The sequence below is a fragment of the Meleagris gallopavo genome, chromosome 16 (assembly GCF_905368555.1).
Source record: "Meleagris gallopavo chromosome 16, MGAL_WU_HG_1.1, whole genome shotgun sequence".
Taxonomy (NCBI): Eukaryota; Metazoa; Chordata; class Aves; order Galliformes; family Phasianidae; genus Meleagris; species Meleagris gallopavo.
Window position 1 is genome coordinate 4,517,240 of NC_139419.1, and position 238,048 is coordinate 4,755,287.

At 47.8% G+C, this 238,048-nt stretch overlaps 9 protein-coding genes and 1 long non-coding RNA gene across 26 annotated transcripts; 5 read left to right on the forward strand and 5 right to left on the reverse strand.

Annotated features, from left to right (window-relative positions):
- The first annotated feature begins 13,248 nt into the window (after nt 1-13,248).
- USP22 (ubiquitin specific peptidase 22) lies at nt 13,249-100,555 on the forward strand. 3 transcript variants are annotated; one of them, XM_085237909.1, is made up of 14 exons: nt 13,252-14,004; nt 46,957-47,089; nt 53,586-53,699; nt 54,237-54,281; nt 58,822-58,923; nt 76,110-76,279; nt 82,276-82,423; nt 89,545-89,650; nt 91,219-91,377; nt 92,168-92,294; nt 95,031-95,122; nt 96,595-96,657; nt 98,417-98,566; nt 99,937-100,555. In XM_085237909.1, the coding sequence occupies exons 1-14, from the start codon at nt 13,879-13,881 to the stop codon at nt 99,977-99,979; spliced, it is 1,578 nt and encodes a 525-aa protein (XP_085094035.1). In that variant the 5' UTR covers nt 13,252-13,878; the 3' UTR covers nt 99,980-100,555. The 3 variants fall into 3 exon arrangements, with proteins under 3 accessions (XP_085094036.1, XP_085094035.1, XP_085094037.1); XM_085237911.1 differs by lacking the exon at nt 13,252-14,004 and adding an exon at nt 32,021-32,040; XM_085237910.1 differs by lacking the exon at nt 54,237-54,281 and having other exon boundaries at nt 13,249-14,004.
- A 3,735-nt stretch (nt 100,556-104,290) lies between these two features.
- On the reverse strand, nt 104,291-109,120 carry TNFRSF13B (TNF receptor superfamily member 13B). 3 transcript variants are annotated; one of them, XM_003210606.5, is made up of 5 exons: nt 108,976-109,120; nt 107,800-107,992; nt 106,737-106,853; nt 105,925-106,173; nt 104,291-105,322 (listed from the first exon to the last, which is right to left on the reverse strand). In XM_003210606.5, exons 2-5 carry the CDS (start codon nt 107,936-107,938, stop codon nt 105,048-105,050), a joined length of 780 nt encoding a protein of 259 aa, XP_003210654.1. In that variant the 5' UTR covers nt 107,939-107,992; nt 108,976-109,120; the 3' UTR covers nt 104,291-105,047. The 3 variants fall into 3 exon arrangements, with proteins under 3 accessions (XP_003210654.1, XP_085094040.1, XP_085094041.1); XM_085237914.1 differs by having other exon boundaries at nt 104,291-105,364; XM_085237915.1 differs by lacking the exon at nt 108,976-109,120 and having other exon boundaries at nt 104,291-105,364; nt 107,800-108,096.
- Nucleotides 109,121-110,644: 1,524 nt separating this feature from the next.
- LOC146543230 (uncharacterized) lies at nt 110,645-114,135 on the forward strand. The gene is made up of 3 exons (XR_014886758.1): nt 110,645-110,915; nt 111,065-111,571; nt 113,945-114,135. It is a non-coding gene; the product is annotated as an uncharacterized LOC146543230 (long non-coding RNA).
- A 903-nt stretch (nt 114,136-115,038) lies between these two features.
- On the forward strand, nt 115,039-173,190 carry MPRIP (myosin phosphatase Rho interacting protein). 9 transcript variants are annotated; one of them, XM_085238008.1, is made up of 25 exons: nt 115,039-115,583; nt 121,508-121,585; nt 122,362-122,427; nt 136,008-136,159; nt 138,039-138,123; nt 141,647-141,848; nt 142,876-143,389; nt 148,575-148,716; nt 149,183-149,299; nt 150,527-150,583; nt 151,006-151,074; nt 151,253-151,342; nt 151,461-151,570; nt 155,360-155,945; nt 156,720-156,836; nt 159,772-163,632; nt 165,431-165,578; nt 166,119-166,236; nt 166,910-167,069; nt 167,373-167,492; nt 167,630-167,716; nt 168,273-168,435; nt 168,837-168,922; nt 169,190-169,281; nt 170,024-170,052. In XM_085238008.1, the coding sequence occupies exons 1-24, from the start codon at nt 115,464-115,466 to the stop codon at nt 169,232-169,234; spliced, it is 7,293 nt and encodes a 2,430-aa protein (XP_085094134.1). In that variant the 5' UTR covers nt 115,039-115,463; the 3' UTR covers nt 169,235-169,281; nt 170,024-170,052. The 9 variants fall into 9 exon arrangements, with proteins under 9 accessions (XP_085094134.1, XP_085094136.1, XP_085094135.1 ...); XM_085238010.1 differs by lacking the exon at nt 169,190-169,281 and adding an exon at nt 172,196-173,190 and having other exon boundaries at nt 115,040-115,583; nt 170,024-170,089; XM_085238009.1 differs by lacking the exon at nt 169,190-169,281 and adding an exon at nt 172,196-173,190 and having other exon boundaries at nt 115,040-115,583; nt 170,024-170,085.
- Nucleotides 173,191-176,938: 3,748 nt separating this feature from the next.
- On the reverse strand, nt 176,939-179,756 carry PLD6 (phospholipase D family member 6). Of its 2 annotated transcripts, none has more exons than XM_031555758.2 (2): nt 178,470-179,756; nt 176,939-178,303 (listed from the first exon to the last, which is right to left on the reverse strand). In XM_031555758.2, the coding sequence occupies exons 1-2, from the start codon at nt 179,103-179,105 to the stop codon at nt 178,169-178,171; spliced, it is 771 nt and encodes a 256-aa protein (XP_031411618.2). In that variant the 5' UTR covers nt 179,106-179,756; the 3' UTR covers nt 176,939-178,168. The 2 variants fall into 2 exon arrangements, with proteins under 2 accessions (XP_031411618.2, XP_085094144.1); XM_085238018.1 differs by having other exon boundaries at nt 178,712-179,387.
- A 333-nt stretch (nt 179,757-180,089) lies between these two features.
- FLCN (folliculin) lies at nt 180,090-191,438 on the reverse strand. Of its 2 annotated transcripts, none has more exons than XM_085238017.1 (12): nt 191,165-191,438; nt 190,168-190,447; nt 189,202-189,348; nt 188,301-188,522; nt 187,682-187,842; nt 186,991-187,082; nt 186,069-186,259; nt 184,807-184,920; nt 184,320-184,443; nt 183,877-184,008; nt 182,301-182,406; nt 180,090-181,517 (listed from the first exon to the last, which is right to left on the reverse strand). In XM_085238017.1, exons 2-12 carry the CDS (start codon nt 190,414-190,416, stop codon nt 181,316-181,318), a joined length of 1,740 nt encoding a protein of 579 aa, XP_085094143.1. In that variant the 5' UTR covers nt 190,417-190,447; nt 191,165-191,438; the 3' UTR covers nt 180,090-181,315. The 2 variants fall into 2 exon arrangements, with proteins under 2 accessions (XP_085094143.1, XP_085094142.1); XM_085238016.1 differs by having other exon boundaries at nt 191,138-191,438.
- A 1,254-nt stretch (nt 191,439-192,692) lies between these two features.
- On the reverse strand, nt 192,693-206,209 carry COPS3 (COP9 signalosome subunit 3). 2 transcript variants are annotated; one of them, XM_085237315.1, is made up of 12 exons: nt 206,051-206,209; nt 203,418-203,547; nt 202,432-202,544; nt 202,256-202,305; nt 201,335-201,427; nt 200,440-200,619; nt 199,114-199,254; nt 198,167-198,340; nt 197,107-197,193; nt 196,808-196,921; nt 196,079-196,159; nt 192,693-195,824 (listed from the first exon to the last, which is right to left on the reverse strand). In XM_085237315.1, the coding sequence occupies exons 1-12, from the start codon at nt 206,103-206,105 to the stop codon at nt 195,771-195,773; spliced, it is 1,272 nt and encodes a 423-aa protein (XP_085093441.1). In that variant the 5' UTR covers nt 206,106-206,209; the 3' UTR covers nt 192,693-195,770. The 2 variants fall into 2 exon arrangements, with proteins under 2 accessions (XP_085093441.1, XP_085093442.1); XM_085237316.1 differs by lacking the exon at nt 198,167-198,340.
- Nucleotides 206,210-207,765: 1,556 nt separating this feature from the next.
- On the forward strand, nt 207,766-214,315 carry NT5M (5',3'-nucleotidase, mitochondrial). 2 transcript variants are annotated; one of them, XR_795368.3, is made up of 6 exons: nt 207,766-208,446; nt 210,575-210,675; nt 211,065-211,125; nt 211,386-211,500; nt 211,674-211,914; nt 212,015-214,315. XR_795368.3 is itself a non-coding variant. In XM_003210615.5 (5 exons), exons 1-5 carry the CDS (start codon nt 208,183-208,185, stop codon nt 211,829-211,831), a joined length of 699 nt encoding a protein of 232 aa, XP_003210663.2. In that variant the 5' UTR covers nt 207,766-208,182; the 3' UTR covers nt 211,832-214,315. The 2 variants fall into 2 exon arrangements, 1 of the variants encoding a protein (XP_003210663.2); XM_003210615.5 differs by having other exon boundaries at nt 211,674-214,315.
- A 15,888-nt stretch (nt 214,316-230,203) lies between these two features.
- MED9 (mediator complex subunit 9) lies at nt 230,204-234,107 on the forward strand. Its single transcript, XM_085237520.1, has 2 exons — nt 230,204-230,414; nt 233,293-234,107. Exons 1-2 carry the CDS (start codon nt 230,269-230,271, stop codon nt 233,507-233,509), a joined length of 363 nt encoding a protein of 120 aa, XP_085093646.1. The 5' UTR covers nt 230,204-230,268; the 3' UTR covers nt 233,510-234,107.
- A 1,837-nt stretch (nt 234,108-235,944) lies between these two features.
- On the reverse strand, nt 235,945-237,827 carry RASD1 (ras related dexamethasone induced 1). The gene is made up of 2 exons (XM_010719584.4): nt 237,417-237,827; nt 235,945-237,205 (listed from the first exon to the last, which is right to left on the reverse strand). The coding sequence occupies exons 1-2, from the start codon at nt 237,700-237,702 to the stop codon at nt 236,655-236,657; spliced, it is 837 nt and encodes a 278-aa protein (XP_010717886.1). The 5' UTR covers nt 237,703-237,827; the 3' UTR covers nt 235,945-236,654.
- Nucleotides 237,828-238,048: the final 221 nt, after the last annotated feature.

The window sequence follows — 238,048 nt, forward strand, 5'->3', positions numbered from 1 at the left end:
GCTCCGTTGAGCCTGTTTGCTCCTGGGCTCAAGGCAGAGAGACGGGGCTGTTCTGAACCCTGAGCTGGGAGTCAGGGGAACGTCCTGAACGGGGCAGATGGTCCCTCGTGAGCTCACACTGCTGCTCCGTGCTTGGCTGATAACACGGATCTAAATTCTGGTCTTTAACCCCTCCGTGTGATGCCGAAAATGGAGAAACGGTGCAATATGTGAGTGAGGAATGGTGGGTGCTGAATTCCCGCAGCATCCCATGGCAGCAGAGATAACTGCAGCTCCTGCGTGGGCTCTTTGTGGGGGTGCTCGCAGGCTGCCCGGCAGTTCTGGTGACAAAGTGGGACCTGAATGACAGCTTTACGTGTCCTCGTTCAGTGATGGCACTGACAGCAGGCCATGGAGTGCTGCCAGGGGACAGCACAACTCTGCTCGTGCCTTTGGGAACCAAAGGCCTGTGGGACTGAGAACTGTGAGGACCTCCTGCACTACGGGAAGGGCGCCTGCCTTCATCCCAGTGCTTCTTTCCCATTCACTGTGCTGATGCATGCGCCGAAGTTAAATTGACAGAGGCACCATCCAGAGACAAAGGCAGGTAATCCTCGGTGTCTTCCCCTGAGATAAACAGTAGGGTTTCATGACAGCTATATGAAGGATGGTTTACAGCAGATAACAGTGTTGCGTTCCTCTGCATTAAGGGAAATAGGCTGGAGCCTGAGTTCACATCAGTGTGTTTGTCATTAGTAACGGATCAATAGTTCTGGAAAAAGAACAGAAGAATTTGGGATCCTCCTAAAAAGTCAAATTCCAAGGGGTCTGGTAGTGGTAACACAGTTTTCTATCTCCAGGGCCACTGCGGAATGAAAGAAAGGAGTCAATAATTTTATTTATACCAATTAAACTGAAAAACAAAACCAAGAAGCAGTTGCTTTATGTCACAGCAGCCTGACTGGAGGCTGTGGTCTGTTCAGTCTCCGGAAAATCAGAGCTGGGGGAAAAAAAACAAAACATTTCAAACCATCCTTCTCACCAAAGTGGATGAACTGTAAAGTGATGCACTGTCTTTCTTACGGGACAGTAATTGCCTGACAGGTACATCCAGGCTCCTGTGCTAACTTAGCCGGTGTCTGCCAGCTCATTTATTTTAGCAGGTAATAGTCAGTGTCACCAGACTGGCAGGTGCTAGCAAAGTTGATTGAAAGCAACTGCTCTGTAGTGGTTGAGTTGGGAGTCATGCAGCAGGGGGTTAGTCAGACTAGATTTGCAATTAGAGAAGAAAATTAATTCGAATAAGTCTTGATTTTGTTGCTTTGATTGGGATCTGTTTTAGTAGATGAACCTGATCTATGTAATTAGCAACGAGCTCACCTTTGATTTAAACCTGCTGATTCACAAATTGCATATTGGTGAGATGAGTAACTTGTGTCAACATGCCTTTGTTCTCAGGAACATTAGAGAGGAGACTGTCCTGAACCTGGGGCTTTTGTTCTGGAGACCGTGCCGCCTGAATGCTAAATGTTGGTGTAGTCTTTTAAAACGACGCCTGTTGTTTTTATTAGCACTCATTGTCTCTTCTTTTCTTCTCTTCTCGCTGTGTCAGCCTAGAACTGCAGAGGGCTGGAATCCTTTTAGCATTTTAACGCTTCCTTAGCAAACATCCTGCTGTTCTATTGTTGCCCTCCTGAAGTGTGGGAGCTCTTTTTTTTGAGGGAAAATATCTCTAAACTCTAGGAGCTGTTTGCACTTGTTTGGTCACATCTGCTTTGCTGCAGGCATCGCTGAGTGCAAATCTTCAGCCTTTTAACCCTACTCTCTAGGGCAACAATTTTGTGCTCTAGTTCTTCCAGGCTCTTACTTGTCACCTGTTTTTCAAGGAGCATGGGGTGTAGCTTCTTTTTTGAGAAGAGCTCTGGATGCTTACCCTAACAGCAAAGAGCCGTGCAGAAGTCCCCACAGGGTAACAAAACCTCCAGAGGAAACATCCATGAACTAGTTTGAACTGAGAGCTCCCAATTTCACAGTGCCTTTGGTTGGAAAATGTAAATATTCAAAGAGCTGTGGCATAATGAAAGATTTTCTTGTCACAGCCTCTGAAGTAAGGGAGCAGTCTCCTCTTTCCCTCCCTGTTTGCATAGATCGAGTTTTGATCGCACCTAAAAACCAGCCTAGGATGTCTGTGTCCCTTCTGGGCAGTGGACCCAAGAAGATGGTTGTATTTTTTGCCCCTTTGCTTTTTGCTCAGGTTACAGTTCTGATTTGGAACCTTTGGAACCTGGGCTCTGGACTCCTTTCAGAGAGCTCTCAGTGGGGGCTTTGGGCTGTAGCCCCTCACTCCTCCCTGGCAGCGTTCTGCTCCAGTTCATCTCGCTGCATTACAGGTTTTTGCACCACCTGAATCTCTTTTTGAAGTTCATTTCTATGTGATTTGGTTCCAGTTATTCATAATTATTGCCTTTTCCAAGCACAGCACTGCACTGCAGCATTTCCAAGCTTGCTATGAAAAAAGAGTACTTACTGAGCCTACAGATACATTATGTGGTTGTGCTGCAAACTCCTGACTTCTGCGGCCAACCCAAACGCTGGGGGAGAAGGAGCACTGAGATCTTCCCCTCCTGCGCTGAGAATCATAAAATGTACCACAACCATTTTAACTGAACTGAATGCCTCTGTGATGTTTTGTCACACACAGAAGTGGAGGTACGGCGATGCTGAGGTACCGTTCCCATGTAGAGGTTCTAATTGTGGTTGCTGTATAGAAGTATCAGCCTTGCTGACCTCGGGATACCCAACCCTGTCGATCCCTGCTGCCTTACCTCTTTGTCTTGGTGTGGTGCGGGTCTGAGGGCCGGTCCTGCAAGGCAGCAGACATGCATGCAGAGGAGTGCCTGCTCAGCCCCTGCTGTGCTTTTTGGTGAGGTAGGAAAGAGTTAAAGACAGCAGAGGGCGAGTGCTGTGCTATTGTTCAGGCATTGCTTTGCATCCAGCGCTGCTGCTCTATTCCCGGATCTGCCTCTGGCTTCCTGCACGACCTTGGGCTGCTCACCCACCTTCGCTTTGCTTTAGTTCTCGAATTGCAGTATGGAAATCCTTCTCTTCCTGTAGTGCCACATGCCTTGCTGGCTTTAGGGAGGCTGAGGTTCTCAGGTGGGAGGAGAGGGGAGGAAGAGGACACATTTCCACTGGAGAAATAATTACGCAGAGCACAGTAATTTCTGAACGCTCCCTTGTTCGCTCGGGCACAGCAGAGTGCTCGGTGCTACTTGTTTTTAAGCAGGCCAAAGTCGCATTCCATTTGTCGTTGAGGCAGAGCAGTGTCAGTTGCAGTGTTCCCTTTTCTCACTAGATGGTGCTTTTGGCCAAAGATACGAATAACTGCAGCGCTCTGCACAGAATTCCTCTATTTCTCTTCCCTGTCTCCATTCCTCCCTCTGCTCTCTCCGTGCTGTAACGCTATGGGGGGCACTTAACGATGCTGGGTGTTGGGCGAGGCTCATCTGGCACTGCTGCTCCCAGCTCCCACCAGCCCGTTGTGGCTGGGCTTGGGCTCTTGAAGCGTGGATCGGTGCTGCCGGGCTGTGGCAGAGAATTGAATTCTTTCCGTGTTTTCTATTCCCATAAGGAAAAGGCTTCAAAGAGCAGGTCCCCTCCCCCTCTCTGCTGGTGAAGGGCATTTAGGGAAGCTGGGGGGAAAAAAATCCAGCTCTGACAGATGCATTTATTTAACAAACCACAGCCTTTCCTTACCTTAGCAGCAGATTGGTTGGTTTTGTTGTTGTTTTTTTTTTTTTTTTAAAAAAAAAAGGAATTGCTGTTTTTATATCTATTTTGTATTCAGTGGATAGTTACCTAGCCAAGGTCATTGCTGCTGCATGCCAGCACCACGCAGCGAGCCCAGCTCCTCTTCTCTGAATGAGCACCACGAGGCTTCCACAGGTAAAGAATGGGAGTGAGTCTGCCCGTGCCAGGTCCCACGCTGCTGCAGGGAGACACAAGCACAGCCCTCCCGGTCTAAAAGGCAGCAAAGGAGGTGAATGGAATTGTAATCAAACACTTCCTGCGCAGACACGCACAGGGCTCTGTAGGAGCAGCGAGAGGCACAGCAGGGTGTGCGGTGCTGTGTGTCATCACACTGTGCTGCTGGAGCTCCCCCAGCCCCCTCCTGCAGCTGCCTTGGGTCGCTGCGCTCAGTGCTCCCTGCGGTGCTGGTGCCTGGCTGAGCCGCACGCTGCAGACCTGCACCCCGCTCCCATCGGGTCGCATCGCGCCCAGCTCCCTCCCCGTGGAATTTTACAGCTGTTAATGAATGGGGTTGGAGCACTGCTGTGCCGCCGGGCGGCCGTTTGTGGATTTATGGTCTGAGGCCGGCAGAGATTGTGCTCCTGCCTCTGGCACTGCACCGGTGACAGCGATGCTGTGTGTGTGCCAGCAAGCCTGCAAGGCCAGAGCCTGCAGCAGCCCTGTGCTCACGTGCTGCGAGTTGTGCTTATGGCGGTGACGTCCCTGCAGCAGGGACACGAGAGGAGTGTGACACAAAACTCCTCTCAGGACCAGGAACTAACAGTGATTTTTTTTTTTTTGGTCATTCCCCTGTTGTCATCTTCCCCTCTGCACGTACATTTGTTCATCATTAATAAGACAATGTTGATGACTAAAGCCTGGGTCTGTATCACAGTCTGCTTGAAGGAGCAACCCAGGACTGCAGGGCTCAGCTCATGAGGAGTGGGGACGGTGCATTTCCTCACGTCTGTGGGATGTGAAGAGTCCCTCTTGACAGACAGCGAATTGCATCACTGCTTGTACAGACGTTCTTTTCTGCAACGTGCTTGTTGTGTTGTTTTCCTCCAGTGAAATTTGCCAGCACGTCCCAAATTGCGTGGTTCCGAAATGGAGAAGCAACATACCTGTGTGGGGGAGAGAATGAGCGGTTTTTGCTTCTTTCAATCTGGCTTTTCCCTCCCTTCTCCCCACATCCCCATGTGTTACAAAGCCAGCTGCTCCCAGAATAGGTTGGGAATGAAATGTCACCGTTTGAAACTGGTGAGTCACACTTTTTGAAGCTTGGGGGGGGGAGGGAATATGAAATCCTGCGGTGTGGCAGAGCGTCTCCTGGTGAGCACAGAGGGATTTTGAAAACCACAGGCTCCCTGATGGTGGAGTCGAGGGGTTTTGCATACAGGCTGCTGGGTGTGTCCGTGCTGCTTTTCTGCAGTAAAACCCGCTGCAAACTTCAGCTGTCTGCTGGAACATACCTGCTGCAGCCACATCCCAGCGCCTTCCCGACAGGACTGGGTCGTATCTGACAGCGAACCTACAGTGACTCTCTTAATTAAGTCTCCCTGCACTGCTGTGAGGTATGTAATTACAGTGAGACCTGACTTAAGCAACCACACGAGGGACTAATGACAAAAAAAAAACCTCTTTACCAGAGCAAGGAGGAACAGAATTATACTGTTGTTTTTTTATAAATATATTTCAGGGGAAGTTTATTAAACAAAATAAGTCAGTTAGTCTGGTTTCTTCTGGTGTATCCAGCATTTGGACGATACCTTTAATATACTCTATGTTAATATAAGCAGGCTATTTCCTTCCAAAAAGATCCTTGAGATTGTTTACTTTTTTAAGAGATTTCTGTAAAAAAGCATCAATTAATACAAATGGTGACAGTGGTCTTGTGAGATGAACTGTTGTTACCAGAAGCTGAGCAGTGGTTCTCACTTCCCAACCCTGTCCAGGGGTAGAAATGTTTGTTCAAAGGGTGACATTTGGGATTCCTGCTGCAGCCCATGGCAGCCATGCATTTCCACCCTATGCATGGCAGCCCTGCCTTGTAGGTGCTGAGTTGTGCTCCTTGAGCTGAGGGCGTGCTAATATCCCGAGCAGCCGACTGTGGTGGCCGCAGAGAAGTCATGCAACTCATCTTACAGCCTCTGCTTCGGCCTTACTGACCTCCAGCCGAAGGGCAGGTGGGAGCTGGAGACAGCAATACCAGGAATGGTCGCGTGGTGAGCCGGCTGCAGTCCTCTTGAGTCCCCATTCAGTGGGGCGCTGAGTAGATGCTGTGAGTAAAGCTCCCCAGTTACAGGCTGAGCCACACACTAGCTTGCTGTGGATTTTGCAGGAGTAAGCCTTAGGGAATTTGGTGCCATCTCTGTCTGTTTCACTTTAGAAAACTGAGCTAGTAACAGGAATTTATGAAGTGTGCATTTATATCTCAAATCTTAGGTAGTGTTAACTAGAAGCCCACATACTATTGTCAATGGATTTGGCAAAACAAAAACAAAAACAAAAAACAAAAACAACAACACAACACTGGCTGCAGAAAATTTGCTGCAGAGCTTAAGATTTCATTTAAGATAAAATAAAGCAAACCCTGTGCATCATGGCCTCAGAGACAACCTTGGGAAGTCAGATCTGGGTGCCATTCCACATGCCATTCTCAGCAGCATAGCCAGCTTATCTGCCCCACTCTTTATCTTTGTTGCCCTTTTTTCTCATCTCAGACTCACTTCAGTGAGTTTCCTTCTGCTGTGGTCGGTGAGGAGTTGAACCAGCAATGCTGCAGGGTAGTTTGCCTCCCCAGATCCTGAATGAGGATTCCTTTTTAGCTTCCAGGCTCTAGCGGATAACTAGCCCAAGATAACGTTGGGTGCAATTGGTTCAAGTGCACCCTATTGAAAAGCAGCTCATTTCCTCAAATGAAGTTAGCGTAATATCAAACCGAGCAACAAAAGATGAATTGAGCACGCAGCTCCAATACTGAATTCAATAAGCATTTGAAATTTCAAAGGTACATGGTATTTCCTTTAAAACTTGATGGGTTTTTGCCCAAATGAAAGGATTTTGATGGGCTGCTTACTGTGGGATTTCCCAGGCTGCCTGAGGCCACGCGTTCTCAGCTCCTAGGCCTCGGCAAAACTCACAGCTAACGATGGAACTCTCCCTCACATGAACAAGCATTTCAGCTCATTGGGACAAGCCAGTATTACTACTGAGTTGGTTTGGGGAAAAATAAATAAAGAAGGGGGGAGGTGGTGGCCAAAATGACGTGGTTGGACACTCATTAGCAAAGCATTGTCGGGGAACAATAGAAGAACAGACAAAAGTCAGCCCAGATTCTGTGGTATTTCCTAAAGGGCTCCCTCTGGCACGCGGCTGCTCCCTGCCAATCCTTCCGTATTGTTTTTGATAATGAATAGAAGCTGAACAGATGATCGTTGTATTGTCCACTAAGTGATTCATTTACGTTAAATACTGCTAAAAAGGAGGCTTTGGGTAGACTTTTTTAGTCACTCCAGTTATTTATTTGTACAATTTAATTACCATCTTTTAATTCTCCACTGTACGTAATTATTTCCTGATTGCTTTGGCTAAATTACAGGGGTTGTAACTCCTCAGAAGTCAGTGGTCCAACAAGCCCTGACATCAGCAGCAGCATCTCTGCGTTTTCAGAGATGCTTAAGTTTGAACAGTCACTTGTAGAGAGCTGCTCCTCCTTGGGGAGGGTGCTGAGGTTCTGCAGCATCTGTCTGCAGGTGCCTTATGCCCCCGGTGCCTGGCTCTGAACAGCAGTTTGGCACAAACTTTGCTTCATAAACCATCAGGGTTTCATTCATTCATTCCTCACTCATCTCCCATCTGCACGTCTTCACCAGATTTTCTTCTTTAACCCAGGCCTTCCATTGCAATTTCAGGCTTTTCTTATGGATGGTCAAAAGTATTCTGTAGTTTTATTTTGTTTGGGAAGGTGTGACAGGTGTGAGAAGTTTAAGGGCTTATTGATGGTACAGTTAGAAGAACTTCACTGTAAGAAGGTGTTTGGTCCCAAATCCACATCCAGAACTGCAGGTATTTTGATCTGCTGATTTGTGTGTACTGATGAGTAGGGGTGAATGACACCTCCTGAAGGGTAAAGAAATCAACGTTTCAAGCTTTTCCAGCTCCTGCTGTCTGAGAAGTTGCATGACTTTGCATTTGTTGAATAGCTGTAGTTAAAGCTCAAAAGCCCCGATTTCCTATGCAATCTCTGTTCTGTTCCCCCTTCCCTGTACCACACCGAGAGGTTCAATGTGGGCTTTTGGTTATGCCTGTGTGAAACAGATCTTAAAGTCTGAAGCGGGGCAGCAAAAGAGTTAAGCAGAAAGGAGAAGGAACAGCCCTAATAGCGTTGAATTGTTCATCTAATAGGGCCTAGGCTTAAGTCTCCCAGAACAAAGCAAAGCAGCTCTTTCTGATGTTTTTTTTCAGCCCCTTCTCCATCCGGTTATGAAAAAGTAAATCGCCACTCCTGTGACGAGGTATAAAATAAGATTTTGTTCTGGAGAGTTTATATGTCTATAGCTGCCAAGGTGAGACGTGGAAAAAGACTGACTCTTTGCAGTCAGTTTCCCATGGACTCCTAAGTCAAAAGAGCATGGAGGGCAAGAGTGTGCCACTATCCCTGTAGCCTTACAGCTGTGAAAGGCTGCACTGAAGCTCTTTGCCATTCTCTGCTGCTGGAGTTGCTGATCCTGAGCAGAAGTTCCGAATGGCTTCCAAAGGATTCAGCTCTAAGCGTGTTCCATCTCTGTTACCCCGCTTTGGGAAACTGCCTTTAATTGGTCTGTGTTTAACGCAAACTACCCACCCGTTGTCACCTCCTTGTGCTTGGTCTTCTTTTGGGCTCTATGTAATCGTTAGAAACCCAGATAAAACTCGGCAGGCGCACAAACGAAGCCAGCCCTTCTCCTGCCATAAAACCACAACTGCCTCTATTGCAGTGCTTCCCCTGCTGCCTTCCACTTTAACCCTGCAGCACTGCTCTCCTTGTGTTCTTGCTCTCCCTGGAGCCACACTGCTCTGTTTTTAGTGGCAGGCGATGAAACCATGCATTAGCAGCTCCATATTAGCTTTGCTCAGTGGAACCCAGCTTCCTTCACTAATCCAGAAAATGAGAGTTGTTTTCGTACATTTGAGAAGCTAATTATTTAAGTGCTGAGAATTAAGGCTCATCAGATAGTGGAGACTGATTTTGGTTTTGTTTCCCAGGGGAGGAACAAGATGGAAGGAAGCTGCTTTCACGCAGGTGTACAGCATGGTAGCTCCCCAGTACTTGGGGTGGGGAGCAGCAGTGTGCAGATCCTTTTCTAAAGCCTCTCTCTGTATGTTTGCTTTCTCTCAGACATCATCTGATGGTTTTCCCCATTTGAATAGACTTTGAAAGTATCTTCTGGTCAAATAATGTGATAGCTTTACTTTTATGGCCGTAACAAAGATGGGCCCCGTTTGTGGCTGACCGGGCCTGAATATTTTGCAATAAAACACCACCTTGTCTCAGGGGTTTTAGAGAGGGAAAGTAGCTCACATCAGTTGTCTTCCTGTGATCAGTTATCTTTCAGCCTTACCTTTGATCACAAAAGCTGAGAGGGATTTAGATTGAATGGCTGCTATCTAACCTAGGAATGGACCTTCCAGTGGCTTGGAAAATAGGAGATGAATGGGGGTGAAAATCGCAGAGGAGGGCTATGGGAAATCGCAGAGGAGGGCTGATACGATAAACAAAGGTTTTACAGCACAATGACTTTTACAAAGTAAATGGGTGCTTTGGACATTCTTCCTGGAAAATGACAGCTATTGCCAACAGCTGTATGGGACAGAACAGAGACGTGGTTCTGGTAGTAGGATGGACCCCTCCTTGTTACAAACAACTTGCCAGGAATAAATGTCTTATTTTTAATGAGATCACCAATGCTGTGTTGTCTTCAGAGACTAAGGAAGTGAACTTTTCTGTGTATTTGGTTGAAGTCAGATGTTAGAGGATTGTCTGGATATATCTGACTTGACAAATAGCAGGGGTGACGTTTTAGTTCTGTTTAAGTCAGTGGCAAAATTCCTGTTGAGCTCAACTGGGGCCAAGATTTCATCCCATGATGGTGCCAAAGGGAAATCTAAGAAATGATCCTCAGAAAAATAAGTGCAGGCATTCTGCTATTCTAGACTGTTTTTTTACCTAAGGGGCACGAATCCTTGGAATTCCATGCAGTACTTTGGAGAGATCTGCAAAAGATCACGAAGACAAACAAGTTTATTGTCAGTAGGTTTAAATTAGAAGTACAGAGGCCTGTGATTCCAAGGGAAAACTTCAGGAGTCAATTATGAAATGTTAAGTCAGCTCAGCCCACTGAAATCCACCTACCTTTGTGCTCCACAGACTGACAAGCATCCTCGTGGCCAGACCTGTGCAGCTGGACTGACTGCCACTGAATGTTGTGGATTGAAGCAGCTGCTCCATCCCCTCTGCTCAGATGTAGGCAGGGGGAAGCTTCTAATCTGGCAGATGCTTTTACCAATAGACTGGACCGAAAACAAAATCTTTGTTTTAGAGAGGGTGGTGTAGCTGGGACCATATAAATCTGTTTTGCTGCGAGGTCTGTGATTGATTAATGCTGGAAGTGCCACCTTGGGATGACAAGGATTGAGGATACAGTCGCTTTTCTTCCCTATGTGGAGGAACACTGTATCTTCCCAGCTGAGCTATCATGTAACACAGATGACTCTCTGGAGGAAGAGTTTGCTGCACGTTTGCAATATGTTTTAGCTACTGTCAACATTTATATTGCATTGTCATTTGGGGGTAAGCGCTAGTTAGCATAATCATCAGTGGTTCAAAAATTAAAAATTCCTCCAAGAGATGCAGGAGGGATTGAAATGGTTTTCTGCCCCCAGAGGCAAATCCTTTCCCAAGCTATCTGCTGCACCAAAAGGTTTTATTCTAGAAACATTCCCAAGCCATGCCCAAGAGTAAATTAAACTACAGCAAACTTATAAACTCGTGTGTGTGTGTGTAGCAAGCAGGCCCTGATTTAGCAAATTACTACATAACAAAATGTTGTAACTATTTTCTGTTCCTATTTTGGAACTGATGTGCTTTACTGTAAGGGCTGGCACAATCAGAAGGTTATATTCATAGAGTATGAAATCTTTATTCTTCACAGGAAAGATTCTGGTGTCTTCACCAGATGGAAAGCAAAGGGCTTGATGACACTGATACCTTTTGGAGCTCGGTTCAGGCTCCTCATGTAAGGAATTGGCTTCAGAAAATATCAAGAGCCATTCTTTTTCTGTGTAATTTTAGAATGGATTTCTACTTTGGTACCAAAGCGATTCACTGTCAAAGTGAACCTGAAATCAAATTTCTGGCTCAAAAAGCTCCCTCCCTTTCTGGAGAACAAGATACCAGAAAAACTTTGGGTGGACCTTCAAGTTTGAAAGGCATCTTCTGTATGTGTGGAAATGTCCCTAAAAGTCAATCTTAGAATTTCAACATCATGCCTTTGGGATGTGATGGAGAACCTCAGGTGACAGTAGCTGTGGTTAAAGATGGATTTTGTGCTTGTGAGTATGTTATCTTTGAGAATGCTCCACAGATCCCCAGCATCTCCTCAGGGGGTTGGCCATGGAACTTCAGGAAGCAGGAATGGTTGACTGTTGTAATTGTTCCTGATCTGGCCAGAGAGAAAAAATAGTATGTTCCAAAGGAAGTATTCATTTGGGAATAGAACAAATTGCAGGTGTTCTCCCTTCTTAAAATGAAAGAATTATGCTTTATAAAGACGTGATTATTTTTATTTCTGAATAAGACAAACGCTGCTGCACCTTACATAAACATGATGACTTTGCAAGAAAGAGCTGCAAAGAAATCTCAGTGAAAACTTCAGTATCTGTAAAGCTTTGAACACATGCATTGTCTTTTTGATATCCTGTTTCTTCAGAGAGATGGACTTAAATTTCACAGACAGAATTTCTCTCTTTTATCTTTATCTCCTGTTTTGATGTGCTAGCCATGGAGAAAAGCTCAAGATCAGCAATAGCAAGTTGCTGCAGAATAAGAATAACCCTCTACTTGGATTTAGACTGTAGTAATATTGGGGGTTTTGTTTAATTGGAAGATACTCAGATTCATTAGAATAAATACCACGTGCTGTTAGGACATTAATTACCCATCCCATTCATTTAGATGCAACTTGCTGTAAGATTAACTTCCCTCTGTGCTGAGGGGTGTTTGGGCGGCTCTCACAAGGTAGGGGGTGGGTTTCTGTGCCTACGTCTTTTGACACAATGGCTGCTTCTCCTCACAAGTTCTGCACATTGAAGCAATAGGGCAGGATAGGGGGGAGGACCTGATACAAATCTGCCTGGTACACCTCGAGGTTACAGCTCCTGAAAGAGGGTGTCGATCGGAGTGCACAAAAAAGCACTGCCTTCCCCACAGCACAGCCCTGCAGGGTTGTGTAAGAGCCCGGTGTGACGGAGCTGCACTCCTCACAGTGCTCCATTCCCATCTCCTCTTGCCTCACTCCGCTCTTACACAACTCCACAGCCTGCGTATCACACCAGAACTGTAAGGATCCCAGTGTTTTTCACTGTTTTCTCATTTCCTCGTAGGTCTATTTATAGGAAACGTTGCACTAACACCAGTTCTGGTGACGGGGTGCTTTATGGAGTGCTTTTGCTGCTTCTCGGTGGACGCATTAGGAGAGAGCGGCAGCTCCCGACAGGAGCACAGCACGGCGCGGCCTGCTGCACACAGCGCTGCCCCCGAGCCGCCTCAGCTGAGCGCAGGCCGCTGCGGCCGCGCAACCCTCAGCCGGTGCCGAGGCTTCCGGGCGCAGGACTTCTACCAGGCGGGGAGGCGGCTCTACCCCGGCAGCGACCCGGCCGCCGCCGCCCCTCTCCCCTCAGGAAATCACTGAGGTAAAAGATCGAAGCCGCCGGGATCAGCGGATGTGACAGCACCGCTGCCCCCATAGCCCAGGTTGTCGCTGGGCGGGACCGCCCCGCAGCCCGTCGCCGCCAATCCGCTCGCATCTTGGAGCGAGAGTGACGGCGGAGGCGGCCAGTCGCTGCGAGGCACTCTTCGCAAACGTGCCGCCCTTTCTTTCCGTTGGTCAGATGCCCTGTCAGTCCACAGAGCCGTTCCCGCCCCTTTCCGGCAGGGGAAATGCTAGGGAGGAAAGGGGGGGGCGAGCGGGGAAGAAAAGAAAATAAACCAATGAGATGCCAAAGACGGGCACTTCAGCGGCGGAGCGACGGGCGAGCGAACCAATCGCAGCGCTTCCTCTCTCCCTCTCCGGCTCCCTCCTCGCGGGCGGCGGGGCAGAGCGGGGTGCGCCTACCGCCCCTTCCCCGTTGGTCTGTCCCACTCCGGGCCCGGCGGGCTGGGTTGAGTTAGCGGCTCGGACCATCGCACACGGCGGGCGGAGGGGGGGAGTGCGGGAAGAGAAGAGGAGGAGGAAGGAGACGGCGAAGGAGGCGGGGGGGGGAGGTTTAAAGAGACAGGAGCCGAGCGGGCGGCCGGCTGGGGAGAGGGAGCGGCGGCGGGCGGAGACTCGCCCCTTCCCCACACACGCGCTCCGCTCGCACCGGGGCCGCCGCCGCCGCTTCCAGGCCCACCCCCCTTCCTTCCCTTCCGCTTCTATGAGGTAGAAGGGAGCGGCGGCCACTCCGGGGGCGGCAGCGGCCGCTCTCAGCCGCCGCCGCCTCCTCCTCCTCCGCCTCAGAGAGAGCCCCATCTTTGTGTGCGAGGCAGGGAGAGAGGGAGGGGAGCGCTGCCCGCCCGCCGCCTCCACCGCCGCGCTTTGTTCGGAGCCGGGGGCTCTATGTGCCTGCCGCCCGCCCGGCAGCCCGCGGGAACGGAGGCGGCGGCGGGAGGCGGCGTGAGGAGGGGCCGCAGCCCCTGAGGGCGGCGGCGGCGGGGAGGGAGGGTGGGGTGGCTGGGGGGGGCGCGCGGCCGCCCCGTGCCGTGCCCGCGCCCGTGCCCGCGCGGCCGCCGCCGCCAAGGGGGGGAAGGGGCCGGCAAGCTGCCCGCCGGCCCGGCCCGTCGGCGGGAGGATTGATGTGGGGGGGTCTGACATGAGTCCGCCGGCGGCCGGGTGCTGCCATGTGACCGGCTTCAAGGTGGAGAACTGGAAGCAGAACCTGAGGGCCATTTACCAGTGCTTCGTGTGGAGCGGTTCGGCCGAGACCAGGAAGCGCAAGGTACCGGGGGCGGCCCCATCCAACCCCCCTGCACTCCCTTCCCCTCCTCTCCTCTTCTCTCCTCGGGCCCGTGGTTCCCGGCACGCGGTCGCGGGGGTGGGAGGAGGCGGCCGTGGGTGCCCCCGCGGCGCGGTGCGGGAACGGCGCGGTGCGGGCACGGCTCGGTGCGGGCACAGCGCTGGGGCCGCGCGCCGCCACCTGCCCTGCGCCGCCTTCCCCCTCCCGGGGCCGTTCCGCAGCGCCGCCGCCCCCCGGAGGTGCGGAGCCCTTTTCCCGGAACACGGCGGAGGCTGCGGGGAGGGGAGGGGAAAGAGGGGAGCGGGGGGAGGGGAGAGCCCCGGGGCGATGGGCACGGCCCGGCCCGCGGCGGGGCTTTGTGCCGCAGGGAGGAGTGGGGGAAGGAGGCACAATGGCTGAGAGAGGCGGGGGGGAGTTTAGAGGGGCATTTCTGGTGTTTATTTACATATATATACATATAGTTGGGTTTTTTTTCCTTGAAGATTGGTGGTCATCCGGTTGCAAAATGGGATTCTTGGTGGGGTGGGGTGGGAGAGGAGGAACTGAGAGGGCGGAGGGCACGGAGGGGGGATAAGGAGCGAGCTGGGGGTGCGAGCGCTCGGGGCTCCCGCTGCGCAGCGCCGCAATCCGCCGCGACCAGGGCGGACGTGCCCGTCCCACCTGTGTGCGGCGAACCCGGCCCGGCCGTGTGAACGCACCGCTGAGGAGCCCAACCGGAGCCGCCCGCTGCCCTCCGTGCCGTCAAACTAGTTCGTACTAACAAGTGACTTTGCAGATTTCTGTGGCTGGTGATGTTAATGGCCGAGAAGGGGACTGCAAGAGACGGCGCGGCTGAACTGCGGTCTGGGACGGCCCGCCGGGCTGTGGGCAGCTCTCAAAGAGCTGGAGGTGTGCGTTGGGCTGCGGGGCTGAGCGGCCCGCTGTGTGTGCCCAGGGAATCCCATCTTGCGGTGTTTTACTTAAAGAGGGGAGAATGGAATCACTGATGAGAAATTTCAAAGTTCGTCCCTTGTTTGAGAGCCCTGTAACGTACAGCCAAAGTTGTGTTTTGCGTGGTTAACCCGCTGCAAGCCAGGATAGTGAGGTATGTTAGTCAGAATTTGGGTTTTATTTAACCTTTGTAAGGTGTCAGCATACAAATGGGTTTATGGGACAGGATATTTAGGGCTTAAATAGAGGGGAGTACGTACAAGTGCTGCAGAAGGAAAGAAAGAGTGAGGTAAGGAGGTCTTACAGAGAAATATCGGTTGTATTATATGGGAGCAGGAAACCCAAAATTCATCAGCAAGGTGAACACTTCAGCTTTCATTATTTTGAATGAGGAGCATCCTTTACAGCCCTGGTCTGCTGTTTGTTTGTTTTTTTCAGAAATCTATCACTAGTGATGCGCTTATTATTGCTCAAAAAACAGCTGGCAATAAATGCTCATTGTAATCAATCTGCACTCCCAGCGTCACCTCTTTGGACAGGCAGGCTCATAAGGTGGAGCAGGATGGCTGCAAAATCATCTCATCAAAAGCATCCCTTTCCTGGATAAATGCTAAAAATGCCTTTTGTTTTTAAGCAGATTCCCAGTCTGAAAGTAGTTGGATTCTGAGTTTGGCCAACCTGAGATGTGTGGGAGTAAATCATCACATACAGGGGAGCGTTTTGTGTGCTTGGATTTGGGATAAGTTCCTATATTCATAAAGGTAGAAGGAAGTATGTGAACAACTATGGTGCTTATCTTCTATACACGGTTGTGAAACCTTCCCCTGTGGAATTTTTCTTTGCTCTCCACGTGTATCCCATACATATTTTACATGTCAAACTTCATAGCAGCATTTTCTGGTTTTGGGCACATAATGTGATAACTGGAAAATAACCCGTTGTCCTTTACATAAGATCATATATGTCTCTCTCTATATACATACCTGCAGTATGTGTATATTAGGAGCACAGCCCTGACGTGGTGAGGATATTTCTTGGTGAGAATTCTCATTCTTAGCTCTAATGAAAGCAATGAGGTCAAATAAAGGTTTGGTAGAAGGTGATTCTCATTTTCTGTTGCAAAAACCAGGGACAGTAGCATCCTTCATTTGGCACAGCAAATGTTCACAATATGTAGCTGATCACTAATGGAAGCATTGATTAATTTAACTGTTATTCAGATGAACCTAGCTGTAAAACAACAAGCAAACCCAACCGTTTTGGCTGTTGGTGCTTGGGAGCCAGATGTTAAATTGTTGGGTCTCTGGGCTGCTAATGTTCCATCCCTCCTAGGGCTGTCTTAAAAATCCAGATAGCAGTAGGAACTGCAGGGGGCAGAAAGTGTCCGCTGCTCCTGTTTTACTTACACCGCTTACTGCATTATGCTTTGGAAGACCATTTTGACACTTCTTGCTGCTTGCTATTTGTTTTTAATACGTGCCTTTCCTGAGGATAACCTTTTATGAGCTATAGCCCTCAGTTCAGCGTTCTTCACATCCGGAGTTTTTAATAAAATAGCTGCAAAGCACTGTTTGTAGTTGGAAAGCCATTTCCTGTACCTATACTTGAATTCCCAATCAGAAGGAAGAGGTAATTACGAGTATACCTTTGTTAATGCTGGAATTCTGGTGAAGGGTTTGGGGGTATGTTCGCTTCCAAAGCGTTGTCAGCAGTGGGATTTCAGCTTCCAAAGTGGTGTTCTGCCTCCATGCAGGGGCTGAGCTGTAGCTTTCTGTGCTGTGGCTGAGGCGGTGAGCAGCAGTTGTGCTACGTGCTGTTGTAGGCAGAGCTTTGCTGTAGTGCAAATGTGCTGCTGCTGGTGAAGCCTAAGGGAAGACAAAACCTGAGCATTGTGTTGTTTGAGGTGTGGAATAGAAGGGCTAGAAGAAGTAGTCTGAAGAACAGGTGTTGAAATTGTGGTAATGGTGATTAGGAGCTAGAACCAGCTTTTGGCACTCAGGTAAAGTGGCAGAAAATTGGGGTTGGTCATCTTGGCTTTGGGACTTTGAGCAGCGACTTGATTTGTTTTGTGATATAATGCACTGAATGGATACATGAATACAAGCTTTGCCATCATCTTCTGAAGGTCATGGGCTTTACCTTGAGTATTTTGGTGCAGAAAATACCTCATCCTTAAGGACTTCTCAGAGTGTTACTTAGGTAAATGTGACACCACTACTTCCCATGCAGGAATTACGGACCAGAGAGAAGATGCTAAGAAGAGTTACTGCCAGCACTTTTGGATCAGCTTTTCTCTTTTTGTCTGTAGAGTCACAGTTCGAAAGCTTTGTTTGTTCCTTTACAATTACAGATGAGAAAAATCAGTTTTGCAGTGCTGAACAGTTTCAGTTCTCCATCAGAGCGCATTTGGGCGTGTAGATGCATCTCGTTGTCTTGGAGTTAGTAAGTAATGGCTTCAGAACTTGAAGAGCTGCTGCATTTACAGTTCAGTTCTGTCCTGCTGGACCACATACCTCAGAGGAAAGCTCTCTGCCTAGTTCTGAATGGTTCTTGCTATCACTGCTTGAAAAGGTGCTGGATGACGTGAGTGATGTGGTGGTCATGAGCTCAGCTGTGACAGGCACAAGGTCCTGTCCAAATTGTCAGAATGTTTGTTCTGTACTTCTGACAGCAGATCCCCAAGAATAATGGGCGGTCAGGGGTTGTCTGCTCTGCTCTCTTGCTGGTGGGTGCATTCTAGGTTCTTTCCTTACGTTTTAGAACTTCTCTTGTTCTTCCATTATTCTCTGTTTGCATGGGCACCCCAGGCTATTGATGCTCTCAGGTATGAAGAAACGTTTTTGAATGTAGGTGATGAACTGTCTGTAGATCTCTTCCTCATTCACATGTATGCTTCTGACTTTGTGTGTGTCCTAATAATTCATTGAGAGTTAATTCATAGATACTGGAATCTGAAATCACTTTGATTCATTTTTTTTTAATGTTAAAGGGGAAAAAAAATCTCTCTAACAAGTAAATGCTGTGTCATATTTTCAATAGCAAGTATTGTGGTTCAGTCTACGTTGCTGCATTAAGTTCTTGCTAAGATGACCTTATGTTCAGAGGGTGAGCTGGTGCTGGGACTTCCCGCTGAGTGCCAGGTGAGGTGTGCTTGCTTTCCCCTTGCAGCCTTGCCCCACGTACCTGTCCAGGAACAGGGAAGTGTTGTTTAGGCAAATGCTGAGAGATGGGTAAGCAACCTTACTAACCTGTGCAGCCTTCTCAAACTCAGTATTTTGATTTGTTAAGCTAAAATGTCCTTACTAATTTTTCTTTAATACTTCTAGCATATGCACTAAACTTCTGGATTACAGATCCTATGGAGAATTTAACAGAGGAATCCAGGATTCAAGAAGCTCTTTTTCAGCTGCCTACTCACTTTGGCTGCTCATGTGACCTATGGTTCACTCAGGAAGGATGTTCTTGCCATGTGTCGTGGGGACTGCCTTCCCCCTGAGGGCCCATAAGGAGTGTCAAAATCAACTGCAGTCTTCATTGTTCAGGAGATCTCATAAATGAGCAACCTTCTGTAGTTCTTAACATCTGAGGAGTGGAAAGGTCCTTAAACCTGCTGAAGGTAATGCTCTCTTTCCCCTTGCTGTGCAGATGCAGTCTGTGGTATGGGAGATACCCAGGCATTAGGTTTGCACGTGTGGGATTCTGTTAGCAAAGCCAGACTGGCAGTGTTGTGCTGCATTTATGTCTTTGGCATTGAAGACTGTAATACAGGTCCTTGCTCTTACTGGTGCTCATGCCTGTTGTGTGTCCTACACCATGTTTGTATAAAGAAATAGTTGGTTTCTTGGCCAAAGATAAGGGATTAGTCTTGTGCCATGAACTCTGACGTCATGAATAATTTTTGGGCTGTGGGTTCAGAACCGTCAGAACTTACAGAATCCTTACTTGTCTCTCTTGCTCTCGGATCAACACATGCAGTCTGGTACAAAGGTTATGGAGATCCCTATCATTGAAGCTGACTAATGAATAGTAGTTCTTTATTTCTTTTTAATATGGATGGAGAGACAAAAGAGCAAAGAAAATGAAGACTACTTCCGCATGAAGAAACTTGTATTTCCTTTTGCAGCCATATCAGGAGTAAAAGTTTGCTGGTAGCCAGGTTGCTTTTTTGGGGGTAGTTGTGGCACTTTAAATTTATCTGAAGTCAGTGATCTTATTTGCTACAAGCCTCCTGAAATCTTCAGAGCTCTAAAACCAGAATGACTGCTAATTGTGTGAAGGCAAGCAGAGCAGAATTGGTTTGCTTGAATTGCTGGACAATCTGTTGAGCTTTATTTTAAGCCATCAAAGCTTTAAACTCCAAACAAAGGCTAGCTGAAATCCTCATTTTTGTTTCAGACTTTAATCTGTAGCTCTGACGTGAAACTGGAACTGCAAATCGTTTCCGAACCTTCTACCCTCTTTCTTTCTTTTGAGGATTTTCTGTCTTGGTGACCAGAGGAACAAGTCAGTTGGTGAATGCTGCAGATGGACAGTGCAAGTCGCTGCTCGTGGCTTCTTCTGACTTACTACTCCTTGAATCTTTGAGCAAACAAAAGTTCAGTTCCCTTTGGGATGTGCTCTGGGGATCCTGCTTTGTAAAAAAAAAAAACCAAAAAAACAAAAAAGCAAAAAAAAACTGTGGTAAATGTTAGTGTAAACCTTGTGATGGCTCATCTGTTTTAAACCAGAGAAAGATGAACTCAGTTGTAATGCTTACGTTTCTCATATTAAACCTAGCACTAGGTTTTTCTTGGTTTTTGCATGATTGACTTGGGGCTGAGATTTCTTGCTCCTGTTTCCTGGTAGGTAGGTAGGCATAGAGCTCTTGCCACCCGTTCATTGAATTTCCTTTAATTGATGGCTGCTTGATTTTATTTTTTTTCTGGTATGTTCATGGTTCATTCTTGGTTCTCCAGGTATTTCTGATGCATGACAGCATTGAGAGTGTGAAGAAATATATATGATTTTTTGCTTATTTATCAGTTGTAGTAACACAGTAGGAAAGGCACTCTGAAGGTGACCTGTATGTGTCTTGCTGGACTTGCTAGAAATACGTTCTTACAGGAGAGTCATCTTTGGCAGAGCCTTTCTGGATGTGGAGACAGCAAGAAGTGCCTTGAGCAGCCACCTCCAGCCTCTTGTGAAGCGATGGGCAGTGGAGTTTAGTGAGGCTGTGATGACATGAGGGTTTGCTGTGTGAGCCCGGCCTGTGTTGTCAGCAAGCAGCCCTGGAGTGTAGGGAGAGCCATATGTTACCCAAGAGAGCTGAGTTGGGAACCTTCCTGTAGCAGAAGCAGTTCTAAGAGCTGATAGATGTATTCTGACTGGTTGAAAGCTGCGTCTTGGTAGTTGTATTCTGTTGCATATTGATTTGGCAGTCCTTTATGTGCAGCCTGCTTAATTTCAGAGAAGAACTTTGCTGCATTTGCTGCTAGTACAATCAATGCTGTAGGAGTGAGTCACTGCAAAGTTAACCTCCGTTCTGTCTGGTTCAGAACACATTTCCAAACGGTGATACCACATTGGTGCAGCTTGTATAGCAGCTTCAGAGTGGTGCCTGGTTTGCCTCAGTGCTAAGGCAGCCTTTGCTGTGATGGTATCTCCTGTTTTAGAAAAATACTCACTTTTATCTATTTCAAGACCTATTTGATAATGAGCAAAGTGAGCTGTTACCAGACACCAGTTGACTTAAAGTAACCTGAGATTCACTTTATCAGTAGGTAACAGATTAGCAAACAGTCTGTCTCCTCACAATCTTTTGTGTCTGAAATAAAGCAAATACTCAGTCTTTTTGCAGCCACCTAGTTGTGCAGAGCATTAGTTGAGGTTTTCTCAAAGCTCATCAGTTATTTGTAACACTACTTGAAAATTCCCTTTTTTTTTGTGCGTCTCTGCTGCTTTTCCAAGTTGGTAAAGAGTTGTGGGTTTTTTGTTGGTTTTTTTTTTTTGCCTTCTTCCTTTCCTGTGCTTAATGGAGCTTGAAATTAACATGACTCTGCTTGTCTGTCTTGTGCACAGTCGGTGATGCCAGCCCATCCCTGGGAAACATTCCTGTGAAGGTCCACAGTGTGCTAAATCTGTCATCAAATGAAAAGAATGGGTCCTAGGCAAGGTGACACTGCAGGAAGGGTGACATGGTACCAAAAGTTGTTTGCAACATGTTTAGCAGATGCACTATTTTTTTTAGCTTAAATATTGGGGCCAGGGCAAATTGTGATGTCCCGTAACAAATGCTGACAGCAATAAACATGTCAAATCTATTAAACATCCTCGCAGTATCAACAGTGGTGAGAAGCAGCTGGTTCAGCATGGTGCTGCCTTCATGGTGAGTGTGACAAGAGCTCATGTGCCACCCCACGCCCAGCCCTGCTCCTCTGCCATGCTGCTGTGCGCTGGTGGTTGGCTGCCACTTGAATTTACTCAGCGAGATGTGTTTGTGTAGAATTAAATTGTAGAGATGATTAATCTGGTTTTCATTTAAGAGATTGTTAGAAAAATCTCATCTTTTTTGTTATGCTTTTAGCCTGGAGTATTGTGGTGCAGCTCTTGGCCCTGTATGTTAAACTAATTGTTGTTCTTCATGCGCATGTCAATTCACTATTTAGAAAGAAATGTGTATAACACTAAAAATTACAAAATGAGAAATAACAATAATTCCTTTTGCCTAACCCATGAAAGGCCCAGCAATGTTTGGATACAGTTGGGTGGTGTGGTTGATGGGGGTATCAAACACCGATGTGACATTGTGTTCCATCCCTAGTGATTGCACTGCAGTTTCACTCAGCAGTGTGCATCTGAGGCCAGATCCCTCCAGAAAAGGACCACTTAGATTTATCTTTCTGAGTTTAATGTCAAGGCGTATGTGTACATTTTGCTTCTGTTTTCTATGAAGTGCAGGCATGAATTGTCTTAGTGCAGTGTTTGTTGGTGCAGAGAGAGAGAAAACAGCATCCATAACCTTTGTCTTGTATTCACTTGCTGGCATCACAGTCATTTCTACAGGAAAGAAAATCCCAAAACCAAAAAGCCATTCTTCCCCTTCCCTCCTTATGCATTCAGATGTGTTCCTATACACAAGTCAGATTTTAAAGGACATTCTTTAGGATAAACTTGCCAAATAAAAGTAAGATTTATCTTGCACCAGATGTATGGCAACTCTGTAAGTGAAGACAGCTGAGATAGCTGACTCATTCCAGTACCTCATTGGTGTTAGGTGAGCTTTTGTGACCCTGTGCCCTCTGGTGACAAATGCAACATTTGTCTTAAGGCTGTATGTTTTTCTTTGCCTTGCTGTGCTGCGTTATCCTCATAGTAGTGTCCAATTTTGTTCTTAAGCTTTATTGCTATCCTGCTTGACTGCTGTTGAGCAGGGTGAAATCCTCACATAGCCGTTGCTTTTATGCATTGCAGATTTGTCATGCTTGCTTAGTAGGTATTCCTCCCACCCTGTTAATTATTAGGTATGTTTAAAAGTTGTGTTAATTCTTTCCTAATTCCTGATAGCAGTTTGTGCTCACGGTGGTGGGGTGATCTTAACAGTGATGTGGAGAGCAGAACAGGCAAAGGAGTAAAAGTAGTTCCGTGAGTTCTGTGTGTAAAGAGGAACAAGGATTTTTCTGTCACTGTAAGGCTGTTCCATGAGGAAATTGAACTTAAACTTCATCCAGGAGAATTTCGTATTAATATTTGTAATGATTTTTGTTGTCACGTAGTAATTCTGTGACTTTTGACTTTGTGATGCTTAATGTTTGTGATGCCCCCAGTAAATCCGCTTTTCTGTCTGTATCTCTTTCCAGCTTTCTGCATTGATTCAGTTATCAGAATCGATTCAGACTTGCACATGCAGAGGAGTTGCTATCCATCACTTGTTTGCTAATTGAAGGGGCCTGAATCGCAAAGTGCAGTGGAGTGTTTCCAGAGTTCTTAAATACATGGAGTAGCAGTGTGTGTTTGTGAAATAGAGCCAAGTTTAAAAATGAATAATGCACGTGGAGCATGAATGAGTTCACTTCATGGTGCTAAATAATGTTTTTGTCCATCCACATGGTTAAGTATTTAGCTAAAAGGAAATGTAAGGGAAGAGATCATGATACATCTGAACTCCCAGGAACGTGTCATAACTGGAGTGCTGTTTTTTTCAGGCCCTTTCTGAAAGATTTTGGGCAGCAGGAGGTGGAGTTTTGTCTTCTTTGAAGGGCTGTGTTCTGCAGAAGTCTGACTGTGGAAGAAGCATTCAGCTGGAAACTCCAGTGCAGCAGTAGCCTGAAGAATGACTATTACAGCAATTCGTTGTAAAGGAAGCAGTTCAGTTCTGTCAGCACGTTGTACCTCTGAGTTGGAGCTGTTTTGCAAACAAAAGGTTTTGAGCAGTGGTAAAAAACACAGAAAAGTGATGGCAAGTTGGAAAAAAAGTAAGTTAGCAAATCGGACTGACTTTAAATGCCTGAGTTAATGTGTAAAAACTAGTGATACCGCTGGTATTAGCGAGCCACATATGTGTGCTGGAATTGGCAAATGGTTTGAGTGGAAAAAGTGGCATTCAGATATGGTAGGGATGTGCAGTAGCCAGGCAGTATTTGACTCGAGGAGTGTCTGGACAGTGCTCTCAGACACAGGATTTGGATTATGGTTGGTGTTGTGTGGAGCCAAGAGTTGGACTGGATGATCCTTATGGGTCCCTTCCAACTCGGGATGTTCTGTGGTTCTGTGACTCACCGGAGGAGCAAGAGATGAGAAGTTTGGAGCTTTCTGTGCTTACTGCTGAAGGTTGGCAGCTGAGAAACTCCAGTGCCTTAACTGTGGGTCTGCCTTTCCTTAGCAATGTAAGGAATCACCAGCACCTGTCTGCGTGTTATTGCTGTCACTCCGTGCTGGTGCAAGTGTGCCATGAACCAGAAAGGACAAGAGATAAAGATGGGGGGGAAAAAAGCTGTGGGCTTGGAGATGTGCTGTGTGTCAGTGTGGGGTTGAATGAGAGGCTGCACAGCTGGTAGCTGGAGGGGAGGAATGATGGGAGAGAACCCAAGATTCTGGGATTGCTGATGCACGCCATCCATGGAGGTGCCTGAGACTGTGGATGGGCCCTGGGCAGCCTGAGCTGGTGGGATGACCTGCTCATGGTGGGCTGGGGCTGGAGGGGCTATAAGGTCCCTTCAGCCCAACCTTCTGTGGTTCTCTGACTTCCAGCTTTCATGCTGTGGTTGCTTTTGTGGGTGTGCTAACGTGCTGAGTCGGAGAGCTGAAACTACTCTGATGTTGTGTAGTCGTGAGAACTTTTTCCTGTATGCAAATAATTTGCTCCTGCTCCAGTTTCCTTGTGAAAAATAAATGAACCAGAGAGAGTAGAATGCCTGTAATTTGTGATCAGCTATTACAGAAAATCTGCTTTTTGCATTACATTTAATTTAATGAAATGAATAGTGTTTTTCTGTGTAATCAAGTTATGAGCACTTGTTTCCCTCTTTAACAGGCCTGCCTCTAAGTTCAGATTTTATCCTTTATAATCAAACCCCGTGAAGATGTTTTAACTTTCTTGAATAATGATGGTGATTATTATTTTTGTTTAAACTATCTGGTCACAGAGCACGTGGCTCGCTCGTGCCACGCACAGTTGAGGAGGATGGGATAATGGGATTGTAAATTAGCTATTTATGGTACTGGCTTTCCTCTGGCCTACTCCCTTGTGCAGTCTAGAGCAGCCCGAAGGCCGTTCCACACGCTGCCAGCTGGCTGCAGCCCTGGGGGATCACTGTGGCAGATGGAGGCGGCAGGAGCAGCGCAGAGCCCGATGCGTCCTGGGGTCTGGGAGAGGTGTGGGCGCCCACAGCCCCACCAGGGCAGGGTCAGGGCTGGTGCTGCCTTTGTCCCTCTGGGGCTGGGAAAGCCTGGGAGGGCTGGGAGAGCCCTGGGTTCTGCTTTTGGGATGCGTGCTATGAGATTTGGCTTTTGATGTGTTTTGAGTGCGTTAGCACCTCTTTTCTTTTTCCTAGTTTTATGCTGCCTTCCTGTGTTCGAGTGCTGCGTTCTGCAGCTTGTACAGCCAATCAGATCAATAACTTAATGTTGAGCTGCTATGATGCTGCCTGTTTTTTCCTCCACTGCTGAAAAAATATCTATCTATCCAGAAAACAAAGTTTGTTAACACCGATCCACTTTCTTTTTTATTTTAAAAATACCCTTCATGTTGTTACCTGAGGAACTGCTTTAAGCGTGCTCAAAATGGAAGATTTCAGAAGTTTTTATTACTTCATTTTTTGAGGTGACTTTCTAGTTCTCACAGAAAGTTATTCTGCAGAAAACTGGAGTGATCTGTAGCTGGTGCTGCAGTAGGTAGGCCTGGTCCAACTCAGCCCTGCAGCTCTGTTCATACTTGGGAATGAGCTCCAGGACAGCATAGTCTTCCAGCAGCAGCAGAACAGCCTCACCTGCAAGTGTTCTTCGTGAAAAAACATGTTTGATTTCAGTCTAGTGCAGGTGAGGGTAGCAACCATGTGAAACACCTTGAAGAATGCTATTAACCGATGGTTGCTCAAACAGATGTTTTCAGGCGGAGCTCAGAGATGCAAACTACCTGATGCTTCATCGTTCTCTTGCCCCAGAAGGCATTAGTCTCATTGCCTCATTAATGCAGATGACACTTCTAATCCAGCAGCCCAAGATAGCTGTCAAGCCTGGATTTTACTCTGATGGCATTTGCTGCACAGATAGTTCATATAACACAAGATTCTGACCTGCAGCTTGGGGGGGGAAATGGCTCATAGGCTTATTTTTGTCAGATTTCTTCAAGTATCTGATCTAAATAAGCCAATAAATTCAATACAATAGTGTATAAAAAGGCTTTCATCTCCTCAGAACAGTGTGCAGTCCTTGAGAATTAAAAACAAACCAAAGCAACACAACGTGTGGTGGTACCATGGTTCCACACGGTGCATGGACAGCCCTGCCCTCCAGTGACACCCTGTGCTGGGGGAGGGAGCTGTAAGTGAATGGGCCACATAAAGCATTGCCTCACGTCTTCTCCTTATGTAGCATTTCCTGCTGTTGGAGACAGTGCAGTAAGTTTTTGTTGGAATTGATGAGGTTTGATTGGTTTTGTTCCTTTGAGTGGTTCATTGTAGATGGCAGCAGAGAGTGCAGCATATGAGAGCTGTGAATTAGGTGGTGCTTCATCAAGTTGTGTTCTGGAGCAGTCTGGTGAAGATGAAGGGGTAGAGCTCTGCCCCAGAGGACTGAAACTTGTGGGCACTGTGCACAGATCTGTGTCCTTAGATGAGTTTTGGTCTTCTCGTCCAATAGTGTTGACTTTATCACTGAAAGCCAGCATTCAGAGCTCTAGGTGTGCTTCCCTGATTCCTTTCCAAAGCAGATTATCCCAAGCTGACTTCAATTAACAGTCTGCTTCATTCGGTGATTACTCCTCTTTGCTGGACAGTTTTGCCACATTGTTACATGGTGATGCTATAAAACTCAGGGAATCTAAACATCCTAGCAAGATAGGGCATGAATTCTGATCATTTGCTTAAAAATTTTCAATACGTTTTATAATGCAATTATAACTGGAATATTCTCTCATTTGAGAGTTCAGAGGTCTATTGTATCTATTTGAGGTACATGTGATGCCATCAGGCTGCTCCTGTCACTGTAAGCGTGCTTCTGTATCCAGTTTGTACTAATTGTAAATTCAAGCATCTTTATTTTTTAACAGGTTGAATCCTTTTGTCCTGATTTTCCTCAGCATCGAATCCCACAGCCTCACCTTTTCATATGCTGCCAGTCATACAGCTTTAGCTTCTGGGGCTTCAGTGTTTCCTTCAAGTTAAGGTCTTGGGATTAGAACACTTAATCTGTGAAGTCAATTCTATCAGTGTTAATATTTTATATTTCTTCTTGTTCTTGAAGCAAACTACAGCTGCGCTGTAGGTGTAGCTGATGCTTGGTGGAATCTCTTTATAGGAAAAAATCTTTCAAATGAGATCACAGAGCAGAAGGTGTGCTTTACAGCTCTGCCAATTTTGCAGAGCAAAAGGAGGTCTCAATATGATGAGGCTGCAAGCAGGAAGGAGGTGGCACCATGATTTTCTCAGCTTTGTGGCTTTTCTTCTCCTTGTATTTTTTTTTGTATTAACTTCCATAAGAAGCTTTGTTGTCAGGTTTCTTCTCTTTGTGGTCCGTTAGCTGGAAAAAAGGGGTGGAGGGCTGTGAGTCTGCCAGGCAGCAGCCTGTAGTGCTGTTGGTTTTGGTGTGATGTGAGCTGTGGCCTCCTGTGAGGCTGGAGCTGGCTTTGTTCTGCGTGTAACTTGCAGGTAATGGCACGTGGTGCTGCGGGACGCAGGTCTGACAGACGCTGTAGGTAGGTGTGAGTAACGCTCCTCACTGCATTGGTTGCTTCTCTCCACAGATTGCCTGTAGTTTTTGGAGCAGTGAACGTCATGTCAGGTTGGTTTGTCTGGATGCTCAGATGTTTCTGCATTAGCCAGAAGCCTGTTGGGTTCTTCTCCCTTGTAACTCTTCTTTAGAGAGCGTATCCTTCGTTATAGGCAGTGTCTTTCTCCATCCATACCTGGAGTTTCACTTGATGGCCTTCTTCATCTGTACACTGCCTTTCTCCCTCAAAATTATCAGTTTGTTTACAGTTTAGACAAATGTCTGCATTTTGTGCTATTAACCCCTTACTGTGTGCTCACCCTTTCAGGTCCGATCCCACAGTGCTGCTCCTGGCACTATCTGAGCACGCTGCTCTTGGTGCCAAGGTTGTAAGTGTTAATCTTGCTGCAGACTGGGGTGATAATTCAGTGCTGTCACAGCAACACATGCTTAAAGTTGCTTCTTGCCAGATATGTTGGCTATATGCTCACCAGAGAAAATTATTTCAGGAGTCTTATTGCGTAGCCATGTGCTGTAGAACTCATGCAGTCAGCCTCCCTTCCCCTTGTTTATGGCTGTTCTGACTTTGGGGAGAAGGACTGTTGTCCAGTGAAATGCATTTCTGTGGAGCATGAGTGAAGAGGTGGGTGAACTTCTGGTCATGGGTAATGCTTCTGGTTGTGCCTCGAGGGTAGCTGTGTTTGGGCTGAAAACGACAGAAGGCTTTTAAGGTAGGTTGGGTGGAATTGAAAAGGGAATTTAACAGTGCCCCCTGTGCTGTTTTGGTTGTGTGGTCTGCAATAGCTAGGTATTGTGAATGCTTTACATTTTCCTTAAAAATGTGCTAGTAGATTGGTTTGATTCTGAGGAATTGTAACTTTTCTTGCCCCCATATCTCTACAGTTTTCTGAAAGACTGGCACATCTGGGTGCTGGCCTCTAAGAGACTACTTCAGCTAGGTTAAGCTCTTCTAATGTGACCTCACTTTGAATGTTTCTTCTGTAAATGCCCAAGGATACATATCTTACTCTACTATTTATGGCTATAATTTACAGAGGCTATATTGTTATTTGGGCTAGTTGGAAGATGCTGCTGTAACACAGATCGCAGAGTAGAGGTCATCGTTGTTACTTGCTCACATCTGTCCCTTGTAAGTATTCTGGGGCATCCACACCAGGGCCTGTTCTGTCTCTGGGATGCTGTAGGGCTAAGAAAAGGGGAACGGATAGCTTTTTGGTCCACTATCTAAGGTCACCCAGAACAACTTAGGATTTGCCCTCGTGCTGCTGCTAAATGTAGGTTACTTAGTGTGGAACTTCTGAGGGGGGGAACCCACAACATCCTTCAGACAGTGTAGATTGACTGGCAGGGAAGTGGGGCTTGCCTTTGTTCAGTACGAGGTAAACTGACTGATGCTTTTCCCAGCATATTTCCAGCATCAGTGTGATTATACGGAGTGGCAAAGTTTTGCATCACTGATAACTCCATTGTCTCTTACTTTTTAGAGAAGTTGCTGTGGAAGTTAAATTATTCTGAATGCGCTCTGCTGGTCAAGATCCAGCACAAATGAGGTCAGGAAGGTTTGCTCCAGCATCACACACGTTATACCTGTCATGCTGCCTTCCCTATTTTACCTTCTTGGTCTTAATTATTTGCAGTGCTACATTGTAAGAAGCTCTCTTGAAAACCAGAACTAGGTGAACCACCTCTTTACTTGGCAGGGATAGCTCTTAAGCAACTTGAGATACTCTTGAGAAGGTCTGAGGCAGTGCTCTCACATTCTTTTTCTAATCCTGCTGTAAAGCACAGACAATGTATTTGTCCACAGAACGCTGCGTGTTTATAACCATAGAAACAGAGCGAGAGATCAGAACTAGAAATCTATATGGGATCTCATTTAATGCTTTTGCTCTCATCTTTGTGAGATTACTGATCTGCAATTGAAATAGTTTCCTTGAAAATCCCCTGTTTGTACATCAAGCCTTTAACTGTTCTTTCAAGTGAAGTATGCCAATACAGTTCAGGTTTTTGCTCAGGTAGAAGGTGTAAGGATTCACCTTTTCTCCTTCACTCCCATGTTTTCCCTTGTTATTCCCATCCTGATGCAGTGGTTTGTGTGTGTTTATTAGATGACATTTTTCAATATGCTTTAAGAACCCAGCCAGCTTTATCCTGCATTTCCCTTTGGAGCTGGCTAATGAGAGAGGAGTTGAATTCTCTGTATTATTTCTGGCCCTCACTGCCGTGTCTGAGTGAATGATAGATTGAGGTGGAACCTGCATTGCCACGTGCATTATGTATGATAAATTAATTACTGGTACCATTTCTGTGAGTGCAGGAATGGGGGTTTGTTTAGAACAAACTGCAAGATCAGTTCTCTGTTCTTAGCATGAGACAGATTGCACTGTGGTTATTTTTAATACCAGATGCATCTTCATTTTCTTTTTACCAATGTTGAGCATGCATAAATTTTTGCTACTCTGTTAATTTCAGGAAGGGGTCTGGAGTTTTTAATGAGCCATTAGTATACCAGCTAGTACCCTAACCAGCAGATAGTGTTGGTGAGTACATCTTCCTTTAGGAAACAAGGAAACAAACTAGTAAAGGACACTGTAAAACATACACCTCATCTGCCACTGAACATTTGTTGGTATGATGGGAGCAGTAATTAAGAGTTCTCAAAAACTGTTGATAGTGTGGGGAAGAACAAGGAGAGAAAATAATGATATATTATGATAAAATAATGTTCAGGTATGGCTGTGCCTTTATATCTCAAAGATGAAATATGGTTTTGGCTTGATTCTGCCCTAAGTGCTCCTGGTGGTACAGCTGGCTCCATCTGCCCAGTGCGTGTGGCAGAAGTTCTTCCTGCACAGGATTCTCAGCAGGAGTCCGTGGTGCAGGCACTCTTGGCTAAGTTTCCTTTCCCCAAAGGGTGTAATTATGTCAGCAGTAATTATTGTGTAGATTTAGCCTCCTGCTTGTGTGAACACAGATCATCCTCATGGATGGACCTTCATTTTTGCTTGGTGGTTTTGTTATTTTAAATACTTACATTCTGTGCAAAGCATGTGCATTTGCATCTTAGAAGTAACTGACAGCTTCCTCTGTTGGCACGTGCCTGTGCTGAAATTCAAATACATCTCTTTAAAAGCAAATTTTATCAGTCTGAAAAGCTGGAAGGTGTCATTGTGGCTGCAGGTCAGATCTGCTGCTGCCACCAACCTGTTTTGGTTTTTTGTTTCCTCCCAGTCATGTATTTACTGATGGGAAGGCAGTTGACAGTAGCTTTTTTTTGATTGGAAAACCAAATGAGTATATTTTTACTTCCCTCAAAAGCAGCGCTCATGGTATCTAATGTCTGTTTATCACTTCTTAAACAGAGAAATTATGGAAACACTGCTCAGTGTACTAATTTTCTATGGCTTTTTTTTCTTTCTAATTACTCCATTGATTTCAAAGTGTAGATTTGTGGCAAAGTACACCAGGGTATATTTGAACAAAATACAGAGCAATAAAATTGTGATTGTAATTCGTGTCTGATGATGAAGGAACAAAGCATTACTGTTATTAGTGTTGCTAGCAGCCTTTTGCTGAGTGTGGCTGCTTCGTTAACCTTCTTCACCCAGCTCTCATCTGCGGGGCAGTGCCCAGCATTGTGTTGTTTTTGGTGGTGGTTCTGACTCTGAGCTGTGTTGCTGTTACCCACGCAGCGACTTCATCTATGCTGTTTTACTGAAAATGCAGATAATTCCTGTAAATGGCTTTAGAAACTATTTCTCATTTCAATACCAATCTCATGGAGGAGTGCTACAGAACTTTATCTCTTATCACCAGAGAGCAGAACTGTGTGATGAGAAAATGTTTTGGTGTTTGGAGGCCTTAAGAACACGCATTTATTCCTTTTGGTGGTGCTGCTGCTGGTTGTAAATCAGGCATTTCAGCTGATAGAAACATTTCCAAGTTTTCTTTTTTTTCTTTTTAAGTCTAAATTAAAATTAAAATATCCCTGTGATGGATTTTTGCCTTCGGTTAATTTCATTTCTGTGTGACTGTACATTTTTGTTTGGCTCTATGTGTGTATGGTCAAACAATGGTGTAGATGTATATAAAAAATGAGTCCAACAACAGTAACGTGATAATAGAATCAATGGTAATTTGCTTAACCTTGGGAAGGAGAAGCTGAGAATGGTAATACAAGATACTTATGATGTGTGTATCCAGTGTAATACAGAATCTTCCTTCTCTGCCTCGTAAGGATCACGTTCACTAATTTAAAGGTTAATTGACAAACATTCATGGTTGTCCATGTTTTGTCAGAGCAGTGTGCTCTGGCCACATACAGGACTATTTTTCTCTTTATCTTTCTGTGTTCGTTTCTTTGGATGTTTGTAGCTGTTGGTGTTCTGTCTCCTCTTCTTTGGTTTAAAGAGGAACTTAGAATTATGATGATTATTATTAACTGTGTAATATCAATGGTTACTCTGAATTTCCTTTCCCCTTTATGAGAGTGTTTGCCAGCATAAGAGCTGCCTAAGTCCTTCTGAATACAGAACTGCTGTCCATTGAAATAGCTGCTGTTTCTGACTTTCTTTTTCCCCAGTAGAAGCAGAGTCTAGCTGCCCGTGAAGAGAGAGTATCTCCTTTTGCTGTAAGGATGGAAAGATGAAACTGCCTCAACACAAGGTGAATAGAGCTGGTAGTGTGTTTGTGAATGCGTGCAACTCTGCACCGCCTGCACCCCGAGAGTCCAGTTCAGAACCGTCAGAGTTGTGGTCGCTTCTCACGCTGCTGTGCTTTTGGGGTGCTGTTCTTTCCCTCTTCCAACAGTGTGCCTCAGGAAGACGAATAAGGGAGGGCACAGACTTGTCAGTTAACTTTGTTTGGAAAAGCTTCATTTTTGTGTTGAGTGTTAGAGACAAAGTTTGACCGGTTTGCAAAATACGAAGGGACTCAATTTTGTAGTCGATTTATGGCTGAGATAATGGAGGATTTGTTGTAAATTCTCCAAAACCTTGTTTTGTGCTGAAAGCATGGTGTAATGGTTGGTGAGGGTGAGCTGTGTTCTGAATATTTATCAAACATAGCAAATGTGTATTTCAAGGTGTTACAGCTGACCGGCTGATAATGCTTGCAAATCCTTTCTGGTAATAATAATCCCTTCTCTGAAGAACTGCAATACAATCTGCTATCTCCAAACAGACTTCTGGTTATTTCAACCTATTTTCTGCTCATCATATGGTCTTAGATAACTGAAATTGATTGTATTTCCTCTTCTTTCTTCTCTTTACCTCTTCTCTGAGTCCTCAGATACCTGATTTTTGCATTCCAAATAGATTATTTGAATCAAACAATTATTCATACAACTTGTCTCTTCTGCTTTATGTTACAGTGCATGCACACCCAAGTACTCTTGAACTCTTCTGATAAGATAAACTATAAATTACATTTGAATAGGTTTTTTTCTGAAAGCATTCTGTAGCTCTGCTGTACAGATGATCTTTTGGTAAGTGAAATGTTACTTCTCTTAATTATTAGTGCTAATGGACGTGCTGTGAGCCCAGTGTTTGCTGATGTCACCGAGAATCAGACGTGCAGTAACTGCAGTTCTGTCATCTGAATGCATCCATCTCATCTGCATGAGTACTTTTATTGGCAATCAGCTGTACTGCACAAGTAGACTGTCTTCATTCCCTTCTTTAAGCATGGTCTGCAGGCAGCGTTATTTCTGCAGCACCAAACACTCCTGATTTGTTTGGTGTGTGTGCTCCGGAAGGCTCTCTGTAGCTGATGAACATCTTGCAGTCTTTATGCATTTATTTCTTTTTTTGAAAGGTCTGCCTGCTTTTAGAGAAACTGATAAGCTTCTGTCCAGATGCGTAATGAGAACTGCCAAATGTCCATAGCATTAATAGAAGTAGACGTAAATGGAGCAAAGCCTCTGCAATAACATACATTTTTCCCTTCATACAAACTGTACCAGGGTTCACATAGATATAGATAGTGTGTAAAATTGGTGAAGACTTCCTGGAGCTTTGTATTTAGACAGTATTAAGAGTATGTAAAGAACCTTCTGAAGCCATCTTTGCAGGAAGTTGGGATTGCTGTTTCCTCTAAGCAGAATGATTACATTCATACGTGTGTGTACATGTTTATATGCATACACACAGAATACATACAGTGCTGTATTTTCATTTGATAAGATCAATGTAAGGAACAGTTCTTCTCTACAGCTGATGGAGGAAAAGGATGGTGTAAAAGAAGTGGGCTGACATGTTTCTCATCTTACTTGCAGTTACTCCTATTTTGCAAGTTATATTGATATTTTTTCTTTTCTTGAAAAACAGAATCTAATGGGTTGGCTTACAGATGAATTTGTATGCAAATATCTATTCCTGCTTGGTTATCTATGTTATAATGGATATTATTTGGGGATTTTACTGTCTCTGGTTTTCCCAAGTAGTTTAAGTTCAAAGGACAGTCTGCATGTCTATCCTAGAGCTGCATGTAGGCAGCACTGTCCTCCATCTCCCTCCTCCAGTCCTCACTGCCATCACTGCAGTGTCTGAAGTAGCACTTTCATCCCAGGCATTAATTCATTGCTGAGAAATGCCAGTGCACAGTGCTGATGAAAAACACTTGAATGTGCCTGGAAACTTCTGAGAAATCTCCTTTCTCTTAGAGAACCTTTTCTCTATGTTCTTAATTTATGTGATTAATCAAAGAATAACTGGAGTAATTCATTAGGTTTGACAAGCAATTTGTCTTCTACATCAAAGTGCTGTTTTTGTAGCTCTCTGGCAGTGAACAAAGTTAAATTTCTAATGGAAATTTTACCATTTTCCACTTATTTTTGATGAAGTTGTATGCGTTACATAGAATGCTACTTTTTCTTGCCTACAGGGCACAGGCATTCTGGCTAATAGAACACCTGAAAGGTGAGAGTATTGTGTTTGAATACTCGTGTAAGCTTTTTTCCTTTGCTGTCTTGTAACTTGTGTTGTAGTATTTTAATTTCAAGAGCATTCTGTTGCACAGATGTGAAGCAATGTGTGTTCTATGAGCTTAAATAGTGCCAGAAAGTGCATCATGGAGTGAAAGAGTGGCATTGGGTCCAAAGCTTTCCGTGTTGCCAGATCCTGTTGTACAGAACTTCAGATTCAAGAACTGCAGTAATTCCCAGGGTATTTTAAAACTTGTTAGCTGCAGTTTTCAACACCTTTTGTAAAAGCAGTGCTCCTTTCAAGAGATTGCCAAGAGTAGTTTGGAGCTGGTGATCCAAAGTGCTTCTCAGAACTCCCCAGCTGTTTTGTAGAATAAGTCTTTACCCTGTGAAAGTCTCTTTTTTTTTCTTACTTACTTAAAAGGAGGTTTAGCATATTCTGTATTTGCTGATATGAGGATGGATCTCTTTTTTTTTCCCTCACTGGGTTTGTGTAGCACTTGTGCAGAATGTCTTCCTTTTCCATCTTTCATATTTTAACAGAGGCATCAAGTAGCATTAGGATTTTAGGAAACATAAGTAATTCAGAAAGAAACTGGTGTTTATACAGACAGGCGGTATCATGCTTAAGGCTCTGAATAAGCTCACATACTTGGTATCAAAGAAGGAGGGGGTGATTCTGGTTCTGAAAGTAATGTTATCTTCACTTAATTTTCATACTTCCTTCTGTAGCCCTTTCAGCGTCTTCCTTTGGAACAGTAAGGGGTATGTGGAAGGTTTTTAGCAACAAACTTGTCTTTAATACATAGCTGGTAAGATAGCAAGGGGAGAAACCTCACTGTTTCTGTTTTGGTTTCTCCTCTATAGAGCAAGGGAAGTAGGAAGAGAGATGTGTTGCCAGTGTGCAGTAGGCCTCCATTGTAAACAGTGGCCTGGTCAGCAGGATATCTGTTCTTGTCAAATCTCTGAATAGTTTACTGTAGGAGTTTGCACTTACTGGAGGCTACCTGTGAGTTTATTTCTAGGGTTGCTACAGTCCTGCAGCTCAGCCCTCTGAAATTCAAATGTGGGTCACAGAATGGTAGGGATTAGAAGAGATGTCTGGAAATCATCTAGTCCAAGACCCCATAAGGTCTTCAAGGACCTCTTGGTCCAAATTAAGAATGAACAAAATGATTATTAGAAGAATGAAATAAAAGCTCAATACTAAAGTAGTCATAGATCAGGTTTTTTTTAAATCTTCGAAAGTTAAGACTGTTCTTCATGTATTTGTAGAACTTGAATTCTTTTTTTTTATGCTTCTCCTTCCACGTGATGCTTTTGTGCTTTCCCTTCCTTTCATTGCTCCTTAATCTTGTGTAACTGCCTTGCAAAGCTTGAGGTACGTAGTCTCCACCAAAACCAAACCAAGCAAAAAAACCAGCCTATCAACAAAACACCTCTCCATCTCCCTGCCTGAATATTCATTCTTTCAGCAGTAAGGACAGACTTCTTTTCTTCCATTGAATTCATCTTGTTTAAGGCTGCAGTGCAGTGAAGCTGCTGCCTTTGCTGACAGGGTGAGCAGCCCCTGACCTGCACACAAACTCTTCCCTGTTCTCCTTTCCTTGTGGGCCGCGGTCTGAGCTAGGTCAAGATGAAGACTTGCATCCATTTGATGGTTCTCAGCATTGCTCGTCAAAGAATTGCATTGCACTGAGGCTCTAGACTTTTTTTTTTCCTTAACACAAATGCCAGTGGACAGATTTAGGGCCTGGATGTCAGCTCCATTCACTTGCAGGTTTGCCTCATGTTTATTAAACTGAGCCCAATCAGTATCAAAATAAGTTTCCTGAAGTCAGAACAACTGACAGCCCTCAAAAATATACACATAGTTGCATTTGTAATTATACTTTTTAATATATATATATTTATTTAAAGGTTAATTTTACATGTAATTAAAAAAATCCCTTCTATTAGCATTCTTTTCAGTACTGTGCAGAATAGACTTATCAGGGATAAATTTTTCTACACTTAATTTAATCACGGTGTTGAAATTTGTCTGAGTCCTCTGAATGAAGCTCTGATGCTAATATGTGAAATGTAATCCATTAATGGCTTACAGGCATCTGCGAGAAGAGAATGTATGGATTTTTACTTAATGCTGCTGTTAGAAAGGAAACAAACAAACAAACAAAATATTGTTGAATTGTTGGATATTGCCGGGAAGAAAATAGGAGTATGTCGAGGAGATTGTTGTCCCAACTAAAACTACTGAGAAACTGTCCTTGCTGCCCTGAATCTGCTGCAGGTCTGTGTTTGCAGTGCTCTAGCATGGCAGGAAAGCCTGAGTCGGAAAGGACCTGGGGGATCACTGAGTCCAACTCCTGGTTCCGCCACCTTAGCCTCAAAACATAAAGATTTCATTTTGTATGTTTGGTTTAAAGACATAACTGGGTAAGGTTAAAGGTGCTTCACATACAACAATGCTTTTTCCTGTTTTAATGGAATTTTGGCTTTGAGATAATTAACATAGCGCGTTGGGGGGTGAGGAGGACGAGCATAGATCTGAGTACTTCCATGTTGCTACAGAAAGGCAAGTATTTGTTGTGGCAGTTTGGTGTGTTTTGGGGGTGTTCTTCATTTCTGGTAAGGGGCAGGATTGAGGGTTGTATGTGGGTTTTACTGTGGGATGTTTTGTTTTGTTTTTTTCCTTCCTGAGCCCATTTCAGAGATTCCCCTTTTCTGTCCATCAGAAACCTGCCCGATCTTGAGAGGCAGTACCAATCTTACTGCTTCTCCTTGCCCCTAGTTCATTTCTTTGGGCTTCAGGTGAAATGAACTTAGTTTGCAAAACAAGTTAATATTCCAGCTGCATCGTGAAATGTTAAAACAAAATAACTGGCTGTACATGCTAGTAAGAGACAGAAGCTCTTCACTGAGGAGCTATCGTCCACCTTCCTACACACATTATTAATGATTAATCTTTGAGACTGCAGCAATTTGCAGATTCCTTAATGGATGCAGGATTGTCAGAAGAATGCTTGTTTCCCAGATATTTTTATTTCTGGAGATGCTTTCATTCATCTTCATGACTTTTTAGTTTGAGTGAGAAACGAAAACTACTTTTCTCTTCCAAAATTTATCTTGTGTTCTCATAGCTTAGGAAAGCTGTTACCAAAGAATATCTGCAGGGTTCAGAACATCCATTTGTGCAAATCTTCAGTCTGGAGGCTGAGCTGCAGGTCTCTGACCACTTCTGTCTCGTCTTCATAACTTCAGCTTTGTGAATGCACCTGAAAATTTTCCAGTGAATTAAAGACCTCGTGTTTTGCTCTTGTAAAATGAATTATTAATTTGTTTTGTACTGAGGTATGAGGAAGTAGAGCTTCAGCTTACTAGATTATCAAAGCATGTTCTGTGTGAGCTTACTGAATTTGCTTTCATTCTCTGAATGTTCCAGCCACTAATGTGCTGCTTGGCTTACAGTACTCCTGTACATATGTAGCTGTATAAACATGAATATTTCCTTAGATGCTGAGGTTTTGATATCAGTGGAAGCAGAAAAGCTAAATTTCTAGTTTGACTGTTATGGGTTGATATTATGCATCGTTCTAGTGAAGAAAGCAAAAGCACTGATGTTTGATATCCTGTGAATATTCCATCTTATTCTATACAAAATGTTTTTGTGCAGTTTTATAGGACTTACTTTTCTGCGATGACTGTTCAGCGCATATGATTTAATAGTCTTTTCTGTGTCAGCTTACGTTTCTTGTAGGATTTCAAGGGGGAATGTTTTGAATTTTGAAAAAGTTTTTTGGTCTTTGAAAGCAGAAGCAGCAAATGTTCTGTGTAGCTTTCATGCAACTGAAAGGGAGATTTATTTTATTGTTTTGTAACAGTTTTTCTTGTGGACACTGTTAGGGGACTAGAACTTGTCTTCAGCTCCTGTTAGACAAAAAGGAAGTTTTATTCTTATGGCACGAAGTGACTTTGGCTTGTATGACTCGTTTGTTATATGCATAATCGAAACCCACAATTGTCAGAAAACTCCTCAGCAGTTGGGTTAATTTCTGTGCTACCAGTAGGCTTGTTTAGCTACAGCAGATATAAAAATGTCATACATAATAACTCTTAAAGTCTTGACAAAAATGGTCATGGGAGCTCATGGGAGCTTCTAAAGGCAGGAATTTTCCTGCCATATTGCTGCCTTTCTGGTTAGGCTCGGCAATGCTTCTGCCCTATTCAGTGCAGCATTTTTTCTTTTCCATAAAACAAATAGTCGTTAATAGATGCACTCAGTCATTTGGTTGCTGGTTGTTTTCTACTCATCTCCTTTTTTCTAAGTGTATTTTATCTCATAAATAAGTCATGCCACAGAAAATTTGTGCTGTAACATTTCCCAGCCATCTCAGAATTGCTTTGGCTTTGTGGACTAGTAAAGTTAACGTTTCTTATGAACATCTTAGGGTGGTTAAAAGAAATAGTGCTGAAAAACCTGTGTTTTTCTAAACGAAGGTGTAGGACTTTGATCTGTGTTTCCTGAAGTTTCTTTTTTTGTTTGTTTTTTTGGTTGTTTTTTTTTTTCTGAAAGGATGCTTTGTGGAGTATCTCCATCAAAGCAGTGTGGCAAACTTCCCAAGAGCATACCTGTTTTCATAGGAAGAATCAGATGTCTGTGTAGTGTTACACAGGGCAGAATCTCCCTGCAGCACAGGAGTTGAATAATGCTCTCTGTCTGTTCAGCTTGCTTCTTGCCTGGCTTCCCAAGTCATGTGCTCACAGATTAGATCAATGCATTACCTGATAGGATGGTTAAGAACATTTCCCCGATTTGCTGACACGGAGGAATGGTGAGGTAAAGTAATAGATTTTGTACTACATCTTAGAATACACTACTGCAGTATTGGCAAGCCCCTTCTCATGTGAAATTCGCTGCTGCAGTGGTGCATTGCAGGAAATAGATAAAAATCAGCGCTGCGCATATCCACACATCATTCATATTCTGTGGAAAGAGGCCTGTGTTTGAGCCTTAGGCAGCTTACGTGTTTTCACAAGGCGGGTACACTTTCCACTTTCAAAAAAAAATCTTACTGTAGAAGAACATGCAATTTAATTTGAACAAGATCCATTATTTAAATTGTTTAAGAACGCAGTAGGCTATTAAATGCATCTTTCGTGGAGTGCTGGAGGAATCATTTAGACATGTAAATGCTGCTGCTTGGGGTGAGCACCTACCAAAGGAGAAGCAAATAAGCAATTTCGGCAGTCATTTGAATTGAGGAGCAGAATTGCTTTTGTCTTGTTGAAATATCACTTGTTACTACTGTGACTTCATGTAGGAAAGCTGGGATTGCTTTTTTTTTTGGGGGGGGGAGGGGTATCTCCCTGTTTTTCCAATGTCCTGAAACTTAAACTTAAAAGCTACACAACTTCTTACTTTTTTTTGTTTTGTTATTCTGCTCCCTAAGTCTTATTTCAGTGTTACACCTACTTTAAAATTCTGTGTGAAACAAATCGGAAATCATTGTGTTGTTATTTTTAATACAACAAAAAACACCACAGCAACAAAATCTGACTCATTACTGAGCTTTTGGCATAGGATGTGATCCTGAGTACGAAGAACAGGGGGGAAAAAACCCTCTATGTACAGGGCACCTGATGACTAGCGAGATCTCTGGTGGAATTTAGAATAGTGTGTGAGGGTGAATCAAAGTACCCTGGTTTTTGACTGACTCACGCTGCTCTCCTGGGAAAAGCCCTTTAATCATAGCATTGTTGTTAGCATTTACGCAGACTTTGGATGCTGCACTGTCCTCATTTAAGGCTGTCTTCATTGTAGGCCGCCATGGGTGGGCTGCGGGCCGCCACCAGGCCTCCCCTCAGCGTCCTCTGGGCTTAGCAAACCAGGAGACCTCAGCAGAACTCAGCTGCTCCTCACACTCCTTGCCCCCCAGACCCTTCCCCATCTTCCTAGCTCTGCTTTGAGCTCTTGGGTAGCTTTATTTCCTTTTTGTACTGTGGTGCTTAAAAGTGCACATAGCACTTGAGGTGTGGGTGTTCCTCACCAGCTCCCCTGTGCAGTCACCTGTGTTAAATTGGAAAAACATATCAGGTGCAAACTGTATGATATGAAACAGAGCAGTTTAAAACAGTTCTTCTGGTAAGAAGGGTGCGATTCCTGATACAGCCTGCATTGGGAATTCTCCTGTGGGAAGTGAGGAAGAGTATAACTACACAATGCAGGGATCCCTTGTGCTGTTACCACTGCCCATAGTACTGCTCTTGTTTTTTGTTGGATTGGCGTTGTTCTTTGTGGGGTAACGCAGTATGGAAGGCCAAACAACTGGATGGAAGAACTTTCCTGCGTAGATTTAGATTGAGCCATCTAAAATGATACATAAATACTAGGGGAAAACTCTGGTGTTAGGAAGTTTTGGCATCTTCACATGAATCCAAGATCTTACTGAAAAAAATAAATGAAATCTTTTGTGGAAAGAAGCTTCTCAGGAATGACTTGCTTGGATGCTAATAGGAAACTGTTTCATGGGGACAAATAAGATGAATTCACTGATATTTTCCATCCTGCCTTCCAAGCCTCATTTGAGCTTTGATCTAATTGAATGAAAGGCCACATAAAAGCAAGTCATTATTTTAGTTGTGTGTCCTTGGGGAAAAGAAGTGACTGACTTCAAGTAGTTGCTCACTTTGGAACAGATGAAGGTCACTTTAGGATAGGGCAGTCGTAGCATATGGCTGTATAACAGTGTGGTGTTAACAAGTAGATGAAATGTAGTAGATCTGAACTGGATAGAACCAGGAAGAACCAAGCTCTAGGCTAGCAGCACGCGTTCAGGGAGGCTGTTCTGGCTGTTACAGACCAGTCTTTGCATATATTAATTTGAAATCTATATTCGTGGTTGAGGGGAGGAAAAGGAGATTCTCTTACTAAAAATACTTCCTGAATTTTTTTTTAAAAATTCTTTTGCTTTAATCATTTCAGAGAAGCTATAGTATGTTTGGGCACAGTGGAAGGTGGTCTTCATACTGTTCTAAATTAATGCCCTCAAGAATTTAAAGAAGTACATGCAGTCATTTAATAACAAAATAAATCTGCTATATTATCTGATACATAGTATAAGGTAGAAGCTTTCTTAAAGCTTTATGTGTGGAACCTGTTTGTAAGGTGCTATTTTGAGGGTTTTTTTTTTTTGTGAGTGTACCCTCAGCAAGTCTGTTGATGATACCAAAAATGATTTGTGCCATTGACAAAGTAGACAAGAGGGACCTAGACACACTCAGAAAGTCAGTACCCAAGAATCTAATGAGATTTGACAAGGCCATGTGCACTGTGTTGCTCTTGGATCAAGGCAGTCCCAGGTATGAGCGCAGACTGGAGAGGAACTCACTGAGAGCAGCCCTGCTGAAGAGGACTTGGGAGTCTTGATGGATGAAAGGTGGGACGTGAGCCAGCAGGGTGCTCTTGGGGCCCAGAAGGCCAGTGATATCCTAGGCTGCATCAACAGAGAAGTGGTCAGCAGGGAAAGGGAGGTGATTGTCCCTCTCTCCTCCCCCTTTTTGGGGCCACATCTGGTGGCCTGGGGTCCCCAGCACAGGAGCTTCTTAAAATTTCTTTCTCCCCTCCCTGCAGTTCTGCCATTGCAATTTCTCTGTCTGGGGATCTTGGTCCAGTAGGAATATTGGTCCGCTCCATGTGTGTGGTTCCTGGTGGGCTAACCATGCTGTTGTGGCACACCATCACTGCTGGGGGAGGTGGCTCTCACTGCCTATTCATTAGCATAGAGTTCCATTCACCCAACCCCCAGAGAATTTGTCAGCCTGGCATCAGAGCACTGCAGTACACTTAGCACAGCCTTGTCATTGCCAGATGAGCAAATTGTGATAATTTGTTGAGTCCAAAAAATATAACTAAAAAAGGAACAGGATTAGTGTTCTTCTGTATCCTTTAGAAAAGGAAAAAAAAAAAGCCCACAAAAACTAATTAAGCAGATCATTCAAAGTACTCTGATATTGGCCTCCAACGCTTCGTATCATTTCCCTTGTGTGGTTACTAATGTTTCTTCCATGAAGACAGAAGGAAAAAAATAAATGAACTGAAAGGCAATTAAAAAATGCTATCAGAATTAAAACAAACATAGAAACAAAAATAAAGCAAACAAAGAAAACAGAAAGCAAAGACTGCAGAAAATACTTTGAGTTTTTTTCCTCTGGCAGCGGTGTTTTGCAAACTATTTTCAGTATTGGGGTGAAAATAAGATAAAATGATCCCAAGGTTGAAACAGTTCAGATTAATGCTTGTATAGTTTGCCTTATCAGCAGGGAGGTAGTTTGTGCCCTTGCTGATGTGCAGCATCTTAATGTGTAATGAAAAAGTTTTGTCAGTTCGGAAGAGAAAGAGGAGATGGTTTGATAATGGCTCTTCAGTATCTTTTGTGGTATGTTCAGCAGCACATCATTTCCTTCAGTTTTTCCTACCTATAGGCAAAAGTATGTTCAGTCAGAACTAGCCTTGTTTAATCTACCTCAGGGTAACAAATTGCTCGGATAATCATAACGATGTATGCTATGTTTTTGTTTATACTTGAGAGCTGTGATGTTGCTTAAACACTTCAGCTTTCTCATTTTGAGTTCTCAGTTGTTGCGTCTGTGTTGAAACTTGTGCAGAGATGGTTGCAGCCAGTCTTCTGTGAGCAGAACTGGAAGGGCATCTTGTGTCTGCACTGCCAGTGCAGGAGCCAGCAAATGCAGCAGTGCACAGCAGGCACCTTGTATTCAAAGGTTGCTGTTGCACAGAGATGAAATAGTTAATTGTCTTCTGCTTTAAGAGATCTAAATAATTGTTTGGAATAACCGAGAATTAAGTTTCCCATATTTGGCCTTTAAAAATAATAATAATAAATAAATAAAATAAAATAAAAAACCCCTTTTCATTAGGACCCCTGACCTCAGTGAAATGGAAAACAGAACGTACAGTATTGATGGAATATTATTAAAAAATCATTTCCAATCAGACAATATCAGACTGAGTCTTAGTTGCAGGAAGTAACAGAACAATACTTAAGTTGATTTTTTTTTTTTTTTTAAGTTTATTGACTGCTAATGTGTCAGAAATGTGTGCTTACTCAGAGTAACTCTGAATCATCCTATCAGTGTGTGGAGGAGTGATCTATATGCCATACCACAGAGGAGGGCAGAATCAATCCCTCATTTCTGCTTCCTGGAATCTAAGAGCCCTGCTCTGAAGCTGAAGTATTTAAATGTATGCAAGGTCCCAGGTACCATATTAATTGATGGACCACAGGTCAGTGATGCCTGCCTGAAGAGAATGAATCTTGAAGTAAACTGGGACCAAGAGCTGGTATCAGTGTCTTAAAGCAAATTCAACCCCAGCTGGTTACTTCTGAGGTGCAAATGGTACTTGTTAAACCCACCAAATCTTGTCAGCTGTGCTTCAGTATTGGCTTTCTCCTCCCACATGATGTATGTCTTGTTTTACACAAACACTGACTTAATTTCCCCTAAAGACAGGGAAATAAAGTGAGTTTCTGTTAGGAAGTTTTTACTTTCCAAATGGTTGTGGTTCAGCATTGAGCACTTGGACATGGTAAAAATACCTGCAGGGATCCCTGGCTTTGTGTATCAGCACTGTGTTCACTGCACTAAGATTAGCTTAAAAATATTTTTCTGCTTTGCTTATGAACGTGTACAGTGTGCTACACCTTCCTTAGGATCTTTTAACCTCACAAGCCTTGCACAGTCCTGTGTGCTACCTGGTTCATCTTTTGCCATGGACCTTTGTGGTGAATCTGGTTTGTGGAAGGTGAAAGTCAGGTGGTCTTTGGCTCATGGGTTTGTAACTGATTAAGTCTCTGTTCTGGAGGTGCTTTGACGTAACTTGGTTTGTGCAGAAGAGGCAAAACTGCTGAAATACCCTAATGGAAAACTTACTTATAAAGATGTTTTGCTTTCATTTGAAGTTAAATAAAAACTGAGCTTCTAAAGCTGCTCCTAAAATAGTTGGAAATACAGGAGAATGATATGCAGTAGCCAAGGACTATGTATGTCTAATTTTTTCTGCACAGTTTGATTCGCAGAAATAGCGTATTGCTATTCAGAATGCTATCCGTGGATTTGAGGTGCCAAATACTGTGCAAAGTTCCAGCAGGTCTGTGGGTTTCTGTACGCCTGCCCAGCATGACCTTCTCACTGGAGATGAAGCCTGTGCTGACCCAGAGAGCAAGATTTGGGGCTGAGGCTGTCAGACACTGAGCTCCCAGGGGAAAGCACTACGAGGGGGGCATGCTCATGTTTTCCGCCATTCTTTTGGTGGTAGGACAGCAAATTAATATTAAGGTGCTCTAGAAATTTGGAGAGACTTGGAAGTGTCAGCAGTCTAGTTAGCTGACCTACTGATGCCTGCTGCTTTTTTAACTCACTTCTTGCAAACCTGTGAACGGTATCATGAGCGGGTGGGCCTTTAGGGAGGGGTTCTGTTGAGCAGCCCCACCAAGTGATTTGTGGTTGGGTCCCTTTCGTGTATCACTGGTCAGCTTCCCGGTAGCATCCGGCCATGAGCAAGGCCTGGTTTGCTTTCTGAAAAGTTGAGACTTGATTTAAAGCAAGCTTGCGACATTATGGATCCGACTGATTGTGATTACTCATTTGCAGTATTCTGTTTCGCCTTAGTCAGACTGTGGCCTCAAGAGATGTGAGTGGGGTGGGAGTATTATGAAACGCAGTAATTTGATTATTTGGAGGGAGGAGGGAGTGGAAGCTTTGTCTTTAACTTAGCAAATTGTTTAAAAGCGCACAGAGATGAAAAGAAGACAGCTAATCTCATTAAAAATAGCCACTATGCTTTTTGGTATTGATTTTTTTCCTCACTCTGTCTTTAACGTTTTCATACAATTTTAGAAAAACAGTCTTGAGCTGTACTGAGCAAATAGAGGACATGGTAAAATCGCTTCCTTTAAATAAGTGATTGAATTCTTCTTTTAATTAACCACTTAATTTTTACACACATACGCTAGTCTTTAATTCTCATTTGAATGAAAATTGGTACCCAAGAGTTTGTCTTTCTTGCCTAAAAGAGTTTTTACACCCTAAAGTCATCTGTTTACAATGCATTTAATGCTAGAATGATTATTTTTAGCAGGCTAAGTGAAATAGCAAGTTGCTGGAGTTGTCATAGCAGCAATCTCAACAGATAGGCTGATCCTATTTAGCTTTTGCAGCCACAGAGCAACCGTTAGGCAACAGTTTGACAGTTCTGCAGCATTTCTTCTATAGATGGAATTTGTGCTTCTGGTGGTGATGTATTTTTTTGGTCCTGCTTTAAAATATTTCTTTCTGTAGGTGTGTGGAGTTTTTAATCAACGGATCTATTTTCATCAAACAGCTTAGGAGGGCTTTGGATACACAGCGTGTGGAATTCAGAATTTGAGTCTTAATTGGTAGAAGTTTGAAATGGAATTAACAGTGCAGCATATTGCAGGAGTCCTTGGTTTTGTTTTCTTTTAAAAGCCGTGAATATTCTGGAAGAAGCCAGTCTACAAAGCAGTATTGTGCATCGTTTACACAGCTTTAATTTTAAGTTGTGGCAGACCGTGTTGTTACTGCTGAAGAACCTTGGGGTTTATCTTGGATTAAATTGTCTGGGTTGGGGAAATTGTATCTTAATATTCAGTAAATTCTGATTTTATTTATTTATATGTGCTTCTACACTGAGCAAAGGTATTTATAGCTCTGGGCTGTTAAAGAAGTTCAGTTACTCTTAAGTATACACTTGAATCCACTTGTCTGAGTACAAGTGAATTTGTGTGATGTGAGGGACTTCTCCTATCTGCGTCTTCTAGTTGGATGATTTGGACTTGAATTATTTTTAGTTTGCAGATCAGAAGGCTCATCCCCAAACTCTCTGAAGTCTCTGACTGGATAGAGTAATTTTTTAGAGGATCTATTGCAGCACCTGAGTTTAATACCAAGAAAAAGCTTTGGGTGTTTTTGGCTTAAAGATAGCTTTGAATATGATGAGAGCCAGAAAGTGTACGTAATCTTCTCATTGTTTTCTTCAGGTCCTGCTTTTCAAAATGTATTTGCATCTTAGGAATGCAGGCTCTCCTGTCAGGTTTATGTGCATACATCAAAGAGGCATCACACCAACTCCCATCCCCAAAGCTCCCATACTGGATCCCTTGGGAACAGTCAGACTCAGAGAGGCAGTGCTGCAGGGTGCCCAGGTGCCCAGGAGGGCAGTAGATCTGGTCCAGCACAACTGCTTCCAGGCTTGAGCACACAGCTGTGCAGGTTTCTGTGCTGATGCTGGGTTTGGCACCAGAAATGCAGAGATGGAGTGGGGGAGTAGTAGGATTGTGTCCTGGAGAAGCAATGCCTGTTGCCTCTACTTGGTGTGTTCATTAAGCTTTGAGAGCTATAACTGGTTCAGCTGCCTATCAGGACTTAGAAATTTATTGGATCAGCTTAAGAGTTTTCTCTGTTAATGTCCTACTTGGTGTTTTTGTCACAGAATCCTGTTCTCTGCTCCTGAACCATTCAAATATACTGAGTAAAGACAGAGCCAGCAGCTGGATCTGCTTCTATTTAGTTGCATTTGGATATGTGTTTGTGTTGTTCATGTTGTTTCTGTTTATCTATTTCAGGCAAAGTCGTGCATTTGTCATATGTGTGGTGCCCACCTGAACAGACTCCACTCTTGCCTCTACTGTGTCTTCTTTGGCTGTTTTACAAAGAAACATATTCACGAGCACGCAAAGACAAAGCGACACAATTTAGGTAAGCTGTCTTCTTTCCCCCCCCCAATCCTACTTTGAAAGGAAAGTCAGAATATTATTCTTGATTCTTAATGGTATTTCAAACTTACAGAAAGATGCAGCTTCTATTTTAAATTTTATTTGGAGTTGCTTGGAAATTTAGCACTTAGCAATCATGGCTGTAAAGGTGATAAACAAATCACACAGGAATGTGTTTGCTCACTTGGTGTGTTGATGTAGTTACACACCGTTTTAAGTCTGCTGGTATTAGAAAGTAAACGGTATAAAATCTAAGATTTAAACACTGCTACTACCATCGAGAGATGAAGCTTATTTTCACCGTAAGGTGTATGTATGAGGGGAGGGCCGGACACATAAAGTAGGCTTTCACTTTTTACAGGTGGCCCAAGGAGGTTGTTGATGCCCCAGCCCTGCAGGCATTCAAGGCCAGGCTGGATGTGGCCCTGGGCTGCCTGGTCTGGTGGTGGTGACCCTGCACATAGCAGGGGGTTGGAGCTACTTGGGCATTGTGGTCCTTTTCAACCCAGGCCATTCTATGATTCTGTGATTCACATCTTGTCTTTAAGGCTTCACATTATCATTTGTTCACGCTTCAGAAGCTCACTGCCCTAAATACTCAGCTTCTTTTGAAGAAATTTCATTCAAGTGCTTGTCCTTAAGTGTAGTAAACCCGGATCTTCTTGAAAGATGAGGGGAGTAGAACACCTTCCATGAAATATTTGTTGGGTACGGGGGAAAATAAGATCAGGAAAAAAAATGTGCATTTCATGTGTACTGTAAGTTCATAATAGTACAAAAATAGTACAAGAAAGGCATTTCAGTTGCATAGGGCTGTTCAAAAGTGCTCTGAATCAGTTGCACATCATAGCAGAATCCCTGAGAATTTTTCCTGTTAACATTTTTGTTACAATGCAGACAATTTTGTATTAAAATTCTTGTTACGATGAGGTGGATATATATTTGCTTTTGTCAGGACTACACCTGAATCAAATTTTGCTTGATTACAGCGTTTATTTTCAAATGAAAGTACATTTTTGTAGAATGATAAAGAGGAAAAAAGGCATTATTTCCTGGAACGAATGTCCCTTTACTGTTTTGGCCATAGCTTCATTTCTCTTAATCCTAAACGCTCACAGAACAGACTGTTTTCATTTTCCATGAAGACAAAGGTGCTGTGTAATCCCGTGCTTAAGAAACTGGCATATAAATTTACTATTTATGAAAAAGACATCTTAAGCAAATTTTCTTCATGTGTGTGCAGAAAGAATGTAGGCTTTATAGTGGTACAGCTCAAGACTGTCAATTCCCTGAACAGTATAGTACTGAAAAACAGTACTGACTGTCTCCCTGGAGATACTCAGAAGCCATCTGGGTGTGGGTCTGGGCAAGCCTGCTCTGGATGGCCCTGATGGAACAGGGCAAGGTAACCTCAGAAGTCTCATTCAGCATCAGCTGTTCTTTTAATTTTCTTCTTTGCAGCGATTGTGGTGTTGATGGCTTAGAAAGAATGAAGGTCGGAAATGCTGGAAACAGCAGGAGGTCAATGTGCTCATGCTCTAGGACAAAAAAAAACCAAATGAAAAAACCTGTGTGATGCTTCTTATCGCTTTTTATGAGATGTAGTGTCAAAGAGTTTTTGAACTCAGTTATTGGGATTAGGTTGTTTGGGAATCTTTACCAATGCAGAAGTAGAAATTTGTCTAGTAAAACTCTTATCTAGTAAAAATCTAAGGATTTTTGGTAGAATATGCATATGGAAAAAAAAATACTTCCAGTTTATGCTGCACCTAGTGTTTAAAAGATATGTATACAGTTCTAAATTGAGACCATTATAAAGCATTTGCCTGTTTATCTGTGGCTACTGTGTAAACATCGTAATATTTTTACTGTTAAGCCTACTATATTTAAGGAAAACTGCTGAAAGAGCCATTAATTGTACATGTAGTGAGCTGCTGTTTCAGCCATGTGTTTGGGCAGCCTGAACTCTTCCACGTTAACTTCTGTGCGAGGTAGAATTTGCTGAGATCTGCTATAGTGAAATGTCTTCCAGTGCCTTGAAGGGAAAAACAAAACCTGGACAGAGGAGGAAGGTGCTTTCAGAAGGATGTGCTCTTGCTTGAAAGCTGTTGTAGATATTTTAGTGGTGCTAGATAATTAAGAATATGTCAGAGAAGGTACTTAGCAAAAGATGTACAGCCTTTATGTCAAAAGCTGTTTGTACAAGGCAAAATACAGAGTACAGTGTGATCCCATTCCAAAGAACTGTTAGTTTGTGGCTAACTGTGAAGTGTGTAGTGCACAAATGCATGTAATGTGAAGATAATACAGCTGCCTGCTTGATTTCTAGCTTTGGAGTTTCCTTTTTTATTTTTCTAATGTATGTTTTGGTGTTTAACTTCCAGCTGCATGTGAAATGAGCTGTAAAAATGCATAGTCCTGCTCGTACTTTTTGTTGCTTTCAGTGCTGCAGTTTTCATTGGAGAAAATAACATCTAATAGGCAAAAACGGGTTAAGTGCTTAGAAATTTCAAAATGAACAGGAATTATTTTAAAACACTTGGTGACTTTTTGCTGAGCCAACATCAGTCTCCATGGAGACTAGCAGGAATTGCACACTTAATCACAGTTCTAAGAAATATCATAGATTTCAGCTGTAGCAGCTGTCTGAGTACTGGAAGCAATGTTTTTGCAGCTAACTGCTCAATGTTTCAGGAGCCTTCAGGATCATAGTCCAAAGTGTTCTTAAAATACATCCCTTGTTATCTCTGCTTCCCTGAGCAGTATGAATTAGGCACTCACATCCTGACTGTATAGCAATACCTGTGCTCTTGCAGCTGCTTGCCTGTTCTTCTTAAGTCCTTCTTATTAATACTGTACTTGTTTTGATATGTTCCTTGAATTGTGGGTGTGGGTGAAAGGTAGGTGAGGTAAAATCCTGCTGTATGTCTTGGTTTTTCTAACATTCTGCATTTCTCAGGCTTTGTTAGTTCATCACTGCAGTTAATACTTCTGCTATGTTAGGAATAGTTAATGCAATATGCAATTTCTTGCACAGAATATGCAGATGTGTTGATTTGAGCTTGATAACATGCCACAACTGTGTCACACAAAATCCTAAGAGAATTAATTTTGGTAATATACTAAAATAAAAGTATTAATTCAGTTTAGTAATTCCCAGAGTAGAATTCTGTGTTGCTGTGTGTGTATTTTGTTTTCCTTCAATGAAACAGTTATTCCAAGGAGGATGGTACCAAAGTGTGGATCACAGGTCATCTCCTGAAAGGTATATTGTAATGAAACATGCCATTCAGCCAAACAGCATCAGCTCTGTTCACCTGGGTCTTTGAAAAGCTGAACATAAACATTGCTTAGTAGGATGTGCATACCCGCTGTGTTACCTGCTTGTTTCTGTATTGTTTTCTTGTTCCCACTATCTTTGGCCTCTTAACATTTCTCACAAGGACACCAGTGGATATGCTTGGCAAAGTAAAGCACTCAAGCTTGAAGCACTTTATATGGCTCCCAGATGGAGAGGATGAAGACCTTTTACTGCCGAAATTTCAGCTTTCACCTCTGAGTTGTTGCCTTTTGAAACTCCTCATCACTTGCGCTGCCTGATAAAGTCTCTCTCATTCCTACGTTCTCTTCTCTTGAATTCTTCTTCAGATTGATGCCTTTATTCCTAAATGGCGATCTTTGACTTCCTCCTTACTATTTTTTTGCAGCTGTTTAGAGTTTTGTATAAGAAGGGATATGACAGAAATGACTCTAAAATTAAATAGCAGCCTGTTGTCAGTATAGAAGGGACAGAAGCAAAGAAAAATGGTATTTTGCAAGAGGTCTTTTCAGTTACTTTGCTGGTGACCCACACGTATTTCAAATTTCTGAGCCAGGAATGTAGAATAATACAATTCATGATGACAAGATCATTCTTATAAGCTTCTTCTGGTTCTTTCCTATGAAAGAAAGGAAGAAAGCATTTCTATTGGATGCATACCTTACTTTCGCAGTGTCATCAGTTGTGTAATTACGTTTAGTTAAAACAGAATTAAAATACAGTGAAAAGAGCTAATTAAATGTTTGCTTTGATTTTTGGGAGAAAATAAAATGATCTAAAGGTATCCTGATATCCGTGAGTTGGTTCCTGTGATCAGAGGGGGTTAGTGGTAGTGCTAGGAAAGCAGACAGCTGGGAGGTCAGGGAGGCAGCTGCCTTGGAGGAGCCCAGCGAAGGGACCACCACATTCATGGTGAGGAATGTGGGGCGTCATGGCAGAGCTGGCAGCGATCTAATCAGAAACGTTTAGGTGCTGGTTCCAGGCCAGTAGTTCCCAAACTTCTCACGAGTTTGAGGCCTGTTTGTGTTAATTCTGTGATCTCAAGTATTAATGCAAATAATAAAATCTGTCATGCGTGTATTTGCATACTTAATTGTTGGATTTTTTTTACTGGGTTTTCTGGTCAAAAAATCTGGTTTGAAAAATCAAGTTGTGCTAATTGGAAAAAATCAACTTAGAAACTTTACCAGGAGACTTTTTTTTCTCCAAGGATCCTGGAAACTGAGCAGCTGTCTTTTGTCTTTCATTAGAAATTCCTGCCCTTCCTCTGCGTTGCAATCAGGCTTGTATAGCCTCCTTTTTATTGGTGCTTGAGGTAATTTGTCCAAAACCTATCGCAGTCTTTTTAATGACATAAAAAGTGTTGGCATATATACAGCTGTATTGTTCACATAAGTATGCTGAAAAGAGGACATTTTTCTCAAGGGTCCTTAATCAGGCAGTGGACAATTACAGCTTTTACTCAGCCAGTGTTTGTGTTAAACTTTCTGATTTACACCAGAAATTCACTCGGCTCTGAATAAGTGGCTTATGTAAGGTGATCTCTTGTTGGGTTTCATCTTGACATTTAGCACTCACATGCATAAATCTACAAAGTTTGGAAAAATAAGAAAGCACAAAGTATGACTGTCCATTCTGATGGCAGATTGAATGTTTCAGTGCTCACAGAGTGCTCCATTTATCTAATATTCTGCTAGAATCTAATATTGCAGCCCTGCTTTTTTATTTAATTTCATTGGGTAAGGTTGCCTTTAAAAAAAATAATAATAATAATATGGAGGACGATATTTGATTTTTGTATCAAGACCAATACTTTGAAGTTTCAGATTCTTTGATAGCTGTGCTTGGCTGATAGTACATTAGATAATGGATTAAATATTATAAGTCTATAATACTGTGCAGCTTAATTGTGATTTATTTTTTTTCCCCTAACATGGCTCAGTGTTTTGTTTCTGCTCTCCAGCACAACTGAGGTCCTCCTTCGCTTTTGTGATGTTCTGTTAAAGAAGTTCATTTGATCCTCCCGATAGCTGGGTGGAAATTGTGGTGCTTGATGTTACAGGAGGTAATGCAAACAGCCCTTAGCTTCTTCCACAAGCTGTGGTCCAAACAAAGCAAAAGAGTAAAATAATGAAACACATAATGATGATTAGCTGTCATCTAATAGACGTTATGCAAACTTCTTTAAAGTTACTGTTCTCTTTGTTACTTGTTAGAACTAACAAACAACTTGATGTAATCACTGCAAAATTGATTGAGAAGGAAGTTTCCTTTGTTTAAAACAGGGTTGTACTGAGATTATTTTCATAATATTATTTATCTAGAAATAAAAAAAAAAGTAGATATAAAATAAATGGAACGTACACTCTGGAGGGAATGCATTTTTCATCTGTCTGGTACATACAGCTTGTAATTTTTATTTTATTTTTTTAACTTCAATTGTGGCTTTTTTCTGTTCCAGTGTACTGAAAAGTCAGCAGTTTGCTATGATTAATTCACACTTTGCTCCTCCCTTGGTCTATCTTCAAGCAAAAGGTCATTTCCCAGTTAGCTGCTTTATTTTGTTTGTTGGCTTTCTTTTGTTTAGGGTTGTGAAAGGAAAATATTTGTAACGTTGCTCAGTGTTCACATGTCCATTTAAAAGGGAACACTTTAAACAAGGCAAATTGTGAGGCACCAGATCTGTGGGATAAACCAACTTGCTCAGGGACGAGTATCTTTTCAGTGTTGTCTCCTGTTTGAGTTTTCACTTGGGTTTTAAGAAGGTGCTTTCCAGTGATCTTAGTGACTTTGAGTAGAAATTATGGATGTCTTAGGAAAAGACAATTCAAAGTAGTATATCGAGTCTTAAGATTATAACATGGTACCAGTGTATAGCAGTCTCTGTGATTATGCCTTTCGGCTTGGAAGGTGTATTGTGAATTACAAACAATTCTGAGGCATATGCTTTGTGGTGCTGTGCCAGAAGCAATTGAATAACTCATAATTGGAAATGTTTCCCGTTTCTTTTTCTTTTTCTGCACAGATTCCAAGGTACAGATATTTTCTCGTGGATTATGTGGAAGATGGTGCCTGACTTGAAAGCTTGTTTATGAAACATACGTTACTTTATGAACTCACATCCTCTTTCTCTTCTCCCAACTTCCCTTCTGTTTTGCAGCCATAGACCTTTTGTATGGGGGTATATACTGCTTTATGTGTCAAGATTACATATACGACAAAGACATGGAACAAATTGCCAAAGAAGAACAACGAAAAGCTTGGAAATTACAAGGTTTGGTTTTCCTGCCTGAATTTCTTCTTTCTGTTTTTTATCATACCTGTCCCTCCCATTTTGTCAATGGCAAAACAAAGTAAGGGGAAGAAAGAGCTCTTTAGAAATATCTGTGTAGACCACGGGAGACAGAGGGAGATTTAGATAGTGCTTTCCAGGAGCTGCTGTTAGTTTTTATCGTTTGCGCCACACCTACTTGTAGCAAAATTATTTTTAATTGCAAAAAAAAATGTGTATATCTAACATTAATCCTGCAAAACTTGCATAGTATCAGTCAGGTCTGTACTAGGTAGAAAATGTAACCACCTGCTCCTTTAGGCTGTTGTAGGTGTTACGGGCAAGAGGTCTGTTCCCCTCACATGAAAAGCCACCTTTGTGTCTGATTTTTTTTTTTTTAATAGAACGTGCCAGCTTACTTGCACTCCTGTGCTTTCACAGTACACGCACAGTATCTATGTAGAAATATTGACACACAAATATATGTACACACATTTGTTTTATTATTCAGTTTGCTTTCCCTAATTTTTTCTTTTTTAGCCTTCACCCCAACAGTGGTTTCTCACTACCAGTGTACAATGACAGGTAAGAGGCGTGGGCTGGCGACGCACTTCACTAACAAGCGTCCCTTTGCTGGTTATCCTGCCATTTTAGACATGAATCACAGTTGTGCCAGTTTTATCATGCAAATTGTTTTCCTCTTGTTTGGATATGTTCCAATGAGTGCATAATTACAGCAGACTTAATTTCATGTGCCCTTCCCTTGATAGAACTACTCCAAAACAAATACTTTCTCCTTTTTTTTTTTTTTTTTGGAAATGAAAGGAAGTAGCATTTATCTCAAACTGAGTAGTTTTAAAGCTTCAGTTGTAGTAGCTTGTCATCTCCCATTTCCAGTGGCCTCTAGGGGTATGTTTTCTTAAAGTGGAGAAGTCTACCTTTAAAGACAGACAACAACTGTCTAGTAAGGTCTCTTAGTGAATCCATGGCATCCTGTTTCAATGTGACAGCCGTAGTAAGGGCTGATATGACTTCAAACCATTCTTAACCTCATTTCCAATTTTAAAAATAGCGACTAACGTGGTATTAAGTAGAGCTTTTCTGATGGCCTATTAAAAGTATAACTGCGTTGACTTGGTTCTTACTACAGATTGCATTCTGCTTTCTGTTAATGCCCCATTTTGAAGGTGTGCAGGCATAGGAGGGGAGGACAGTTAGGTTGCCAGCGAGTTCTCAAGAAGATACAGAATAAAATGCTGTAGCACAAAGCCCTTCTTTTGAAAGCAAGACACAGCAGAGATGTGGTTTCAGACCTTGTGTTTAGGCTGTGTGTCTTTTCTGAAAGCTCCTTCAGACTTTTCTAAGGTGCGTTTTCTTGGGTCCCACGCTCACTGGCCACAACAGGGTAACTCTTGCTTACAGTGCCTTCGAAGAGTGAGGCATCCCAGTTCCTGACTTCTGAATGTGTGCGTTCAAAGAACGTTTTCTTAACTATGGTGAATGTTGGTGCCTTTTGGACCAAGATAGAGCTGTTTGTTCTCCAATGCACTCCTGCCTGGGTTCTGAGATAACACAGCCAGCTACTTAGTGGTTGGCTGTGTCCTCAGACTTCACAGGCTTGTAGTGAAGAGTGTGCGTGTATGTACATGTATACACACTTATATATGGATGCATATTTACACCAGTACATTCATTGCATCTTCTGTGCTAAGACAGCAAATCTGTAACGACCAGTGGAGGTGCAAAATGGAGAAGACAGCAGTTTGTTTTAGATTGCTGGAGTACTTGTCTTTCTTTAAAGCTGTGGCTTAGGAAATTTGTATTGTGGCTTTGCTTTGTGAAACTGTTTCTCAGCAAATTTATCTGAGGAATGAAAAAGAAATGGGTTTATGAGAAGCGGTAGAAAATTACGTCCATCTTTCTCCGTTAATACAATCCATTTCCTTGTATCTGAAAAACCATGAAGTATGAAGTGAGAGGGAACCCTGCTTCCTCTAGCCAGAATGACAGATCAGTATTACACTAATGTACGTTTCTAAGCTTCTACTTAGAGTGCTTGAAGTGTGTTAAGGTAAACTTTACAGGATGTTCACATAACAACATGATGCCTGGAGAAGAAACTTTAAGAAAAACCCCAAATGTCATGAAATTCATTTCATACTCTTTATAATGTTAATTCCTAGCTTGATGATTTCATGAGCATGACTGTAGTTCGGAGTTATATGATATAACACTGAACAAGCTGCAGCTCTTCCTTTTTTTTTTTTTTTTTTTTTTTTTGTTCCTGAATATTCTTTAATAACAAGGGAGGTGAGAGTACATGGAGCCCTTCATTCTATTCAATGTCTGTATTTTTGGGTGGGGATGAAGCGGGTTTTTCTGAAAGACAGGAAACCAAACCATCTGTGTTGATGTTACTTGCAAAATTGTGGGTTTTATACGTTGAGTCCCATCATCATCATCTTCACTCATCCGTGTGTGATAAATTCTCTGAAAAATGAAAACTGGGATATTCAGCCTAATATTATGAATTGTTAGCTGGAGATTTCACATGCTAACTTGAATCTGGTCATTTTGTAGCATCATTTTAAAAAATGATGAACCTTCACTCCAGTAACACTGCTTTCCTTTAGTTGTAATCTATGCATGTTTTGCAAATCTTTAAGGTAATTTATATTGGAGTTTTTGAAATGTTCATGGATCTCAGTACAACTTTATTGTTATTGGTGAATTTGGTAACTTTTAAACACTGAACCATCCATAGTAAGTGGATCTGGTTTTGTGCTTTTTTTTTTTTCCCCCAGATTTTCAAGGGTAATAGACTGTGTTCAGAAGCAGAACAATTTTTTATTTTTAAGTTTTTGACTTGTGCTCTTTCTAATGAAAGGCTTCTGTAAGAAAGTGTTGTCTGTCTGTGCTGTGTTTCTTGTGGCATTAACCGTACATGGTTGCTGTGTTGATCTCATTTATTTTAACTGAATAGCATTCTACTTGTCCGGAATCCTGCCCAGCTTGTCGTGTTTAACTTTACTTGAAGAGCTGCTCTCATTAAATGCTTTGGTTGCCATTCTCTATAAGCATTTAAACCATATAATTATATATAAATAAATGAAAATATATTTGAGCAGTCTAACTGATATGGGAGAGTACTGCATGCTTTAAGTGGAGCCCACGTGTGTTTCCAGGTGTTAATTTTGTTCGTCTCAAAAAGCAACAATGACAACAACAGCAACAACAACAACAACAAAAACTCACAGGATTTCAACATATCTGAGAATTCTCTTTGTTTGCTTTAACTATTTTATGAGATCTCAGTTGTGAGATTTCATCTTGCTATCAGGCTGCACCAGTTTGGGGCATAATTAAACTATGGGGAAACTGAACACAGGAATCAAACTTGCAGTCAGCGAGTGCCATGGCTGGTGCTAACAAGGCGTTGAAGGTGATACTGAGATTTTAAACAGACCAATTTATATAAATTCCTAGGGGAGTATTGCAGATGTGAGCAGATTCCTGAAGATGTCCAATATAAAACTTAGTGGAAGTCAATGTTCCGATGTCCGTGAGCTGCTATACATGCATCTCTGGAGTTGCTTCATTCAGCATTTGCCTACTTGTACTATATAGTGTATTCAGAGCACTTGACTGTTTGATCTCATCTATCTGTTATGCAGTAATGAGTTCCTTTCCTGTTTGTCTGGGTGCGTACCTTGATGCTGAACCTTGGATAAAGGAAAGGGACTGTATAATTCCGCTATTTTTTCTTATGCTTCTTGCATAGGATATTGTTGAATCAAATAAAATAAAGGGATGCATCCGTGTAAATACGATTTTTTTTGTCCTCAGGAATCCAAAAATGAGACTTTTTATTACTAGAACCTGGAGGGTCAGTAGTGACTATGAATTGAACAGTTTTGGGTGGGTAGGTTCTGAAAAGCATAGCTATTTCTGAAAACGAAGATCAAAGAGCTATTAAAATTTAATGTATATTATGCAGAATGTGTAAGCCTCTAGCTATATTTTCTACTCTTCTTTTCATATGTATGATTTATAATTTATTTTCTGTAGCACAGCACTACTTCTGCTCCATGCGTTCCATGAAAAATAACACTTAATTGACTTTAATCCTCAGTTTTAGAATAGATTGCTTGTCATCTTATTATTCTTTATTTTTAATGCCCAGATGCTTTTGTGACTCACTATAACTGACCTTGCATAGTAATTTCTCTGTGCTACACAGAGGCACTGCAGTAGTTCTTAACTGATCAGCACATGAGTCTTTCCTGGTCTGTTCTTCTCGTATCAGATTTACACTGAACACAACTGTGCTTACTTCAAATAAATTTGCTGCACTGCTTAACTGACTCATTTCTACTGCAGCTTCTTTTGAGCACTGTATCATAAATGCAGCCTTGATGTTTAAAGAGAACACTGGCAGATTACAGCTGCAGTTTATGGAAAGGGTTGTTGAGCGTTAGGAGAGTTTGGGTTGACTGGTTGTTGTTTTTAAACCTACTACAAATCAGATTTTTAGGTATTGTTATATATGTCAGTGAATCTCAAATACTAGAACTTGCTGATATCCAGTGCTGCGTCAGAAGTCGTGCTTAGTCACAGTACATCACAGAACAGGTACTAGGAGAATATGCTGTTCAGTATATCTGAACTACTAATTTCTGCTGGTCACCTATACTATAGAGATTAAGATTGTATCTGTCCATAAGTTGGCTGAGCTGTGATACATTTAATAACATGTCAGAGTTTGCTAATGAGATTTCTTGGCTAGCCATTATCTTATAAAATCGGTGGTGGTGCTGTCATCCTCTGAGCACAAAGACAGTAATGGATTTTTTGAGTAACAGTGGCTTTACTCTTGTAAACTCTGGAGTGTTATTTTTATTATGTTTTTAAACTGGAAGAATAGTTGTTGTCCAATAATGGAAAACTTACTTGGGCTTTGGAAGGTTGTTTGCAGTCCTTCTGAACTTTTTTTATTAAGAAATCAGTCTCTTGTACATAGATTGATTTTTAACTTAATGAACAGTATGTTGGAAGTTTTAACTTGAACACAGTTTTTAATACTTTTACTAAACAACTTCCTGAAAATTTCTTTTCGTGTGCTTAGGCATTGGAGAGAAGTATTCAACATGGGAGCCAACCAAACGAGAGTTAGAATTGCTACGACACAACCCCAAGCGGAGAAAAATAACCACAAACTGCACCATAGGTAAGTTCTAGAAACCCCTTCTGAAACTGATACTCAGCTACTTGAATTTTGAAAATTTTGAAAGATTTTTCTGTAAACATTTTTACCCTGAGTTTATTACAGTGGGCTTCCTTAAACTTAAGCTATTGTCTGACTGATTATTTTATACCACCTTTTTCTCACGTAAAAGGATATCTGCTCTGTCACTTCATACTGATGATAGTTCATCTGTCTAACAGCAACAAAGCAAGAAACTTTTTCACAGTACGCAGTTGAAGACTTAACAGAGATTAATGACGTTATCTCAAGTCAGTCTTTATCAGATCCCATATAGGTGTGTGAAAGGAAATCCTCTAGTTCAGATGTATCCTTAATTATAGGAGCATGTAAGTAAATCTGTAGTAGCAGGTAGAATAAGCAGAGTGATGTCTTCTTGCTTTGTGTTTTAAACTCTAAATGGGGTCTGATGTTTGTACTGACTCTGAAATGATGTAATTTCTTCTCCCTTCTGTGTCAAGTGGCAGTTTTCAAATGCATATCAATACTTAATGCTTAGAGTTCAGTAGTTTGGAGCAAAGAGCTCTGAAATGCCAATGTACCTACTTGTGACTGGAGAGTATTTGGGTAAGAGTGATGAAAATAAGTGTTTTCCAATTTATATTCCGCTGTATTTTGATTGGGCAAGTAGAGGAGTAGAATCGGCTTCTTGACAACTCATAGGTTATTGGGCATTTTCCTGTCCTGCTCAGTGCACGATAACATTTCAGAGGTGAAGGTACAGGTATGAAATGGCGTAAAGGATTTTTCCTAATTTTTAAATTACTTATTTTTTTAATCAGAATGGATCGCATTTCAACGCATTTGCTGTTGTCAAAATATGCCGAATGTAATCAGTACAACTTTTATGCCATGAAACATAATTCAGAAAATCATAACCTAAAATACACTAATGTTCATTTAAGATAAAAAGGAATGAGGAGAGCAGTTTGTAAGCTGAAAATGTGGATAGCTTGTTAATTTTGAAGAGAAGACGTGTGCAGTTGTACTAGTGGAGCAGGAAGGATATTTGAAGTTTCCAAAGTGCAGATGTTTTATCAAGCAGCTTGGGAAAGAAATAATGAGGCAGAGATTGCTTGTATCATGTTCACAGTAGGATTCTGTGTTCTGTAAAACTGCAGTGTATTTTGTAAAGACTGCTGAAAACTACTTAAATGATAGAATTGCACAGGACAAAAAAGAAAAAGTTGGCTTGATAGAATTCTGAAGGTGAGTGTGACCTTCCTGAGGAGTAGAAGCACATTTATGTGTTGTTTCCAGTTTGAAAGAATGCTTGCTCTTAAAAGACTTTAAATTTTTCAGTCTGTTTAAAAAGGACACGTCTGGTTGCATGAAATCTCATACAACACTGGGTGGGGGAGTGCTCATAAAACACAGGGGATGGGGATAAGGAAAATGACTGATCTCTTTACTTCTGCAGGCATGCTTTTAATAATTTCTCCTACTGAGCCCTGAAGCTGTCTATGTGCTGAGATTTAGAAAGAGAAAAAAATCAAAGCACCCAGGAGACATAATGCAGTTTTGGGCTACAGTTAAAAGCAAAAGACTAGCTTTCTTTCACAAAAAGACATTGGAGGTTTAGCTGAAGGAAGAAAAGACCTGCCATTGTCCTTGAGCCTTTTCTCTCCATCTAACCTGCTACTAAATATATATCTGCTTCAGAGTATTTTCCCTTCACTTTCCTCACGATGACTTGTCTGTTTGCGGTTTCAGATCAGTGAAGAGCCTATATGCAGGCTGAAATGCTGCAATTATCTGGACATGCCCATTTCTCTTTTTCTAATACTCAATTCTTTTGACATCAAGTTTTATCAGTTCCATAGCAGATATTAGTGAATCCAGATAATCTTCAGAGGTAGGTAAGTGGTTCAGAGAATAGGCATCGTGTCCAATTATTGATTCTAAAAATGAGGATCATGTTAGTAGCCATCTGTGAGCATTGCACATCTGCTTACAAAAAAGTTAAAGTATAACCAGCTACCTTTTACACATAAAATGCTTTCTACGAAATTATATTAAAAGGAAAATCGGGGTGTTTGCTTTATTTTTCTGTTGTAACCTCCAGAGGTACACTGAGGGCAGTCAGGAGGCAGCACGTTCTAATGGCTCATTGATAACCCTCTGAGATGTTCTTTTGCTTATAGTAATTTCAGCATTTGTAGATGGCAAGTGTATTACTATAACAACTGAAGGAGGTGGGGCTCCAAAAGCCTGACAAAACATGACATAAAAGAATGGATGTGCTTGTTTATGAAGATCTTGCATGGTATTTCTAGCTCTAATAATAACACTTATCAAGATTGATGTTATTAATATCTAGAACACGCTCAAGTGATAGAAAAATTGCAACAAAATATATTCTATTGCATGTTTACATGATGCTTTTACAGGTGAATGTTCTGCTCTGTGGCATAACTCTTGTACAAAGTAATTTTTTTAATTCTAGATTTCTAGCAGTCTCACAGTGCATCTCAGTATTTGTGTGTGCTGCTTTTCTGAGCTGTTTGAACTCTGTACAGCTGCAGGATTCATCTTTCACTGGCATAATAAAATCTGTCTGAAGAATACTCAGTCATGAAATGAGTGTGTTATAATGGAGGATTGAACTGGTAATTCATTTAGAGGAAACTGTGTGCAAAAATGCTAGCTTTTGATTTTGATTGAAATCCTGCAATGGAGTAAATTGCTCTTCAGATGAAAACTCATGCCAGGCACTGCTGTGCAGGTCACAGGAGCTGTGCTGATTCCTTCATTTTGGAATCTAGACGAAGAACTGTTCCCCGTGTTGCATCTAAGTATGCAGAAGTGACTTACTGGAATTTATTATTAAGCAAGTGGGAATGTTGAATATCTGCATCCTGAAAGCCATGATGCAAAATCCTTACATAGGGTAAATACTAACAATGCACGCATTGTGTTCTCTTGTCTTATCAGACTTGGAATGCAGAACTTCCATATTTAAAGATATTCAAGAGGAGCATATGGTCTACTCATACTATAAATGTATGATGTGCTTTTTGGTAGCAGTATGAGGTCAAGACATTCTCACATCTTCTGGTGACCCATGTGCTGTAGCATGCTGCTTTTGTCCCTGTGCTGGCAGAACCATTTTTGGGTGAAAAGATGGAATATTGTGAGGAATGCAGAGGGAGAGGGGGAAGGAGACATTTCTTAAAGGTAGTGTGTATTATTTCAGTAGCAATAATGTGTCATGGCCTAGACTAGTCTTCAGAAATTCTCATCATGATTTTGGGATTGAAGTTGGTGTTTCTGGTTTCCATAAACACCAAAACTTCTATATGGAAAACAATATAAAACTTAGACTAAACAACTATTACATTAGTTTCTAACAGCATAAAAGGAAGATATGATTTTTCAGTCTCTTTTCTGTGAAGACACTGCCCTCAATAAATGAGGACAATGATCAAGCTTAAGTTAACAAGCAAGTTCTTTATTATAGAGAGTCAGAGTTGAAGTGAAAGTAATACAGCATCGTTCAGGCACAACTTTTCAAAGCCATTCTTCCTCTGTTGTCATTAGTACCCCCAGAAGATGAGTTCTCCTGAGTACGTGAAGTATGAGCTTGGGATCAGCTGGTCTCTCATTAGCATATGAAGTGACTTTGTGGCTAAAAATTGGTACATTAACAATGGGAAGAATTAGACTCCCAAGGCACATGGGTAATTAGCAGGAGCCACCTGGGATTAGAAGGCAGAGGGTATAGCCTTTACAGAAGAGTGAGCAAATCCTTTTCAGAATGAATGGGAGACGTGGGGGAGATTGCAAAAACCAACAGCCACACTGTGGGAGCAGGTGGTATCCTGCAGCTGCGCAGCACGGAGCATGGGATGTGACAGCAGCAGGATGGGAATAAATACTGCAGCAGAGCTCCTGCGTGAAGGTGGCAAGGGAGGAGGAACAGGGAGACCTGGAAAATACTTCTGGTTCTCTGTGATCCTTCAGAGTTCTGTAAGTTGTTCGTGGACCGTTCATGGGCAGAAGTAGTGGTAACTTGGAGGTGCTTTGAAGTCTTTTGTGAACGTACTGGCTGCCGGGTTTATTCAGCGTGGAATTCTTAGCTCTAACTCATATTTAACTAACTTACATTTAAGTTATTGCTTTGTAAGCAGTACTGGGTTTATATTTGAAATCGGGTCCACAAAAAGTGCACCTTGAGTGGGATTTTAGGAAAAATGAGAGGTGATGGTGAATCTCTCAAGAGTTCTGAAGCATAAGTTGTGATTTACACAGTGGGTTGTAAAGATTTGCTTTCAGAACGTCTTGTGGGAGCTTTCAAAGTTTTGCCTGTTCAGCAAGATAAAATATAAGTATCTCTCTCTCAAAAAAAAAAAGTAACCTTTTTGTGTATTGATAGTCATTTGACTGCATGTCATTTGATTTTCCAAAGCTAATGCCAGGTAGGAAGTCATAGCATCTTTCAGCTGATGCATTTCCTGTTCATGTTTTGTTGTCTTGTCATGTTTTAATGGGGTGAGTGAATGTTGAGAGAACCAAACCCTAAAAAGCACTTTTTATGAAGGCATCGCTGAAGACTTTGGTCTTTTCCCTCCTTCTTCTTGGTTGATGCAGTACTTTAAGCAAAATGTGTATGCATGCATATGTCTCTCTGGCTAAGGGTGAAGATGTTACAGCTGAGGAAAACAGCTTTCCTCCGTCAGGGGATCAGCCTTTCCTTTTATTTCACCCTTGTGTATTCATTTGGTCTCTTAATTCCAGCCATGTGATCCCACCCTCTCCTGGGCATTCACTCAGGCTGCTCAGTTCATTATCCTGGCAGACGCATTGTGCTTTTTGTTGGCCATGCTTTGGCAAGAGCAGAGTTCTCTGTGTTGCTGCACTGAGCATCTCTCAGAGCTCCTGGCCCAAAGCAGGGATGCCTCAACCTGCGCAGGCAGCAGCCACGCAGGATCCGAGCTGTTCTTTCACTCACCTTCCAGGAAAACCAGTGAAGACAAAGTGCACTTGCACTGGCACTTCAGTGGGCTTGAGCTTCGAGTAAACCAGGAAGTACGTTTTAAACAAAAAACAAGCTTTGCTGGCTTTTTATTAGTCAATGTGAAGAAGACAGAGCAGCATTTTTTAGAAGGTAGCGCTAGTGGTACTATGGCCTCTACTGTTGCTTGTTCAGTAGTTTTCTATTTTTATTTTTTCCAAAGTATTATGCCATCATGTGTGTTCTTCTTAAATCAGCATTATAAGGCTGAAGTTTGTGTCCTTGTTGGCTTATGCCATTCACCATTCCTGCTGTAGGGTGTATGGATCGCTTCAAGGCTTATGGCTCTTCTTGTTCAGCCTTTGTCTGCAGTCCTCCTCCTCAGGAGGAAAATAAAAAGACAACTTTGGAGGTAACTAATACAAAATTTGGCCTGCTTTTTTTCCTAAAGACTGGAGGGTAGATAAAACTTGCAGGGCATGTTTTTCAGCTAGTAGAGATTAGAGAAGGGCGGATACTGATTCTTCTTACAAAGCACTTTTTGCCCCAAGGCTGTAGTCCTGCTTTCAGGTGAAGGATGCTGCAGCAAAGGGAAACACAAACCAGTTGACAGAATATCTTTTCTGCTAGGGAATGCCAGGCAGCTGTAATGGGAAGGGAAGGGAGGTATTCAGCAAAACTGGCTGGTTTGGGCCATTGTTGGGCCTCCTTCTGTTTTTTCAGTTGATTTTTTTTTTTTGCAGCCAAGTATGGGTTGCTGAAGAAGCTAACAGACTTCACTAATGTAGATGAGGAGCATTCTTACCAGCTCTTAAAAGTAAGATACTTTGATTTTTGGGATATCTGTGTACAGAAATAAATCCTGTGTGTTTTCTTTCCAGTAAAGATTAACAGAATGTCAGATACAGTTCTGAGAAGTTACCTTGATGCTTGAGCCTGGTGATAGGTTGGCACTGAAACCAACTTTAGCAGGGATGTGCTAAATGTGTGATGAGGAAAACCTTAGTCTCAGGGTTCTTTGTGAAGGTTTTAATTTGCTTGGCTTTATGTGGGAGTGGTTTAGTTCGCAACAGAACTGCAAGCTGTGTATCTGCTGGCTGAGGAATAGTGGTTTTTCATGTGGCTTTTAAAGAATTCTTGAAAATGTAAATGTTTTTACTTCTTTTATCCTTCTTGTAAAGCTTGTTTTGCGCGTTTTGTTATAGGGGGATAAAATCAGTGAGACATTGAAGTTAGGTATATGTATAGCTGCAGTGGTACAAAGTACTGCAGGTAAAGAATTGTTTGAAAAGCTGGAATCATAATTCCTGGGCATCTGCCCCCCGTTCAGCCCATGAAGACAGCAGTACCAGGTTAAACTGTGCATTAGGCAGGTTGGAATTGGATTGAATTTTTCTGTTGTTCCTTCTTGAAAAACTGCTGTCCATGTTACTTGCACAGAAAGCATTTTATTTTTGAAACTGTAGGTGGCTCTTGGGGATTTGAGACAAAGAAAGCTACACTGAGTTCACAGTATGAAATTCCTTGGAAGACAGTTCTTGGTCCAGGACTTGGGTCACATTCCAAACTTCTATCTCAAAGCTGATTTTCTTGCTGTGGGTGTTTGAAAGCGGACTCATAGTTGTTACAGATCCATACACGTCACTTACATTTCACAGACAATATTGCAATTTGACTTCCTAAAACTATTTTCTGCGCCTCTTCAGATGCATCTTCTTCATGTTTGGATGCAGGAAGGTAGGAGCATGGAAATTCCCCCTCCTTTATGCCAATTCATCTTCAGTGTAAAATATTTGCTGACTCAGTTATTTGTCTGTTACCTCTCTTTGGTGGTACAGTAGTTAACTTTCTTCCATGCTGTGCTTTTTTTGCTGTGATTATGTAACCAGCACGCCATCAAAACACTGCAGACTAGTAACATGAAAACTGCAGTGAATGGTAATCACTTGTCATTATCTACTGGAACTTTTTTTAATGGGAAGGGAGGTTTCTTACCAAGAAAACCCCAATTGTAGCATGTAGCCCTCTGAACAATGCATCTTTCTTTATCTAAAGCTGGCGGTAGGTGATCTTTTAATTGTTTAAAGTTAAATAAAGGTTAGCAGGGCATTTCTTTCTAGTGTTGTTCAATTGAAAATAAATAATCTTAATGGATGCTTTACAGGAAAACAGATGTTAAAAATGCTTGGCTTTCTGCATCTGCCCTCCCTGTCCTCCAGCAGTCCAGAGGTCAGCAGATGCACCTCCTGTTTCCTTGAACACAGCCAGCATCGAGCAGTGATCCTCGTAAAAACAAAGCCTTCCTTGAAGTGGAAGGTGAATTCTTGCTATGGAGTGCTGCAGTCAGTGCAAAGGCAGTGCCATAATCTCTTAAGTCGAGCTGAATGAGGAAGTTCAGAACTAACCCACATAGCTACACTGACTGCTGTGCCTGTCTTGTCATGGGAGAGAAAGTACCCTTAGCATGAGGAGACACTTCTGTTACTATTGAAAGTAGATGGAAGAAACAAAAATACTTTTGGTTTGCTGCTGTATTTCCCTTGCTTAACTTCATGTCATTAGGGAGCAAGATGTTTTCACTGAGGCCAGCAGTCTCCACCTCAGATTTGTTGATTTCTGGATCACTGTTGGATTGTGTTTATTCTAACCTTCCATTCTGTTCTTTCATATCTGCTCCCAGTGCTGGGCTTTGTGTGGACAGAAGGTAGATGCAGTATATACCAAAACGAGTACTGTGCATAAACAGCATGTGGCATGGTTTGTGTGTCGTGGATTGCTGGAATAGCTCTGCGCCAGTTCAACAATGATTTGTGCATATTGATATATCTGGGTGCATTAAACTTCATTGGCAGTTATCCTACTCCTTCAGTTATTAATTTGTGAAATCTGTTTTGAGGAAGGGTAAAAACTTGTAGGCAGCATATGGTGTGATATTGGGGGGAAAGGACGGCTGCGGGTGTGAATTTGATTTTGTCAGTTTGGTGGGAGTACCTCTTGTTCTTTAAGGATGCCATCTGCACAGGATTCTCACTGCAAGTCTTATGCTTCTGTGCAGCTCATACAAGATCTCACTGAGCTTTGAGTTTCACTGTTTTGAGGAAGGGCAAAGTGAATATTTAATTCTGTGCTACATGTTGATGTATTTAATTTTGTTGATAGGCTTTTTTTCTTTGCCATCATGTTGCCATATAGACCTTTCAAAATACATGTTTACAACCTAACTGGTGTCTAAAGACTAGTTGTCTCAAAGTCAGTCATTCAGTGTTCTGACAAACACAGTTCTTCACTGCTGTTTTTATATATTTTTTTTTTTAGATGTTGAATGTCTCTTCTCTCTGAGCTTCCTGCAGTTAGCAGATAATCATTCTTCCTGTGCTCTGATTCATGGGACATTTGTCTTGAACTTCATGCTGTACGGTGTTTGAGACAGGAAAAGCTCCTCCCTGAGTCTCATCATTGCTTTAGTGCTCCTCTGTGCCTTTATTCAGTTCATTCAGATTCATTTAGCTCTGTACATCTGAGTGTGCAGTGAGCGTTGCAGTTGTAGGGGGTCTGGTTTCACTGCTAAATCAAGGTGTGTTATGTACTGCATATACCTATGTGGGGCATATCGTGTGTACACAAATAGTCACTCCAGCTCTCAGTGTGGCAGTATGTGCTGGGAGTGCATCGTATTTCGTTCAGTCCTCCTGCTGATTGATCTTTAGGTGTCGTGGGGCTCAGATAATCAAAGACACTGCTGACTATTAGAGCACTGTGTGATAATTTCTGGTGCCATGTTTGAAAGACATTTTTCTTCTGTTGCATATTGTGACAGCTTGGGATCCAGATTACATGTGTTCATTCCTCAGTGTGCTTCACTCCCTGCTAAGAGATCTCGGCAGAGATTGGATCAGGTCGAAGCCCAACAGACAAAATTACTTGGCATATCAAGACCCACTGAAGAAATTCAGGGAAGTTTAGTGCAAGTTCTGCTGCAGAACTTAATGTCTTTTCTGTTTTGCTCGTTTTGACTGAGAGAGTCAACTAGATGAAGATGATTGCCAGAAGTGAGTCTGTGCTGTATAGCTTTTTTATTTTTTAAGAGCATGATGCATTGGTTTCTTGATGCCTGAGATAAAAATAATTTTGTGATGCAGATGGTCAGTAAAAATGCTTAAGACAATAAATGACAGGCATAAAAGCTATCATTTTCCTTAGGAAGAAGAAAGCCTTTATGTAGGGGTGGATTAAACTGTTTCCCAAGTTTATTTAAAGGCCTTTGCCTGGCTTTAAGTTCAGATTATTCTTCATACTTAAAATACAAGGCAGTCACTGCTTTACCAGGAGCAACATAGCTTCACGTTGTTGCCAGGGGGAATTGCTCCTGGAATACCAAAGTCACCTCTGGTAAACCCTCCTTGGTAGTCACTGTACTGAATCTCATCATCGTTTGCTGCTGTTTGTTCCCATATCATTGCTAGAAATTCTATGCTCAAATAAGCCACAAATCCATATCTGCTGTGCTGAGCCTTGACTGCAGTTTTGTTCAAATATTACTCCATTGCTTTTAATTGGAAGTACAGTATGATTCACGGCTGCTGCTGAGCTCCTATGGAGCTGATTTATAGCACTGCTCATAAATGCAAACTTCTTCCTTGATCCACAAGAGCGGGTTTGACACGAAGGAAATGAATTGAAGTACCAGATCTTGATGCTGACTGATTTTTGTCTTATCCTCTGACTTTATTCTTGCATTACTAAAATGAATGATGCACTAAGCTACAAATGCAAAAGCTCATATGCAAAATATCTATGCAGACTAAAAATGGCATTGAGAATAGTTAGCAGCCCTGATTCTATAGCAGCAGTGGTTCTCTGTCCTTTCCTGGAAGCAGGACAGTTAATTTTGCTTTCTAGGGCCTTATGATAAGAATAGCAATGTGTGCATTAGGGCTGTGGCTGTTTTGCTGCTCAGACTGTGGCTTCAGACAGTTGCCTGCACTGGAGGTGTGTTGCAGCAGAGGTATTCCGGGGGCAGGAGGGTTGGCTGCCTCTGGAACTGACACTTTTGCAGCCCCTCCTGATTGCGGCCGTGACTTTTTGCTCTGACCTCTGCTGAGCTGCTTGAACCTGCTTGAAGGGTCAAAAGCTCATCACTGTCTGCAGGTGATGCAAACCCTTTCAAGGTGAGACTACTTTTTCTGCCAGACTGGCACATTAAACCATTTCAGCGTGGAGTCAAACAGGTGCCAGCTCAGTGCAGCGGGAGCATCCCCTTTGGCATCACTTAGCTGGGAGTTTGAATGAGGTGAAACGGTCAGGTGAAAATGCCCTGCCTTTCCTACCTTGGTCAGAGGCGGTTGCTCTGTTTTGTGCCGTGCTGTAATATTAATCTGGATATGTGAACAGACCAATGAAAAGGTGGTGGGGTCACTTCATGCCTTCTCCCGGTCTGGGTCAGGTGTACGAGGCCATTACTGACAAGTGAGAGCTGCTTCTGGAACAGCTCCAGCTGCAGGGAGTCCCGGACTCCCCTGTTGCAATGTTTTCTAACTGTGAAACAATTATTTTTAATATCTAATTAAATTTCACTTCTTGTGAGCGCCGTCTCTTTTTTATAATAGCTTGGATAGGCCACAAGAGTTAATTACAGTCCTCTTTGCAGTTGCCTTTCACGTATTTGAAAATTGTCAGCCTGTCTGTTCCTCCATTGGCACTATCTTTTTAATTAACTAACTCAACCAGTGGGTTCTTCAGTTAGTTTCTCAAGTCTCATGTATTCATTTCATGGAAATTTTCACTCCTATTCTTGCCTTCTCCTTGGGTTGAATAGATCTCTTAAATTGGGTGCTCTATTCTGGGCATCATCAGCGAGAGCCTTACTGTCAGCAGGGCAGAGTAACCTCCTCTCAGGCCTCATCAGAAGCTTGTTGAGTTTCACAGTGTATCATTTGTGCCCCTTCAGTGCAGGTTTATGTCACTTAGGTTGGGTTGCTATAATAGCTGTTGCTTCTTATTTCCTCTTTGTGAACTTAAATTTTCTCATTTCCTACACCATATTTTTTTAATTGAACTTAATTTCACATAGATTCTCCTATATACTCAGTTGCTTTTGAATTGTTGTTCTGTCTTCCAATTATATTTAAGCTACTCTGATGTAGTGTATCACTTCTGTAAGTCTATTTTATGTGATTTTATTTTGAAGCTGTTAAATAAAAATGCCGAATGCGATCGATGCAGTCAGGAGAGGCAGGATCTGCACTGAACGTAATTCAATTCAGCTCTCTTGCTGAGACACCACTGTTGCTGTGGGGGTATCTGGACAAGTTAATGTAGGTAGGCTGTGACTCACTGATAACTTTTTTTTCCAGGCATTTTAAGGGGAGAAATGTGGAAATGGTAAATTTTGAATGGCGTTCCTCACACAGCATAAAAAGGGATGAATTGGGAAGGTCTGCATCAATGCTGAGGTCACTATGGAGCTGTCCCAGTTGCACAGAAATGTGCCAGAAGTTACTGCCAGAAGACTTTGGGTTGTCATGTGAACCTGAATGAAACAATTGAGCACGCGTTTCAGTGCTGCTTCTCTGTCCTAACGCTTAATGGGAGATCTGTCTTACAGCCTAACTGGGAAATACGAACACATTGCTCGTATGTGTTTTGTTTTTTCTTACTGTGTTTGAACCATTTGGCAGTCTGAAAGGTGAGCAAGTGCCTCTTTCTAAAAGCAAAACAACTCTTGGCCGGGACCTTACCAACAAGCAAAACCAACCATGACAAAAGCAAATAACCAGGGGAAAAAGAACAACCCAGCAGTGAATGGCAGAACATCTTGTGAAGGTCACAGCTTTGGTGCATAGGGTGTATTTCCTGGTGTGTTTTTTGTGGTCTGTTTTCATTGGTTGGATTTTATTTTGAGTTGTTAGTTACTCATCTGTAGGAGGAGTCACATCTGGTTAATCCCTGGTAATTAATTGACCAACCCTCCTTTCTCACTGAGTAGTTTTGGTAATAGGGTAAACAGACAAGAGGATGAGGATACTTGCTGTACAGCATTGACATACCAAAACAGAGAACTTTGCAGGTTGAGTGATATATCCAAGTCGTCTCTGTCTCCTGATACTGATGATACATGCAAGGGAGAGTGCTCTGTTCAACTTCAGCAGTTAATGACTTGCTGTACATGTGCCCTTCATGGCATAGAATTCTCTCCTCCAGCGTACCATCTCTTTTAGCTGGACTTCAGGGTTTTCTGTTGGAAGCAGACTCAAGGGCAGTTTATTTCTGTACACATAAGCAAACTTTTTTCTAATAATTTATTTCAAAAGTAATGAAAAATATACGCTGATCCAAAATCTGCCAGAAATTGGCAGATTAAAGATGGATTTTCATTTAGAATACAAATGCTATTTTCCCTGAGAGATTTCTTTTTTTCCAGAAAGCTGCTTCTGGTGTGACTGTCGTTCTGCCTCTGTAGGTGCGGGTAAACTTGTGATTTATGGCACAGTTCATAATGCAGCGGATACAAATAAGTCTCCAAATAAATTTTCTCTTTATTAGCAGTACTTCTTCATAGGCTTACACTGGTTTTGTTCTTAAGCTGTTTTCAAATTAAAATGAATATTGAGTGTCATCAGTGAGTTTGTAAAATACTTGTACAAAACAGTTCTAATTTGACTCTGCTTGTGCTGCTGTATGGGTTCCATGCAGGAACTGAGAAGGGATTCTTCAGCTGAAGTACTGTGGAATAAATCCAGTGCAACGTCATGGTTTTTGATTACTCACATGCCCAGTGGTGGCACAGGACATCACGCTTCTTACTGTGTAGCTTCTCTAGTTTTGTTTATTTGCACACTGCTGCTCTCTGAAATTAGTAGATTTATTTTTTCCTTCAAAAGGGGTTATCTTTTGAGAATAATTGCTGCCACTGACCCCGTTAGCAGAAGCCATGCTGCTTCTGGCATGCAGATGGAATAGTGGCGTGTTGGTTGTTTGGGACCCATATTTGTAACAGCTGCGTCTGGAAATGTGCGATCTGGTTTCTACCTGGGAGCTGAGAGGTTTGGGTTCTTTTCCCCTCTTTAGGTACTAAGAAGTAGGGCAGCTCTCCCTTGAGGTACATTTTCAGAAAGATGCACTATAAATACGTTCTTGCTCTATGAGCATAAGATGAAAAACAAACTTTAAAAAAAAATGTTTATTGCTGTGCTGCACTGTATTTCCAAGGGTTATGTTGAACTTGCTTCCTCTAAATGTTTTAGCGCTGCTTCAGCTTGCACCGACTTCTGATACGATTTGATGGAGCTACAGGGAATCACTGACACAGATGGGCAACGGGGAGGGTTGGGTTTGGGGCCAGAAAATTGCGCTCAGGTGGTGCTGACCTGTGCTTAATGTACAGAGGTTCTTGAGCTGGTTGTGCTGAACAGTTTCCCGATTCGTGTCACAGTTGCATTATACTCTTACCTACGTTTTTGCTTCCAGAATCTTCATTCAATTAAATCACAGGTTTTTCTGGTAATATTTGTTCAGACTGGTTTACCTGCTCTTCTTCCAATCCCAGCACCAATCCTAGCTTTTGAGACAAACTTCTTCAGAGGGGCGAGTTAAGCACCTGATTGGTGTTCAGTCTTTTGTGTTCATGTGTGGTCCTCTCATTTCCACCTCTCCAGTGCCCCCTGCCCTCTATGAGAAGTGGGATTTCCTTATCTTGTGTTGGTGTTTTCATCTCACCTGCATGGGTGGACTTGCAGAACTGCTGTTCTGGACATTCCTGCATCACAGCAGCACGCTTGCCCAGCGTTGCAGATCAATTGCTTTGAGCATCTGAAAAATGAAAAACAGTTACTGGAAGAAGATGGAAGAACTGAAGGTGACAAAGGTAAGCCTGCTGCTTATAATACAGCTTTGAGAGTGAGTGTAAAAGGAAATTCCTGCACAGGATTATGTCTGCTCAGGGCATTGCACAAGTAGAATTCCTGCTGCTTTGTTTACGCCCTGCCTGTTCAGCATGTGACAGAATGGAAATAGTGGTGATTATGAGCAAATATTTTCTTTAATACCAAGCAGGATAAATCTGTCTTGACAGCAGTATTTATTTATTTCCAATACTTATATTTTTATCTGTAAAGTTACGAAGAAAATAGTGCTGTGCAAAACAAGTTTACTGCAGGAGCACCCATCTACATTTAGAGTTGAGGTATCTCACTGGTTGCTCTTGCTTGCTCTGAAAGCATTTCATTAAAATCAGAGATAAAGTTACTACTAAAAAGCACAGCAGAAATCTGCAGTGTACCACAGCTGGGAATCGTTGGCATCGGCCCACCCTCTAGACAAGTACTGTCAAATGATTAGATACTGGTGGAGACTACTGATGTTCATACTAGCAAAAGTAGATTGATGCATTTAAGATTTTGACACTTTTTCTCTTAGTTTATGACTGTGACGTTTCAGTTCTGTCTCTTCCAGTTAAATATTGCCAGACTTTCTTAATGGAGAGGGTGTGGCAGACACAACTCATTTACTTTCTGAATATTGCAGTGACTAGAATGCTGTTGGGCTTTGATTTCCAGCTGCTTCTCTCCCACAAAACTCCTTTTCCATAAGAGTTCCATACAAGAGAATGTGTCTTTCTAAGTTCAGTCAGTTCTTCAGTATATGTGCATCAAAATTTGATGTTTTTAGGATGCTCCAATTAGTTATGCAGTAGCTTAGCTGTAGTTCAGTGCATTGTACCTGTTCCATTTCAGATGTCAGTCTAAGAGACAGTTTAGCAGCTGCAGTCATTGCTCTCTCAAGGATAAGAGTTATATATGCTCCTTTACCTTTTTCCCTTTCCAGTCAAGTAAGTTCTCATGTTTTACTACATTCACCATTTTCTTATTTTTATAAGGGTTTGAGGTATTCACATTTCAGCCTTGTCTGTTTTGCAGGTTGTTTTGTGTTGGTTCATTCAAATGATGCCATGGCATAAGAAGCACCTTTTTTTTTTTCCTACCCGTGGAAGACCGACACCAAAGACCAGTCAAGAGCAAAGCAAGAGAGCCTGTGGAGTTGTAACTGGTTGTCTGGTGGAAGCTTTGAGGAAGATTGATTCTTCTTGTGGTCACAGGGAAACAAGGTCCAGCCTCAGGCATGTAATAAATGATGTTTAATAAATGATTCCAAAAAGCTGCCTTTATGTGTTTGCTTTTACTTGTGATTTTTCTACTAGATATCAAGGAAAAAAAAGATAGGGTGAGTCTCCAGATGGACCTGCTGTCTTCCTACTTGTCTTCTGTGCTGCACAGGCTGACTTTGAATGCTGCTGCTAACCAGTGGAGCCAAGTCTTCCAGAGAGAAATAGGGAGAGAGTTTTCTGCTCAAAATACCCTGGTGCATCTCAAGCATGTCCAGGGAGCCTCACAAGCATCTGTTGGCACAGATTGGTTTAAATAAAAACAGTAAGTTTTAAACAGATGATAGATAAAGGAGAGAGATAGGCAGGAGATACAACTGAACGTTTCTCCACTTGCATAGCATGAACATCTTTCTGCTTGATATTGTTTGCAGAGATGTGTAGACTGGGGATTGACATAGGACTGTGTACAGCGTTGCAGCATCGCACTGTTTTTCAGACTGCTACACCAAATTAACTATTTAACACTTTGTTAATGATGTGCACACATTTGTTGCCTCCCAGCATGAAAATAAAGCAAATGATTGCAATGAGCTTTCTGCCCAACAGAAGTTACTGCAATATACATGAGGAACATTGTCCTGCACTGTGAATAAACAGAAGCACCAGGAAGCTGTTGGAAGGAGGGCTGTGTTTCATTAGGTACAGAAAAGGGGATTTCAGAGGGCTCTGTATCCATCGCCTGCAGCTCAGTGTGCAGCTCCAGCTGATGGAGTGCCGTTTCTCTCTGGTAACATAGCAACTGGACCACACCTCCTCCTGCTGAAAGATGCTGAAGAGCCCTTTGAGCACTGTCTGGTGTACTGCAAGGGAACTGCACCATTTTTAATTAGCACAGCATTGCCAGCTGATACTTTTCTTTATTATTTTTTTTTTTTTCCCTGTAGAATGGCAAGGCAATTCTTTGTTCTCTATCAAGTAATTCATTTTTTCATTCATGGTTTATGTAGTAATTCTGTTGATATCACAAAAGAGGACCACGTTCATTTTAAATTGACAGCAAAATTGTATGCGTATGTCAGGGCATTTTTTTTCCTTGTTTCAAAGTAAACTTTTGGTTAAAAAAAATCAGCATTCTTATCCACCTGAAGACCTTGTTCAGCACTCCTGTATGGTGGCAGTACATTAACATTTTGGAAGAGTACTCAAGGACTTGAGCATGTTTTTCTTCTCACTTAGACTTTGCAAATGACTGAAAGCTTTCCCCACTCCTAACCTCTCTTCAGTTGTGCAACAGAAGAGCATTCCTTTAAGCACCTTGGTTTCCAAGCACAAGAAATCATCTCTGGGCATTACTGAACGTTTGACTTAAGGTGTGATGAATCCTCTTATGCCAAATTGACTTTTGTGATGTGTGCTGTAGATGAATGTTTGATGTAGTTAAAACACGAGTGGAAATAGCACTGTTCAGAGTTGTTCTTTAAGGGTGTTTTGTTCAGATCTCAGGTTTTGAACGGAAAGGAGGAAGCACAAAGTCTGTACTGGATGTCACAGCCTGGCTTTTTGGTTGGCTTATATTGAGGCCGTTTCCTTTGCTGCCTGACTTAGGAAGATATTTGTTGTATTTTGTCAGTAGAAAAACCTTACTTTGACTTTGTGACCTGCAAGAGGGAAAGCCTCTTAAATGATCTGAGAACAAACTGATTTATTTTAATGTATCGTACTGTTGCAGTTTATCAGTTGTTGTTGCCTTTGGGCACGAGCTTGAGGAGGGATGTTTGGAAAAACAGCCTCTGCAAAAATAAGGCTGTTGGTGTTGCTGTACTTTGAGTTTTATGTTCCTCTAAGAATTTAAAGCAAAAAGAACCAACAAAAAACAAATCATACTGTAGTTAAGAAAGCTTGTGGCAGTTTGTGACTTGAGTACATCAAAACCAATAGCCTACGTAAACATAAAGTTGTGTACTTGGAGCAACGCATACATAGTAAATTTGTTGACACCACTGTGAAAATTGTATAAAAATGCAAATAATTTAAATGTACTATTTTCTAAATGCAGTAATGCTTACGCATCCCCTCCCCCTTCTGTCTTTATAGGTCTACGAGGGCTAATCAATCTTGGGAACACATGTTTTATGAACTGTATTGTCCAGGCACTTACCCACACTCCACTGCTGCGAGATTTCTTCCTCTCCGACAGGCACAAATGTGAAATGCAAAGCCCCAGCTCATGTCTGGTCTGTGAAATGTCTACGCTTTTTCAGGAGGTGAGTGCTGTTTGCTGCAATAGCATCACCTTTCCGCAGATGTTGGCTGTTTTGTATCCCAAAAGGGATTGTGTTCTATTTGCAAATGCAAAAGGAATGCAAATTCTGCTTCCCCTTGAGGTCTCAAATCAGAGCAGTAGAGACTGAGATCCTGCTGTCAGAAATACCTAACTGCTGAAAAGAAAACTCTTGGCCTTTGAAGACTTGTGCTTAAGTCATCGTTGTTTAGGCAGTGCTGGTATTGGACATAACACAGTGCTGCCTGCTTTTCTGAGACTGACCTGCAGTTGTTTATCTTAAAGCTGAATGCGTGTGTTAATTAAATGTGCAAGTTGTAACTGGAAAATATGGCACAGGCTCTTCTGGCGATAATGGGAATAAGACTAAAGCAGTATGTGGCCTTCTGGTTTGAGGAACTGAACTGTGTAGGTTTGTGTAAGTATTTTACTGATGTTGACTCTGTGCTTCCTAACAGAAAACCCTCTGCTATTATCTCTTATGTGGAAACAAATTAATGGCTGGGAGGATGTAGGAAGGTGAATGTGTTGATACAGTTTGTACCTTGCGTATATGAGCAGCGGTTCTTTTATTTTTCACTCAGGTGACTGGCCTTGCAGCGTGCCTTTCCCTAAGTCTAATCTGTGCTGCACGTGATGGACACGTTCTTGTCCTTAGTTGATAGCAGACGAGCTTTACTATCTTAATGAATTAAGGGCTGTATGGCTAAATGTAAGCTTCAGGTTTTAAAAGGAGATGTCTTTAAAAACAAGCTCGCACATACATTCCAGTCCTGTGCCTCTCCAGGAGTAACAGATCTGCTTTCTTGGTAAGCAGAGCAAAACAGGGCCATAGTATGTGTTGGTACAAAGCATGTAAAGTAGCTGGGGATGTCTGTGTGCAGCAGCTTGGTGCAGGTGAGTTCAGTGTATGTGGAAGATGAAGTCCCTTAGCCTTTCCAGTATAAAGTTGCTTTCTAATCATACTCAGCACTCACTGCAATCTGTAACTTTTCATGCTGCTTATCAGTTGTTAGCTGCATACTGTACTTCTTATTTTTGGATTGATTTTTCAATTATTCCTAAGCCTGTCTGGAGAGAAGGTAAAAAACTAAAGGCAAACATAGCAATAGGTAGCAGCTACAGCATTATTCAGACCAGGCGTGCACTTAAATGGGGAAATATCACTAGACATACAAAAAACTATAGAAATAGTTCCTGTAGACTGGTAATACAGAAATGTATTTGCTTATCAAAAAGGAAAAAAAAAATACTGTTACGGTCTTCCATCAGATTGTTGTTTGAAGTCTAATTCTGATTAATTTTGCCATCTTCTGTTTATACACGTGCATTAAAAAAAGAAAACAAATCCCTTGGGAAAGGAGGAAATGAGTATTGCGTTACAGATGGAGTGGCTGGAGGAAACATCAGTACTGCCTGAGCCTGGTCTGTGTTTCCTTTCCTGTATGCTCAGCCCTGCTGATGGCCTGAGATGCCTTTTGCTAGATTAGGTACAAGCACGTAGTAAAGAATGGGCAGTTACAGTAATGGGGCTTTAAGTGCAGTGTTCTCATTAAATTTAACTGTAATCAAGTTTAATTTCACACACAACTTTGGGAATCTCAGCCTTCATTTTCCCCAATCAGAATTCATGCCTACACTTGCATTAGTTCTAATAATTGATGTTCTGTAAGATGCATGCAGATGAGCAAAGAGCCACCTCTGATTTTAGACTGTGGGAATAGCAGTGCAGTATTCTGTACGCCTTTTGCAGCTAAGTGCTGTGGGAGGAGAACAAAAGGTGACTCCTCAAAGTAAAACAAGCACGTTGTATTCCACAAACAAAACTGTTGTGTCACATCCAACTTTATGGATTTTAACAATAATAATACTACATTGTGATTATAGCTCTCTGAGTGCTCACTGCAAATTTCTGTTTCCCATTCAGCTGAATTTCTGCACATGCAGAATAAAGACAGGTATCTTACAGTCCTGGTTTGGTTATCTTTCGCATCCCAAATATATGGCATAGGGTTCTTCATTCTAACTATTGCATCTCTGCAGAGATAAGGTCTGAATGAAGGACAGCCAACTAGTGGAGATCTCAGCACTGCGGTTCTTAAGAATTCCTTTGTAATTGAATTACCAGGGAAAGTTTAGTTCAGGTTCTGTCTTGTTTTTATGAAGCTTTCCCACCAGGATTAGTGGATGCAGTTATCCCAAGGCGCCTTACCCAGTGACAGACCATCAGGGCAAGGGTTAATTTATTTCATCTCCCCTCCACCCTTTCTTTTTCTGAAGGTGTGATCTTAGGGAAATGGAATGCCAGGGGATCTGGAGAATGCATGCAAGTAAGAATTGTTGTGGAGAAGGAGACCATTTTGAACATTTAAGTGAAACTTAGGATATGTAAATAAGCAACTTTTACTCTTCTGCACTTCAACAGAAATGAATTTCTCCCTACTTTTTATTCAAAAAAAAAAAAAATCAGTTATATAGGTTATATCAATGATTTGTCTACATTAAGCAGGAAAGTCTAAAATTCTTCCTCCTTGTAGTGGGTTGGTGGTGAGTGCCAGTTAGTTCTCCAGACTGAGTTCTCACCTTGAGCTTTTCTTGCAAGCACGCAAAGCAATAATCTCAGGGTTTGTTTGTTTGTTTTTAATAACTATCAACGAACGTTCTCACTTGAGCTACTTGAAACCTATTTCTCAGCGTAACATGGCATGAATTACGTGGCATAAGAAAAGGAATGAAAAGGATTTGGGAATCACAGCAGTGGAACTAGATGAAGGGAAAACGGAGCATACAGGATATGTTCATGAACCCTTTTTGCTGAAAGAGTTTGTGTACTCTTTTACCTACTGGTATTTGTGTTTTAGTTTTGCTTTACCAACAAAAATTCATTCCAGGATGGTCCACATCCCAGTGTTTAGGTAAGTTTATGTGTGGAGTAACTGCTCAGTGCTTTAGGATGAGTGGATTTTTGTACTCTGTGACTGGAATAGCAAGAATACCTGGGAATACAGCAGAATGCAGCACATCCACTCAGAAATGTAAAGAACAAAGCCTTCTTTGTTCCCATCATTAGTCATCCCCAGCAGCCTATCGAAGTTCCCAGCACAACTATGTGAAGTTGAGAAGTGAGGACAAAAAGGAGAAGAAATGAGATGATGTATGGTTTTGATATCTTAAGATTGTACAGGGTTGGAACAGCTTGTATATAAAATAAATTGGAACAGAAGAAGAAAGTAGAAGAGTAGCTAGGACCCTTATTGTAGACAGAGACCTTGCATGTTGTAAGGGAGGATGCAAATTTGGGGTCTGTTTAGTAAAATCTCGTCTCTGAAATAAGAATAGAAAATACACGGAACCTGAAGGTATAGCTGCTTGTCTGGATCCTGGAAATTTTGCATTTTTTTGGGGAAACCTCTGTCAGTGTTGTTATATTCTGAAAGATGTTACCCACTCCCTTTATCCACTGTAAGTTTTCTGTACAGTTAAAGTCCTTTAAGAACTAATTTCTAAGAGGAGGTGTTAGCTTTTCAAATTGGACTGGAGCCTGGGACGGGATTTATGCCTGTAAATTCTTGATTACAAGGGAAGTGTTAAGTTGGTATGTGTACAGGATACATCAGATGCATCTGTTTATTCACAGAATTGGGGAACATCCTTACGTGTATTTTTGGCAGGAAAAAGGAGTGCAGATGTTTGATTTGTTGTTTTTTTTTCCTCCCTGCCCAGTATTGATATATTTTTGGTAGCAGTAATGCAAAATACAAAGCCAGGATTCTTCCAAGTCAAATGTTTAAGTGGGACAGAGAAACACGGTTACTCGAGTTGTGTGTAAGACTGAGGACACTGCATCCTGTTTTAACCCAGAGCAGCAATTAAATAGTGCCTTACCAATCATTTACAAGTTGCTTGAAGTAATTCTCTTTGAAATAAACAACTCATACTGTTGGATTGAAAGCATTTTCAAAGAGAAAAATATTTTAATTTCTGCTTGGAAGAATTGTGCCACTGAAGTCTTTTAGAGGTGACTTACAAAGACAGGCATTTAGATTTGCACAGTTAAAGAAAAGCTTTGTGTAATAATGAATAAATAAGACTTTAAATTGACTTTTTTCCTTCTGCTTTTTATCTTTTTCATGTATTGGATCAGTGCTGGTAGGTTGGTCTTTCCAGCAGCAAGGAAACAGCGGAGTTGGAGTGGATGTTTTATACATTTATACAGTAGTGCTGCTGCACACGCTCAGATCCTTTTGTTTCATTTTGGTGTATAGAACAGGGAGTCTTTCCCTGCTTCTTCTGCATACGTGTATGGTCAGCAGAGCTCTTCCCAGTTGTGTTTCTAGTTTCTGTGTGATAATAACCAGTAACGCAATAAAGCTTTCTGTTGGGTTCTTCTCATCCTGATGAAGCACGAGAGAATGTAAAAGCTGCTGGCAGGTCCAGTGTCTGCAGTGGAGTAATTATAGAGAGTGCTGTTGGTGAAAATGACCGGCGAGCTCTGGGACTAATTGTGAGGAGTGACAGAAGAGAGAAGTTTTATTGCTGCAGTTCCCCAAATTACGTTGAGCAGCAGCTGTGTCAGCAGATTTCAATTAGCACAGCACCGCTCCGCTCCCTTGGTGTCATTCTTGTTGGCATCCCAGTTGACTATTGATCTTTTTATTTATAGAAACACTTTGTGGTGGTTGGCTGCAGAGGTATATCTTCTGATTTGGAGGAAGGGGAGCTCACAATAATTAAAAATATATGTATTTTTAAGGAAATGCATTGAAACATGGCTTTATGAGTAGATGGGCCAGTTGTAGCACCGTTTGCCCTCAGAAGACCAACTGTGTTTGTAGCACAAGGCCAGTGCTTGCACCTATAGGAAATACTCAGGCTGAGTGAGGGAGAACTTGAGACTGGGAAAGGAAGCCTGCTTTTCCAGTAAGAATGAGAAATGACAGACTGCTGGTTTTTTTAACCTTATTTTTGTTGTGTGCATTTGCTGCTTGCTGTATTCTGTGTTTGGGAAGAGGAACTAAAAATAAATGTCTGTAAGTTTGGTAGGGTCGTGGCAAAATGTAATTGTGGTGTTGCAGGCACCCTTTACTGTCAAATAGCTTTTTATAGGTTAGGGAAGGCAGAAGGCCTTACAAATTTCCAACTGTCAAAAATATTACCCTTAAATACTTTCTTTTTTAACATTCCTCAGTGAAATACCAGTTGGATCAATACATGTTGGTACATTGCCATGGGGAAGTTTGCCTTTGCAGATATTCCGTCCTCATCAGGCTGCAGACCAGTATTTCCAAATCCAGATGGAGCCTGAAGCCCAGCTGAACAAGCTTGTCTGGGCTTTTCCTGATGCTCTGCAGGAGCATCAACAGCTCTCTGCAGTGCTTCTGGGACCAGTACCATGGTGCAGCAGTTCTTGAACAAACGCAGAAGTCGGCTTTTTCAGGGAAGGCTGCTGGCTTTAGCCTCAGGCTGGGGGTGCCAGAGTTGGTGTCAGGAGTGAGGAAAAGGTGATGGCAGACTCAGACGAGATGAAAGGAGTTGCAGGTGCAGGGCTTGGATGAAATGGAGAAGGGTGAGGAAGGAGCTGAACCTCAAGCCAGGAAAGCAGACGCCATTACTGGTTTGGGTTGGTTATTTATTTATTTATCTATTTAAAGTGGAACGCGGCAGATTTTTCAGAAAGAACCAAACCCAGCAAACCCACAAATTTCTCTTTCAATGAAAGGCATCGATATCAGGTTGTTTTGAGAGCTTTGTCCCTCTTCTGTTAATGCTAATCCATAGCTAAATGAAGGAAACTTCTCAGTCCTGAGACTATTTCTTCAGTAGTCTGTGATTAAAAACTGTCTTTTTCATTATTAAGACCATCAAAGTTAAATGATTTAAATTTACTTGACTAATTGCGCTCATAAAGATTTTAATAATTAAATGCATTAAGGCTGTGTAACTTGTTAACAGTCATGTCCTTTTCTTTGCTTTGAGCAGTTTTACTCTGGGCACCGATCTCCTCACATTCCATATAGGTTATTGCACCTGGTATGGACTCATGCACGGCATTTAGCAGGGTACGAGCAACAAGATGCACACGAGTTCCTCATTGCTGCATTAGATGTGCTACACAGACACTGCAAAGGTAAGGCTTGTGCCGAGTCTTCAATCAACAAGGAATGTTGGATCAAAAGGAGGTAGAGCAAAGAGTATCTTCCAGTAAAGCAGTCTTAGCAAGTTTCTTTTAAAACATCTGATAGGCTTAAAGGACAAAACTATTCTCGCTGTCAAAATTTCCTAATTAGAAGCAGACGAGTCTTTGCGTTGGCTTGAATGACCATCATGTTCTTCTCTTACTGGCTGAGAGACAGTCTTTTAGTTTCCATTTTAATTCCGTGTATGCTTGAGGTAGTTGGAACTCAGTGTGTCATCACTGATGAAAAGAACATAGGGGAGGCTGAGGCTGTTTTGCTTAAATATTATTCTGCTGTATTATGCTGCCCTATTGCTTACAGAAACGTGAATAAGAGAAAAAAATGAGTATTTGTTTTTGATACTGTGTTTATTAATACATATACAAAATATGTAATTGCACAATACAGTAAAAAACACTCAGTGGCCTGCTTCTAGGAGTGAACTATCTGAGGTGTAAATCAAGGGATTGGTAATACTGTATGGAATTATGTATTTTATGTTTGTTAATTGGATAAAATTTTAACTGAGAATTCTTTGATTTGTTGTTCGATCTAATTTGATTCTCTTACTTGCACAGACATTTTCTACTATGCTTGTAAGGGAAGATAGTAGGGTTGATGCTAACAAAACAAAAAAGTTTCTTTGTCACTAAAAATAAGCTTTAAAGCACTCAAATTTCCTCTAGTGGTCTTAGAAAAAGCTCTTAGAAGTTAATTTTGTGGCTTGCCAGTGGACTATCAGAAAGAAGGCTGCTACTGCTTCCTTGAAACGTTTTGAAGTCTTGCTGTTCTCTTTGAGAGTCTTACACAGTAGCAGATGTGCTTGTTCAGTTTCATAATAGGTGTCCTTCAGTAGAGCCCTCTCCAGAGCTAATACTTCCAAGGAAAGGTGTCCACAGAGCAGTCCTTGTGTAATCATTAACATCTGTCATTCGACAGTCACTAATGGAAATTCAGCAAGCTTAATGAAACGAGTGTTGAAGTGCTGTGAGGAATAGAGTCAATCCAGGTACTCACCTCTCTTGCACTGTGTATTAACAGTGAAGAAAACTCAGCTGCAAACAAATGTTTTCTTCTTGCTGTAACATTTCTGAACTGTTGGCCTAACAAATCTTGAAGCTTTTTCACTTTCTCTGATACAAAATGATGCATATATTTCTTGCATGCTTCAAGATCAGTTTGTGAAGGTGTACTATTTTATTTTCTTAGAATTGAAAGAAAAAACTTGTAACCATAAATGTCCCTGAGAAATAACCTGGAAAGAGTTTGTTTTTTTCTTACACGTGCTTTGGCTTTAAGTGAAGAATCTCTGGAGTTACCAACAAAATGGAGCTTTCTCAGCTGTATCTTTACTCTTCATTCTGTTTGGCCTCTCTGGTCCAACTGAAGCTGTGAAGAAGATCTGTATGACACCCTGGTTGGAAAGGGCATATGCATGTGCATGGATCGTTCTGCAGTTGGTTGGATTTCACAGATTTGTTGACAACACACAGTATCATAGCACATTAAGCGAGCTCAAACTAGGTTTTTTAATCTTTAGTGCTGAGCTTTTGTGGCTTGTGGGTATCACTGGCATTCAATACAAGGACTGGAGTCCAGTTATTTAATTAAAATCCTCAAGTTTGAGCTATTTCCATGAATGTAACGGCACCATTACAGCTCTACCAGTGGGAAGGTGCTGTCATGAGATCCTTCATACCTGTGCACCCCGCTTTCAGAACTGCTTCTGAAGAACTGAAGAGAGACTTGTATTAAACTATGGTAAATAACCTATACCACATCAAAGCTATTTAAAAGAAGTGGTTGAGCAGTTGTGTGGGAACCAAACCAGTTCATGTAAACCAGAACTTCAAGTACGGTCACGATAAGGCACCTTTGGAATGAGTTGGTTATTTAGCTGCATAGTGAGACTGCTTGCCAACTTACATGCTTAGGCATGCAGGCAGACACACATAACATGCACATATGGCAACATATGAGTAAGAATACATCCTAAATTACAGTAAGCAAATAATGCTTTCTCTCCCAATATTAAAGATTTGTTTTACAGAATTAAAAAACTTCTCAGGCTTACACTTCATAGTAATCAAGTTCAGCAGTTAGAGCACAGTGCAAGTTCAGCAATTAAATACAGTATTGTCATGGGGAAAACTGTTCAAAAGCCCCATCTTCTGGACAGAGTCCATGATCACCATGGATTTAGGTACATAAGTAAATGAAAGTGCTCCTTGTGTTAAGAAGAATAAATACCCCATGATGCTTCTTTGGCTGATGCCAGTCATCACTTTTCCATTCCATTTACTTTGCTTTCCAGGAAATGCTCTAATGCAAGTCAGAGAATGCTGTGAATTCTCATCATTACCTAAATTTGGAAAATGCAATTTTGTTGTGCATTAAAAGATAAATTTTGTAGTGCTGCGTCCTACCAAGCACAAAATGATCTGCCCGAAAATTCGTGTATGGGCTGGCCCAGGTAGTCACACGAAAAGTTGTATTCCTCTGTAGATTTACTGGGGTCCTTGTCTGCCTTTTGCTTGGCCACCCCTTGTATTTCAAGAAGAATGTGACTGCAAGACAGCAAACTCTGTTCTGTCTGTCTAATGTATATGCAATGTATGTGCACCCCTTAAAACAGATAGGAATCTTCTTTCTTATTTTTTTTTTTTTTTTTTAAATACTTGGTTTTAGTTAATTGTAGTGAAATTGTGAAGCTCAGGGTTCCTGCGTGATCGCCCACATAAACCACATCCAGGGGTGATGGCTCTCCTGTGCTGACACAGTTGTGCTGAGCTGCAGCATCTGTGCTGGGCACATTCTGATGGCTAACAGGGCTGCTCTGTGCTGTGCAGTGACACTGGGTATTTCTGAAGGAAAAGGAATTGAGTTTGTAGTGCTTATACAACATATTTTTTCATTTCAACAGCTGGAAAAGGCTGAGTGGCTGAGTTAATTGAAAAGTAACATTTTAGTGAGGAAAAAATGGCTAAGCTGTTAATTCCTCCTTTCTCTACCATTAACCTAACTGTGCACACAGTCAGTTCTTAAAAGCCTCCTCCAAGTGAAAATGCAATGTCTTTTCAATCTGAATTCTCCTTCCAGCATTGCTACTGAGAGATGCTGCTCAGGCTGTACCTACACCTTGTGCACTTCAGTCTCTGGCTGGTTTATAGAGCTCAGAGTTCTGCGGGGCCATTGCATGTTGGCATTTGTGGTCCTGCTCCCCACAAAAGCTTCACAATGAGATTCAGAGCTCACTCTGCAGTCACATATTTGTCTCTTGGCCAGGGTAATGCTATGAAAAGCTTTGCTGTGTAGGTGATGGCCGCCTTCCTTCTATTGGAGCCCAACCATTCACCTGGACTTTGGCATGCATTGACTTTGATCCTTCAGCTGTTGTGCACAGCTTTGATTTTCAGTATCTGAATGTGTTTGGAATATAGAAGATGCTGAAATGATTGGGCATTGATCTGTTGTTTCCTTCTTGTGTTCTTAGGCAGTTCGGTGAATAACACACAGCAGATAACCTGCTCTTAGTGCAGGATCCTCCAGGAGTTCCAGGCTTCCTCATTTATAGAGGAGTGTCATGTAGGGCTCTGTCTGCCCGCTCCGTGCAGCAGAAGTTCAGCTGTTAGTTGGTATGGCAAGCAGGCCATCAGTGCTGTGGGAGCAACTCACATTTGTGATTCCACAGACTCCTGTGATGGCGCAGTTCCATTCGTCCCATTTTACTAACCATGTCTTGGACTTGCTCAAAATTGGAGAAATTTACGCCAGAATTGTTGAATTATATATATATATATTTTTAATATGGAGCAAGTCTTCAATTGAAAAGTTCATATTCAGCCCAGAGAAATTACTGGCTGCATTTTTTTTCTTAATAACAAGAGCAGCACCATCAAAGAGCAGTAGATATGTATCTTTCTATGCTAAGATTTGAAAAGCAAGGTAAAAAAAAAAATGGAAGTAATGCTGCATTTTGATCCTGAGCTTTATTCACCCAGTGCTGCCCAGATCCCTAACAGCAACCACAGAAAGTGATGGTGTCGAGTTGGTTGTTCCTCATTTATCTGCTTCTCATGAAGCAGTTTGCGTTCATCTTTAACAAGCTCTGCTACAAAGCAAATCTGAAGCCTGGTGCTGAGGATCATGTCAGAAAGAGAATGCTGTGCTGAGATCTGGGAGCAAAGCAGGAGCCTGCGCTGTGTGTTGTGCAGGATATTCTTAGGAACTGGTAAAGCATGTGTCTGTGAAACATGTCATCTGCTGCAGTCCGTAGAAATTAACGTGTGCAGCTTTATGATGGAGAACAAGCAAGGAGGTGTTCAGAACAGTGGGGACCAAAGCAAAGCAGAAGTCAACGCTTCTGTCTTGTTTTGATAAATGTCCTCGTGTAAAACGTTACTCGTTTTTAATGCCTTTTTCTCCTTTAAAATACGGAAACTGGAGGTGAAACTAATTTATATTTCAAAACCACACTCCAAGTTAAAAAGTAATCTGTGTATCAGGTTTTACCATTATTAATTATGATTTAACTTCAGTAATGTATCAAATGTGCATATGTTTGAGCACAAGTTAATGTGCTTGGTTATTGCACAGGCATGGTAACAGTTTGGTTTTTTAAAGTTTCATTTAATTTAAATTCAAGTTTTTAAACTAATTTTTCTTTCCTTCTCTTAACTACATTAGTATGTGTATTGATGTAGTTTTGAGTTTTTCTCACCGATCCTTTACAGCATGCTGCTGATTTCTTAGTAAGAATTATGAACAGCTTTAAAAATCAAACCTGGAAAGCTAAAACCAACTTTGTAAGATAGAAATGTTACAGGTAACCTTAACTTGAGCACAACGACCTCACAGCTTCCAGTTCTCAGCTGCATAATAATCTCCTCTCAGCATCTGTTCCATATTGACTGGTGCGAGTAGGTGGTAATCTGACTTCCCTCCCTCCCCCAACCAAATGTCATGGGAAACAATGTAGAGTGGGTAATGCCCTTCTGTTTTGCTGTGAACAGGCTTGCAGGATATTCTTCTGAGACCCTCTCGTTACCGATGCTAATTGCCTTGTGTAATTGAAAAGGGAGCTCTTGCTCTCCCGGAGGCGGCGATGGCTGCCTATTACAGGTGCCCAGCAGGGATGTTACCTGCGGCCCACTGATACTCTCTGGATGCTCATTCTCTGCTTCTGCCCTCTTGCTATAGAGGGAAGGAATCAATCTCATTTTCTATTTCCTGAGATTACAGGAATGTAACAGTTGTTGTTGTTTTTTAATGGAGCATTAAAAGCAAAGATAGAAAACGTAGGGTTATATATTCTTTTAAATCCATGTGTAGTCATTGAAGCTTACATGTGATCTTTTTGTAAAGTGAGGAATGTCTTGTACTATGTGTGTGTGCACTCTGTCCACTACTTCAGCATAATTCAGCCCTTCTGAGGATCCCGAGGTCAGTAAGATTCAGCAGAAGTGCTGATCGAAAAGTGTCTGAGTCCAGTCGCCCCCACCTGGAAGCTTGCACATCTCAAATGTAATTGTAGAGCGTTTTGCTCAAGAGCCATTTTAAGGAAACAGTATGGGATTCTTGGCAACTCAAACAAAAGTTGTAAAGCAGATGGGTGGGAGCTTGGCTGAGGCATTTAGGATCTAATTGACTCAGGTGGCCAGCTGCCATTGGGAGGTGTCACCCATGTCTTTACTTCCATACTTAGCATCAGGCAGAACCTTAGTAATGTCTTTCCACAAACTTCTGAAGTATCATATGGAAGAAAGGTTGTCCCTTCTTAAGACTGCTGCAAGAATAGTCCAGCAAGGAAAAGCTTACATTGGTTTGTTCAGGTGGACACACTTGTCTAGAAATTAATTACTTTTGAGTAATAGCTGTGATTTGAGGAGTCAGCAGCATAATACTTGATTTCTGAAATGGCAGTACGTGGTGGTAAGTTAAAGGTCCCAGGGAAGCTGGCAGAACTCTCAGAACTCTGTTGTCTTAGCAGTTTCTGTTACAGGATATTGGAAGGCACATGAAAATGTACTTTACAGAATAATTAGTTGCTGCTGTGAAATAATTTGTGTGCATCTGTTTGCAGAGCAAAACTGACTGCATCTAACCTACCTAAGGAAGTAAGCATAAGTCTCAGAAATGAAAGGAGAAAAGTGTCACTCCTATTTTACCTATGGAGAGTAGAAGGAATGTGCTTCAAAGCTGAGAACTGTGCCAAGAAGTTATTGCTTTATTTACTTCATCCTCTGTTTAATCTAAGAAAGCTGAATTGGCATTATCTCAGTGCTGATCATAAAAATGAATTGCTGTGCTCCTTAGACCAGTGACAGCTCACAGGGTTTGGAAGATAGGTGTGTGGCCGTGGTATCCCTTGGGAAGTTAGAGGGTTGTCTTTGAAGAATCTTTCCAGTTCTGATAAGAACATCTCTCATTTTCTGATTGGTGAAAACTTGAATGGAAGGTAAATGCTGGAAGCCCGGGGTGCAGGCAGCAGGCTGATGGTCTCAGCAGCACTCCTCTCCTGCACAGCCCTCAGGAGTTGAGGGTGTTAGAATTAAAAAGCAGCATTTGCTGATGTTTCTCCTCTGTGTTCATTTAGGAAAATAACAAAACCCTGTCTAAGCAGAAATTAATGCTTTGTGGTAAAGCTCTGGCCATTTGGGTAGCTGCAAATGTTGCACGGTGGCCCTCTTAGTGAAGTTTAGAGAGTCATTTTCATTAACTGTTTTGGCAGTTCTTTCATCTTAGGAGTTGATCTTCACACCAGGTAGCACAAAGCACATCTCTGCAAAGGGAAACAGGGCTGTGCTATGAACAGGAATTTGCTTACCACTGTAATAGTTTCACCTCTACAGGAGTTAACTGCATCTGGTCACCTCCTGACTCTCTCTTACATTTTTTGTAGTTCTCTTTCTGTCTCATTTTTATTTGCACAATGTTTTCAGGGTTCCATGTTGTCTATATGAACTTGCAGTATGAATTTCATTATAAAGAGCTACTGGAGACATAGTCCAAGACAAACTACTATTTCCTAGGAGGGTTTTTGACTTCTCAGTCTGTGTTTACATTCCTCCAGGTGATGATAATGGGAAGAAGGCCAACAACCCCAACCACTGTAACTGCATCATAGACCAAATCTTCACAGGCGGACTACAGTCTGATGTTACCTGTCAAGTCTGCCAGTAAGTGTTTTTATTCCAATTCTGTGCTCTAGTTTGAAGTTGCGTGCTCTCTGCTGCAGCAGTGTGCTGAGTTCTTTCTTGAGCATCAGTAAAGTAACAACAAAATTCCTGCAATATGAGAACTGTAGAAATACAACAGCTGAATGCAATAAGTTGCCAGTTAACTATCATATATTAAGACATACCAACTATAGAAGGCTTCACAGACTTAGGAATATAGATTTCTTACTACTTTTAAAAGGTGGATGATTTCCAAGTTTGTGAGAGAAAGACTTCCCAGATCTCTTTACTTCCAGAAGTGTGCAACTGTGGCTGCATTAGAAGAAAATTCTGATGTACAACCATATTTTCCTTCAGTTAGAAGCCCCAGGTATCTTCAGGAGAGATTTCAGAGAGGCTGATGTTAGTTGATCTCAGACAGCAGCAAGTGAATGTCTTACAAGAGTGAGAAAAATTGTATTTGTTGTTCTGCTGTGTACTGAAGCAAGCCGACTTCTCTTTCAAGATGTTTGGTATCACCACAGTTCAGAAGTCAGAATTCCTGTTTTATAAACTTTTTTTTGGCTTGTATGCTTTATAATTATTCAGTGTCCCATAATGGACAGTTGTGCTGTGCTTGGTTGAATCTGTTTTTATTCTCAATTTAATAGGAGAGATTTGCTGTAGGAAAAAAGTATGAACTTATGTTCTTAGCCTGGTAGAGCTGCAGAATCCTTGTAGTAAAACACTTGATGTGTTATGACTCTATATTAACTTGGAAGAAATTCTAAAAAAAGTTGTTTTCTTTTGAAAATTCACAAGTTTTGCACAAATGAAGACAGAAGGAAAAAAAAAAATGGCGGAGTATTGTAGGTTTGGTGAGATCTCCTAGACAAAGAGTCTACATTTACAAGAAAAGAGAACTCAACAACAACAACAAAGCATAATGAATGCAATCAGAAAATGCTTCCAAGCTAGGGGCTTGGGTCAGTGCAGAATCCAATTTTGAGCAGCTTTCTCCATAGTCTAGCTGTTGGCTTGTCTTCAGCTGTCTTCTACAGAAATTTGTTTGAGAATGTACACTTCTTGATGTGGTTACTCTTTGGCCTCTCAAATTCCAAATTCTACAAGAGATTGTCATTTGAAACTGCACGGCTTAATTCAGTGCAGTACTGTATGGCAAAAATATTTGGCCCTCTTTTTAAGTGCCTTTCAGCACCACCTTCCATGTCTTGAGCAGAGCACCAGCCTTCTGAACTAGTAGAGCTGTGTGTAACTGGTGCTGTTGATGTTAGCTGGTAATATGAACTATGTCTAAGTAACCCAACTGGGTCACAGATAAACATATTTTGCATTGAAATACATTTCCTAGAACACAGAAAAGTAGTGAATTGTGGGAAAACGCTCTGGAGCAACTATTTATATGTATGTGTATATATATTTTTTTGTCATCTTTGAGTGCCCTCTAGGGGTGATGTAGATCCCATAGTTCTTAAGAGCAAATACCTGGTTGGAGTGCACTCTCAAGTGAGGGAAGCCATTCATTTTATTTCCTTCAAGTATGTATTAAACTCTTTTCTTTTTCACAGTGGCGTTTCCACAACGATAGACCCATTTTGGGACATCAGTTTGGATTTGCCAGGTTCTTCCACCCCGTTCTGGCCTCTGAGTCCAGGGAGTGATGGCAGTGTCGTAAATGGGGAAAGCCATGTATCAGGCACCACCACTCTCACAGACTGCTTGCGAAGGTATGAATTGAGACAAATAGAATTGTAGTGGGGTAAAAAGAATTCGGCTCCATTCTCTTCTCCACAGGTGGCGGTGAACAATGGGAGTAAGTGATGCTTTGTTGTGGCATAATCCCCAAACAACATGTTATATGTATTTCAGGTTATGCACAAGGCAAAGTGGAAAAGGAATAGAAGAGCAACAGAGGGCCTAACAATGAGCAGTCAAATCCAGTTGCCACGTGGTGCAAAAAGATAATTTTATACTGCCTGCTGCAGGCAGTGTGGCTTTACATGGTTGAAAACAGTAGTGTGTGTCTCCATGTCATCTGAGCTTTGACCCTACTCCTGGAGGGCTACAGGCACAGAGTGTCCTGCAGAACAGTTTGCAGCTGAGCACAGAAGTCTTTTTGCTTCAGAATTTCCATATCGTTTTTTGGTTTTGAAAGCAGAAGATCTTTGCTGTCCATCTGAAAATTAACTGTCATGTTGAAGGAGGTGAATGAACATTTAGCTCCTTTCTTAGTTGCTGATGCACTTCAGTGCAATCTGCCCAAGTAGAGCAAGGATAAATATCCAGTTGGGGTATCTGAATTGTAGCACTTAACGTGAATACCTCCAGTAATGTGGAATGTGAATGGTGTGTTGTTTTTTTTTTTTTTTAATTCTTTCCCCAAAATGTCACTTAAAAGCCATGAAAGGCTTCTGTTGAGGTGCTGGAAGATGTGAGTAACAGTGAAAAGTGATTTCAGCATGTGTGAAAAACTCTGATCATATTGTGCATCCTTTTGCTTTTTAATGTATTTTTCAGGTTTACAAGGCCAGAACATCTAGGAAGCAGTGCCAAAATCAAATGTAGTGGTTGCCATAGCTACCAGGAATCTACCAAACAACTCACTATGAAGAAATTACCCATTGTGGCCTGTTTTCATCTCAAAGTAAGTTCACAGGGGGCAGACATTGCTCAGGATATTTATTCCTCTTTCAGAGGGTGAGATAGAAGACGAGTCCAGGAATTTATCCTTCACTGGCTCTTCTTTTATTATATCAATTAATATGAAGAACAAGTTGCACGCTCAGCTAGATGTTCTATTAAGATGCCATTATATTACCTGTAATGTGGCTGTGCAGTACATCTCTGGGAACCTAACAAGAATCTAGAACTGAAGTGGAAGGGCTAGTATGATACCTGAACCAGCCTAAAAACCAGTCTCCACTAATGCTTATTCATTCTGTGCAGTAACATTTTTATGCTTCTACTCGAAGGATGCCTCAGAGAAAGCTCTGTGCTGAGGGGAAAGCATGCAGAGGTTGCAGTGAGGAAGGATTCTTTTATCTTCCCAACTAATTCACTGAAGATTACTCTTCAGTATTTCCAATCCAAATTATGTCAGATGGGAGATATGTCATAGTTGGTGCCCTCAGCTTGTTAAGTCCTATGTGATTTATGTCTTAAATAAAAAGAGCATGACTGTGGTGCAAAGTAAGCATCTATCACAGAGGATGACTGTCATTCTGCATCAGCAGGCAAAGGGTCCTTGAAAAGCACTGCTGTGGGCCTCTATGGGAGCAGCCACGTAACTGCATCTTTGATCTGCATGAGCTTTTCAGATCCAGACCTCAAGTCTTGAGCATCTCCTGGGACAGAATGAAGAGTCCCATCATTGCTAGGGAGCAACTGATGGTCACTGTCCTCAGCTCTAGCAACTGTCTATCTGCTGATAGTAGTATCAAGTGAGCTACATAAAGGAAAGCAGTATTTTACCTCTGGCTGTGGCAACTGGAAATATTTTGAACAGTAGCCTTTGTGCTGTGTACCAGTGAAGGCTTCTACTGCTTCACTTTCCAGCCTTTTTCCATATCCTTCTTGTGGCTAATAAACTTTTAGATGATCTCTAGGCTTTGAACCCTGGTGAAACGTGAGGAGCTTCAGCAGTTTTGGAAATAGGCCTTTATCTCATACTTGTCATGGCAAAGTAGATGTAGGGTTTTGCTGCAGCAAGCGATGTTTTTTTAGGTTCATTTTCCAGCAATCTCTAAGCTAGTTCTGTACATTCATACTGGAAAATCTAATATTCTGTGTAACTGTGGTGTCATTGTAGCACTGGGCAACTCATAAATTGTATTCAAGAAATGATTGTAGCTTGGAACTGCTGAATGTCATAACAACTCCATATCCAGCTAGCAGCAATTTAAAATTTATTTTCAAATTTCGGCTCATTCATACAGAAGCTTGTTAATGAAAACATGGGATGCCACAGGAAGGTCTGCATTCAGGAGAAGAGCTTGATTATCCTTTCCAGTAGAGAAAGGGTAGCACAGGTGGGAAGAATTCCCACTTCTGGTCTTTTAAGACTGTTTGGGACAATCATGCCTTCAGGTGGTCATCCTCATAAATACCAGTGTTCCCTCAGTTACATCTTCCATATTAACCAAGGCAATTCACAATGTGAAAAGCCAAATCAGTACCGTGAGTGGAATAGTCACACTGTTCCTTTGTTTTTCTGCTCTTCCTGAAGGCAGTTCCTGCATTGCTGGCTTGAGGTTTTTAAGAGTTTTTAGCTGGCTACTTGGCTTTTGATTTTGTTTTTTTTTGTTTGTTTGTTTGCTTTTGAGAAAGAGTTTTGGGGTTTGGGGTTTTTCTTCCTTTTTTTCTATTTTTTTTTTCCTTTTTTTTTCTTTTTTTTTCTTTAATGCAGAGTGATGGGCAAGATGTGTGGGTGATTCTGCCCATTGGACAAGGTAGTATCAATATGCTGAACCTCCTTCAGTCTTATGCAGAATGACTGAAGATTATTTTTGAAAATAAATTATTCTTTCCGAGTGATTGTGTTTGCATCCGAAATGCAAATTTCATTTCATGTTTTGAAGCAAAAGAGAAGCACAAAAGATAAGAATTCTGGAAGTCTTCCCTTTTCACGTCTAGATCTGTTGCTAGGGGATTGTTATGGCACCACAATTGGAAAATAATTAACTAGGAGTGTAAATAGAGCAGAATTTCTGAGAAATGGATAGGGAAGCTGCCCTTAAATAGAAACTCATTCATGTCTTTCTGTTATTTGTTCCCACTTCTATTTAATGTTCAATCGACAAGATGAAGAAAGGGCGGTGGGTACTGCAGGCTGCTTTTGGCTGAGGGACAGGGCTCTTTTATGACCATATCCCATTTTTGCCTTAATTTGAATTGATATTCCTGCAGGCTTGACTCGTGTTATTTGAGATGATTGGATGGGTGAATTGAATGTGTGAATCTGATAGCAAGCTTTTACTGTCACCAGTTTTGTATGCTGATGTAGGCAGCAGCTGCAGTGCATTTGAGTAGTGCATAGTAGAACTGAACACTGCTCTGCTTAAAGGCTGCGTTTGCTTCTTTTCAGTGTATTTTTGAACATCAGTTGGAAATGAATTTGTGTGGATACACGCTAAGATAAACAATCAAATAAATACTGTTTTATTTTCCTTCCACAAATAGTGACTTGTTTTTCTAGTAGAACATGTTTTAGCATTTACCTGGGGGATCCCTGTCCAGCCAGTTGGTAGAAAAAAGTCTGGGGGTGTCCCTAGCTGCTGGCTGTGATACGCTTTGGTGTAACTGTACCTAAGCTAAGGACATTTATAATAGAGAGGCTTTGTCCATTTCGAATGAAAAAAAAATTCTTCCACTTTGTCCCCAGCGGTTTGAACACTCAGCCAAACTGAGGCGGAAGATCACTACGTATGTCTCATTTCCACTGGAGCTGGACATGACACCATTCATGGCTTCCAGGTATGTGCCAAGTTCTAAATCCCCCAAAGACCTGCCTGGAGCCTTACCAGTTCCGTGCATCATGAACATCCTTGAATCGAGCTTGTAGAGCAGTCTGTATGATGGTACTTCCACTGTAAGCTGCTTCTTGAAATGTATATCTTTCCTAAGCTAATTTTAGATAAACTATTTTGTGTGTCAGAAAGGGCTTAATATTTCAATTTATTTTTTTTTTAATTAACACATTATGTTTTCACTTGCATATTAAACTTGTAGATTCAGATTCATTGTTGCTTCAGACTTTTAAGTTCTGTTCTCTGGTCCCCATGACCTGAGAGCCCACCTAGCTGTCATCTCATGTCCCACTTGGTGCTGTGCAGTCTAGATGTAACCCAGTGCCCAGCTGGACATCTCTGAGTCTATAAAAATCTTTCCTCTCTGTTACGTGCACATGCAAGCCTGGTTTGGTTGGTTGGTTTGTACCTTCAAATATTTTTTTAGGAAGGCTTCAAGAAAAGCACATGGTTCAGGTTGAAACAGGTGTTTCTGATGTGTATTTAAACAAACAGGAAAGCTTCTCCCACCTCCCAAGTGGACATAATGTTTACATTGAACAAAACTATAAAGTTTTTCCTTCCATAAGGAAGAAATTTAATCAGCTCAACTAACTATATTTGTCAGGTATTCCCTTCAAATATACAAGACTGCATTTAGATTTAATTTGTATCTGAAGCAATGCAGAAAGCCCCAAAACATGACATCTCTGAATACAATATCTATTTGATACTGAAATGTTCATAGTAATTTCAGGCTTTTTCCCTGAAGAAAAATAGATCCTTCTTCTAGGAGAGAAAGGAGAGCCCTGAAGCTCTGTTAAATACTGTTATATTAAGAATATATGGTTTGTTCCAGTACATTCTGGAGACTGGGAGACTTTTCTGTTCCTCTATGGTGAATTCTCTATGGATAGAACAGGCTCTGCTGATGAAAGTTATCAAGCATAGTGGAATATAGAGGGGATAATCAGGAGGCATAGCTCAGTAATCTGAATTTCATCGCTTATGAAATCAACAGCATAATCCTATTGCTGCTGTCAAAACACAAAATGAATTTACAAGTCAGAACCAGGATGATTGACCCATCAGAGGATAAGGGATTGATGTAATTAGATATTATAGCAGGTCTAAAATACAAATTGTTTCTTAACCTTTTTTAAAGCTTTTTGGATAGGATGTTTGACGTAAACAGATCTGTATTTGCAGCACCAAAGCCTGGACTGGCAGGAGAAATGGTGCTTCCTATGTAATGCTGCTGCAAGAACAAATAAAGCATCTTTAGCATCCTAATCAGCAGCCCTTCTCTGCTGCTAAGCAGCACTGTGCTTTCGAATTAGGACCTGGATTGAGCAAACAGGCTGTGTCGTGTAAAACCTATTTCCTGGGTTTGGGAAGCCACTGCTTTAAGTGACTGAATTTTTGTGTGTGTGTTTGCAGTAAAGAGAGCAGAATGAACGGGCAGTACCAGCAGCCGACGGATAGTCTAAACAATGATAATAAGTAAGTGGTTCATTCCATGACTCCTACTGTGAAGGGTGTAGTTGGCTTCTAGGAGGAGATACAGCCTGCTGCATGTCTGCAGCACAGAGTGCGTTACCGCGTTTGACAGCACAGTAAGTCTGAAGTGTTGCAAAATAAAGCTTGGTTTGCCATGACTGCATTCCCTTTCGTGGGTTTGTGGCAGCTAATTTACTGATCTGGAGATGGTAACCCCAGTAATTGATCTGTGGACAAAATTAGCAGTTACGGTTCCAATACCCGAAGGGCTGTGTGCTGCCTTTAGATGTTCCTGTTTCTGTTGCACTAACAAAAAGGGCTCTCAGAGGGCTGAAAGTAAGCTCTGATGACTTCAGTAATCAGGCTGGATTCTACTCACAGTAACAAAGTGCCTGATACAGGACTTGCTAAAGAATTTGAGGAGAGTAATTGAAACCAATAGACTTAGCTATATGGAAAAGGAGACTCTAAGACTAACTTTCTTAAAATAAGGTTGCAGGTTCGGTTGCTAACGTTGTGTATTTAAATTCCTCAATGAATTCCTCAGATTTCATTTAGCACTGAAAGTTTCATTAAGAATCTGGAATCATGCAGTAGATTTTAACAAAAACCAACAGTTATCTGGGTCCATCACAGTTGTCACAGAAGCAGGTACCAATCACGTGTGCTCCAAGTGGCCCTAAAGGAATTGACTCATCAGATACATGAAAGAAAACGGAATTGATCACTATTGAGGACTGCACATGACGTAGGTTGAGGAACTTGTTAATGAAGAAGATGAGAAGGTGATTAGGTAACAGCAGAGGTGTCTGAGTTGCTGAGCGTGCTGCGTAGCTGGGAAGTGCTGTTGCAGTCCTAGAATCCTCCATGCAGGGGAGATGAAGGACTCATCTCAGAAGAGGATGACATGGAGACATCTGTGGCTCTGTGGGCACTCAGCTGGAGTAGGAGCCGTGCTGCAGCACTGCTGCCAAAAGAGCTCTGTAGATTTTGAAGATAAGTAGGACAGCATCAAGGAGATTAGCGAGCTTATTTTACCGTTGGGCGCTGTGTTTGTTTGTAGGTTGGAGGGATAGCATTGTAAGAAAAAGGTAAAGATTGGAGAACGTTCCAGAAAGAGCCACAAGGGAGCAAAATCTTAGAGCAAAGAAGTTAAAGGCAGCCTGATCAGTGTGCCAGTACCTTTCTTTGAGACGTACGTCTGCTGGTTTTCAGGCCAGCAAACAAATGCACAGGAGTATCTAGAAGGTGGAAGTAGAGGCTGAATATAATATAATATCTGATATTTCAAAATAGGTGCAGACTTTTCCAAAGTAAGGATAATAATTAATCAGTGTAGCAATTTATCACTGGAAATATCTGAAGGTTGGCAAAACTGAAGACTACCTCCTCTCGTACCCCTCGAGTGTTTTTTTTGGCTCACTTAAGTAGTTCAGTAGAAGAAAGTAGGTGACTAAATAGTGGTCCTCTGTGGGGATGCATCAACTTTCATGTATTTTAGAAGAAAAATTTCAGTAGCTTGTATTGGTGAAGCTGATGGCTGTCATCAGAAGGGAATGCTGCAGTAGGAGCAGGAAGAAAAACGTTCCCTTTCCCTGGGCAGAGATAGCCTCTTCCCAGTTAACATTAAGAGCTGGTGTTTTATTGATGGATCTGATCTTTACTACTGTATGTATTTATGAATGTAAACTTTTCCCTCTTTAAAATGTCAGTTATTTTTGTCCCTTTGATCCTTGTATTGACTGACTCTTTTCTGTTCCAGGTATTCCTTGTTTGCAGTAGTTAATCACCAGGGAACCTTGGAGAGTGGGCACTATACCAGCTTCATCCGGCAGCACAAGGACCAGTGGTTCAAGTGTGATGATGCCATTATCACCAAGGCTAGCATTAAGGATGTACTAGACAGTGAAGGGTAAGTGAACTGTGTGCAGTTTGTGGTGCCACAGTGTAAGAAGGACATAAAACTATCAGAGAGCCCAAAGGAATTGGCCTTGATCCTTGTGAGTCCCTTCCCTTCCAACTCAGGATATTCTGTGATTTGATGGTCTGAGGGAATCACTGGGGATTGGGATATATTTCAAGAATAAGGTTAACTTAAAAAGTAAAGTCTTCATTTTGGCATTTTCAACCATGGGCTTGCTACAGGAGAGATAAGCCTGTTTGGGCTTTGTTTTAATTATTCATGACATTTATGTTAATTCCTGCAGACACAGATGTTCAGCTTGCAATTTTTTAGACAGATTTTCCTGTTTTCCTTTTCTGAACTTCAACTGGGAAGTTAAAAAAAAAAAAAAAAAAGTCTCCTGTGATATCTGAATTTTGCTTTAGTCAAATCCTGTAATGTTAACTTACACTCTGAGGTCAGCAGAAGAAATAAGTTTGTCTTTATTGAATAACGAGGGGCTAGCTTTGTCCCTGAGATGGGCTGCATCTCTGGAGGGAGCTGCCGCAGGCAGTGAGAAGAGGATCTACAACACAACCACTGCACATCTGGCTCATTGTGAGCTGGTTTGGTCTCTGATCCGTTTCCCCTGTTCAGATGAGGGCTGGCACCGAGTAGACCTGCGCTGTGCAAAGGGAGCTGCGTAGGACTGGACACAGAGCAGCACTAATTGGAAAGTCCACAAATTGCTTTGAAGCATTTCAGGCGAGTTGTGCAGTGAGCCCGTCAGCGTCTGGTGTGCAAAGAGAGCACAGAGATCAGTGTGCTACCTGTTAGCATACCTGCCTGAGGGCTGTGTTCTGTTATGTAGCAGTACACGTACACTAATTAAGGATGGGAAGAATTCTGTCCTGCTACAGCACCAGATTTGAGTACAGATTGAGACATACATGAGTCATGTTTGGTTGGGACACGTGAGTTTTCACCCACATGCCTGGTTCTTTCTTTGTCAGATAAATGGCAGACGGTTTGTGATATTGTAATGTCTGATGCTATGGTTATGGGAGTCTAAAGGAACAGTTGCATCTTAAAGCACCGCAGTTACGTGTTGTGCCATGATGTGGTAGATGGATGAGCATCAACACTCCCATCTTCCAGAGCTTCCAGGTTCTCAAGTTCAGGTTCAAACAGCACGAGGGTTTGACTTCCTTTCCTGAGTCACTGGTGGAATTGTCTCAGCTGCCTTCTCCTGAGGGGAGCTGCCGTATCCCTGGAATTGCTCCAATTTGAAAAGAACAACAACATTAATAGCTCTCATTTTTTACAGCTGCATCCATGGAAATACTGATCTGCTACGATGTGCTGCACAAAGCTGAAACTGTACCTCTGCTTTCTTGCAGATATTTGCTGTTCTATCACAAACAGTTCCTGGAGTATGAATAGCCTTATCCAGCAGCTTGTCAGATATAAACAAGGAAGAAAATAAGCAAGCCTTCTGAATCGACACACAAACCTACCTGAAATAAAAAGACCCATTAAAAAACAACTAGCACTGAGCTGTAACAGGACCTACTTGACACTGGCTCCAAGCCTGGCGGAGTGAGAAATGAACAATGTCCAACGTGTATGCGGTCCCGCAAGGACAGAAAGGGGGAAAAAGGAGGCTGCAGTCAGTCACTTATCAGAGGAAATACACAATGACAGGAATGCTCTGGGTGGGGGAAATGGGAGCAGAGGAGTCCGGGCACTGGTACATCTCCTATGTTCCTCCAAAACGTGTGTGGGAAGGCGAGGGGGTGTACTCTCATCTCCATAAAGCATCTTCTCCATTGGTGCTTCAGCTCCAACGACCAATCATATAACAGTTAAAATTAAAAAAAAAAAATCCAAGCCCATTTTTTATGCATATGGATCTGAAAGCAGTAGAGTGGAGGAGGAGGGAATGACACAACTAAAGGACTTTGCAAGTATCTTTTTATTTGTGAATTTTAGTTATTAAATAAATACAGTATGAAACTATTAGGCTCTTTTTTTTCCACCAACAAAAGAAATCCTGAATTGTGGAACTGAAGCTGCAGTACAGACAGGTTTCCAAGCATGCCTGCTTGCACAGGTAATGTTCAATGCCATCGGACTGCTCATCCAAAGCATCAGCACAGATTCATTTCTGTTTGAGCCCTTTGTTTTGTTTTCTATAAATAGCTATTTTCTTAATTTTTTTCCTTTTATTCCCTTTTTTTTTTTTTTCCACAAGAATGAAATTCATAAATGCAACCATCAGTAAAAATGACTGAATTGGTGTGTTTATACTGTAAGAGTGGTCTGGGTTCTTTTTTTTAAAACGTTGTGGATGCTTGAATTTCTCAAAATCACTTGTTTTGTTATTGCTGGTTTTGGTTGATGCGTTTTTGGTTTTGTTTTTGTTTTTTTTCCCTGTTGCTTTCCAAAGGCGTATATCTGTGTGATACTTGAAAGAGGCTCGGTATTGACAAATGTACCATCTGTTGGAAATGGTTGCTGCTGGGGGCAGCAGTGAGCGATAGATCTGCTGCTATTGAGCACTTCTGCAGTGCACTGGGTTTTTAAGTAAACAACACGTTTTCCTGGTATGTGCTAGGCTGGTATTGGTTCCTTGTACCCTCCCACACCTATTAACTCCTCGCGTGCTCTTCTCTTTGCAGCCTCCCTGTCTGTGCCCTTAGCTCATAGCAGCTGGTGCACCAGCTTGCTTTTGCTTTGTCACAAATGCAGTTTCGTTCCTTTTCTCTCCCGTTTAAAGCAGCTCGTTGGCCCGTCTGGATAGCAGCAGTGACTGCTGCTGTGCTCTGCCTTGCTCCCAGGAGGCCGGGCTGCGGATTGAATTGCAGCCCATGAGAGAAACCATTCAGAACGCAGAGCTAAAAAGAGCAAAAATAGCACTGCTCTTTCTTCCTTACGGAGCCTGGAGAGAGAGAGCTGTACTGAGGGTTCGGCATTGGTCCGTTGGTGTAAGGCCCCCCGAAACAGGCCTGAGCCCTGTGCGTGTATCCAAGCGGCCAATGCTGGGCTTAAGTGCAGCAGTTACAAACGTGGATGCGTTTCATCTCTTAGATCTGGTGCTCCAGAAATGGCTGTGGGTGTCCGACTGCGTGAGGGCTGCAGGGCGGGCAGCAGAGCAGCGGGCATCGGAGGAGAATCAGTGAAGCCCACTCTGTTTTTTGCAGTGAGCATCTGACCAGAGAGCAGCTACACAAAAGGATGGTGGGACTGCACCTGAGCTGTGCGCAGACCGGGGAGCACGAGGTGCTTCGGTACAGCGCGAGGTCGCTGCGACAGCTTGCAGGAGGGCAGGGAGAAGCAGCCGCTCCTTGGAGCTCCCTGAACAGCAGCACAGCGAGCAGCCCGTGTGCGAGCACTGATCGCTACGGCAGCGATGGCGTGTGCTGCTTTCGTAACCCATCTCCCGTCGGCACGCTCGAAATAACGTCGGGTTGTAATAAGATGTAACCCGGGTGCTCTTGTCACCGATGAAAAATGGCTGGAGAAATGCAGATGAATGGTGCAACCCGCAGCACGGGGGGGCCTCCCTCCCTCCCTGAGCTGGGCACGGCACCGTGCAGATGCTCGGCGACGTTTTCTGCCGCCTTTTAATAATGCAGCAAGCTTGCAGAGGGAGCCGAGGAGCAGCCCTTCATTATTCCCGTGGCTGCAGCCGCATCCCCGCCTGCTCCCGCTGCCGGAGGAGCAGTGCCACCGCGCGGCTGTGCCCGTGCTGCTTTCTCTGTCGTGCCGGGGCTCACGGGGCTCTCCGTCCACCCTTTAGAAACAGACTGTGTGGGAAAAAGGCCCGCTATCTAAACCGGCCTGATTTCCCCACCCCCACCCCCCCAACCTCTCTCAGCTGTTGGGAGCTCTGCACTGTCGCAGGTGGCTTTCAGTGGGAGATGGGGAGTGAAGGAGGTTTCAGGGCTCTGTTTTGGTTTCGGGAGCACAACTCCTCTGTATTAAATGCTGTTCTCTCTCCCCAAGTCCCTCTTTGGGTTGTACCCTTCTGCTTCCAGCAGTAAATCAGCACGGGTCGTTGGGGAAGCAGAGAGCATTTTCCTCCTCGATAAAAATGGAAGAACAGCCGCTGCTGTACAAGCAGCACAACCCCTCCTCATGGCTCTCCCAAACACAGCCTTTGCCTCAAACACTGAGGAGCAGCCACAGGGCTTTTTCACTACAGAACGGGGAGGCTCCTCTGCAGAGCTCTGAACACCACCTTTAGGAGCACGCTGGCCACGCAGCACGGTGCTGCTGGGCTGATCCCGCATTGCCCCCGACTGCTGCCCACTGCTGCAGCCGTCGGCCCTGCTGTGGCATTGGGGCTGAATGCTTTGTGCTGAGGTGAGGTTTGTATCAGCACAGAAAGCTCACTCTGTTACAGAGAAGCAGCAGAAGAGATGAGTGAAAGCTAAGATTGCTGCTAACGCTGACGCGTATCTCCTGCTCGCACGCAGCAATGGCTCCGTGCGGCACAAAGCCAGCTGGAACAAGGCTGTCAGTGGGATGTTTTCTCGTTGCTAGAGGGCAGCTTTCCATGCTGGTAGTAACTAATAAAAACTGGAGCAAAAGCAGCATTGTGAGGAGCTGCTTCAACCCGCATGGGATGCTCTGGCTCAGAGTCAGTGCCTGTAATTCCCACTTGGTGCCAGGGTTTGACTGCCGGCCCCACTTAAGCGCCCTGTTGATAGAGGAATGCTGCCAATGTGGTGGCAATCCATTGATTTCTCCCAGTTCTCAGCATCTAACTGCTCTATCTAGGAGCCTGCATATATTCTTACTGCGGATTTGACCAAGTTGCTCCCTGTTACTTTTGCTGATAACTGTATTTATATTTCCAGGTGGGGAGGCCACGTCTGATGGTGAGGAATGTTCCCCTCCTGCTTATCAGGGCTGGAAGGAAGGAGCTGGCTGTGGGTGTGTGCGTTCCCCGCTTCCTGGGGCACAGATGGCTCGGGGGCTGCTGCCCTCATCCATCGAGCTGGGGCTGGAGGAGAGTTGGGAGAGGAGGCTGGGGCTGAGCACCAGCTGAGGGTCAAAGAGGAGAAGCTGAAGTGGCTCAGAGTCTGAGCAGTGCTCAATATGGGGAGTGAGGAGCTCACCACGAGTGGGGACAGAGGAGCTTTGGGTCAGTGAAAAGGATGTGAGGGGCTGATGGAGGCAGAGCAAGAGCTGAGGCTGAGTGCTAACACAGGCAGAGGTGCTGTGCAAGGTTAGAAGGGAGCTGGGGGCTGAGGAAGGCTTTAGTTTGAACAGAAAAGGCTGAAGGATTGGGGGGGGGAGGAGCCAAGGAAGAATTGAGAATGGATAAGAGTAGAGGCAGAGCTGAGGCTGAGCGAGAGCAGAGGCTACAGGGGTTGGTGGGAGGCTGAGGTGGGTTTGGGGCTGTGGAAGTAGCACGTCTATCAGGGTGGGAGGACCAGGCTGTAAATGCAGCACCGCACAGATCTCATCCCGCCCTCAAAAAGGAGGAGACCGAGAAGGGCCGCGTTGGTTCCTGGAGATGGACTCAAGCTTTGCCCTGCTTACCAGCCACGAGGCAAAGAGAGGCTGTCAGTGCACCTTCAGCCTCCTATTGCTCATTCCACTTATGATGGGTTCCTCGTGGCCCTGGTGCTCGTGTGCTCTGTGGGTGCATCGCAGCAGCAGCTGTGCTGTGCTCACCCTGGTGCTGCCTGCCTGCCTTAGTGGTGAGACGATGTGAAAGAAATGCATAGCAGGGCAGGGAAGGACTGTATCTGCTCATGGTTTCTCCAGCTGTTTATTTTCCCATCATCAATTCATGCATCTGATGACACTCCCATGTATTCTTTCAAGTCTCAAGCTCTGGTCTGAGAAACTCAAGGCCTTGAATCTCCTCTTGAGAGTCATTCCTCACCAAGCAAAAGCCCCACACCCTCCTTTAGTGAGAACTTAAAGTTACACGCACTGAACCCACAGTTTTCCATAGCAGCTTTCAAGCATCACCGTTTCCAGCTCTGTCAGGCAGCCCCACCAGCAGCAGACTAAAACTTGGAGCACTTCAGAAACTTCTCAGCCTGGGATGGCTTTTCACATCAGAACCCTATTCCAGCAGTGACGCCGGTGCCCAGCACAGCTCCTCTCCTCTTGTATGTGAAGAAAGCTCAGTTAAAGGTGGAAGATGAGAGTGCGGCAGAAGCAACGGCCGTGCAGCGATTCCTTTGGCGGAGGCAAAGTGGTGCTGATGGAGGAGCTGGGATGAGCAGCCCTGTGGGATGTCAGCCCCAACCACGGGATGCACAGAGGTGCTCACAGAGGTCGGGCAGGAGGATGGAGTCACTGCTAACCGGGAATTCGGGTGAGTGGAAGAGAACAGTCCGCGGCCTGCAGCCCTTGTGCAGAGGCTGTGCTTTGTCCGCCCATCCTGGTGGAAGTGGGTGCTGGAGGCAGAGGGTGAAGCAGCTGTGGTCCAGCAGCACGGGGAGCAGCCCTCCTTTCCAGCCCCGTTCAGGAGCGCTCCCCGCAGTCACACCATGGGCGTCTTCTCTTGTGAAGGGGAACATATGATTTTGAAGCGGCCATCGTTGGGGCTGGGGATCGCCCCGGCACTGCCCATGCTGCATATCCCAGCGTGAGAGGCAGCAGCTCGTTCCCCTGCATGGCAGGAGGGGCTGTGGCACGCTTTGGTCTCCTGCACAGCGGAGCCGTGGCCGGGGAAGCAGAAGCCACAGGTTTCCACTGGCTCTGAGACTTTGCTGCCCGTGGATCCTTCACCAACGCTGCCTGCTTCCACCAGGTGATCTGCAGATAGAGCCATGAAACACTGCAGAGCTGCACCACAGCCTGCAAGGAGGCAGTGCTGGAATTGCAGAGTGTAACTACATGCACTGCTGCTGTGCTTGAAATGCATCGGCTGTGTGTGTCCAGCTGCCCCAAGAGCAGAGGGGTAAATGGGGAAGTGCCTAGGGCAGGAAGGCTGCAGGTGTAGGCTAAAGCAGCTGTCACATTTATAGTGTTACATGTCAGTTGTCTTTTCTTAAGTGCTCCTTTTGCACCGTGTGCAAATGCAGTGGTGCAGTGCTGTACAAGACACAGGGGCTGCTGGCTCGAGGGCCACACAGCGCTGCATGGGCTGGTGAAGTGCTCTGCTCTGTTACCTGAGCTCTGACAACCAAGGTTGAGCACAGGGTATTCAAAAGCAGACGGTAAATCCCTTTTCACCTCTCAGCTGCCCTTAAAAGCAAAGGCTGAAGAACACAGCATCCTCAGAGTCCTGCTCCTTCCCAGGCTGTGTGGCCCATTGCTGGGTTTGTTCCCTCCCAGCCCTGTGCACATAGTGGCTCTGCTTTCAGGTGACAGCCACCCCCGGCTGCCCGTCCCCTCCCAGTGCCCCCAGCACTCACCTTTGGCGGGGTCCTCCCGGCAGTGGCAGGTCCCGGTGCTGGCCTGGCAGGAGCCCACCTCCCCCTTTCTCCGCAGGTGTGTCCAGCCCAGCACCAGGGAGCAGACGAGGGCACAGAGGCAGAGCCCCAGCAGAAGGTACACCACCAGCCACGGCTCCTGTTCCACACACAGCTTCTGTTCCAGTGCAGCTGCGGGAGGTGATGCTGAGATCAGGGCAGCTGGCGGGGAGCGGCTGGCGAGCAGAGATCCTGCGGGGCAGACAGAGAGCAGAGGGCAGAGAGGCACAGAGCAGTGGGTGCCCCATCCCTGGAGGTGCCCGATGCCACGGAGGGGCCCTGAGCGGCCGGAGCTGGGGGGGGCAGCCAGCCCATAGCAGGGGTGGGGCCGCGTGGTCCCTTCCAACCCAACCGTTCTCTGATCTTTAGGGACCACCTTTCCAACCCAAGTCATCCTATGATTCTCTGATCTTTAAGCTTTCTTCCAATCCAAAGCATTCTCAGATTCTGTGAAACCTTTCTGCTGTGTTGCTCACGCTATCAGCTTTCTGACAGGGAGAGGATGCTAACAGCGTTCATGAACTCTGCTTGGGGAGAAGCTGGAAGCGGCCCTGCAGCTTGCATTTCTCGGGGCTGGCAAAGGAGATCTTCTCAACCCCAGTGCAGGACTTGCAGCTCACCCAGGTGGGAAATGCAACAGCTGCATGGACTGCAGCCACACCCTCTATCAGGACAAAGGAGCTGTGCTTGCTGCCTCTTCCTGAGCTTCCATCCCGTAAACTCACACCTCTTCCACCCCTCATCCCCCAGCTTACCTCCACATGCTGCATCGCACTGCTTGGGGTGCTGTCCACACAACGTGCTGCAGTTGATGCATTTTTTCACCAGCTCGTCATAGTAGAAGCCAGCTCTCCTGTTACAGACTGCAGACTCTGCAGGAAGGGAAGGAGAGGAGCAGAGCTCACTGTGAGCACATCCATGGCCCACTGGGGAGGGATGGGGCCACGCACGTGGGTTTGTATGCAGGGTTTGGGGGCAGTGTGCCTCTGCTCCCCTCCCCTGCCATGCAGAGCTCACAGTGCAGCTTTGCACACCTCCTGCTTGAGTTTCTCATTACACACGTAAGCTGCACCTGATGAGTCCCCACCTGATGTGTCCCTTCATTAGGTGACAGCTGTGGGTTATTGGTGTTAATGCAGCTCCAGAAAGGCTCCATCAGACCCCAGGATGGAGCAGAGCAGGGACATCACAGAATTGGGATTGGAAGGGCCCTATCCCCTTGACTGCTGCCCTTTAGATATTGGTCAGCACTGATCAGATCCCTCTCAGCCTTCACAGCCTAGGGCTCTCAGCCTTTCCCATCAGGAGGTGCTCCAGGCCCCCACCACCTCTGCAGCCCTCTGCTGGGCTCTCTCCAGCCATTCCCTGTCTGCCTGGGGCTGAGATCCCAGCCTTGGGCTGCAGATACGGCCTCTCCAGGGCAAAGCAGAGGGGAGGAGCACCTCCCTCACCTGCTGGCCTCAATGCAGTGCACTGCAGGGAACCACTGGTCTTCTGGGCCACCAGGGCACCTTTCTGGCACACAGCTGGTTGTTGGTTAACCATTGGTCACCCTGCTGGCCCCAGAGACAATCAGCTCTTCTCTGCAGAGCCCTTCCCAGCAGCTCAGCCCCAACCTGTACTGACGTGTGCGGTTATCCCTCCCCGGGTTACAGGGCTCAGCACTTGCCCTCGTTGAACCTCCCGGGGTTCCACTCTGCCCAACTCTCCAGCACACGATGACACGGACAACTCTCTGTCGTACTGCACCGAGCTGCTGCCAGAGCCCACTGCTGTGCTCCCCAGCACTTTGGGGTTGCAATTCAACGCCCCACTCACCGCACAGCGCCGTGCACCTCCGTACAGCCGAGCGCCCGCACATGAGGCTGCAGGGGATGCAGGTGCACAGGAGGCTGTCCCAGTACTGCTGGTTGGTGCAGTTGTTCATGGCGGTTTTTCCCAGGCACGTCCCATCCATGGCTGTGAGAGGTGAGGGAAATGTGTGCGGGGTCGGTGCGCTCTGCGCTGAGACCTGTGCAGGGGGACAGCCGTAGTGACCATCAGTACCAACTGCTGAACTGTAAGTCTAGAACGTTCTGAATTCCTCTGTGGCCCCGGGGCTGCTCCTGCCGCCCTGCACGTAATTTCTGACATCTGACTTTGGTGTCTCAGCATCATACCGAAACCCACTTCTGATGTGTCGCATTTTCCTAAGCAGCAGAAAGAACGGCGTCCCTCGGGAGCAGCTCTCAGCAGCACATGGGGGCCCCGAAAATGGGAGTGCTTCTGCTGTTCCCCTCTCTATGGCTGTGCTCGGGGTTGGGGAGAGCAAAGGGATGAGATGCTGGTGGAGACATTGGTGGAGCAGCAGAAAAGCTCGGGACGGATGAAAATTTAAAGGATCCTGTCTCTGTAAGGGTTTCATTCTTAGCAGCCATTTGCTGATGTGGGCACCCACATCCCACTGTGGAGCCACAGCTGTTTCCTGTGGGTCGGCTGCTCTGGATATGGGGAGCTGAAATGTTTGAGGCTCTGAAATGCAGCGCTGAAATCTGCGCAGTACCTCAGCCGGGGCTGCTGCCTTCATGGAGACACAGTTTGATTTCAGTATAGAAATACCCCTGTGCTCCAGGAGGGGTCTGTGTCTCTGCAGTAAGATACAGCCCCTGTAGTCCCAGTTGTTCCATCCACATTGCTATGAGCTGGCTGATGGCAATGTCTGCAGTGCAGCGTGGCTCAGGCCTGCACTCTCCTCCAATGCACATTCAGGACTTTTTGTCCCCCAAGAGATGTCTCCCATGGATGGAGACGAGCTGAGCGCCGTCCTGCAAAGCCAGGCCATGCATCCCCCTGCACCCACCCAGGGCCCAGCACCCAACCTCCATCCAAAGCATCATGCGACCATTCCAGCCCCACAGCACCAAGCATCCCCACTGCCCCACGGTGCTCCCCTCTCCCTTCCAGCCCCTACAAATGCAGCCCCCAGGCCAGCAGCCCCACCCGAGGGTAACTCACACTCAGCTCTCCTGTGGTGCCTATTGTCTCCTGGCTGCTGCCATCGTGCTGCCAGCTCCAGCCCTGCGCACTACTCTGCAGGTTTATAATTAGAGGTAGATTTGATTAATGCCTGGGCCATGTGTTTCCTGGGGCTTCCCCTTATCCCTTCGATGCAAATTGGCCACGCGCACAGCGCAGTGCATTGGCTCCTTGAGCTGCTGGGGGCTCAGGGATGGGGGGCAGGCACTGTCACCAGACACAAAATGGGGATGTCCTGGTCCTGGTCCTCGCAGCAGGGAGAGGTCCTGCGTGGGGAATGCAGATCTGCAGCCCTGGCATCACTTATCTCCATGGGAGCTCTTTCACCTGAGGGAACGGTGCAGAACTGTGCCAGAGGACGATAGGCATGGAACAGCTCCCAGGGCGGTGGGCTCAGCCCCACATTGCTGGAGCTCAGGGGGCATCAGGGCCCTGCTCTCAGACGTCAGGTTTAGGTTTGGGTGGTGCTGTGTGGAGCAGGAGTTGGACTCTATTATTCCCTTCCAACTCGGGATGTTCTGTGATTCCACAGTTGTTCTGCTGAGCAAAACGGACACTCTGGGGTGGGCCAGCTGGCACTGTGTTATTGCTTCCCCAAGCTTTGCAGAGGAAAGGAGCAGCAATGTGAGCACGGGGCTGTGCAGCCAGAAGGATGGCACAATGCACAGTGCAGGTGGGGAGGAGTGATTTCCCACTCAGGGGTACCCCCACACTCCATGGGGTCTCTTTAGAAACAGCAAACCGGGCTGGGCAGCTGCTCTTTTCCTCTTTTTCTATTGATGGAACGTTGATTTCTGCCAGTTTCTCCCCGTTTCCCACAGCACTGCAGCACGCGGCGGTGACTCAGCTCAGCCCGGGGGATGGTTCTGCAGAAGCAGCAGCTGGAGGGGAAGGAAGGAGCGATACCTGCTACTTTCTATAAACATCAGTGGGGCAGCATCAAGGGTTTTCCGTTCAGCACAAAAACTCCTGCCCTGTGTGAGTGGGGCCGTGAGCTGGTGGGGCTGGTGTTGGTAGGATGGAGCTCATCGCCCATGGCAGAGAACGGAGCAGGGGACAGGATGGGCATCCCTGCTGCAGGAGTTCCCATGGATCTACTGCTCTGACTCGAAAGCAAAATCTCACTCAATGGGCTGCGTTCCCCACCATGGGATATCGGAGGTGAATCTGCTCAAAGAGGAGAGCAGCCCAGCACCCCATGGCTGCGTGCAGCCCGCAGCAATGCTGCAGCAGGGAAGCTGTGCACGTATCACAGCTCTGCACGTGTGGCTGGTGGTCAGAGTTATGGTCAGGGTGAAAGATGTAGGAGGGAAGCAGAGGCACACCTGGGAGAGGGTAGCTGCATGGCTGAAATGATGCTATGGAGCCTGGGGAGGAAAATGAGCCCTTTGCTGAGCATCCCTGTGGTTGTTCATGCTGCAGCCTCAGCCCGTGAGCTCAGTGCTCCAGGAGCCCATGGGCTGCCCACCTGCAGGGCTGGCAGCAAAGGAAAATGTGATGTTGGCACTGTGAGCGTGGCAGAGCCAGGCCTGGAGCTCCAGCCACATCTCTGCAGCTCTTGGGACTTTGCAGGGGAAACCTGCCTCTGCAAATAGCAGCAGGATACTTGCAGTTTCCACTCTGTGTGCCCTCAAGAGGGAAGTGAAAAACACTTGGGGGTGCTTTGTCCCTCCTCAGTGAGCAGAGGAAGGCCCTGAGAGCTCAGCTTTAAAATTCTCAGCTCGTGCTGTGACTGGGACCTCGTTCCCTGGTCGGTACCTCCAAGCAGCACTGGCCCTCCCGTGACCTCTGAGGTGGCACACGGCTCTCAAGTGCTGCCAAACACCAGCGCCCAGAGCAATGCTTTCCTGGGCTATTTTGCTCAGGACTTGCTGCTTTCTGCATTCCCTGTGCTCACCCAGGACTGGACCTTGGCCAAGGTATTTCTTGCACACATGCACCCTGTGAGATCCAAAAAAAGGCTGGGAGGAGGGTGGGGGGGGGGAGGGAAAGAGGAGACGTTTAGAATCGAAACTGAGCAGAGCACAGATGGTGTCGAGCTCATTTCTTTCACCCTGGCTCCCTGCAGACACCTCTCGAACGGCCGTGGCCGCGATGCGGACGGTGCTCCGCGCGTCCCCCGGGGATGCCGCTCCTCGATCACAGCGGCACGACAGCCCACAGCCGCTCCTTCTGCTGAGCGGCTCCGCACCGCCACCCGCAGCCGGGAGCCCCCGGAGGGGACGCGGGGGAGCGACAGCGCGAAGTGCTGCTCCGCACCGGGAGGTGGCAGCCTCGGTTCGCTCAGTTCCGCGCTGCGGTTCCCGCAGCCCCGCAGCCCCGCAGCCCATACCGAAGTGGGAGGTTCCGCAGCCCACGTGCGGCTCGTTTTGCATCACGGCCTCGTTCTGCTGTCGTCGCGTGGGGGCTTCGCCATAAGGATGCTCGGAACCCATCCGTGTCTCCGTGCCGTGGGGTCTGACCCTGCAGCTGTGCTGGGTGCCGTCCCAGGGCGAAAGTGTCTCGCCAAAACCCGGTGCAGAAGAGGAAAGTTACCAAAAATCAGGCTGGCTCCCCAAATCTGGCTCCCTCTGGGGTAAGCGTTCCCTGTACCAGTGCTGCCACAGAAGCACCATGATGTGTGCCAGGACCAAAGCACCACGATGTGTACCAAAGCACCATTGATGCGTGCAGCATTTTCATGAGCAAATCCTTACCATCGCCCCGTCCCACATCCAGCATTCAGAGGGTCCCATCCCGACAGCCCCAGCGAAGGGCCGTTCCCTGCACTGGGCTGAGGGTGTTGCAGGAGGAGGGTTGCTCCTTGCAGGAGCAGGCTTGCAGGATGTGAGTTAATGCAGTTAATTTTTAATGCTGAAAAACCCTGGGGAAATTCCATGGGGCTGGAGGGAGGCCAGCGGGAGCCGAATGGGTAAAGGGGATAAAAGGGCCGACCCTGGGAATTACAGAGCAGGTAGGGCTGATGGCGGTCCCCTGGCAAATGATGGGCTGGGTAATTGGGGACAGTGTCAGCCCAAAATTAGAAGCTAAAAATATAACTAAGGTCGTTAGTTTGGTTTCATGGATGGCAGCGCCTGTCAAGTGAGGCGGCTTGGGGTTTGGCACGGCTCTGGGCTGGCGGATCGCTAATTGCGTGCTGTGTAACGACTGTCTGCAATGCAGCTCATTGACGGCCAGGTGATGTTTCCCTTTGTAAAAGCTGCATGATGTGGAGTCACTGGAGCACACCTGGGGGGCAGCCGAGGGGCTGTGCATGGGGTGTGCCCTCTGTGGGGAACATCCCTGGTGCTGATGGGAACAGAAGGCTGGTGAGCAGTACAAGAAGGGGACGTGATGGGGATCTGCTCTGCCCGGGCACCCAGTCAAAATCTGGGGGGAACAAAAGAGCCAGACTTTCCCCACTGAAGGCAGGAAGCAGCTGTGGGATATGGTCCCTCACAGCCTGACTGGGAGAGTCATTAACCATTGGCCCAGTTTTAAGAGGAGGGTATGAACTCGCATTCACTGAATGAGAGGAAATCTCTGCTTGCTGGGATGTGGTTTAACCCAGCTGTGTGCATGTGTGCAAAGCAGGGGCTGTGCAGGACCCCTGTGCATGCTGCACTCTGTGCTTGGCTGCAGCAGCTGCAGCTGAGCGCTGTGTGTTTCTCCCAGAGGTTCATGTGGGTCCTTTAGCTTTCCCAATGGGAAGGCTGGGTGCAGGCTTTAAGCCACCTGGGGGCTTTGCTCCATCCGTGAGGCTGTTTTCGCCCATGCGCATTTCCAAGCAGCAGTTTTCCTGTGTTAGATGCATGGCTTTGCACTCTGAGCCCTCCCCAATGCCCTGGGCATCCGTCCGTCTGGCTCCATGTAATGATGGCCAGGTGTGGGGTGGGGATGTGTGGGGAGACGGGCTGCCCTGGGTCATGCATGCAGAGAAGAGCTCTTCTGGATGCTCCTTGGGCCACGTGTCTCACATCCCCATCCCACCGATGCCCTCACATTGGATACTCCTGGTGGCACCTCCAGGCAGTGATGCGGCTCTCCTTTGTGCTGGGCATCCCAGTGCCATCGAGTGCCTTTCTGGAGCAGGAGGGCATTGTGCTGCCCATCCCAAAGCAGGACCCGGTGAGTAACACCTCCTGCTTGTTTACCTGCTGCTGGGGCTCCGCTTGGGCTCACTGACTCACACAGCTCCTTCCCCTTCTGCCACTGCAGCTCCTGATGAATACTTTCCATTTTCCTATATTACTTTAATTGCTCTACTTTGGGAAAACTGCTCCAGACCAGCTCTGGGCTGCCATGCCCCAACCGAATGTCCCAAAATGGGGATGGTGGGGACATGGCACGCAAAGAAACACTCTGTGCCACGGCCATGCCCATGATACGGTCACGTAGGAAAAGTCACAAGTGATGGATTCTCAGCAGCCCTGCTTTCTGCGCACGGCCGAGGCAGCATGGCTGAATGCAGCCTGACAGGTTCACAGAGAGGCCCGTCCTGTTCTGTGGGATATTTGGAGAGCTGCAGCCAGCCCAGCACCAGCCCCAGCATCACCAGCATCACCAGCAGCACCAGCCGCATCCCCACAAACTGTCGGCCCTGGTGCCAGGTCACAGCCCTGAGCCACCACGAGCTGGGCTGGCACTGCTGGGGATGCCAACCCCATGTCCTGTGGTGCACAGGGAATCACAGCCCCTGATCTGCCTCAGGGACACGCGGTGTCCCCTGCACGGCATCTGGGGACACAGCAGCCCCCTGCAGTGCTTGAATGCACCTCACACTCATCCCCGCTCCATTTGGGGTGCACGGGGCGTAGGGTGTGCCATGTCCCCATCGTGGGATGAAAGGAGGGCTTGGGGGCAGAAGAGCTTTTTGAGGACACCATCTGTGCTCCGAGGGGCCGTGGTTGATAAGCACACATGGTGATGGCATCAGGGATGCAAACACAGAGGGCGTTGCTCCTTGCAGGGCAAAGGGCCGTGTGTGTTCTGCAGCGCTGGGCTGAGGAGGAAGGTGAGAATGCACCCAAAGCAGCGAAGCGTGGCGGAGCGCACGGCCCCCCAGGAGCACCGCGAGCAAGCAACGCTGGCAGGAGAGAGAACGATGATTAAAGCAGCCTTTGATGAAGCCCCAAATTAATAAAGCAGCGAGCCACCGTGTCGCTCTGTATTTATTGGAGGATGAAGGCGCGGAGCCGGCGCGGGGACCCACATCAAACAGCGGGGCAGCGCCGGGCGGGGATCGGCGGCTGCGTCCCCGTTCCGTCCCCATCCCCAGCCCCGCTTTAGGGCCCTTACCGCCACCAGGGCACGTTAACGCACTGCTCTGCATCGGGTCGCACCGCGCAGGGCAAACAGAGGAGTTCCTGGGGGCCCCAGGGCGGTGGCTGCACCCTCATTCCCTGCTTTTGTCCTCGCTGTCGCACATTGCGGAGCGTTGGCTGTGCCCCCCCCACCCCTCACATTGGGGTGTCCTGGAGGTCGGGGCTGTGCCTCAGGTTGGTGGCCCCGCACCGCAATGCCCGGGGGGGTCCGTGCACCGCCGGAGGATCCGGGCACGGTGTGGAGGGTCAATGTGGGGCTGGGGGTCACGCAGGGTGGGAGGAGTCGATGAACGGCACAGGGACACTTATGGGGCGGAGATGGCGGTCTCATTGCAAGGGGGGGGGGTGGGGGCCACGCACAGCGCGGGGGGAGCGCGCGGTGTTTGTTTAGGCCGTGCCCGGCGGGGGGCAGCGCGCAGCTCCGCGCACAACGCAGGGCCTCACACCGCCCCCCCCCCCTGCCGCGAGGTCCGGCCCCGCCTCCAGCTGTCAGCACCGCCCCTCCCCCACGGCCCGGCGGAGAGGAGGAGCCCACAGGCGGCGCGCCGCGCCCTCCCCTCTCCTTGCGGCCCATTGGCCGCGACGGCCTTTTGTTACCGTCGTCTTCCCTTCGCTATTGGTGGGAGCCGCCGTCCGTCAGCGCTTTGGCACCGCCCCCTTCCCTCTGGCTCCGGAGGTGGAAACTTTGGGGGCAGCGCAGCGTCGGCCCCGCGCCGTTCCGCGCCTCTCCGCTCCGCGCGGCCCCGCCCGCAGCCCCGCCCCGCCCCGCCCCGCCCCGCGCCGCCGCGGCCCCGCGCGCCCCTTCCCTGCGCCGTTCGGCCCCGCTCGTCCGCTGAGCGCCGTGCCCCCGCTTTTTTAATTCCCTCTTTTTTTGTTGTTGTTGTTATTATTTTTATTTCCGATTTTTGTTGTTGTTAATTATTTTTTTCTCGATTCTCACCCCCACCCCCACATCCCGAGTGTTTTTGTTGCTGGTGGCGGCGGTGGTTTCGATTTTTTTTGTTGTTGTTGTTGTTGTTCGAATTTCTCCTTCGGATCTCCGCTCTCCCGCCGAGCCCGGCTCTCCGCGCAGGCCGCGGCCCGCGATGGGCGCGGTGGTGGCGGTGCGGCGGTGCGGGCGCTCCGCGGGGCGCTGAGCGGACGCGGAGCGGCGCGGGGCGCGCCATGGCCGCCAAGGACAACCCGTGCAGGAAGTTCCAGGCCAACATCTTCAACAAGAGCAAGTGCCAGAACTGCTTCAAGCCCCGCGAGTCCCACCTGCTCAACGACGAGGATCTCAACCAGGTGGGACCGGTCCCGAAATCCTCTCTTTTTTTTCCCCAGAAATCCGCTCGGCTCTGCCCCGCGTTCTGTCCCGGCGCTTCTGAGCCCCGAGTGCCGTGTGGTGGCTGTGGGAGCTGTGGATATCACAGCGTCTTGCGGGTGTTTGGTGGCCGTGTGGGCAGCAGAGGGTCCCATAGGTGCTTGGTGGCCCTGTGGATAGCTCGGGGTCCTATGGATAGCATCGGGTCCTGTGTGTGCCTGGTGGTTCCATAGATTGCTCACCATATGGTTCTTAGGGTCCTGTAGGTACTTGGTAGCTTAGGGCCCTATGGACAGGATAAGGTCCCCGAGGTGATTGGTAGCCCCATAGGTAGCACCCCATAGGAGATCCTATGGATGCCATACGGTCCCATAGGTCCCTGGTAACCCTGTGGATAGTTCGAGATCCTATGGATAGCATAGGGTGCCATGGGTGCTTGATGGATCCATAGATAGCTCAGGATCCTATAGATTGTATAGAGTTCTGTGAGTGCCTGTTGGCCCCCTGGGTATAGCTGGGGCTCCTTTGGATAGCATGGAGTTCCATAGGTGCTTCCAGGCCCTTTGGATAGCCCAGGATCCTACAGATAGCATAGGGTCCCATGAGTACCTTGTGGCCCTGTAGATAGCCCAGGATCCTACTGATAGCATAACGTCCCATGGGGGCTGAGTGGCCCCATGGATAGATTGGGGTTATATGGATAACATAACATCTCATAGCTTTGTGCTGGCCTCATAGTTTGCAGAGGGTCCTGTGGGATCTCTGGGTGTCCCATGGATAGCCTGGTGCCCCATTGGTGCTCCCAACAACAACATGGGCTGTTATGGGTCCCACAGGCGCCTGCTGAACTCATGGGTGTGCTGGGGCCCATGGATTCTGTGGGGGGGGTCAGGCACTCCATGGCTGATCCTTGCTCCCATAGTGTGTCTGAAGATCCGGTGGGGATCCAGTGGTCCCATGGATAAATGGAGGTCCCATGGGAGCCCTTTGCCCCCTCTGGGTCCCTGTCCATGTTGGGGTGTAAACAACACAGCCCCCCTGGATCCTCTGGGCATGGCCCCCTGCCCTATAACACCCCAAATTTCCTATGGAAAGGGCAGAAGGTGGCAGTAGGTTTTGGGGTTGTGGAGGGAGAAATGGGCCTTCCTCCTCCTTCCCTTCCTCTTCCTCCTCAGAGCCTTTGCACACCCCCGTGGGGCAGCACCCAGCCCTATGGGGAGGTTTGGGGTGGGGGGAAGGGGGGATGCAGCCCCATGCTGCCCCCGTCCGGCACTGTGCTGGGGTGGGGGCTGCCATCTCTGCTCCCGATCCTATTATGGCAATGAGATCAGACATATTGCTGTGCTTGCTGGGGGCGGGGGGGGAGGGGGGGGGACACCACATAATGAAATCTGAGGGCTAATATGGAAAAAATGTAACTGGAAAAAACGCTGTGCTGTGTGCGGGAAGGGGCGGGCAGCCGTGCCCAGACAAAGGAGCGTCCTTGGGGGTGAACGGGGTGAGACCCCCAGGGTCTGATTGTCCCCTCCTGCTGTCCCTCGTGGGGTTCCACTGCCATCATGTTGCTTTTAGGAGGGGGGGTTCACAGCGCTGCACGCTGCTCCCTGCAGCAGAGGGTGCAGGGGATGGGGGGAGAGGCCCCCAGCCCGCTTGCTTTGTCCCAGAGGTCAGGGTCATCCCGGGGATCAGATCTGTGCCCAGGGTTGGGCGTTTCACTGGGGGAAGCGTTGCGATCTCACTCAGCTTCTCCCCCGCAGCCCGGGCAGAACCATCCCACCGCTCCCCGATAAGATGGAGGCTCCGGAGCGTGTGATGCACGCAGCCGCGGCCCCGCTGCTTCCAGCGGCGCTTTGGGGTCTGTGCTCTGCTGTGAGCACCCATGTGTGGTGGGCTCCAGGCACCCGGTGTGACAGCATGGCACAACTCCCCATCTCCACTTCTATTTTTTGTTGTTGTTGTTGTTATTATTATTATTATTTTGGTAATCATTATGACTTTTAACCCCCACGCGGGCGCCGGGAGCCCCGCTGTCCATTGGTGACCCATCGCAAACCTTTGGCAGTGTTGGTGGGTTGGGATTGGTGCCCCAGGGGCAGCCCCCAGCCCCGGATTAGCTGCAGCTCCCGGTAATCGGGCTTCAAAGGGCCGCGGGGCTCTAAGTCCCAAATCCTGCTCCGTTCACGAGTTGTTTGTGTGGGTTCGGTGCAGTGCGGGGCGGCCCCGTGGGTGCCATGGGAAAACATGGGTGGGGGTTGCTGTGCTCCCCCCGGCGTGAGCTGGAGCCCTGATCTCAGTGCGTGGTGCTGCCTCGTTCCCTGTGATCCCCATTTTGGAGTTTCTCAGCTTCTTGGTGGGGTGCATCGGCACCCGAACCCCCTCAGCTCCTGCAGTCCGTGGGGAAAATGAAGCCCCACGATGGGAATTGACTTCAGCATCACACTTGGCCTGGGTGGGAGGAGAGCGGAGCGCAGCTCCGTCGCTTTAATTCTCCCTTGGGGGCACAGGACTGGCACAGAGCAGGAACTTGAGGACGTCCTCCCAGCTCCCCATGTCTTCTTGCCCTTATTTTTGGCATGGGCACCCCAAGGACCACCCAGCAGGAACGTGGCACTCGCAGACTTTTCCCACCACCATCCCCAGCAGTGAGTTTGAATATTTTCACGGCTCTCCTTTAGACATTATTGCTTTCCTTCTGTTCTGGACACCAAACAGCCAGATGGGAAGCAGCAGCTCCGGGTGCCCCACTGCTGGCTGCGTGAGCACCAGAACTTTGCTTTAGGGCGCTGTGTTGATGCAGCTGTGTGGGCAGAGGGCTCATGTCCCTGGGGATGAGTGGGGCTGGCTCCAGTGCATCGTCCCCCCATGCCCTGTCAGCTATGGGGCTGTGTGATCCCAAGTCCCAGCTCTGCGTGTTGCTGCAGGACAGCGGGGGAGGGGTTGTATCCTGGGCACGCTTTCACCTCCACCCCCTACTCGGCGTGGGAGGAGAAGCCCCCTCGTTCCTGGAAAGCAGCCCCCGCTGTATCACGCTGCAAAAATCCGCCTGTCATTCACTAATGGTTAGAGCCGAGCAGGGGAAGGTTCTCTGCAAATGTCAAAGCTGCCTGCGCCAGCTGCTGCTGCTGGCAGGAATTTGGAAGCAGGGCAATGCCCGGTGCCCCATGCCCTGCACTCCTACACCGGGGAGCCCTGGCCCCTTTGCACGTTTACACACTGCTGTTGGTCTGCACGGCGCCGCTCCTTATCTGCTGTGGCACCCGAGGAAGCGATAAATCCCCGCTCCGGCATTCAGAGCTGCTGCTGCTCAGTGCTGGGGAAGCGCTGCTGCAGGGCACGGCCGTGTGCCTGGGGCAGGTTTGCAGGGTCCTTTCCCCCACCTTGTAGCTGTGCCGTGCAGATGTGTTTTTGTGGGAGAGGCTGCACGCTGCTGTGCCTGCATACCTAGCTGCCACCACTCATGGGGTTGCTGCTGGGGGGTGACTCCCATGGGCTGAGTGCTGCAGGGCTCTGTAGTCCTTGCTGCATCTCCTGGCAGCACGCAGAGCACAAAGCAGCACCCATCCATTCCTGCGAGCAGTGCTAAGGGGAGGGCAGCCTGCTTGGCTTTATGCCCTATTCCCACCCCAGTGCTGTGACACCTTCCCCATTCCGACTTGCCCACAGAGACAGATGAGCTGTGCAGAGCTGCAGGTGTCCGGGTTCCCTACTTGAGGTTGGTGGTGATGACCTCCCTTTGAGCTGTGCCAGGAAAGGAGACCACAAACAGAGATCTTGTAGTCGGTGTCCAACTTGTGGGGTTGCTTCTGCCTCCAGAAAGGCTGTTATTGCTGTTTGGTTTTGGGGGAGATGTGTGCATCTGTGTGGGCTGGGGCTGATGGTGCAGCTCTACCTGGGGCAGCAATATCCTCATGGTGCCAGTCTGTGTCTGGCCCCATCACCCAGCTCCACGTGCTGTCACGGAATCATAGAATCGAATCACAGAGTCATTAATGTTGGAGAAGACTTCTCAGAACACCACGTCCAACTGCTGAGCCATCCCCACCCTGCCACCAAACCTCATCCCTGTGCCACCAAACCTCGTCCCCATGCCACGTGCACACAGCCCCGCTCCAGGGCCCTGTGCTGCCCGTTGGAAAGGAGTGACCTGGCACTGCCCCACAGCGCTGGGGATGTGTGAGGGTTCTGCATTACCCCAATCCTGGAGCCGTGCTCAGAAGCTGTGCGTGCCCATGGAGCACCAGGACAGAAGGACAGACGGACGCAGTGACTGGGGCAGGGTGTGGGTAACCAAGAGCAGGTGATGGGCACAGCACAGCCCCCAGCAGGGCACCCCACCGGGCTGTGAAGCTAAGCAGGGCCAGGCAGGGTGGGGGGTGGGATGGGTACCTGGGTGTGCCGCAGAGGTGCGACCGGAAGCAGCTCGGTGACGCCGGGGCGTTGCTGCCTGAGTCAGCTCTGCCAGTCCCACGGGGCTGTGGGGCTCCCACCCGGCACAGCACTATCTCTGTGCCCCTCTTCACGGCCGGGTGGCTTCTTCAGCACCCCCGGCCTGTTGGCTTCATCACTGGAGAAACTGGCTCTGGTCTTCTGCCCACCCCAGGAATACTAGGATTGCTGCAACATTGTTCTCTGGATCTGCTCGGATAGGGAAGTCTCGCTTTGAGCCGTGCCCACGGACCTTATTTTAACCCAATGCAGGTGCAGTGGATTTATTCTGGGCGCAGTGTGTGCTCACATCCTTCTATTTGTGCCTCTCCGGGCACCGCTTTTGGCAGCAGTTTGTTTGGGTTTGGCTTTAAAAAGCGCTTCTCTGCGGGGGACAGAGCTGGGCTGCCCATGCGCTGGGTGCTAACTTGTACCTTGTGGCTGTTTTGGTTTTGGTATCTGAAATTGGATGTTTCTGCCCGAATAAGTACGGTCTTCCAATTGTGCTGTGTTAAGGTTGTGTATTTCAGGTGCTGGAAAAGGCTGTGGCAAAATGGGTCAGGTGGGGCTGGGTGAGACCAGGAGGGGTTCTGACCGCAGTAGTGGTGGTATGGGGTTATTTCATTCCTGTGTATGGTGTGGTACAGTGGGGTTTGCTTGTGGGGGTGGCTCTGAGGGGCTAGAGGGGGACATGGGGGCAGAGGAGGGCTCGGTGCTGTAGTAGTGATGTTGGGGGCACTGTATGCCGTCTCCTCCATCCTCTTCCTCCTTCCTGGCCATGACAGCACCTCCAGAACGGACTCAATGCTTTTCGTGGGGACCTCTGTGCCCCTGTGCCACATTCCTACAAGCACAGACTCACCTCGAGTTACTCAATATTTCGCAATTTTGCTTTTTTTCCTCCCTGCTCCAAAGTCCCAGCGTGGGCACAGGGCTGGGTGGTGTCGCAGCCCGGCTGGGTGGGGCTGTGCTGTGGGGCAGTGTGGGCAGGGGCTGGTGTGGGGTCTGTGAGTCCCTGCAGTGCTGGGGGCAGCAGTGCCATCGGGGCCATTCGGTGCAGGTGATGCTCCAGGAGATGCCACCTCAGAAGGGGCAGTGGGCTTTAAGGGATTGTGTTATTACTGTCTACTTTACAAGGAGTGAAATCTGGTTTGTTCCCACTTTGCTTGCTTGGTGCTCCACACGTTTGGCTGTTTTGGTGCATAGGCAGTTTCTTCTATTGTTCACAGGGATTTTTCCAGAGGGGAAACTTTTTTTTTTATTTTTTTCTTTAGCATTACAAAACCACAGCAACTGGCAGGAGGGATCTCAGGGAGGTACTGCATTGGACACCATTTTAAGGGAAAAAATAATAATAATAAAAAGGAGAAGAATGAAAGTGAACAGCTTAAACAGAGTGTTTCAAGAAGTGCTGGGAATGTGGAGTTCTTTGCCCCTTCCTGGCAGCTCCAGCTGATCCCTCTCTGCTCTTTTCTTTCAGGCCAAACCCATTTACGGTGGCTGGCTGCTGCTGGCCCCTGAAGGAACGGACTTTGACAATCCTGTCCATCGCTCTCGGGTAAGGGACACCCTGTGGGTGTTGGGGGGTGGGAGGGGACGGGGCGATGACGCTACACCCATCCCCTTGTGCAAGCCAGGAAGGTTTCCTGCTGCAGGGTTCTTTCTGCTGGGCGTGCAGTTTATTGGGCTGGAGCACCGCAGAACCTGCTCCATTCAAGCAGTGTGATGTTACTCCTGGCTGCTGTTGTGTTTTGGTGCCTCAGCTGCCCAAACAGGTTGCTGCTAGAGCTCGAGCCTTGCAGCACTGCAACCATGTGAGCAGAGTTGGAGCATCCTCTGCGTCCCTGCCCTGTTCTGCAGCTGGAGGCTCCCGTTGCTCTCCCCCCACACTGGATTCTGGGTTCAGCCCAGGGTACATGGGCATAATTGGGAGTAATGGCTCATGGGGACATGGGACTGTGGTTCACTGGAACCTCAGTGGTTTTGCTGTCCCCGAGCACCTTGGACTTTGCCCGAAGGGCTGAGAAAAGCAAGATAAGAATTGCTGCACTGGGGCTATGAATCTGTGATTTTTTTTTTTTTTTTTTTTTTTCCTTCCTTCAACTTTCAGCCTGCTCAACCAGTTTTTGCTCTGGGCTGCAAACAGGCTGGCACGCACAGAAAGGCCCTTTCCAGCCAGATCAGGGCTCTGATCTGGTGCGCATTGCCATGCTGAGAGAGGGCTGGGGGGAAGCTCTGCATCATGCTGGAACTCTGCAGGGGGATGTCCTGCATTGTGACCCCATCTTTGTGGGCTGACACTTCCGTAACTCCCTTTAATGTCTTCTCTTGCAGAAATGGCAGCGCCGGTTCTTCATCCTCTACGAGCACGGGTTGCTGCGCTACGCCCTCGACGAGATGGTGAGTGCTGCGTGGCCACGGCGTTGCTGATGCTGGGAAACTGCAGCGGTGGTGCTGCTCCAGGAGCGTGGCACCAGGCTGGTGTCCTGTGGTGTCCCGTGGAGCTGGATGGCCAAGCCCACATGTTGGAGGGCTCAGCTTTGGTATAAATCAGCAGAGGGAATGTGCTGCTGACAGATCTGGCACTGGTGTGGAGTGCTGATCCTCAGGTCCCCCTCAGCTCCTTCCCATCCTGCTGCTTGGTGCTGGGGAGGGTTTGGTGGTGGAGGATCGCCATGGCTGTGCCTGGGGAGGAGGCTGTGTGTGGTGCTGGTGTAAAGTAGGTCAGGCGGAACTCGGAACGCCTTTGTGCTGCTCATCCTTCCCGGGAGCCGTGTCTGCCTGCACTGCTCTGGGAGCAAAAGGAGGGAGGGAGGAAGGAAAGCAGCTCTCCCATCCATTGCGAGCTGCCAGGTGGGCTGCTGAGCCTGAGGAGGGTCAGCCCTGCTGTGCCCACCTGTGGCTGCCTATTGGCAAAATGAAGCACGCAGCAGGTTGCGTGGGGTTTGGCACAGCACAGCCTGATCCTGTGTTCTGGGGTGCACCTGAGTGAGAGGCTCGTGGAGCTGGGTGCACTGGGGTGCAGGGCGTGCATGCACGTGGGGTGGGGAGTAGGAGTGCAGAGCGTTTCTCCAGAGCAATGCCTTCTGTTGTTTGTTTGTTTGTATTTTTTCTTGGGGTTGCTCCAAGTCCCGTAAATAATTTAAACATCTCCATTCAGAGCTGCAGAGGCTTTTGATGCATTTGTAGTGTGACACAACCTGTGCTGGGCTGCTGTTTGGTGTCCTACAAACAAAGCGCAGAGAAATGCCTCGAGGAGAGAGTTGGGAAATGTGATGTTTGTGGGGTTTTTTGCTGTATTGCGTCCCATCATGACTGCCCATGGCACTGCTGCCCCCGGGCAGGAGCAGCAGGCAGTGCCTCAGCCCCATGCTGTGCCCTCATGTCCCCATGCTGCAGGAGAATGTCACTGGAGAGTGTGCTGAGGGCTGGGGGAGCATTGTGCAGCTGCCTGGGAGGGAAAAAAGTGCGGGGAAAAAAAAAACAGCAAAAAGGGCCTGTGAGGGGAGCGTTACCTCTCCTGCTGGCTCCTTGCACTGAGCATCACAGGAGGAGGGCAGGGAGTATCCTCACTGTGGCCATAGATGGAGGAGATGGAGCTGCTCCCCTGGGGAGCAGGGATCTGACACATGGTGTAAAAATACCCCCCTGACCTTTCTGCAGATCACGTCCCTATGCCGGCTCTGCTAATGCCCGTGGCACCGGAGCATCCCTGCTTGCAGAGTGCCCCATGCCAGGGCAGCATTGCACTGCCAGCACCGGAGCTATGCAGGGAGGAGCTGATTCCCTTGGGATGAGACCCAGAATGTGACAGTGGTATCACCTCCTGCTGTCCCTTATGACTGAGAGCATCAGCTTCCTCAGGTGCTTCCCTGCATTTGCTTTGCTCTGGTGTGTGCTGCAGGTTCCCCTGTGGTGGTTCCCAGTGTGTAGCTCAGATGATGTCGTGGTTCTGATGGGTTTGGGACGCTCTTCCACCATATCAAGGGAGGCTCAGGTTGGATGTTAGGAAAAATGTCTTCTCTGAAGTCAGGCATTGGAACTGCTGCCCATGGAGGTGATGGAGTCACTGTCCCTGGAGGTGTTCCAGAACCATGGAAATGTGGCACTGAGGGACATGGTTTGGTGTCATGGTGGGGATGGGTCAATGGTTGGACCTGATCTTAGGGGCCTTTTCCAACCTTGATGATTCTGTGACCCCACAGCAGCAGGCAGGGATGACTGAGTAATGGAGAATGGCCATGTGCAGGTCAGAGATCCTACGTGGGATGCAAAGACTGAGCTCCATTCCTGCCCCCCACCTTGAGCTGGAATTGTGGGGGGACACTGGTTTGTCCTCGAGATCTCACCTGTACCTATGGCTCCACAGCAGAACCAGGGCTTTTTCCAGGAGGATGCTGCTGTTTTGCTCAGGGAGGGATCCCCATTGCAGGAATGATTCCCTTCACTGTGCTCCTGGAGGTCCCGTGGTGGGGGGACACGGCAGCGTGCCGGGAGCTGGGCGGCAGCTGGGCAGGGACCTCCCAGGAGGTGGATTGAATTGCTCTGCCCTGAACCTGTTAGACATTAATTGTGTGGGTTTGGCAATTTCTGCTTTATTGAAAATGAGGAGGGGAGGAAGGCGTGGGATGCGGGGGGGTTGGGGCTGAGCTCCCCATTGGCAGTGCTGGCCTCCTCTTCCTCCTCCTGACCATCAGCAAAGGGCACATCTGGTTCTGAGTTGGGGTCAGCAGCTAATGAGCCACTGCTCTGCAAGTGGGAGTGGGGCAAGGGGCCGTGCTGGGATCCCACAGCTCACTGCTGGGATTGAGGGAGCTCTGGGGATGACCCAGGGGTGCACACAGGGCAGATGCCACAAGCACTGGGATGGGCCAAGTGCCCGGAACCTCCTCTGTGCACCGGGAGCCCCGAATACTGCCTGAATCCCATGGGACGGGGCGTGCAGGTGGGGAAGGCACTGGTTTGGAAGAGAGAGGTCTGACAAGTCTGCTTTGGCACTGCAATCCCCTGCTGAGCCACTGGCCAGACTGGGGCTGTTTTGTTTTTTTTTTCTTTCCTCTTTTTTTGCTTTTTTTCCCTTCTTTTTCTAGTTTGCAGCCACAGGCTGCTGCATGCTGTTTTTACAACTGACCCAAACAGTTGCAATGCACCCATAAAAAAAAGCAGCCAGCTCTCTGTGCTCCAGCATCAGTGCACACGGGGCTCACCAGGACCCCGCAGGGGGATTGAGTCCCTGTGTGTGCCCATCTCCTTCCCCTCCAGCCCCAGCCCCGGCGTGCAGCAGCGTGCCAGCAGGCTGCTCCCAGCTCTGCTGAGCCCTAGGGAAGCTGAGCCTGCTCCAACCTGCACGCATTCCTCACTCCTATCGGCAGAGGCTGGGTGCTCAGGGTTTGCTCAGGGTTGCATTCCATACTGAACAGCCTCTCGGTTGCTTGTGCTGTGGTCCTGTGAGCTGCGTTCCCCTCTTTCCCCTTTGTGAATTATTTCCCCACAGTTTGAAGTTAAAGGACCAAGAAGCTCCAGGAATTAAGCGAAGCCAAATGCACCAAGGGCATTGTTCTGGAGGTGAAAGAGGCACACAGGAGGAGTACAGAGCTTTGGTACTTTGCCCTCTTTGGTTTCAGATATCCTGAAGCCCTCAGCCCATAGTCCTGCCCTGGCCTGGGGCTCTGCTGGTTCCTGAGGGGAGGAGCAGGAACCCATGCCATGGTTCTGTCCCAGCAGCCTCATCCCAGCACCTTTTGTCAGAGGGGGGTGGAGTGTGAACAGCATCCAACAGCAAGTGCAGTCCGGTTGCAGAGCGTTTACCCCCTTCTGTTGCAATGACTGCTGCCTATAATTAGCTGTAGGTCTATTAATAGAGCCCTGCTGCATGGGAATGGCGTGGCGGAAAGGCAGCACGGCGTGGGCAGTGGTCTCAGTCCTACCCCTGGCTGGGACTGTGAGTAATGCCAAGGTGAGAGCATCTCCTGGGTGGGCCAGAGAACCAATGGTTCCTTGTGCCCATCCCCAGCATCCACACAGCCCAGTGGCAGAGAGGGACCGAAGCAGGAGGGATGTCCAAGCACGGTGATGCGTAGCTGCGTGTAATTACTATTTCCTAATCGACCACCTCCCCAGCACACCCCAATTTTTCTTTCTTCAGAAGTAAAGGGGCACATTTAAAAATGTCACCCTCAGCAGATCTGTACCATGATCACTTTTGTCCTCGCTCCCCCTCTTTTGTCACCAATATTCTGAGAAACCAAGAGAGTCTGCGTGTGTTTTTTCCTCCTCGTTAGATCAAAGCGCTTTACTTCAGTCTTGGCACGAAATGGAAATTCATTGGCAGGGATTAAAAAATGAACCTTCAACATCCTGGCCCCTCCGTCCTTACTTTTTTTCCACCCGTTTTTTTGCCATTGAAGCAGTTCCAGGCTCACCCTGCCCCCTCCGCCGAGGAGCACAGGGTTGGGTGAGCCCATGCTCCCTTTGCACGCGGCTTTTCCCCCCGCAGACACGGTTTTGCTGCTGCCTCTGCTCGCCAGATCTTGGAGACTTTCAGTTTCTGTTCGGCATGAAGAGCTTTTGGCTGGAATCAGAGCGCGTTTCGGATTTCAACAAGCTGAGACGAAAAGGGAGAGGAGCAAAGCAGCTGCGAGATGGGCAGCAGTGGTGGGAAGAGAAAGGGAGATAATGTGTTTGTTGGGGGGGGGGGGGGAAGGTGCTGTGTAGGGAGGATTTGCATGGGATGTTGAGTGCTTATGTGGAAAGGGTTGGATTAGAAATGGGGAAGTGTTGGCAAGATCCAGGAGGAGCAATCTGTTCTCCTTCAGGGTTGTTGGGAAAAGGAGGGATCAGTGATGTTGGGATGCAAAGGATGAAGAGCAGCCTTGTCAGAGCACGTGGCACTGCTGCCCAGAGTGGTGGGTGCCCATCCGTGGTGGTGCCCATGGCCATGGATGGGGCCCTGGGCAGCCTGGCTGGTGGAGGCAGCCAGCCCACAGTTGGAATTGGGTGATCTTTAAGGTCCCTTCCAACCCAGTCATTCTATATGATTCTCACGAAGGCTCTGCAGGAGGTGTAGAGATGGGTGGTGGTCCCAGCAAAGCTCGGAGGCCTTTGGTTACTGTTGTGTGTAATGCTCAGTATTGCTTTTGTGGAGAAAAGCCTGGAAGCTACCAGGAGCTACCTGCTGAAGCCAGGCCTGAGCTGGGACCGAGCAGAAGGGTGGGAGGTTTGGAGAGTTAGCAGAAATGTGAGCTGGGAGAGCAGGATGCAGCCAGTGACCTCCTCATCAGTTTGCAGCTTTGATGACCTGGCCCAGGTGCTTCCTTCCTGGAAACAATGCCACGCTTATTGTCTTCTGCAGAGCTGGCTGCAAAGCTGGGATGGCTTTGAGGATGAGAAACGAGCCCAGCTTCAAGTGGCTCTGTCCTTTTTACTGTTTGTTCTGCTCCTCTGTTTCTTGGGAGCTAGCAAACCAGTTCATTTAGAAGAGACATGGAGGAGCAGCAAGGGAAACGGGCTCAATTTGAAATCCCCTCTGTGTAGTTCATGGGAGATGGAACGATACGGGCACTGAGCAGAGTTGGGGTTTCTTTTTTGTGACTTGGGGCGGTCAGGGTTTCACTGTGACCTCCAGCCTGACAGCAGGAGCTGGGTGGAAGACAAATCGTGATGTGCTGCTAAATGTCAGTGCAGAAATGAAACCCGCCTCTGGTGGCATTTGTCAGAGCTGATGGTGAAATGGCACAGCTAATTGCCGAGCACACAATTACCCTCACGTGTCCCTACCCCTTGCATCCCTGCTGGCCTCTGACCTGGCTTTCGTCTGGTCCCACTGCACTGGGGACAGCCAGCAGATGGGAGCACTGGGGTTTACTGCTGGCAATTGCTTCAGATGCTTTTTTTGTTGAATGGCAATGAGGAAACAAACCGTGAAACCTTTGGGAAGGTGTATTTCAGTGCCTTTCCAAACAAAGCTATATTTTAAGCCCTGTCCGCTCACCTTTTAATGAATTAGCCATCCTAGCTTACTGGGGGGAAAACATAACCCTAGGAAGTGGTAGCAGCATGTTTTTGTCCCGCTGCTGTTTGGTGCTGTGGAATGCATTGGCTGTGACACAGCCCTGGGCCAGCTGCTCGCACTGCAGGGCTGCCGTAATTCCTCTAGTCCCACCAGGGCCACCAGCTGAGGTCCTCAAGGACCACCAGGATGCCCTGGGCTGTGTGTTGGGTGGCTCTGGACTCAAGCACCTGTTTTCCCATTGCATTGAAGTACTCCCTTGGAGAAGTGGCACCCAGCAACCATCACATCCCTGTCCCCAGTGAGGGTTCTGCTCTGCTGGTGGCATGGGGCACCCTGACCTGCTCCAGTGGGACACAGCCAGCTGTGTGACAGCTCCGAGGGGATGTGTCTCTAACAAGGCAAAGCTGCTCTGAAAATCAAAGCAAGCTCCATTATTATTATTATTGTTATTATTTCTTTTCCAAAGAGATCCTGCATTCAATGCCTGCTGACATGACATATGTGGGTTGGAGAGAGGCAGCAGCAGCTTCTGGCAGGGGAGGCAGGGGCCAGGGGGGGCTCAGCAAGCCGAGCTGCTGATTACCAGGGGCAGCAAATAGCTTGCAGCTGCCTCTGCTCAACATGCTCTTTGTGGGGCTCAGCCACTCTTTGGACGCAGCTATTTTTAATTTCCCTGAGCGCGTGTGCACAAAGCAAAGGGGTGGGCAGTGCTGCCGGCATCCCCCTTTCCTGCCCCCCGTCCCCCCACCCCAGTGCTTCCACCCCCCTTCCTGGCTTCCTCTCATCTTCCAGGGATCTTTGGGATGGGGGGGGCTCACCCCGTGCCTGTGTGGTTTTTGTTTTGTTTCTGGGGGGGGGGGTTTGCTTTGGGAGCCAGCCTCAGCATCCCCCCACCCTGCGCCAGTGTGTGCAGAGAGCTGGGAAAATGCAGAAATAAATAAATAGTCAATTAGGCCGGCGTCCAGCTGAGGGTTCGGGATGGGGCGGAGGGGGGAGTGCTGCAGAAAGAGGCTCTGGCCAAATTTTGGAATGCCTGAGAAAGCGGCCAGAGCTGCGGGCGAGCGTGGGGGTGTGGGCTTCCCACCACCACTCATCCTTGTGGTGGCCCCCGAGGAGGAAAAGGAGGAGGAAGAGGAGGAGGAAGGCTGCCTCCAACCTCGCTCCTGGGGGTGGGGAGGTGTGATGTGAGCGGGGGGCTCAGCAGGGCCATGCTGTGGGTTGGGAGCAAACTTTCCTCCGGTAGTTTTGGAGTCGAGGTGTGCGCTCTGTTGAAGCAGCAGCACTGTTTGGGGTTAATAAATCACTTATTTGCAGCCCTCAGTTCTCTGTTATGGTAACGATTAGCGAATATGAGATTTCTGGTTTACCCTGGCTATGCATTATTCATCAGTCTGTGTAGAAGGGACGTGGTCAGGTTAAAACTTGTGTGGAGACGAGCTGAGGTCTTGGTGAGGTTTAGGAAGCAGCTTTGCGCAGCGTTACTCAGAACAGGGGTTTTGCTGAGGTCTTCCTCTGCTGCTCAGTGCTGTTGGAGGCATTTCTGAAAAAAAAAAAAAAAGAGAATTCCCAGGCAGGGTGTATGACTCCTTGCTACCTGAGTTATCGTAGGCTGCAACATAGGTAAAGAAGGGGAAAAAAAAAACAAAACACTGCTTGTACATGCCAGACATGGAAGTTGTGTGAATGTATATTTGCTATTAAATATTCTGCAAGACCTCTCTGTTAGGCTCTGTCCCTTCAGAGCTGCAGAAAGGACTCTTCCCCGCAGTTGCTTGTCTGGCTGCAGACAGGCAGAAGGATAGAGCAGCTGGCTAGACGTGCTGCAAGGTATAATTACTGCAGGTAATCACGTGCACAGCCCCAGCATCACCCCTCACCTTCTTCCAGCAGGATCTGGGTTCTTTGCCTGCATGTACAGCACCATGCCTTGCACACTGCCACCTCTCTGCTGGGCCCCTGAGGGTATTTCATGGCCATGCATTGCCTGGGGACTATGGACCTCACTCTTTGGTTGCCCCTGCTCCCTGCCGGGTCCCCAGGTGCTGATGATTTAAGTGTTCCCTTTGCCACATTGATGGTGGGGTCCCTGGCATGCACGTGGATTTTGGATGTGTCCCAGGCACCCTCCACTTGTGCAGGATTTCCCCCTTTTGTGATGCTGCAGCTGGGGAGAAAGGGTGGGATTTTGGAGCGCCTCAGCTCTTTCCTCTTCATTTCATCAGCCCTGTTGCAATTCCATCAATAAAATTTGCCAGGGTGCTGGGGAGCTACTGGGATATAATTAGGGGTTTGGTTTGCTTTTCTGGCTGCTTTCCCATTAGGGGAGGGACAGCGAGGATTATGGACTGAGCAGATGTGTGCAGGAAGGGGACGTTTTGCTTTCATGGCTGTTAATGCGGTGCACAGGCTGAGGCGGGGGGATTGGAGAAACCTCCCTGGGCTCGTGCCCCTTCCCTGCACCAGCACCGGATCACTTCTCTGCTCTTTGGCCCATTCCCACTTTGCAACTCCAGCTGGAGACCCCTGAGCCCTGGGAGCACAGCCCTGCGGTATTCCCAGCCCAGCAGGAAGTTCTGCAGAGCTCATAAGAAGAGCACTGGGGAGTAATGAGCTTTCCAGGCTAATTTGGCAGGATTCAACAACTTCCACAGGAGCATCTGCGCCTGTGGGAGCTGCCTCAGCTTCCAGCAGATCTGGGGCTGTTGATCTCTAGGGGCTGTTTTAGCCTTGTTTGCAATCGGCGATGCTCATGCAAGACTTGATGGTCCTCGGTGAAGGTGAGGGTTTGGGGGAAATCATGCGTTGTGTGGCTGGTGAGGTATGGGAGAACACACCAGCTGCTGACCAGGAGACTTGTCCCTTCAGCCCCTCTAGGCTGGAAGGGAGATGGATTCACTTTAGGAACATTTGGGGACTTGAATTGGCTGCGCTGCTTTCCTTGGGCAGCTCTTACCTTGGCCGTGTCCATCCTCGGTGGTTCAGAGAAGACAAAAAGCTCCTGAATTCCTAGCCTTGATCTTTCCAAGTTGCTCAGCATTCCTGCCCTGGTGCCACATGCAGTGGAGTGTGTAGGGCTGGTGCCAGGTTTCTGCAGCTCTGTCCTTGTGATGAGACACCTGCAGAGCCCTGTGGCAATGTCCCAAGGAGAGATGTGGCCCTGGGAACTGGATCCCTGCATGGCCAACCCTCAGAACCCTTCTCTCCACCTGCCTGAGCCTCCCGTAGTCCTGTCACCCCTGTGGCTTGCTGTCTCAGCCTGGTCTGTGTGTCTCTGCACGTCCCTGTGCTGCCTGGTGGCATCTCAAGAGCCTTTAGGCCACGGTGAGCGTGCCCTTAGAAGAAGACATTGGGAATCATTCTAGCAGTACCTGTTGCTCTAAATGACATCGGAGCCTACACCAGCTGCAGTGATTTTCCTGCTCGGCAAGAAGGCTGGCTCCAAAACCAAGCTGCAAGTAAACTTCACTTGGGTTCATTTCCTAAGCTGTTTCCCAGGCAGTGATGCTCTTTTCAGTGAAGTGCCTTTTGCACCTTTTTGTAGCTTCCTTAAGGATCCTGAGCAAACTGAGCAGTGGTCCCTTCCCAGTTTTTCTACTTCTGGGTGCTTGCAACGGCTCCTATCCATCATGGCAGCGACCTGCAGCTCCCTCTTGGCCCTACATCCCTGTCAAGGCAACCTGAAGCTCCCTCGTGGTAGAGTTGATGTGGTCATTGTGAAACTGTACAATTTAAAGCACAGTTTGCCAAATGCAGATGGAATCCACCTTTTCCTCCCGCCCCCCAAAACAGCTGCGTTCCTCTCTTCCAAGCTCCTCACCCCCTGCTGTGTAGTTGGGTCCTGGGGAGCAGTCTCACTGGGTTTTTGCTGTCGGGCTGATTGCCGTGACAGCCCTTTGAATACCACAGATAGTTCCTTCCCTTTTGACTGGGTGCCTTTGCTGCAGGGAGATGCCATGCTGGCAGCTGCACACAGATGGGGTCAGATCGGTATCCTGCCCTCCCCCACTCCTTCTCATAAGGGTAGGGAGGACATTTTGCATTTGAAACTCTGATTGCCCTCATCGTGTATCCGTGTCGTGAGGGGAGTGAGGCATAAAGGTAGGATTGTGTTGGCAGGGCTGCGGGATGGGGAGTTTGACCACAGTTTGGTTTGTTCCGTGAAGTTCTGGTTCATGAAAGGCCACTTCAGGAAGTTTGGAGCTTCCACTCGACCCACAGCCCAGCTGGGACCGCACTTTTGTTCTCAGCATGGTGTCAGTGCTCTCTGCATCTTCTGTCCTTCTTCCCCTCCAGCAGGGTTGGAGATGGAGACGTGCGTGGGTAACCACCTGGTGACCATCCCAGGTGGGTAGGGAGCATTCACCGACCATCCCTCCCTGTGCTGACACTCGTGTGGCCTACAGGGACAGGCTGCAGCCATCCCAGCCATGCGTGACCCTTCGGAGGCTCTTCAGCAGGAAAGAGGTTAACAGGAAGGAGGCAGGCGAGGAGCTGGCTGCCAGCTCCAGACCCCGCTTTGGGGTGGGGAGCAGCTGGGAGCTGCATGCACAGCGCAAGAATCGCCTTATAAGGCCAGGACAAGCCAGCTCCAGCCTCCCACTCCGCTCCGGCACTCGCTCCCCAGGCAGGCGCCCACTGGGGATGGGGATGTGGAGGGGATGTGTGGTCCCCAGCAGTCTGTCTGGGTGCCTGCAGGGTCGGTGCATGGCACCGGGTGGGTGAGGAGCCCGGGGGTGCTCACAGCCTGCTCACGGCCTTGCGCTGTGTTTAGACTCGCTGTCGGTGGACGTAAACACCGGTTCTGTGGAGAAGTGGCCCCTGGCTGAACTCTCCTGCCCGATCCCTGCGCTGTGCCCCCTCCCCAAACTGCTCTGGGGTGGGGGGGAGAAAGAAAATTCTTTCCGCCTGGTGAAAGCAGAGCTGAAATTGTTGTATCTCCTGGTGAAGGCTTGGGAGTGTTGTACAGGGGCTGGTGCGCAGGGACCAGCACAGGGCATGCACATTCGTCCTCTGAGCTTTGAGCATGTTCCTTGAGGGGTGACCTCAGGGGTCTGAGCCTGCTAGAGGTTTCTCAGCAGTTTCCGTGAGCAATATCTGCCCATACGGGCAGGCTGCAGGTGAGAAAGGTGTGCATAGGTGGCTGAAAGCAGATACCTGCCCACCTGCTGGGGTGGTGCGATGCTGGGAGCTGCAGAGGATGAGCAGCGCTCCCGGGTGCAAGGAGGTGCAGGAGGGAGAGCACAACCTTTGCTCTCTTTCGACGGATGGCTGCTCCCATGCGTCCTGTGCAGAGCTTGGAGAGGTCGTTTTCATCCGCCTTGGTGTAAATCCAGGATTCTCTGCCTGCTGGATGATCTATAAGTGTAATAAAATCCTCCCGCAGCAGAACTCTGCTTGCATTGTGGCCACATTGATAGCGTTCTGTGCAGGAAGCATGCAATGCTTTGTGCCTTGTTCCATCCCACACCGTGTCCTGCTCACTTCCCACCCTGAGCATGGGGCTGAGCACCAGGGACAGGCAATGCTTTTAGCAGCTCCCTTTGCAGAGCACTTAAGAGCACTGTGGATGAGCAGCCTGCTCCTCGGCAGCCACCCTCATGAATATTTTAGTTCAGAGAATTAACATTTGTCAAGAAGCATTTATGGAGGCAGCCTGGATGCTCTTCCTTAGGCGTGCCCAACTCACTGCTAATCTGGGGCAGTGCTGGGAGCCTGAGCAGGGCAAACCCACACCGGAGCCCTTCCTGTGCCGCACTGGGGCCAGACAGAGGAGCAGGACCGTGGGGAGCAATCAGCCCCCATCTTCCCTCCGGGCCGGCCAGACCCTGGTGCCAAGGCAACCAGCCTGCCATGCAAGATAGACAAATGGTAGTTTTTTTTGTTCTTTTTTCTTTCTTTCTTTCTTTCTTTTTTTTTTTTCCCTCCTGGTTCTTGGCAGAAAGTAAAATGTCTCTTTTGTTTGGTTTCCTCCTCCCCCTGCCCCATCGCCTTTCTTTAAAGGTTATGTTCCAGATTTCACCAAGTTGACGTTGTGTAACAGCCCCTGAGCATGGCGTGGGCACGGGCGCTGTGCCCCCAAGGCTGGGATTTCTTCTGCAGGGCTCCTAAGAGGCTTCTGCTCCCTCTTTCTCTCCTTTCTGTTCTGTTCCCCTCCATATTCATTCCTCCAGGGGAATGTTGGGGTGCATCCCACTGAAACAACACCAGGGATGTTGGGGTGCTGGGGCTGGGCATAGTCCGGCTCTGAGCATCACCAGTTCCACAGATACATGAGCAGAGTGCAAAGCCTCTTGGGTTTGCTCCCTGTAGCACAGAATTTAGGGCTTCCTTTTGGATGCTCCCCGGATGCTGCAGTAGAGCTCTGTCTTTGCCCAAGGGGCTATGTCCTGACCGTGCTCTTGGTGCCATTTGCTTTGGTGCATGCTTCCACCTTGCAGCATTTGCATCTTGCTTGGTTTCAAAGTGCCTGTGTCAGCAGCAAAGAAGGAAATAAACAGATGTAAAGGGATTTAAATCCCAAGCGAGCCAGGCTGCTTGTCTGTCAGGTTCCATCTCCTGCCCAGAGTTATGAGGTGCAGGGGTGCCTCCTAGAGCCATCCCCAGCCCGTTTTCCCCCTGTCCTGGCCGTGTTCCTTGTGCATAAAGGCTGGGGGTGGGGAAGGTGTTGGACCCATGCGGCCGTGCAGAGTTCATGGTCCTGGAGGCCTTGGCACAGTTGAAGGCAAGGGAGACAAAAACGTTTCTAAGACTCCACTTGGAGCTGGGAGAAAGTTTTTCCGTAGGGTTTTTATAGCTACCGGAAAGCAGGGTTTTATTTTTGTTGTCTAAGACAAAAAATCCTCTTAGGAGTTGACTTCCCGTGGCAGTGAGCAGGGGGGGCTGAGCTGGAGACCTTCTGGGCTGTGCTTGGCTTTTCTTCTCCTTCCCCCTGCAGGATTTCTGGATGCTGATGTTGGTTTTCACAACCAAAAATAAGAGGTTTTTGTGTCCCTGATGTAAGGTTGGTCCCATTGACATGCCAGCATGGGGGCACCAGCACCTCAGCTCCCTGCATGGTGTGCTCACACTCCCTCCTTGACCCATTTGGGGGCACATCTGTGGGGAAAACGTTTCTCCTGGTGAAACTGGGATGTTTCCCCTATCTGCATATGGATAAGCCGGGGCAGGGGTCTCAGTGAGACCAGCTGAATTCCCTGGGTTGTAGGATGGGGCTTTTGCAGCTCTCCCTGGTCACCTCTTCTTTGCACGCTGCTCTTGGATGTGATTTGCTGGAGCCTGTTTCCATGGTAAAAATCTTATCAGCATCTGCCAAAAACTCATCTCCCTGTTGGCCTGGCCATCTGGAGGACGAGAGGGGGCTTTGCTGGGGCACAGAGGTGGTCATGGGCTGTATGGGATGCTCCTTTGGCACTACATGCAACTCAGAGGGGTCCCACTGCCCAACTCATCTGGGGATCATGCTGGCCTGCAAAGAGCTGCCGTGATGGGTGGGACCCTTGTGTCACCATATCTGGCAGCAGGGCACAGCAGGCTGGGGATGGGGACAGCAGGGATGTGGCATTGCCACTGTAAATCGGATGAGCTGGTGCTGCTCCAGATGGACCTGTCAGCTCTTGTCAGCAGTGACACTGATCTAAGTCCCTCTGTGTCCCCTTGGGCTGGGGAGGCCACCACTCATCTTGCTTAACTGCATCCCCTTGGGGCAGGGGGACCAGGAGGTGACACCTTGCTTTACGAACCTATTGGATAAATGAGATCCCCTCCATGCCTTGACCCTGCAGAGCATCCCAGTGGCTGGCTGGGGGAGATGCTCCCAATCTCCGTGTTTCACTCACTTCAATGGGCAGAGCTCTGCTTGTGGACAGAGCACTGGCTGTGTAGAATCCTGGTGTCCACCTGGAGAGGTTTAAGGCATTGTGCCCATCTGCTCCTATCTCCTCACGTATCCCCTTTTTCCTTCCCCTTGCAGCCGACGACGCTCCCACAGGGCACCATCAACATGAACCAGTGCACGGATGTGGTGGACGGGGAGAGCCGCACAGGGCAGAAATTCTCCTTATGCATCCTAACGCCAGAGAAAGAGCACTTCATCCGGGCTGAGAACAAGGAGATCATCAGCGGGTGAGTGCAGGCAGACCCAGGGCTGGCTGTCAGTGCTGCCTGGCACTCAGCTCCACTCTTCTCCTCCTTTTTGGCAAGGTTGGCTTTTCTTTCCCCTCCCTGGCCTGGCGAATGCCTTCCACCTGCAGCAGGGCAGAAGTGCTAGCAAGCACTGAGCCGCCAGATTCATGGGGTTAGCATGAGCAGCAGCTTGAGTGGATGATTTGAGTCCTTCCTTTGTTCTGTGCCACAAGGCTTTCCAACATCTGTACACCTTGCAGAGCCAGCGACTGGGGAGGCTCAGCCACTGCAGGGAGCTTCAGATCCTAGAGCTCCCAAGCTGCTCATTACTTCTCAAGGCCATCATTCCTAGGTCACTTTAGACCACTTAACATGAGCATATGGCAGTAGATTCTCCAACTCCCAAGTGCTGGATGCTGATCTAGAAGCATCCCCTGACATCTTCTTCCTGATCCGTTCAGAGGCATGGTACCTCCTCTATGCTTCCTAGCCTGGCACCAACAGAGCTGGTGCATCCCACTGAAACAATTTCTATTTCCAAGCACTTTCCTTGGTTTGTAACTCCCCCATTTTAGTAAGCGGTGGTTGAAATAGGCATTTCTCTGGCAAGAGCTTGAGCTTTTGCTCAGATGAGTGTTGTCATGGGACAGAAGTTCCCTACTCCACTGAGGCCAGTGAGTGTGAGTGACATCAGAGGGGGACTGGCAGGGTGGACGCAATGGTTATACCCCAAAGTATGGTCCCTCATGTCCTGCTGCGTTCTTATTCTCCCCACACTCCCATTCACAGCTCAGCCTTTGTTCCTGTCCTGCCAGCAACACGAGGGAGCAGCATTGCAGAGCAAGGTGGGGCTGATTTATTGCTCATTGGCCCAGCGTTAGATTTTGAAGCAGCGCGTTTGCTCCTGACTACAAGCATTAATCATCCCTAAGCAGTCTTGCTCTGGGCCCAAGCCAAGCGGGTTTCATTTGCAGTTGCAGCACGACAGGAAGATTTCCCCGGTTCAGGGAGAATTTGTTCTACGTTTGTTGCATACTTCTGGCATTTATTGCTTAACCAAAACCCACTTGATGTGGTCATCTCAAAGCGCTTTACAGGAGCAGCGTGCGAAGTGGGGGGAACAGGAGGGCAAAGCATGGAAGTCTGAAGGAGAAGCATTTTCCAGCACTGCAGATCCTCTCTGAGCTCCCCGAGTTGCAGGAGTGGCTGTGGGGGAGCCAGAGAGGGTGCCCTGAGTGAGAGGCTCATGTGCGGGATGGGTTTCACAGCGCTGAGTTCATGCTGCTCTTTCTCAGACAAAAGTCCATTGTGTGCAGCGTGCTGGTGTTAGCAGCTCTGGAGGGAGAAGGCCCTCTGGTAGCTCCAGAGCTCTCGGCTGGCTTTCAGGATCCTTGAATCCCTGCCCTGTGCCACCCTCAGCCGTGACCTCTCTCTTGCAGTGAGTGGTGTTGAGCCAAAGCAGCCTGGAGCTGTTCCCTGTCCTTCCTCCCCTCCTGCCTTGCTCTGCGAGTTGCTTTTCTCCCAAGTCTGGGATGGTTGCTGGGTATCGTGGTACCCCAGCCCAGCTTACAGGGGTGAGCTCCTCTGCATGCTGAGCTCCAGCTCAGGATAATATTGACAGCCCGACTACCAACCTCTGGATGTGGGGGTTTAGGATGGGGGCTGCAGCTTCCTGGCTCTGTCCCTGGAGGAAGCAAAGGTCTGGCTTATGGGCAGCCTGTCCTGGAGCGCATCAGGCTGTGTCTGCCTGGTGATGAGATCAGAGCCCCTGCAGTGCAGGGAGTACTGTCTTACTCCCCACACCTGGGAGTGAGTATTGCTCCTGTCCTGCCTGCTGTTGTCTGCACACATCTCACCTGCTGCTCTTCTTTGCCCACAGGTGGCTGGAGATGCTGATAGTCTACCCAAGGACGAACAAGCAGAACCAGAAGAAGAAGAGGAAGGTAGAGCCCCCAACTCCACAGGTAACCCTGGAGGGACACGGCATCCCGGTCCCTTGACTCCCTCTTGGGGAGCATTGCTCCCAGCACATATCCCTTCCCAAACCAGCAGGGCACACTCGGCCTCCTGGCACCAGCCCTGCACGTGCTGTCCCAAAGCCATGTGGTCCCAGGGGCCCGGGAAGAGGTGCTGACCGCTCAAGGGGCCTTTTCGGTAGAAGTAGGATGAAATTCCATCAGGCTCCGGTTACCCTGTTGGAGATGACCTTGGAGATAATGGAAATGAAAGGAAAATAGTAAAGGCCAGGGCTGGGCTGGGAGCTCCGGGGGCCGGAGCTGCACTCCCCAGGGACCCGGCGATGGCTTCGCACTGGCTTTGACTATAAATGGTAAAAACCGGGGCTGGCCATGACTCACTCGTTCCTGCCAAGCTCCCACGTGGCCGGAGTGGGGGAGAATCCCACTGATGGGGAATGTGACCCCAAGGCTGCGCTTGTCCTTTGCTGGGGCTGAGAACTGCTGCAGCTCTGCGGCCATCTGACCTCTGCAGGGACTGAGTGCTGGGCTCCTCTATGGGGCTGCTGCTGTCAGGAAGGGAAAACCACCTTGGGGCTCCCCTGAGCCCCAGTTTTCTAGTCCCCAGCACAGTGATGTCTCCATGCAAAGCTGTATGTAGTGTCTGTTTGAATCAAGTTTCCACCACTCCACCAGGTAAAGTTACCTTAATCAGTAGGAACAGAAATAATGAGATGAAATGATACTTTTTCTGCACTGTGCTGGAAGACTGAGGCACTCCCTGCCAAGGGATGGATCATCACAGCCCCTTGAGCATTGGCTCCAATGATGCTGCAGGGGAGGTGTCTCCTCTGTGGCATGTTACGAGTTGTTTGGCCTCAATCCTGCTGCATTTGGGGCAACCCAGTGAGCTGGTGCAGCAGGGCAGGGAGCCCAGCCCAGCACTAAACCCAGGCTGGGTTCAGGAAAGGGGACAGAGAGAAGAGGAGAAAGGGGCAAGGAGCCAGAAAAACATCATTCTGGGTTGCATTTCATCGCCATGGCAACTTCTTGGAAACTGTACAGGATTCGAGCTCCTGAGCACCAAATAAGGGAAGTGGCTGTGGGGAGGACAGCAACTCCCCATGCATGCAGCCTGACTCCCCATGTGCTTGGGGATGGGGTGAGCATGGAGCCTGGTGACACTTCTCCCACATTGGATTGAGGCACAGCAGCTCACGACCTTGTGGGATGCCATCCTCCAAACCTCATCCTGCTTGCAGTTCTCTTTCCACCCTCTCCATCAGAGCATCCTATTGCTCCCAGCCCTGTGACAGGCAGTGGTGCTACTGGAAAAAAAGCTCAAATTCACTTTACAAATCCAGCCTCTGTGGGACCTGGCGCTGGATGAATGCTTTGCTGTTGCAGGTGCTCATGGTCAACCTGCAGAGCCAGAAGGGAAATGTGAAAGCACCTTTGCTTCATCCCCCGAATCGTGCCGACGCAGGCAGCAAATCAGTGCCAGGGAGAAAACCAGCACCAAATCCCCCTTTGTGAAATGGCTTCTCCTGAAGTTGGCTGCTGTTCAGCTCTCTCTCCACGTACTGGGGAAAGGCTGATTTCTTTCTAAAGACGGCAGCACGCTAATCCGGCGGCGGATCATGTCTGAGAGCTGCTGAGGGAGTGATGGACACCTTTGTGATTTAACAACAACAAAAAAAGAGAAGATATTTAGGATGTTTCTGCCTGTTCTTACTCCCATGTCATTTTCCTTTTCCCTCTTACATCAGGGCTTGGCTGCGCTCCTGGGGCACGAGGCTCATTTTCAGCTCGCCCCATTGTTTTGCACCTTCACCCTGCTGAACGCTGGGATGGGAGCAACACGAGGGAAGCTGGGAAGTGAAGCTTGTGCCAACAGCTGCAGTTTGGGCAGGGGTTGCTAGATGCAATGCTGGACTTGTTTTCACCTTTACTTTGCAATCAGCTTGAGGTCTTAGGAGAAATAGGTCAGGTTTCTCTTTCACTGTTGGCCATGCAGGGGGAGGAGGAGCGTGCTGCCCTGTCTGCTCTCAGCTCCTGGGAAACTGAGGCATGATCTGGGGCTGAAATCTGGGGTTGGAAGTGCTGCCCTCTGTTTCGGGTTTGCTTTGCATCAGGCTGTGTGAGATGTGTGTAAGGACAGCACACTGTGGTGTTACTGCAACTGGAGATTGGTTCTAATGATGTTGGGACACGCTCATTTTTTGAGCCATTCATTCTGGAAGACAAAGAGTTAATTGTGCTGCTTGTTTATAGAGCGCCTTTTGGCTCTCGTTTCTGTGTCTAATTAAATACATATCTACAAATAATTATACGGGGGCGTGTGTGAGAAGTATATAAAGATGTATGTCTGACGATCAGCTTTGGCTTTTGAATCAATGGTCAGAGCATGGGTAAGGCTGGAAGGACCATGGCAATGTCCGACCCCTCCAAGCAGCAGCACCTCCAGCGAGTTGTTGCCCTCCGGATCATTTACCTCCAACACTGCATTCCTTTAGGATGAAATTTCCGAGGGGACTTTTTTCCATACTGAGGTCATTTGCTGATACGACAAGAGCAAAACATCTGCTAAGGAACAAAGCCAAACCCCACATGAGCTGGGAAAGCTGCTGTGCATCTAACCTGGGCTGCTATGGGGAGCCACCAACTGCTGGCACCATCCAATGTGCAGAGTCCCTTGCTTTTATCCTGATGGGTATTGTTCTAAAGTAACCTCAATGCAATACTGTATTTTCCTTTCTAAAAGCAGCATCCTGCTATGCAGTGGAAGCACCCAGGAGGGACACGGTGCTGGATGGTTTTTCTATTTTGTATCAATGGCCCATAACAAACTGGTTGTGACAAATTAAGAACACAGCTGCTAGTGGCAGGGAATTAATTTTCTTCTACATCCAATATCCTTTCGCTTGATTTCTGGGTTGCTGTTTCTTTTTTCTTCTGACGTTACATTATGACAGCAAATTCATTCCTGGCACGTGAACCTGGCACTGCTCCGTGTTTGTGAAGCCTGCAGACAGAGCGGGGACACACAGATGCACACACAGAGGGACATGGGGAAGGCTGTGCCGCCTTTGCTGTGGTTCCCAAGGCTGCACTGCCCCCCGAAACTGCTGTAGTAGAAATGCTGAGTCAGGACCTGAAGCAGGGAAGGCAGGCCTGCTGGGAAGGCAGGGTCAACCCAAGGGAGCTCAGGTGTGTGCAGTGCATCTGAGTGACCAGAAGGGTTGGAGCCAGGATCCACCCCTTCCCCGACCTCAATTAAGGGTTGGCAGTAGAGGTAAGGGTATCTGTTGCTAGATATCCCTGCCTACTTGAGGCCTTCCAAGAGAAAGCAGCTTTTTTGCCTTGTTTCTGTCCATGGCTGCTGCATTTGGGCTTATCTTCACTTGCTGTAGCCTGCTCTATATTGCTGTTTCCATCGTGTTATAGTGTTACTCCTGTAAATGTGCAGGGAAGGGGCAGGGCTTCTCTGGGCACAGAGCTCCTCTCACCCTCTGTTCCCTGTCCCCATCAGGAGCCTGGCCCTGCGAAGATGGCTGTGACCAGCAGCAACATCCCCAGTGCTGAGAAAGTCCCCACCACCAAGTCCACATTGTGGCAGGAGGAAATGAGGGGCAAAGAGCCAGCAGACACGAACAGCAGCATCAGCCCAGCACAGAGCCCCGTGCAGGGGGCTGCCAGCTCCCTGAAGGATCCCGTATTGGACAGCAAGGAAGGTAAGGTGGTGCCATGTGGCCCTGGGCACCCTACCCTGGTGTCCCTGCTTGAGCAGGAGTTAGAACAGGTGGACCCAGAGGTCTCTGCCAACCTCAGCTGTGTGATTCTGTCATTCTGAGATGGAGATCGTGTCTCATCAGCGCAAACTTGCTCAGTAAGACTAAGCTTATACGTTTAAATGCTCACACAAGGCTCCTGGGGGCCACCTGTCCTCACATGGGGAGGAAGATGGGAGGGGAAATGCTTTCATAGCACCTCTGTGGCCCCCTGGGGCAGCACATAGGGTGTGGGGGCTGCCAAGCCCTGAGTGCTGCTTCCTCATCCGGCCCCTGCAGCAGGGCCCTGTTTATATTTGGTCTCCCTGATTAGTCCATGGAAGGCGCCTGGGGCCACAGTATTGTTCTCCCTGAAACAATAGGGGCTGGGGATTTTTCCTGCCCTGGGCTGAGGATAAGTTTCCTTTATCTGCATGATGGGAGCGGAATAGAGCTGCTTTCTTCCTGCTCCCCAGTGCAAAGAGTGATGCATCTGTTGTGTCTCCTTGGAGCTGTGGCTGCCTCTTGGAGGGACAGAGGTAGGAATGGGTGGAGGCTTTCACACTAACCTTCCCCACAAAAAAGAGAAGTTTCCCTGCTCGTATAAAGCCTACTCAGTTTCTTTGAAACAAAAAACAAGCAAAAGTGAAAAGAAGTAGAATTCACACCTTTTGTATGTTTTTTACTGGGAGAGACTGAATGTTCATACTGTCCCCACCTGGGAAAACTGTGCCACCCACATCTCACTGGGATCCCGTAAGCCTTTGAGGTATCCTGTGCCCCCAGGATTGCCAGCTCCCTGCAAGCATCTCCCCTTCTGCACAAGCCAGAAGGGTTGGGATTGGGGTCAGGGTGGGAGAGACTGTGATGCTGAGGGACTCAGACTGTCCCTGCTCTCATTTCCTGCACCATTCCTGCTTGGAATCGTGACTTTTTTTTGTTAAAAGCAAAACTCAGACTTGAAACCAAATGTGTTTTTCTTGTCCCTTAGACGAGAGCTCCATGAATGGGGACCGGATAGACTGTGGGCGGAAGACTCGTGTTGAGAGCGGCTACTTCTCCTTGGAGAAGACCAAGCAAGACTCGAAGCTGGAAGAGCAGCAGCTGCCTCCACCACCGAGCCCACCCAGCCCCAGCACCCCGAACAACAGGTACAGTTATCCCAAATCGCCCTCACAGGAGCATGCCCAGCCCTTTCCTTCCCCAGGTACCCGATCAGGCGACCGAGTGATTCACAGCTTTTCTCTGAACTCCTTGGACTCGAAGAGCAGTTGCCCCATGCACAAGGACTCCAGCAGAGATGTAGGAAGGGGAGCTGAAAAATCGGGGCGTCCCCTTTCTTTTAAAGCCAGCCGGCAGTACACCACCCTGGCCGACGTTCCCAAGGCCGTTAGGATCAGTAATCGTGAGGCCTTCCAGGTGGAGAGGAAGCGGCTAGAGCGGAGAACCCGGGCACGTAGCCCTGGGAGAGAAGAAGTGGCCCGGCTCTTTGGCAATGAGAGAAGGTAAGGTCTGAGTGGTTCACCTCCCTCTTGCAGCATTAGTGAGGTTTGGGTCGCCCTCCCCAGTGCAGCCCTGGATGGGAGGTATTGGCAGGCTGTGTTGTGAATCATAGAATCGTGGAAGGGTTGCGTTGGAAGGGACCTCAAAACCCATACAGTTCCAACCCCTGCAGTGGGCTGGCTGCCCAGGGCCCATCTGTGGCCTCGGGCACCTGCAGGGATGGGGCAGCCACCACTCGGCAGCAGTGCCAGCACCTCACCACCCTCTGAATAAAAAATTCCCTCCTAACATCTAACCTAAATCTCTCTCTTTTACTTTGGCCCCTTTGCATTGCAGCAGTTGTGGATTCTGGGGCAACCACGTTGCCCATGCACACCATCCAGGCAATATGGTGGCCTTAGCAGTGGATGTCAGCCTGGTGACATTTGGATGCCGCATTTGCAAGCAAGCCCACCCTCCCTGTCCCCTCCCCGGTGCGGCACACGCGGGCAGCTGGCACCATTAATTAGGTTAGCTCTCTAAATGGTGCTAGAGCCGGGTGCGTTATGCAACTGCTTAATGAGCTGAGAGAGGTTTCAAAATGTCATGGCATTAATCTGGGAGAGGAGAGTCGGGTGCGGGGCTGCAAACAAGCTTAGTGCGGAGGAGGTGAGGAGGGCATCTGCAGGCATGCTCAGCAGTCATTGGGTGAGGTGAAGGATGTGTTAGTGCAACAAGGGCAGCAGAGCAAACCGGGAGATGGGCCCCGGGCAAGAGGACTATCTGCCAGTCTGATTTTCTCGCCTTGATTTTCCTCTGGGCATGTTCTCTCTAGTGTGATGTCAGCAGCGCTGCTGGTTCGTTTCTTCACAGCCCCTAAAGGACTGTTTTCCAGCCTGGCATCTGAGAGCTGGGAGCAGGTGTGGGAGTTCTGTGCCCATGCTGTGGGTTGGCAGCAGGATCCTGCCTCTCCTGATCCTATCCCAGCACTGGCAGCATGCAGAGGTTGGGGCATAGGAGCAGGGCATGGGATTGGATTTCTCCCTGCCTTGAGAGTTCAGAGGGGAAGGGTGCCAGGCAGGACCTGATCACCCCAGCTGGGGACAGGGCTGATAAGCTCAACTCGTAGTGTGTTAGTTCAGGTATGGGTGACATTGTGTCCCTGTGTGGTTGCTTGCATGGTCCCCAGTGCTGACAGTCACTTGCTCCAGCCTCCATGGGCACTGTGCGGTTTTGGGATCTGGCATGCCAAAAGGAAACTGGGATCTGCCAACAAGACAGAGAAGGCAGAGGTTTGCATGCAGGTAGTGGGGACTACAAGAGAACGTTGCAGCCAGAGAGTGCCTTTTTTTAACGTCAGCTCCATGCACTTCCTGGCAGGTGCCTTTTCCTGGGGAAAATTTCTATCAGCTCAGCTGGACTCGTGGGCACTTTAGCAGAAATGCATTGCTGCATTGAAATGGGCAAAATGTCTCCTATTCTCAGAGCTGTACTGAGAGATGAGCGGGGTTCTTGTGCCCATGGAGCTGACCCTAGTCCAGCACAGGGTGTGGAGTCCGGAGGTGATGGATGCAGCTCTGCGGGGCTGGCACCCGTGTCCAGATGGGCTCAGCAAGGCACAGAGAGGCAGTTCAGCATCGCACCAGAGAGCTCCCATCTGCCCTGCTCACCTTGGCTTGGCTGCTTTATGAATACAAGTTCACTGAGTGCACAGATTTCTATCACTTTTTTTTCCTCACCCCAAATTCAGGCTGTGCTTATCAAGGTTGAGCAAATACAGTAACTCACTTGCATGCTGCAGGGTCTGCTTCTCCTGCTGGGTTTAACAGTATACCTAATCCTCCTCCTCCTCAGTAACCCAATAACACGTCTGTGAGCATTTGCCTGAAGTCCTTTACCCATGCATGAACACCATGGGCACCATCAGGTATGGCTCAGCTTTGCCTCTGGACTCTCAGTGCAGCCAGACAGGCTCGCTCTGATTATCTGGGTGTTTTTGTCCCTTCCTCCCATTTCCTTCTAACCCACTGTAAATCAGCACGGGAGTGTCAGAGCTACAGATGAGAAAGAGCTATGTTACTACCCGCTGTTCCATCCTGAGTGACACACCTGTGGTCTGAGCTCCAGATAGAGCTGTTTTTCAGGCTCCTGCCCTGTCTCCCCACAGTAAGAGCTATTACGTGACTGATGCCCATGACTGTGCTGGAAATATTCCATGTCGATCATTTATTCCCAGCACTTAACTCCACGCCCCATGCAGACGTCTGAGCTTGTGGTTGCTTCTGAAACGTGCATCAGAAGGCAGCCCCGAGCAGGAGATATCTGTGGGATTTTGGCACGTGGGGGTCTGTGGTGTGCGAGTTCCCTCTGCTGGCACACACAGGGTGGGGCCACGGCTCTGCAGCACACAGGGATTGAGCCACATCCCTGCTCCCTCATCCCAGCCCTGGGCAGGATGGGGCTGTTTCCAGGCGGTGATTTGGAAACCCCAGAGATGAATCTTCAAGCCCATTTTGCACAGCAAAGGGGGCTGTGGCAGCTGCAAGCTGATCCCATGTTTTTGGGTGTCAATCCCTGTGTGCCAGCAGAGCAGGGATGAATCTCGGTGCATCTCAGCAGCTTTGGAAGCTTTTGGGAGGGGCGTTGGTGTTGGATGGGGTGTCCTTGGGGTGCAGGAGCCCGGAGCTCACTCCCTTGGCTTTTCTTGCACGCTTCTTGTGCTGCAGCCTCTGAAAATGCAGCTTTTCAATTGCTCCCATGCTCTGCTTGTGCTGGCAGAAGCCTGCTGTGTCAGAGTGCAGCCAGGGCTGGTGATTATTTCTAACCTCAGTAAGCAGCAGAGCTACTTTTCTTTCTCAAATTCCTTCTCTGGAGCTTCTTGGGATGTAAGGCTTTGCACTGGATGCTGCTGCAGCAAAGACACGACTGCCTGCTCTCTAAAACAGAGCTTTCTTTTCCTTTTAGAACTATCCTCTTTGTTTTTGTGTACCTTTGGGGGAAATTCCTTGTCCTTTTCTTGAGGCTCACTGTCTCTCTCGCTGCTAAATAATGAATGAATCCACTACAAATAAGCCCTTTCCTCCAGTCAAAGAACGCTGCTTCAGTGACAGCTTGTTGGCTGTGAGAGCTCTCCTTCCCCCTGCACACACACCCCCAGCTAACAGCCTCAACCTGCAGCTCAGGTTCCATGTCTGGCAGAGATGAGCAGCCTGCAGAGATGAGCAAAGCTCCCTGGGATGAGTTCCATAGTGCAGCACCGAGCAGCAGCACAGCTTTCCAACCGCTCCATCCCTCCCTGCCTGCAGCACAGCACTGCCAGCGTGGAGCTGCATTCCCAGGGACCCCTCACAGTAACCTCTCTGAAACACTGAGCTGATGGGACACATGATTCTTTCCTGTAATCTGAATGATATTAACCCTTGGGGCTGTGATTGGGTTGCAGTGATATTTTTATTTTTTATTTTTAATTATTTTTATTATTCCCTCCTCCTTTTTCAATGATGAATTACTGGAATAGTTTTGATTTTGTTTTGTATGTAGATGCAGATATATAATTTCCTCTTCTGTTCATTCATTTTCCAGCCTTGTTTTCTTCCAGGTCTTGTTGCTCTCCACCTTCTCCTGCTGTGTTGCTGTGTGACGTGTCCGCCTTTACTTCGCCTGCTTCGCTACCATCTCATCTCAATCTCAAGCCGTAGAACAACCTGGTGGTGCAGCCCCTTTCATGAGAAATCAACCTGCTTTTGATTTTGTTTTTATGTTTGTTTTTCTCTTGATTTGTTTTTCTTCAGGCCTTCATCTGTTAGGGTGCAGATAATGTTAATTCACGAACCTCTTCCTCCCTCCTAAACTGAGTCTCAGAGGTTTGGGCCGGGCTGAAAAGGGGATGGCTGGGTTAAAAACTCATCTCCAAAACAGTTCTCCGTGTGTTGGTGATGGAGGATGTAGATTTGTGCTCTGTGAGCTGGGTGCTGTAACACACATGTCACCTGAGCAGAACATCCTGGGGAGATCAAGAACTCTGCACAAGCACTGGGATCTGTTCTGCTCCCACTCTGCAAACTGGGAGGCAGTGGGGGGCTGAACAGCTGTCCCCAGAAACATCAGAGATGTGAATTTACAAAGCAAAGCTCCCCCAGACCCAGTTCAATTCCTTGGTCCTGGCAGCCTGGCTCTGAGCAGCAGCTCCCACAGGGCTGAGCTGTGCTCGGAATGTGTCTGACTGATGGGATTTGGTGCAATTGTGAGTTTAAAACTAAACATCTCATGGTTTTTTATTTTGTTTTTTAAGTTCTAATCTGCTGTTCTTTTTTTTTTTTTTCTTTTTGTGAAAAGTGTTAAAACAAAAATGTTTTTGGATGACCTGTTTTCCCTCATGTGGTTGCCCTTGTGATTTTCATGCATGTTGGGGGTTCCTGATTTTAGGTGTCCAGATGCTGTTTCAGGATCCTCTCTGGGCTGAGTGTTTGGGGGAGGTTCAAATGGGAATTGAAACCTCACAGCTTGGGGCTCAGCTGATTTGTGTCCTGGGGGTGGATTACTGCTATGCTTTCCCAGGTTGTGCTCAAAGCCCAGAGGCTGGTTCTTGCCCAGACCCTTGGGGGTGCCAGTTTGAGACCAGCAGATCCTTAGAAAATTCTGTTATTTTCACTCCTGTGGGTCAGCAGACAGCTTTTCCTGCTGAAATGGCACTTTTAATTCCACTTGCAGAAAGCCTGTTTTTTGCCTATTGGGAGCATCCTGCTATAGGGTGTGTGCTGCTCCATTGTAGTTCTCTGTCCTGGGGAAGCTGGGTGCTGTGATGTGGTGAGGTGCAGGTAGGGGCCAGGTGAGCTCCTGCTCCCTCCAGCTGTCTCGCAGGCCAGTTTCAGCAGAGGGCATGGGTTTTGTGAGGGATGCCCACATTGGATGCCCAACTTCCAGCTGGATGCACCTGTGTATGCTCCAGTTTGGTGCATTACCTGCACGGACTGAGGTTTTACAGGATACATGCAGGGTGATGTGGAGCTGCCCAGCTCCCAGTGGGGTGTGATTTTTGTGCTCTGTAGTCTCAGGTTGTTGGTAGCTGCAGCATTATGCTGTAGGAGCAATGAGTCGAGCAGTTGTGCAGTGACCTCAGGCAGCCCTTGCGCATCGGGACTGTGAGCTCCATATAATTCTGCTCGTGGTTTAAGCAGCTCTGCCTTCCCCTTTCTCTCTGTTTTCCAGGAGATCTCAGGTAATTGAGAAATTTGAGGCATTAGATATCGAGAATGCAGAGCACATGGAGACGAGTGTGCCAGCAGGAGCTGCCCTTTCCAGTGAGACACGGCAGGGCAGGAGTGAGAAGAGGGTTTTCCCACGGAAACGGGTAAGCAGTTTCCGTACAACCATGGCACCACTTGAGGTCTCATGGTGGGGTTTGGGTTGAGCACAGTGGAATCATGTGCAGAGCAGCACTGCTGGTTCAGCCCATGCAGGTTTGCTGCTCACTGCTCTGCTCCCTTGGCCCAGCTGCAAGTCAGGGCAGAAAATCAGGTTGTCTCTTTTCTATCCTCTGGAATAGAAAGAGGGAAACGTCAGATCTAGCACAGCAGGACACATCCTCATGGCATGAAATAACAAAAGAAACAGGCGGTCTTTTGAGTCCCAGTTGTGCTTAGATGTACTGGGAGCAGCTTATTCCCTGAGAAGCCTGAAAAAAGATCTTACCAGTGAGGTGACACTTGTTCTGAGCCTGATGTGCCCCCGAAATATGTGGGTTTTTGTGCCACGAGCCAGGGAGCAGGACTTGCTGCCCTAGTTCCGTGCTGACCCAGGCTCTGCTGTCTGCACAGGACTTCACGTGTGAAGGGACAGCCATGGGCTCCATCCTGGATGTGTCTGCATCTCCGTTGTCCCCACACCGCCGGGCCAAGTCACTGGACAGAAGGTCCACAGAGTCCTCCATGACGGTGAGCCAGCGGGGCTGTGTCCTCTGCCACGTGGGTGGATGCCAGAGCCTTTCCCAGGCAGCTCCAATGGAAATCTCCTCATCTGCTCTCCCCTTAGCCAACACATGGGGCATCTGCTGTGGTTGGTGTTGGAGCAAATGGTTGGGTTTGACTTGAATCAGGTGTGGCTAATGCTGAGAGGTGGAGCTCTGCTTTTTGCCTTTTCCCATCTACTACTGCAGAACTTAAAACAGGCAGTGCTTCATGGCTGGTGTATATTTGAGTAATGGGTACCAAGCCAAGTTTGCATTTGGTTTGGTAAGGAGAGCTAATACATGGCCCAGTTTTCTGTCAGTGCTTCCGTGATGTTTGTGTACTTGCAGGCTGGTGTTAGTGGAACAAGATCTTCCATTTGCATGTTCCAAATGCTCACCAGACCTGGAGGCAAACAGTGCAAAACAAGCATGGAACACCCTCCACTCTCTCTCTCCACCCTTTGCAGGAACAGAATAAATACTGTAATCTCTGAGAAGGATTACTTAGCCATTGTAAATACATGATATTTACATTTTTCATGGATGGACAACTCGTATTCAAGGACTTCTCAAAAATGCAGTAGCTTAGCATTTCTGTGGGGCTTTTCATGTAGACTTATACTATGACAAGAATGACTTTAAAATTCTTGGTAATAAAAAGGTACAAAAAATATCAAGTGACAGTGCACATCATCTAACGTGCGAGAAAACCTTGCAGTCAGTGGGAAAGATTCCCTGCATCCTTCCTGGTGCTGCTGGGAGTGATCCCACACTGCTCAGTGCTTTCCTTGCTGGCTGCAGGAAGTAGCAGGTGCTGTTTTTGTGGCACAGTGCTGGGATTCCCTGTATTTCCAGACCCTGAACATGGGAACTCAGCCTGGTGCTGGGTCTGTGCATAGAATTGCAGGTCCTTTTTCTGTGGTGGATAACAGAGGGACAAAAATGCATGCAGTGTTGCTAACTCCTTGCTTCTCCTTCCATTGTAATTCTGGTGCAACAGTAGGAAATCACAGCTGCTAGGAAGGAGACAGCCTACATAAATCATACAGCAGATCCCTGTGCCTCCTTGGAGCAGACATTTAGCCCCCACACAGTGCAGTGATCCAGCTGCACTGCTGCTGGTTCCTTTGATTGCTGTGCTGGGTTTTGTCACCCTGTTGCCTATTCCCGGGCTGGATGTGGCCACTCTGACTGCCTCTGTCCTTCCTTGCAGCCTGATTTGCTGAACTTCAAGAAGGGCTGGCTGACAAAGCAGTATGAGGATGGGCAGGTGAGTCTGGGGCAGCTCCCACCTGCTCCAGTGTACCTTGTGCCTGGGCAGGCTCCACACATGTGGGTTCCTGCAGCCTGGCTGCAGTCAGTCCTGGGGCATGGGTGGCAGTAGGAGTGTGCTGAAGATGTACATGTATGAAACAAGTGCCAGGAATGGGCTGCAGCTCAGTTTTTAAATATCATGGATAAAACAAGAGTATCATATTGCTTTTTTTTAATTAAAAAAAAAAAAGCTTCGTCTTGCCAGGGAAGTTCATGGAGGGCACTTGCAGTATTTCATCATCACTTGTGGGGTTGAAGCACTGCAGCATCCCTTGTGTTGCTGCCTGCTCCTCTCTCCCCAGCCCTTTGGGAGGGCTGCTTGGTGGAGCTGGGAGGGGAGGGGCTGTTGGTAACTCCCCTGTGCTGGTTGTTTCGTAGTGGAAGAAGCACTGGTTTGTGCTGACTGACCAAAGCCTGAGATACTACCGGGATTCGGTGGCGGAGGAGGTAGGTGTCACTCTGTGGGGTGAAAGCCATTGCTGCCTGGGCTCTGTGCTCCCCACAGCCCTGCTCGTTGTCTCCCTGCAGTGCATCTCACCAAATCCTACCCTGCGCCTCCTGCACAGAGCCACAGTGCTTTTGATTTGCAGTGTGTTACAGCATCCTTTATCTCTCTCTTCTCCAGGCAGCAGACCTGGATGGGGAAATTGATTTATCAACGTGCTATGATGTCACTGAGTACCCAGTTCAGCGGAACTACGGCTTCCAGATCCATGTAAGGATGGTGTGGGGCAGGGATGCTCAGAGCTGGGTGCTTGGGGTGGCTGTGGGGTGAGCGGGAAGGTGCTGGTGGGTGCAGTCCACAGCTCTGAGCCGATCCCTGCTCTCCTCAGACGAAGGAAGGGGAGTTCACCCTTTCTGCCATGACGTCTGGCATCCGTCGCAACTGGATTCAGACCATCATGAAGCACGTTCGCCCAACCACTGCGCCTGATGTAACGAGGTAAGGGGAGTCATGGGCCCCTGCACTGCTTTGCTGTGCAGAAGGAGCTCTTCCTTGTCCCTGCGCTTTCCTCTTTCTGAGCCTGTCTGCTCCTGAAAGGTCTGCCTCTTTCTTAAACCCCTCTCTCTGGGCTTAATCTGGATATGCTTTGTGGGTGTGCTGATAATGCTGAGTTGCTCTTACGGGTGCAGTTTTCAAAGAGGGTTGAAAATATGGCTTTAATTTGTGCGTAGGAATATGAAATACTGTTCCTATATCAAGGCTCCTCTGGATTCCCACCAGGTATTGTGAAACCATTTGGATTCAGCTGTGCTGGGTTCCCCCTTTCCTCTGGCTACTGTTCAGCATGAGCTGCCTGGCCCTGCTGTGGGTCACAGGGCTGAAGGAGAAGCTCTTTGGCTCTGACAGACTTTAAACTCCATCCAGCAAACCGCCTCCCTTCCCTTTCAATATTCCAGCTAGCAGCAGCTCCTTCCCCTTGCTCTTTAGCAATATCCGTGTCTCCTCCTGCCACCAGTGCCAGAGGAAGGGGCCCCTTGGTTCCCTGCGAACCGGCTGTGAGTGCTTGAGGCTGAGGGAAAGGGTGTTTGAGCCCCTCACAGCTAACCAACCATGCCAGCCACACTCCATGGGCTTCCAAGACACAGCCACAGCATTCACTGTCCCCTGTCTTTACTGTGGCTGCAGCCAGTAGGGTTTTGCCAGGTTTGCCCCTGCCTTGGTGGCATGGCTCTTCTCACTGGCTCTGCTGGCTGGGGATGCTCCAACCCCTATGCCCACCCTGCTTGGCACCCATTCCTAATCTCCAGTGGGTTCACAGGATGTCAGGGAAGCCACCTCTCTCTTCACTCCTCTGTGTGTTTGATTTTCATGCAATCCCAGGAAAAACTTCTCTTTGAAACTATCCGTGCTGAAGCCCAGGTTGGAAAACTGTGTTCTCTCCTGTATTAACATGTTGTGGTTTGTATATCTTGTGATTCACTGCATGCTCCTCCTTTTCTGCACCTCGGATGGGAAGTTCTGCAGTTTTCATTTATTTTTCTTTCTTTTTTTTTTTTTTTTTTGTTTCCCCCTTTATTTTTCTTTTCAATAAGAGCCAGAAAGAAGGGAAGAAGCAACCTGGTCTTGACAATTGATTCCCCCACACTGGTACCTTCTGATGTGACTAGATGTGAAGATGAAGACCAAGGAAATTTGAGGGGACCTCTCAGCCCTCTAAGAACCATATCTATGCATAGCCTAGCAGGTTACTGCATCTCGATGCTCCTGTGCTCACTGTCTGCTGCTCTGAGCCCACGTGGTGTGGTTTGACTCGGCTTTACCCCACAGAGAAGGTCTGGGTGCTGGTCGTGCAGTAACTTGCTACGCTGTGTAAACAGACGGCAGCTCTGAACCCCGAGCTGATGATGAGGGCTTTATAGGTGCACTCATGTTGTTCTTCACTGGACTGCTTCCAAGTGGGGTGCACGTGGGTTTGAGGCACAGCACTGAACTGCAGCTCTGCGTGCACCAGGGCTCTTTGACAAGCCCTTGGGCTGCGGTGTGAGCGCAATGTAGCACAGCCTGTTCGGTGTCTTTGATGCACTGTTGGCATCCTCACCCTGTGAGCAGCTTGGGATGGGGCTGCTGGCTCCCATCACCCTCTTCCACGTCTCCACTGGGCCCAGTGCATGCTTCCTTGTTACTCAAGTCTTAATTACTGTTTATATCCTAGCGTGTGGCAGCACCCTGGGGGGTGGGTGCTGCCCTGCTCCCTGCTCTGCCATCTCCAGAGGTGCTGATTACACAGTGATGGCCATGCAGGTGTAAAGCACACAAGAGGAGCAAAGAGGCTGCTTCAGCCCCTGGTCGAGCTCCTAGCCCTGGTGCCCCCCAGTTCCCATACTCACCTCGGGAGCTTGCACCATGCTCGCAGCCACCCCTGTTAGAAACCAACTGTCTGTTGCCTGCTCTATGAATCTCTCATCTCCCCTTGCCACGTGATGTGAATTTATCTGGAAGGGAGGAGGTACAAAATGAGTGAGTAGCATCAGTAGCCGTGAAGTGCTGCTGGGAAACAAAGTGCTAAATTCTGGGGCTGTCTGCTGAGTTTCCCAGCACTGTGCCCTTTGGGGATCTGTGCAGGAGGAATGGACTGGCAGGAGGTGGCACCTCTAAGCATGCCAAGGTTCATAGAGTCCTTGGATATCCCGAGCAGGAAGGAACCCGTAAGGGTCATTGAGTCCAATTCCTAGCTTCTTCCATGTGGTGTTCAGAGCAATGTCCTTTCTGTTCCCCAACAACATCCAAGGGACCTCAGGACTCCCTTTCTTCCTACTGCTCTTCTCCATTTTAAGACTTCATCTCCTCTCTGTTTTACTTATTTAAAATGCAGTCGTAATCACTGACTGACTGCACATTGAGCACTTGGCTGGGAGCGTGCTCTGGAGTCGTGCAGCAGCATCCTGTCGGTGTGGAGTGAGTTTTCCATCACGGTGCCTTCTGGGTTTGTTGAGGAAGGAATTATCTCCAAGCTGGTCTCAGCCACTGACTGCCAGAATTTCTTGAAACCCAGCTCTGTTGAGCCTGTGGTTTGATTGTGGATGGAGGTACATTGGAAGATACTGGCCATGGGCCCATGCAGTTCTGCTCCAGTCTTTGTTTTGGGGAGTGGGGTTTAATCTGTGTGCTGGAAGAGCCCTTCTGTGCTGCTGCCTTTGGGACCAGTGGTGCGCGTGGGATTGTGGAGCACTGTGAGCATTGATCTACCTGCAGTGAAGGGCCCAGACAGCTGCCTTCTGGCTCTGCTCCCTGGGCCCTTCGGGAAAGCTTAGCTGGACTGTGCTGGAACCCTGTGGTTGTGCAGGACATGGGGCCCAAGGGCTGTGCTGCAGGAGGCATCTGGGGTTATCCTGGTAGCACAGGGATTGGCAAACACCTGCTGTTCTCTTGGGAGAGGATTCCTCTGCAAGGTTAACACACAGCTATTCTCTTTATTTTAATTTTGATCTGCATGTTCCAAGGCTGGCATGTCTGCCTCTAATGAGCTAGTATTGCATCATGAGCTGCCCGTAGGTTGGAAGTGGTATTGCCCTTCCCTGTTCTCTTTCCCTGCTTGATGAGTATGTCTCCCCTCTCATCCCTCTAACTCAGCACTGAAAGCCATTCCTTGCTTGAGAAACGGCGTTTTAGGGGATGGCCATGGTGTGTTGTGTAACTCTTGCTCTCCTCACTGCATCAACTGCGGCACCCTTGGCAGATACGTGCCTTCAGTGTTCATAGTGGCACGGAGAAGTTTTGGACCCTGTTCACAGCCTGACTCTGCTGAGCTTGAGGAAAACCGGACCCCAGTTACCAAAAGCATCTTAGAGCGGCTCTGTGCTTCTCCACAGCGCTGAAGCCAGGCTGACTTTGGGACCGGTGGCATCCTCCCTGCTAGCCCACGATGTGGCCATGCTGATTAGTGTGTGCACATGGGCGGTGCTGGAGGAGCGCTTGAAGCCACTCCCCAGCCCATGAGCGTGGTTTGGGGCCACAGCCGGCCTTGGGGTGGCTGCCAAGGAGGAGTGTGGTTGGGATCGGCAGCTCCTTAGGGCCGCTTGCACTGTGGCTTCGCACGCTGGCACAACCTGAAGAAGGGCTGCTGTGCCCGAGAAGTGATGGGAGATGGAGGGGTAGGGGGGCACACACCTGGCTTTGGGTTGGGCTTCGGCAGCCCCTCTCCACCCAGCTCTTGAAGGCATGTGTGAAAGTGCCTGGCCACCTTGACAGCCGGTGACACTTTCTTTTGCTCTCTCTCTGTCCCCGCAGCTCCCTACCAGAGGAGAAAAGCAAAACGAGCTCATCCTTTGAGCCCAGCCCAAAGCCCAGCGAGAAGCCGGATGCGGAGCAAACTGAGCTGGACTCAGAGCAGAAGCGGAGCCGTGCACGGGAGCGCCGGCGAGAAGGACGATCCAAGACCTTTGACTGGGCTGAGTTCCGCCCCATCCAGCAAGCCCTGGCTCAGGAGCGTGCCAGTGCCGCCGACTCCTCCAAGAGTGGCACCGCTGCCTTCTCCAGGGACAGCAGCACCGCCGACACCGACCCAGGCGAGCTGGAGCGGGAGCGGGCCCGGCGGCGCGAGGAGCGGCGCAAACGCTTTGAGATGGTTGACACGGTGGATGGAGCAGGGCCAGAGGAGACATTGAGGATGGAGGTGGATCGGATCCTGCCTGTCCCCGCAGACATCAAACCGCAGAACGTCCACGTGGAGATTGAGCAGCGGTGGCACCAGGTGGAGACCACCCCGCTGCGGGAGGAGAAGCAGATCCCCATCGCTCCTCTGCACCTTGCTCACGCTGAGGACCGGGATGAGGGGCTGGCAAAGCAGCACCTGACCACACTGCTGGAGAAGGAGGTAAAGCAGGAAGCCTGAGCAAGGGTAAAAAAAAAAGCTGCGTTTATTCCTGCTTTGGGATAACAGTGAGCAGAGATACGCTGTCAGGGTCTCTTGAGACATAGGTCCATGTCCATTCTCTGTTCCCAGTGCTGCTCTTGCAGGTAGCACCCCGTTGCCCTGTCCAGCCTGCACCAAGCAGAGATGCTGCTGGTTTTGTTACCCTGCCTTCCCCTAATGAGATGAGCACAACTGAGGCATATTAACCAGACTCTAAATTTAAACTCTTAATCCCACTTGCCTTTGCAACTGTAGAGATTTGTGTCTGCAGTTATGCCTGCAAAATCATAAATGGGCTGGAATTGCAGTGCGTGCCACAAAGGTTCCATTCTTGTGAGCCTACATCAAATGATCTCAAGATTTTAGGAGAAGAATAGGAGGCTCAGCTCACTTGGAAGAGGTCCACATATGGGATAACAAAGGTCATTGTTAGTCAGGATTGAGGTGTATTAACTGAATGAAAGGGGTACAGGCGCAGAGTAACCAGGAGCATCGCCAATCTGAACTGGGGTGGGATTTGCCTGGGCCATGCCTGGCACAAGCTGGTGCCGTTCCTCCTTTGCCACATTGAGCTTTACGAATTAAACTCAAGCACAACGCAGTTCTTTCAGGGGGAGGGACTTTGCCTGTTAAAATGAAATCCTGGTTGCAGAGCAGTGCTGTGGGAAGCCCTGTGCTCTGATGGCTGAGCCTGTGCCTGCTCACTGGATTCTGTCTCTGTTCGTGTCCCTCCAGCTGGAGCAGAAACAGAAAGAGGCCCTGGAGCTCCTGGAGCAGAACCGACACCTGCAGGACCAGCTGAAAGTGGCACTGGGTCGGGAGCAGAGTGCCCGTGAGGGCTACGTGTTGCAGGTAGGAGAGCTGGGAGGAGAGGGAAACCCATCCTCCCCTGCATCAAAGGGACTCCACTGTGCTTCGGTGCGGGCACACCCCAGTTCATGGCGATGCACAGTGCTGAGCAGGCTTCTAGAGATTTGATCTGCTTGGAAAAGTTGCTAATTCTGTTGATTTAAAAGGTTTGCCTGCTTACCAAAAGATCTGGTTTGGTTTGCAGCAGGCAGGAGATAATGCTACCTGTTGACTTCCCCAGGAGAAGCTGTAGATAGGATCTCAACAAAGCCCGTCTCTTATCCACTCTGTACTATGTTTGCCTTTGCAACAGCTCTGATTACCCTTCCTGAGTCCCAGGTGTTCCTGTCACACAGTAGGACAGACATAAGGCTTTCTGAGCATCTCATGGACCTGTGTTTCTCCTGGCCAGGGAATTTATGTGGTTGTTCCATGGCAAACCCGGCAGATGCAGAGGCATCAATCATCCTGGGCAGAGCATCAGGATGTCACACCAGGACAGCCTGGCTGCTGTATTGGAACACTTTGGTGGTTTCTTCTCTTGCAAGATGCTTTTTCTCAGGAAAGCCTGGAAGAGTTTTGGAATTTTTGGCAAAAGAGATGGGAGAATCTTTTGGGAAGCCTTTCCTACCACCTCCAAACATTGGCTTTTGCCACCTCCTCCTCTGAGAGCATTTGTGTTCCAGAGAAGGCATGAAGCCTGCAGGGCACTCCTGGCTCAGCTGATTGGTGATTTGATCTGCTTGCCCCTGGTGGGCCAAAGTGATGCTGGGCTCCTGTGGCAGCAAACCTGACATCCTCGTTTGTTTCTCAAGGGAGAAATTTCCCCTGAGGAAACTGCAAAGTCAGAGAACCCAGGCATCTTGCCTTCCTGACTGGTGATCTCCATGGAGGATTTATTAATGCATTTGTTCATTTTGGAGCCCTCAAGCTACAGTGCTTGCAGGGAGGAGTGCTGTTTTTACTTGGCAATGTTGGAAGAAAGTCTTTGGGGACCAGAAGGAGAAGAAAATGATACAGAGCTAGCAAATAAGTCAGGGCTAGGGAGACAGCCCCATCCCGTTTTGAACAGCAGACTCAGCATCCATACGGCTGTTAAGTGAGATGGGTCAGAAGCAAGGTTTGTCTGAGGTGCAGAGAGGAACTTCTGTAGGGACACGTCTTGCAAAGCTGGATGCTGCATCCATCTGCTGTCGTGCTGCTGTGCTGAAGTTGACCCTAGCACATAGGTACAGGGAGGAAAGGTCTGTAGGGGAGTTGATCCAACCTTTGCTGCACTAAGAAGTGTCCCCAGCTTTGACCTAGGAATTGGGCAGGGTATTTGGAAGGGTCACGGGGTCTCTTCCTTGGGATTTCCCTTGCATAGTGTGGGAGCAGCGAGGTTAAAACTCTGCTGCAGAAGGTAGTAACCCCACCAAACCCTACTGGGGGTGGAAAGATGGAAGCAGGCTATTATTTGAGCTTTTCTCCAGCCCCAAACCGCAGGCAAACATCACAGCCTTTTTTTTTTTTTTGGATGCACTCTCTGAACTTGTCGCTCCCCCATACCACCATCACCCCCAATTTCCAAGAGGTTCCTGTGCTGACCCTGCTCGCTGCCAGCCCGTCCCTCCCGAGCCGCCTGGGGGCACCGAGCCCCGTGGCAGCCCCACGTGGACACAAAGGATGCTGTTCCGTAAGGCAGCCGCTGAGATAAGCACTCCATGCATGTGCTGTGCACTGCAGCCTTTCTGCCCTCCTGTAACAACCCTTCTCTCGCTCACAGCATCCTTGGGACATGGTGCCCAAGCAGGGGGGCACGGCAGGGGCTCAGACTGCCCCGTGGTTTCCCCAGCTCTGGTCCCAGCGGGTGGGAGGGGTCACATACTAACCTGTCCCTGGGCAGATGTTCTTGCATGGTTTTTTTGGTGTAAAGCATGAAATTTAACTTAACATAACTGAGTGTCACATCTGTGGGCTTTCCTTACCAGCAACCAGAGTACAGCAGGGCAGGCCAAATTCCTAGGCTTAACGCTGTGCTTTTCTTGCCTCTTCCTGTCTGTGTATTTTTTTTAAAAAGATACATAATTTCTGTCGCCTATTGCATGACTCTCTGTAAGTTTTCTCTTTGCATGCTGCGTTGCTTTGATTTGAATCTCACAAAGGTTGGTTTCTTCTGTTTTACATTCTCATCATACCTCCCCCCCACCCTCCCTTCATTTGTTGGGCTTTTTATTTTGTCCTTTTTTTGTTCTTTGTTTGGTTTTGTTTTTTTACAGGTAGAGAACTTAGATCCTTCCTAGCCTTAAGCTCTAGCATAACAGCATCTCTCTAATGCACTGAGCAGCCAATAAGTCCTGTCTGGCAGCCCCTGAAATGACATCGCCACGCCGGCTGTCCTGTCTCGCTGCGTTCTGCTGGGAAGTGATGTCATTTGCTGCCACCTCACTTTCTGTTGTTGCTTTTGTTCGGTAGGACTGTGGTACCTGAACTGTGCACTTTTTGTTTCATGGCAAAACGAACCAACACACTAAAAGCAGTTCCTTTCTTCTTGGCCTGTCCCCATCCTTTCCTTCTCACCCGTCCAGTTTTTCTCTTGTCTGTCTGTCTCTATTTTACTGCTGGTGTTTCTTTTTCATCGTTCTTTTTTGTTTTCTGTTTTTTGGTTCCATTTGATTTTGGTTGTTCTCCTTTTAGCCTGTGACTGTACAGCTGTTTTGATGTTACGGTCCATGTTTTCTGTTACTGGAAAGCAGTTGTTGCTCATTTAAAAAAAAAAAAAAAAAAAAAAAAAGACAAAATAAAATTGTGCCAGGAACAAATCATCCCAATTGGAGCTTGTGGGTAGCAGCCAAATCGCTGCGAGGAGCTTTTCCATGGCCTGCCTGGCCAGAGGTGTGACACTCAGAAGGGAGAGCCAAGAGTGTTACTAATCTAGTATTTAATCGATTTTTTTAAGACCGAGGTGGCCGCCTCGCCGTCAGGTGCCTGGCAGAGGCTCCACAAAGTCAACCAAGACCTCCAAAACGAGCTGGAAGCGCAATGCCAGCGTCAAGAGCTGATCAATCAGCAGATCCAGTCGCTGAAGCGCAGCTATGCCGAGGCTAAGGACGTCATCCGGCACCACGAAGCTGAGATTCAGAGCCTGCAGGCGAGGCTCAGCAACGCGGCGGCCGAGCTCTCCATCAAGGAGCAGACCCTGGCCAAGCTCAGGAGCGACCTGAGGAGCGAGAAGGAGAAGGCCAAGGAGCAGCTGGAGGAGTGGCAGCATGGCGAGGCCGCACTCAGCTCCCAGCTGAAGGCCAGTGAGCAGAAGCTGAAGAATGCTGAGGCTCTGCTTCTTGAGAAGACCCAGGAGCTGCGGGACCTGGAAATGCAGCAGGCTCTGCAGAGGGACCACCAGAAGGAGGTGCAGCGGCTGCAGGACAGGATTGCGGAGCTGAGCAGGCAGCTGAATGCCAGCGAGCAGACGCGCATCCTCATGGAGGAGAAGCTGCAGAAGAATTATGAGGCTTTGCTGGAGAGCTGTGAGAGGGAAAAGCAGGTTTTAATACGGAGTCTGAAGGAGGTGGAAGATAGGGCCAACGAATATGAGAATCAGCTGCAAAATAGCGAACAGCAAATGGAAATTCTGCAGAAGGAAAAGCTGAGTGCAAAGTTCGAGGGCAGTGAGCTTGTCCACCAGCTAGAGGAGCAGCTGCTGCTGAAGGAGGCCAGCATCCAGAAACTGGGCGAGCATATCAAGGAGCTTGAGAGGGAAAGAGATCAGATCAAATGTCGGTTCCATGAGCTCATGAATCAAGTTGCTGAGTCAGATAATGAGGTTGCAAAGCTGCAAGCCAAGTTGAAAATGGAAGAGACCAACTACCACAATCTGGAGCAATCATTTGAGGAGGTGTCAGATCAGTTCCAGGGTGTGCAGAAAGTGCTGAAAGAAAAAGAGGAGGAGCTGAGGCATGTTAAGGAAATGCACTTGAGAATTGTGGAGAAGAAAGATCAAGATCTCAGCGAGGCTTTGGTTAAAATGGTTGCTTTGGATAGCAGTTTAGAGGAGACTAAAGTAAGGCTAAAGGCCAAGGAGGAGGCTTTAAGGAAATTAAGCAGCGTAGGTGCAGGGCCATGTGCTGAGGAGGCGGAAGATGTTGGCTGCCATCTTGAGGCTGACGAAAGTCACCCACCTCAGCTGGGGCAACCTCTGCCAACTCACGATGCCCTCCCAGTTCTGACCTATGCACTGAAGGAAGAGGAGGAGGTCCTTGAGACCAGCCAAAGGCAAGCGGAGGAATTTGACTCCCCTTCCAAAGCTGCGGAGCTCCAGGACCAAGAGTTGGCTCAGAAAGCCTTAGCAAAGCCTGATGTAGGAGTCATGGGGGCCAAGAGGCAGAGAATCCGTTTCTCGAGCATCCAGTGCCAAAAATATATCCATCCCGATGGATCGGAGAAAAACTGGACGAGCAGTACCTCTTCTGACACCAGCCAGGACAGGTCCTTGTCTGAGGAAAGCATGTCTTCAGAGCCAGCTCCTGGCTATCCGTCATCAGCGGCAAGCGACTCCGAGACCTACCTCTCAATCATCCACTCTCTGGAAACCAAGCTGTATATTACAGAGGAAAAACTGAAAGATGTAACCATGAAGCTCGAGAGCCAGCACGGCCATAACCAGGAGACTCTCATCGCCCTGCACCACCAGTGGGCCAGCACGGAGTCTCAGCTGCGGGAGCAGCTCCAGAGCAGCTTATCCCAAGTCAGTGCTCTTGTCTCGCAGCTGGAGAGTGAGAGGCAGGAGAAGCTCAAGCTCATAGAAAATCATGTTAGCGAGCTGGGAGGTTTCCAGGTGAAAAACGATCAAGCGCTGGCTTGCTTAGAGAAGTGCAGGGAGCAGCTCAGATCTCTGCCCAAGTCAGATAAGGAGCAAGAGAGCGATTTGTTCCTTGTTACTCTATCCAGCATGGAAACAACATTATCGAGTGCAATCCAGGCCTTGGGAGGGGCACCGGCCCCACCTGAGTGTCAGCAGAGTGAGGGCCTCATTGCAGGGTCCCCTGCGTCAGAGGGGGGGGTGCTGGGTGAAGGGGAGCCCGTCTCTGAGCAGCCGCCAGCAGGGACTTTTGGTGCGAGCCAGTTGAGGTGGCTGTCTGAGAGAGTGGCCTTTGAGGCCTCTCTTATCAGCCAAATAGCAGAGTCTCTGAAAAATGCAGGCTCTGAGATATCGCAGCTTCTCAGGGAGATCCAGGGGACGGCAGAAGTGGCTCTGATAGAGCCGGCAAGTGCTTCTTGCACAGCAGTTGACTTGGCCGGTGTCCTATCTAAGAAGCTGCTGCTGGAAGGGGAGTTCTGGAGCCAGGTGGAGGAGCTGAGAGTGCACTTGAGCACCAGGGAAGGAGAAGCAGAGGGCAAAACAGAACCAGCAGGTTTGGGCTTTTCTCAGTGTTTTCTCAGTGCTGTAGCAGATGCTACATTGATCAAAGCAGAACTTGGCTTTGTGGCACAGAAGATGAGGGAATCTTTTCACCAGAGATTAAAAATGATCGAAGAAGACCTCCATAACACCAAAACAGCTCTCCAGCAGCACAAGTGCATGTTGGAGGAAATTCTCAAAGCTTATAGGACTCCTGATTTTGACAGAGTTGTGCATCAGATTTCTGAAGCGCTTGAAATTCAGAAAGATGCTTCAGAAAGAGCCCAGATCTCCTGGGATGGGAGCTGCCTCCAAATGGGACCGTGCCAGGAGGAGGCCAAGATGCAGGAGGTTTGTGGCCTATCAGGCAGTGGTGAAGCTCTTGTTTCCGTTCAGGAAGATCTTGCCCAACAACTAAAAGACAAATCCAATGTTCTTAAGGAAATCTCTGTTGCCTTACTTTCTCTGCCTCCTGAGGAGGCCATGAGAGATTGCCAGAAGCTCTTCAAGATATCTCAGAGTCTTTCATATCACTCATGCATGGGAGACCTGGAGCGCTACTCCTCTTTGTTAGTCCAGGATGCAATAGTTCAGGCTCAGGTTTGTTATGCTGCTTGCAAGGTCCGCTTGGAGTACGAGAGAGAGCTGAAGTCGTACAAAGAGTCTTTGCAGAGCATGGATGCACTGTGCCAGGAGCGTGTGAAGACTGTCTCCCTGCTCCGGGATGAGTATGAAGAGCTGCTGAGGAAGCAGCAGGGTGAGTATGGTGAGGTGATCGCCATGCTGGAGCGGGAGAATGCCGACCTCAAAGCCAAGGTCTCCCAGCTCGAAGGGCAGCGGAGGCTTTTGGAAGAAGAGGAGCACAAACACAGCAAAACTTTGAGCGAGTTGCAGGGCCGGTACGAGGAGGAGATTCGGAACGTGATTGAACAGCTGAACAGGACGGAGGATGCTCTGAAGGCTGAGAGGACGGAGGGCCTCAACCAGCTGGACGCCATCGTCCGCGACAAGCAGGACATGGAACGCTACCACCTGGAGCAGATGCAGATGCTGGAGGACAAGTTCCAGGCCAAGATCAAGGAGCTGCAGGCCATTCACGGCGAGGAGCTGCAAGCTCTGCAGGAGCACTACAGCCAGAACCTGCAGCGCCTGCAGCACGCCCTTGATGAATACCAGCAGCAGCACCCCGATGCGGTCCCTGCGGTGGGACCGGGCGGTGGGGATGGCTGGGGGGCCGGGGAGCCGGGTGGCACCGGGCAGGGACCCAGCGGGGACCTGGACTCCATGCACGGCCTGCGGGAACGCATCCAGGAGCTGGAGGCCCAGATGAACGTGATGAGGGACGAGCTGGAGAACAAGCACCTGGAGGGCAGCGCTTCCATGCTGAGGGAAAAGTACCAGAAAGACTTTGAGAACCTAAAGGTTTTACCACATTTTGTGCTTTATGGTATCTCCCACTGAGTGTACTGGGAAGGGTGCATTCAGTCCCAGTGTTTGCCTGGCCTAGGGGCATCCCCTGTGCAGGGCATCACATCTAAGCAAGCCCCAGAATGTTAAAAAAGGCCTCTGAATAGCATGACGTTCTATCCATGCTTCCTTTCATCTGTGCTGGGGTATTCTAAATGCATTGCTGAGGAGGAGGGGGGAAAGGTACTGGAGGGAGGCTCAGCATCAGGGCTGCTGGAGGTGTAGATGGAAGGAGTGTTTCAAAATAGCTCCATACTATCAGGCTCTCCTTCAGTTTGAGCACTGTGTTTCTCCTCGTGCCCGAGGCACACTGTTTGTTTGTGTCTTCCCTTCAGAAGCATTCCTGAACTCTGTCCTTCCCAGTCTGATCAAATCTCCAGTCTGTCTCTGCTGGCCTCAGAAATATGAGGTGAGGTGGAAACCTGTGCTCTCCTGCTGTACCTTCCCACAGAAAGATGCCAAATTCTGTAGCAAAGCAATCTCCTCTACATAGGGAGGTCACTGGTGGTGTGTGCCAGATATTCATAACATAACAAACAGTGCACAGTTACTGGAACCCCAGATTTAGGTGCAGAAACCCCAGAGTGCCTGCCTTTGGATTGCTCCAGCACTCAGGGTTGGTTGTGGAACCAGTCTTGTAGGGATGTTTCTTCTGAGCCAGATGGAGGATGTAGTGTCAGTAACACTAGGTACTGGTTTGTATGTGTTCTCATGTCTTGGATTTATAGCAATGCATTTACAATACGTTAATTACGGAGTCTCCCACCCTGTGGAGGAGCACCAAACCTTTTCCTCCAGTGTTAAAGGAGTAATGAAGAATCTTGCAAGCCAAGTCCAGACAGGTTCTAGCACTGAGCTGTGAGTTTCAGAAAAGAGGGCTGAAGTGAAAAAGGAAAAATTCCTCCAGACTAAACCATAAAGGGGTGCGAAAAGGCACTCCGCTGAAAGTGTGACACAGGTTATGTAGAACTACATAACAAAGTGCTGGTGCGTAGAATGTACATTAGTGTAGGTCAGTAGTTGTTACGTTTTTGTCACTTGGGGAGTGAATTTTTCCCCCCTTAAATCACCCATGGAGACCCAGTGGCTCCCAGGGGACAGTTCTACTGTCTTCAGAAATGAAAGAGAAGCTGGAACCCTCCCTCCCCCCCACTCCACGTCTGATGTCTGCCCTGGGGAGTTCAGGGCCAGCAGTGTGGGTTTCTGCTGCCCCACTGCCATCACAGTGCCTGGGGTTTTACATTTGCCTCCTACAAGGCCATGAGCAGGATCTCTGCAGGAAATCCAGCTGGGATTTGAGCATTCACAACTGGCGATTCCCAAATCCCCTGAGTGCTGCTCCCTATTTCCTGGCCTAAACTCAATCCTAGTCATTGAATGAGGAAATCATTTCCCATGCAACATTTCAAATGATGCTCACTTGTGAATTAAGGTCCATTGCTGTCATAAGCCATCTGCTTTCCACCCAAAGGTGGCCACATACGGAAGCGTGGATTGCAAAGGAGAGCAGAAAGGGGCACAGCAATCTTTTTTGCTGTTGTAACATGTTTGTGTTCCCTGATTACATCTGACCCCAGACCTCCCCCTGCCCTTCTACTGTCAGGTTGAGGACAAACCCTGACCTTCTGAGCTCCATCCTCAGCTGGCTGCTGTGTGGATGGGGAGGGAGAAGACCCCAGGATGGCAGCCAGGCGCCCTCCACCCACTGTCATGCTGCTCCCAGCTCAACTCCATCCCCTCATCCCTCTTGCAGGCAACATGTGAGAGGGGCTTTGCAGCCATGGAGGAGACGCACCAGAAGAAGATCGAGGACCTGCAGCGGCAGCACCAGCGGGAGCTGGAGAAGCTGCGGGAGGAGAAGGACCGCCTGCTGGCAGAGGAAACAGCTGCCACCATTTCAGGTATGGGGACAGCTGTGTGCTGATGGGGGAGGGTGTTTGCTCCAGGATGGAGGAGCAGCACGGGGGGGGGGGGGCTGGATGGGGATCGGAGGGAGACAAGGAAGAGCTGGTGTTTTGGATAGAGTTCCATCTTCTGGTTCTTCTCCGAGCTTAGCATGCATCTCAATGCCTGTAACAGCATGTGATCGCTTTTCTGTTCCGTCTCAGAAAGGCATTAACCATTCATTGCTGCTCCCACAACAAACTCCTTGTTCAGTGCCGTTGGGACTTTTAAAGCACTAAGGCTCAGCGTCTATGCATTAGGAGTCCTGCAATTCAGGAAACAATGTATGAATTGGTCAATTTTTTGAACTTCACTTAACAGTGGAATTTGCAGAGCCCCTTTGCCACACTGGGATGAAGGGCCTGCAGAGCAGTGGGGTGGCTCGCTGGGCTGACTCGGTTTATTGTTCCTGTAAGAAAACAAACCGAAGGGGCCCTCTCCAAGTCTGCTCTTTGGGCATTGCAGTGCCAGGCGTTAACGCTGTGTCACCCCTGCAGCCATTGAAGCCATGAAGAACGCACACCGGGAGGAGCTGGAGCGAGAGCTGGAGAAGTCGCAGCGCTCACAGATCAGCAGCGTTAACGCCGACATCGAGGCCCTCCGGAGGCAGTATCTGTAAGGCTGGCTGGGATGGTTCTGTCCATCCATTGCTGTCTTTCATGGTGGGGCTAGGCATCTGGGAAGCCCCTGGCTCCTCTGTGATTTTGGCAATGAGTTGGAGTCAAATTGGCCATCACAGGGGCTTCTTCCCTCGGTCCCAATCCAGCTGTAACCATAGGTACCTGATTGCCTTTAATTTGGGGGTTTCAGGGGCTCAGTGTCTCCGCATTACCCAGTGTCAGCAGCTTTATGGTCACCAGATGTGCAGAGGTGATGCTGCTTTTCTTGCTGCTGTTACATGAGGACAGCTGAGCCATATCTGACCAGACAGGGCCAAAGTACTGAAGCCAACCAAAATGGACAAGCAGCTTTGTGAACCCTGATGCATCTACATTAGGTGTGTGTGGGTGTGCAGGTCTACCCATTCCTGTGTGCAGGCTTGATAGATCTCAGCCCTGGTTTTGGAAACTTGCCCACCATTTAACCTCCTGGAAGAAGACCTTTTCTGGGTTGGTGGCCAAGCACCAGTGTGGCAGGGAGGGAAGGGTTGGCTTGCTCTGCACTTGAGATTTTTCCCAAAGGGAGCACACAAATCCCTGTCATCAGTCCTTAGATTGTCCTGGACAGGGGTGGGGTGCTGGAGTAAGAGCAGGAATGTGTGTGCAAATGGTTGATGTCTCTTTGGCAGGGAGGAGCTGCAGTCGGTGCAGCGGGAGCTGGAGGTGCTGTCAGAGCAGTATTCACAGAAGTGCTTGGAGAACGCCCACCTGGCGCAGGCGCTGGAGGCTGAGAGGCAGGCCCTCCGTCAGTGCCAGCGGGAGAACCAGGAGCTCAACGCCCACAACCAGGTGAGGGCAAAGGGAGCTGGGAGGGTGAAGGTGGGGAGGGGCATGGTTTGGTTGGACGTGGTGATATTAGAGGTTTTCTCTAGTTTTAATGATTCTTCGGTTCCATAAAAGAAGGCATCACGTCTTTGCTGCCCCAAGCTGGCTTCCTCGTGTCCAGTTAGGGTGAAGATGTGAGGTTTGTGATAAAAGATGCCCATGAATGGCTCCATTAGGCAACAGAGAAGGCCCTAAGTGGGGCCAGGGAGATGTCACCATCTCTCTGCTGAGCCACGGCTCATCCTGTAACATCTCCCTCTCTTCTAGGAGCTGAATAACCGCCTGGCTGCGGAGATCACGCGGTTGCGGACCTTGCTGACCGGGGAGGGTGGAGGAGAGGCTGCTGGGTCGCCTCTCACCCAGGGCAAAGATGCCTACGAGCTGGAGGTGAGCACCTTGTGTTGGATTACAGCGGGCCTTGGGGTTTCCCCATTTTGTGCCAAGCAGTTTGGTTTTGTTGTCTGTGATGGTCTTGGTGTTTGTGGTGTGTGCAGGGTGCTATCACGCTGCTTCTGTCCTTCCAGGTCCTGCTGAGGGTCAAAGAGTCAGAAATCCAGTACCTGAAGCAGGAGATCAGCTCTCTCAAAGATGAGCTGCAGACAGCACTGAGGGTAATGTCGGCTGCAGGACTGCTTCTGCATATCCTAAGGGCTGTGCTTGTCTCCCTTGTGTGTGCTTAGATTCCAGCTTGCTTCCCCCTGGATTTGAAACAGCATTTCATTTTTGCCCTTAATTAAACTGAATACCCATGTTGGTGTTGTCAACAAAGCCTCCCACAACTCTGTCAGCCCAGGACTTATCCTTTCTCTCTTCTTGTGGGGAAACATTTCCCTTGAGTGTTTTTTCCCTGTGCCTGTCATATCAGAGATCTGAAATGGCAAAAATAATCAGCGTAAGAGACCTCCCAGTATTGGATCTGGTCCACTTTGGGCCAGATGCTGGACTCTGAGCTTTCTGTGCATCTTGAGCTGCTTGGTACAGCTCTGAGCACGTGGCTGGCATCGCTGCCCGAGGCTCTGAAGTGCAGAGCAGGGGACAGAGCTCCTCGCTGGGTGAGCAGGGCGCTGCTCTTCCTCTGGCTTCTGGTGCTGAGCTGCTCCTCGATGCATTCCCCTCGGCTCTGGCTTTCTGTCTTACGCTCTTGGGTTGTTTTTGTTCCTTTGCCAGGATAAGAAATACGCCAGCGACAAGTACAAAGACATCTACACAGAGCTGAGCATTGTGAAGGCCAAGGCAGACTGTGATATCAGCAGGTTGAAAGAGCAGCTGAAAGCAGCCACAGAAGCTCAGGGAGAGAAATCCCCTGTGAACACCACTGTATCGGGATATGGTCAGTGCTCTTCCAGCCGCTCTAAGCCATCTGTGGGTTCCTGGTTTAGCGTGTGCATCCTGGTGTCTGAGCCCTTGTGCAGTACGTGGTCTGAGCATAGGGCTTTGCGTGGTGCTTTTTTTTGCCATTTCACGCTGCATCCCACCTCTGCTCCTTGTGGAAACCTCACTGGGGGCAGCAAGAAGTGGGCAGCCCAAGCATCCCCTCTCCCCCACCCCCAGCTGTTCATCCTTCCAGCCTCAGGAGAGGAAGCTAGTGGATCTGAAAACTCTTCTGCCACCTCCCACCAGGAGAGCCTTGTGCTGAGAGCCTCCTGCCCAGGCTTGGCTTGTCGGGATGCAGAGAAGCCGCTGTTCCTTGTAGGGGCACTGCACTAATGCTGTCATTTTGCTTCTCCCCAGATATTATGAAATCAAAAAGCAACCCTGATTTCTTGAAGAAAGACAGATCCAGTGTTAGCCGGCAACTAAGGAATATCAGGTCAAAGGTGAGCTCACAGCTCTTCCCCTGCAATGCAGGTGGCCAGCATTGCTCTCCGGTGGGGATTTAAGATGAGAAGAAATGGGAAGGAGAAGAAAATGGAGAATTTCCCAGTCACAAGTGCCTACCTGGATGGCAGCTGGGAGAGCACTGTGCTGGTGGATGGGATGTGGTTTGCTGAGCCCACTGCCCTGGAGTGCCCTGATATGTAGGGGTGGAGCTGCTCCTCGCCTGAAACAAAGACAAAGTTCATCTGTTCTTTGGTCTTTCACAGGTGGACTGTCCTGGAATTTGCTCCCCATTGTCAGTTGAAGTTTAGGTGGTAGAAATGCACACAGCATTCCGGGTTTTGCAGTGTTCATCACTGTAAGATTGTGGGTCTTTATATGGAACAGTGATGTCTGGAAGCTGGGCATGTTTAACACACGCTTTCCTTGTGTGTTAACACAGCACAGATGGCCCTGTGTTTATCTGGCCCTTCTGTATTGCTGTTGGTCCCAGATGCCAATAATTCTGCCTGGTGTTCCTGCTTGGCAAGCTGGCTGCCAGCATTGCACGCTGCCTGGTGTTGTGAGACCACAGAGATACGAAGGGCACACAGAGCTGCTCACAAAGCATCCTCACACATGGGTCAGTCAGCAGGATGATCGACATGGGCAGATTGCTTTGCCTCTCTCCCCCCCCCCAGGCAGTGGGGATCTGATGTCGATGTTGGAAGTGGTTTGGGACTTGGGGCAGAGTGAGAAGCCAGCAAGCAGAGGCTTCTAGCTTGGGAAACAGCTGGCATGCAGCTCTGCAAGCAGCAGGTGTCAGCATGGGGTGTCTGTGCAGCCCCAAGTCAGCAGGGAGCAGCTCAGGGTGCACCCAGACCTGCAGGCTCGCTGTCCAAGGGTTGGTTCCCCATCACCACTTCAGCTCAGAGTACTTATCTTGCTGTGCTCCCATGTGCTGTTGGTAGGACCCTTGGGAAGGAGGGCTGTGCCAGGGCACTCTGCCTGCTTGCATCGCTGCGTGGGGAGGGGGCGGCTGGGCTGCGCGGACGCCAATGCCTGTAGGATTTATGAGCTTCTTGTTTTTGTTTTCTTTATTTTGCTTTCTTCTCCAACAGTCCGTTATTGAGCAGGTCTCATGGGATAACTGAAATGAACCCGAGTCCAGGTTCCCTGCCACGTAGGTAATCACACCGGCACCCACCGAGCGGCACAGCTGCCCACTGGAGCGGCCCTCGTTGCATGCACTGCTCACACCTCCACGGCAAACGAGAGCCCTTCTCTTAATGACCCGTTGGTTCATCTGTGGTTAATGATAGTATGGGAGGAGGGGAGGAGCATTCACTCTGCTCTTCCTGGGGAATATGGCTTTCTCACCTTCCTTTTCCTCCCACCCTCCCCAACACAGCAAACAGTGCGGAGAGGATTTGGATGCAGTGGGGCACATTTTCCTCTTGGCTTTGTTGGGAGTGTGGGATGCAGAGTGTGCATGCTTGAATGACTGTGCATGCCTCAGACTAAACTTCAACACCACTGGGGTCCCATAGGAGAAGCTTTTCACTGTTAGCCAGATGGAGGAGTGGATCAGTGCTGCCTGTAGATGCATTTCCCACTGAGGTCTGTAGTATGCAATAGTGCTCCTGGGCTCAGCTGCAGAGGGGATTTCCAGGCTGCCCCCAGTTTTCTCTGTAGCTGCTGCTGTAGGTTGTTTGGGTGTTTCCTTGTCCAGTGATCTCATGCTGCTCCCCAGTGTCCACTCACTGTTCATCACCACTTGGCACCACACATCCCACAAGATTCCAGGACCATCTAGCAGAATAGTGGGAAACGAGCGTGATCCTAATGGCACAGACACTGAGGAACTGGAGCACTAGTTAATTTTCCTGGCCCACGGTAAAGGCTGAGGCTAGGGAATGATGAAGGGATATCTGGAGAGCCTCAGGGGCTCTGGTGGAAGATCCCCTATCGCAAGCTTCACCCTGCATTACTCTCCCCTCATCAGCTGCTCAGATGGATTATGAAGTCCCTAAGGGCTGAATTTGCTGGACTCTGTACCATGAGGTGGAACAGCCTAATGGCTTCTGGTGTCTGGTTCCATATAATGAGAAATCGAATGTGCAAACTGGAATGCATGGGTTGCTGCTCATTTAAACTGCCCAAAGCTGACTTTCTGCAGGAAGGGCATGCTCAGACTTGGGTCCCGAGAGGCTCTGCTGTCAGTTGGAAAGAAAGAATGCACTGTGTGAATGCAGAGCATTGCAATGCTTCATTTCCATGCTGCTCCCTGATGCTGTTCTGTATATTTGTGAGCATGAGGGAGGAATGTTAAAAACAGCGATTATGGGAATGAGCACAGCTTCTTAGCACTGTGTCCTGCCTTGATAAACCCATGTAGAGCAAAACACGGCCCAGAAGTGCAGACTGTGATGACCAGGCAGTGTGGTCAAGGAAACAGAGCAAGAGGGGGCATGGTGTTTACCTATTAGCAGGAGGGTTTCCATGTGGGTTTGTGCCTGTTGGAGCTGCCACGTGCTGCAGAGTGGGTTGATTGCAAGATGAGTGGTAAGGCTGCTGCAATTCTTGCATTGTATCACCAAGAAAAGGCAGCAGGATGGAGGGAGGGCTGACTGCCAGCTCTGTGTGGCTCCCTGGAGTGACTGCAGGTTAAATCTGTCCTATCAGGGCCAGATTTGTTTGCTCGTAGGACTGCACCCCTTATATAGCTGTATTTCCAAGCTCAAGCAACAGCAGATTTCAGTGTTGCTGAAAGCTGGCAAGGCAAGGTTTGGTTGGATAGCTGCACTGAATCTGGATGCTGAATCTGCCATCACATCCTGCTAGACCCAAAGAAGTGAGCCCTGTGTCAGCCCATGTGGCAGGAAAGGTTTAGGGCTGGGTGATGAGATGGCATTGGCACTGGTGACAAAATGCAGTTCTCGGGGCTGCATGAGCAAAGAGCACAGGTGGAGCAGAGCCTGCCCCGTGCTGCAGCCCCGCAGGTATATGGCAGTGAGTCCTGGTCCCTGCAGGCTGTGGGATCGCGTCCCACCCGGAGCTAACCCCATTTCCAGCAGCATTAACCTCACTCATCTGCTTTGGTCCGTACCCGGTTAACCTGCACTCTCAGCTCTCTCCAGGCACCGTAACCACATCCCATGGCTGCTGTCTCCTCCAGCATGCCCCACTAATCTCTCCGGGATGGCCTCCCTCTCTGCTGCCCACATCCCCCATCCGCGTGCCCCCTGCCGCCCGCCCCATCCCACCTCTGTCTGTCTTTTTCTCCCTCCCAGAGCCTGAAGGAAGGCCTGACCGTGCAAGAACGCCTGAAGCTTTTTGAATCCAGGGACTTGAAGAACGACTAGCTCTCCCCGCTCCGCTTCACCACGCGCACCTCTCGGCTTGAGGCAGCACAGCACCAGCACCGTTCGTCCCACGCCGCTCACCGCCGTCCTCGCTGACGTTTGGCCCCACAGCTCCCTCACCAACCCCCCTTTTCCCCGCTTGTGAGACGCTTCTGAGACTCTTGAGAGGGAGAGGAAGGGATTGGGCTGTGGGTTTTGTGGGTTATTATTATTATTATTATTATTTTTCCCCCCTCTTCAGCGCTTTGTAGGAGAACCCTTCCTTTACTGTAAACCATTACACTAAGTGTCAGTATTAAGGCTCAGTAGCCTGTGAATAAGCTAGCTCCGTCGTACCAACAGCTTGGTATGCACGCAGGGCTGGGTGGCGGGGGCCATCCCTCTTACTACTGTCACGAGCCCCCAGTGCTCAGAGCACACCGGGAGCTTCATTTGCCGTTGATTGCGTCGACTGCATCTCTTGCATTTGCAATAGGGGAAAGCCTGTGGGATGCTGCCGGGGTGCCTGGAGGAGCCACGCCGATGCCTGGCTGGCAGAGGACACAGTGCCTGGGCACCAGCATTGGGTAGGGGCTGCTGTGGGCACCTGGTGCGCAGGGGGAGAGGGGGAAGCGTTCCTGGGGCTGAGCTGTGAGGTCACTTCTTGCCTCTCCTAGATCCAGCCCAGCACTGTTTTTTTGCTGTTACTCCCTTCCTCTCATTGAGTCCCGTGTATGTTAGGGTCTGTGCGCATGTGAAACTCCCTTTTCCTAGTTCAAGGAAAGTAGAGTAGAAAGTAGAGCCAATATTGACTGAAAATGCACAGTGCTCAATGCATATAATGCTCCTTTTTTATCAGCTTCTTGAACTCAACTCTTCCTGTCAGCAGGGCAGCTCCTATTTTAATTCGTTTATCTTTTCCTGAAATAAAAGTCTGAAAACCAGTCTGTGCTTCAGACCTGCTCAGTCACAGCAGCTTCTGTATGCGGAGCAGGCAGTGCCACGAGGTCCATAGGTGAGTGCAGAGCTCGGTGCTGGCTGCAGGAGCATCTCCACATGCTTTGTGCACCTACAGAACCCAGCTGTGAGTGGGGTAAATCATTGCCCCATTGCTCCCCAGTCTGACATGGCCATGTCACTTTGGATTTTGGGAGATTTTCTAGGTGGAGCTGAGCTGTTTCTTGACTTCTCTGTGCTCAGGAAGCAGGTGTATGTGCTCTTGTGGCTAATTTGGGTCTCTTTGGGCATGGTGTGTGGCCAGCTGGGAGGTCCATCTGCAAGGATAGAGCTCTCACTGAGTGCTCCAGCAGTGCCACCAGGCATACAGAGATGTTCTCCTGCGCTGTGCCTCCGTGCCTGGCTGTGTGTGGGAATCCTGGAGATGGCAGCAGGGATCCTCAGCCACTCGGATATGAAGGCTCTTCCCTCTCTGGCAGGTGTCCGCCCTCTCAGATGTTCTGCTGTGCAGCCTCACCCCAACCTGAGCTCACCATAGTGTTCTCCATCATCCAAGCACTGGAGGAGCCTTGGTAGCCCGAGCCTGGAAGAGGGACTTGGTGATCAGGTGTGTGCTTGGGGCCTCTGCCAGCATCTTGTGTGACTGCAGGGTGATTTGGTGGCACTGATTTGCACGGGCTTTGCTCTGCTCTTGGGATGCTTTCGTGCCCTGTGATCTCCTGGTACATGGAGCGAGGATGGTACGTGGCATCATCACTGTCACCACTCATCTCTCCCGAGGCTGCACTGGATACAGGAGAACGCCTTCCTCCTTTCAAGAAGCACAGTAGGACTTTGTCCTTCTCAGCCACCTGAGCAGAATGTGCCGATCTCCCTCTTGCTATGTGGACTCCAACCGTTCTTACGTTCCACTGGAAAGCCTTGCTTTATTTTGCTGACTTCATTATTTTAACCATGAGCACCACAAGGGCCACACCTTGCTATCTCACTGCACAGCACGTGGGAGCTGTGCAGGATGGGCACTGACTGATGCCACTGAGCACTGTAACTCCCTAAGAGAGGATGCTGCCTGCTGCACACGTGGTTGTACCCAGCTCTGGCTGTCAGAGGTATTGGAGAACCATCTTGCACAAATGGCTGCTTTCATCCTTAAGGCAGAGAATGGTGGATGTGGTGCAGCTATGTGGGTGCTGCAGGAGATATAACCCAGTGCAGGGAGACCAGTGCCAAATGGACTGACCACAGCTTTTGGCTCAGCACACATCAGTGTGTTCACGTGGTTTGTGAAAACAGGAGATGAAGGGCTAAAAGGTGCTGCAGTGGAGATGGAATTGAGATCTGCTGGGGTTACTGCTACTGGGAAAGCTTGACTGAATGCAGAGCTGCTCCAGCCCTTCAGGGGGCTGCTGGAAATGCCCTGGCGGCAGCTTCCCTGAGCTCTAAAATACCATAAAGCAAAGTGGGGATGCTCTGCTGTACCTTCCTGCAGCTGCACTGCTTGCTGGGGGTGAGCATCCCTTAAGTGGGAACAAAACAGGAGCACTGCACAGCAGGAGCAGTCTGGGGCAGGGCTGGGCTGTCCCCTGGGCTCTGCCGTGTGGCATCTCTCCAAACTGGTGGCAGCCCTCTGCCTCGGTGAGAAAGAGAGGAAGGGCAGCTCCAACGGACAGTGGGGAAGGGGGTGATTACTGCGGAGAGAACAAAGCCAGCCAGAAAGGTGGTGGCAGTGATCCGGGGTTATCCCGCTTCTCTCCTGCTCTGGGCATCATTCATCCTCTTGCCACTGAAGTGACACAGCTGCAAGTGCAGACAGTTCCTGTAAGGGATACTAGGACTTATTTTATCTTCTGCATAAACTCCTCCCACCCTCAGCACTGTTACACAGCTCACAGCTGCTGCGTTCCTGTGCTGCCGACGCAGAGCTGTTTGCTGTGACCACTTATGCACGCAGCACGGCTTGCTTTGCTTTTCCTCTTCCCCATCCTCTTTTTTAAAAGCAAAAACGCTTTGTTATTCTCTTTCGAACGTAAATAATTTAAAAGCTGTATAGTATTCCAAGTACGCAATGTAAATATTTGTGACTCAGAAATCAGCAGAGGGCTCTTTTGTGACAGCGTTATGGTTTTGATTTCACTGGCTGGGTGAGAGCTGTCACCCCCTGCCTGCCTGCCCTGACGGGCTCTGCTTTGCACTGTTAGAAATAGCTTCTCACGCCTTTTCTGCTGACCTACCCTTGAGTTTCGGTGATACCTGGCTGAAGAATGCACACGGTCGGTTTGAGAACTGTAACTTCACTGCGCCGTAAACTTTTGTCCACCCTTGAACTGAACGGCACCACCATGGAGCAGAGCAAAGCACCGCGTGGGGCAGCGCATGCAGTACTGCGTTTGGGCTCTATGCAGGTGCTGTGCAGCTCATCCTGCGCGGACACACAGCCTGCAGCCCCTCACTGCCCAAACGCAGCTCGTGGCGCTGGGCTGAGTGCGCCGGTGCACAGTGCTGCACACAGCCCCACAGCAGGGGATGCAGAAATGCAATGAGCGAGGACAGGGCAGGGAGGGGAGGCTCACCCCACAGCTGCACTTTGAGACAACCGAAAGAAGGCGCGGGTGTGGGAGCTGCTGGCAGAAACCTGATAAGCCCATCAAGGTGGTAGCAGCTGAAGGCAGCCAGCTGGCCATGAGCTGGCAAGTAATTAGTGCAATTACAAACAATTATTTTCTCATTCTTCCTTCTTTACGCGCTGATAGTGCACAGGATGTGACAAGAACACTGACTCTTTGTTCTAAACCAGAGAGAGCAAAGTATGTTGCAAAAAGCTAAAGGTGATGGCAGGTAGGCGATAGATCAGAGCGGATAGTCCTTGACCCGTTCCTGGGACCGGTGATGTGGATGGCTCCAGTTTTTAAAGAATTCAATTATTTGAAGGGATAAAGTTTTGGGGAGAGAGAAAGGAATGCTGCAAGTCTTTGGGTGGCATCAGCAGCAATCAGCACTGGTGGTGCACAGCATAAGCCACTGCCGAAACCGCAGCCAAAAGGACTCCTGCATTACAACACGTGGTGTGCTCTGCCCTTGTACTCAAGAGCTCTGTGCTCCTAATGGAAACGATGAGGGGCTGTGAGCAGGAGCTGAGCACAAGATTACGTACCCAGATGCAGCAGCCAGTCCTCCACACTAACCTGCATTTGGCAGCAGCGATGCTGCAGCATGCACACAGCACCCATGCAGGTGGGGACACTGCTGCTGGCAAACCTGCAGCTGGAGCCCAGCACAGGAGGCCAGGGAGCACAGCCGTGTGCAACTCTGGCTGTATGCAGCCCCAAGGGCCTCTCTTGCATCAGATCCATCCAGGAAACGATGCATTGCACGTGATTCCATTCCCTCTGCCAGGGGCTCCTGCTTCTCTGTGTGCACGAGTTCCTCGCCTCTTCCCTCCTCCTCTCTTCCACTCCTGTTTTATTCACTGCTTTTTGAGGAATCACTGTTCCTGGTAACTGTTCTCTGTAATAGAAATCACTTTTTTGTCACTGTATTTATTCCTTATACAACCGTGTGCATCATGCTAGGTTCCCATGGATGTAGCTGATCATTTTTATTTTGTAAATATAATTACCTAACTTTACGTAAACGATATCCTAATAAACTATTTTTGCACCACCCTTTGCATGCTGTCAGTGCAGCGTGTGTTCCAACGACGAAACGATGCAAAGAAAGCAGAAGGCAGAGCCTGAACAGGGTGAACTGTCTGCTTTTATAGTTACGTTTCACACAGAAAACACAACAAGTATAATTTTAACAATAAAATATTTAAAGGAACATATATTTAAACCTGCTGAACCAGACTTACTACAGAATAAACTCAGCTCCTCCCCCTGCTGCTATGTCACAGATATAATGCATGGTTTTGTCTCCCCACACCCACGCCAACTTTCTCCAACACAACAGAACAAACCCTCAATCTGGTGATGTTACCCCCACATCTAAACAACACCCTGTGGATCTCCAGGAACTTCTGGTGATTTGGATCTTGGAACCAACCAACCCACCAGTGCAAAACACTCCAGGTGATGTGGAGTTTGTCTGAGAAAGTGGCATGTTAACACTGCTAGGTGCAGCATTGGTAGGGAGCAGTTCAAGCTCTAACTAGATCAGCAAACACAGCTGCACTAAAAATAAAGTTGCAGGCAAAGCTGCAAGTTACACTGCAGCTGCAGTTGCTCCTCAAACGAGGCCAACTGTGCCCACAAAACAGCTTCAGTTCTTTCTGGGGACTCCCTGCATTGCATTGCAGGAAATGAGCTGGCACTGCTATCTGCTCTCACACATTTACACTGGAACTCTACTAACCTCAAACCAGAGGAAACTCATACACAAACCAAAACTTCCTATTTCCCAGATTTCCTTTCACAAACTGTCAATAATTCATGCAAACAAAAGAACAACCACAGTGACAACTCCACCTACACCAGTTTTGCTGGGCCAGTTTTGCTGCGGCCCTCACAACCCTCCCTTCAGGGTACAGCTCCATCCCGCAGCACCACGAGCTGGAGAACACAAGTGGTTCTCCCTGCACAAGTCCTGAGCGCAGTGCAAACATCACCTCACCCACTGCAGGGCACAGCAACCAGCCTGCCCACAGCATCCCATTGCTTGTGTCCTCACAGAGCCCATCAGCTGGGTCATTACTGCCCGTTTAGCACACGAGGCACCTGTGGCAATTTAGGGTAGAGAGCTCTTCAGCTCAGGAGGAACTTAACGAAATTACAACCAGATGGGTAATACATCGATGGCTATAGATAGTCATAAACCCCCTGAATGCCATCTGTTCCACGCCCCTCCAGCTCAGGGAAGCCGCTTAATCATTTTCTTTAGGAAAAAAAGTGTAGTTGCCAGGGTTGCACTCCTCCCAAATCCTTTCAAACTCATCCAGAAACGGCCGCACATACTCCGCATCCTCCATGATCACCACGTTCTCCTGGTTGTTATGGATGGCTTCCATGGTCCAGTTGAGGGAGCCCGTGATGAGCACCTTCTTGTCCACGATGGCAAACTTGTGGTGCATGAAGGCCACGTCCTGGTTGTGACGCACCTGGATCCCTACAACGACACGACAGGACGTGATGGGCAGGGATGGCACCCAGCCCCTCAGCAACGCGAGCCGCAAAGGCAGCAGCTAGAGAAGTGCCACCAAATGGAAACGAGGAGGGGCCGCGAGCAGGAGCCGAGCACAAGATACGTGCCCAGACGCAGCAGCCAGCCTAACCTGCATTTGGCAGCCGCGATGCCGCAGCTCGCACGCAGCGCCCTGCAGCTGGGCACAGTGCTGCTGGCGAACCTGCGGCTGGAGCCCAGCACGGGACACCGGGGAGCACGGGTCCCTCTCGCATCGGATCCATCCAGGAAACGACGCGTCGCGTTCCCACCAAACGAGCGCCACCGGCCGGGCCCGGCTCCAGGCACCACGGCAGGGCCCCGAGCGTCCCAACGGCGGTGGCACCAGCTCACCCAGCAGCCGCAGCACGCCGATCTGCGAGCCCCTCAGCGCCATGTACTGCGAGTCCGTCACGACGCGGACGCGGACGCCGCGGCGGTGCAGGACGCAGACGGCCCGGCCCAGCTCGGGGCTGGAGAAGGCGAAGAGGCAGAGTTCGAGGGAGCGGCGGGCGGCCAGCAGACGCCGCAGGAGGCGGCTGAGAGAGCAGTCCGAGCGCGGCAGCGGGCACGGGCACGGCGCGGGGCGGCCGTCGCGGCCCTCCGCCTCGGCCAGCAGCTCCTCGGTGCAGCAGGGCCGCGAGGGGAAGAACAGCACCTCGCGCACCGCCCGGCGCCGCCGCCGCGCCGCCAGCAGCCAGGCCAGCCCCAGCCCGAGCCCCAGCAACAGCGCCAGGCCCGCCCGCATCGCCGCGGCCCCGCACCGCGCCTGCGCGCCCGCAGAGCGCGAGGCACCGCGCGGCCCGCGCCTGGAAGCGGCCGGCCTCGAGGCGACCGCCAGCGCTGCGAGCGCGTGCCGGGTGACAGCGACGGCAAACGAGCAGCCGCGGCCGCGTGCGGAGCTGCGGGAACCACGCGCTGCTCCGTTCGCTCGGCGGCGGCCCGCTGGGGTTCGCGGACTCGGGCGGCCGCCGCCTTCCTTCCTGCAGCCGCTGCCCGCACCTCCCTGCCCGCTCCGATGAAGCGCGGCGCGAAGCCGGAGCTTGGGCTCGCCTTTCTGCCGTTGCGGGAGCCACGTCTCCCCCCCCCAAACTCGGGCATAGGCAGGAACTGAGGTTACGCAGCTTTAATGCTTGGAAAAACGATGCTTTAGAAACCAGGCAGCTCAGCTGTCAGGAACATCTAAACGCCAAACGTCTGGCCTGTTGTTGCACAGCTCTGGACTGAACCAGAACAGCTTCGAAGCAGAAAAATTACTTGAGCACATATAAGCAAGCACCAGCCCTGTGCTTGAGATCCTGACTCACTAGTCCATGCTTTTCTATTTGCTGCTGCCATTTTTGTTTCACTATCAGTGGACTCTATCGCATTTATTACTCAAAGTTTCCTTTCCTGTGGGTAAAGCTTGCGTACCTTCTCTCCCTCATTTCCTTATTGACAATGGGAAAACACCTTTCTCGGAACCCTGAAATTAAATAACTGGTTGATTAACAGGGTAATGCATTTTTTTTCTAAGTATGTTTGCTGTTTGAATATCCTGTTGTTACGTCCAGCCAAGCATTTTCAATTAACGCAGCAGTAGCTCTTGTTCCACACATGTAACAAAGATAAAAGTGAAGAGGCCTGTTAAATGGTGCACATTAGATCTAGGCTAAGGTGCAGGAACTTGTGAATCAACTGCTGCTTCCCCCAACCCCAACACACCCACACTTAAATCAAGACAAAATGAGGCTTTGTCCATTTTACAAAAATAGCTCTTAATGAGATTTAATGTCTGTCTCCATTTTACAGATGTTCCAGACAAAAGCAACCTGCATATTTCATACAGAACAGAACTGGTGACAAGTTGGAACACCCGCTCTGAGCTCCGTTCTTGTCTGAATGAGAGCAGGAGGTCACCTGGGTCAAACCTGCCTCTAGCTCGATACAAACGTCTGTGGTAATGTCAAGTTTCCCCAAGAATGATCCAGGACAAAAACGCCATGACTTCACAACAGAAACAGTGATTCCTTACAACGCAGTTAAGGAATGTCTGTTCAGGTCATATAAAAACTGCACCAACATTGTCTTGAACTATTAAGCATTCAAAATGGCTACTATAGAGTTATATAAGAAGGGAGCACCTACAGGTTGGATCTGCTTAACTTAATTAGGTAGCTAGAAAACTATTTCTGAAGACAAAAGAACACACCAGAGACCTTACCCTGGAGAGGTAATCTTCATTATTTGGAAGTTTTGCAACGCAGGCAAAACAAGGTATTGTACCCTCTGGAGGGGCGAGCAGACTGCATTTTGAGACTTGTTGTGTTACAATTCTCCCTCCCAGACAGGATTTCCAAAGCAAATGCTGAAACTGTCTCAAGTCAAGACATAAATAAATAGAAGCGGAGTGACGTGACTCCAACAGGATACTCCTGACTTTTGCTACAGCAGAAAATAGTCTCTTCATAAATCTGAGTGGTTTTAAATAATATACACGTGATCCATACCCTGTGACATCGCTTATTTTTTGGTTCTTGGTCTCTCAGACATTTAGGAGCTGTATGTGAGATTCAGAGAGGTTAGCTACATCCATTCCAGGAGTTCTGGATGCTGTCACAGGTCTCTGAGTCTTGCCAATGTAATCTAAAACTGATTAAGCACCATAATGCCTTAGGATGACAGCACGGGATTTTAATTACTTCACGCTGATTCTTTGAGTGTTGCTGTATTTTAGTCTTGAGCGTGCAGGTCTAGATTTAGAGTTTCAGGACAGACAGCAGCAGTGTTTATTAGCACTTATTAGTCCAGTCTCACAGCAATTAGAAAAGACTCAAGTGACTCTTCAAGTTAGTTTGAGGACCATTAGAATAGTGATGAGGTTTCACTATCCTCCTAATGCACATGCTGCAGGCTCAGCAGTGGTAACTTGGGGTTCCCTGCAATTATCTGAAGGCAGCAAGTGAGGTTGGGCACCCTTTAGTTCCGAGACTCCGAGGACGTCGGGCTGCGAACTGTTGACATCAGGTGGGACTTGTATGTCTTGCTCAGGCCGGTCATCCAGAACTTCAGAAGCTTGACATTGTCCTCCTCTGCAGCTCCCAGAATGCTCAACAGTTTTTGGGTATCTTCCTTGGGTCTGCTGTCCACTTTGGTGAATTTAAAGAGGACCTTCACTTTACTGCAGGAAAGAGAACTCCTGTCACTACTACAATTGACTCGTATGCATCAAAGAGGCAATGAGCACTAACTGTAACTTCTCTCAGCACCTACTGCAACTACACGTTAATAAATGTCTCAAGCAGTATTCCACGGAGACTATTCTCCAGCTTTAAACAAAGAAAGTGGGGGAAGAAGGGCACAAGAAAAAGGGAGATTAGTTAAGGGGAATTAGTCATTTTCAGTAGTAGTACATGTGATCCTCCTCTTTTTCATTCTTGTTAAAAGTAAAATAATTAGCTCTGACAACTGGGAATCTCCCTGGGAGGCACATCCAGTGCCCATCTGGCCTTCAGATAATTTCTCAAAATCATAACATTCTGTGAATTATTTCACATGACTGTTTGGTCTTCCTTTCTAACTCCTTGCATCTTTGAAACGTGCTGCCTGGAGGCACAACCATGACATCTATTTGGCACGTTATCTGCACTGGAATACAGAGTTCACTGACAGGCTTATATGTTTGCATTCTTAATCCTCGTAACGTGTATAAGGCCGACAAGTATCGTCACGTAGGTAAACTCCAGATGCAAGAACTGAAGCATAAAGGTTAAGAACTGCTGAAAGGCAAAGAAGAGAGGATCAAAGTAGAATTCTGACACTCTCATCTCCCATTAGTAAAGCTGACTGCTCTCAAGACTGAAGTAGAAGTTATCTGACTACAAGTTTGCCCTGTACTCTACTGTAAGCATTCCAGGATTCATGCCAAAGCTGTTTCTCTGACTGCAGCAGGAGCAGTACTTACTTCATCCACTCCTCTTTCAGGCAAACAAGGCACTGATCCACAACATCTACAGAAAGGTTCTGGTTGGTCAGAGCAGCTTCGATCTTGTTCAAGATTGTAGGACCAACTGCAAGATCAGAAAGAAGGGAAATGCTGAGAAACAGGATTTGCAATCTATCGGTGGTAACTGACAGCTTTACTGGTAATACCAAGGACTAACCCATTTATCCTGAGTACCTGCTGGAATTACAGATGAATACGTATTTGTTCCATCTCTTAGTCTGTTAAAGAGTTCTGGTTTGCACTCATTTTTCACCAGTACTTTGACCTGGTGCATCAACACAGTTTCTTTCTATATGCAGAAAGCTGAAGTATTAATAACAGCACAGCCAGTTTCAGCACAGAACATTATCTCTGAACTAATCAAGCCAAATTCCTTCTCAAGTCAGGAAGAAATCTACCTGCTCTAGAAGGTGAAAGAACAGCCTCCATGGCCTGCCTTCATTTCACCTGTTTTTTAGAGGGTATAAAAGATCATTCTACTAAAAAACCTCTGATCCAAGATGCAGTGCTGAATTTTGTAAAGGATCTTGGGACATGCACACAGGTTCAGGGGCCCTTGTTTTTAAGGCTCACTTTTAAAATGAAGTTGTTTCAATTATGTTGTTTCCAGTACCATATCAAAAGCTCATTACACATGCAAAGTTACAAAAAAACTTCATGCTGTTTATTACATACATACATAAATAAAAATATACATTAAAAAAAGCTAACCAACCTGAGGCATTCCTTTCCTGGACAATTTATAGTATTCTCTAGGAGGCTATTTTATCAGCTCTCTATTGCCTAGTAAGCATGATGCTGTGATAAAATAGCCTGTCCTGGAAGAAGCTCCTAGACATGCCATTAATCAGATGGAAAACAGAAAGCTATAATTATCTACACTGGATCTACAACAGCTGCTGGAGCTCAGAAAGAACTCTACAGAGGGAGTGAATCTTTGCTTTACATTGTACCTGAGTGTTCAGTGGACAGAGTTAACCACCTGTCCATGTCTTTTGAGACAGACACTGATGCCGATGTGTTTAAGTTTGGACTTCCAGAAAATCTGAAATGGGTGGACCTGACTAGAATCACATCTACTTGCAAGTGCTCCAAATTACAGAACAAAGCAGGTAAAGAAAGGACTGCCACTTCTGTGTCAGTCATATCAGTCTATAAGGTGGAGTATGGGAGATGATGAGTAACATCACAGTCCTTACACGTTTAGTGGATTAAACTAGAGACATTCAAAATAAACCAACGAGTACTTGAGGATAAAAAGTGCTTGTCATAGTTTTCAAAAGAATTTCCCTACAATTGCTACTGAATCCATGTTACAGAATTTGTTTCCCATTTCTGAGGGATCTGCTAAACAGACTATGGTAGACATAACCTAAACAGCTGTCAATTCTCAGCCCCTGTTCCTATAGTGATTTGGCTTTCTACTCAGACTTCCTTAAAGGCCAGCACATGAAAAGCATAAAAAATGGTTAAAGATCAGGATTCTTATTTTATTCTCAGTGCTAGAAGTTTCTTCAGGGTCCAAAGCACCCACCTCGATCTGCTGCAACAGGACTGCCACTGGTGACAACAAACTCATACTTGTTGAGGGACTGCTCATCTTCAAGCAGAGTTGGGTAGAGAGTGGACCGAGTAGCAGCGCGAACTTCCACGAGGACTGCAAACTCTAGAGCAACAGAAGCCCCAAACAACATTATCTACAATGGCCCAGATTCTAAAACAGGGCTGCAAACTCTGCTCCAAAAAACCCACAGTTCTGTCAGCTTACAACACTTGCTCAGTAGGAACCAGGACTGTCAGCTATGGTGCTATTAGCGGTTACAAGAGGTGACACACTTTCAACAACTGATCAGGCAGGGATATTGGGAAGAGACGTGGTAAAGACTGAAGTTCATGCAGCATTTTTAGACTATCTGGTAATTCTTTATTGAAAAATATTAGCACCCTTTGACAGAATACGATATGGAGAGTTCTTACCAGATGACAATATGTGGGATGGGATTTGGACATGTGGGCTAAGCCCTAAGAAGTTGCACCGATATGCCTCTTCATACTGCTCACTGTAGGGGATGATCCGCACACAGCCAACAGGCAGCATGGTCTAAAGAAAGAAGGGAATTTGCTGGAAGAACCATTGGATATAAATCAGCAAAGCACAGTCTTTTACCCAACTTTCAAGACCAGCCAAGAACTGGAGGACTGCTGATGTAAATAGTCTGCTGATCAGAAAGGAGAGGGGGGGGGATCAGAAATATCTCACTCAGCTTGAAAGAAAAACTATACAGTTGCTATCTATGGACAGCCATCAAATCCAAAGGTTGAACTTTTTTCTCCCCTCAAAATCATGTAATTTAGAACACATTTTCCACAAGATTACATATTAGAGGCAGGTTATTATGAAAGCTGGACCACTCAAACATATGTAAAAGCAAGCAGCCAAGAAAAAAAAGGAAAAGGTCTCTACCCTCAGCACATCAAAAGCAGACTGGACAAGATCCATGTCTCGAGCTTTCCAGATGACCTGGTTCCCCATCAGAACATGCCAAGCCAGCATGCGGAATGCTGAAGCCCCAAGAACCTGAAATGAAACCAAACTGCCCTGTTAGAAAACATGCCACGTAGGAAACTGCCTAGAACCAAACAGCAGGAATGGACATGAAAATTTAGCAAACTGTGTGTACTGACAACAGTTCAAAACCTGGTACCAAGATTAAGTATTTCTCTGTCAGGTGCTGAAGATGTCAGAATCGTGCAAAGTAATTTTTACCCCCTCTTACAGTTTCAAGAATAAACAGCAACAAAGTACCACCAACGTGCCTAACCAATGGTTTGAGTCAGTATTAAGCACAGTAAGAGAACAGTTCAATTCCTACACTCTCTCAAATCCTTCAGCTCTCTGGCAAGATTACACAAATCAGCCTGCTTCCTGGCCTAGTTAGTGGGTTGGCAAGATAAATACAGGCCTGCTTGGAATGGAACTGGATAACTTCTATTAGGAGATAACTTTTCCCATTTCTCTGATCTGTGTTATGTTCATAATAGTGATTCAGGCATGAAAGCTGTAACAATTTTCTTAGATAAGCCTCTAAAGGTGGCTAAAAGTTGCAATATGGTGTAATTTAATAGCTTTTAGCATTCCAAATTAGGAGAAAGGAGAACAAGTGGCAGATAGAGAGATATAGCAGATAAAAAACATAGGAGCTACTTGTCAAGAGCATCCAGGAAAACAAGCTGGTGTAACAGTAACTGTGGGTCTTATGCACAAAGCCTTCTTCCTCAGAGTAACTGGAAGCACTGGTGACAAGCTAAATCCACACAGACTGAACCATTTGTTCTGTTGCTCCTGCTCTTTTTTTTTTTTTCCCCTAAAACACTTTTGTTGTAAGCAAACAATGCTCAGCTTTGAACATGCTGCATAACCTCTGCATTTACTGACATTGCTTTTGGGAAGGACAGAAGTGCAGAACTTGAGAGAAATCACATGATCCCAGCCACACGACAGATGACTGGAAGAGGCTCAGGACAAGCAGAGCATGACCTCAGAGACAGCCAGAATCTCAGAAATGCAGTTAACACTGTTACTAGCTATGTAGGCACTGCCTTGAACAGGAAACAAATGCAAACTGCAGGAAAAAAAAATGTATCCTTTTCAAAATACAGTATCAGCAGAATGAGAAGTTATTAGCTTGTGAACTCAGAAGCAAAGTGAACTTGTTCCTCTCTTACCTGTCTCATATGCCTGAGAGAGCGGAAGACGGACAACCTTCTGTGAGCTACGTTCCATCTGTTGCAATCTGGCATCAGGGATGTTTCAGGAGAGCATTTAGAGAGCTCCTGCCCTTCTGCAACATCTGGCTGGGAAGAAGGCTTCTCTTCTTCCTCAGACCCATCCCAGCCTTCTGACTCTTCTTGGAGGTCTAGAAAACAAACAGACAAAAACAACCTGAGTTCTCATTAGAATTGCTGCTATCTAGGACTGGGAATTGCCTCAGAAGTGCCTACACAAACTACAGATAACTGTTTTTGGCTGTATGTGAGGAGAAAGCATTTGGAATACAGTAATTGAAAACAGTGTCATAGCCTTAAAGTATAACTAAGTTTTGCACCTCAGATATAAAATAACCATTGGAAGGTCAACAAGGAATGTTCATCTTCCACAGAACAAAACATTGCGTCCCCCAACCAGCTGTGCATCCTCTGTCACTGCCACAGCTTTTGCAGATTCTTTTCTACATGGAGTAATAAAATTATTAACTATGAGAAGAATTTAAGATTCTTTAATTTTAGAAATTTGAGAGGAAAAAAGACCAAGAAGAAATCTCCATATTTTGACTGCAAATTCTTCTGGCTATAGAGATTCATTGAGAAGGCCAGCCCAGCCAGAGAACAATAATGACAATGATGCAATGTTCCTACTCAAACAATAAACAACATAAGTGCATGCAGAGAGCCTACAATGCCAAAGGCCTTGATTTCACATTCCTGACAGTCACAGGCATATGGGAAAGCACATCAGCTACTGCAGGGCTACCATTAAGGTGAAATCCAAGAGGGACAGTTGCACTTAGTATGCTGGCAAAAGATTTTGGTGCTTTACCAGTCACAGCATTCTTAGAGGATCTTCCAGCTCTGGAAACTCTGACCTCACCTGCAAGTTTTTCCATCTGAACAAGGGTGTCTTCAGTTGGAGCTCCCTCCAGAAGTTTTTCCGTAAGTCGGCTGCCACAAGCTTTCAGAAGCCTGGAAACATTGAAAAACAAGTGGAAGCAGCATTTGTTAATCCTGCTTGCTAAGTGACAAAATTTAGAAAGAAATCTGTGTAACAAAATATTCAATCATTAACCAATATGTGTTTCTTATTGACACACCTACACGTTCCTTTGTCCTAACTACCAGTGCCCCTTACTGAGCTGCAGTTGCTCAGTCACTGAAAGGCCTACCATTTCGCAATTACCTTGTGCAACACATTTATTCCCCATCCAAGTCACATGCCAGCACTGCATCCCTCTCTGTGGCATCTTTCCAGGGAGTTCTGATGAGCAAACACACTGAGGTGTAGGGGTGACTTTTCTTGCATTTTTCCTCGCTTTTCCTCGTACTTCAGTTTTTGCATAAGGAGCTTTACTTCCCAGCAACAAGAACTATCTTTGCCCTAAAGCCATCATGAGGCTTTCTGAGCTTAGCTTCCTCTAATTCAGAGTCTACTTAGCAAAGTCCAGCTTACTGCATCAAGAGAAACAACCCAAACATTTCCACCCTTTCAAAAAAAAAAAAAAAAAAAAAAAGCAACATTTTCTTTGTGAAGGAGGTCTAGAAGCTAGAAACACAAGTGGCATTACCAAGCAAAGGAAGTGTGCAAACATGCCCACAGGTTCTCATCGTTGGTCAGTGATGTTAAGGAGCGGGCTGCGTTGCCGTTGCGCTGGTGCAGGAAGGGGGTGAAGGCTGTGTTCATCCTCTGGGCACGCTGAGGGCACCCAAACTGCTCTGCTTCAAACACCTGCAGCACAGAAGGAGGACAGTGTGACAGTCTGATAAAGTGCTGACAGAAATCTAAAGTCACCAAAACGCTAAGGAACAGCCACTAGTGAAAGGGGTGCATCAAACACAGTCATTCAAATACACTGCAAATAATGAGGGAAGGAAAAAACACCTTATTCTTAGATTGCTTAACATTATCACTGAGTAACACATCCGCTCCCAAAATGCTGCCCTTCACTACTTTGGGTACTTAAATTCTAACAGAGCTATCGTGTGGCAGTTTGGAGTCTGAAGATGGCTTAAAAGGACAAAGGTGGTCTGTCCCCTCTCTCCTATACACCCAGATACACACTGCCCTTTTATTCCTTAAAGACTAACCTGACTGCAGTGAGCAAGAGCAGCTTTTGCATTAAGATGCAAAAAACTACCACAATGCTGTATTAATGCTGAGCCAAAAGGAATCACTCGCTGACCCACCTTAAGTGCTTTGCCCTGAAGCTCATCGATGATGCCTCTGATTTTTCCCAACAAGAAAGGCCATGAGTTGATGAGGTAAATCCGGTCCATCATGATAGTGATGATGCTGTACCAGCGCTGGAAACCTCGGGCCAGGCTGTCTTTGATAAAGAAGGTGTGGCTGAACACAAAACCATGCTGTTCGTCTCCAAAAAATATAGGCCCTTCACGTCCTGGGCAGACCTGAATGGAAGGGACATACAGACCAAACAAGCTCAGCTGGATGAGTTATGAACTGTATAACTAAAGCTTTCTGCTATTTAACAGACATCTGATGAATAAAACAAGCTTTTTTTTTCTTCTTTTTTTTAAGGCTATCCAAAACCTGCAGTCAAGCAGACCTCTACAAACATAATAAAGCTTTCAATTTAACTTTAATTTACACATTTAGCTCAATTCAGCTACAAAATTGTGGAGAAATCACAAGAAATTGCTGATCCTGGCATACAAACACTAGCCTGTAAGGCTCTCCCTATGAGATGCTTAATGTTGGCTGTCTGTAAAGGCCAATTATTTCTCAATGCAAAGCAACAGATGCCAGCATTTTTACACAAACAATTTATCAGTTTATATTAAAAACACACAAACAAGAAACAACCAGCAATAAATGCACAGGAGTGAAAATAAGAAAACTTTTACACCTCAGAAATCAAGAGGAAAACATCCCCAAGGTTATCAAACATCATCCTTAAAAATTCCCACCAATCCCAGAACAAACAGTCTTTACATCTTTCTTTCCACCTCCATTCCCTCCTTCTTCCGGACTGTACAGCGCAGCTAAGATTAGCAAAGCAGCATGTTGGATTTGAAGCAGTGTGTAAGGCCCTAAACAGGATTTCTCCCTGTTCTCCTGGAGAGTTACCTCACAACTCAGACTGCGAACGCAGGCCTGGCGCACAATGCTGAACAGCTGGGGATGGTTGGGGTGTTGGTGACTGACATACTTGATCGAAGTCTCCTTGTCATGGCTGACAAATCCAGGATGTCCTCCTGCAAGAGAGCGGCAACCCTGAAGACAGAAAAGCAAATCCAAGCATAAATGAACATGCAGATGTCTAAGGTTTCCAACTGCCTCTGCATTTTCCCTTCAAAACGTAGGGTAACATTATTTACACATGCAAATATAAACTCAAGAATTCAGAATACAAGCAGTTTGAGTCAGGATCAGCACTTGAACTCAGATCCTCAAATTGCACTCCGTGCAATATATTTCCTATGCTAGTTTTCCACTCATGAATTTGATTCTGAATTTGATGGCGATGGCTCTGCAAGCAGTACAAGTCAGTTAACAGCACCTGTGAAACCAGCTGGCCAACAAAAGCACTGGCCATAACCTAAAGGAAAGTAAATAACAAGTAGCTCAGATCAAGTGCTAATAGTAGCCACACTAAAGAATAACTGAGAACATAGATTTTCTCTACCATTTTAATAGCTTTGAGAAGTTTGTTTTTTTTCATTTTTTTTGACATTGCTGCTAAAGATTACCATTAATCAGTGTTAGAACCTGGCCTAATGAAGCAAAAAACCCTTGAAGTCTGAGGGAAGCATTTATCAGACACATGAAAATCACGCACATAGGGCTTAAAAAGATCTCCACAAAGAATCTCACCAAAGTCTATTTGCTTAATAACAGTTCCTTCAATTTCTGTCACGGGTCACCTGCAGTTTGTAAGGACTTTTTTAGTACCGTCAGTTACATGAAAGTATAGGAGTAGTTCATGTGTGTTTTTCCTTCCTCCTAAACAAAGCAATTTGAATCAGAGAATCCAAGAGCCCTTTAGTGAAGCAAAGAAACACTGATGGTCTGTGTACAGGTATTCACACTTGCCTCACACATGTCTGACTTCTTTGGCCCCGGACTGCTGGAGTCAGCACTGGCACCTTCAGCTGGGCTGTGTGAGCGGATCCTGCTGCTCATCTGGATGCCTCCTTCCTCCTCTTCCGCTTGCTCATTCTGCCCAGAGATATCCCCGCTGCCTGCACCTTGAGGGAGCGGTGAGTGTAGAACCTCAGTGCAAAAGAGGGTGCGGGGACCGTGGAGCTCACAAAAATGGCAGAGGGCCACAATAGCATTCATAGCGAGAGCTCAGCACATCCGTCAGGGTCTCCTGCAGATGAGTGATATATATATATATATATATGTATATGTGTACATAAATACAAACTGGTGACAATAACAGCTGTCAGAACACCCCCTGGACCTGTTGGGTGTGAATGCTGATCTATGTCCTTCCAAGAACTGCTCAGCCAGAGTGTCCAGCACAATTCCACCCTGGGGTATGCTCATACCTCAGGCCTTGACAGGACAGGCCCAGAGCAAGACAATCACCCAGTATTTAGACACCTCAGACTTTGCTGGGATGGGACTGGGCAGGACCAATGCTTCTGTGCTCAGCCACCCTCAAAGACCTCCACCCAAGTTTGCTTTGGCCAAACTGACAGAATGGCTGAGAAGGGACCTCAGGGTTCATCCAGCCCCACCCCCGCCACGGGCTGGCTGCCCTTCCAGCTCAGGCTGCCCAGGGCCACCCACGGCCTCGGGCACCTCCAGGGATGGGCACCCACTGCTCTGTGAGCAGTGCCAGCACCTCACCGCCCTCTGAGTGAAGGATTTCCCCCTCACATCTAACCTAAACCTCTCTCTTCCAGCCTAAAGCCGTTCCCCCTCGTTCTAACGCTGCAGGCCTACAGGCCCGGCCAGGCGCTGCGTGCCCACAGCGGCACCCCGGCTGCCACCCGGCCGGGCCCGGCCCCGCTCAGCGCCCGGTTCCCTCAGCCCCAGCCCAGCCCCTGCTCACCCCGGCTCCTCTCCCCTTTCCGCTCACCGCGGCTCCGGGCTCCCCGCCCCGGCCCGTCCCGTGGCTGCGGGCAGCTGACACACGCTGACCGCCGGCCCGTACCATCCCACCGGGCCGCGGGGGGTGGCTGGGGAGGAGGGCGGGCAGCTCCCCGCTGCCCAACCGCCGCCAGTGAGCGGCGAGGAGCGGGACGAGGATCGAGACAGTGCGGGACGAGGATGCAGCTGCCGGCCGGAGGCGGGAGAGCCGCCAACGAGGCTCTCAGTGCCCTCCTCCCCCCCGCAGAGCGGCAATGACCGCGGCCCGCACCGCCCTGTCACGGGGCTGGGCGCAGCCACTGCTCGGAGCGCGGGGGGGGGACACGGGAAGCGCCTGCCGACCCTCCTTCCTTCCCTCGTCGTACCCCAAACTACCGTCGGGCCGAACACAGCAGACTTTAACGTTCGACATCCAGGGCCCGGCCCTTGGCTGCCGCCTGCGCTCTCAGTCGGGCGCTGCGGGCAGAGCGGGGCCTCCCCTCCCCCCCCCATCTCCCGCCAGGTGGTGCGGCCCGCGGCGAGGTCATGTGACCACCAGCCACGGGGAGGGCGGAAAGGGGTGGCCGTGCGCCTGCGCAGTGCCCTCAGCCCGGCGCTGAGGGGCGGAGCCTTCATTCCATCAGTGCCGCCTTCTGAGGGCGCTAAACGTGGGAAGCGGGGGGGGCTAACGTGCGTCTGCCTTTATCGGCAGCGAGACGCGTACACGGGTATCTCCACATCCGAGAAAGGAAGCAGACACCTCACCTGTGTTAAAAGTAACACTGTGCTACGATGGTGGTCCTCTGTTGAGCAGCTCCAGCGATGCCGTAGGGGCTCAAGGTCTGGGAAAGGCAGACCTTGACCTTGAGCAGACCCTCAAACCTGGAATCTTTGGCGCTTTCCAGCCTCAAAGTAAGCAATTGCTGGATTTCTCCACCAGCCTTTTTACATTGGGGTTGATCTCTAAGATTCAAGTCCTAAAAGGCCTTGCATTACAACAAAGGTCATTCTGCAGGGACATCTGGTAATACCGCAGGGCAATTGAGTCCTGAGAAGCAGCAGCCAGTGCTGGTGACAATACAGCACAGCTCTGCAGCCACGTGTGGACTGAAGACTTGACCTTCTGCTGGAGAAAACAATACTCAGCTGGTCAGATCGCAACACAAAGATCAGCTTTGAACATAAAAGCCCCCACGTGCAGCAAATGTCTGATCCGAAGTCCATCTGATCCCAGAGCTTGTGCTGGCCAAGGGCCCATAGCAGCACTTTCCAAGAAGACAGACTGTGGGCAGAAAAATGAAACTGCTTGTTCTACTTGTTGAAAGCTCTGAGAAGCCACCAGAGCAGTTCCTGAGCACAGGGCAGTGCTGGACACGGACACCTAGCAGCCTCCTGCTGCCAGCCACAATCATGTCCTAAGAACCAACAAGAACAAAAGACCCCCCCAGAAAAAAAAAAAAAAAAAAAAAAGAAAAAGGCAAATACAAAAGCCCTATCATCTCATTCTTTTAGGCTAACCATTTAAGACAAACTAAGAATGACTCATTTGTTATCTTTATTTTCCAATAGTACATTTAAACAACTTCTCAGGACTAACCTCCTCAGCTGGTGTGGCCATGCAGAAAACATTTCCTAAGTTACACAGATCACCTATGACAACACACACAATGGGTTGTAGTTGTACTGTCTAATAGAGGTGGGAAGTTGCCTAGAAGGAGCCAACCTGAGTTATGCAGAAGCACGTGGTGCAATGGCAGCACTACAGGTGTGTTAGCAAAGGTCAGTAACTAGGGCTCCCATGTGAAACAAAAACAGAAGGGGTGCTTGTATGCAGATTCTAGCCTTTTTTCTTTAAAAGCAAACAAAAAGACTTCCACATAATTTTATTACCAGCTAATCATGACTGAACTGGAGCCCCCTCCTGTGGCTAAGAATTGTAGTTGCAAGACTAGGGCTCCCTTCAGAGCTGACTTTCTCTCTTTGCAAATTATGATGCATGAAACTATGAGTTAGATATCAAAGCATGCACTCAGGATTTTGTGAGCACATCTTCCGGCCATGCATAATGGAAAGAACTAGCCACAGGACTTCTGAGAATCTGAAGTTCAGAGAAGCATAGCACACAGTGTTCTTACATTTGATCAAGAATCCTTCCTTGCAATAAATACAAATTAAAACCAGAAAGCTCAAGTGTTCTCAAAACGTCTCAGCTCACCACAGCCCATGCAATTAGTTCCAAGACTTGAAGGAGCTTCTTCATTAAAAATCTGACTTAATTTCAACAGTATCTCAAGACATGCAGATGCTAGACTTTAGGCATTTAATCAAACCATTACTTAAAAGCCCTTCCCCAAAGCACTTTTGGTGAATACTTCCTACAGGTGGGACCTGACTTCAAATTTTCCAACAGCAACTAAGAATGTGCCTCCTTAAAAAGCAGATTAAGAAAAATAGTGTAATATATCATTTGAAAATACTACATAGATCTGTCTACCATTCCTTTTGATGTGCAGTATCGATTTATTTTATCTACGTTATGAAAAGAAACAAAGGAAACACAGCTGCTATTTGCCAGGAGCATCTACTAATTTGCTTGTAATTCCACAGATGTAAAGCCATTCACCAGCTCTCAGAATGTCCATGCTTACTAACAGGAACCAGCAATACAAAAGCTCAGCCACTGCAGAGAGAACATTTCTGGTTCTTCTCAGGCTTCATGAAAGCATTCTGCATACATTCTTCTCCTGGCAGGTGAGCCTTTGGCAATGAAATGTGAGCCATCACCATTTTTGCTTACATGGCAGTATGGGATTAGTCATTTGCAGTACTCTACTGCACACAATTGTAAACATTTCCATAACCCAGCTTTGTGCCTGAACCCACAGTACAGCTCATCAGCTTTTAACAGTTCTACAGTACCAGAGCAAAAAGTTGCATAAGCATTTTCAGCACTGAAATCACTGCAGGATTAACGAGGGGGGAAAAAAAAATATTAAAAATCATAAATATATTTAATTACAAGACCAGTAAGGCGAGTTTAGGTGTAAAATTTGCCTTTAAATATGGAAGTCACTGATAGGAAGCACAAATTCTCAATGGTGAACAACTAACACTATGGACTTATGCTGTGTTCACTACTAAATTGCTATTTTATGCTTTTAAAAACTTCATTAGCCACCTAGAGAACAATGCAGTCGTCTTCTAGAAAGCGTAGCATTGCCACAGAGGCTCTGTTAGAATTAAGAGACCAGTTTTAAATGAAAACCCCAACAGTTCTGTATCTGCACTGGAAGTACAAATGGATTATTTTCAACCACGGGTGACCTCAATACAGACAAGTTTAACATGGCAAGAGCCAGAAATGTTTTGCTCCCACTTTGACACCTGACAAGAGCTGGCAGGTTAGCAGTAGCAAGCAGCCCCTATTCAGATGTTTAAGCAGGAAGCAGTAGATGCTGAGCTTCACACATTCTGCCTTGATGACAGGTTTATGTATGCCTGATAGTAGGAGATTTGCACTGATGTGAAGTATCTCAAAGGTGTTTGAACAGACAGAATCTTCAGATACGTGAGAGCTACAGAATAAAAATCCCACTGATTTAAGAAGTGAAACCCTTAAAGAATCAAACAAAAATCTTTTTGTTTGAAATATTCCAGCAAATTAGTTCCAAATAAAATTGTTTTTTATGAGTTGTATAGAATTCCATCAAGAAGAGTCATATTTAGAAACAAAGAAAGGATCTATAGCATGGCCTTCACTTAGAACTGATTTCCACCACAGAAAAACAGTAGTGTGTTGAATACCTTCATGCTGATTGTATAGGAACAAAAATTTAAACTTCTTTCAGCGTGAAGAACTTCTTATCCAGCATCCTCCAGAACACCCAGGTCTTCCAATTATCCTTGCTTAGGCCTAGTAAATTTGATCCAAGAGCAAACATTATTAGGAAGTATTTTGTACCAGAAGTTTAAAAATCAAAAGAGCTCTCATGTTTGATTTCCCTAAAGCAACTTTTGCTTTTTAACAGTCACCTACCAAGGACTTGTTAATACTTTTTGAGAAGAACATAGTTCTTATTTCATCAATTGAGACAGCAGCCAACTACACTAAGTATATGCAAATTATGATGTAGAGAATTTTACTTAAGCTCCACCCCTCTCCCCCCACCATATATATATCTGCACTTCGAGCCAAATTTAAGTACAAAATGAACCGTAATTATCTTGTAAATGAACCAATGCTAGTTTGCATTCTTCCCTGAATAACACTTTTTTGTTTTTCCTGCAGAGGAGGAAAGAGGACTGCTACAGAAACACAGCAACATTCAAAACCTTTAAAACAAAAGGTAGATTATTTAATGCATTAACGATGTTAATCTGAAGATAAATAAATCCACAACAGACTTTTAAGTTTCTTTTGAGATTTCCTTTTTCTTTGCGGAGAATATTTCTGAAATTATACAGTACTGAGAGGGTGTTCTTTTATTTTCTCAATGTCCAGGTGAAAAGCAAAGCTCAGTTCTCTCTGCTCTCTTCATGGAACTCCTCAATGCCCTATTCCAGGCGTGATTCTCTTAAGCTTTTACTTGAAAGCGGAGTAGTGAGCAACACTAATTTCAGGAATAACTGGATGGTTTGGTCCCTGAGTCATCTTCTTGAGAGCCCATACTCTGAAAGATAAAGAGTTATTTCTTCAAAAACAGGTCTGAAGAATTACCTCTGAGACAGACTTTTCTTTGAATTTAACAGGTATGGAAATGAAGTGGATAAGAAATAACATGCACTTCCTTTTTATTTTAAAGCACGATGTTTACGCACATTACACTGAGGTATTATTACTAGCACTATGAATGCAAACATTCAGTACCATGTACTCACTACACTCAATTTCTTAAATATTCTGACAAAATGTTAAATCAGTTACCTTCTGCACAAACTGAGGGTTCACAGTGATCTCTTGATCCATGGCTTTCAGTCGTTCATCAAGCTCTATACATTTCAGCATCTTAAAAAACAAAGAAACAACAACAACAAAACATACTAAGCTAAGAAACAACAACAACAAAACATACTAAACTGATTGCTTTGTCCAGCTTGTAAAAGATCTTCAAGAAACTTCATGGCTGTGCTATTGAGAGCTAATAACATTTGCCATGGCAAAAATCCCATGTCAAAATGCTCTTTACCTTCATCTCCTAGATGAAAGCGTCACATCACTTTTTATTCCCTTATTTCAATTAATATCTTCCCAACAATCCTTTTTAAAGCCACTGATGGACAGCCCCATGTGGGTCAATGACCTCGAACTACAGGCATATCATTGTCAACCAATCCGACCCTTGAACAACCCTTCTAATCCAGCCAGTTTAAAGAACTTCACATCATTAACGTTAAGCAGTCAGTCTATTGAAATGTCTCAAGCTGTACAGAAGATAAAGCAGGAAAGTCATAGCTAATTACTATCAATCTAAAACTTTTAAATTCTGGTACTGTGAAATAGTAACAATTCATAGTTCTCCATCCCTACGTGTAAGTTACCTACGTTGACTTCTCCCAGCATCTGATTTCAGACTATTCAGTAGGAATCAGTTATTAAAAATAACAGTAGTTATTCAGTAGGAATTCCAGAAGCATTAAAATCTTGCAGATTTACCTCCTGATCAATGTTATGAAGCATAGCTGGATTGTTATACTTCTCAGGATTATCGTGGAAACAGACCATACCATCCTTCTGATTAATACTTGCAAAGATTTCACCATCTTCTATCTGAAATGAAAGAGTTTAAAATAAAGCATCACCAACAACACAATTTCAGGTATCTACAATCCTTGCGGGATTTCATTCAACATGAATCAGAACCATTCTTCTGCCAATCAAACACACACAGCCATACGAGACAGTCTTACACTGGATCAATATTTAAGTTAGGACAGTCAAGTTCCAAGTCTTACCATGTGGAGGACGTACTTTTCTGCTTCTTGGGGCCCCGACAACTGAACTCGACTTGCCATGTCTTGTAACGACAACGTTAAAAACGTCTGAAATTAAGAAGACACCAAGCCACTGAAATTATACACTAAGAACTTCTCCTGCCAATCCTTCATGGCCTAACAGTCTTATTTTTGAAGTTGGATGGGATGAAACAAGCAGAACGCATAGCTATTACTTACAAAAGCACCATGACAGCAGTAGCAGTGTCAGTTCTTACTCCAAAGATTCTAGTTTGTTACACTGTGTATGAATGCAGGCCAAACTCATAGAGTGGTTACTTCATTTCTGCAATCTCTTTCTGTCCCTTAAGAGTTGTGATCATGTCCAAACTCTTTCCCCACATCCAAACCTAAATAAGGCAACTGTCTATCCCTTGAATTTCCATCAAGAATTGTATATATTGCAAAGTTACTTCTACTGCAGCAAATATTGTTTGAACTTAAGAGAGAGCTTCCCCTTGATCGCTTTTAAGGATTAATCATCTCTTCAGCAAAGGACCAGATCACTCCATTGCTTCTGCATTTCTTTTAAATGACACTTCCAAAATCCATGCTATTCACTCATTCTCATCTAATGAAGTAATCTGTGAAGTTCAGGTTTCCTATTTTTGAACAAAGATGGAGATTATGGGTTATTGGTGTTCATGACCTTTTTTGATTACGTATTAAATGACCATGGGCTAAGCTCTCATTTCCTGTAGCAAAACCATTGAATTAGATCAGTTATTGCCACAGATAGTAAGGTTTGGAAGCTTCTGTGCAAAAAGGAAGCAGGTAAGCAGACATATAGCTGGATACCTCCATCCATGGCTGTACCCTTCTGATAGACACTTATTGAACCACCTTTTCACTAGTGTTCAAGTAGCTAATTAAATTGGTTTTCTACCTAAAGCATCTTAAAGTCTCATAACGGTACTTCACACACATGAATCTGTTTTTTGTTGTTTCCCTGTGACATGACTATATTATCATTTTGCACTTATGTGAATAAAATTCAACCTGCACATCTTACACATCTTACCTTGGTTAGCCTCTGAATATTCTTTTTGTAGAGAGATGACAAGCATTGCTTAACCAGCCCCATATTGTTATCCCTTGTGAATGTTTCACTGTGTTTGTTCACCAGATTTCGAAGCTCCGAGGGTTTATTGGTAGAATAAACTTGTGCTAATTCATGGTAAGCATTGCTAAGGGGCTGCAATTAGAAAAATGAGAACTCTTCTTAAAGAACACGGTGCTCAACCAGCCTTACAAATTCAAGTCACTACTTCAACATAAGAAGCCATGCAGGCAAAAAGAAATTAAAGTAGCTCAAGTGCCTCTCAAAATATAGGTGATGCCCATGCAGGTCTGTAGGGAAACAACAGGTCCTTGTCCAGTCAATCTGTATTAAAGCAATGTAAGACCTAATAAGCACTGTTCAAGGACCAGCATATGACAATCTTAGTTATTAAAAAAAAAAAAAAAAGCAGGAAAAGAGCCTTTGGTTGACTATCAGATGAAGAAAGCTGAGTCAAAGTTCAGTAGCATAGCATTCACAGTTTATTCATAATATCTGTTCTAATATCTAAGACACTGTCAGCCCTGATCCCAGTGAATCACAGCACAGACAACACAATCTCATATTCATACTGAATTGCATCTTGAATGCCAAGTCAAACTTGGCAACTTTGAGTTCTAAAGTAAAAGGTTATCAAGGGATGTGCAATATCAGTGCAGAAGATACTGGTAATTATACAGTCCTATTCAACTCAAAACAGGTTTTTCTTTTTTTTCTTTTAAGCAAAAAAAAAAAATAAAGATCCTTATTTCCAATATGAACAATACCATTTATAATCTTTAGCCACAGTAGACTAGAAAAACAAGAATGTGCAACACTGAACAGTATCATCAAATGAGGGTAGAAAAACACCTGCAATACAATTTTTATTATCCATGCATTGTTCTTTCTGCTTTTGCAAGACTTACCTTAATGAACCTACCAACTATCTGGGAAGTATATTTTGGTAGCTGTTGAACTTTGCCAAGTAGTATCAAAGAAACTAGAATATACTTTTTATACGATTCCAACATAATGTGACTAACTGCCATGGCTGGAGTAGTTATTGCCTAAGCAAGAGAAAAAGAAATGAAACAAGTTTAATATTTGCATTGGTAAACTGCAATAGCTACATTAACAACATCTCAGTTTAAAAAGCACAAAGGATGCAGTGACATATTAGATTCACTTTTCAGCACTACAGCTTAACTTCCACCAAAGGTAATTATCTAAAAACATCTTAAAAAAAAGTTCTACATGAACTACTCAAAACATCATATATTACAGTAATGTCTAACTTAGAAAACCCTGTTAAGATCAAAGCAAAATCTCTTTGTTTGATATGTATCTAAAGTTGTACTGTAAATCACCAGTGGCTACTCGTAACAAGGAATGATTATACGGTTCCTGAGAAAGCTGAATTTACACACATCCTTAGGAAGACTTCATAGGGATATTATATTATGCAACCTCTTATTTAACCATGATGGAAGAGGCTTGCAGAACTGTAGAAAGGGATTTCAGTTCACCCCAATACTGCTACTCAACAGAAAAATGTTGCACCAGTTTATTTTGCACATTTGACAAAAGTTTTTCTTCACTGAGTTTTCTGAATTTTGTCATTCTCTCTTCTTTCATAGAAGAAAGTAAAGCAGTCATTATTATAATAGGTATGAAGTGTAACTTCCATCAAAAAATTGGCAAAGGTCAGAAGCAAAGCCACAGCTCTTTGAAAATACACAGTTCTGAGCACCAGCCTGTTTCTATGTGAGCAGTAATGAGTGAGCACTTGAAAATATTTATAGTGAGATAAATTTAACATCAACCTTTGAGTTGCATAGCTTTATGGTGCACTAGTTGCTTGGCTGGGACTTTCTAAGAAGATAACACTTCTAAATTCAGTTTGTTACTTCACTGTGTACACCAAGAGTATCATTTAGTCTATACTCCTCATGATACAGCTGATAAATGAAAATGAACCCCAAGCAGTTTTTATGCACAGTTATAATGCACACACACACAAAAGCAAAACCAGTGTGAGTGATGAACAGAAGCACAGATCTATTAATAGAACTGCATCCTAAAGGTTAAGAACGAAAATAATCAGCCTGCTTGTACTTAACACTGGCTACACAGCTTTCTATTTGTCCTTCGTGGCAATTCAAAGATGACTCATTATCTCAGTGGTATCACACATCCCACTTTTGCTTTTCAATTCACCACAATTCAGACTGCTCAGTTTTAATTAAAGTTACCTGTTCATAGAAGTAGAGTGCTCTTTCAAAGTTCTTTAGCCCAGTGTATATCATCCCACCATAGTAGTAATAACATAAAAAGTGCTTTGCATCGTATGCCCCATTTTCTTTACAAATATCCATCATGTCCACATCTAGATATGGGAGGGCAGGTTTAAAGCATTTTGCTAACAAACAGAGCTACAAGAAAACAAATCAAGTTTTTATAAATTAGCTATTTCAAATATCCACAAAGATGACATTGGAATACAATTCATTTAGTAGTATTTAATATACCTCACTCCTCTGAGAGTTAAGACACAGTGTATGTCACAGTAGAGGCATAACACAGATGATACATTGTATTGTGGTATTTGGAAAAAACACAGATTGTGAACTTTTAATCATTTGAATCCTAAAGAAATTAGACTAACCAATAAAGCAGCCTGAAACTCCAGGCCTTCCAGACTACCGTGCTGGCAGCACTCAATATTGCACTAAACATTCTCATCCAACTCTAAGTCCCAGGAGCCAAGAATGAGACAGAAGTGCAAATCCAGGCCAAAGACACGGAGACAAGCATGCCTTTTGTCAAACTCGAGCAAACAGTATTTGGCCAGTACACTTACACTGTCTAAGAGAAGCTGTGCATGACTTCCAGCCCAGAGAGAAGGGCTTTCCAAAGCCATGAACAAAATCAAAGACCTGGGGACATGTGCTGAACATTTAGGAGGAAGAGAAGGGAGTTTTATTTCAGTATGCCATTGTACTGACTATTGAGAAACAATTAAACAACAAAATCAAAAAACCCAAAGCCACAATTAAAAGCTTTCTTTACATTGCAATACATGAATGTGCATTTCTCAAACAGCTATAGGTAATGTACAAGCTTTCACTCTCTGAATAGAGCCCTTACCTGGCAGAGATCTGCATGTATTGAGGTCAGCTGGTTTGTGTTCATCTGCATCTTGTCTATGGCTTGTCTGAGAATGCTAATTCCTCGCAGGGGCTGTCAGAAATTACATCTCTTTCAGATAATTTCTCATAGATGGCAGCACATTGGATCTTATGTTGACACTTACAAATGAAAAATAACACTAATTGACAGGTTCCATTAAGTAATAATTAACTTGTGGTTCCTTTTTTGTAGGATATTGCAGTCACTCAGAAAATAAAATTAGCCTATGCTATATAAGCTCTCCTGATAAACTAAACAAAGTCACCAATTCTGCTTCACAAAGACAAGCAGGATAACAGTAAATTGTACTGAGTAAACCTCAGTACAGTGGAGTTCTTGACTCCATGACTACATCTAAATTCCTAGCAAATAAAGGAAAGGCTCCTGCTTCACTTCACTTAGTCCTGATTTGATCTCTTATTTCAAGCTAGATCTAACTTACTTTTCCAGGGCATTTTCAGTATCTTATCCCTAAAAACAAATGTCCCCTACATTTTGAGGCATTTCATTAAGCACACTGCGTTAGACTGGTGAAAGTAACACAGAAATATATCTCTGACTCACTGGCTCTATTAGTTTTTGCAGCTCTCCCCTCCTCACACACACCATCTGAATAACATACCTGATACACCTGATTTCCTGGTTTGTGTGTGAGAGCAAGGTTTTTGCTAATTCCCCCCCTAAATTTTAACATCTACTTTCTTTAAGGAGGTTTTAAAATCTTTTAGGTTCATTACTGCTCAGTAGAATTAACATCTGAGGAGCCACACAGAAATACTTTGCATGAAGTTAGCAGTAAATCCTTATGAAGCAAGTAATGTCCCTCTTAAGAGCCTGGCTTTGTAGGTTCCTTATTTGTACTAGATGATACTTGCTCACCTGTTTTCTCTCCACAAGGGCATTTGTTAACTGGTGGCACAGGCCAGCAACTAAACAGAGAAACCAAACAAAAGAATTCAGTAATTCAGTAAAAAAAAAAAAAAAAGAAAATCAGTAATATCAAACTATATCAATATATATAAAGATTTTTTCTATAAAGTGCTGAATTAACTTACAAGTGTCTGTTGCATATCTAATGTGTTCCCCATTACAAGTACTGATGAAGAGCTGCACCTGTGAGAATAATGTTTCGAAGTCGGGGATGCTGGGCATAGAAAACTTCACAAACCTAAAACAAGACCCCAAAAAAAGTTTAACACACAACATTTAGAGATTAATTAAAGAAAAAAAAAAAGTTTTATCTTCATCAGTCTCTGCAGATACAGGTAGCTGCTTGCAAGAAGTGCCAAAGTGCTCATGACAGATGGCATATGATTTCCCCAGGAGCTGCACAGCACTTGGAATTACACTTTCAGTGCATAGTCCTACTATGAATCTAGTGAAAAACTAGTTTGGAACTAACTATGGCCAACAAAGATCACTTTATCTGCTACGATTACAATCACAATAAATTGCTAACAGTGAAATTTTTATACTAAGCCACATAACTTCTCCAGGCACTTGCTTGAATGCGTCACAGATTTTTCAACTATTAAATAATTAGACTTGCATGCCTTGCTAAGAGCTCCTTCATTTTCAGTTTCTCTCCATCCCTGCTGGCTCCTCGGTACCCTACATGCTGTAGGCTGCACACTGCTTCTGTTATGAGCTGTGAGTACACAACTGAGTGCAATGAGAACTCTGCACATGGCTTCATGCTTACAGTTTGGCTCACTGCCATGTCCTGCCAATTAAAACTTCTTGCTGAACTGGTAGGTAAAAACACTCACGCAGAGATAAACAAGACAACTAGATACTGCCTTAAGGAAAACAAAACTTCCAACATCACCATTTGGCAGTAATGATATTTCACAGGCTCCAGATTTTTTTCTGTTGAAAGCACAAATTTGCTTTAACATTTCTTCTAATAAAATGCATATCACCAAAGGAAACTAAGCACTATTCTACAACAGACTGAAGATACTTATGCCTGGTTGGCAAATCAGCACGTAGCTTGAAATTCTGATGCTAGAATGCTTAATTAAAAGTAAGCCACACTTACAAGACAGCAAGAACTCCTAACGAGTGTTCCTGCACATCCAGGGCACCAAGCACTGTATCCAGATGGGAAAGGTTTTTTGCTAGCAGTTCTCCGCTTTTATTGATCAGCTCACAAAGCTGGGTCATTTGCCCTGGAATAAAAAGCATCCTTGTCAGACTCCAGTTAGAAAACACACATGCATTCCCATGCTTCATTACAACTTGATTCCCTATTAAAAAAAATAAAAAATAAAAAAAAATCAGGAAAATGTAGGAAATAGGAAAATCACCCAGACAATTTACTGCTCTGCAGTACGTTAGGCATTGGTTCTCAAAAAATAAGGTGACAGATAAGCTTCAGACGATTGGGACAGCAAAGGAAACACGAGCAGCAGCATCAATCCACCTCATTATAGAGGGCTTCAGGATCTCATAGCAACAACAAGCTCTGCTTGAGCCAAGTCTCCAAGACTTTGGCAAGTTTTTGCGATGCCAAATTCTAAAATGAATAGAATTTACTTCCACTTGTGCCTTCTAGTCATTAAAAGCAAAAACGTATCTACCAAGAACAGTGTCCTCCCCTTTCCAAAATAATAATAAAAACACCTCAATACCGATGCTCCTTAGCATTTCTCAAGTGTCTTATTCACTTCTCTGGTCTGCTCATTATTAATTTCAAAAACACCTCCAGTAACAGGATTTTTTAAATCTGTTCTTAACTTTACTTCATATAATTATTACTACAACATTGTTTTATTCATTGTGAACTATAAACACAGCATGAAATGTGATTATTTTGAATTAGGAAGGTATGGTAAGCCCTTTCAATTTGTTTTTTCCTTCTTTAAAACTACTGGAATTCAAACTACATTTTTCTGAAGCAGAGGATTGTTTCAGTGTTCAGTTCTTGTTAATTATAGGAAAAAAAAGCAGAGGTCCTTTCAACCTTACAGAAGTCTTCATGAACTGAAGAATAGTGCTCCCATTCACAGAGATTAACACCATTCTCAAATTTCTTGGCCTTTTCCTTTGAAAACAAAACAAAGACAAAACCTGGGGAACCTTACCAATGAGATGCTAAGTAAAAAGAGGGATCAGAAGGTCCATACATAGGACCACAGAGCAGGAACCCCACACACCCATCCTCATAACATCTCTGTCCATCCAGATTTAAAACTCCCAAGATAAGCATGGAAAGAAACAAGGCCTGTAAAATCTCATTTGGCAATGATATTCAAGCACTGCAAAAAGTTAGTTCTGATTGCCCAACAGACAAATCCTTCCATTCTACAGCCATCATCCAGCATCCTCCCCCCATAAAAACAAACAAACAAGAACCAAAACCACAAAGAAAAAAAAAAAAATCCAACAAACCCCAAACATGCTAAATATTAACAGCAAGCAAGTGGAAGACACACACACGGCCTCACTACATGTCTATTTATGTCATCCCCTGTGCAGTTTAGGGCTGACAGCCTGGGACCACAAGTACACATGCTTCTCCCACTGCAGCCTGTGGTGCCTGCACTCACTCCTCACAGACAGCACCCATCTGGCTAGCGCCCAAAGGGAGAACTTCCATGAAGGCAGACAGCTTCTCCCTAGAATAGCATTCACCTTCAAAACTACACAATAAAAACTCCCCAGCTAAACTAAATCATACAAAGAAGACTTCTGTAGTCTGCTAAGTACCTGCATCTCGCATAGGTACAAGCTGTCTCCAGCATCTGCTATCCTCAGTAAAAATGCTACAAATTTAGTAAATTAAAGAAAAGAATGACAGAATCTATGCCCCACTCAAAAGTAACTGCCAGAGATAAAGCCTGAGGGCTGCAGAGAAAAGCATGAATTTCTGACCGCTTACAGAGTGCAAACATCCACGGAACTGTAGGGGTTGGAAGGGTCCTCTGGGGACCCCCAAGTTCAATCCCTCTGAAGGCAGGTTCTCTATGGCAGGTTGCACAGGAAGGCATCCAGGTGGGGTCTGAATATCTCCAAAGGAGACTCCACCACCTCTCTGCGCAGCCTGTTCCAGTGCTCTGCCACCCTGACACTAAAGAATTTCTTAGGGAGCATCCCCACAGAAAGTTCAAGAAGTACAAAACACCGTGCCCGTATGTGGGGTAATGAGAAGTTTGGCAATGAAACTGAGACAGTTTACACAGAGATATTAAAACACCTTCTGAGTGCTTGTAATGACAACTCTGAGGCAGCCCCAGGGCTCTCCCCTTTTCTCCCGAGGTACGTCAGACATCCCAACGGCACTGACAGACCCTCAGAGCCCCAAACTGGGAAGGCAGAGCTTTCACCCACAGGAACCAGCACTTCTGAGACGCATTCATGCCCCACTTCCCTGAAGCCCCCCCATTTCCCAGCCCCCTCCCAAGGCTCACGCTCTGTCCCAGCCGCTCCTCGCGGGCCGAAGCCCTCCCGGGACCCCCGACGGGGAACGAAGGCCTCGCCGGAGCCACAAGGAGAGCTCCCGGTATGCTCAGAGAGACAGAGCTCCGCACCGCAGGGCCCAACCACCGCCCGAGATAAAGCCACGAGAGACCCAGGCCCCGGCCCGCTCCCCACGTACACACGGGGCCCGGCGGGCCGCACCGGCCGCCGCTCCCCGCTCGGCCCCGCCCGCGGTTCGCGCCCGGCGGTCACCTTGGGCCGAGAGCTGCCGGACGCTGTTAACGAACTGCTCCAGCGCCGACGCCATCTTGGCGGCTGGCGGCGCGGCCGCGCGCGCTACGGGAGGGGCGGGGCGGGCGGCTGCGAGGGGGGAGGGAGGGAAGGGGCGGCGCGGGCCGGAGCGGCGGAGGGAAGCGGGAAGGAGGCTCCGCCACGGGCGCCGCCACCACCGGCCAATCAGCGGCTTCTGCGGGAGTCGCGCGACGCCCGCCGCCGTGCGTCACTTCCGCTGTCTCGCGAGAGCAGGAGCCTCTCCCCCCCACCCGTCGCGGTTGCCGGGGTAACCGCGGCCCGGCCGGAAGCACCGCCCCCGCGCGCACTCCAGACGCGGGAGGCCATTTTAGCGCGAGAAGTCGTGACTCAGCAGGGCCGCCGGGCGGGCGGGTGACGTCGCGGTGACGTCACCGCTCCTCGGCGGTGGGCCCACTGCCGCCGTCACACTCGGTCTGCGCTTGGCACCGTCCTGCTGCGGCGAAGCGCGGCCCCAGCCCCGCACCGCGAGGGCAACGTGCGTCGAACACCTGCGGCTCGGATCTGCGCAGTCAGATCTGATGGCTCTGACAGCACGGCTTTGGCCGCAACGGCCCTTAAGGACAGGAGCGGGGCTGTGCCTTTCCTGCCACGGTGCGGTGGCTCAGCTCAGTGAGCGCTGTCTGATGAGGTGCAAATAGCGCTCTTTAACATCGGGGGCAGAATTCGTCCCCCTGTGCCGGGTAGCAGTGATGTTCATTCGGTTTGTGTAAGTGCTGAGCTGCTGGGGATGCCGGGCGTCCTGTGAGCAAAACTTATTGTCAGTGAGAGACGAATACGTGCTTAGAGCAGTGCAGTGAAATCCCATTCGTTGTGAGAAGTAAAACTTGTTCTTATCCGCTTGGAACGTCACGTTTTCCGTGTTCAGTTTGATCAGGAATTCTGTCCCTCTGCTCACTCGCTGACCTTTATTGGCTCCGCACAACTCACTGCCCTTTCTACACAGGACTATTCGGTAATTGGAAGACGAAATATTTTGGATCTGCTAAGTTGAGTCACTGCTGTCGGACAAAAATCTTTTCATTCCCAACTCAGCAGCTGCCTAATCCTGTTAGTCACACTCTTGATGCCTCCCTGCTCTTTAGCAGCTTAAATCCCCCAAGCGCTTTCTGGCCGTGGTGATCTCTGGTCCTGTGTCAGAATATGCAGCCCTTCGTGCACGCTGTTTCTATGTCAGCGCTTCGTTCTGACACCGTGAGTCCCTCCTTTGCACGGTCGGATGTTTCCCAGCACCGTCTGAAGAGTTCTTCTGTGTCCGGGTATCTTCTTTTAAACCTTCACATCACACAGAGCTGTCACAGTCAGTGAGATCCTGGGCAAAGTCTAACTCTTCCCGCGAATTGGTTTAAAGGGATGGATTGCAGATTAAGGCTTTGATGCAAAAAAACACTGCACCCGTGTCTCCTGCGCGCACCCCAAAACACGGTGGTAAAGGGGAGGCAGCAGGGAGGCAGCAACGCTGCTATTGCCGACCTCGGGGACCGCAGGACGAGCCGTGCACCGGCGGGTGGGCAGCAGCCCGAGCCCCGCAACCCCCGGGCACCGCGGGGAAGGGGAGGGAGCGCGGCAGCAGCCGGCTTAAAGCGGCACGGAGGGACGGCCGAGCCGAGCTTTGCAAGGCGCTTGTGCCGCTTTAAGGCGGTGCCGCCGTTCCGGGCTCGCTCAGGCACCGGGAAGAGGAACTGGGTTTTTGCACTGCCGGGTCGGGGCGAGCGCTCCGCAGTGCCCCGGCCCGCGGCTTCCCGGGCGGCCCCGGCCCGCAGCGCTCTGCTCGGTGCTTGCTGCAAGGGAGGGATGGGTGGGGAGGAGCTGGGGCGAGGAAGAGCCTCCGCACCCCATTGCCTCCGTCCCGCATCCCCTCCTCACCTCCTTTGCATCCCCGCATCTCTTCTGCACCCCTTTTGCTTCCCCTCCTCAGCCCCTCTGCACCGCATTGCAACCCCCGTGCTTTTCCCTACTGCAGCTGCAAGGGGACTCGCTTGCAAGAGCTGTCTGCTTTCAGAGTGCGTGCTTGAAATAACCTCCTCCCCTTCTCCCTCTCCTCAAAAAAAGGACGCCCCGAGCCCCTCTCTGCCATGATTTTGCTGAGCAGCATCTTGCACCTGCGGCCCCGGCACTGCGGTCCCTTGGCAGGGCTGGGCAGGGGGTCCGGCCCCACAGCAGGGTCCCGCAGGGCGCTGCGCGTGCTGGTGGACATGGATGGGGTCCTGGCTGACTTCGAAGGAGGATTCCTCAAGAAGTTCAGGGCCAGGTATCCCGACAAGCCCTACATTGCCCTGGAGGACCGGAGGGGCTTCTGGGTGTCGGAGCAATACGGGCGCCTGGCAGCTGAGCTGAGCGTGAGTCTGTGCATCCCCCTGTGACTCGTGCAGGGCTGCGGTTCGCTCGTGGGTGCAGGGAGGGTGATGGGTAACACCCAAACTTAGGGACGTGTCTGCATGCAGCAGTGCCTTGTGTCCCCGAAATCCAGCACTTTTAATGCACATCTCCTTTCCCTGCGTGTGTGGATAGAGATGGATACAAGGAATACAGTGGTAGGGTGCCTGCAAGAAGGGGAACGTGCATGGGGCTCAGGCTCTCCCATTGGCAAAGCAGCTTGAAGTGCTGAGGGGTTGGTATGCTCTGTAGTTGGGATGGGTGGAAGGAAGCAAGGCATTGTCCATGCAGCAAGGTGGATGATAAAGATTAGACAGAGGTACTGCATGATAATACTTTTTAGTTTTCTGAATCTTAACTTGTTTGAATGTATTAAATGAAATAAGGTCATGTCTGCCACAGTCATGTAAAACCTCCATATCTTGGGCTGAAATAGCAGATCTCCTACAGACCAGCCCTGGAGCAGCTCTGCTTCTATCTTGCTCCCAGATCAGGGGTAAGGAGAGCAGGAGCTGCTCTGTGGCTGCGGCAGCATGGCATGTTCCAGCTCCTCTTCATTGGTGAGCACCATCAGAGGAGACTGGGAAACAGAAGGAAAAGAGCCCAAACAAATGGAGAACAGCAGCATATAGTGCACAGAGCCTGGAAGGGTGGGGAGTTCTGGGTGAAATTGCTCATGGGGAGAGAGAAGCAGCAGAAAATCGGGGTGGAAGTTCTCAGAAGGGCCCATCCTGCTTGGTGCAAGGTGGGATCTCCAGGCTGGGGAACTTCTTCTTCTGCACTGCCATGCTGTAGGGAGCTACTATGGCTGTAGGAGCTGAGCGGGATTTTTTATCAAGATGGGCTCAGTTCTTCCCCCGTCAAGCTTGATTGCAAAATGCTTTTTGACATAAGTGGAAGCAGAATAGCTATGGAAGTCATTGCTGTAAGAAAACACTTCAGTGCGGTTTGAAGTGCTTTGCTGCATCAGACCACATCTCTCAGATGTCTCTTGTGCAGCTACTTTCAGTTCCGTAGAAATAAAACATTGCCCACCAATGTGAGGCAGAGCAGCTGGAGTCCGAATGTCTGCCTGGACCATTGGCGAGCTGCTAGGGTGTTGGTTTTAGTTCAGGAATTTAAGTTCCTTTTCTCCCTATTTCCTCTCCCCAAATATAGTAGCAGAGGTGCTCAGAATCGAGATCAATCCTTCAGGGCAGGGCTCCCATCACATCTTCTCCCAGCTGCTCGGCTGCATTTTAACACTGGGACATGGCTGCTTCCTGTGCCTGCACCCATGCTGTTCCCAGGCTCTCCTCCGCAAGGACCCCGTGTCTGCAAAATAATTGCTTTTCTTGGCAGCTTTCAGACTGCTTCCTGTTTGAGGGAGCTCTGGATGCTGTCCTCAGAGCTGTGCAGCAGGCTCTGCTTTGTCCCAAGGCTTCATTCCTTGTGGCCTCTCTTTGCTCTGCTCTCCCTTTGGACCAGACCAGTGCAACATGGCTGCAAATCTGGATGTTATGTGTTTCAAAAACCATTGCCTGGTGTTGTTCCACTTGCCTGGGCATCCCTGAGGAAGACTATATGCATTCATCCTGGCATATATTTCTTCCTAGAATACACAGTCTCCTATGAGAACAGCCTGGCTGATATTTTAAGTGATCTAATGGAGATAAATAGGGCAGAGAGCATCTTGACTTGAACTGCATCACACTGCAGCACAGGAACTAGCCCACTTCAGATGGATCCACACAACACTGCTCCTCCAGACACAGACCTGAAGTTCAGTTTGGTGCTGAATATTCTGTGCTTTGAAGCAGCTTTCTTCCCACATGTCAGGCTGCACAGGCAAAACTAAGCCTCCAACCTAAACTGTACAGGGCGGATGCAGGTCACCAAGAGGGGACCAGAGCCAACTCTACCCCATCTAGCTGTAGATGTCCCTGTTAATTGCAGGGGATTTGGGCTAGATGACTGTTAAGGGTCTTTTTCAACTCAAACCATTCTATAACTATGATCTTTCTCACTGCTTCCATCCATGGAAAATGTACTCATGCAGAGAGGGGAGCACCAAGAAGCCCTGTGCAGTAACAGCTCTCTTCCTTCTCACAGGAGAAAGCTATCAGCATCTGGGAATCCAAGAACTTCTTCATTGAGCTGGACCCGCTCCCTGGCGCTGTGGAAGCTGTGAAGCAAATGTCAAATTTGGCAGAGTGAGTAGGAACCTTCCCATGGTATTTGGGGTTGGTGGGGGAGCAGCAGTGGCTTTGCAGGATGATCTGCCTCCTGGCAGCAGTGCTCAGTGCAGTGTCAGTGTTGGGAGTGCTGGGCATGGGAGGAAGAAGCAGAAGGTTTGCTGCAAATCAGCCACGTGCATCCCCTTCTCTTCAGCTCTCTGCTCCCAGCAAGGGGAAACGAAAAGGAGAATGTCCTTGTGAGTGTGGGTGCACATCCTGAGAGTGTGATCTTGTGGGTTGATAGCTTAAATCCCCCTGGTCTGTGTGTGGGGGCTGCTTTGATGCCAGACTGGACGTGCAGGGACAGCTCAGGGGGGGCAGGCTTTGGCCACCTAGTGACATTGTCCCTCTTTCTCTCTTGGCAGCACTGACGTGTTCATCTGCACAAGCCCTATCAAGAAGTACCGTTATTGCCCTTATGAGAAGGTGAGCAGGGCTGAAATTTGGCTCCCCTAGCAGTGACACAGCCGTGACATTTCCTGCTCCATCAGAATTATTCCCAAGAACCTTTGTAGTAGTGAGGTCTGTGCTCTGCCAAATGCGTACGCTTGGCCTTTACATTTCATATGATGCCAGAACCTGCCTACATGTAAAAAAGCTTGCGCTCCAGCAGCATCCTTCCCACTGCTGAACCATTTGTGGAGGTGCCAGGGCTGCCCGTACTCATCACTCCCTTTGCCTTGCAGTATGCCTGGGTGGAGAAGCACTTTGGCCCTGAGTTTCTGGAGCAGATTGTTCTGACACGGGATAAGACAGTGGTTTCTGCTGATCTGCTCATCGATGACAGACCTGATATAACTGGTAAGGGCACAACGGGGCAGCAGGACTGAGCACATATGGGTGGAATCAGAGGTGATGGGTGCTTGTTCCTGCCCTGCTGATGATGCTCTTATTAGGGGAATGTGTCTGCAGGATGCAATGTGCAAGGAGTGCCTTGCAGTGGGAGAACTCATCAATCTGACCTTGCTTTGCAGGGGCCGAGATGAATCCCAGCTGGGAGCACGTGCTCTTCACTGCCTGCCACAACAAGCATCTGCAGCTGGAACCACCCAGGCGCCGGTTGCAGTCCTGGTCTGATGACTGGAGAGCCATTCTGGACAGCAAACGGCTGCCACTGGGCCACGTGGCCTAAACCCTGACCTCTATCCTGGCCTCCATCCCAGCTGCCTGCTCATCTCCTCATGGAGTCCTCCTGGAGGCCGACACCATGGGCAGGTAGATAGACAGATGGTCAGACACATATGGGGTGGGAAAGGAAGGGGACCTTGGAGTAGACTTCAGCCTGGCTGCCCTCTGTGCCATGTTGGACCCACAGTGTCATCTTCCCCCCTCTGGCACGGCACAGACCATCCCTCTGTCCCTCCGTGGTGGAGTAATGCCATGATGGATTTGTCCTCCTGCTGCCATGAATGATCGGCATCCACCCCATCACTGAGGAGCTGCTGCAGCTGAGAGACTCTGGTGCTGATTCAGGAAAGAAGAAGCAGACATTTCATTAGCCAGGAGCTGTAAGAAACTCAGCAAGCCCTCACTGGTGGTGGTCCATGGATTTCAAAGCCAGGGGGCGTGCATGTGATGGCTACATGGTCTGTGCCCCATCTCTCTCCTCCTCATCATGTCCAAAATGAGCCTGACAGGAGAGCTTTGGGTGTGCATCCATCCAGAAATGGATCAGCCCTGGGTGGTACCAACTGCTGGGCTTGGGCAGTGGGACAGTCAATGCACCAAGCATCCTAACGCCACTAGTGCAGAGCTGCATGGGAAAACATAAAACACAAGGTGGTGGAGAAGGTACAGCATTGCAGAGAAGGTAGCAGAGCACTATGGGGCTGGGCAGGGGGCAGGGTGAGGCCACATGCTGCTGCCTGCTTGGGATGTGGCACCTCCCAGCTCCCTGAGCCTGCCCCACCCCCCAAACAGCAGCAACCTTGCACTGGAACATGGCTGCTGCTGCTTCTCCTGGCTCTGTGGAGGAGATGTCATGTTGCAGATCCCTCTGGTTGTGCAGCTGTCATTGCATGCTGCAGAGTCTGCCCACACCATTTGAGATCCCACCGCTGTTCCCTCTGTCCTGCCCAAGGACTTGCTGACCACAGGCGTGAAGTTTCCTGCTGAGATGTGTGGCAATGGTTGGTCATCCTGTGTGCTGCTTGCCTTGCACCTTTATCTTTCCTCTCTTCTCTCATCCCAATCAGCACAAAGCAATCTGAGCCCAGAGCCACATAGCCAACAACAAATTTCAGCAGCAGCTGTCTGTCCCACCACATGTGGGACCTGGGGGGGCTCTTGAAGTTGATACTTCAAATCTGTGCCTTCCCAAGCTGCTGTAGGGCCAGGAGTGAAACCCGAATTGCCTCGGGTCTTTCCAAAAGCAGCCCTGTCTGTTGGGATGGGGCCATTGTGTTAAGACTACATGGTTTGGGAGTGATATCCCACAATGATTTTATTTTATTTTTTCCTGTTCAAACCACTATGTGCTTCAGGTGTGTGTTTGGGCTGTGCCGCCACCTGAGTTGCAGCTTTGCTAAGCATCATGCATAGCATTGTATAGGCTGCAAGTTGGTTTTTTGCCCACTGATACCATGAGCTGCCCAAGCTCTCTAGAGTGCTCTCCCAGCCCATCCTTGAGCTGAAATAAGCTGGCACATTACTGTGGTTGCCCAAATCCAGCCATTAGACAGATCCCAGGGACATAGCTTTCCGGACCCAGCATCCCCTTAATGGGATGCTGGAGCGGCCACAGGGGTTCACAGCAAATGAAAACAGAGCTGGAGTTTCTCCTGTGTCAGGCTCTACATGGACACACAGAAATCCCGTGTGGGTTGCTGTCCTACTGCATCCACCGTGTTCAGGGCTGTGATGCAGTTCTCCATCACAGTGTGGTCCTTTCAGTGCTCAGATGGACTATGCAGAGCTTTTATTTTCAAACATCCATTATAAAACAGAGGCTGCTGAGGACCACTGCAATAGACATCAAGTTTTGTTGGCATCTGGCTTCCCAAAAATCAGAGTTTGGGTTTTGCAGTTTCCCACCTGTGGTTCTGCCTTTGGCATAGGGATGGGATGTTTGCATCCAGGTGCTGGGATCATTCTCCAGGTAGTACATGCCTCATCCCGGGCTCCCCTCCAGCCACAGAGGAAGCAAGCATTGGTGCTGGGAATTGTTTTTTTCCCTACATTTTCACTGCCTTGTGCAGCTTTAAGGACAGTTTGATTTTTCTCTTCCAGTTCAGACCACTGCATTAGATGGTTGGAAGCACTCAGAGATTACGTTTGTGGTTCACTGGTGAATCCAAACCTGCCACTGCTTGAATCCTGCCTAGATGCAATGGCAAGGAAAAATGTGGTACAGCTCATACCTGAGATGTGCATTTCTGAGCCTAAGGGGTAGCACGGGTCGGACCCTCTCCCCCTGATACTGGTGGAAGAATGGAACATTTGCACCAGGGCTGGGATGTGCATTCCCTTGTGCATGTCCCTGGCACTCATAGGGTTAACCAAAGAGCTTAGATTTGGGGCTTTTCCTCTCTGTTGAGCATGAAAGTGGCTACGAAGAGATGCATGTTCCCATTGCCGCACTGCGAAGGAGACGCACAATAAACCTCTCTGTGCCACAGCCTCAGCCTCTCTCTGTGGGCTCAGTGGGCTCTGGGGGGATGCGGCTGCTGTGGGAGACTGGGGGGCACCCATGATGGGTTTGGGACTTCCGGCCCTGGGACACCCAGGGACATCTATTTGCTCCTGGTGAGTTTGGGCAGCGCAGCCTGGACCAGGTGTGCATCCCCCAAAAGCCACTATGGAGCCAAAAATCTTGCTGGAGTTGGGGCAGCAGCTCCTCCCCGCCCTCACAGCTGATTTGTAGGGCAGCCTGCAAAGCCCCACTGTGAGCACTGGATCCTACTATCAGCCCTCAGCCCACACGAAGGATGCTGGAAGCAAGGAAAGCATTTCTTACATGTCAGCACTAAGGGCTGATTTTGGCGTTGCTCAAAAGCTGTGGGCAGCGTGGCCAATGTCATTACCAGGGTGCAGGCACCCCTCTTAAAGTCACCACCCCTATTCCAACCCATTTCAGCACAGCAGGACCTGATGAGGTCGGAGCAAGCGATGCTCGCGCTGAGTTATTCGTCAACTTGCTCTCACGTTGGCCAAAGCCCAAATATCTTGAAGCGGGGGAGCGGGGCTGTGGGGTTGGGGTCGAGCCCAGTGATGCCGCACAGGGGGCAGCCCTGACGCAAAGCCTGCGGGTGGTGGGGGCCAACAGCAGGGAAGGAATGGAGGGCTGAGTCACCCGAGTACGCAGGCAGGGAGTGAGCAGAGCAGGGGATGGCTCAGCCCTCGACAGCAGCTGGACGGAGCTTTGGCTGCTGTGCTCCACTTCGGTGTGCAGAGCTGAGCGGGTCTTGCCTGGCGTTGGTGCTCAGAGCCAGGGCCTGCAGTGCGGTGCTGCCCTGTACGCTATGGGCAGGATGGCAGTGGGGATGCAAGAGAAATATCCACTAGAGGGGACTGTGCGATCGTGTGAGGGAGCGTGCAGCTGCCAGCCCAGCCTCAGAGCAAGATCTGGTTCCTTTGCACAGCACCCTGCTCGTCTCGTTCCTGCATCCCAGGAATGCCACCCTTGCATCCTATCCCTGCATCCCATCCCTGTGTCCCATCCTTTCATCCCACTCCTGCACTCATCCCTGTATCCCAGCCTTGCATCCCATCTCTGCATCCCATCCTATATCCAAACCCCACCGCCCCTCAGTGGAATGGAGGAGAGAATCAGAGGACAAATTCGTGAAAAACTCATGGATCTGAAGAACTAGGGGGTCTATAGGGTTCACATGGAAAGTACTGCTGGAAAATATGTGGGCTGTGGGCCCCTGGCAGCACAGAGCATCCCTCATCATCCTCTTCCTCCTGCTCCATGCCTCCAGCTTGGCTTGCCCTGCCGGTTCTCCCCATGATCCCAATGTGGGATTTTTCATAGCAAATCCCACAAACATCCCTTTATTCACTTCTCCCTCCCATTCATCCCAAAGTGAAGCCCCTTCTGCGGGACGGGACAGTGGGTGGTGGGGGTGTGGGACACCAGAGAGTGTTCTGATGGTTTCCTCTCACCCCTCAGCACCAGGTCACATGTTCCCTCCTGCTAGGATTAATGCTTTTTGCTCCTGTTTGTATACAAGGCCTTGAGTAATGCAATCCCTGGAGATGTAAAGCTCCCCGTGCCCTGGCAGTGCATGGAGGCTGGGAGCTCTCAGCGATGGCTGCAGCGCTTCCCGCGTCCTTCAGGGCTCCGTGCACGTTAACCCTGTCCTCCTGGCAAAGGCCCCACGAAATGTTTGTTTGTGCCTGTGCTGACAAACACTCTGAAGGAACACGCTGCGTAGGGCCTCCACCCCTCCCCAGGACTGGAGCTCACGGCTGTTTCCTCGGCACGAGGCCGCCACGCTGCCAACCCATAACCTGCCACAGCATCCCATAAGTGGCTCTTCTCTGGGGCTTGGGGTCCTGAAGCAGGAGCATGGCCAGGGGAATGGTTTGGCCCCATTCAGCTCTATAAGTCCCCAGTACAGGAAAACGATGGGGAAATGGATGTCTTTCTATCTGGCACATGCATGGGTACCAACAGGGACGCAGCCGGCAAACCACACGCATGTGATGCTGCAAAGTAAAACAGAGAAAACATGAGGCTGCCAGCGCAGCAGCAGGACCTGCTCCCATGGTGGTGGCAGCTGGTGTGTGGCAGGACAGCTTGGTCCATTCCCTCCATCCCTCCCCACAGCATCCCAGTTTGGTGGGACAATGCTGGGGTCCGCCTGAGTGTCACCGCTGTCACAGGGTGCTGGGCTGCACCCCTGCTCATCAGCCCTGTGTTCCTGGTGGCTCAAAGGGCTTCAGAAGCGCACAAGCATTTAGGTTTGTCTGTTCACAAGGAGCCATGAATGCTTTTGTATCTCTCCTCCCATCCACACAGCCCCCACCGTGATCCAGCCCCCACCCAGCCCAGCTGCTTTCCACATCCACCCGCCACATCCAACCTGTGTTGGCACAGCACCCGTGTTGCACATGCAGCATTGTTTCCCCAAAACCCAGGAGGGCAGCAGCAGCCCCATGCAGCCTGCACAGCCATCAGAGCAAACCAGCTCCATCCTGCCCAGAGCCGGCTGCTTCGTTACCAGCTAGCTAATTCTTGCTTCTTCTTCTACCCAAGCATTGGCAGGAGGGAGGGGAGAACAAAACAGCCCTCCGGGGGAAGTTACCTTATTAATTAACGAGGCTGAGAGCTTTGCAGGGATTGTGCAGAAGAAGAGAAAAAAAAAAAAAAAAATTCAGGAAAACTGGGCAAAACCGGAAAGGCTTGAGTTCAATTGTCAGCCCAATTAACCTAGATCCGTGCCCTCCCTCTGGATGAATAGCTCATTATTATGTAATTGCTTAGGCCCGGCTCTTGGTGGAGAGAAATTAAAGTCAGACACTTAAGGAGGCAACCTGGTGTGGAGGCAGGACGCAGGAAGGCACAAAAGCAAAGGGAAAGAAAGCAAAGGCACAGCGAGCTGCTGCTGCTGCAGGGGCAGCTTGAAGGACTGTGGTGAAGCCTGGACTGTTTGCACCAATCCGGACCCCAGATTTTGTGCTGGGATGGGGGATAACTTGGAAAGGCACTGCTGGTGCTGCTGTTCCATGTGCCACCCTTTGGAGCATGACTCTCCTGTGCAGGAGCTCTGAAACAGGCTCCAGATTTTCTTGCAAGTGCCCCAGCATTAAATTAAAGAGGAGTTAAGTTAAATTAAAATGGCCACTTCTCTTCCTAGTGGATAAAATGGGAACCATACACCAACCTGTGTACCAGCACAAATTAATGTTTGTGAAGCTCTGGAAAAGTCTATCAGCAGTATTATTGCTATTTGTTCCTGCGGCAGTGCTTTCTCTTCCTTGTCCCAGAGGGGTTTTCCCCTATCCTGTGCAGATGTGTCAGTGCTGGGAAAGAAGAATCAGTGCCTGTGTGTTGAAGCTGGGCTGTTGGTGCTGGTGGGAGGGAGGAGTTGCTGGGGAGTGGGCTGCTCCGTGCAGAGGTGGGGGCCATTGCCATGCCCAGCCATGGATGAGCTGGTGGATCCCTCTGCTCAATTCACCCAACAAGGCAGCACTGTTACCAACATCCCTGCTGATATCTCTTTGATACCAGATGGGCTTCCAGTGCCAGCTCGAGGCTCAAGGTGGAAAGGAGCCACCAGAGAGAGAAAACCAGGAGCCAAAGTGGGTGATGAGCTGGGGCTGAATGTGCTGCACAAAAGCAGCACCTGCACTGTGCTACTGCACCCTCTGCATGGTCACTCACAAAGCAGCAGAACAACGGGGCTGAGGACCCCCACTGAGCTCCAGACTGGAGGTTTTGCCTTGTATCCTCCATTTTCCCTCTCTATAGCAAATGCACAGCACTGGGAAGGCAGCAGGGGCACACAGGTAGCCCTGACCCTTGGGCACCACAAGCCAGGGCTCACTGGTTTTGCTGAGGTTTGTTTGGGCCAAACAAAAAGTAGCAAAAAAACCCCAACAACCCAGCAAGTGTGCAACAAACAATTTGTGCATGGTTCAAATTATCTGTGACTTTTGACCCAAGATTAAATCTAGTGTATAACTGGTGGTTATATACAGAGTCACACGCATGGGCAATGGCAGGAACCCTGTGTTCTCCAAACACACTGCACCCCGTGGCTGCCGACTGCTGGCCACTCACGTTTCCTCTCCCAGGCACCCTGTGGGCTTTGCATCATCCTTTTTAATTCCATCCTTACAAAGCATTTTTTGTCTGACCGGTATCTCGAGCTGGGAACAAAACAAACCAAGCGGTGCCGTAAGCAGGCAGCCCAAGGCAGGCTGATTTCCCATGAAGTTTCGCCTTGGCGCTGAGCTCTGATATCTTAGAGCAGGGCTGGGCTCAGGCCACAGCGTTTTGCTCAGCAGGAAAGTTTCCTCTCCATCAGCAGTTCTGGAGTGCATAGAAATAGCCTGTTGACTTCTGCCTCTGGGTGTAATTGGGGTGAAAATGAGCACTGGGCTCAGAGACTATTATCCGAGGGTGATGGGCAGGGTGATGGGCTCACCCAACCCCCATACATGCTGCAAGGCTTGGTGCACCTTCCCTACATTTGGGGCAGAAGGAGATGAGGGTTCCACCACCCAGCTCTGGGGATGGGCAGGGATAATTCACAGCAGAACCAGTGTTGTCCTCCTGCAGTAACTCTCTTGATGGTGAAATCCTATTAAGAAGAGCGTGACCTCGATGCAGGCTGCTCATGTGTCCCACCACAGAGGTTTCATCACCAAAGACTCATTTTGCTGCAGGACAGCCCAGTCTGAGGCTGTCCCAGAGGGATGCTGGTGATCCTGGAGGAGGGAGGACGCCTCCCCACAGGTTTGGGAGGTGACAGCCCCATCCTGGATGCCTGGTCCCCCGCAGTGCTCTTACAGGGTGACCCCACGTGCCCCCTCCTGCCACGTGAGCTCCTAGCTCCTTGCTGGTTGCAACTGGTGCTGAGCTTTCACTTGTTTGGCCAAGGTGGTTCTGCATCACTTTGCAGTGAGAATACAGAAACGGCTGGAGGGGAAAATCCACAGTGCAGTAAACAGAGCCAAGCAAGGCAGACCTCTCACCCAGGAGGACGGGGAGGAGGAGCAGCCCGGGGGCTCCAGGGCTGGATTTCAACACCCTGCTGAAGACATGGCACAGCTCTTCAGCCGTCTGCACCGCGGTCCTCCTGCAGCAGGGGTGGCTGCTTGGTCTGAGCCCCAATGTGCAGGAAGGGAGGAAGTGAGCGGCAGCCAAGCGCTGGCACACTGTGATGGAGTGCAAGTGGCTTTTGGACTTTCATTTCCCTCCTACATTGCTTTCAGGCATTTCTGGGGGTGTTCCAGGCTCTGGTAGCTTGTTTACAGCCCCTCTGCTTGCTCTAAGTGCTCAGGTGCTTTCTCTTAGCCCAGTAACATTGCCCTGCATTGCTTTTGTGTCACACACTGACCCTCCCATGCCAGCTCCCACCATGTTCCTCTCGGGTTGGAGAAGAGGAGCAGTTTCCTCCCAGCTCACCAAACTAGAGGCAAATACTTGTGCTTTAAAATATTGTGCCTGTTCTTTGCCTGGAGGAAGAAGGGTGACAACATTTGCAGCTTGTAGTCCACCCTGTGAATGCCCCTGCTGTCTGCAGAGGACATCTGTCTGTCCTCAGGGGATGTCTGTCTGTCCGCAGGACTCTGTCCCACTTACAGGGTAGGGTCACGTTGGGACAGACACGCTGTTGAGCCGCTGCAGTGCTGGCTCTGTCCTCCAGCATAAATCACAGTGGCTGTAAATCCCCACCAGCCTTCAGGGACCCATCTCCTGGGAGGGCCAGGGGTCAGCCGCCAGGCAGCAAAAACTAAGACCTTGTTTTGAGGCTGGTGAAGATGTGACCCAGAGTCGCAAACAAGAGCTGGGCTTGTGGCACCTTGGTGAGGCACTGAGCTGCAGGGCTGGAGCCTGAAGCCTTGGCTTTCGGCTAGATCGGGTCCCTGCATGAGGCACAGGGAAAAGAGACGGGGTATAAGAGACAAGAAACAAGAGATGAGGGACAGGGGACAAGGGACGGAGCAGAAGGGGGAATGGGGAAAGGAGGAGGGACAAGGCATAAGGCATAGGGGATAAGTGATAAGGAATAAGGGATGAGGGACTAAGCAGCTCACTGGGAACACAGGGAAGGAATGAGCAGCGCAAAGGTTAAAATCATTGCCATTACAGTGCATGTCAGTGTGCTATGGAGTAAAGGGTGTAAAAGGAGTGGTCACAAAGGAAAGGGAATGGGCATGGGCTGCCCCAGGCTCCCCTGGCTCATAACTCCTATCCCCAGCCCTTAGCAGCCTGCAGCTGGGGGCACCTGTCCTCACCCACCCCAGCAGAGCTTCCCTGGCAGAAGGATGTGGGGACATTTTGGACATCGGCTTCACTGCCGTGGCACAGCTGGTTGAAAACAGGCTTTATTTTCCCAGCCAGCTCCTAAAGCCTCTTCTGCTGAGATCACCTGTGTATCTGGATTTCCTCTGAAAAGCTGTGTTTCCCTGCCAAGACAGCTGTGGAAAGCCTGCAACGGGGCAGCAGGAATTTGTCACTCCACCAGATTAAACAGCTCCTGCATACCTCTTGGCATGCCAGGGGGAACTCAGCTCACGTGGGCACATTGTGTGGCTCCGGGTTGTTATCAGGGCTGTGCCCAGTGCTGGGAATTGGGGGTCAGATCTCAGTATGGCCGGTGGCTTCTGAGCACGCGGCCCTGGCACGGCTTGGGTGAGTTCTGAGCAGTGCCCGCTCCACAATCGCTCATACGGGAAGGGAAAGCGGCCGGCTATTTTCCTGCCTGTGGGTGGCTGATAAGCAGTGAGCTGCCTGGGACTTTGTGGGGGCAGGCAGGGGGTGACAGCGGAGGCCCCGTCCCCACTGATTATGGAGGATTTGCTTTTTCTTCTAGAAATAGAGGAAAAAGTGCCCTTGTCCCTGCCTGCTGCCTGCCTCATGGCCCATGTGCCCAGCAGCAGACTGTGCCAGCTCTGTGCCAGGCTCCCCAGGTCCATCGTCCAAATTTGTATAGTCCAGGCCTGCATTGTCCCTAAGGCCTGCGACTTTAAAGCCCTCAGGTCCCTGGGTAGGGACAAACTGATGTTCAGGATTCAACTGCATTTTCCCCCATGACATGGGCATAAATCACAGCTGCTCTGTGCTCTCCTCTCCCTGCAGATCAGGGGCTGCTCAATGGGCAAGAGCCAGGTTTGGGGTGAGACAAGGTGGGAGTGCATTCCTTGTACGCTTGTGTTCCAGCTCAGTGCCCATGGCACCAAGGGCAGTGGGCACACTTCCCACCCAGCAGCAGGGCTGCTGAACTCACTGAACTTCCAATCTGGAGCCGCTGGTGTTTCCCCAAAGGCTGTCCAGTGGTGGGAAAGAGAGAGGAGAGCTCATCTGCAGCCCTGAGCCCGGCGAAGGACGAAACAGTCAGCAGCACAGCCCCCCCGGCAGCAGTCTGGACGCCACAATGTCCCGGGAACAGCCCGAAGGTCCCGTTCTTCCTTCTGAGCTGAAAACAACAGTGCGGAGTGTTCCTGTCCTGCACTCAGAGCCAGAGAGGTCGGGGCCACCAGGGCCCTGCCAGGCACCACGGCTCTGCCAGCTCTGCTGCTTGGTGCAAGGGAGGACCGACGCGCTGCCACTGCTGCTACCAGTGAATGTGCACTGCCCAGGTGTGCTGCAGGGACAGGACATACGTGGGAATGCTTTGTTTACCCCCAGAATGCAGCCAGATCACAGGGACATGGTGGGAAGTAGCAGCATCCTGGTGTGCCTGCAATGCTCTGCAGCTCGGTGACAAATGCAGGATGACATTTCTGGGAGCAGATGCTGTGTGATATTGCTTCAGGAGAGCACCAAGTCTCCACACCAGTAGCAGAGGCGATGTGTGGCTCTGCATGGCTTTGAGGCAGGAGGGCAATGAGTGTCCTTTGCAGAGTGGTCTTCTGGGTTGGAGTGACCACATCACTTATCCTCTGCATCTCCAAAGCCTGGCTGCAGGATGCCATCAGCTTCCAGGGTCAGCCCTGCTGCCTCGCAGGGATTCCTAATGCACCTCCCAGTCCTGCAGCACCTCTCAGCTAGATCAAGCCATGGCAGAATCACTTTCTGGTGCTGCCTGGAGCTGCATGGCCAGCACAGGAGATTCACTGCTAATAGCCAAGGCCACAGTTAGGCTAGTCCTGCTGGTGTGGGGCTACTGCACCCTTCTGCTGAGGTAGGCAGGGACAAACACATCAGGTCTGTATGGCAGGAGCAGCGCATGGCCCTGCTGTCAGCAATCAGCTCCAAAATGTTCCCTCGCCCTCATGCACTGCTGCCTGATCCACAGGAATTATTGGCAGAGAAAATCGTTTGGAACAGGGATGGGAGCTGAATGGACATGAGCACTTCTGTCACTCAGAAATCAATCTCTGACACCCGCTCGATGGGCCTGTGCCCTCTCTATCTTTGCTGCTGGGTTCAGCCTGAAACAGCCAGAAATAGAGCAGGGCTGAGTGGGTAAATGGTTCATGACATGAGCGAGATGGTTCTGCCATAGACCACCGTCCCTGACAGCCCCCGACCATCCCTGTGAGCACCCCATGTTCCCACAGCAGCTTTGGCATTCTTGCTGACTCAAGCCGACAGCGCACTGACATTCGTTTTGACCTTTCAAATCACAAGGATGTTCTGTCCTTCCCAGCTGAGAACAGCCTGGACACCCCGTGGGTGGATTCTACTGTATATACAGCGGCTGCAAATACGGATCTGGCACGGGAGAAGCGTGTGTGTGCGTGGGATCAGCCCTCGGTGTGTGCATGGGTGCGGCAGTGGAATGAGCACAGGGAGCATTGCTGGTGCCAGGGCGAAGGTGGCACAGAGAATGAAGGATGGGGACAGTGACTGATGCCAGTGGCTGGCTTTGCAGGGGTTGGGGCTCAGCCCTGCCCTGGCTCCCTGTGTTTCCCATCCTCCGACTAAATCACACTTTTCATTTTGAGAGAGCATCAAGAGCTGCAAATAGGAGGCGATGTGCACAATTCAGCCCCGGCAGCTCTTAGATGCAGTGCCTTTCCTCCTGCCCCCCAGAAACCATCTCCAGGCAGCAGCAGAGACTGCTTTGGCACCAGACATATCCCAGCCTCGAAAGCTCGGAGCAGGAGCGAGCTGACAGAGAGGCAGCGTGTTGCAATTCCCTGAGGTGTTAAATACGGCCACTGACAGAACTGGTCGATAGTGTGAAATGAGCATCTTTCCCTCTTGGGCATGTCCCTGGCACATACAAAATCCTATTACCTGGGATGGCAGCTCTGCTGGTGAACAGTCTGCAAGCTGTGCAGGGCTGGAGGAGCACACTCCATCCCCCTGTCCCCATCCCTCCCATCCCTGGGACAGCCATGGCTGCCCCCTGCACTGTGCAGCCAGAAGGTTTGTGCCACCATCCCCAGCCTTCCCAGCCCTGTGGGCAGCAGGCTCTGCCACGTGGCTGGCTCCAGCCCAGGGTATCATGGCCTGGATCCAGCCACCTTGCAGCCCTCTGGCGCCGGGGAGACGGGTGGCTCAGTGCTCCCAGCCCGATTCCCTGCTTATCTCTCCCCTTTCTTGGCCTGACACATTTTTTCCTCTCTCTCCTTGCCTAACCAGCCCTTAAGACTCTTATCTCCAGCCCTGAGCCACTCTTTTCCAAGGCATTTTTAGCAGCATCCTTTGCAAACACGTTGCCAGGAGGTTGTGTGTGGCAATAGGGACACAATGTGGCAGGAAAGGTTTTGGTTTTGTACTCCTTACACTCAGCAGTGCTGGAGCAGCATAGGAGCACCCGTGTTGCTGGGCTGGGAGCAGTTCCATGAGCATGCACATGTGTGTTTGTGTGTATGTGCATGACTGCGTGTGCACATGTGTGTATGCCCATGCATGTGCCCACATGTCCCCTCTGTGTCCTGCAGGGACAATGCTGAGTGGAGGTGAGAGTAGGGCATTCTGGAGACATCCAACAGGGATTTGGCTGTGCTTTATAAATACACTGGAAATCTCACATTTGCACAGCCTTGTGCCCAGGCTTCCTGCAGGAAGCATTCTCCAGCCCGTGCCTCATCCCAGACCATGCTGAAGAGCTGTCATTCGTGAGTGCTGTTTGTTTTCTCTTTCTGGATGGCTGAAGCCAACCAGATTCATCCTTCCCCAGCCCAGAGGAGCCAATTTCCACCCCTGAAATACCATCTTGGATGATGCTCTCTGCAGCTGGAGATGACGATGCAAAATGCTCATTATCCAGCAGGAACAATTAGACTTATTGCAGCGACTGCAATTATCTGTGCAGTTGCTGAGAGATGCCGGAATGGGCTGGCGGATGGCAATTCCCAGGTGCAATCCTTGTGCAACTGGGATCTGCATCCAGCCCTGCTTGGAGTGCCCCAAACAAAGCGACAGCACCAGGAGAGCCTCCTGCAATGTCAGGAACAGCAGTTCTGCATGTAATTCCCATGCAAAATAGGAGCAAAATACAGAGAACTGTTTGTCTGGAAGCTGAATGTCACTCTCTAATGGTATTTGTTTGCATTCTTTTCAATGACGAAACAGAAAATGCAGTCAGGGTCAGAGCTGCCCCAGATGATGCTCCTGCTTCCCTCCTTGCCAGTCACCATCGAGGAGGAAGCAGGGCTCAGCTGTATGCACAAGGTAGAATTGGGCTGGATGGAGCCCTGGGTGTCCAATGGGCATCAAACCCCGTAACGCACGTAGGGCACATTCCTCTGTGGGGAGAAATTGGACTGCTGGCTGAGAAATGCCACATTAAGGACAATTTCTCAAATTTCTCAAGTAAGTAGAAGGAAACCTGTTACGTTTTCCCCCTTGATGTTGTTTAAAAACCTCATTTCAATGCTGCTACAATGAAGCGTTGCTTTCTGACAGCTATTTGGAGTAAAAATCCAAACCAACCTCAAGCAGAAAAACAACCCCTTCCCAAATAAATCAGTGTAGACAGGATGGAGAGAAAGCTTTAAGGGCAGGCATGGATGTCTCTGGGCACCGGGTCCTGGCTGATGCCCAGGGAATGGCTGGGGCAGAGGAATGGCAGCTGGAGGAAATTCTGACTACTTTCCATTGAAAACTTAATGCACACCAAGTGTGCCACCACATTCTGGGCTTCTTTGTCCTGCAAGAGCAGTGAACTTCCCAGGAAAATGCAGCTATCCAGTCAGCAAAGCCTGATATGAATTGTTTATTGTTGCTAAACATTAAACCATGGCAAATAGAGCTGGGTGATACTCCTTGGGGCCAGCAGTGGGGATGGGGCTGCTAGTCCTGGGCAGCAGGAGGAAGAAACCTCCCCAGAATGTTGCTCTCACCACGGCCGTGGTGGTCCCTGCTTGCAGTAACTGAAGAGCCACATCTTGATCTGCACAAATACCTTCGTGTCACAGCTCTTCCTGCCATGCTTGAAGGCAACCTGACAAACACATCAACAAAGCCTGACCCACTTTAGCAGAATAAGAACTAACCGAGAAAGGGAGCGGGGGTTTCGATGAAGTCCATAATGCATAATGCCCTGTTAGCCAGTCCCTGCCACGTGGATCTGGGTACGTCTGTCCCCTACACAGAGCAAGAAGTGCAACTGAACCATGCCCAGCAGTGCTCTGGGACCTGCATATGCATATACAGGGGGAAGTGCACAGGGGTGCACAGAGGGATGCACACAGAGATGTGCACAAAGATGCACACGAGATGCACACAGGGATGCACACATTTCTGCTGTCCCACTCCAGCAACTTCCCAAAGCACAGGATGTGAAGCTGGAGGCTCAGGTCAGCAGTCCTAGCCGTGGTTGGCTGCTGGACTCTGTTGCAGGCACGTGCAGCATTGCTTTGAGGCTCTGATTGCACATCAGGAGCTTTGAATGCTGCTGCCTCACATGTTCCATGGCACGTGTTTGGTGGCTCACTCATTATTTGCAAATAGCGGCAAGGACACTGCAGAGTCAAATACGTTGCCAGCAGGGACCCAGAGCTGATTTTGCCCAGTGGTAGCAGAGCACTCCTGCAGAAGTGCAGAGCAGCACTCCTTGGGAGTGGGTTTAATTCCCCAGACCCACACTGCAAGCTCTGTGGGTGAATTTCACCCCTTTGCACTGGGTGGGGGCAATGAGCTCAGAGCCTCCTGTGCCGGGAGAAGGGCCAGGCTGGGTGCCGTGGCCGATCTGGCTGCATGTTTCCTGGATCTGTGTTTCTGCACAGCTGACTTTGCGCAAGCAGTTCTCTGTGTTCCCTTTGCCCACACACTGGCCTGGAAACTTCCCCTGAGGTGGACCGTGGCCCAGGCAGGGCCCCGTGTTTGCTCAGCAGGGGATGGCATCGGCGAACATCATGCGATCGCTGGACACTCCCTGTGCCCTTGAATCATCCCTCTTCTCCCCCCACGAGGCTCATTGTAACGAAGCAGTGGCCTTCATGGCCAGGCCAATGCCCTACAGCTTTGACATCCAGCCCAGAGCCACTGTGAGCTCAGTCAACAATTCCGTGCCACCTCTCGTCCCTGCAGGCTGGGTTCCCTGGGAGAGGTGGCCGCTCTCCTCAAGGACAGCAACTCCTTATGTGTCACCCAATGGCAGCTCTGGGATGGGGCACACAGTTTCCCCTGCAGCTGGTCACCCTGATAAAGCAAGGAACTTCAGGAAGCACCAGAGTTCTTTGGATGCGTTTGGGTGATGCTCAGCTTACGGATTCCCCATTCCTATCCGCACACCACAGAGAACCAGGGACACCAGGGTCCTGAAACAGGTCCTTAATGACACCAGAATTCAAGACAGGTTAGATCCCAAGGCCAAACTTCCATCTGGTCACATATAGGGGGATCCTGGCTAGGAGTCTTAGCAGTTGCAGGCTCACAGGACTAGGACAATGGGCCAATGTTCCCGTGCTGCTGACCACAGCCCCAGGCTGGATGCCCAGAGGCCAGCAGGAGCTGTTACTTCTTGTTCCTATCACCCATACCAGGCAGCCACAGTCCCAACAACACCTTTTTCATTCAGCAATACAGACTTATCCCACCACGGCAGCTTAGCAAGCCTAAGAGAGAAAATACAGGCTGACAATGAGGTATTGGGGCAGGACAAAGAGATAAAGTTCAACCTGATGATAGCCATACAATAAAAAATGAGAACAGAGCTGGTGGCAATGGCACAAGCAACTCCAGATAGCCTGGCAGAGAGAAGCAGAACCTGGTGACATGCCAGACCATCCATACAAAAATGTCAGGTCATTGTAGGGAAACATTGGTGAGATGCATGGTGCTCAATTAGATAACTGCTGTTAGCCCCCCAAAAAAATTATCTTTGGAAGCAGATGTGAGAAGCAACTTGTATAGAAAGACAAGGAAAAAAAAGAAGATTGGTACTGTAAAGAAACAGGCAATAAGAGGTATTGGATAAGCCTTATTTGATCAGCTGTTTTTTTACAATAACGAATTAACCAAATGTTAGGGCAAACAGAAGTGTATGTGATGGCTTTAAGACGTGGAAGATCAGATGGTCTGGAGACATCTGAACATTTCAGAAACGGGATGACCAGCAAGTGAACTCCACAAAAATTCACAGTTATATACCAGTACATCAATGAAAAACAGGACAATCATTTGCACTTTGGGTTTATTACCAAATCTAGGAGAAAAATGATTCAGTTCATTCAATGCTAAGCACCTTTGTTTATACTTTAGCTGCATCACTATGAGTTTTTAAAGGTTGCTCACTCAAACCTTTCCACTGAGAGTCTGAAAATGGGTGAAAACAGACTGAACATTAGGAAGATCTGCAGCTCCATGAGAGAATAACAAGAGAGCCAGACACAGCCCTTCCAGTTGAGATGGAGACTCCGTGGAATGCAAAGATCATGTTGAGTATGCTGTCTACCCATTAGGAACTGTAGCACAAAGAAGCAAGGCAGGTCACCATCTCACAGGGATAAAGGCCTCACAGCTTGGAGCTCTGTAAGGGCAGTTGAAGATTAGGGCAGTGCTTCTTGTCTCAGGCCAGCAGCCATCTGCTTGCCCAAAAGAAGATCTCTTCTTCCCTCCCAGACCTGTCAGCTGGGTCTTTACCCTCCCTGAAGTCTTCACTGAGGCTATAGACACACCAGTCATGGAGTAGGCAACAGGCAGACACTCAGACAGTAACCGTGCAATCTCATCCCATCAATTCATCAGTGTCTTCAGTGATGGAGGAGCCAGTGCACCACTTCCTCACTGCAGAACATTGTCACTCTCCACTGAACTTGCCATAAGACCTGACCAGCCCCAGAGGATGGGGATGGGTCACCTGAAGGAACTGTTCACATGAGAAAGGGAAGGTGTGAGGCAGAGGGCAGGGCTGAAGCCACTGAGATAAAGCTGTACATTCCAATTGCTGTGGGAACACGTGAACCAAAATGGGAACTGAATGGTACAAAGAAATTCTGATTGACAGTGCTGTAGTTCTGGCTGAATGGTATCTGCATGTTGTCACCTACTCTAATGACTGCCTGACTCACCCATCAGAGGCAGACATCCAGCAGCCTAGCAATTAGCCACACTCCTTGATAAAGTCAAGGGGAGAGTTAAAACCAGCATAGCACAGAATAAAATGACCCCCAAGGAGCCTGAATCAAGTCTCGCTTTTGAAACAGCCCATAAAACAACGTGCAGAAATGAACCTCTCTGCTCAGCCCCACACAAAGGCATTAACATCCTGTACCTCCTGCTTGGCTCAGTCAAGGGCCATAAATCCCACCAGCCTTCCCGCAGGGATCTGCTCAGCAGGTCCTGGGCTCCCCTGGGCTCCCCTGCACATTCCAGAACTGGTGACCAAGCCGGGAACTATTCTTGACAGTAGAACAATGTGAACAATTGCATCTGCTATATTTAGAGCGAGCAGTCAATATTACATACGCACAACCGGTTATCAGCATTGTCATTTGATACATAAATAGTTTGCTTTTTGAAAGAAATCATTTTAAAAATTACCTTTCCCATCATCCCTGGGCTATAACTAACTGATGAACCTGGGAGCTTATTTCAAATGAAAAATGAAATTATCTATGCTCTCTAATTCAGTTCCAGGAAGGATAACTCATGATTGTGGCTGGCATTATTAGTGCTACAATCGTGTGTATTGACAGAGTGGTTTAAACACAGCAGCAGCAGTTTGCTGAAGCACACTCGGAGGCCTGCTGGTACACAGTGGCAGCACTGCTCATCTCCCAGCTTCCAGGCAGGGTGTTCTCTATCACCTCTTTCACTCATAAGCCAGGCTCTCAAGAACCCCATCTCTCCCTCTCCTTGCAGCTTCGTGGAGGTCTCAGCCTTGACACTGGATTTCTGTCTCTGTATGTCCAGATTTCTCCAGTTCCAAGCCCAGCAAGCCTTCTCTTCCCTCAGCCTGCCTTCATAGGAGAGATGTTCCAGCCCTCAGAGCATCTTCCTGGCCCTCCTCTCCTATTCCTCACATGAGGATTGCCAGAAGTCGGGATGCACACAGGTCAGGGATGCTGTGGGTCACAGTGCAGGCAGGGAGCCGTCCTTGTTCCTATCGCCCTATCGGCACAGCGCAGGGTGGACAGCGGGGGTGTGCAGGGGCACTGCCTTGGGAGCACAGACCAGGGCCCAGCTGATGAAGGCCTCAGCAGCAGCACAGTCCCATCTCCGAGCCCCAGGCCCAAAGTGCGACCCCGAGCTCAGCCCCCACGCCTGCCCTCAGGGCTCAGGCCCGGCTCAGGCCCCGGGCAGGCCTCCAAGCCCTGCTTTGGCCCAGGCCTGATGCCTCAGTCCCAGCCCCAGGCCACGTCCTGGAGCAGCCCCACGGCCCGGGCCCGGCCCCAGGCCTAAACTCAGACCCAACCTCAGGCCCAAGCTCAGGCCGAAGCGCATGCCGCAGCGGAGGCCCAGCCCAGGCCGCTGCCGAGGCGGTGCAGAGCGGCTGAGCTCCGCCCCGCTCCGTCACTGCTCAGCGCCGCGGCGGCGGTCCGTGGGCCGCCATGGCCTCGGTGGTGCCCGCGGTCCGTGCCGCCGAGGAGCCGCCGCCGCCCGAGCCGCCCGCCGAGCAGAAGCCGCCGCCCGCACCGCCGGCGCCCGCGCAGGAGGAGTTCTCCTTCCTGCCGCTCGTCCACGACATCATCAAATGGTAACGGCGGCCGCGGGCTCGCCGCGCAGCGCCGGGCCGGCCTTCCCCCGGCCGCCCCGCAGTGATGCTCCCTGTTGCCTTTTTTCTCCCCGCTGGGGTCTCTGGGAGGGGTGGAGCGGCTCTGCTCTGAGTCGTGCTCGTCCCCGGGCAGAGTTGGGGTCACCGAGGTGGTGCAGAGCCCTGGCAGACCCGCTGAGCTGCGCTGTGCGGAGTTATTGCCCCGTGTTGCTGCTCTGTTTGGCTGATAAGTAAAGGACGGGCTGTCCCAGGGCAGCGGTGCTGTCTGGCACTGGGAGAAAGAGGAAGGCTTCTGCAGGTTGAGTCAGTCTCTTTCCAGTTCAAAATCAGTGCTGTAGGGTTAAAGGTGTTTGTACAAGGGTTCTAACACCCAGAGTGTTTCTGGCCCACGGTAACCCCGTTGGAAATGTTTGAGTTCCCGGTAGGAGCACAGCACTGCTGTGAGCAGCCCCGTGACCTGGGCACGCTGCACAGTGAGGCAGAGGGCACAGGAAGCGCAAATTCCCATTCCTTGTTTTGGGCCTGACTGCCCTTTCCCTGCACACTTCTATGGGAGCTGAGGCTGGTTTGTTTCCTGCTGGGCTTCTGCTTGTGTCAAGCATGTCTGAGTGCTGAGAGAGGTTTGCCCTTAATAACCCTGCAGCTGGAGGGCCATCACAAGGAAAGACCGAATACCCCACAGACACACCAGCCTAGATTCAGGAGAGCTGTGAGAACCCAAACCCACCCTCCATTTCCCCACTGCGCTGCTGCTGTCCATGTGCTCAACCCTGCCTGATCCACCCAGGCCACTGAGGTGAGGCTGAGCCCGCTGCCATCTGCATATGAGTACAGAGGCAAAGTGAGCCGGAGCCACGAGCTGAGATCTCCCAGACTCCTGTGTATCACCAAGCAAGTCGTGACGACCCACAGCGACAGTCCCCAGGATATCCTGTGCCCTGTCCCACTGAGCCACCCACTCCCACTACCCCGTTCCCCCCCATGCTGGCACACAGCATTTACTGGATGGTGTGAGCAGACGTAGGTGCACTGAGCAGCACTGCAGAGGGGTCAGACGGAGTGGTGGGACGTGTTGCCTCACATCCTTGACAGATGGCAAACGTATTATCCTTTAACGCCACCGCCAGGCTCTGAGCCCGGCCCTGCTGTTCTGACACTGACTCAGCCCTGAAGACACTTCACATCTCCAAGGTGACTGTGCTCAGGAGCAGTGATGTATTGCGTACATTTGCTTACATTCAAGGACATGTGTTCTTTCCTGTTGTTTGAGTCCCGAGAAAGTTCTCCTAAGCAGGGCTTGCTGTTACTTTCACCGTTGTATAATCAAGTGTCATTACCTGTGAGGTGCGTGGTTCTTCTGATGGTGGGTTGTGCTGCTGTAGCCAGGAGCTGTAAGTGAGACACGGTGGAGGGACACTGGTGAAGGAGAGCTGCTGGGCAGCTTGGGACGGGTTTGAAGAACTCAGTCCTTTAAGGGAGATCCCAAGCACTGTCCATCAGTGCAGGCTGTGGCTGGACATTGTGTTTAAATCTGTGAATTGCAGGTGGCCGAACGTCTTCCCACACTCCTCCTCACATCTGCCTGTCTGTGCTCTCAGACAGAAGAAGTTGCTTCAATTGCTTGAAAACCTCCCATCAGAAAAACAAAAACAACAAACCTGAAAATAATTATTCCTTCAAATCAACCAACCAAACAGGCAACCATCCATTCTCTGTGTGTGGACAAGAGAACAAGCTGTGGAGAGACCTGATCAGCCCTTTGAAGCTAGCATGCAGCTAATATGGATTAAAGGCAGTGCCAACCCATCCTTCCCAGATGTGCAGCGTGTGTGTGCCTGTATTTTTCCACTGTCAACTTGACTGTAAATGCCTGCATAATGGGGATACATTGTAGTACCAGCTGCAGTTTTATTTAGAGAGGAGTAATGAATATTTTGTTCCAACAGGCTGTTGAAACGAACGGGACCATCTGGTTAAAAGTTTTGCTCTCAGTCGTGTCACGATTCCCCAAAGTTATAATCAAGCACCTCTCTGCCCTGGTCATGCCAAGCAGTTTTATTTTTGGGTCTGGCTATTGAACAGGCTGCCAGCTTTCAGAGGCCGTCAGCATCCCACTCTCGTTATTAGCGCTGCCTTGGAAGCAGTCTCGCCTTTGCCTGGAATCGTAAAACTTCTCGCCTTTGCTAACAAAGCTGAAGCAGATACTAATGAGGGTTTGAGGGCAGACGCTGCCTCAGACAACACTGAGCCTTGAGAAGCACAGAGCTGCAGAAGCAATTGTGCTGCTTTTAAAAAATAAGCTGTCGCTTCTCTTTATTAGACAGACATCCCCAGAGAGTCGTTCTGAAGCTCCGAAATGCCGTTCTCTCTGCCATTGGACACTCTCTGATACTTTGGGGAACAATTTCTATTTTCTGCTGTCAAGCTGTTTGACTGCATTGATTTTTTGTATTGCTTTGGCAACAGGTCACAGGTGGGGCTGAGGTCTTTTTTCCCAGGTGCGTACACACAACATGTGTGTGTAATCTTACCTTCCCCGTATGGGAATTTCAACAGAGTGAGAGTTTGTGGTAGTGTTTTAAAGCTGCAGACCAGGTCTTAACCTGTAGGGTTGCAATTAAGGTTATTGGATTGTGTGCTGAAAAAGACCAGGAAACCAGTTTGTCCCAGTGGCTGCCCGCTCTGTGTATCTGTTTCTGGTTGTTTTGTTGTGATAGGTGAATTGGGTGTGAATTAGATACCAGGAGCAAAAGTTTCCCAGTGAATTCCAGCAGAAACCCTGACTATGCAGTGCCCCAGCAAGCTGAAGGCCTGTCCAACAGGAGATGTGAATCATGTCTCTGTTTTCTTCCCTCTGCAGCATGGACAAGGATAGCCAGGATGTTCACCAGGTGCTGAACGAGCTCAAGAACAAGTTCCAGGAGATGAGGAAGCTGATCAGTGCCATGCCTGGCATCAGTGTGAGCCCAGAGCAGCAGCAGCAGCAGCTGCAGAACCTGCGGGAGCAGGTCAGGACCAAGAATGAACTGCTGCAGAAGTACAAGAGCCTTTGCATGTTCGAAATCCCTAAGGAATAGGAAGGGAGCAGCTCTGTTGTCTGAGTTTGGAATGCCTCTTCTCCTGGCTGGAAAGGAGAGAAAAAGTTGGCAGAGGCTTACTTTGTTTTTTTGATCACGTTACTGTGAAGTCGTGGCTGTGTGGGTCACAGGCATGTGACACTGAACCAGAACCCTTCGTGTGTCCTTCACATGTGATGGTTAAAGCAGTGCCTTTGCTTTGATCTGCTGTAGGACTGTGTGCATTTGTATATGCAGCTCTTTTCCCTTGGGGTTGGTTGTATTTTTTTCATTCAAGCAAGCAGAGCACATTATGTTTTCTCTAAAGAAAAAATCGAAGTACCTGCTGGTTAAGTTCAACAGAAAAAAAGGAGATATTTTCCACTTTTTTTTTTTCCACTTCTGAAATGACAAACACTGAAAGGGAACATGCAGGGGAAGCACGAGCTGTTTGGCCTGGAAAGCCTGTTTGCTGGGAAGGATCTCTGGGGTGCTTTGCAGTCAGTGTGTCGGAAGAGGAATGGTTGCTTTCTTTTGTTACTTTTGTATTTTTCTCTCTGTTTTTAAACAGTTGATAGTTGTGCTTGAGATGAGTCGAGTAAAGGTTAGAAACTCCAAACTGTCCCTCTTTGTATTCACTGAGTGCATGTGGGCTGAGCAGGGCTGGAGTGTGGCAGCACAAGGGTGGTGCACAGCCTGGGCTCTGCTCCTCTTTCTTAGCATTGCTTTTTGGTGATGGGAGAGCAAAGCAGAGCCTGCCAGGGGAGCGGATTTCGGTGGGCTTTGGATGCGTAGGGCTTTCACACCAACTTGGTGAGCGACACACCGGGCATCCTGCTCTTACAGCAGAAAAAGGAAAAGCAGGATTAAAACAAAAGGCATAAATGACAGCAGCTTTAGTTATTCCCTAAGTGACACAAGTCAGGCTCAACAGGATGGATCAGTTCTGTGTCTGAAATGCTCCAGGGGCTTCCCACAAACACAAACACAAACACTGAGTATTGAACGTCAGATGCTCGTGGAAAGCTCTCGAATGTTGTATTGCTTTCAGATGGGTCTCAGAACTCCTTGTCCTCTGTCCTCCTGCTGGGAGCTGCCGGGTGTCAGATGACAACCTGGTGAGCATCTCACCCACTAACAGGTATGTGACAAGCCCTCGGATCTCACGGCTCTCTGAGTTAACGCTGAAAGGTGGAGCAGCTCAGGAGTGGAAGAGGTGAAAAACGGAGTGGTGAAATACAGTGTTGGTTGAGAGCCTGCATTCGAGAGCAGGGAGCATTCAAACAATGAGAACGGGGTCTGTTTGGGTAGGATTTGGCTTCCCGAAGTCAAGAGGCAGGTAATTATGCTCTCTGGGAGCTGGGGTGATTCAGTTCACCTGTAGCTCAGAGATCACTCTGTCCCCACTGAGTGCTTTGCTGGTGATTTCTTTGGGAAGGTGCCCGCGTGTAAACTCTGAGCAAAGCGGAACACCAAGATAAACAAAGCACAATGTACACTTTTTTACTACTGAAATTACCTTTCTGACAGGATTCGCTGTTCCAGCTCAATAAATTCTTGTGTTTCGTGCCTGGATGGAGGTTTCTCCTTTTGGCCAGCTGCTATTCCTGTCAAACAGGCCGTGTGAAGAGCTGGAAGGAGCAAAGTGTTTCCAAAGAAATGCCTGGCACTCAGCACAGCAACAAGTTAACTTGAATCCAAGTTTCAGACCAAACTGAAGTGGTTTTGTTTGCCGTCTCACTCTCCCACACCTTATGGCTTCAGTAGAATTTTTCCCCATTAATACATATTAAATGTAGGTCTGTTGTGCAACTTAAAGGTGGAACGGGGCTGCTGAGTGTGATCAGAACCAGCAGGCTGCTTTGGAGAATCTGGAGCCAGTGAGAGCTGCTCTTTGCAGAGCTTTCACTTTTTCCTTTCACTTCCAGCAGTGATTACTGGCAGTGAGAGATCAAAACCCGTCGCATGCGAAGGTGACCTTTCGAGTATTTCCTTTACTCATGTTGCAAAACAAAAACAATATCCTGGACGGGGCGCAAATGAATCACTCTCTGTTGACATCATTAAAGAGTGTTTATTTAATCGGGGGAAGGCATGAAGCACAATGAGCTCTTTGTCATTAAATGATGTCATTTCACTTGGTTTCTGCTGTGAACGAGATGGCGATGCCTGGCTTATTGGGGGAGCGACAGCAATGCAGATCAGTGCTGCCCAGTGCAGTGAGGAAAGAGCTTTGGCTCAGCGGCCGGCTGGAGTAACAGCGTGCATGGCCCCGCTGCCCTCTGCGGCCGCTTTCCGAGACAGAAACCTTTGCACCGGGAGTCAGAGAAAGTGGGGTAATAAAGGCACTGAGTTGAGTACTGATCCAGCCTTACAGCTGGGATCTGGCCTGGGTTTGACAGGATTTGGTTTTGCTGCAGGGATCGGGGAAGAAGCAAAGGCAAAAAGCCACAAAGTGTCATTTGAAAAAGATTTTTATTATTTTGTAGAAAAAATAAAACATCAAGTTTCAGCCACGGTAGAAACACTTGAAGGTTTTTGTTCATGTCAGTGACAACCAATACCTACATAAAGTGCCTATTGTTTTCTCATTTAAAAAACCCTTCCCGCTCCCCCCGCCCCCCAAATCTTGCAAATCAGACAAGACAAATGTAAACAAGAGTCAGTTTTTGGTCCATTGGGGCTGTAACTCTGCAGAGTCTTTGCAACAGCTTAGAAGTGTCTTCTGCACGTGTTTGGCGAACACAGACAAACACACGACACAGAGCCAGAGTCCGTGCACAGCTTCTCAAGTAAAAATAAACAGAAGGAAACAAAAAGAAACCCATAAGCCCCAGGTGGATTCTCACAGGTCTCTGCCCTCCTGACAGCAATGCCCTGGCCCAAGGCTGGGCAGTTTGGGAGTGCTCATCCCCCCAGCTCACCATCTGCACTTTGCCATTATCATCTCCCTGATCCCCTCCTGCCTCCAAGTCCTCCCCCTCTCCCAGCATGTGCCCTGGGGGGGGGAAGCCGATGGGAGGAGGGAGGCTGGGGAAGAGGCAAGTCTGCGCCCAGCTGGGTGCGTGCCCGCCCTCCCGCCTGCCCAAAGTCCCGTTGGAAACGAGCATCCTTCCCCCTTCCCTTCCTTCCTTCCTCCCTTCTTCCCTCCTTCACGCTGGGGCTCCTAGCTGATCACACAGCGGTCCTTCTCCTTGCCGTGCCCTCCGCCGATGGCTTTCTCACGGATGTACATGAGGTCGCTGTGGACGCTGGGCCGGCGGGCGAAGGGAGCCACGACGCCGTACGCCTCCTCCGTGCTGCCCCGGCCGCCCTCTTTCAGCAGCTTTTTGCCTTTCAGAGCCTTCTTGTGCAGGATGTCGCAGTACTGCACCGAGACCTTGCGGTGCAGGTCGGGGCTCATCTCGCTGGGCAGTTTGGCCATGGCGAAGAGAGCCTGGAACATCTGATCCAGGCTGCTGTTCTTCTTGGCCGAGATCTCGAAGTAGGCACATTTCTTGGGGTCTGCGCCCACCAACTGCTCGATCTCTCGGGGCTGCACCTCCCGGTAAAAGTCCCGGTCGCCTTTGTTGCCGCAGATGACCAGGGGAACCTCGATGTTCTCCTTGGTTTTGTTCTTCAGGCACGACTTGGTCTCCAGGATCTGCTGCTTCAGGCGCTGCACCTCCTCGAAGGAGTCCCGGTTGTCCAGGCTGAACACGAGGATGAAAACATCACCTGGGGACAAAGCGGGGACGTGAGATGGGGATGCGCACACCGACCCATAGATAAACAGGGGAGGGGAGAACCAGGCAACAAAGTCACCCACCCAATGCACGCACAAAATCCCACCCAGAGACGGGCAGAAAACCGTCTCTAAAGTGACCAAGAAAACCCAAACTCCAACAGGAGAACCCCCATTTCCTTCTGGAGCTCCCCATCCACGTACCTGTGAGGATGGACAGGCGCCGCATGGCGGGGAAGGGGTGGTTGCCCGACGTGTCCAGGATGTCGAGCTGGTAGACCTCACCGCGGATGCTGTAGAACTTGCGGTGGAAGTCCTCGATGGTGGGAGTGTACTGCTCCTCAAAGCGCCCGGTGAGGAAGCGCGAGACGATGGCCGTCTTGCCCACCTTGGAGGAGCCCAGGATGACCATTCGGTAGCAGTTCTTGGCGGGGATGCTCAGCTCGGCCTCGCTGGGACACATCTTCTTGATCATCGCTGCCAGTTTCATTGAAGCCGGCCGAAGTGCAGCTCGCGCCGAGAGGATGAGGAGGAGGAAGGCGAGGTGTGCCCGGCTGCTCGGCCCCTCTCTCTCCCAGGCTGGAAGGCCGCTCTGAGCTCCGCACGCCCGCGGTCTCCGCGTTATATGCAGGATGCAGCGCCCGCCCCTCTGCGCGTCACGGCCCGGGGCTGAGTCAGTGCCGCCCCGCCCCGCCCCGCACACGGCGCCGTTCCGTCCCGCGGGCGGTGCGGCCGTGGGCGCGGGTCTCGGCGATCCGCCCGCCCCAAACGGGGACCGGAGGGTCCGGGACGCGGAGCAGAGACCTCGGGGAGCCGCAGCCCGGCTTCGTTTCGCG

Coding starts and splice junctions, on each gene's coding strand:
- USP22 (XM_085237909.1), top strand. CDS start 13,879: ATGAGTCCGCCGGCGGCCGGGTGCTGCCATGTGACCGGCTTCAAGGTG. Junction 47,090..53,585: donor GACAAAGCGACACAATTTAG/GTAAGCTGTCTT, acceptor TCTGTTTTGCAG/CCATAGACCTTTTGTATGGG. Junction 89,651..91,218: donor GTTACCTGTCAAGTCTGCCA/GTAAGTGTTTTT, acceptor TCTTTTTCACAG/TGGCGTTTCCACAACGATAG.
- TNFRSF13B (XM_085237914.1), bottom strand. CDS start 107,938: ATGGATGGGACGTGCCTGGGAAAAACCGCCATGAACAACTGCACCAAC. Junction 106,854..107,799: donor GAGGTGCACGGCGCTGTGCG/GTGAGTGGGGCG, acceptor CCCTTCCTGCAG/AGTCTGCAGTCTGTAACAGG. Junction 106,174..106,736: donor GTGCGATGCAGCATGTGGAG/GTAAGCTGGGGG, acceptor TCTGCCCCGCAG/GATCTCTGCTCGCCAGCCGC.
- MPRIP (XM_085238007.1), top strand. CDS start 115,464: ATGGCCGCCAAGGACAACCCGTGCAGGAAGTTCCAGGCCAACATCTTC. Junction 149,300..150,526: donor CCACAGAGTCCTCCATGACG/GTGAGCCAGCGG, acceptor CCTTCCTTGCAG/CCTGATTTGCTGAACTTCAA. Junction 150,584..151,005: donor AGCAGTATGAGGATGGGCAG/GTGAGTCTGGGG, acceptor GTTGTTTCGTAG/TGGAAGAAGCACTGGTTTGT.
- PLD6 (XM_031555758.2), bottom strand. CDS start 179,105: ATGCGGGCGGGCCTGGCGCTGTTGCTGGGGCTCGGGCTGGGGCTGGCC. Junction 178,304..178,469: donor ATCGCGGCTGCCAAATGCAG/GTTAGGCTGGCT, acceptor GTGTCGTTGTAG/GGATCCAGGTGCGTCACAAC.
- FLCN (XM_085238017.1), bottom strand. CDS start 190,416: ATGAATGCTATTGTGGCCCTCTGCCATTTTTGTGAGCTCCACGGTCCC. Junction 188,523..189,201: donor TTCGCAGTCTGAGTTGTGAG/GTAACTCTCCAG, acceptor CCTTCCATTCAG/GTCTGCCCAGGACGTGAAGG. Junction 186,260..186,990: donor TCAGATGGAAAAACTTGCAG/GTGAGGTCAGAG, acceptor TTTGTTTTCTAG/ACCTCCAAGAAGAGTCAGAA.
- COPS3 (XM_085237315.1), bottom strand. CDS start 206,105: ATGGCGTCGGCGCTGGAGCAGTTCGTTAACAGCGTCCGGCAGCTCTCG. Junction 199,255..200,439: donor CACTCTACTTCTATGAACAG/GTAACTTTAATT, acceptor TCTCTTGCTTAG/GCAATAACTACTCCAGCCAT. Junction 196,160..196,807: donor TTCATAACATTGATCAGGAG/GTAAATCTGCAA, acceptor TTGTTTTTTAAG/ATGCTGAAATGTATAGAGCT.
- NT5M (XM_003210615.5), top strand. CDS start 208,183: ATGATTTTGCTGAGCAGCATCTTGCACCTGCGGCCCCGGCACTGCGGT. Junction 208,447..210,574: donor GCCTGGCAGCTGAGCTGAGC/GTGAGTCTGTGC, acceptor TCCTTCTCACAG/GAGAAAGCTATCAGCATCTG. Junction 211,126..211,385: donor GTTATTGCCCTTATGAGAAG/GTGAGCAGGGCT, acceptor TTTGCCTTGCAG/TATGCCTGGGTGGAGAAGCA.
- MED9 (XM_085237520.1), top strand. CDS start 230,269: ATGGCCTCGGTGGTGCCCGCGGTCCGTGCCGCCGAGGAGCCGCCGCCG. Junction 230,415..233,292: donor GTCCACGACATCATCAAATG/GTAACGGCGGCC, acceptor TTCCCTCTGCAG/CATGGACAAGGATAGCCAGG.
- RASD1 (XM_010719584.4), bottom strand. CDS start 237,702: ATGAAACTGGCAGCGATGATCAAGAAGATGTGTCCCAGCGAGGCCGAG. Junction 237,206..237,416: donor GCGCCTGTCCATCCTCACAG/GTACGTGGATGG, acceptor CTTTGTCCCCAG/GTGATGTTTTCATCCTCGTG.